Source organism: Triturus cristatus, chromosome 7 (assembly GCF_964204655.1).
Source record: "Triturus cristatus chromosome 7, aTriCri1.1, whole genome shotgun sequence".
NCBI classification, from domain to species: Eukaryota; Metazoa; Chordata; class Amphibia; order Caudata; family Salamandridae; genus Triturus; species Triturus cristatus.
The window spans coordinates 157,020,779-157,309,136 of record NC_140590.1 but is presented as its reverse complement, the minus strand read 5'-3'; the positions used below and the strand labels follow the sequence as shown (position 1 = coordinate 157,309,136).

General features: G+C 46.1%; 1 protein-coding gene across 1 annotated transcript; it reads left to right on the top strand.

The window, feature by feature from the left end:
- The first annotated feature begins 160,585 nt into the window (after positions 1–160,585).
- On the top strand, positions 160,586–271,736 carry PMIS2 (PMIS2 transmembrane protein). Its single transcript, XM_085614295.1, has 2 exons — positions 160,586–161,148; positions 270,831–271,736. The coding sequence occupies exons 1-2, from the start codon at positions 160,831–160,833 to the stop codon at positions 271,029–271,031; spliced, it is 519 nt and encodes a 172-aa protein (XP_085470421.1). The 5' UTR covers positions 160,586–160,830; the 3' UTR covers positions 271,032–271,736.
- Positions 271,737–288,358: the final 16,622 nt, after the last annotated feature.

Here is a 288,358-nt window from a genome sequence, read left to right as displayed (position 1 = left end):
GTGGGGCCCATAACACCAACACGCACTCATCCCATTCAAATCCGGACACAGGAGAAAAAGCGCTGGACATGTGGGTACCTTATTACCTATCAGGATTAACTTCTTTACATTATATACACGTGCACCTATAGAATCCTGACCTTAACATCAAGGCACACCACCACTTGGTCGATGGACCAATTCGTTGGACTGATTGATGGAGAATTAGAACCAGCTAAAACACAATTAAAGCCTAGGAAACATTTGATTATTTCTGTACTCACTTAAAGAATCACAAACTCATTTCCTATTAAGTCAAATTTTGTTTATCTAATAATAATGTTCTCTGCATTAGCATTTAAGCATTATAGGTCATAATATAATTTCAGTTTATTTCAAGTAGAAATCGAGCATTTGGTAAATGAGCATAGATTTAGAAAGTGCATTTAATAGTTACCAAATATCAAACGTTGGCAACCCTCTGAGCTAACAGAGAATAATTTGCATTCTCTGGTACAATCTCCGGGATAAACTGTCCGACCCACAGCAATGATCAAACCATCAGACGAAATAACTTCCCGAAAATCAAAGAAACCCAAGGTAAACCATGGAAATCTTCATCAGCTCAATACAGACCCAACGCCACGAAAGATCAGCCCGATGAACCACCCCTCTTAGGCGGATGAGGGCATTTTATACCCTTTTCCCCTCTAAATTCATCTTAACAGGCAACATTTTAGGGGTAGAGAAATGTTCTGATTGGACAGTCTGGGGTCAATTTAAAATTCTTTCAAAAGGTTCCCAGGGTAAACTGGTTCTTCATGAGACTTGGCATAGCAAAGCGCAAATTTATACCTATTCATTCGGTTCACAGGCGAAAGTTCCGAAAGTAACGTTTGGAGGAAGAGAAAGCATCTTAGTACAGGTTCTGCATTGTCCCCTTTGTGGTTCACACCGTCCATCAGTTGGCAACCCTCCACGCTCATATCCTTGACAAGGAACACGGTGTCGCAGAGCTGAGGTCACTTGGAGATCTCCAGAGCCATCTGATTCTGTGCTGAAGTCATCCCGCTCACATGACGGCGGCTACATAGGACCTCCATTTTAAGTACTACGGCCTAGTAGGCCCTAATGCCAACTGAAGCAAAAACAGACATAACAGTAATTAAAATATAGAAATGGAGATTCTAATATTTAAACCTACACTAATCCCAATGTATATTAGTATTTACCTAGCTTGTAGCAACATTTAAAGCAATAATACTCACCATTTTGTAGTACTGGAAGCACAAACCATCACAAAAGCAACATAAATCATGCAATCTAAAGCCAGGTTGCGTACCATAGTTAATAGTTCTGCCATGCAATTAGCATTTTAGTCCCACGTGTATCTTGTGTTTATCAAGATGTAAATGTGGATTAATATTATTTCATTACAACCCAATTAGTATAAGTTAGATTTAGAATGATTACGTAATTAATTTCATGCAAATTAGAGAAGGTATGCAAAATTTTGTTTTACCCGCTCCATCACGGTGTAGAAACCTTGTGAGGTGTTCTCATTGTGGTGCCACTTTCAAAGGCACAGCAGCCTTTGAAAGAGGCACCGCCACGCTACTCGCCCGCCAGACTAAAATTACTTGTAATCTGGCAGGCGGGTGGTGGCGAGTCTTGGTGGTGCGGGGCGCAGCAGTGGAATACCGGCCATCCAAGCATCGCCGAAACTCGTCATCGGGCCAAAGTCAAAAGGTAAAATCTTTGAATGGGATGAACCCGCTTGGTGCATCCATCCACAGTCATGGCAGTCAGCCTGAAATTACTCCTAGGTCCAGGTCAACTGGGAACAGTGACTACTGATTGGTGGTTTTCTTTTTCTTGGCACCTCTTGAATTTTTTAAAAGTCACATTTCTGGTTCCCTTTACCGTATTTTTGTTATTTCGGTGTCAATTTGAATGAGACCATACACGATTCGAGTTCTGCACTTGTCTATTTGATGTAAAACCCCTCTGTGAAAAGCATTCTGTCAATTCACTGTTACCCATCTAAAATGCTGCACATTTATAACCCCCAATCTTTCACCGGAATCCTTACATACCTAGTCCCACCTGGACCTCCTTAGTGGCACCACTAGAAGATTTCTTTTAGTTCCAATCAATTCCCCCCTTTGGAGGTGTATACTGAAAACATTCTGTAAAATGAGGCTCTTCGGCCATAATCTCCCACTACAGATGTGAATAATAAAAGCAGACGGGAGGGTGGGCAGAGGCTGCCTGCCTTACATGAACATCACATGATACCTTTCCCTGTTTTCGCTTGGATAGAAAAGACTACAGAAGACATTTAAACATGATTGTCAAAAGTCTGTACTCCAATATTTGATGGCTGGTTAGTACTAGTACACAGAACATGCCCCTCTCCCACTTCCTGTGCTTGCTAATGACTCCCATTGTGCAACAAATATTCACATGTGCACATAGAATGTATAGATGGTTAGCTCTCAATAATGGCATCACTTTCAACTGAATGGCTTCAAGTGACTTCAAATAAAAAATAGAGTAAAACGTGAGCTGTCAAAGATGTCAACTGGGACCTGTAGGTGAAAAACTCCATGTTTTTGAGAGGGAAGAGTTATGGGAGAGACACAAACAATATTCCTTTCATAACTACACTTCTGTGCCCATCAGGCTTTATCCCTCTCACCTGCTTGTACCAAACATAAAAAAGTCCAGTGAATATAAAAAAAATAGTACATGCCAGAGTATGAAACAACAATACCTTGTGTCCTCCTAATTTCAACTACTACTCTGTGAATCTTTCCTTTCTCCACTCACCTAAAAGGTGTTCTCCAGGCACAGTGCAAAACCAACCACAGGCTTTAGCTAAGCATCGATCTCCCTGTATTGAAACCCGCTATCAGCCACACGTTTTCACAAGGCTGCATGAACAACATCGATAGCTATATACCAAAATATCACCGCAGAAATATCAAGAACCTATATATTGCATCTCTATACTGCACCAGTAAAGGCACAAATATTGTAATCAAAATTAGCACTGAAAAAAACATAAAATACACCAATACTAAAAACCAAAATAAAGACATACCAAGGATTGTCACTATATGCAATCTAATTAAATGAAACAACAATCATCAAAACCAAAATATTAAACACAGAAAAATTTACATATTTCAAATTAAAACAAACAATATTGCAATAAACATGTAAATAGATATACACATATTTATAAATAACATTAATGTACATTACATATATGAAGAAACCATTAATTTGTGTTTACCATAAATGATTAAAAAAACAAATCAAACTACTCTCCAAACAATATGTTAAACTAAAACAGTATAAAATCCATAAAACATGCAAGACAATGCATCCTGAACAGCAATTGCAGCAGGACAGCATCACTCTGCCAGACTGAACTTGACATATGGTGAATTCTAGACTGCAAAGGATCATTAAATACAAGAAAGTATGTTTAAAACAAATGTAAGCAAACAAAAAATGAAAACAAATTACGTTAAATTAATATGACAAATAAAACTATGCAATATAGGTGCCGATTCCGATCGTGTAAAACGCGGATACGAATGGTCGTACGGAGCGTATTCTCCATACGACTCGTACCCGGGAAATCCTCCTTACAAAGCAGCAAGTACGATTTGTACAGAAATACCATTTCCGTACGAATCGTAAAAAACTACGTGCGGCGAAAAAATACCCACAATTCCGATCCGGGTCATCGCGTACGTGATGTCCGGACGGAGTCAGGCAGCGTTTTACGGACCAGCAAGTACGATTTGTGCCTACGTCACTCCGCACGGCTAATATTTTACGGCAGCCAAAAACTCCCGGGAAATTGAGGACGACACGAAGAAGGAGCACGGTACGCGACGGACAACCATGGACCCCATCCTACGTGTCATCCCAGCCCTCCTGGCCTACGACCTGGTGCACCGAAACCGCCGCGCACGCCGCAGAAGGTCAGAACAACACCCAGGGGCAAAGGGGGGGGGGGCGAGGGGCAGGAAACATAACCCCTACCCAAATTACAAAAAATATATCCTGTACATACATTACCTCCAGGGCTGGTCACTTTGGGGGGCGTGTCCACCAATCCCTGCGTACTGCCACAATGGAAGTGGACGTCTACACGTACCAGTCACCACGACGATGGTGGGACGGACCGTACCCACGCTCTGAGGGCGTGGGTACGGTCCGTTCCACCATCGTCGTGGTGATGTAGGGGTACGCGTGGTACGGACTGTACCCACGCCCTCAGAGCGTGGGTACGGTCCGTTCCACCATCGTCGTGGTGATGTAGGGGTACGCGTGGTACGGACTGTACCCACGCCCTCAGAGCGTGGGTACGGTCCGTACCACCATTGTAGTGGTGATGTAGGGGTACGCATGGTACGGACCGTACCCACGCCCTCAGAGCATGGGTACGGTCCGTACCACGCATACCCTTACATCACCACTACAATGGTGGTACGGACCGTACCCACGCCCTCAGAGCGTGGGTACGGTCCGTACCACGCGTACCCCTACACCACCACTACAATGGTGGTACGGACCGTACCCACGCCCTCTGACCCAACCTATGAATGCGGAGGTACGGACCGCATCACCCGTACCCCTAAGGCACCAGTACATTTGTGAGACAAGGCGTACACATGCCACGAATGTTGGCTAAGGGCCTGGTGCAGCATATAACCAGTACATTGGGGGGGGGGGGGTGTATGCTCAGGACAGCAGTGTACTGCACCAAGGGTGTTGGCTGCCTAGGATTCCCAGCAGTGGACAAAGACATGTGAGGTGTGGGTGCAGAGTACTCCCAGCAGTGGACAGTGACATGGGGGTGGATGCAGAGGACTCCCAGCAGTGGACAGAGACATGTGAGTGCAGAGGACTCCCAGCAGTGGACAGAGACATGTGAGGGGTGTGTGCAGAGGACTCCCAGCAGTGGACAGAGACATGTGAGGGGTGGGTGCAGAGGAATACCAGCAGTGGACAGACATGTGAGGGGTGTGTGCAGAGGACTCCCAGCAGTGGACAGAGACATGTGAGGGGTGGGTGCAGAGGAATACCAGCAGTGGACCGAGACATGGGGGTGGATGCAGTGGACTCCCAGCAGTGGACCGAGACATGTGAGGGGTGGGTGCAGAGGACTTCCAACAGTGGACAGAGACATGTGTGGGGTGGGTACCTATCACTCCCAGCAGTGGACAGAGACATGTGAGGGGTGGGTGCCTATCACTCCCAGCAGTGGACAGAGACATGTGAGGGGTGGGTGCCTATCACTCCCATCAGTGGACAGAGACATGTGTGGGGTGGGTGCAGAGGACTCCCAGCAGTGGACCGAGACATGGGGGTGGATGCAGTGGACTCCCAGCAGTGGACCGAGACATGTGAGGGGTGGGTGCAGAGGACTTCCAACAGTGGACAGAGACATGTGTGGGGTGGGTACCTATCACTCCCAGCAGTGGACAGAGACATGTGAGGGGTGGGTGCCTATCACTCCCAGCAGTGGACAGAGACATGTGAGGGGTGGGTGCCTATCACTCCCATCAGTGGACAGAGACATGTGTGGGGTGGGTGCAGAGGACTCCCAGCAGTGGACAGAGACATGGGGGTGGGTGCGTATCACTTCCAGCAGTGGACAGAGACATGTGAGGGGTGGGTGCCTATCACTCCCAGCAGTGGACAGAGACATGGGGGTGTGTACATCATCAGATGACCACAACTCCATGGGTGAATGTACGCATCCCTAATTTTCTACTATGTTGATAGTGCCATAACAACACATCACTGACAGCAGTGTCCCCCTCCCATGAGGATGGATGTCTTTCCCCCACTGCATGACACACCACATGTGGGTGTGAGGACAAATGACACATGCATACCCACTCCTGGCGGATGCAGCACAATACACAAACAGAGATCATGCCACAAGACTGTATAGTCATGTCAATGCCTACTAAACTAAGAGAGCCAAAGGGAACACACACTGTCACGCACATCCCAGGACTGATAGGAATGTACAGGTGCTGGGACAGCCACCAAGATGTTGTCTCTCATGGAAGGAATAGGGTGGAGTTCCCACAAATACAATGCCCACAATTGTCAGTCAGGTGCACAAATACCCTGCAAAACAAGTACCATATGTGTGCTAGGCTGGGATTACACACATGCATAGTGCGGAAAATGGAGAATTACTCCCTGAAGGCATGGCAACATACTCAATACACAAGTACAGTGACTAGCAAGGATGGCACAGACGATGCAGCCGGAGACATTGCTGAGCAGGCATGGCCATAGTTGAAGGGATCCGTCACCAACAAAGGGAATGTATACACAGGTCAGCACAACAATTGTGCAACTCTTTGCAGGGAAGATGTCAGGTGCCATGGAGGAAGGGACACACCTTGGTGCAATGTCTCAAAAAACAAATAACACACACAACCAAAGATCCTTTGCAGAGACCTTGTGATGGCATGCAGATCCCATGGGCCACCTTCTGACCATCAGACTCGAACCTTTGCCCGAAACATAACACATTACCACAACCCCAACTCCTGGAGCATCAGCACCAACATCAATTCCTGAAATGCAATAGTGTGCAAAGTCAAAAGAAAATGCTTTAATCAGCATAACATAAAATTTTAACAACACTATATACAAAGGGCAATGGCCAGTCCAGAATAGAAGTCCTTGAGGGGACACATGGGCACGTGTCTCCCCTAGCTTGCCTGCACATTAGAACCCTCAGGTTCATCGACTGGGTGGCATCATGTGGGGAAGGACCAGGCACCGCAGGGACAGGAGGTGTAAGGGTAGGTGTGGTGGGTGCAGGGCTGGACGCCTCCACCACAGGGGGTGGGCAAGTGCCAAAGGTGGAGGTGAGCTCGGCGCTGCACACTTCTGCCAGGGCGTCCAGAGTATCCCCTGCACCAGAAGAAACCACAGGCACAAAGGAGGGGTGGGGTCGGAGGGATGGGGTGCAGCGCTACTGGGGGAGGGGGTGGACAGGGGGGGATCAACTCCCCTACCCGGGGAGTGCTTTGTCCGTTTGCGGGCTGGTGACCCAGTGGGGCTGAGGCCCAGCACAGCCAAGTAGCTCTCCTTGTCTGACTGTGTGGCAGGGGAGCCAAGGGGAGTGCCTTTGGAGGGACTGGATAGTGAGGCATGCGGACTCAGACTGTGACTGCGTGTATGCCTGTGTGCCCCAGACCCAGTGGGTGTGCCTTTATCCCCCTGAGTGTGCGTGCCAGGAGGTGTGTGCTTGCCATTACGTGTTTGTGTGCTGCCTGTGTCTGGTGGGGTGCGTGCTTGGGAATGTCTGGGTGTGCATGGGACAGGCATGGGAGTGGGAAGTGTGGATGGTGCAGGGGTGGGGGGGACGAAGCGCTGCAGGAGACTCACTGCTGCCGTCAGTGAAGAGTCCATGGACCTCAGCAACATCCGTTGGTCAGACATCGCTGCTGACATGCCCTCCATGAACGACACCATCTGTGTCAGCAGTGTGGTGTGGCCATGGAGGACATTCAGCATCGATGTCTGGCCAACCTGCAACTGCCGCTGAATGTCCACAGACTCTGCAGTTAGGGCAGCAGGGGTGACAGGGTCAGGGGATGCGGTGCCTGGCACGAAGGAGATATGGTGGTGCCCTGCACGGACAGAAGGGACCGGAACAACTGGAAGGGCTGTGATGGGAATGGAGGAGGCGGTGACAGATGTTGTGCTGCTGTCAGGTGTTGTAGCAGCCTCCGCCCCCTCGAGGAGTTCAGCCTCGGACCCGTCAGCGTCATAGTCGGTGTCGCCACCAGACAGGTCCTCCGCCTGACTCCCCTCACCCTCCGTGCCACTTGCTCCCGCAGACTCGCCAGCAGTGGTGGCACTGGTGCTGGATCCCTCCTCAAGGTCCGTACAGGTGTCTCCCTCGGTGTCCTCCGATGATGCTGTGGGCAAGTTGAAGATACAGAAAATAATCAGTCACCTGTATACATCTGACACATGAGTCAAAACAAAATAGGTCACAGTGCATATCAGGAAATGCATCATGAGTAACATCTACATTACTCTGCACATATGTAAGCCCTGCACTCCACAGTTGGTTGACCCACCATGCCACTTGGAAACAAGGAAAACTAGGACACAACAGCAAATAACTTGATATCCAATTATACTGAGAAGCTAGTGTCTGGGAACAGTTGAGCACAGCAATACTATGAAGGCATGCCACCTCTTGTTTACTGTGAACGAAACCGTATTGGTGCACCCAAGGCTAAATAACAGACTGCAATGCTGAAGGTGTCCACACAATCAGAGACCTGTGAGTACTTTGGAAACCCAAACGAAATACATTGTGATCCCTTGGGAATCACAACACTTTACACAATCTACATGTTTAGAATGTGTGAATGTGCCACTTTGTGAACAGAACACACATGTGCCTGTATAAAAGAAGTCACACAAGGAGGTGAACACAAAACTACATTTACACAGTCATTGTATGAGCTGCCAGCCTTATTCAAATAAGCCACTATTAGAAAGAAATGGGGGTTCAGTAAATACATATACATGGCCCCACTGTGGTCTGGATGACTTGACACTCGTAAGTTGGTATCGGTAACAACCAAGGACTTACCCAAATGCCACCACATTGTGGGAACATGGATATGTATAACCTTAAAAAAAAGTGTTATTCGAACTGTGCCTTTCTTTAATATGTGCCAGCGTGTCCCCTGAAAGTGTAAAGGTGGTTTCCTGTGCACTTCCGTGGGAGACATCTGTCATGCAGGCACATTATTGTCCTTCACAACAAAACATCAAAGTCAAGCATTGAAAACATGAAGACATGTTGACAAGTGTAGTGAGTGCCAAGGTACAAGACTTCTTGACTAACAACTTGAATCATGCCACCTGTCACATGGCCATCTGTACCATGATTACACAGTTGGCAACACATCTGACCCACTGCCTGTCATGTGGAGTGGCACACATGTCCAAACACAGGACAATACATAAGATAATGGGCCTGCAATTGTGTCGGAATAAGGAGCACCTGCACTGAGGAGACCCACTCATGGCAACCAAGAATGTCCACACAGATGTAAGCACACAAAGACCAAACTACGTAGCATCTGGACCACACACTGGTGCCAAAAATGGATGAGCAGGAATCATGTATTTAAACTTTTGACACATGCTGCAAAGCACAAACATTAAACCCTGCACAACATGACTGGGTCACTGTATGTTGAGTGTCTGTCCAGACAATTATCACACACACAGGTCAGACCTGGCAACGAGACATAAGGTTTGGACATGTAGGCCTTGCCCGCACAAACCCCCCATACCTGACACAATGTGATTGAGACAGATCAAGAAGTTACACCTCTTAATATGGGTTTACTAAAATGTGCATCAAGAAATCCTAAATGTACTCCACATCACCTCGTGAGGCTGCCAACACATATTTGTGACAAACAACCATCAACAGATAGTTGTAAATAGACACACAGGCACTGCCCAGTGTAAGGATGCACAAGCCAAATGGGGTCACCCTGTCCAGTGGACACATGTAGCACACTTTACATAAATACAAATGAGGCCAGAGAACAATGCCACAGAGGCCAACCTATGCTGAACACACAGAGAATGGGCACAGTGTTGGATGACACACATGATTCAGAGGCAAGGGTGTCTCAGGGGACTGTAGTGGGCACACTGCTCCATGGTCCTGGAATGATCTGACTGTAACATGAGCAACCGTCCCGGCACTATGCATATCTCCCACTCATGCACATCATGTCTGAGGCCACAACATCAGTCATGCATGCTGCAAGTCTGTTAATTTGAATCCTCACACTCCTATGTTGAGACTCAGCATCAGTGCCAACAAATATGGACCCCCAAACGACTGAACAGGACAGGGCACAGGCAAGGTACCAACACATGTCACAGACCACCCCCACACATGATGCTGAAAGCAATGTGCACTTGGATTAACTGGCAGCCTAGATGACCATGTGCAATAGTGTTTACACACAGACCGGGGAACACATGTCAAGGAGGGGAAGAGAGGAAGAACAGCACCGGTTGACTTGGGGGAAAAGGATATGCACTGCACATATAAACCCTGGCAGTGTATACAGGTGACTGAGCACTTCCAAAAGCTGGTGACACACAATAAACACACATGTATCTACCCCCTTGCTGCTGCTGCATCTCCTGTAACTGCCTATCCATGTCAGGGAAGACCACCGCCAGTACACGCTTCATCTGGTGGGTCAGGCGTCGGCGCCCTCCGTGGCGGTGTGGAGGTGAGTCCTCCAGCAGGACCCGGGCGATCCTCCGGGTCCAGCACCGGATGTCCTGCCACCGTTTTCTTACTTGGGCTAGGCGCCGACTGCGACCCTCCACCGATCTCACGGCCCTGACGGCTTGCTTCCAGATCTCCCCCTTGGTGTAGGCAGTTACCTGTGAGGATGACAAAGTGAGACAACATCACTACACCTGCTCCATGTCAGAGAGACACACATTTGAACATCTTTGAAATGTTGAACAGGGCATAGGATGCTGCCAAGGAATTGCATCTTAGTCATATGGACATTGGCCTCTGTGGAAGCCCCAATGCATTACATGGCATATAAAGTACACAGGTGGCATGAGGGGTGCGACACACTCCATGAACATGGCACACACTGTGCATCACAAGAGACACCAGGCTGATGGACAGCACCTCCAAGCAGTTACATGCCCCAGGCCACTGACGCAACCTCAGCAGAGTACACAGAAACACACAGGCACAGATCAATCACATGCCATTGGCAACAGCAGATACAAACCTCACTCTGCACATGTGCCACTTGCCTGTGGGGTGTCACAGGTGTGGGGCTAGCTCAGCAAGTCAGACACACAGCACGGCTTACTTCTCACATCAGATGGATAGAGCTGTTGCCTCCTCCATTCAGCTGTGGTGCAACACTTCACATAGACACTCACCCACATGACAAGGAACATTCACACACATCAATGTCCAGGGGGCGTACACATCACTTGGACACTCCCACCACAGCTCCACTCAACTCAGACACATCTGTGGGTACAGTCACCTGTCACACCGGGGGGGACCACTGAATCACATCAGGACAATAGACAAAAAAGCCACCAAGGATTAGCCAGGCTGAATGTGTTATGCACTATGCAGTGAATGTCACAGTAAGCACAATGCAAGTGAGGAGTGCACACATGAACTACATCATGCTCTGCATGGGAGACATAAGCCATCCCCCCCCCCCCCTGGGACCCACTCTAAACATTGCATGTCTGTCACACCTGGACACAATGCCAGAAGTGACAGTCACGAAAAAGGTGCACAGTCAAAGCTAGTGGAGTCAGCACTCACCTGCTCTCCTGGTCTCCCATACAGGCTGGGGTACTGTGGGAGGATGACATCCAGCAATGCCTCATTCTCCTCTTGGGTGAATGGCTTGGCCCTCTCCACAGACCTTGACATGGTGCCAGAGGAAGCACAGACAGCAGCAGTGTTGTCGACAGGAAACTTGTGCAGGCAAGTGCCATCTCATGGGTTCTGGCTGACTTATATCTGTCTTGCTGAGGGGCATTCATTTGGAGGAGTACATAGTGATTGATCAGATTCATTCACATCTTACGTTTACTCCAATCCCTTTCCACATACACCAGTGATAGCATTTGCATCGTTCAAAATTTCAGCATCATGTCAAGTCAACAACCACTTTGAAACATTGTATTTTGTGGCCAACTGACTTTTCCAGGCCACCTGATGGAAAATTTGAACTGAAAACTCTGTATCCATGACAACCAGCATGCATTTAGTGCCTAATACTTGTCCCTTATGTGTCCCCTATGTAATTTTCAAATCCACACACAGGTACAGTGCATTTAACACATACCCCTACGGCACCAGTTGCACAGTGCCTTTGGCACTGGTAGTACATGTACGTGTCTGCAATGGTACTACACGTACGGGTACGTGTACTACCAGTGCCTACACGTATGTGTAGGCACTGGTAGTACACGTGCCTGAAGGCACTGGTAGTACACGTACGGGTATGTGTACTACCAGTGCCTACACGTACGTGTCCGCAATGGTAGTACACGTACGGGTATGTGTACTACAAGTGCCTACACGTACGTGTACTACCAGTGCCTACACATACGTGTCCGCAATGGTAGTACGGGTACGTGTACTACCAGTGCCTACACGTACGTGTACTACCAGTGCCTACACGTTCGTGTACTACCAGTGCCTACACGTATGTGTACTACCAGTGCCTACACGTATGTGTAGGCACTGGTAGCACACATACGTGTAGGCACTGGTAGTACAAGTACGTGTGTACCGTCCGTACCACGAGTGCTCCTACGGGCACACAACTCTAGTGATACGGACCATACACACGCCCTCAGAGCATGTGTACGGTGCATTTCACACACGTACACTGTTGATAGGATGCGCACACGAAAGGAATGGAGGTCTCAGACCCGCAGAAGGATGTACATCAAGTCATTGTCATTGCTGTCCTACATGTGCAGGGCCTAGGTGTGTCAGGCAGTGATATTGCACATGTCTCCTCATGTATTTGCACAATTGATGTGTGATGACCTGTGTACACACGTACGTGTAGGCACTGGTAGTACACGTACCCGTACGTGTACTACCATTGCGGACACGTACGTGTAGGCACTGATAGTACAAGTACGGGTGCGTGTACTACCATTGTGGACACGTACGTGTAGGCACTGGTAGTACACGTACGGGTATGTGTACTACCAGTGCCAACATGTACTTGTAGGCACTGGTAGTACACATACGTGTAGGCACTGGTAGGTGTACTACTAGTGCCAACCCATACGTGTACTACCAGTGCCTACACGTACGTGTAGGCACTGGTAGTACACGTACCCGTACGTGTACTACCAGTGCCTACATGTACGTGTCCGCAATGGTAGTACACGTACCCGTACCCGTACGTGTACTACCAGTGCCTACACGTAAGTGTCCACAATGGTAGTACACGTACGGGTATGTGTAGTACCAGTGCCTACACGTACATGTACTACCAGTGCCTACACGTACGTGTACTACCAGTGCCTACATGTACGTGTACTACCAGTGCCTACACGTACGTGTAGGCACTGGTAGCACACATACGTGTAGGCACTGGTAGTACACGTACGTGTGTACGGTCCGTACCATGAGTGCTCCTACGGGCACACAACTCTAGTGATACGGACCATACACACGCCCTCAGAGCGTGTGTACAGTGCGTTTCACACGCTAACACTGTTGATAGGATGCACACACAAAAGGAATGGAGGTCTCAGACCCGCAGAAGGATGTACATCAAGTCATTGTCATTGCTGTCCTACATGTGCAGGTCCTAGGTGTGTCAGGCAGTGATATTGCACATGTCTCCTCATGTATTTGCACAATTGATGTGTGATGACCTGTGTAAACATGTCATGTGTGATGGGGCACTATGTAGCACACTTCCCCTTCACACTTTGCACATGTGTGCATGTAGTACAAACGTGTCAAGCACAGCATCACTGGTATGGCACAGTCACCACCCGCAACTGTCTCCTGATGCCAGGGACAGGGACACTAACAACTGACATTTAACGACCAGCGTGCAACAATGTGACTATGTCATGTGTGTGTCATGTGTTCCCATGAGCTTGCTGTTGGTGTCCCGTCAACTGCATCTGCTGTTGCTGCATCCAACATGTGTCTGTGTCTAGGTGGACATGGCACACATCTACGCACACCATGCCACATGTGGATTTCCACGTAACGTGTGTCTGTATGCATCAAACTTGATATTTTGACATGAGGACATATCTGCGTCGTCTCAATGTCTGTGTTTTCTGTTTTCACGTGTACCCCTTCATCGCAATGTGTGTGATCTGTACATTTGACATTCCATGTGATCTGTGCGTCTAGCTTGCCGTCAGCTGTCTGTATGAGATTACATCCTTAAAATGCTGAAATGTGGATGTATGTCACTCTTGTGATTTCTCTGGCTATTCACTGACACTGGCCCACAGCTCGTTTCAGGGCATGTCATGTACACTTGCCAATCAACGTGTGTAGCTGGCTTTTCGTAGGAGTATCACCTGGCTGGCATACGTGTCCTGGATGTATTGCACAGACCAGACTCTGTATTTAGCAGATTTGTATTAGCAGTTGAGCATGTGCTCAGTTCATTGACATTGATGTTGTTATGTTCTCACTCTTCGTTATTTATTTCCAATTTCTGCAGGGCACCGCCTGTCCCCAGACCAATGCCAGACTTGGGTGCCATGAGGGAACGTGACTGCATACGCCGTTACAGATTCACCCAACAGTTGATTGAGGACCTGACAAACAGGCTGGCACCACACCTCCAACTGCGACAGTTATCCTACTGCGCTGACCCCCAAGATGAAGGTGATGGCAGCCCTACATTTTTTTGCCACTGGTACGTTTCAGTTCACCATAGCTGATGTTGGTGGCATGTCCCAGACAATGTTCAGCCGTGTCCTGCATGATGTTTTGACAGCCATGTTGGAGCACCTGGATGAATTCATCCATTTTCCCACTCCTAAGGAGTTGACAGGTGTCAAGGGTGATTTCTATGCTCTGGGAGGGATGCCCCATGTCATTGGGTCCATTGATGGGACACATGTAGCTTTTGTACCACCACAGGCACAGGAGGTCGCCTATCGCAACCGTAGACATTACCACTCTATAAATGTCCTTGTGGTGTGTCTTGCTAACATGCTGATTTCCCATGTCCGTTTTCCAGGGTCAGCACACGATGCCTACATCATGAGGCGTAGCAGGGTGCCAGAAATGATGCTGCGGCTGCACAACAAACGAGCATGTCTTGGTGGGTATACTCTGTTTGTCCTGTGTTTTGCGGTATCTTTGTATCTTACGGCATCACCTGACCCACTTTTTTACATGATGTTTCCATGTAGGGGACTCTGGCTATCCCAACATGCCATGGCTGATGACGCCTCTCTGCAACCCAAGATCAGCTGCAGATCACCGTTACAACGATGCACACGGGCAGACCAGGCGAGTGATTGAGAGGACGTTTGGCCTCCTGAAGAGCCGATTCCGGTGCCTTCACAAGACAGGTGGGTCCCTCCCATATGCACCTGGGAAGGTCTGCAAAATCTTCCTCGTATGCTGCACAACATGGCAGTAGAGAAGGCAGTGCCACTCATCCTGGAGCAGCATGAGCAGGAACATCCACCCGTGGAGGATGAAGGGCTTCGTCACGAGGCAAGTGAGGAGGAAGAAGATATCCGGAGTCAGCTCATGCGCAACTTCTTCTCATAATGGTGAGTCACTGGGTCTGAGTGTGCACGCTTGGAGCCTTGTGTGGCATGTGTTGCAATGTGTGTGTCCAGCTGACTGTATGCTAAGTGACTTAGATGTGTGTTCTGATGTGTCACTCGAGTGTCATTCCAATCATTTTAGCTGTGACCCTAATTTTTCTAATCGCATGGTGACAACATTATTCCTGTAGAGTAAAAGACCATGTATGCGGATAACAATCTTTTAGCTGACTGCTTGTGTGTCTGTCATCCACAGGTTCTTGAGCATGTTGTCTGGTCGTGTCATCGTTGGCCTCCTGCTATTCCTCATGAGTATTGCAACGTGTGCTGAATCAGCGTTCCATGCACGGACATGTGGAAAAGTCATTTTGGGTGAGGATTGCAGCAAGGCATTTTGGGGTTGTTAGGTGTTTGGAATGTGTGGGGACTGCTCCTGTGCATGTTGGGTTACCATGCATACATGTCGACCCTGGGGCACATGACATGTAGCATGACTCCCATGAATTGATAGTCTACCTTCGTGACAGTCATCTCTAATGGTTTGTGGATTCTGATGAAGGCATCAATGTGTGTATAACTTCCCTCAGATACATACGGGATGCTACGGGTGGACATGGTGTGTGACATCCCCATAGCAGGCTCAATGGGGAATTGCAGCCTCTCCGTGTGCAGAAGGGGGTGTTTGGCTCATCTCCTTAACTTGTGTGCCAGGCCATTTGGATTTACTACATCTGTGTTTTGAAGGGGGTGTACAGTGTAGGTCCGACATGTTCAGCCAAATGACCTGTGTGTCTGTTCATATTGATGCTTTTCCCTTAGTGTGAGCCTGAGTAATAAAGGGGTTCCTCACCCTCCAAGGTGCCTCATCTCTGTCAATGCAGGTCTCTTGCCACTTTGCATGCGTCATCTCTGGCATAGTTGTCAAAGATTGTGCATATGAGTCTATGTGTAGTTTGGCTACATGCATGCAGGTCTTCATGGGTTAGAATCTCGATTGTGCATGAAGTCCATGATTGTGTATGTATTTGGGCATGTTGGTCCCCACGACGGTCCGTCAATGCCTGCTGAGGGTGTGTCTCCTGTGCGCGGCTCGGCCTTCTGTTTCCTGATCCTGTGTCAGTCATCTTTGGTGATTGTGCATCCATTTTCTCTGGGTGTTCCATGGGTAACCGGACACTCCTTCCTTTACTTACGCCTGTTGCAGTTGTCCTTTCTGACATCCTTGTCTTTGTGTGCTACTTTTGGCATAGTTTCAAGGACATGCCGCCTGCTGCTGCGGCCCCTGCAGCAAGGGCCCACAAAGTGGCGGATTCGGCAACACACACGCCTCAAAGATGCTCCTCCCTGCCTACCTCCACCCATTCATTTGGCTGTCATCATCTTGTCTGTGCCACTGTTGGGTACACGCGGTGCTAAAGGCAGGACCGTCAGCACATGCAATGTGCACATTGCACGACCCTCATGTCCTTGCATGCGCCACATCACACTACAGTCTGATGTTGTAGCCACCCTCCAAGCAATGTCTATCCGAAACTCAACCGCCTGCTCTCAGCCATATCTTAAGCGCACACATGACACCTTTGCATGCTGAGTGTGCAACTCCAACTGCCTACACAGCGCTGCCTCGCCTTCCAGGCCCTGTCACACCAACCAGATCATGTCCCTCCTGCTCCACACCGGCTCCGTACACCAGCAAGGCCATGGGAGTGGGACTCAGGCCTTCAGCATGTGGTATAGTGGTGTCATCTGGCACATGGCCCAGGGATCATCTCTCAGCGTGTCAATCTTCAATGTGTCCAGGACCCCCCTCTCCACCATCCCATGCGCACACAACCTCATCATCATGTTGAATGCCATTGACAGCCAGGTACTCCTCCCCCTCACCAAAGACGCAGCCATTGGCAGTTCCAACATTCAAGAAGGCATGAGGTCCGTGGATGAATGGCTGAACATTAGCCACCTGAGGCTGGACTTGTACAGGACTGAGGTAAGCATCGGAGGATTGTCCCTTTACAGCAGGCTCAACTCCTTGTGTCCCACCCGCAGGGGCCCTACACAAGCACCCAGTGGCCACGCACACAAGATGTTGTGCATCATGGATTTGTCACTCACATTTGCCATGCAAATCACCATCATCTGTACCTCATGCTGCAGCACCCTCTGCATGATGCACATGATCCTCTGATAGATCCACTCCAAGGAAAGACAGACCATCCCCCAGGTCCATGACACCAGCCGTGCCAACTACTGCCCCGCCCTCTACGGAGCAAGTACATCCTAACTCACGGGAAACTTGTCCACATCCAGGGTGCATCTGCACAACTCAGCTTCAACATCCCACACCCCATCAACATCACCGTCCACCTGAGATAGCTGCAAGGGAATCACTGTGTGCAGTAGGATGACCTTCACACACCTCACACACACTCAGGAGGCAGTCAACAACCCCAGACCCCAAAACCAACCTTGTACGTCTGTCATCCAAGACCCCGTTGGCCCAACTCAATGCATCCGAACTTGGCCTGGCCACCATTCTTCACATCCACAACACTCCAACATGAAGGAGATGGTTCTCCCACCTGGCCAAACATACCTGGGACTCACTCCCCGGGAACCTCCACATGAGCCAAGACCTCTAGGCCTTCATCATCCTCTTCCTGATTGGTGTGTGCGCACAGTATTTCAAGCCCCCCCTCAGCAGCTTGAGGCCATCACGGGTGAGTATTGGGCTCCCAGGCTGTATCGGATGATACATTGTGACCCATGTGTGTCCTGTACCGGACTCAGATCCCAGGGTATGGATGGCTGGAGTTAGTTCAACACCCAGGCATAGTTTGACATTAACACACACGTATATTGTGGACTAATGCAAAATGACGGCAACATCTCATGACAAAAAAATAGTTTTATTCTTGGTGGGGTGCGTGTTTTGGTAGATAAAATAAGGTGCTCTACCGGGTGCATAGAATCCAAAGTTCACAGGGGGAGATGCTATCCTTGGCATTTGAAGTCATCAGAGTCCAGACCACAGTGTTGGTCATCATTGGTTAGACTGTGACAAGCAAGTCCATGTGGCAGAGAATGTCAGTGAATGATGTGCTGCTGTTGCGCATGAAGGCCAGGTGCCAGGCCAGGTGACCTGGGAGATGTGGATGGTCCGCTGCCTCTCACGGTCTTTTCCGTGGATGACCCACCTTCCTCCGGGGACCCTCAGATGCAGGCCTTGACGATGTTTGGGACGCTCCGTTGGATGAATCCTCCTCCTCCTCCGCCTCCTCCCTCCCTGTGGCTGGTGCTGGTCTGCACCTGGTGTCACAGGGAGGGTTGCCCATGTTGTCGGCGATCCGACGGAGTGAATGGCTTATGTCCCTTGGTGTTGTTGTTGACTGGCGTGTTGCTCGGCCTGCTGATTCTTAATGTCTGTGAGGGTCGCCACTACCTGACTGATGGCCCTGGTGTCACGCCGGTATGCCTACATGATGTTGCGGACATGTGACATACCGGTCCCTTCAGCTGACTGGTCAGGTTCTCGCCTCCGCCTGCCTCCACTCCCACCACCCCTGCCCACACGAGCCTGACCTGCCGTTGTGGGCACATCGGTTCTACGGGACCCCTGAGGGATGGCAGTGTCGGTGTTGGCTGCCTCCTTCTGGGTGCCCGGCGAACCTTGTCCCTCCAGGTCAGACTGGCTCAGTTGTTCTGTGTGGGCAGGGCTCCTGGGTGTCTCCTGGGATGTGGCAGGAATGGGGGTGGTGGTTGGCACAGATGTACCTGAAGCAGGTGCTGCAGGGGCTTGGACACCAGAGGGGCCAGGTGGGTTGGGGTCATCCGCGGAGTGTTGTGAGGTGTCGCTGCCGGTGGGATCAGGTTCATCCCGAGCCTGTGACTGTGGTTCTTCTCCCCATTGTTGGGGGGAGATCCATGACGTTGCCCTGTGTGTGAGAGAGAGACAATGTTAATGCTGTTTAGTGCGGCATCCATGTTTCACACATATTCTATTTGCCACAGTTCCTCCAGGTAGTTGTATGTGCCTAGCATTCACATCAATGTTCACTTGTGGATGGGTATGTTGCAGGGGACTGATTGAAATGTTCTCCAGGGTGTTTGACATGTCGAATTTGGGCTTGGATGCTTCTTTGGCTGTGGCTTGATCTTGTTGTGTCACATGTCCATTGTGAGAGTGGGTAACTTCATTGGCTGCCCCAGGGGTGTGTGCTTGTGTAAGGGGTGAGTGATCATCCCTCAGCCCGACGCTGTTCAACATCCACATGGCCCCCCTCACACAAGTGGCCCGCCCCCACCTCCTCAAAACCATCTCCTACGCCGACACCCAGCTCATCCTCTCCCTCACCAAGGACCCTCACACCGCCAAAACAAACATCCACAAGTGTTGAGGTCCATCGCCGACTGGATGCGGAGCGGCCATCTGAAACAGAACTCGGACAAGACGGAGGTCCTCATCCTGGGACACACACCCTCAGCCTGCGACGACTCCTGGTGGCCGATCGCTCTGGGGACAGCACCGACACCCACCCACCACGCACGCAACCTAGGATTGATCCTCGCATCCTCCCTCTCCATGTCCAAGCAGGTCAACGCCGTCTCCTCCTCCTGCTACGACACCCTACGCACGCTCCACCGGATCTACTGGTGGATCCCGAACAAAACATGTAGAACAGTGACACAGGCCCTCGTCAGCAGCTGACTGGACTACGGCAATGCACTCTACGCAGGACTCCCATCCAAACACCAACTGCGGATACAACGCTTCCGAAAAGCCTCCGCACGACTGATCGCCAACGCCCCCCGCCACAGCCACATCACCCCCCTCCTGAGTGACCTGCACTGGCTCCACATCAACAAGAGGATCACCTTCAAGCTCCTCACCCACTCACACAAGGCACTCCACAACGCCGGACAAGCCTTCCTGAACATCAGACTCAGCTTCTACACCCCCACCCGCCAGCTCCGCTCTGGCAGCCTCACCCTCGCAGCTATCCCCCGCATCCAGCGTACGACCGCCTGCGGGAGATCCTTCTCCTACCTCGCCGCCAAGACCTGGAACACCCTCCCAACCCACCTACGACTGACCCAAGACCTACTTGCCTTCAGATGACTCCTCAAGACCTGGCTCTTCGAGCAGTAGTGGAACCCCCCACCCCCTCAGCACCTTGAGACCCTCACAGGTAAGTAGCGCGCCTTACAAGTACCCTGATCGATTGTTGATTGATTGACGGTGCCTGCTGGTGGGTGTAGTGTGATTTGGCAGTTGGCCTCCCAGGTGATGTATCTGTCCCCCCATGGAGCATGCTGCCATGTCAGTGAGTGTGAGTTCCTGTCCTAGATATCTGAGCTGGTTGTGTTTGTGTTAGATTTTGCAGTTGTCATAGGAGGGCCTTGTGCTGCCTACAGCAGGGCCAAGTGTCAGCTACCTTATCAGTACTTTGCCAGTCCCTGTGCATTGCGCATGGTGCATGGGAATGTACCTGGGCCATATGGGCTGAGGGCAATGGTGTCTGTTTCTGAGTTGTACAATATGTTTAGTGATCCCCACCCTCCCACCCTCCCAGCATCCCGGACATCCAGTCTTGGGTTTGTGGTTTGTGTAGGCTGGGACATGGCATGGCCTTGCTTTGTGAATGGGGCATACACATGTTAGTGGCATGAGCGTTGTTTTTGAGTGTGGTTGTGTCCGGTGAGGGCTTGGGGGTAGGTGAGTGCATTTGTTGTAGTTGAGGTGTGGATGCCATTACCCCCATGTTACGTAAGTTGTTTGTGTACTCACCAGGCTCGGCAACTCCTTCGACTCCGTGTACTCCCACCTGCGGAAGCAGGGCCATCACCTTCTCCTCCCAGGGATGGTAATGTACCGGTCTGCGGGGCAGCCCACCTCCTGTGATGTTACTCTGGGCGTAGTCCTCGTTCATTTTGCGCTTGACTGCCCTCCACAGATCGTACCACCTGGCTTGGCATTAATTCCTGGTCCTTCTGATGGGCGCAACAGCATTCACCCGATCGACGATCCTTTGCCACAGGTGTGATTTTTCTGCTATGCTGGTCTGTCGGACCAATGTTCCAAAGAGCTGTGGCTCAACTCTGATGACTTCGTTGACAAGGATGTCCAGCTATGCTGGTCTGTCGGACCAATGTTCCAAAGAGCTGTGGCTCAACTCTGATGACTTCGTTGACAAGGATGTCCAGCTCTTCCCTTGTGAACTTTGGATTCTTGTCTGTGGGCATGGTGTTGGGTGTGGGTGTGGAGGGTTGTGGGTGTGTGGGTGTGAACGTGTAGGTGTGTGTGTGTGAATGTGTAGAGGGGGTATGTGTGAAGGAGGTTGTGTGATTGTGTGTAAGTTAAGGTGTATGGGTGCTGTTGTTTGTGTGTGGTGTCTGTCAGCAGTCGGTCTGTTGCAAAGGCTCATGGTTTGTGAGTGTGGGCCCTTTTTATTGGTCCATTTGTGGGTGTGTCTGGGTTTGAAATTTTGGTGGGTGTGTTATAAGAGGTGGTTGTGAGTTTGGGCCTCTGTTTGCCTGTTTGGATTTGCCAGGTCAGTCTTTTAGATGTTTTTAGTACTGTAGACGTGTTTTGTGGTGTTGTGTGATTCGAATTGACCCTCCTTGTGCTGTTTTGCAGTGTCCTGGTCCTGTATGAGTCGTTTTAGCGTATGTAACATGCGTACATACGCAATGTTGTTGTACAGTGCTCACATATGCAATGTTGTTGTACGGTTCGTACATACGGGATGCTGGGGTACGGTGGTGGGGTATGGTGCGTACAAGTAAGGAGCTGGGGGACGGTGTTGGGGTACGGTGCGTACAAGTAAGGGGCTGGGGTAGGGTGGTGGGGTATGGTGCGTACATGTACAGGGCTGGGGTAAGGTGGTGGGGTACGGTGGTGGGGTACGGTACGTCCAAGTACGCGGCTGGGGTACGTTGGTGGGGTACGGTGCGTACAAGTAAGGGGCTGGGGGACGGTGGTGGGGTACGGTGCGTACAAGTTAGGGGCTGGGGTAGGGTGGTGGGGTACGGTGCGTACATGTACAGGGCTGGGGTACGGTGGTGGGGTACGATGCGTACACGTACGGGGCTGGGGTACAGTGCGGACATGGGGGGGTACGATGCAGACATGTGGGGGAGGAGGGGGGTGGCTGTATGACTCGTATCCCGGGCACAAGTTTACCCGGATACGAGTGGTACGGCGATCGATCCGTACGTTCCATGCGCTTGTGTTTTCGGCCGGCCGGTACGGATCGTACTTGCGCGCTCGGACTTCAGTTTTACAATTTGTATGTAAAAATGTCCGGGGACGTCTCGTAGACTTTTCCCGAAGTCATTCGTATGGATTTTTCACGTACGAATCGTACTTCGCCGTTTGTACGGGACTTGTACGATTCGTACGTAAAAAAATACGGATGCGAGTCGGACAGTAATTTTTTTTAACGGATCGGAATCGGCACCATATTGTCACAAAATACAAGCACATTCACAAAAAAAAAGAAAAAAGCCCAAAAAAGAATAGAAAATTAAGTCACAGAAATTTGAACAGCTCAAAAGTTATTCTATTAGCTAAAGCATGAACCTAGTATCTAAAGCAGAAATAATACATAGACATAACTTAAAAATAAACTAACCCTAACAAACTGCAAAACAAAAATTAAACCAATAAATAAACCAACACTACTAACATTACCCTTTCCTTTCAACAGGCTGCAACAAATAAAAATATTTGTAGGAACAAAAGAAAGCACTCTGTAAAACAAAAAACTATTGAAAAAACGAGCAGCTAAAATGTAATAATGCTGAAATAATTATTATAACAGAGTTTGTATTTTTAAAATAATTGTATAATTTTTTAACTCTAGAAGCAGCAGATGAAATGTAAAAAACAGCAAACTATATCAAATCCCCAAAAAGGAAAGCTGCTATTCAATTACAGGGGATAAAATTACAGTACGGAGTGTACAAACAGTGAGAAAACACACTTAATATACCAGATATAGTTCCTGTGCATGCTATAGAATGGCTTAAACTAAAATGAAATAGTAGGAAGTGTTAGGGGACATAAGCATCCCCATAATATTACTGGAATAGATTTAAGAAATATTCTACCAGACCTTAAAGAGGCTCCCATGCACCAAAATAAAATATGCAGAAACAGACATATCCCAACCCTTACTGACCACACATAAAAAATAAACCTTTTTAATATATGACAACAGCAGTAATGATAAAAGGTTTATCATTTATGCTACTAACAATAATTTAATAACGTTAACACAATGTTACAGATGGATAATTGATAGCATGTTTAAATCATGCCCTTCACCATTCAGTTCACTAATCACAATACTTGGTCAATAAAAAATTCAAGACATACTGTTTGTGTGTGTACTTTTACTTAGGAAACAAAATGCAATTTACGATGAAATGCCATTATATATGTGAGGAAATAGGGTGTATTATATAGCGTGTGTTCTAAATTGCATTGTTGGTTTACCGGGGCGTGAGCCCTGGTAAAGCAGCAACCATAATCCTAGTTAGGGTAAGGCACAAGTAAACCTCAAAATAACCTGTGCTCACCCACTGGTAGCTTGGCACAAAGCAGTCGGGCTTAACTGCGAGGCAATGTGTAAAGTCTGTATGCAACACTTCAAACAGTAAGACAGTGAAAACAGCACACCAGGTTAAGGAAAAATATATATATTTCAATAAATAAAACAAGACCAAAACAACGATAATCCAATGAGTAAAATTTGAGAAATTGAATTTCAAAATATTTAGGGTCAACAAATTAACATTATCCACCCAATAGCATATTTAAATTAAATGAAATAACACTTACATTTTCATAGCTTTTGGCAAGAAACCTTCAATCTGGACCCAATGCTGGTGGCCTCCTGAAGCCCGTACTTGTCCATCACCAGTGGCCAAAGCCAGAAATCTCGGTTTTCTCATCGATAAGGATCTCACCTGTGCCCCCCAAATTAACCAAGTGGTCTCTGCCTGCTTCTTTACACTTAAGATATTGTGTAAAATTCTCCCATTCATCCCGCTCTCCCGCAGGAAAACGGTGTTTAGCGCCCTTATTCTGTCAAGGATAGATCATTGCAACGCCCTTTATTTGGGCGCTGGAGCGAAACAGCTCAACAAGCTTCAGTCACTTCAAAATGCTGCAGCCCGAGTTTTGTACGGTCTACCTAAGCATCACTCCACCTCAGCCAGCATTAAACTACTACACTGGCTTCCGGTGAGACGACGGGTGGAGTTCAAAGCTCTATGCCTTGTGCACAAAGCCCTCTATGGAGGTGGGGCGGAAGATGTACAATCATTATTCCCCCGCTACATCCCGTCGCGCTGTTTAAGGTTCATGGACACTGGGCTGGTCCTTCCTCCCAAGATGAAGAGGGTTAGTTGGGGAGGCAAACGCTTTTCATTATTGGCAGCTAAACTATGGAACTCCCTCCCAGTCTCGCTCTGACTTCAGCCATCACAGTCCATTTTCAGGAAAGCTATAAAAACCAGGCTCTTTACACAATGCTAACCTCAGTGCAACTCTTAGATCATTCTACCTAGCGCCAAGACGCCTCGGCATAAGTGCGCTCTACAAATACCCTCAGTCAGTCAGTCAGTCAGTCCAATAATCCAGGGAACCCATTAAAACATCCTAAAATAAGAAAAAAAAAGAACACTCGAGGAAAACCCAAACATCAAGGAAAAAGTGAAACATAAATTTGGTTAAAAAATGGCAAGTGTTTTCCTTGAAAACAAGAAAAAAAGAAAACACATCCAGGTTATAAAAAACAACTGACATTCAGAAAAAAACCTGTAAACCAAACCCACCCAAAAAATGTACAACCTTCACACATCTGAGTACAAAGTCATTAGAAACAATGGTAAATACTTAACAAACAAATACAAAATGTAACCAAATGTTACATTAAAAAGACCTACGACTCTACCCTAAACTAACACAGACTTCACTAACAAACAGCACACTAAATTAACACTGAAATAACACTGACTAACAAAAAGTTGTCTTACAAACTCTTAATAACTCCTCCTAACACTAAACCCTTAAAAATTCACTCTAAAACTGTCTTACATGAACCGGACATCAACAATGGGAAACATCAACTGTAAACTCCCTGGACTGCTCTCTATAAGGAAGACAGATAAAAGAAATTCAAGAAAGTGAACAAAAAAGTGAAAAAACTAAACTGAATAAAATTACATCTCATAGGAAAATATAGAACACCAAATGTATATGATTTATTAATGGGTGTAAAATGTATAACATGAAACAAATATAATAAATTATTTTTATATGAAAATATGACATATGTATACAAATCTGAAAAATGCTAACCATTTTTCAGAACTTTCTTTAATATTATAATGCATATAAATCAAAATGATTGTGAAAAAATACTTGGCTGCTAAGCCTTTTCCCACTAGAATGCTAAGCCCTTTTTTGGCTATTTGGGGTAGTTTGTGTTTAGGCATCCATATCTTTTTTTCACAAACGGTATCCACACCAAATTTGCTTTCTTTTTTCCAACCTCCTGGAGATTCTAAAGGTCCCTAGGGTTTGTGGATTTCCCTGGCAGGGACTGAGAAAATAGCCAAATATAGCTACAGTTTGAGGTTTTTGGGAAAAATAGGAAAAGAATGGTGTGGAAAAAAGCGTGTTTTTTTCCCTAAAAATTACATCAACAAAAGGTTTGCTGTGCTAAAGTCACAATTTTCCCATCTTCCAGGAACATGCAGAGCTGATTCAAAAGACCGAGTTTTGTACCACCGTTTTGACCTTTTTCAACAAGGTAGCCCATCTTTCCTAATTATTGTGCTTTCAACCTACTTCCAGCTTGTGGTGGAAGCCATTGTGAAACCCATGAGTGATCCTGGAGAGCAATAGATTTTTGAAAAGTAGACAAAATTCCAAAGTGAGTTAGGGGTCATTTCTGTATTCCTATTTCATGTTGAAATAAAAATATATTGAAAATTAGTAGTAAGAAAGATCCCTTTGTGACAGCATTTTCATTTGTAACTTTTCATCATGATGGCAGATTTACAAAAGCAATGTACCATTACATCTGCTAGACCCTTCTGGTTGCAGGTGTACATGTGGAGTTTGTGGGTTTTCCAAGAACCTGAGGTACCCAGAGCCAATAACCGAACTTCACTTTGCAATGGTTTTTCATTGGGTACCGGGTATAGAGCAATTCATATGGTAAAATAAAAAGAGTGAAAAATTGGTATCATGGAAACGGGCACAAGATTTGGAATTTATAAGTAGTTATTTGCACATCTCTGAATTTGTGGGTACCCATACTAGCATGTGAATTAGAGACCATTTCTCAAATTTTTAAATGAGACTTTGTACGTTTTTCCTAAAAGGGCAGTTTCACAAATTAAATGGACTCACCAAAGAAGAGAAATTTTGCAAAAAAACATGCAAATGTTTTGTGCAGATGAAGAACTTTTGAGGTGGCTATTTCTAAAATATGTTTTTTTAAAAGGTCACAAAAAGGCTCAATGGAGAAAGTACGCTGTATTCCTCTTTCCTATAAATGTTCTCACTTTGAAGTCAGCCGAAAACAAAATAAACTGCAGGCTCTCACAAAACACAGCTTGACATTTGACCTCGGTCTTGAATGTCCAGAAACTATGCCCATACAAGAACAAGATTTAAAGGTCTGTTTGTTACAGAAAACGAGTTTGTGGAAGAATATTGTAAACACAGCTTCAGCATGGGGCGGTAAAAACTCAAGCTGCACATTTAAAGCAGATAAAGACAGCAAATCGAAAGCCAGAAAACGTGAGTTACAAGCCACAAAGCCAATAGCAAGTCACTGGCTGAATGCATTCCTAGGTCAATCTTTTGAAAGTCACCAATATGTCTTTCGTGTAGGCGGGGACCTAAATATGGTACTTTACTCATGTGCATAGGGATAGTGGCTGCGACAGGAAAGGCGCCAAAACACAACATGGAAACTTTTCCTCTGAAAACTGACCCTTCTTTTTGCAATGTGGCTAGCTGTAGATTTTGGGCACTAGCTCAGTCGGCACCTAGGAAAACCTAGCAAACCTGCACATTTTTTTAAAACTAGACATCTGGAGGAATTAAGGTTGTGGCGATTTGCGTGGATCTCACCAGGTTTTGTTGTGTAGTTCCTATAAACCTATAAAGGATCTGCGCGTTTAGACAACATAGACTGTGGGATTGCTGTCCAGATAGATTCCAGACACCCCCCACCGGGTATGTTTGCCTGTATACCAGCTATCTCACTGTGCCACTAGAAACCCCTCTTACCAAGCAGAGAATAGTTCTTGGCAACTGTCAAACATGACAACTCTGTCCCATCAGGGTTCGTGGAAACAGTACAGTACTTTTTGCTCAGTCACCCGTGCTCACTTTGTCTTAGAGAGATGCACAGAATAAACGGTGAGGACGTTTTTCAATAAGCATTTATTGAACCAGCTTCATTCTAGTGTAAAATATGTGTGCTGAAACAACCATAAGACAGAAACAGATATAAATGATTATAAGCACCAACAGAGTAAAAGGATGGTAGATTTCTTTCATAGTGCCAAAACAATGAATACAGGCAGGTATTAAAATACATGACCGTAAAAATGCGTACTCCTACGATGCGACTCTAACTAGATGTACCTAAGTGTACCTAGCATGTATGTAGGTGTAGGGCCAAGAATCCCTCTAGGATAAAGTGAACCCCATTACCTGAAGTGAGAGACTATGGGACCCCGTCTTAGTCTCGACATAGACAACCCACGAGGGATGTCAGACCACTGCAAGCTGGAGTTTGTGCGTGCAGGAACCTCAGTGTCTTGCGTCAGTGTGTCAGCATGTGTCAGCAGGGAAGTCTGTAGTATTCTATGCTGTGTTATTTTACTTGCATCTTGTTTCCTTTAGTTTGCTATTGAATGCATTGTCTTTGTTCTTATTAGAATGTTCCTGGTTGCTTAGGAACGTGAGAATGTACATAGGTTTACTCTTGAAGCTGTATCTGTTGGAGCTGGTTGTCCCCTGGCTGGCTCCTCTTCCAAATAACCTACAATAAATCTCTTCAAGACTCATCTGGTTTCCAGCCTCATTACTACATTTTATTGGCGACGATGTTGGCTACATGGATCTACTCAGGGTGCTGTTTATTTCAAGCCTTATTTCAAGCCTGAAGCCTGTCTACACCCCTCATCTCCAAATCTTCAAGCATTAACAAGATAAGCTGCCTTGCTTTTCTAGCTCTTATCTGCCTGCACTATGCCCTACCAAGGTACTGTGATTTTGTTTTTTACATATATTTCTCAATGTTACTTTCACAACATATGGTTGCCTTCAAACTGCCTCTCCCTCTCGCTTTTGTTATGCGCTGTACCTCTCTACCTTCTTGCGCATCTCCATTGTTCTCCACGGCACGCTCAGAGATATCAAGTGCACTCGACTCCACGCGCTGATCTTCATCTCAGTTCTACACCAAAGAAAAGACTCCTAAGTGAATCCTACCTTGCATGCATGCAAAGTAGCGACGGATGTCTGGCAGGAGTTCAGATTTCGACTACTTTGTTCGAAAGACAGGCGTGACACCGGGTTAGCGGCAGTGAAGATTGCGTCTGCTCCTTTTCTTCTCTTCCGCACAGCAACGGCGGTCTCGCTGGAGTTGAAATTTGCACTGCTCTGTTTTCATAGAGGCGCAAAATCATGTTAACGGCAGTGAAGATCACGTCCACCCCTATTTCCTATTCACTTGATACCGGAACGTCACGTCATCACGTCAGCGGCCTGTAATGAAGACTCTCGTGTAGCTTGTTGGAAACATGTAGTTTAATTAGGATTAACATCCATCATAGAAGGGGCCTCAGGAGCAACTGACTCCTTTAGAATCCAGCAGCTACCATCAGCACTCTAATTCCATGAGCTCATCACATTCCATTACACAGCATAGAGAAACACCTTACCACACATCCCCCTTTTTTTAGCATAAACAAAACAAGCAGATTGGAAGTGGTAAAACAACTAACCCCACAAATACATTTCTAAACAATTTCAAATCTAAATTAACAATACATATAAATTAATACAGGCACTTCTTAAATACCACCATTCCCTCCCCTTTAACATTTTAACGAGGAACAAAATCATTGAACCTCAGAGGCCTCCTGTGAATACGGTCACTCCTTCGAGGGACCGACTCTACTCTTGGTGAATGTGCAACCGCTTTTGGGAGAGAGACATCGCTTGGTATTAAAGCAACACGAGACACACCCCACCAATTACCATCAGAAAGCTTCACAGCATTCTTCCTAATCTCACACACCTGAACAGGATCTCTGAACTTAGAAAACCCCTTTCCAACCAAAACAGGATTCCTGACGCGTACCCAATCCCCTACTTTTAGCTTGCAAGGTTTCAACTCCACATCCTTTTTATTTTCCAATCTCCTTGAGCTGAACAAATTTGAATTATATTCAGCAGTCTCACACCAAGTACCAAGATTACCTTGTTTTGGCAGTTTCTTAAGAATCCAAAACGGACACAATTCTGTAGCAGCTTCTCTACCTCTCATGAGTTCAAAAGGAGACCTACCGGTGACAGAATGCGGAGTAGTACGGTGGGACCATACCAGTTCATGGATCGACTGAGACACATCCACATTACTCTTAATGGAAGCCTGAATGCACTCCACCAAGACCCTATTGAAACGTTCTACTTTCCCATTACTCTGGGGATGATAGAGAGGTGTTCTTAAATGTTTAATCTTACACTTCTCTAGAAAAGAAGACATTTCAGAGGAAACAAATTGAACCCCATTATCAGTCAACAATTCAGCTGGAACACCTTCTCTAGAAAACACTTTCAAAAAACAGTCCAGGACTTTCCTTGTCGATGGTTCTGAAACCGGTTCGACCTCGACCCACCTGGAAAGATGGTCTACCATTACAACAAAATATCTCAAATTGTGAGGTAAAACCTGATACGGACCAAGGAAGTCAACACTAATACGCTGCCACACTCTTTTTGGACACAGATTTACAGATTCAACTTCACGTTCTGTTACCAACACCTTATCACTAGACCTGCACTTAGTACAACTCAAAACAAAATCCTCAATCTGTGAGTCCATACGAGGCCACCAAAACCTCTCCCTAACCTTCCTCTTAGTGAGAGTAGAACCCAAATGCCCACTATGAGCCAATGTTATCACTTGTTGATAAAGAGAAGAAGGCACTACTAACTTCTCCCCCCGGACCAGCAAGTTACCTTCCAAAGATAATTCATCAGCAACCTTCCAGAAAGGTTGTAACTCTTTAGGTAACAAAGATTCTTTTGGCCAACCAGACTGCACAAATGTGACAACTTCGCTTAACATGCAATCTGAAAGCAATGCAGAAGTCCACGCCCACGATGAGTACAGAAAAAAAAAAATCGGTGAGACGCTTTGAAAACGCAAATCGGATCCAAAATCCTCACCTAGCCAGCGAAAATAGTTCACAAGAAGCTTAATTCTTTCAGAAACGAAATGCTTCGACGATTGGCCCCTTCTAGTTCCTCTTCGGTTCTTCGGATTCAAATCCCAGTCGTCGCCACTTTTGTAATGAAGACTCTCGTGTAGCTTGTTGGAAACATGTAGTTTAATTAGGATTAACATCCATCATAGAAGGGGCCTCAGGAGCAACTGACTCCTTTAGAATCCAGCAGCTACCATCAGCACTCTAATTCCATGAGCTCATCACATTCCATTACACAGCATAGAGAAACACCTTACCACACGGCCATTACTGTTTCGGCTCATTTTTGTATCCATCAAGCAGCAATATTCAGGCAGCAAAGTTCATTCCCACACTATTTACAACTTCTGCAAACAATTTCAATTCTGTTTCTCTTGTGCTCCTTACACGGTGACGCGCACACCCTATTTTTTTTTGTTGGTTTTGTCATCATAACAGTCACTCCACTATTATGGATCAACTCTGCGGATTTTATTGGTGCTCATCACACGGTGATTCACACACCTTGACTTCCAGTGTGTTTCATGTGTACTTTATAGCACATTATTACCATTATCGTGTTACTCCATTTTTTTTTCTTTTCTTTTTTTTTTTCTTCTTCTCTCTTTCATTTGTTCTACTGGACTTTACCATGTGCACATTACAATCGGTTAAACCTCCTCCTGCATTTCTTGACACTCCTGGAGAACCTTCTATCAGATGGTAAGTTTGGCATGATGCCTTTGAAACTAATCTAGGTGCCTTTGGCGCATCCAGATTCAGTGCTGATAGAAAGAAATGTTTACTTTTGCATTCCCTTGGGTTTGAGGGCAGGTCCATGTTTAAACACTTACCTGATTTACCACAAGAAGAAGGTGTACCTAATGGTGAGTATAGAGAAACAGTACTTAAACTTAAGCTACGTTTTGACAAACAAATGTAAATGTATTTGTACTTATATAGCGCACTTCTACCCAGAGGTCTCGTAGCGCTGTATTCATACCGCTGTGGAACCCTTCCTGGTTTTCCTGTGAGATGTCCACTCATGGGCACCCCCCCCAAGATGAAGCCAGGCATCCTAGAGCTGTGGGGGCCATTGTGGAGATTAAGCAAGCTATTGCCCAGAGTTGCACAGTGGGACCCATGATTAGAATAGGCACCGAGGCGAGAATTATCAGGTCCGGGGAAATTTAATCCAAGAGCCGCCGAGGCGGTGATTGAACCCTGGTCCCGGGCCAGACCTCTGCATCAGGGTCTGCCGCTCTAACCATTGAGCCACACTTCTCCAACAAGTCTGATGGTCCTCAGGCATACGTTTTTTAAGAGGAAACAATCCGAAGCAGAATATGTTGATTCCTACATTTTGTGTATTGCGCAGGTTGGTAGCTGATTGCAAATTCGAAAATTTTATTGACCAACTTATTAGAGATCAATTTGTATGCCATTGTAAGGATAAGAATATTACACAGAAGCTACTTACTATGAGTGATCCATCTTTAGATGATAATATTAAATTAGCTAAGAGCATAGACATTTCTTTGGTTTCTTTAACAGAACTGGATGACAAAGTGTTAGAATCTGTCAATGCTATCAATATTAATTCTTCTGCCAAACCACACAATAAATCAATGCAAGGGAATGCTAATGCTCTCAGCAAGTCATTCAGACCTGAAACACCGTTTAATGTAGGTTCTAACATATGCCTGAGGTGTGGTAATCCTCCTCATTCTAAGGGATCCAGATGCCCTGCAGTTAACGTTACCTGCAATTATTGTAAGAAAGTAGGGCATTTTACCAAAAGAGGAGAGGGCAAAAGAAACCAGTTGTTAGTGTGGTTCAATCGGATTCCTCTTCTGACACAGAAGTAGTCTCAGTTGTCACTAATTGTAATGCTAATGACTCCACTTTTTCACAAGATGTTGTTCAAGGTGATCCTGCATCTTGTGTTGATCCCATTGTTGATATCACTGTGGGAGACAAGAGTATTACATTGTTAGTTGACTCTGGTTCCAAGATAACAATGATCACCCAAAAATTGTTTGAAGAAACATGGAAAAGTTGTCAGCCATTGTGTGCTCCTGATCGCTCTCCTATATCATATGAAGGTCGGAAAATTGAATTATTGGGATTCTTTTAGGAGGAAATGTGTTTCAAGGGGAGGAAAATCAAAGGGAAAATATATGTTGCACTGAAAGGTCTTAACTTATTAGGTTGGTTCCATCAAGGGCTCTTTGGAATGATTCTCAAACCAGGAGCCAAGGAACAAGTGCTTGGTGGGGTGAACTGATGAAATTCAAGTATTGAAAAATACATTTTCTTCTGTTTTTGGAAATGATTTAGGAACAATTTGTGGTTTTAAACACAGAATAATTGTAAAGGAGGGTGCTGTCCCACTAAAACACAAACTTAGAGGTGTTCCCTATAGTGTAAGGGACGACCCGGAGAAAGAATTATTTCAATTGTGTGAGAAAGGTGTCATTGAGCCTGCAGAATCTTCTTTGTGGCTTTCTCCTTTGGTGGTTGCCAGGAAGAGGTGTGGTCAACTCAGGGTCTGTGTTGATTTAAGATCTGTTAACAAGGAGATTTCCTAAGATCAATGATTTATTTGCTTCCACAAAAGGGGCTACTTTTTTTCCAAGCTCGACCTTGCCAGTGCAGACACCAGGTCGAGCTGCATCCAGATTCCCGTCACCTAACCACTTTTGTTTCCCCTCTGGGTACCTTTCAATATCAACGGATGCCATTTGGTTTAGCATAGGCAGCATCGGTATTCCAGAAGGTGATGAGTAACATTCTTAAAGTAGTCGATGGTTTTCCAAGACGATGTCCTAATTTTCGCAAAAGATGTTATTTCACATGATCGCATCCTACACAAAGTTCTGAGTTTGTTTCAAGAGCATGGTGTTGTCTTAAAACCTGAGAAATGTAGAAAAATGTTTTACTGAAGTGGAGTACTTGGGTCACATTCTCACTCAAGAAGGGGTTTGTTCCAGACCTGGTCTTCTTGAAGCCATTGCCAATGCGCCTACTCCTACTGATAAGACTGGGGTTAAATCTCTACTTGGTTTGTGTGAATATTATTTGAGATTTATTCCTCACTATGCTACTATTGTTCATCCTATCAGTAATTTCCTTAAGAAAGGGGTCAAATTTGAATGGTGCGATGAGCGTGTGTCAGCTTTTAGTCAAGTTAAGTTGCTCTTGGGGAAAAGTGCTGTTCTCAAACCTTTTGACCCCAGCTGATCGTGCTCTCTAACTGTTGATCAGTTGACTGGGGGTGAGTGCTTGCAATGTTCAACACTCCGTCCATCATCCCCTTTGGTTTAACTGTTGATGCCAGCCAGGTGGGTTTGGGTGCAACTTTAACGCAGGTGGAGGATTGAGTGGAAAAAACATTGGATTTGCATCCAGACTTCTAAGGGGTGTGGAGTTACAGTATTCTGTAATTGAGAAAGAACTCTTAGCTTGTTCCTGGGCGACTGAAAAGTTTTTTCCATACATTTGGGGAAAACATTTTCTTCTTCAAACGGATCACAAGCCTTTAATTAATATCTTGGGTGGCAGCATGAGTAAATGTTGTAGTCCTAGGATTATGAGAATGGTTAACAAGGTCTTGCAGTACCAGTTTGATGTCAATCATATTCTGGTGGAACGGGAAGGCAGACTTTCTCTCTCGGTTTCCTGGCAAAGGGGATGAAGATGATGAATTTTATTTTGCGGATCTTATTGATGAAGATTGCGAAGACTGTCTGGTTGCAGCTATGGAGATACCAGAGTTAAAGTTTTGTTCGGAGGATGAGTGGAGGTCTGCTTTTCGTAATGATTCTGTTCTCCAAGAGGTTTGTACCCTTGTTAGGAATGGGTGACCTAGAGAGAAAGTGCTATCTCCTATGTTATAGCCATTTTCTAAAATTGAGAGTGAAATCTCCTTAAAAGATGGTCTTCTGTTGCGGAGTGATAAGCTCATTCCTCCGCATGTTTTCAGGAAAGGGATAATTGAAAGAGCCCATGAAGGACATTTAGGTTCTTCTTTCACCAAATGTCATGTCCGTGATGCTGTTTGGTGGCCCATTATGGATTCTGAAATTGACAATCTTGTTGCCAACTGTTGTGTCAGACAAAACTCTTAAAAATTTCTGATCCTCCCCTGATACCCATTGAGTGTCCTGATGGTCCTTGGGTGAAACTTGGTGTGGATATTATGGGACTATATGAGATGCTCTCAGGTGGTTCCAAATACATTTTAGTCCTTATGGACTATGCTTCCAAATGGCTTGTCAGGGAGGCTAACACCAAAAGTGTTGTTGATTTTTTGAGTGAGGTTTTGACGTGAGAGGGCTTTCCTGAAGTCCTTGTTTCGGACAATGGGAAGCAGTTTGTCAGCAATGAATTTCAATCTTTCTTGTCTGTTTCAAGTGTGAGACATTGTCAAAAGTTCTTTGTATCATGCTCAAGGCAACAGACTTGTGGAAAGGATGAATCGCGTTGTTGGTGATTGTGTGGTGTAAGCTAAAGCTGGCAACCATGATGTTTATGGTGCCTTGAGTAGCATGTTTTGGTTTTATAGAACCACTCCTCATTCTTCTACAAAGGTCTCACCTTTTGAACTAATGAGGGGTAGGAAGGCAAATACATCTTTCAGACATAGATGGATGTCCAAGTGGATCAAATCTGAGTCAGACTTTCAAAATTGATGTCCATTGTCAAAGTGAACATGTCTTCCACACAGTCCAAGCAAAATCTATGTTATGACTCAAAGAAAAGTTCCAAAACTTCAACTTTGGAAGTTGGTGATATGATCAAAATAAGGAAGTCGTATCATGGTAACAAAGGTGAAAGTAAATTTGGTAGACCTGTTAAAGTTATTAGGTTGGTTGGGAATGCAGTGCAGGTAGACGGCAGGTTTTGGTAGAACCTTAGCAAGGTTACCAAGATTCAACAAGATGATTCACATTCTTCTTCCATCAAAAGGAGTTTTGTTCCCACTAATGCAGATTCACTCCAGGGTAATTTAAGAAGAAGTACCCAGGCAATTGTTGACCCTGCAAGATACAGAGGGTAAGTTTTTTGTTTTTAAATGAAGGGAAGGTAATGTAGTATTCTGTGTTGTGTTATTTTACTTGTATCTGTTTTCATTTAGTTTGCTATTGAATGCATTGTCCCTGTTCTTATTAGAATGTTCCTCGTTGCTTAGGAACGTGAGAATGTACATAGGTTTACTCTTGAAGCTGTATCTGTTGGAGCTGGTTGTCCCCTGGCTGGCTCCTTTTCCATGTAGCCTACAAAAAATCTCTTCAAGACTCATCTGGTTCCCAGCCTCATTACTACAAAGTCCTTTTTCTCCTCACCCTGCCTCAACAAGACATGGTGTTTATATACCCAAAGGGGTACTCTCAGGGGTTCTACCTTGCTGTGTCATGTTGGACTTAGGATGATGGAAGGAATTGCCCTTATACATAGTTATTATGCAGGAGATGGTAGTCCTGCTGAGTTTCCAAGAATCCTCATGCATAATGGATGAGGCTAGTTTTCATTAAAAATCCACGTCCTGTAAGCAGTACAGTAACTAGGTAATAGGTCAGTCCAAGGAACCGTTATGTAGTGTAAGGGTAGGGTAGAATATTGGTGAAAGGTCAGGTTGCTGCCTGAGCCTATATTGGGGTACCTATATGAAACATAACAGTTTTCTTACCCAGAAGCCCTTGCAAACCTCACGTTTTTGTGATGGAAAGTTCAAAAATCTGTTGGGAGCAAAAAAAAACCTCCAACTACTATTTCACCAAGTCTCCGGATAAAGACGGTACCATACTTGTATGGATAGGGCTAGTGGCTGTGACAGGAAAGGCACCAAAACACAACATGGACACATCACATGTTTCCACTGAGTTTTGAACCGTTTTAGGTCGAACATTCAAGACCTGTTGTGACTTCTCTTGTGGGCTTAAATACATCCCCCTGCTTCTGATTTGTTTGTTTCAGTGACCTTGAAAATTCCTTGCTTGCTAGTGGTCAGTCATGCCTCTTTGTCCCTCCTTTTTCCTCTTCTGTTTGTTCCATGCAGCTGGGGCTAAGTACTATCACATTCCGCTAAGGTTCTTTATGTGTTCTTTGAGGGACTATTTCTTTCTTGTTTTCCTGGTCTGTTTGTGTTTGACTGTGTTCCGGTTCAGTACCATAACTGCTTAAATATAAATGTAGTATTTCTCACTCCCATCTCCTAATGCCACAGTTGTGTTAGTGCTACCTCCTGTGCCATTCCTCCCGGTCCTTTAATTGTATTTGTTTAGCCTTTTTGTACTTTGGGTTCTTTTTGGTAGGATATTCGTTTTGTTTTGTGCTTTCTTTTAAAGGGGATTTGCCTATTGAAGTCTTGTCTCCCACTCCTCCTTGTGCCTGGTGCTACTGTCCCACCTCCCACCCCTCCCGCCATTTTACAACAGCTGCAGGCTAGTAGCAGTCACCGTTTCAGAATGATTCTTAGAGCAAAGAGGTATAATTGCCATATTACCAAAGAACCCTGTCAATTTCACAAGTCTTTATCAAGTCCAGCTCTTGGCTGTTCCAAAACGGCAAAACGTAAACAAATGACTGGTATTTTTTTGTTTCTAAGAAAGCCACAATCTTAGCTGTTACCTTCACTAGTCTCAACCGAGCCAGTCTGGGGGTACTGTTTGTTTGATGTCCTGTTTCTTCTTGGACTAAGCACATAGCTCACCTGTTTCAATATGACCGCCAACGGTTTTGGTCCCCTTTATCTGTCGGTTAAGGTCCCTGCCACTGCCTCATTGCCTCCTCTACCCACTAGCTTAGATAAAGGCGGCAGACATCTTGGAAAGGAAACATATTCCTTTCACCGCGATGGGAGTTTATTGAAAGAATCCCAGGATGAAAGCTGGGACCAATGTTTTTTCCCTTCCTGCCACTGATGCGTCTCAAACCCACTGTACAGGGAACATGTGGTCCCGCGGCCAATAAGCGGTGTAGGTGGTGTGTTTATCTCCTTGCTCTCACAGACCGGGGAGCATACTCTGAGCAAATCTATCCCCAAAGGGAAGGCGGAGTTGCTCTAAGATGGCCACAAGGCTGAAAGTAGCAGCTGACCTTGGTTATTTCCTTTACCGTGATTCCTGGAACGTGCCTGGGAGTGACAAAGAGAGAGAGTTTGGGTGGGAGGAACAGTAGGAAGAAGAGGGGGAAGGTCTGCAAACAGGAAGTGCTTTGTCCATTTCTGACAGAAGCGCAGATCACCTGACAGCTACGCACTGAACCCCCCTTTTTGCAGGGATACACATGCATCTGCGTGGGACTTTTATCAGCCTGCCCTTTACAAAATGATCATCCTAATAAGATTACCTTATAGATATCCTATACACACACACATCTATTAAATGAGCGGCTCACAAGGCAATTCAAAATCACCAAGCTGTAAAAACAGTAATCTGTCAAATACACATTGACCTCCAAATCAAATAATTTACACACACGTATTCACCACACATAGAATAATAGCTTTTTAGTTAAAGAGTCATAGATACACATGAAAACCCCCGTTACCACTTTTTGGACCAATAATTAAGCATTAAGTAATAACTCACGCAGAATTTACCAATCTTTATGCAATCGGCAGAGCCAACACCCATGCGTAAACAAAAGTACCCTTTTATATAAATGCAGCCTCATACATACTGACTGAGATTTGTTTCAGACGGGAGTCTCCTGTTTTTTTAAGAAAAAAAAATTACTTTATCCGGCAATGAATTACATCACAGACCGATTGGGGGCGAAAGGTCGCTTTAATAGCAACAATCAATTCAATTACAATAATGCAAGCAAGATTAACATAACTCAAATGTAACCTCCAGCCACCCCTACTTGAGCCTCCATGAATTTCCCCCATATTGATCTCCCATGAATTTTTCCCCATATTGAACCTCATCCTCAACCCCTTAGTTTGTCCCCCTTCCTACCTCCTGCCTCATTCCTCTGTCATCTGTTTTCCCTCTGTCGTAAGCTATTCTGCCTGCCCCAACCCTGCCTGCCTGCCTCAATCCCGTCCAATGCCACCAGGAAAAAAACCCGAACAGGCGTTTTTCCTGCCCCCCCCAAATATTTGAATTGTGCAGTTCCCCATTTGAGTCAAAATGAAGACAGCATTTCAAACCAATTCCATAATTAAACAGATTTAATAAAAATACCAGAAACATAAAAATGCATTGACCACGATGTCGCTTCAACAGAGGAAAAACGACCTGACAAATAAGAGACTGCCGCCAATACAGCCTTAACCCCAAGGGTTTAACCGCGACATATCAGATAACTTTTCTTTGATATTCACCAAATACAATTTGTTTGCTATAAATGAAAGGTGAACCCCGTCGGGACTGAAAAATTGAGTATCACCCTTGCTGAAGTTCTCATGAGCTAGCCAACTTATCCCATTGTGGAAACGTGTAATATTTTACTTAGCATAAGCAACAGCCATTTTGGCTGTGGTGTCTGAACTGGGGTGGCGTGGTGAGCAAAATAACGATGGATTAAACCCAGATCTGTGACTGGGGGTGAATGTTTTGCCAATGTGCAATATTCCGTACATCATCTTGTGTGTTTTGCTGTTCACCCTATGTGGAAAGGGTATGCCCAGACGTGGGTCCCGTGCTCACTATGCCACTGGAGTCAAGCTATCCTGGCTGAAGAGGGGTGAAACCCCGAAACCGGTCCTAGGATGCTTGATTCCGGTCCAGGGAAGACATGGCTTGGCAGTTTGGGCTGGACTGTTCCCATGAGGCACAGGGTCAAGACTGATTTGCATATGGCCATGTCTGAACTGGGGTGGCGTGGTGAGCAAAATAACGATGGATTAAACCCAGATCTGTGACTGGGGGTGAATGTTTTGCCAATGTGCAACATTCCGTCCATCATCTTGTGTGTTTTGCAGTTCGCCCTATGTGGGAAGGGTATGCCCAGACGTGGGTCCCGTGCTCACTACGCCACTGGAGTCAAGCTATCCTGGCTGAAGAGGGGTGAAACCCCAAAACCGGTCCTAAGATGCTTGATTCCGGTCCAGGGAAGACATGGCTTGGCAGTTCGGCTGGACTGTTCCCTCGAGGCACAGGGTCAAGACTGAGTTGCATATGGCCATGTCTGAACTGGCAGAGTGAGCTAAAGAATGGTGATGGATCAAACCCAGATCTGTTGACTGGGTGTGAGTGTTTGATTGGTTCTGATGCTCTGTCCATCACCACCCCCTTTTGTACCGCTTTGTTCGCCATAAGTTGGCAGGGTATGCTCAGACGTGAGTCCCTTGCTCACTTTGCCACTGGATTCAAGCAAGCCTGGCTGAAGACGGCTGAAATGCCAGAAACCGGTCCTAGGAAGCTTGTTTCCGGTCCAGGGAAGGCATGGCTTGGCAGTTCGGGCTGGACTGTTCCCATGAGGCACAGGGTCAGACTGATTTGCAATATGGCCATGTCTGAACTGGGTTGGCAGAGTGGGCTAAAGAACGGTGATGGATCAAACCCAGATCTGTTGACTGGGTGTGAGTGTTTGATTGGTTCTCATGCTCCGTCCATCACCGCCCCCTTTTGTACCGACATGTCTGAACTGGGGTGGCGTGGTGAGCAAAATAACGATGGATTAAATACAGATCCGTCCATCATCTTGTGTGTTTTGACCATTTACTGCTGCCATAAGCCATCCTGCTCCCCCTCCCACTTTGCTGACCAGGTGGTTATTCATCTGCCCTTGTTTGCTGATAGCTATTTCTAAACTTGTTCTTTCCATTTCTTTTCAAATGCTTACTTTGCAACAAAATGGTATAAAAAGGATGATGGTTTGCGAATTCAATTTACTACTTCCTGCAACGCTTGAGAGTGTTGTGTGGATGTGGTCCCACTCATGAGTGATTAATAAACTTGTTATTTACTTGGAAAAACATGCCGGTTCTCAGCACACTCCGTAAGTGGTGTTGCTGTTCTGGTGGTACCAATAATAGTTTAGAGCAAAGTCAGCCGGCTCCTCCGGAAGGGACCCCTAATTGAGAGATGTATATCAAATATGGTATTTCTCCCATAATGTACGGTTCATTATGGAACAAATACACAAAGAAAGAGTTTGATTTACAATGGCCAGTGAATGGGTCATTTGATTCTAAAAAGGTTCAATATGTAGAGCAGTGTTTATTTAAAAGAAAAAGTAGGCAGGATATGTTTGATTGTATACGTATGTGAGATAAAGAAGTACGAGAGAGAGTGAAGAGAGCAGAAGCTATAGCAGAAAAAGAGCAGCGGAAAACGATATATCAAAAAAGTGTTAGAATAATAAATTTAAAAAAATGAAGGAAAAACTAGAAAAAGAAGATAGAGAACGTCAATTAGAGGTAAATGGCCAGTACCCTATTAGACGCCCTATTTATCCGATACTTAATAAACCTCATGATGATTCTATTTTATTAGATCGACTCCCACCCCCGTATAAATTTCACACTCCAAGTACCCCTGATGATGAGGTTTCTGATGAAGAGCAATTGTCTTTAGAGGATAAAGATAAGAACAGGCAATTTGGGCGACATACTCGCTCTACTTTGACTCGAGCAGAAAAAGATACATTAAAAACTACTGCTAAAGAGGAAGCTCGTCCGAGTACCACAGTGACAAACCTCATAAATATGGTTCAACCATGGAAAGATATAGACCAGTCATATTTTGTAGAAAAATTCTGTTGGGAGGTAATATATGGTTGGCGGCATATTTCTGACGAAACAGAACCCGCTGATCTGAATGTTGATTATAAGCGGTTAGTAGATGAGACTTACTTTTTTTCAGATATTCCTGATATGATTAGACGAATAGTTAAATTACGAGAGGAAACATTGCGTTTACAAAAGGAGCAAGAATTAGCTAGAAAGGGTAAAGTTGTAGAAACCGAAAAGTCTCAGACAGAAAAAGCAGATGTTTTGGTGGATGCGAACAAACCCAGTAGTAGTGAAATTACTATGAAACCAATGCGTGAAGCTGCACCCCTGTATGTTCCTCTGAAGGGTGCGGGAATGAATGATGATAAAACTTCGGATGATGCAAAGGGATATTTTATATATAATTGGGTTTACACTCCTTGGAGTAGAGCTGATGTGATGGCTCCTAAGGCTGCTTTGCCTGACCCCTGGAAAAATCCTGCCGCCTTCTATGAGGAGGTGGAAGGAGCTATCAGCTCCTGTACTATGGCCTTACCAGATATTGATATGTTCTTTGGGCTTATTTTGTCCCCTGATAGTGGAGAACAATATGTAAATAGATGACAATGTAGCATATGGTGATACCTGGGAACATTTAGAACAAATAGATGCGGAAAGGGAGCGTGCGCAGAAACCTCAGAAGAAGATATTAGATCTTCCTAAAGCTATTATGACTAAGTTAAAGACTCTCATACCCCGTAAGAAAATAGATTGGACTACGCTAGCATCCTGTAAACAGAAAACGGATGAGTCCGTTTCTGATTTCTTTTCAAGGTTTGAGGAAACATTCCATGATTTTAGTGGCCAGTCATTTGCCGATGATACAGGTAAGTATTTGTTTGTTGATAAATTTGTGGCTAATATGTTACCGGAAATAGCTAGTCGCTTAAAGGCCAGCAAGAGTTCTTGGACTACGTATTCCCCAGTTTCCCTTTTGACTATGGCCCAATATTATGAGCAACAGGAACAGGAAGCGAAAGGCAGGTAGGATAAGAAGGATAAAGCCTTAAAGAAAAAAGTTATGTTGGCTCAAATATATGGTCCACCATTTAGGGGAGGTGGAAGAGGCAGACGTGCAATGTATACACCTGGAGTGCCCCCTCTCCCTCGAACAAATTTGTCCCCTGATCAGTATGCTTATTGTAAAGAGACTGGGCATTGGTGTTCTGAGTGCCCTCTTTTGCGAGGTCAGCAGTATCAGAGGGGAAGGGGTAGTATAAGAGGACGCCCAGGGAATACAGGAAACAGGGGAGGTGCAGGAGCTCGTCCCAGGTTTGAGGCAGTTGAACAATGACCAAATTACTCTAATACTTTTGATATACGAAATCAATACCAAATCTCTGATTATTCTGCTGATGCACTTGAAGATTCCGATTACGCATAGGGATGCCTAGGATGGGGTAAGGGACCGGTTGAGGTCTCGTATCTCTGGATAGAAACAAGCGGATACAGTACGAAGAAAGACTCACGGGACAGATTGCGCGAGCACCTTTTTGAAAATAAACGTAGAACCTACGCTCCGGAATACACGGAAGCAGTAAGACAGCTAAGACCTAGGTGTTAGAAGCAAATATCACACTTTAAAGACATCTGTGTCTTTCACATTGCATTGGCCATAGCCCGCCAGTTGCTTCCGATTTCACGTGACCATAGCCACACCCACTATTGAGACGGAGACCTAGAACGTCCCTATGAAATATTAAGAATACAGGAACCCGTCACGACTGCAAACGGGATCTTTAAGCTGCTTAGCTTTACAGAATAAAAGATACATTACGTGATTCTATAGTCCTTCCATATGAAGCCATTAAACTACGTTTAACAGCCATAATCTAATGAGAAAAGTCCATACCGGCGCTATATGATCCCTTATAAACAGGAGTTAAGAAACCATGGCTACCTGAAGAAGGCTGAACGCCGAAACGCGCGTAGATTTAATAGCCATGTTTAACAATAATTTTTTCTTTTTTGTGTATATATGTATTAATATGTAATTAGTTGACCAGATATGCAATGATTTAGTACCTACAACAATAATTGTTTATATCAAAAAACAATATTGAAAAAATGAAATGATTGATGGTACACATGCTTATAAATAAATGTATAGAGGTACAGATAAATAATAAATGAATAGAAACAACTTCTTTGAGGTCATAATTGGTCAATAAGATAACATCAGATATATTTGTGTTTATTTATTATATTGTGTTTGTATATGAGTCTACTGATTTTGTATAAGTTTCCTATTTATCGGTTCACGAAAAAGGGACCGGTTGAGGTGCCAGTAGATCAAATGGGTCCTTATGTTGATGCAAATGTCTTGGATCTACTGATCAGTTTCTGGTTGACACAGGGGCTACCCGTAGTACTCTGTCTGAAAAGGTTTCTAGGGCTCCCCTCTCCAGCATAATGATGACATCAATAGGATTCGATGGAACACCTACACCAAGTCCGCTTTCTCAGCCACTTGAATTCGGACTTGACAAATTCACTGCAGCATGTCCATTTTTGCTTTCCCCTAAAACACCGGACAACATTGTGGGTATCGATATACTTAAATATTTCCGTACTACAAAACGTTGTTCTCCGGAAGGTGTGCGTGTTATTTTAAATAACAATTATCCAATGTTTGAGAGATCCTATCTTATCAATGAGGATGCCTCTCTGGCGTCCTTACCTAGTGTGAAGAAGGAACACTGTTCTTGTTATCATTTCTTGCCTCCCATCATCACAAAGTCTCGCGAAATAAATTACAATATTGTAGACAGCAGGTTACCTATTTAGGTCACCTCCTGTCTAAGGAGGGATGTGCGCTCACATCAGAACGCATTCATACCATTTTAGATACTCCAGTACCCTGTACTCAGAAGAATGTTCATGCACTGATTGGCCTCACTTCTTTTTGTAGGCAGTGGATCCCCAGTTTTTTGCACATTATTAAACCTTTGTTGGCTCTTTTCACTAAAGACACTCCAATGCCCCTCCCATGGACTACTTAGTGCCAGAGCTCCTTCCAATAGTTACACCAATCCTTTGTTCTGCACCAGTATTAGGTACCCCAGACATGTTGATGAGTGACTATTTGTCCCAGTTAACTGACAGCTTGTCGTCTATTTATCAGCAGGTGCGGGAAGCTCTTCCTTCGTGAGCCCTGCTGTGCTGACAGATCATCGCGACATTTTGGTCACAGAGAGAGGATGAGCTGCATCACCTGAAGGGCCTGAGGAAGTCTTCCCAGACCACACGATCCCTGGCTCATCTAGATACCTACTTCGATCCAGGAAGAAAGACACTTCATCACAGAAAGAGACTGTTTGAGCAACTGTCCTGGGTGGTTAAAGACTGACTACAAAGGGGGGTAGCCTTTTAGTGACTACTCATCTCAACATTAGTGACGAAACTAACGCCTGCCCAGGACCTTAGGGCATCATCTATTTTGTTGTTTGCCGACGAAAATGAGCTCGCCTAGGAAGAAGGAGATTGCTGCGACAACATGCAATGGCTGTACAATCTGCATCCTTGGTCTGACTTTGACTGCTGCCATCATCGCTACTGTAATGTGGGTAGTGGAGGAAGTAATGCCTGGAGCCTCCTTACCTAACATTATTGTTACATCACTTGCTGCAAAAGAGCACCATCATTTTGATTTGCCGCAACATGAACAGGGATACCGGCAAAATCTGTGAAACAATTCATTTCTTCAAATGTTGCATCGGACACACCAGCTAAGCAATGCTACTAACTGTTGGGTTTGTGGCAAGATTCCTCTTCATCAGAACATAAAAGGAATCCCGTTGTCATCGCTGCCATTCTCTCACAATGGCTCATGCCCAGCTTTGTTCAAACTTCTATATGCCTCTAAAGTATTTAATCTCTCAGAAACATGGGATGTGGGTGACCTCAACACCAAACTGAGCAAAGTCTGTTACCCCAACGAAGATGGGGACCCACAAGCAAAAGGGACTGCTTTAGAAATGAAAGAATGCAGTAAAGGAAGTGTAGCAACAAACTATGTGTATCCAAATTTTAGGTCGGCTAAAGGAAATGGACCCCCTGTTATCTCTGTTGCCATGACCACTGGCCCCCTTTGTGTACAGAGTCCAGGCGATGTGCCAGTGGGCCACTGTAACTGTACTACAGTGTTGCAGATGTCTACGAGAGGCCGAAGCAGCTTCCTTGCATCACGTCACACTTATTTTGTTTGTGGAACTAAGGCATACTACTTCCTACCTCCAGGCTGGTCTGGTACCTGTTACTTAGCCTTCCTTCTACCACCAGTGTTTTTAGCTCCCCCAACCTACCATCAAGATTTGCAATTGTTCGATCACCATGCTGGTTGTAGGGGAAAACGTGCAATCCATGTCTCTGTAGTCGACCAGACAGAGACCACATAGGAACAATATACAGACTTTAACAGAGGACTCTTCTTTGTTGGCCCAGTACAGAACAGTAACCTGGTCCGTCGCCTCATCCGTGCAATGGAAGCAGTGATCAATCAGACAACTGTGGCCTTAGGGAACTTGTCAGAAGAACAAGCACTGATCCGCATGGTTGCTTTGCAGAATAGACTTGTTCTAGATGTTGTTCTGGCTTATCGAGGTGCAGCATGCCATATCATCCAGCTGTTGTGTCTTCACACCGGACAATTCACCTCTTGTATATGTGGTCATCTCCAAACTACACAAAATAGCCACTGAAATACATCAAGATTCAGGAACATGGATTTGGGCTGGATGATTCTGGAACGTATTTTCTGTATGGGGTTTGAAAATATTATCGGCTTTGTTCATAATTATTGCAATTGTCTTCTCTTGTTGTTTATGTATCCAATGCAGGCCAATGCTTTGTTCCCTCTGTATTTCCACGTGTACTACCCGTCTACCATCTAAAACGAATGTCCAAAATGTAAATGCCCGTTCAGCAATGGAACGAGAAATCTGTGATATGATGCTAATTGACATCCATGATATTTATCGTACCCCTTTTAAAGCATAAGAAAATGTCTTAGCTTATGCTAAAAGGGTCGTCTGTGGAAACGTGCAATATTTTACTTAGCGTAAGCAACAGCCATTTTGGCTGTGGTGTCTATTTCGTTTCCTTCGTAATTCTTCCGTCCTCTGCTGCTCGTCTTTTCACTCTGTGTTATTTATGTTAGTTGAATTCCTGACTCAGCTAAAGCAATGTACGTGCTGGCGGTTTGTAGCTGCTAGTGCACCTGGTCTTAGATGTTAACTGTCGACCATTTACTGCTGCCATAAGCATTCTTACTCCCCCTCCCACTTTGCTGACCGAGTGGTTATTCAGCTGCCCTTGTTTGCTGATAGCTATTTCTAAACTTGTTCTTTCCATTTCTGTTCACATGTTTACATTGCAACAAAATGGTATAAAAGGGACAATGCTTTGTGAATTCAGTGTACTACCTCCTGCAACACTTGAGAGTGTTCTGTGGACGTGGTCCCACACATGAGTGATTAATAAACTTGTTATTTATTCCAACTCCAGTGCGGATCTCTTTTTGTTAGTCTTTGGAACGCGTGGACGAGAGGGTGACCCTGCGCCTGTGTACCCATAAAAAGGTACATTTCCACACCATTAATAATGGAGAAATGATGAAGCTCTCTATTGACCTTTCTCCTGGCTATGTCAACTGCGGAGAACTTTTCAGCACCCCTCCACGTCCTCCTTGGTACCAGAGCAGTTGAGATCAGTTTTGTGGTAGGCCAAGACGTGATGATACCTTCTAAGTCAGCTTTTAGCTCAATAAGTAGACCCGGGCCTGAAAGTTGCACCAAGTCGTTTCCCCCAAATGAATAAGTAGTACGTTAGGGCTTTGCGTAGAAGAAAATAACTAATTTAACAATGGCAACAATTGACCTCAACGCATGCCACTTTTTCCCCACCAATCAATCGTAATGTCCTCAAAGCTAAAACCTAGGTTAGGTCCATAATGGTTTCATTCGGCCTGCTTGGCTGCCGACTTAATAAAGAGTGTCTGACGATCTAGACGCTTGCCATGGATGCCGGTTAGATCAACAGGGTACCTAAAAAGAAAAAGATGTTAGGAAGGCCAAAACAGATCTATAACTCGTCTAAATCTCTAACATACTTTAAACAGCAATTAGATGACCAGCGTCCTAAACATTTCAGCTGTTGCAGCGAGAAACCCCTTCTAACAGCTTCTGAAGCAGCGCATATTCTAAATGAATGTGTACCAAATTCAATAAGGGTTGAGACCTAAGATACGTAAAGCTTTCCGTAAGACTGCTAAAATTTGTGGAGCTGTTAAAACAGAACCATCCTGGTGTTGAAAAACAAATTCTTGTGAATAGGCGTTCACTGCTCGAAATTGGAACCAAGTTGAAAATGGGCAAAGTGGGCCACTGAGCTTCCACAATACCACAATAGCCCCTTTACCTTTTTGATCTGTTTTTGGGGATTCCAATAAAATACATAGAGACTATTTTGTGGTTGAAACATTAGAGGCTTTTAGCCCCTGAGAGGTTGACTTACCCAATACCTCCGAGATCCTAAAGGCCCCAAAAAATAACCATAACATGCAAAGCTTGAATTACAAGAATTCAAAATGGGAATAGCAATTTTTTGTAAAATTGTTATGATGTTGCCCAGTAATGCAAGAGATATAGGCTTTGCCAATACAGTACAGTGCTTCTTTATTTTAGACCAACCTTGTAAAATTCTACTACCCAGTTCTCCTAAAGATGGGTGATACCCCCAAAAACACTTACTATAGAAAAATACACCTGACAGTTTTCCAGTAATTGTAGTGGCAGATATATTCCTATCAATATTGTCCAAAACGAACCGTGAAATTTCATTGCTATGATTTATACAACCTATTTTGTCATTGCTGCGACAAGCAGCACCTAGATGTTGGAATTCAGCCCAAGCTCTTCTGTAAGCTAAATATGTACTGTAAGCAAGAGAGTGTTCAACTAAGTGCTGTATCTTTAATCTGCTGGCTCCCATACCGCTTGAGGAATCTGAGTTTTCACTGGGTCTGTTCCGGGTGTCAAACCACGGAATCTCTGCCACTGTGAACGAGATAAAGCATCTGCTATATTATTATCCAAACCTGGGACATGCTTAACTCTAAATGTTACATTGAACATCAGGAAACCAAGTATGAATCTCTGTAATAATTTTAGAAGACGTCTATCTTTGGCCTTCTGACCATTGACCAAGTCAACCACAGTTTTGTTGTCAACATGCAAAAGAATGGTTTTGTTTGCTAACCATGTGCCCCAAATGGCCAACGTTACAATCAGAGGAAATAATTAAAAAAATTCTATACTATGCTTTTCTGTAATCATCTCCTCTGGCCAGGTTTCAGCACACCACTTGCCATCCCAGAAAAGCCCAAAGCCATTGGCCCCTGATGCATCAGAGAAAAATCTGAATTGACCATAGAAAACCTTTGTCTAAAGACCAAATGGTGACTCCAATGAAGTCCTTAAGAAACATAATCCATACTTCAATGTCAGCTCTCATAGAAAGAGTCACTCGAACTCTGTGATGAGGTAAGGTAATACCTGACATAGCAAAACCTAACCGTCGACAAAAGGACCTGCCAGCTTTCGCCACTTTGCAAGCAAAATTCAAATGACCCAATAATCATTGCATCTCGAACAAGGTGAGTTTTTGACATAACCTAGCATGTTCCAAGAAATACAAAAACTCTTTTACTTTTGCTAATGGCAATCTGGCCTCCATTTTTATTGTGGCCATGACAAATTCGCCATGTGTCTTTTTTGGAACAACTCCCAAGGGAGAAATGATGAGGTCGGGAAAAGGCCAAGTAGAAAAAGGACCAGCCATTCTGCCCTCCGCAATTTCTGATTGCAATTTCTTAGCAATAATGTGTGGGAGTCGATTAGCAGATTTCAAATTTTGAGCACACCTGCGACATCTAGGACCTAGGTAACCCAGACAGAAGCCTTCTTTGAAGCCCCACTCCAATTGTAAAGCTTTATCCTGCAGAGGATAGAACTGAAGCCAATAACATAGCTTGGGAATATCAATTGGGGTAACTGCCCTTGTAGTTAGGCTGGAATGAGCACCCCGCCCTCTACCCTGACCGACAGTATACCCTTGGGCTTGTTCGCTGAAACTCTGCAAAATGGCATGCTTGCCACAGCATTTTGAACACTCATGTCTGTATTTACAGGGATTCTTTTGGCAGTACCCTCAGTTAAAATTCCAGCACGCTCCCGGAATGAGTGATTGAGTTTTGGCCCAAGTACCCGCCCCTCCCGAGGTGGGTCTGTTAAGATAAGTCCGGTGAGTAATAGCAAGTCCGCTAGCAGTATGCATGGTAGGAGGAGGCCTCTGTGGATACATCCACTAGACCCATAATTCATTGTCAACCTCCCCCCAGGGTTTGTCGGGAACAAGGACTAGCTGGGCTCTAAATTCCTCATCATAATGAAGCCAAGCAAAACCTCCAAATTCTGACTGAGCCTTTCTGATTGTATCCAAGTATTTAAAAATAGATACTGATTGATCTGGAAATTTCTCTCAATAAACACTTGCAAAAATCAGAAATGCTGAGGTCCATGAATCTATATTGGTAGGAACTCTATGTCTCTTAGCTAATTCCCAAGCTTCTTCCCTGGAACCCTCTTTAGATTGGATTTCTCTGTGAAGCAACTTAAAGACAACAACAAACTCACCTTCCCAAATCATCTCCTTGGTATTCATGTTTAAACGAGAACCGAGGGGCATAGATAGACCCATGTAAGGAAGCATTTTTAAACCTGCTACTTTTTCGTTATCGTCTTGTTCTTTAGACGCTTCATCATTCTGAGCAGGTTTGTCTGACTCCGGTAGTTCGCCCTTGTCCTTACCAGTACTAGGAGGTAGAATCAGAATCAGAATAAGCTTTATTCGGAAAGTTAATTTCTATCTACTAGGAGGTAACGGTTGTTATAAGTCCGAAGGTGTCTCACAATGACAGCAAACCTTAGCATCTGTATTTTTATCTTTAACTAAAATCTCATCTGCTTTGCGTTTTCTAATATTGGCATTACCGCAAGGATCACTAAATTGCATCTCACCTGACTGAAAGAGCTTGTCCAGCGCTGAATACGCCTTCGTGCAGGCATTTTCACTGCTGCCGGTATGTCGTTTGAAGTCCTTCCAGCTCTGTTCTGACTCCTTCATCTGTAAAATATGAGCTTTGGACATCTTATTACGATTACTTCTAATGCTCATTGTAACGAGATTGCCACCTTCTTTATAAATAAAGTACAGGGTATTTATAAGTCCTTCCCCTTGAATGTCGCAAGCCCTGACTCCACCCTAGTCGAGACACCTCATGATCTCCCTCATTCTCTCGGCTCCCTCCCATCTATTTCTGCGGACCAGATGGATAGGCTGATTGTTAAAATTAAATCCGGTTCCCCGGAGGATCCTGTCAAACCCGAAATGGCGCGACTTCATAAGGATCCCATTTTGTTAGAAGGTCTGAAACTGATTAATAAAACCCTGGAATCAACCATAATACCTAGATCCTGGAAGCATGCTAAGGTCGTCCCTCTATTAAAAAAACCCACTTTGGATCCCTCCAAGCCGGAAAATTTCCGACCAATATCCTTGCTACCCTATTTATCCAAGATAGCGGAATCTCATGTAAATTCCATTCTGATCAACTATTTAGAGGCCAATGGAATTTTAGATGACTTCCAAAATGGTTTTCGGACGAATCATAGTACTGAATCGGCCCTACTAGCCGTCACAGAACAATTGAGGGAGGTACAGGACCGAGGTGGTACAGCGGCACTGGTCCTGTTGGACCTGAGTGCAGCATTCGACACGGTCTCCCATGAGATCCTCTTAAGAAGACTGTGGGAGATCGGGGTCCGAGATGGAGCCCTAGAGTGGTTCGTTTCATTTTTGACGGACCGCTCTTTCCAGGTCCATGCTCCACCGCATAAATCAGGAAGGTTTCCGCTGTGCTGTGGCGTCCCCCAGGGGTCTGCACTTAGCCCCACACTATTTAATGTGTACGTCTGCCCCCTAGCCGTACTGGCTAGAGCTCGTAACATCAAATTAACATCTTATGCGGACGACACACAGTTTATCTTCTCCTTCTCCAGTGATTCCAACGCCGACAAAATTAAATTCCAAGAAGATCTATCGGCCATTGCAAACTGGATGACTGAAAATCGTCTCCAGCTTAATTCATCTAAGACTGAGGTACTACTGGTTGGGAAGGAGATTCAAAAATGGGACGATCAGTGGTGGCCATCTGCATTGGGACCTGCACCCACTCCTAAGAAGGAGGTCAAAAACTTGGGTATTATGGTCGATAACCGACTAGACCTTGACTCCCACGCCAAAAAGGTGGCAGGCATGTGCTATGGCCGTCTTCGGTCTTTGAGACCCATTCTGGGTTTTTTCGAACCCCAAGTCCGTCAGATGATCATTCAGGCCATGGTGCTGTCAAACATTGACTATTGCAATGTCTTCATGCTGGGCTCCAATCAATCTACGATTTACAGACTTCAAAGAGCTCAGAATGCGGCCGCACGCAGTCTGTTTGGTTTGCCAAAACATTGTCATATCTCCCCCATCCTTCATAATCTGCACTGGTTGCCTGTAAAGCAGTGTATCCAATTTAAGGCACTCTGCCTTATCCATAAAATTCTCTACTCCTCGGGCCCTAAAATTCTGCAAAATCTGAGCTTTCTATACGTCCCCACTCGGGCTCTCTGTTCTACAGATCTGTTTCTGGCCCACATTCCTATGATTCAGAGGAGCAGAGCAGGAGGCCGATCCTTTAGATACTTGGCTCCGAAATTGTGGAATACAATTCCGCTTGAAGCTCGTGCTATTACGAATCATTTGGCTTTCAGAAAAAAAATTAAGATTTGGCTATTTACCACTCCTTAGGCCCGGCTTTCTGTAGTTCTTCCCAAACTTGGCTCGGTTGCTGTGTATCTGGCTTGTCTGCAAGCGCTGGGACGCCCTGTTGCTGGGGTAGCCATGCGCTATATAAGCTACCCTAACATAACATATTAGTGATCCCTCCTTGCTGGACTGGAAAAACCTGGTAACAACGTCCTCATCCCCAGCCCGAATTTCACCCTCTTCCAGCTCAGAACATTCATCAGCCCCATTATCATAAACCCCTTGAAAAGCCCCACTGCAGGATGGCTGCACCCCATCCCCTACCCCACCATCAAAATGTCTCCAGTTCACCTATTTTTTGAACTGCCAAATTTTGTGGTTAGCCAAAGGTGTTGGGAAAATCGCCTCAAGATTTTCCATTTGTTGCTGAGGAAAAGAACAGGACGCTTTAGACCTGTTCAACGGTGCAACACTACACCTGATGCCCTTTTGCAGCCTTGTCCCCTTGTTGGCCTGCAGGCCGTTAGAACTCGCAGACATAGGAGGCCGCAAAAGCAGCTGTGATGAAGTAGTGTTTCTTTTACCTTCATCACTAACCCACACCCATTGACCTTGCCCTTTTGGTGCACTTTTATCCCTAACTGAAAAATCACTGACACTGCCAATCTCATGGCCTGAAAGGAGAACATCTGTACTCTGTTAAGAAGGCAAAACCTGACTGCTCATGGCTGATTTGAAACCAGAATAGATTTTTACACCAACCCTGGAAACGTCCCCAGTAGACAAAACCGCACTGCTTAAAACCGACTCACCACTCTCACAAGAAATCACCGGTGAGAGAGACCTCTCACCAGACGCAGAACTCACACTTTTTGACAAATGAAATTTGTTACCAAATATAAGAATATCACGTTTAGCAGTTGTACTTAGGCAAGCAGTATTCTGATTAACATCAAAATTAGTCATATGTATATCCCCACTAGGTGGCGCCATCACCTCACTTTCATCTAAAAGCACATCATCTGTGCTGCCACAGTCCCATTGAAGAGAGGGTGCTTTCTTGAGAAATCTGCCTCTGACTGAGCGTGTGCGAGACCTGCCTCTCCCTCTCCCCAAACTTGTGGAAGCAGGCTGCTGACAAGAGGTGAGAAAAGAATCCCCTTTCAAAACCTAACCATTACCATTGCGCAATTTAACAAAAACAGTCTCAAGGGAGCTGTCAGATAAAGAACAGGCTAAAATAGCAGCAGAAACCCCATCAGAAGAAGCCCTTCTTTTATTAGATAAACCAGTCCAGGCTTTACCCAGCACCCCTGGGGCCAATACATCCTCCCTACCCTGCCTGGCAAAGCATTCTCAGGGCTTCCCTAACCTAAGCGGCAGACTCGGCCATCATTTAAATAATAATAAATAAAGCCAAGCGCTGAGTCCAGCAACGCCATAAACAGCACGAAATGCGAAGCGCTGCTGCCTACCTGCCTCAGGGAACCTCCAACTGACTAACTATTAGAACGCGGCGTTTGAAAACGCGGCGTTCCAAAGCTGGCGCCTGGCCTGCATGCGCTCGTTCTGGGCCATTCCATTGGCCCGAAGCAGCTCGGGGCCCCCCCATTTTGGCAGTCTCCCGCCTGAAACTGTCTATGCTTCAGTAGAAGTCAATAGGAGAAATTCTTTCTCCCATTTATGTTTTTTTTTTAAACCTCTCACTTTCCTGTTCTAAAATGTTGGCATCTATGCTTTTAAAATCATTAACTTTATTGATTATCATAAACATAACTATCAACCCGATACATAATCCTACTGCCCACAGATAACTCCGCTCATTCAGCGTCACACCCCTAAATAGCTTTATGAAGTTCGGCAACCCAGAATGCATTCAATTTCATTAGGACCACAATTGTGGATAAAATTATGCATTGGCAATGAATAAATTATGAGGCAAAAAAGGAAAATTTTGCTCCAAGCAAGTACAAATTAAGTAGGTTTTAATGTATTTAAAGCCAAAGTTTCCCATCGTACCTCCGGAGTTAAATAGTTTGTGTAAAACATGTAAAATTTACGTAGCAAAAAGAAAACCTACACAAAAGCATTTTTCTAAGGAACGCTCCGCCTCTTTTAATATGCCCATGGAAACTATGTTTTAAAACCACTTCAGCATTGTGTTTACTCTGATTTCGCCCCACGGTACTGTCGGAAGCACCTCTTTTAACAAGAAATGGCAATCAATGAAGAGTGTTTTCAATTCACACAATTGTTCTAAAAGTGCATCACTAGAGGGCTCTCTAGGATTTGAAACATCCGACCTTAAAACCATTTGTGCATTTTTTGGGATTCTTCAAAACTTGAATGCCCCCTTAAAATAACTTTGTATTCGAGATTTACTGATGTGAACAGGAATTTGCACTGAGTGTGCACAGAAACAGAACATTCTATGACAGAGGTTATTCGGTGGTCTCTGTTTGAAATAAATGTTTGTTCAATCCCTCACACAAGCCACAAGTTGAGGATAGTAAAACCATCTGGGCAAAATTCTCATTTTATTTATGCATTAATACGAGAATCAACAGTTAAAAAAGGTGAACAGCTTTTTCTGTGTTAGAGGCTGTTTTGAACTCAATAGTATTTGGGGTAAAGGAAACTATTTGAGCTCGAAATACTTTTATCTTTAAAATCAACACATTATGCAGGAGGTAGGGGATTGAAGGACAAATGTGGCAAATCCATAATTATGTGGAAAATACAGAAGCCATACTATCGTGCAAGTTTAACGACTCTTATCTTTAATACAGCGTAAAATGAACTGCCATACAATATAAAACATTCTCCATACACAAACAGAATCCAAAGTGCTTCGGACACATTAGCTGTCTCTGTAATGGTCCCTCCAAACAATCAAAGTGACATTTGACAAGGGATAAACCATAATTACCCCTTCCTTCCTTTCGCCATGATGACTCACATTGTAAGGCCCCTGTCCCTCCAATCACAACCCTTACCCACATTTAAAAATCCTTCCTTACATCCTGCTCCTTTTTAGGTCGAGCCTGGGCAGCGCTTGCTCTCCTCTGCATGGCATGCTGTATTTAGGTATGGAGTTGAAGCCCCACCCATTTTTCATCAATTTTTTCAATTGGTTCCTGTTACTGTACTTTCTATTTTTTTTTTTTTTTTTTTATTGACAACACAAACAATACAAAAACCACATATTAGCTGATAATGATAACATATACATTTGAAAACAAGTAGGCCATATGCGTAGACAGATAAAGGCGTAGAGAAGAAAAACAAAAAAAAGGAGTTAAAGAAAAGTTCCCCAAATTTTATCAAATTTTTTTCCCCTATAAAATCGCGGATGATAAAGCCAATACAATAATTAAATCTATCAAGGGACCCAATAATATGATTTATGATCAAACTACAGATATAATTGAACAATTTGTTAAATATTATAGTCATTTATATACTCCGGAAAATAACCCCACCTCATGCAATATTCAAACATATCTTGGTAACAACGTTACCAATAATATAGGAACTGAACAGAACAGACAATTAGGGGAGATGGTCACCCCTACTGAAATCAGAAAGGCTATTATCTCTTTCTCGTCCGGTAAAGCTGCGGGAGAAGACACACTTCCTATAGAAATTTATAAAATGTGTATGGATGAAATACTTCCCCTTTTCTGTTTAGTAATTAACTTGATTGGTCAAACAGGAAAGGCTCCAAGCTCTTGGAATTCTGCTAAAATAGTCTTTTTCCTTAAAAACAAACCCGCCGAGGAATGTGGCTCCTACAGGCCTATTTCATTAATTAACGTAGACGCCAAAATATTTTCCAAAATTCTTGCACTTCGATTGGCTCCCTATATGCCGGAGCTGGTCAATCCACAACAACATGGGTTTATCACTGGCCGGGACACTACAGCCCATGTCAATATGGCAATTACCGCTTTTGACGTTGCAGCGGTCAATTCCACTCGACTCGGTATGATACTCTTAGATGCTGAAAAGGCATTCGACCGAGTCGGGTGGGATTACCTCTGGGCCGTAATGAAGGCGTATGGCTTCAATGGTCAATATCTAAGATGGATACAGGCCCTATATGACTCCCCAACGGCTAAAATCAGTTATGCAGGCATGATCTCCCCAGGCTTTAAAATACTTAGGGGTACGCGGCAGGGGTGCCCGCTCTCACCCCTGCTTTTCGCACTTTCTATGGAACCGTTCATAAATGCATTACTAACTCAACCCCATATTATCCCACTGGAATCCGGCTCTAATTCTTTGAAAATCACTGCCTACGCCGACGACATTGCCATATATTCTACTGATGTAGAAAAAGCTCTTATAATGATAATTAAGGAATCTAATGCTTTTGGTTTAATTTCAGGATACAAACTAAACTTAAGCAAAACACAGGTCATATTAAATTATAAACCACTGACTTTTGTCCAAGGTACTTGTCGAGTGGCGACATATCTAGGTGTTAAAATATCAGCAAAAATAAGCGACATAAATACCCTCAACTATGATGCACTACTGAAAGAAGTAGCTGGTCTGCTTACAAAATGGCATAAAATACCTTTAAGCCTCATAGGCCGGATTAACTTAATAAAAATGAAGATTTTGCCAAACTTTTTGTATTTATTTAGGTCTATACCTCTACGTGTTAATAATTCTTTCTTTAAGAAATTAGACGGGATTCTAAGCAGTTATATCTGGGGGTACAAGAAAGCTAGAAGATCGCTCGCTCTGCTTAAATTACCAACCAACAAAGGCGGCTTGAACTTCCCTGATTTCAAATTATATTTTTTGGCAACCTGTTTTGGCCGTCTTCGTAGCCTATTTTTTCTCAATAGTCAATACTATTACCACCAATTTATGTTAGGCAATGACTCTAACCTATTTCTTGCGAGAGTAAATGACCCTAATTATTTCAAGAGGGTTAAGTTTAAGACTGCGAGAGAGGCAGTTTCCATTTGGAAATCTTTATTAGTTACATGTAAGACTTCTTTTTTTCACTCAAAACTTTCTTTGTGGGGCAATCCTGGGCTACCAGGAATATTTAATGATGGATTTGGGACCGTCTGGGCTAATTTGGGAATTAATTCTCTGGGGGATCTCTATGGAAATCAAGGATTTTTAAATTTTACAACACTTAAATTTCTTTTCAATGTAACTGAATCTATGCGATTTAAATATATGCAAATTAGAGACTACCTGATTTGTAAGATGAAAATCATTCAAATTTCGGACTCAGATTTATGGACGTGTTTTTACTCAGAGAATCAGAAATCTTTAATTAGCATAGGGTACAAATGCTTAAATAATTTCAAAGAGGACAACTGTCCAAAAATCGCCCTGAAATGGACATCTAGACTAGGGTTAATATCACCGCTACTAAAATCTCGGCGGCACTTTGCAATGTCAACAAAGTGGTACAATCATCGAGTTTGAGGATTCAGTTATATAAAACTATTTGTTTTTTATATTATACCCCGTATAGAATTTCTAATTGGTCTCAAAACCCTTCATCTAGTCCACGTTCTAAGTGCCCCAAATGTGATTTAGTGGCGGCTGATATTACTCATATATTTTTCTCATGTCCAGCCTTGCACGAGTTCTGGACCGGATTTGAAAATATCTTATCGCAAAAACAAATCATATATGGTTCTCTCTCGCCGTCATCTGTACTACTAGACGTACAATTTATAAATTGCCCACATAGAGATTTATTAACAATACTATTTTCTTGTGCCCGATTGACCATTGCTAGGGCATGGATCTCTCAGAAACCCCCACATATTTTGGAATGTTGGTTTTTGATAAATGAAATTTACACTATGGAGCGTGCTATTGCTAAAACGAGGGGATTGAAATCTATGAAAAAATGTGTTACTGTACTTTCTAAATGGTTGATTTTGATTCATGAATAGACTTAATAGTCTCTCCTTAGTGCCGCCTTGTTTACATCTGTAACTTCCCATGAGGACTGGCCTTTTTACTTGTGTTGTTACTCAGTATGTTTTATTTAGTCTGTGAGCACTATTTTCTTTAATGATTTTTCCTGTTTCACCCACAACATGCTTTCCTGTAAGGCAGCAAGGCGCCTGCTTTTAGATTTGTTTTGTAATGGCGAACGTGTCCTATTTACAAAACCAGCTTGTTTAGTAATGGCAGGCGTGTCATATGTACAAAGCCAGCTTGCACCTTTTAATCAATATCAATTTTTTTGGCAGCAATGTCCGCTTTAACTATAGAAGCCGCGCTCCTTTCTTTATTTACTTTTCCAGCGCAGTCTACTTTAACTTTAGCCGCCACACTCCTTTCTTTATTTACTTTGCCAGTGAAGCCAGCTTTAATTTTAGTGATTATAGCGGCGGCTCTCCTTTCTTTATTTACTTTGCTATAGCGGTCCGCTTTAACTATAGTGGTTGACATTCTGGAGTGGGGAGGCGCGCATTTTGCACATACAGGAATGCTGCCACCATTGGCTAGTACACTGTGCTCCAGGATCTTCCGTGCCATGCCTGACACAATCTCACCTCTCCCACTTGCCTGCCCCACCATCCCTCTGAGGTCAAGAGTTTGAGCTTTTGTCATCGTGAATATCAATACTTTTATTTATGTATTAGTTTCCGAAACAGAAGAATAAAAGTCATTGTCATTTACAATGCCAATAGCTTAAATTCTTGAAACTGCAAGACCTACTGCATTGCAAATGCTTGTTTTAATAAGGCTGCTAGCTATGGATTTTTGGCCCTAGTTCAGCTGGCACATAGGGAAACCTAGCTACCCTGCACATGTTTTAAAACTAGACACCCAGGGAAATCCATGGTGAGGTGACTGTAACAAGATTTTGTAACCCAGAAGCCTTTGCAAACCTCAAACTTTGACTAAAAAACAAATTTTTCTCACATTTTTGTGATGGACATTTCTGCAATCTGCAGGAAACAACACATTTCATTCCACCTACCATTTACCCAAGTCTCCCGACTAAAATAGTACCTCACTTGTGTGGTTTGGTCTAGTTCCTGCGACAGAAACAGATCAAACCAAGGTGAATGAGTGTACCTTTGGGAGGACTCCTGTTGTCTTTAGTTTGATACATTCCTGTCACGGGCACTAGGTCCAGCCTCACAAGTGGGACAGCATTTTTATTAGGACAAGTGGGGGAACGCTGGTTAGGGGGAATTTTATGGATTCCTTCGGCTTCTGGAAGAATACGTCACAGAAATGCACAGAAAAAAGTGCGATTTAAGGCAAAGTTTCAGGATTGCAGGGCATTGTGGGTAAGAAAACTTTGTAGGTCCATGAGACACATACCACCCTGTACTGTCCGGGTGTCCAGTTTTAAAAAATGCCTAGGTTTGGTAGGTTGCAATGGGTGTCAGCCAACACCGGGTCAAAAAACTGCAGCTATCACTTTTGTTCATGTTGCCACATTGTGCACTTTTGCGTGCACTAGGCCTACCCACTCAGGTGAAGTACCATTGTTATCAGGAGACATCTGGGAACTCTTGGTGGCAGGACATTTGTGATTCCCCATAGATTCCAGTACTTTGAGTCACAGAAATATGAAGAAAAGGTGTGTTTTTAGCCTATGTTTGAGAACTGCATGGGCTTCTGGATAAGAAAACCTTGTAGGATCCACGCAAGACGCACCATCCTGAAGACCCCCGGGTGTCTAGTTTATGAAATTATCTGGGGTTGGTAGATTTTCCTAGAAGCAATGTACACCCTGGCAGAGAAAGATAGAAAAGACAAATACCACTGCACCACCATCTACTAATCAAGTTCACACACATCCTGGTTGGATTTGGCATGAGGGTGAGTGAAATGTTCAAAATGTAAATTTTAATAACAAAAGATTTCACAAATAATAAAACATAGGATTGACACAGCAATAACATCGCCTGGCAGCTGGCGGATTGCGTGGACTGGTGTTTGGCTGCCAGTGTGTGTAAAGCGACCAGCAGCAAATCACTAAACACACCTCCAGCCAAACTCCACTTCACATACAATGCTACCCAGATGCCAGCCACACACACCACCAGCTGCACGCCAGTTCAGACACAACAATCACACCACCTGGCTGCTGGAAGAATGTGTGGACTGGTGTTCCGGTGATGGTATGTGTGTGCAGTGACTTGCTGCTGGTCACTACACACACGCTGGTATCCAAATGCCAGTAGCCAAACAGCACCAGCCAGACGCCAGCCACACACCCTGCAAGCCAAACGTTACTCAAACATCACCATGAAGTTCCACACCACTTTCATTTCTTAAACAATGCCACGATCATCAGATTACATACACAGCACAGGCAGGAAAAAAATAAAACATCCAACTCAAAAGAGGAAATTTTGTTTCAAAAAGAACCAAACTATTGGTGGAATAGGAAACACTAACTATGACTTCATACACAACAGGTGTAACTAAGCACATCAAACAACTGCCAACCAGCCATCTAAACAGAAAATATATAGCAATACCGAACACAACCTGTTTCCTTTTTTTTTTGTCTAACTTCTTTTTATTAAGAGTGTGCAACCACAGAGAGACAATACATTACATCGTCAACTCCCTCATTCCCCCCATTGCTACAAAATACACAGTGTCTTAATGCTTGGGAGTATCAACATTATATGAACTGTCACTGTCCGACCCCCCTGTCTACACAACATTTCTATAACTCATATAACACATGAAACGGCAGGTGAGCTTGGCCATTTTGCCATACATAGAGCGTGATGAGGGAGCATAGCCCCGGAAGGAAGTCTCTCTCCAAGTCTATTGGGAGAGCCTGGAACTAATAGAGGAGTTTAGGCAGAACCGTCATTTTGATTGTGGGTATGCGCCCCAACCATGACACCAACAGAGGTTTCCACCACTTGAGATCCTGCTAGATCTGGAGTAGCAGGGTAGGATAGTGAGCCTTCAATAATCCCTCTAAATGTGGTGTAATCTGGATCCCCAGGTACGAGTTTTTGTTTAGCCCACATAAACGGGGCATCCCTCTCTCTGACAAAGTCAGGTTTAGTATGGAAGACTTAGCCAGGTTAACTCAAAAGCCCGCCACCTTTTCAAATTCCCTCAGCTGGTCCTGAAGGGCCCGCAGGGAGGAACAAGGGGAGGAGAGTGTCATCACGATATCATCTGAGAAAGGCGACAACTTGCAATCGTCACCCCCAAATCTGATTCCCTTGATTTCTAGAGCTGCCCTAACCTGAACCGTCAGGAGCTCGATACTCAGGGCAAACAACAGGGGGGCACAGTGGACACCCCTGCCACATTCCCCAGCCCAAGGCAAATGGACTGGAGCATACCCCATTAACCTGTATTCTCGAGCGGGGGTGTGCATAGTTGGCTTTAATCATGTTGATGAAAGGATCCTCAAATCCAAAGGAAGAGAAAGGACCAGTCCATTCTGTCAAAGGCTTTTTCCATATCTAGCCCTACCAAAAGAGCTGGTGTTTTGAATTTGGAAACTTTTTCTGTAAGATGTAGTGTCCTGCGAATATTGTCATGTGTTTGCCTCCCCTTTATAAAACCCGATTGGTTGGTGTGAATTATATCTGGCATCAGATTCTCCAGTCTAGCCACCAAGATTGCTGAATATAATTTGATGTCCACGTTCAAAAGAGCAATTGGCCTGTAGAAGGCGCAATGCTGTGAGTCCAACCCAGCTTTTGGAATCACCATAATCACGTTCTCCGCCATGGCTGTTGAAACCTGCTGGCCCTCCGCAATCACATTAAAGAGTGAGGTTAGGTGGGGTGCAATCACTGGAGTGAACGTTTTATAAAAGTGTGCCGTCAACCCGTCCAGCCCTTGGGAATTTTGTAGTTTTAATGCTGTGATTGCCTGTCTCACCTCATCCTCAGAGATTGGGAGGTTCAGCCGTTCATTCCAGGTTGGAGGGACTTGAGTCAGCATAAGAGAATCCAGATATCTGAGCTGGGCATTAGTTTCTATGGGATTCGCCCGCTAGAGGCCCTTATAGAAGTTCCCAAAGATGTTCGCCTTGTCGGGGTCCAACTATTCTATCTCCCCTCCCTCCCTACAAATTCCTCCTATTTATTCCCTTTCTCTTTTTTCCCCAAAGTTGCAGAGCCAAATGCGTGCCCACCTTGTTCCCCCGAAAATACGCAAACGCAGGAGAGTAAATTCCGCTCTATTCGTGTAAATTGCGTTTAGTTTCTCCATTAATGCGCTGAGTTGGAACTTTAAGATTCGAGTGGGTGTTTTTTTATGTTCAGTTTCTATCTTAACATGCTCTGCCTCCAACATTGCTCGTTCCGCAGCTCTCCGTTTATTCAGCGCAGCCATGAGTTCAATGCATTTGCCCTGTAATACCGCCTTGAAGGCGTCCCAATTATTCAGTGGGGAGGTTGCAAGCAGATCATTCAGCTGGAAAAATTCCTTGATAGCTGAGCATAGTTAGTCTCGGAGCAACCTGTCTCTTGTTACAGAGACGGGGGAAAACCATCTCGGCGGCCCGTGGACAATGCCTCCCCAGTTCAGGTATACCGAGACCGGGATGTGATCTGAAAGTGTAATGGGATGAATCTTTGCATACTGGAAGAACCCCAGAAGTCCCTGGTTAACAAATATATAATGTAGTTTTCAGTACGTTTGATGGAAGTGTGAAAAGTAAGTGTAATCCCTTACGTCTGGATTGAGGGATCTCCACGCATCATTGAGGCCCAGAGAGTGAAACCTGTGTTTTAGGGGTCTGGAGAAATGTCTTCCAGTGGATCTGTGGGAGTGTGTGCTGTCCTCTTCTGGGTTCCTTGTAAGGTTAAAGTACCCCATGAGTATTATCTGGCCCTCTGCTAAGCCCACCAACATATCAAGGAGAGGGGTCACAAACGCCGCTTTGCCTGTTTTAGAGGTATAGGCAGACACAAGGGTGACCAATCTCCCTCTCAACTTCCCCTTCACCATCACCACCCGTCCCTCTATGTTCGTCTTTATACCCTCTGGCTGAAATGTGGTGTTGTTGTGAAACAATAACGCTACCCCATTATGTTTGGTGCAGGCAGAGGACCTATATTTAATGGAGTCGTTTTTGTGTCGGAGCAGGAGCTCCTCAGATCTCTTTGAGTATGTTTCCTCAAGCACCACCACATTGGCTTGATGATCAACCAGAAATCTCCAAATTTTGTGGCACTTGAGCGGGTAGTTCAGGCCCTTTGTGTTCCATGAAGTTACAGTAATCATCCCTCCATGTTAAGCATAACCCTCTCAAGGTGTGGCCCCTCTAGTTTGCCCATCTTCTCCTCCCTTCTTCGACCCTCTGTGTTCTCCTCCCCCCAGAGACTGCCCTCCCACAGTAGCAGAGTTGTGTTGAAACTGGCTTCTTCCCTTGCTTCTCCCCCAGATTGTTCCCTTTTACTGTCATGGGTGCTCCCAATACTTGAGTTGTGTGCGGTACAATTTAAAACATATAGGCATGAATAGGCCAAGTTTAGTAGGACACCCGGGGCAGTACATACAACTCTCCTTTTGTACTCCTCTTCAGACACATACTGTACATCTACAACAAGGAAAGTCTTTTTTGGTTGTTAGAGGAATGTATTCAGGAAAGTGGTGATCTTTCAGTCTAATAAGAAAATCGAGGGGATGGAGATGCACTCAAAATTCTATATTTTCCTATTTATTAAATTGAAGATAAACCGAGGGTGCTTCACAGCTGCAATGTGTTAACATCACATGCGAGCTAAAACTGATAGCCTAACAGGATGTGAACTTGGATGCAGTGAGCACTGGTCCTAAGGAACAATTGTTCTATATCTTTGACCTTTTAGCAACAGCTTTTCAATTCATACAATTAAAACCAAATGTACATATTCTTTTGATCAAGAAATTATTATTTAACAATAAATCATGTAACTTAATGTAATACATATACTTTTTGATGTATTTGTTCACGACATTGTGTGAATCAGAATGACTAAACAGAAAAAATCTTTATCATGTACAATACACATATCCATGTACAGAAAAAATCCTTGGTTAACAAATCATTAACTAATCGTCGCATTGCTGTCGGGGTCCCTTCCTCAGGGGAAATTTTCTGTGAACAGAAAAGATTTACTAAATTTTACATACAGGTCAGTTTGTCAAGGTTATTTAGTTGTAGAGCAAAGTCCCAAATGTCCAACAGGAAAGAAGAAAACCTACTCTCTACAGTAATGGTAATGGTGTGGGTGTAAAAAATCTAAAGTCTAAATCCACTCAGCATGCAGTATTTAATGGTAGTAGAACCACCTTGTGCAGTGAAGAACAAGTGTGTTGTGTTTAAGAAGTAGTGGGGTGGTATTTAAAAAGATATGACTGAACATTGTGCGGAGGATTGGAGACACTAGGGCCCGATTGTGCTAATCACAAGTATGTGTGAAGAAGGATCAGAAATCCATGATCCATTGTAATCCTACCTTCCCAATGTCAGTTTATCCCACAGCGTGTCGTGTTTCTAAAACAGCCACAAGGTATATTGTAGTCAAAATTTAAAATAGGCGTTTATGAAAAGTTGCTGCATTCTGCAAGAAAACAAATGATTAACCGTATTACAGATGACACACCGTGATATTCATCCTGAATAGTTGCTCCTTAGAACTTGCATTATTCACAGAAAATAACTGCGAGCTTGCTCAAGAAACAAATGGTGAACAAGAGGCATATAGTGTACCTCGCTGTGCTGTGTAAAATAGTTCCAGTAAACTTGGCTGCAGGGAAAGTAATGCGTTGGTTCCTTACATGCAGGAAAGGTGATGCATCGGTTCCTTGCTTCGGGGGAGGTGATGCGTCTGTTCCTTACTGCAGCGCAGGGGAGGTGATGCTTCAGTTCCTTACCGGAGAGGAGGTGATGGGTTGTTTTCTTACTGCGTGGAGAGTTAATGCGTCTGTTTCTTACTGCGTCCCCCAATGATGCGTCAGTCTCGGTGCCTCGATGCGATGCGCCAATCCGGTACGATGCGTGGCTTCGTGCGGCCGCACAGCAGGCTTGCGTCGGGGTCGGTGTGGTGATCTCGGACTTCAGAGATCGTTGCACCAAATGCGTCGTGCGGCAATTTCTTGAGCTGCGGCAGGCAGTGAGACGGTTTCTTCTGCGATCCTTCGGAAACAGAGGCGGATGCGTCACGCTTCTTCGATGTTGTGTCGATTTTCCTGCTTCCAGCGACAAACAGTCTCTAGAGCTCCTAAACAGCAGTAGGCACCTCTTTGCAGGTTGGAATTACCAGCAAGGGAATTCAGGGGAGCTGGTGGTGAAGTCTTTGTGTCCCAGAGACTTCAGAACAGGAGGCAAGCTCAGTGTCAAGCCCTTGGAGATCTTTTCTTCAAGCAGGCGACAAAGCAAAGAGCAAAGTCCTTTTTCTCCTTTCCTTCTTTCCTTGGCAGCAAGCAGCCACTGCAGGCCAACCCTAGACAGCAAACAGCACAGGGGCAGTATTCCTCCTCAGCTTATCTGGCTCTTCTCCTTGGCAAAGGTTCCTCTTGATTTCCCAGAGGTGATCTTTGAAGTCTTTTCTATCCCTGAGACTTCCAATAGGAGGCAAGCTCTACTTCAAGCCCTTGGAGAAAACTAACAGCAGGATGATGAAATAACAGTCCAGTCCTTTCCATACCCAAGACAGAAGCAACCACTGCAGGCCAACCCCAACAGCACAGGGGCAGTACTCCTCCTCTAGCTTTCCCAGACCTTCTTCCTGGCAGGTGCCTTAGTTCATCAGTGATCTAAAAGTCTGGGTTCTGGGCGCCTCTTTTTATACACCAAAATCCTTTGTTCTCTGAAGGCAGAGAGTGTCTGTACCAAGCCAAAACCAGTTCTGTGGGACACTTTGCAAGTGCACAACAACGTCCTTTGTCAGTGTGAGCCCTGGCTCCAGACACACCACAGGGGGGACGGAGCCGTCATTGTGGAAGGCAGGCACGGCCCTATTCAGGTGAAGATGCTGATTAGCAATGGTAAAGTGCCCAGAATTATAAAACCATCAAAAAAAAAATCAGAAACAATACAGGAGGAAGGCAAAACGTTATGGGATAACCCTGAAAAAAGGGCTAAGTCCAACACACAGGTTAATGGTCCCCATATTAATAACTCTTCAATAATAAATGTGCATTTTGGTCTCACCATCCAAACAGCTTTTATCTGTCTGCAGGTGAAAGCCGCTTACTAAAAACATATAGTGGGCTTAGAGCCTCTTATTGTTTACCAATGGTTGGCCTATTGTGAATCTCATGTTAAGATGGGAATAATCCACAACGGTGAAATAGTTGGGAGGTTTATTCAAGTACAACTCCAGCATGAACAGCACCAACGTTTAACAGGGCATCAGCACTTCCAAATCAATCCCGTCACCCTCACATTCTCAATGACAACCCCGCATTCTAAATCTGACATCAGCACGTCTTAAATGCTCCAGATTATAACATCTCATGTGCTTGTTCAATGGCTTGTCTTCCTCTGCTTGTGTATGTCCCTCCCTTGGGTCGTGCATCTTCACTATTCTTTTGATTGGTTGATTGTGTACTTTCACTGCTCACTTTCAGGATACAACTTTTTTCTTTTTTGTTAAGCTCTCCATCAGAGTGCATGTGCCTTCTTACTCATTCTTGTGTGCTTCTTACCCCTTTTTCAGTACCCACTCCTCCATTGCTTCCCCTTTGCCCACCTCTCCATTGAAGGTCCTTCAAATACAATAATTGAATGTAATTTTTTTGAGGGCCTGGCAGCTGCGGGTAGTAGGAAGATATTTTGTATGTCTCTGTTGCTCCCTTGTCCCCACCTGCTCAATTACCCCGCTCACTGCGCTTTGCTTTTGAAATTGTTTTTTATAGAACAAAAATCTTTGCTGAGCTGTCACATGAAACATGGTGGCCGCTCAATAAACTTTGAATGGCTTTAGAGGAGCCGCCATGACATCGGCTGCTCTGAAGGCATAAAGATCTCCGCCACACAGGCAGACAGGCATAGCACTCTACGTATGGGGGTTGCAGCCTGCCTGGGCAGTGGAGGGCATTACTTCTACTCCCTGGTGGATGGTGATGTGACCTTTTCAACTTCTGTGAGACAAAAACTTGAAAGTGTCATTTAGCAACAATGCATGAGTACGACCCATATATATTATATAAAATGATGCTGCAGAGATATGCTTTCCAGAAAACGTTTAGGGCCCAATACCAACAGCTCCAGTGTTTTTGCACCCAGATTTACTGGATGTGGGAACCCTTGGTCCAATCTAGACTTCTGGAAAAGCTGGCTGGTAAAATTGAGTGCAAATCAGACAGGAATCGGGGTTCCTCGTGCTGATTTCGACTCAGTAAAACTACATCTGCATGTTAATCTTTATTCATGGCTAGCATCAGTGATTGGTCATTCTAGTCCCCCTGACACAATCAACTCATTATCAGGCGTTAAGTGTTCTTTTGCTCTACAAAATCCCTATGAAATATAATCTTGCAGAGAAAAATTCAGCATACTGTAGAGTGAATTGTGCTCTGCGGTTGCATTTGGCTTGGCTGGGATCTATTAATTTATGTATGTGGTACGTATGCAGTGCTTAATTTGAATGAATGTTTTCCGGTGCTCGGCAACAACACTTAATTGTCAAATCAAATCAAAAGTTCTTTATTCGGTAACTATTACAGAAAACCATAAAAGCTCAGTGCATATATCAGAACTATTAAAATTAATTGTCAACACCGACACCATGACAGTGTGCCACGTGGAGGTGCTGTTTGTCTTATTTAGAGATCAGCACCATACCAGTTGTTTATTAATTCAATACACAATAATAATGACTAATATCTGTCGACCAAACCATTTTTATAGCTTTGAGGGCCCAGAACGGTCTGAATTGCCACACTTGAAGGAGTGTGATGGTAAGTAGTTGTGTGGCAATGGTTGGTGCTAGCTGAACTGGCCACCAAATGTAGGCCCTGGTGTAAGAAGTTGGCCTGGTATATGCTGTCCACTAGTTATAGTGGGCACCCTGTACCAGTCCAAACAACCCCTTATTGATGATAGATTAAAGACAACCTTTATTGAAAGCTATCCTAGTGGTAGCTATGGAGAGCAGCCTTCAGGCTAAGACTTGAAGGAATGTAAAGCAGATTGTTTTACCAGTCTATAATCTCCTGAATGGCTAAATGAAAGACAGCCACAAATATATGTATTTATTTCTAAACACACCCTCCTAGTCTCTTTATGAGGCTAGAGGTCAAAACACATAAGTTACACTTCAAATAGTACAGTAAAATATCACAAGTACACATCAGGCCCTAGGGGCGAGCCAAACCATATACTAAAATAGTGGTATAAGAACCACAACTTAACTAGACAGAAGGCCTAAAGTCTGTAGAATCGCTGGGACCCCAAGGAATCACCCAAGGTAGTGACACAGGGTACCCACGGGGGTCGTGTGCAGTGTGAGAACACAGCCGCGAGCTCCCGTTAGCTTCTATGGGGAAAGTCGCGGTTAGATTTTTAAAGATTAGGGACACTTAGAAATGAGTCAGGACCAAACCCTTTGGGACTTAGGAAGTTCTAGGGTCAACACCCATGGGAGTACCAGAGTACTCGTGTTACCTCACCCAGGGAAGCCGGGTGCATAGGTGTCAAATTGTGTCGGGTTGCGTCGTCGTTTTCAATGGGAGCTGGCAAAGAAGTGCTGCTGCAGGGACGATGAGAAGTGTCCAAAGGGATCCAAGTCTGGATTGAAGTCGAGAAGAACCTGAAAGCAGAGGGGACAGAGTCTGGGTCACTTGCCAGTAACCAGGAGGACGATAGGCGAATGCCCACCGAAGTCGGGTGATTTCAGCTGAAGAAGGTGAAGCTTGACTCTTCAGCCATGAGGACCAGGAGATGTCGAGGACGACCAGGAGCTGGATTCGAGCTGTCCCACGAAGGATGTCGAATGCCTCAGCGTCGGTGCCCGGATTGGACACAACAAGCCTTGGCAACAGCAACCCACACAGAAAGGAGAAAGATGCTTCGGTGCAGACCAGCAAGGTCTGAGGGACTCACCACCCAGTGGGGAGTCAGGGCACATCTGGGGCAACAAGGGAAGCCCAAGGAAAACCAAAGTTGCCTTCACAGGGACCCACCAGTCGACGGACTAGGGATCACGAAGGAGCCTCAAGAGGAAACACAAAATGGCGGCCCACAGGTCACTCGGGGTGACTAGACCGACAATCTTTGGTGGATTGTCTGCTCTAGGTAGGGGCTATAAGTAACCCCAAGCATGACTTCAAGAGACGTTGAGAAGTCAATGCACTTGCAAAAGTGACCAGGAGTTCCAGTTCCACGCTACTCACGAGGGCTGCGGGTCTCAGCTTGGCTGGGGACTCGGGTCGGCCTCTGAGATGTCTTGAAATCCTCTTCCTGGGCTGCAAATACTTCGGAGTCTGGCGGGAGCTTCGGCGATGCGGACCAGCAAAATGCTTCGTTGGTGCCTGCCAAGCAGGGGAGTCACTCCTTGACCCCAAGGGAGATTTCTTCAGTCCTCTAGTCTTTAGTAGAGCGTTGAAGTTCCAGGATTCAGCTTCAGAGTTTTGTCCAGGGATATCTAAAGTTCTGGTTACAGAGGTTCCTTAATTATACCTAAGGAAGGGGTTGGACTAGCTCTGGGGACCCACCTCTGGGAGGGTTTGGAAAGAGGGGTGGCTACACCCATTTCCTTTGTCCAGTTTTGCGCCAGAGCAGGGGCTATAAGCCCCTGAACCAGTTTGAGCTGGACTATGCACAGGGACACCAAATGTGCCCCCAGTGCAGGACTTCTAAGCACTCTGAGAGTGCTCCCACCCAGCCCCAATACACATCAGCCTGTCTGGGAGGTGGTTACACCTCCCTGTGACTGGAAACCTATTGTCCAGGCCTCCCCTGCTGGAGTTTCGGTCAGCAGCAGAAGGCCAGACCCGTGTCTGTGGCTGCAGCATCCATTTTGTGATGCCAGGGCTCTGTTAAGTTTCTACCGGGTATACCAGTATTGCCATGTCTCTCCCTCTAGAAGGGTGGGATCATATTCTCACATCAGGAATTGATGTGGGGGTATGATTCCAAGGTGTTTGACACCAAACACGACATGTTTCCGTGCAGCCAGTCCAAAGTTAGCATTAACCGTTTTTGATATAATGCACTTAAGAGTATATGGTCAGGCCGCACCGCTGACAATCCCGGAGAAGAGATTCCAAAGGCTGCAGAGGGGCTCAGCTCATGCCTGGGCACTCTCTCACATATAACCAAGCACCCTGCCTTCAGATTGATAAGGCCTGCCATAGGGGTGACTGATAGGTTACTATGTGTAGTGATAGGTTAGGTATAGTGAACCTATACCTCAGTAAGGGGTGCATGCACCACCTTACCCAGGCTGTAGTAGCAGACCTGTGGTGTCATTTTGAAGGGCTGTCCAGGGGTGGCACAACACATGCTTTAGTCCCTGGTAGGCCTCTGGTGTACCTATGCCCTGGGTACATAGTATACCATATACTAGGGACTCACAAGGGTACCCTAGAATCCAATCTGGAGTGTACCTAAAGTACATGCAATCAATTTAGAGAGGAAGCAGCTGGGCTGGGGCCCTGAACAGCAGGGTCCCAGCCAGACTAGAGTCGAAAAACAGTGAAACACCAGCAAAAAGTGGGGGTAACCATGTGAAGCAGATCCTACTCCTACACCTGGCACTTGTTTTGATACAAATTAAGCACTGGTGGTATGTATGTGGTCTTACTATACCGAAGACCTAGCCAAAAGACAGCAGATTTGACTTTGCAGAGAAAAAACGTTTTACCTCAAGAAACTCAAGAACTTCACAAATGTTTGAAGGCAAAAAAAGAGTCTGTCCGACTGGCCTCTTCACCTCTGAGCTTGTGCGAGTCCCTGCGCCATCAGGGCTCCAAGTAACGCCCCCGAGTCCCCACCAACCACCTCGCTCTATCATTCAGAGCATGAAGTAGGACCACTGACAGTCTTGTCATGGGCGATGTATAGGGGCCGAATTACATAGCCTCAGCCCTATGACGCAGCACAAAGATTATGCATGGCCAGGCTTGCTACCTGGACGGCTTTCTACCAGCACCACAGGTATTTTGATGTCTCGACCGGTACAAAAATTAGCAAAAAGACCTAAAGTCGGTATTTTTTTTACCCATACCTGTATGTACTTCCAACAGAAAATATAAATAGAAGGCACTTTTAAATGTATTTTAGAGATGCACTACCGATGTCTGACTAATAAGGAAGTAAACAAAGGCAGAAAAGTCATGATGGGACTGAATTCATAGCTTTACTTAAAGTCCAATTTGGTATCACGTCCAGACCTTTGCAGACTCTTAAAACAACAACACATGCTCGGTCTTTTATGTTCTCACAATGGCTCTTCCTCCACCTGCAAGGTACAGTTTGTCCCCTGGGCCAGCTCGTCCAGCGACATTTTCACATATCTCTTGTCACGTGTGAGCCAGGGCCCGGGAACTCCCCGAGCAAGAAGTCACTGTCGAAGAAACACGTACACAAAGGTATCCAGTGACCAGGGCTGACTGGAAGCAGCTTCGACTCCCAGAATGCAACGCGCAGGGCCTTGTCTGCAGAAATGCCTGGGGATGCAAGAGAAATAGCTAAATTAGTCATGTTCACTTCTGTAACCCGAGAGCGCGTGCAATCTTCGAGGGCTGGTCTTGGGTCGAGTCTCCTTCAGCGCAGTAATTCTAGGAGTGCAAACAAGAGGTAAGCTAGGTGGTTACCTACCTGGGAGAGACCGCTGCAGGTTCCGGCGTCAGATGGTTCTGACAATATCAAATCATTATACATTAAACTGTTTGAAGCAGACTGTGGATTAAACCTTGCTATGGAGTGTCCAAATCACTTTAATTCTCCCTTCACACCTCTCTCTTCAGCACAGGCTTCAGGGAGGGTTCTTTAATGAGGCTTCTGTAGTAAATAGTTGGGTACAAGTGCTTTTAGTCGGGGATGATGAAGTGTCTGTCGTATTTCATCTGGGTTTTTTTACATGCCCACACCGAAAAAAAAAAAAACTCATGCACACAAACACACTCTTGTCTCTGTTCTGAAAGCCTTAAAAAATGTTGATTACTTTGAGAAATGCTACGCTTTAGGTTCCCTCCTCTCTCTTTCCACTGCCACTTAAGGCCCCCTCATGTCATGCTTCTCATATCATGAATTCAGAGTGATTGTTGAGAAATCTGAAGCTCACCCCCCCAATCTTATTGACCAAGGTATGCCCTTGCTTCTGCAGTCTCTTTTTAGACATTTACTTTCTTCTGCAGTCGCTTTCGAAGACATTAACTCTCTTTTTCTCCTAATGTTTTTCTGAAACACACAATCCCTTTCCTCAGCCGCATCCTCTTTTCACTCCCTCCTACAGGCACTTTCTTAAATCTCCTTCTCTTCCCTAATCCCCCACACACACCCCACCCACTCGCCTGTTCGCGTTGCAGTTTCTTTACATTTTACCCTGTCAATATCTTGACAGCTGTGTACCTCCTTCACACTTTCTCATATAATCACAATTGCATTTGTCACACCTTACCATTGCTCTTTGCGCTATGCAGAGAGGTCAAGAATTGGATGAGCACCAGTGCTGGAATTGGAAAAAGATTACTCCGGGAACCCAAAAATCAGTGGTCAAGGTGTGGTCGAGGAAATGGGAAGGAGTCGTAGGGCGGAGCTTGAAAAGCAGAGTCTGACAAACAACTTATACATTTATTTTTTTGAAACTCTGATCAATATAAATTGGCAACAAGGACATATGTCACAATAAATCTATTCTAGATTACTTAATTGGGCACAAAGATGCTGCATTTTAAAATATCTTACAGGGCTAAGGCAGCTGCTGCAGAGATCATGGCGTGACCAGCAATTTTGAGGGGACTTTAATAGTGGCGAGGTAACTCTAGTGGTTAACACAGTTCTGGGAGAGTTGTGTGTTTTGTCCAGTTACAGTTTTGACTCATAAAGCTGCATAGAGGGTTAACCCCTTGAGTGCCCATGACGAGATGGTCTCGTCATGGGCCGCGGTTGCGCTGTGCCCATGACGAGACTATCTATCATGAGCCCCGCCCGCTAATGAAACGCCCGGCACAGGGCGTGGAAAGGGCGGGGCACACAAGGGGTTAATATGCCTGCTGCAAAGCACATTGTGTACCATGCAGATCGCAAATTTGTATTTTATTTAGATAGGGATAGGTAAGCTGAATACTCCTTTTGGCACTGAGATCAAGCCTTCTGTCTTAGCGCAGCAGGGCTTCTCCTTACCAACATCCCACACATACATAGAACCAGATCAGGAGGATGAATATTCTCTACCATCACTACGTAAGCGTGGAACGACCACATCAGAGCTTTCTCCTCTCTTCTTGAATTCTGCAAGAAACTGAAGACCTGGCTGTTCATTTAACCAATTTACAGAGGGTATGGCTTGACGGGCACACCTACTCAGCGCAAGAATACCATCGCAGCTGATAGTGCACTTTACTAATACAAATAACATAACAGTGATCTATTTACCAGCATCAAGGAGCCGCATGCAAACTATATGTTATGCGTTTTGATTCTTATTGTTTTTTCTCAACCTGATCTTATTCAAAGATTGTAAAGAAGGGTTGCCTAAGGCATAATAAAGTTTTATTAGGTCAGACAACTACAATCACATTTTATATCCTGACTTTGTGTTTCTCCCAACCATTCACTCCTAACATATAATATGTACAAGTATGGATGATATGGGATTCCTACTCCTTATAACACTAATTGTGTTATGTAACATTTCCTCTACATTGATTTACACACTTGCATGATTTATTATGTTAATCCTAATGTTAGTTGTATTTGTAGAGCGCAAACTGTTACCCGAAGGTGTCCTGGCGCTATGTGAAGACCTGCTGGGGGATCAAGCAATATGGGTATTGATCAACCTAGTTTATGAAAAGCTACGTTTGTAATACCTTCCTAAAGGCCATTAGGTTGGTCATGCATCTCAGATGTGTTGGGAGGGCATTCCAAGCCTTAGCTGCATTTGCTATGAAACTTCTGCCACCCCAGTTGGCTTTTTTCACACAGGGCACCACTACCAATTTAGCATCTGATGACCACAGTGCTCTTTTTGGTGAGTACCAGCTTAAAAAGTCTGGCCCAGTTCCCTGAAGAGCTTTAAAGACCAAACATAGAGCCTTGAACTGAGTACGCTTCATGACCGGCAGCCAATGAAGTTTTTTAATCTCGGCTGTGACCGATACATACTTGGGAGAGCCCGCAAGGAGTCTGGTGGCTGCATTCTGCAGGATCTGTAGTTTGTTCATCGATCCTTCATGAAGCTTGAGGTAAAGACTGTTACAATAGTCCAGTATGGGCATTATTAACGCAGTGACAACCGTTTGTTGTGCATCTTTGGGTAGTAGTAGTAGTATTTTTTTTCAGGATCTGAGGCTATACGATCTGGATGACGCCACGGAGTTCACCTGGTCCTTGAAGCTAAGGATATCATCTATCCACACTCCCAAGTTCTTCACCTTCCTAGTAGGGGTGAGCAGCGGACCTAAAGCATTCGGCCAACAGTCAGGGGTCCAGAAAATGGGGTTGTTGCCGAAAAGCACAACCTCCATTTTGCCGGAGTTTAGTTTTAGGCAATTTTGTGCCATCCATACCCCCACCGCATTCATACAGTCCTGCAACCTGGATGCAGTATTCTGTAACACCTCTGGCCGTATTGCCACCATGATTTGGGTGTCATCCCTTAGAATGTCAAACTGAAGCCAAAAGATTCTATTAGGGGCACCAGTGAGGACACATAAATGTTAAAGAGCGTCAGACTCAATGAAGACCCCTATGGGACTCCACAAGGTAGAGAGAATGCTTCTCCCTCGAATTTGTCCAGGATAACTATTTGAGTTCTGTCAGATAGAAAGGATTTAAGTAGTTTTCGGGCCGGGGCGTGATGAGCAGGGCGTGATGGACCATATCAAATGCTGCTGAAAGATCCAGCATGATCAGTGCGGCCCTACCTCCCCGGTCAAGAATGGTCCTAATCTCTTCAGTAGACTTGAGGAGCGCAGTTTCTGTGCTGTGACCCTCTCTGGATCCATATTGAGTTGGGTTCAGCGCCTGAGATTGTTGCAGAAATTGGTTGAGTTGGGCATTCATGTTTCTTTCTATAATTTTCGCCGGGAGAGGTAGTCTGGATATAGGCCTAAAATTATTCGGATCTTTGGCATCTAAACTGGGTTTCTTCAGTAGGGGCAGAATGGAAGCCTGTTTCCAGTCTCTAGGGAAATATCCTTCCAAATACATTAAGTTTATAATGGAAGTCAGTTTACGTGCCACTAGCTCAGCAGCTAATTTTACTGTGGTTATCGGGCATGGGTCATACGGAGAGCCCGACTTTACTTTTGCAAGGAGATTGTAGGTATCCAATTCCATTAAAGGGATAAAACTGTCCAATCTAAGGGCCCCATTACGGTGGCGGTACGGTAAACGGGACAGACCGCCAGAGGTGCAGCGGTCCCAACAGGCAAATTAGGATGCGACCGCCACCCTGGCGGTCGCATCCCGCACCTTTTACATTGCGGCGGGAGGTGCTGTAAGCAGCACCTGCCGCAATGTAAAATATGCATGTTGTGCATTGGCATGCACAACGTGACAGTGCCTGCCACCTTGTGCATGCCAATGAAGGGGGTCCCATGGGTACCCCCCAGGTTCAGCCATCCACCCCCCACCCCCCTGGGGGCCCGCAACGGGCCCCCAAAGCCATTCACTGTATGCCTTTCCATGGCAGAGTCTCTGCCATGGAAAGGCATACACACCGCAGGCATGATAATATGGATGGCGGTGCCTGCAAGGCACTGCCACCATATTTTCTGCCTTTTCCGCCTGGCCGGAAGTCCGACTGGCAGAAAAGTGGCGGACGGACCTTCCGTCCGCCGCGGTTATCCCCCGCCATAGTAATATGGCGGGGATAAATTGTGCTGTGATGTCATGTGGCTCGCCACCGCCCACAACCGCAGGCCGGGCGGTGGCGATCCGCATGACATCATAGTAGACCCCCCTAAGTGTGTCTTTTTTATCTTCCTTTGGGCCAGTAGTTGGATCGCTAGTCGTTTTATTTGAGGAGTCAGAGAAAGTTAAGAAGATAGCATTAACCTTATCAAAAAATAATTTGGCTATTTTGTTGCATAGCTCTTGACTCGCTGGGATGGTAGGGGAGCTGGGGCGGGCTAAGGTATTAACTGTTTTAAAGAGCTCTTTGGGTGAGTTTTTAGCCGCATGGATTTTATTAGTAAAATACTTTTGTTTGGTAGTTTGTAGCAGCTGTTTGTAGTGAGCAAGGCTCAATTTATATTCCATTGTATCCTCGTCTTTGTATTCCTTCCTCCGGTTTCTTTCCAGGTGCTTACAGACCAAGTTTTGGTCCTTAAGCTCCAGGGAGTACCACGGTGAGGAAGGCCGCCGCCTGTGGAGGTGTGTTGAAGGGAAAAGATCTCAGGAGCAGGTTGACAGGATCTTTTTATCTGCTAAATAGTGTAGAGGGGAGAAAACCAAATTCTTAGTTATAATTACCAGAATCAAATCTGATTCAAGGAGGACCACTTACTACGAATCTAAAATTTGTAGGATTTTATTATAACCAAAAATAATTGAACATACAGACACCTTAGCACAAGCTGAAGAAGATAAATGGGCACTAAAACAAATGCAAGTCTACGTAAGAGTCTCATACGACTCAGAACGAAAAAAATAACGAGTTCAAGAAGCATAAGAAATGCAATGGTTAAAGCAATGTCTACATTAGGAATCATTAGCCTAAAAAGAAAATAATAGTTAGTCTGTCCCTACTCTATCTCTAAGGTGACGTCCCTACTTAGCATTTCCCTCCCAGGCAAGAGAGTAAAGGTGTCAAAAGTGAAGATCTCCTAAGAAGTACATTCACTTAGTCAGAGCTCGTTCTAAGATGCTCCTTCTAGCTTCCCATCTAAACCTCTACTGCTCCACCCTCGGGGGCACTGTCCCGAATACAAAATCCCCAAACCGTAGAACACGCCCTTCGGCACACCTCTTCAGCCAGGTCTTCTCCCAGTACTTTTCCAGTGAGACTTGTACTTCATCCAACGACGGTTAGCTTGACCTTGGGTCCCAGCCACCTTCCTCGCTGAAAGTATCATCCGCAAATTCCAAAGTACTCCCCTGTTGGCTTCTCGTACCATCCTTACTCCTAAAACAAAGACCTTGTCTCTCTAACGAGCTAAATGTCCTTGCACCTGCAACAGAAACATGGGAACGAAAAACTTTCCATTTCTCTAAGATTTACCATCATCCTGAAACCCAAAGCCCTTACCAAGGGAAATAATAATTTGGCCTAAAACGTTAGCTAACATAAGAAATGAACCGGGCTTTCTCTTTAAACGTATATGCGATCAGGCCTTTACACTGTTAAACACATTACTAAATCACACATTAAGCATTAGTTTATTATTCCTTTAAACGTAAATAAGCAACTGCACGTATAACTTTAACATGCCACACATTTAACTAACACATTGCATTACATAAAATCAACATTATACATTTGCAAAAGTACATCGCAATGATCTACGACATTATTCTTCATGAAAAGCATGGTTACATTTCTAATCACCCTTCTGTTAAACGATACTAATAATACAATTTCCATGTCACCTCTAAAACTACTTCAAATAATATGTGGGCGCGGACTAACAATGAATATGATGCACCCCTACAAATTTCAAAATAACGTGCCGCTCTATCAAAATCAAAAGCAGTGAAGGGTGGCACTGCTGCAGTTAAAATATGTTTTTTTCAGCCTGAAGGAGGGGGCAAAAATGGAGAGCCCGATAGGGACTCGTCTCAGCACCTGCTTTTTAGAACTGCTGGTGCTGAGCACCGGCAGGACCCGGGCCACTTAAAGCCGTGACCACTGAGAATGACAGAATGCTAAATAAAAAGTTTTGTGGTTTCAGCAGCCGAAAACGACAGTAAAATAGGCTTCCATTTACCATACAATCTAATAAACTCTTATGCTAAACAGAGAAAACCCAACCCGACTGCAGCATTCTGTGAGCAAACAGACAGAATAGTCCCGTATTCAGCTCACAACAGTAGTAAACCGCCAAATCCTTTGCTCCAAACACCTCTCGCACACTGAAACACTTAATCCAGGTTATGAGTATACTTCATTTCATTCGCATTGCCCTGTATTTTTCTCAGGAAGCATTGCTTACTGTTCGGGACCCCGGAAGTGCGTGGGTGGGGAGGGGATGGAGGTGTAGATACTCCAGTCTTCTGCTTGCACTGAGTTCATCCCAAGGAAGGAAGTGCAGGTGGCCCTTGAAAAGTGTTGGCAGTCTCTGAAGAGAGGCTTTAAGTGCGTGGAGAGCACACTAGGCAACAGCACCCCATCGATGAGCTGCATTTCCCAGCAGCCCTGAACTTCCACATCATTCTGGAAACACGGCAGCCACCTTGGATTCCTGGGTTTAACTTCCCTGGTGGTCCATGGCATCTCTGCTAGTCAGTCTTCATGCTATGTTCCTGCAGACAGAATCTTGCTCGGCAGAACCAGGATTTCCCAGTGCTTAATTTGTAAAATATTAGGTCCAGGTGCTCAATTATTTTTAGGAGACCACACCCACTTCATCTTGCTCCACCCACTCCCGCGGCTCCACACACTTCCTCCACTGGCACCACCCACTTACTCTATTGACTCCACCCAAATCCTCAAATGGCGCATCTGAAAGCCAGATGTAATACCCGACCTGAATTTCTGCAAGGGAGCCTTCCTTAAGTAAGATTTTGATAGGAGATTCCCCCAGTCCAAGAGAACATTTTGAAAAAAAAAATGAATGCAAAAGTGCATTTAAAGCACTATTTTGGAATAAATTGGCGAAAACGACTAATGCAACTTCTGCAGCGCCACACAGTGGTTAGGGTTGACTTTACTAATTACAATGTATTTCTACTCAAATAAACCCTTTTTAGTAAAATTAGGATAGTCAAGGACTGGGGAAAAACATAACTTTCCAACCTGTACCATGCTGGTTGCATGTAGTACTTTGATGGCAGTTCATAGCTCACTGTGCTAGTTTATCATTTATGAACTGCACAGTAATAAAAGGATCTATGCGACAAAAGCAGCATCCCACAGAGCAGTGTTAGTGTCTGATGATAAACTCTACCATGAAACGTATGCTTACTAGGAGTGTCTTCCAGACTCTGGTGTGAATGACTGTTTGGATTTTCTGAAGTCACTCGTCACATGAACAATTTCCCTACAGGTAAGGTTCATTCTCAGATGTGTTATATATTTTTTGCCAGATGCAAAGCATGTGTACCATGGAGATTACAGAACAGTATTTCATGTGCAATGCCCTGGAGAGTTAGATCAGAATTCAGCACTATTGCGGATCGACTGGTGTTGAGAGAACAGACAATTGAGATGCCTGCCTCACTGCAAGGAGCGTAATTGTGCTGACACACCAAGTATATCAAGGTGTCGTTAAAATAAAGAATACTTTAATAGAGAATGTGTGGTTAGCTTGCAAGGAGCGGATGGGGGAGAAGGCCATATGGAGCTGCTGGCTGTGCTAGTTAACTAATGTTGCGGAGCAACCGGCCCCAGCTCACCGAAGAACCATGTAACATAATAGCGGCCAAGGTTTCAGATTGCAATGTGTGACATTTTCATAATTTCAGTGCAATTATGAGTGACATTTCAACGACTATGAGTGACACTTTCTCGCGAGCAAAATCAAGCAAAGACGACAAGGGAAACATATATCCAAAAAGTACACCCATTTGAGCAATGAGATGGTGTTTAGAACCTTGTGTTTAAACACACGTAGTTAAGCTAAACTAACCACAACCCTTGTAGGGGGAAAAGGGATGAGGCGGACAAGATATTACAAGGACCATGGCACTGTGAACATCTCAATGTAGAAATTCATGTGAGTGGGCAGAATTTGTTTACATAGGAAGAAGGACTCCTATGACAGAAGATGTAAACAAGTAATGTTGAATCGGTAGTAAGTGACATCATAAATATGACCATAGTTATTTTATGCTCTAGGTACATGACTTTAACAACCATTTTAAATGAGTAGTACATGGCTTCATGAGTCATTGTTGAGCATAGTGCTCTCCAGTAACGTTATGCACATTTCATGACATCTATTTAAACAGTCAACAAAAAGTAACATTATCACCAGAAACCAGTATTTTTTACACTCATTTGTACACACTTTAACTGTCATTATAAGAAGAAAGTTTTTAAAAATGTTTGAGCTGCAATAATTATCCTTTACTGAAAACAAAGAGAAAAGCCACGCTAAAAATAAATTCAGATGTTTCATACATTTTAATAGATCCGAATTAGATGGGAGAATCCCAATTTTAAAGCCAAAAATAGCTTTATTTTGGCTGGCTCCGGCCTGAAATGTGGAAACGGTAATCTCAAATTACAATGCACCAGATATTGATGCAGCCTACTGCTACTATAATAGCATACTGCCATGGAGCCCAAATCATCCGTACATCAAAACAACTCTCCTTACAAGTTTATTTTGCACGAGGCCAAATGCAAAAAGAAACGAACAGCAATTGAGGAACTGCTGCTATACGTACTTACAAGTGTGGGCTCCAGGCTGTGCCCCCATGCTGGTGTTTACCGGTGTTTGCATGCTGTAAACAGCCCAGAAGACACTCTCTTTCAGCTCTGCAGCACTGCTGTACATCCGTCGACCTGGATCCGGACCTTCCTATCATTTTCAAAGGGCCTGAGGCCCGAGAAGGGAGGCGGTCAATCTGCTTGAAGCCCCGAGGGTCTGAGAGGCGCTGTGCTACTCTCCAGGAGCTTGTGAAACTGCCTTCCTCAGTGCAATTGTGTGTCCCCTTTGCCCCCACATGGAAGGCAGGTGGATATTACCTCGCTATCTGGCCAGGGTGCCTGAGCCTGGGAGGCAAAGGCTGCTGAGGCAGGTGGACGGTGCAGGACCTGCAGGAATTTCCAAAACTCAGAGCCAGTGAGTGTGACCTCTAGGGTCACATACTATGGACCAAAATACGGGCCGACTTGTGTCTGTTTCCAGATGGACGGTAGGCTGTAGATTGACGCACACACCAAGTTTCCTGCTAGCACTGCTCAAAGGGGCTCCTTGTAACTGTCAACTCGTACACAGTCGAAATGCCTTTCCAGGACATGCACATTGGTAGTCATGCAGCAGATCTTATCATCGCTATTGAAGCCAAAATGAGCGCTGCAGCGCACTTCATACCTTGGTTCAGTCGGGAGTCTGTGCGGTACTCAGGACCTGGATATTGCGCTAATCACAAGCACAAGCACGTGACTCGAGCGTGATCTGTAATTAAACGGCGGCCGTAGGCAAGACGGCGCCCTTACTCCTGAAGTCCCACGAGATGTTGTGGCACATGAAACAAGCATTGGCATAGCCAATAGGTCTCGCTTTTGGGACCTTATAAGTATTTAGTTATGCAACTGTTGCATGGCTAAACAATTATAAGGCGAGACCTATTGGCTATGAAGAGGACTTAAAGAGAGGGCGAGCCACAATGGATGCAGAGTAGAGGAATAATACAAAGGAAAGGGGACAAACAGTACAGTAGAATGAAAAGATAGAGGAAGCGATAGGTAAATGCAGGAGAGCAAGAGAGCCAGGATGAAAACAGAGATTAGAAGATGTGCAGGGAAATTGAAGACAGCAAGAGCGCAAGAAAACAGAGTACAATATGAAGAAAAGGGAGGATGCGAGTCAGAATGTAAGGATGTAAGGAGAGAGGAACTGGAAGGCAAGAGGAGGGTGCGCAGGAATACGAAGGAAAGTACACCGGGAGGCGAAGAGGACCGAACCGTTCAAACATCAAAGCGGCCGCGAAAGTGGAAGTGATCGCGATCAAGCGCGGCGCACACCCACGCACATGCACTGTAGCTCTAGGCCGGCCATGGTAGCATTTTTTTAATCCCTCACAAAAAGTCTCGCCAGACCAGTGCATGCGCTGGGTCAGGTGAGACCTAAAAACGGGAGTATAGTATTCTTTCTTTCGTGCATGAATGTGCAAGTCCTCTAAAACACAATGCACAAAATAAGTTTTCCTGGAAGTGTTTGTGATAATGTGTAATATGGATTATTCGTGACGACTGTTACGTTCTATCTGGGGATGGCCTGACAGCATGAAAAAAGCTGTAGTACCGGCCCCCGGAAAGCTCTGGCACAAATTAAGCACTGGGATTTCCTTGCAAAGAACTGTTTCATCCCTTTGCTCTAATTGGAGGACATTTGAAACACAGAGAAGTATGTATAAAGTCAGGTTGTGTTGGGGAAATTAATTTGGACTGTTCTTGAAAATTGAATTTGAAATGTTCTAAATACTGTATGATTGTTTTTTACCCTTAAGGTTGTAATGTGACTAAACAGGAAGGATACTTCATTTGGAAATATGATGCACGTTATGTATTTATAATTATGTGTAAGGCATTTAAAGTAGTAAGAATGTTCATATGTCACCAAGTTAGGAAAAAAACGGATATTAATCTTTTCTGGTTACTTTGTAGTGGCACAGGAGTCAGGAAGAAACTACTGCTCATCTTCCACAGGGAGTGCATAATGATGAAGCTTGAGGTTTAACCACAGATTTATGCTTCAAGTCTTTCTAGTGTCACACTTACACAGTGACATAGGGTCCATTAAGGCTTTGCTTTGTTAATCACAATATACGTGCAAATGATGACACAGCCACTTAATCTCCCCGTGCCTAACAAAAATGAAAGTGTCCTCATGTAATGCAACTAGTGCTATGCAAAGCACTCTCATACCCGATTCACGTCAAGTTTGCGCTATATAAAACTCTGTAAAAAGAAAAAATATAGAACTCTGAGGCAGAGGAGCAGCCTTTGTTGGACCAGTGGAACCAGGCAGCCAATAAGGACTAACATTGCGTGGGATGCTCCTGGTGAGTGCATTTTATGGGTTAGCGCATGAATACAGGTGCTCACCCCGGTCATTGTGGTGATTATTGTTGGAATATTGTGGTCTCTGATGACATGATGGTTCATTGTCCACCCATGCTAAAAGTCTGGCCATATATAATGATGGATATTCTTGTCATGTTGTGGACATCTATGGGAAGATGGTACTCAGTGCCCAGACTTGACATTATGGTGGACATTTTTGTCACAATGTGGGCATCTGTGTCGCGATCTTGCCACCCCCTCATAAAATGGAAGCCATGGGATGATCACGGTAATTCAGTGGGTATCTATGGCAGGATTCTATCCACTGCCCACCCTTCTGGACCTGCTGGTCCTGACATAGTGGTGGCAATTCTTGGCATAATATTGACATGCATGATGATGATGGCCACCCCCTGATATAAGTCTGGCAGAGTACTGATTATTGATGGCTTGATCCTTTGGGACATCTTACTGTGGTATAACGCTCGTATTAAAGGCATAGTAAGGCATCCATGGCTGGCATAATGATTTTTACCGCTGCTATAATGCTAGCCCCGACATACTTGCTGAAATTCTTGACATGTTGTGGGCGAAGGAGCCAGAAAAGAATGTTCTAGATCTACTCTAGAATCTCGAGTCAATGGTACTTTTTCTCAGCATGAGAGCGTAGAGGGGAGAGAAATCGTTAACAATGTCAATCAATTCAGTTACAGTTCTCTTGGCCCATTAGGAATCTCAGACTACTAAATAAGGTTAGTTAATTTATTGCAAAGCCATAAACAACTGGACAAACAGACACCTCAAGGTGAGGGTGTAGACATATATTGGAACCAATATAAACCAAATCTACCAATAAGGGTAAGGCGGTGCAGCATACACAAGACAATCAATTCAAGAATCAGGATGCAAGAGATTTAAGAACAAGTGCCCAGGTTAACCTGCATCGAAGGTTGATGGAAAAAAAGCATTAACCGTCCCTACACTAGCACTAACGTGACATCAGTAACTAAGCATTCTTCGGGGCAGGATCAGTTAAGGTGTCAGCGTGTGGAGTCTTCCTCAGAAGTCTTTTCACTTCATTTGGGTTAAGTAGTATAAAGTTACTAAGACAGAGCTTGTTCTAAGAAGCTCTCTCTCCAAAGGCAAAGAAGAAGTGGGCTCTTTATCTACGTACAATATTCCAAATATCACAGGTGTCTTTCCCTGATTCCTTTCAGGTCACTGTAGCATCGGAAGGAATGCGAAGCAAGCGGAGTATGAAATCGATGCAGTTTTCTTTATTCCAAGCTGGATACAATTAAGTTACAGAGTAACGGAACCCACAGCAAAGGCAGCTGCTCAAGGCGAAGTACAGGGATGTGAATGAAACAGAGCGTAGAATGATTCTAGAAGATAGATTGATAGGGAAAGAATAGAAATAGACAAAGGGCAAAGAACATAAGAAAAAAGGAGGGAGAAAAGGGAAAAGGAGAGGTGGAAAGATATCACAGTCACGCTATCCGATCATACCACATTCTCATAGGTATTTTTCAATGGGATGGCAATTACAAACAGTAGCGAGATGACCTCGATTCTCAGGCCCTCTCCAGTGAGAAAATACAACAGTTCTTCTTATCAGCGCTAGCTCCCAATGTATCCTCTCCTCTCCTTGTCTAACTCCTAAACAAAGATATTATTCTAACAAGGGCGCTTCTTCCACCTGCAACATAAAAGTTAGAAAGGACAGAATCTAATAAGCATATAAAATTCGACTATTAACTCAAATGTGAGAGCTTCCAGGAAGAATGCATTTCAGGACTACAAATTCAGCTAATATAAGAGAATAGAACTTGGGCTATACAAAGTATATAGAAATTGAGACATATACAATTACTATTTTCATCTGCATATAAAATGACACGATTAATAAGTACATTCAGTAATTAAATGATTGTCAGTTGCACAACATGAGTATTTCCTGTTAGTGTTTTTTTCTTCTGGTTACATTTGATTTTCTACAGAATTCTTCATGTATCCTACATTTGGGCTACACACATCACATTCATGTTATTACATTACAAGAGCCTAACACTTAGGTTAACACGACAAAGGATTATATGCAGCTGCAGTCTATACGTGTGATTATAATTAAGGCTCCCGGTTTTCCGTTTAAACTGATTTTTACATATAAATACAGACAGAAAACTTTTTTCTTTGTCTGCATTTTTAAATAAAGACGGAAAAATACTGACAAACCAGCTATATGGTGTCTATTCATGTCTGAGGCGCTCAGGGGCTGTGGAAAGAAATCTGAAACCGCCGCCATGATTTCCTGCAGACTCTTCCCTCTACATCACCCTGTCCTCCCGGTGTTTAGGCTGGAATTAACTGGGTCTTTCTCTAGGCTCAGCACCTGCGTAGATAGCTGTGGACGCAAGGTGGCAGAGGTGGAAAGGGAGGGAACACCATGGGTAAGTGGGGAGGGGACCCGGGACATTCTAAAATCACATTGTGGGCATTGGCCATCACAGAGTCTGGCATAATGATGTCACGGCCAAGTAATAGAGACTAAGGAAACTTGCAACATAGACTGTTCTCAAAGTCGAGTACAATGGGCACAAAGTGATTCCAGGAGCGTCATCTTAACATCAGAGGGGGTTTATAGTGACCACTCAGTAACTTTACCATTCCTATTTAGGGGGAAGTTCTCAAGGAGTGCAAAGACCATCATTATATCACCGCAATTGAATTATGACATCACAGATGGTGAGCTGTGACATCACAGTAACTCTACCATTAATGTTCAGCTTAAGTGTGAGGCATGTCATCACTACTCTGGCCCAGTCCCCATACCTTTTTGTCCTTTAGTTTTTGGGGCTCACGCCACTGTTTCCTCTTTTTTACCAGAACACTACTGGCCCACCCTGATTGAGGAAAGACGCCTCCCTGTCTCCTGACACCACTTGTGCTCTTGTTCCTTGGACTTGTTGCCTGTTTGCCTCCCTTCGAGGGATCTCTGCCCCAGCCACTCAGCCAGTTAAAAGCCAAATGTGTGTGTCCTTCTGCTATGTACCTGCTACAGGGTGAATTGTTGGCATTCCTCTTTGCCACCTGGCCAATATCTGGGCACAATTACTGCTAAGAGAGGCTCCAAAATGCTGGAGGTGGGGGAGCTACTGAAATCTCAGGCCTGAAGCCTGGCTCAGCTCGAGGTCCTGTTGGAACCTCAAGTGCATAAGGGGCTTCTGCTTGGCACCCTCCCTTTTCCCATGGAGGATGACAGACTAACAAATGCCCTGTGCCAACACTGATAACTCAGGGTCCTGTCCCGGGCCACTCAAAAGCCATTTAAGCAACAGGGGTTATTTTTGACACCTCTCTGGAATCATCACATAAAAATCCCTTCTTACTTCGAGTCCTATGCAGTGTCATCCCTCTACTGGCATTCTTAATAACTTCACACTGTCACCAATAAGGGGTGGCTTAAGGGCATAGGCAAGGAGGGCTCTCTCATTTGGTCAAGCCTATTAGACAGGGCCTTCCTGGGTAGCACTCTTATTTATCCTGAAGTGAGTAACCAGGCTCGAGTCTCGGCGTCGGCTCACCATCCTGTGATTCTGGGCAAATCCGTTAATTTGCTGGTGCCTATAATCAAACTGGTGCTCTTTTAAAGCTCTCCAATACCTTTGGTGCGAGCTCGCGCTATACAAAACCAGAAACAAATGCACAAGGTAAAACAAATATCACTGTTATTTTCTTTACAAAAAAAAAAACCCTCCCGAAGAAAAAGGGAACCAACCATTCAAGATGAGCGTGTAGTAATGGGAGGAATGAAAGTAAAATTTGAGTCTGTGTGTGGACGTCACCGTCCTGTGATTCTGGGAAAATCAATTAAAGTGAAGTGCGTGTTCATGTAACGGGTACAAGCGGCAAGAGGCCACTTGCACCCTTTTTCATTGATTACTTTTGCTTTGAAGTGAAAGTGTTAACAGTTCCTAAAGATGTAGATCAGAAGTCCTAAGCGGGGTCAGGCTGTGCTGCCCATATGGATTGCTGGGACATAGGGACTCCCTTAGTCAGCAGTGCTCAGAATAGTTTGCACTACTGTCTGGAGACCAGTCCGCAGAAAGATAAAAACAAACCAGAAAGAGCCTTAATGTCCTCAAAGTCTCTTGAAATGCACATGAGCTTGTACTACAATGGCAACGTTTTCAGATAAATGTATTGTGTTTACTTAATTTGACATATATATGAATATATCTACACCTATAACAACCAAGTCCGAGTGTGCGTTATCTATTTAAATAAATGTGAAAAAATACTAGCTGCAGCGTCTTCTTTTGCTTGCGACAAAAATACATGTGGATAAATACAGATAAAAAGACCAAAAAATAAATATGAATAAATACAGCCGGAAATGTAAAAAAAATAAAAATACCATGAAACCAGGAGCCCTAATTATAATGCACCTCTACAGTAAAACGGATTTTTGCACTACATCATGGGCACTTACACAAGATGGACCCCTGGTAGAATGGTAGTGCTGCCATAACGGTGGTAATTAGTTCCATGCAGCCAGCCTCTATATCATGATGGTGCCCACTGACCAATCTTGGTATAACACTGGCTCTCATATAATTGTGGCACATCTTGGTGTATTGTTGTCATCCTTGACATGACAATGCTCATTCCTGTCATACTGCCGTCGCTAGGGTGACCACCTGGCATGGAGGCAAATTCTGGACAGGACCGTAAAAAAAATCAGGACAAAGGGTCAAAATTCATGACAGAAATTCAGGACAAAGGGTCAAAATTCAGGACAAAAATTCAGGATAAAAGGTGAACAAAGGAGAGGCCATACCCTCTACTTTATCAGTGCATTTATTTACTATTTTCTACATAGCACTATTTATTCACTATGGTCATGTTTCGTTTGCCGCTTGGTTCACTTCATTCAGGTGGCACATTACCTTCTGTTTCAATAGTAAATTAATTCCCTTGAGCACGGTGTCAAGGCCATCACCCCCTACCCAAATGCATCCAATCTTTCTTTGAGAGAAAGCAACAGCAACATTTTGATTATGTGCTTAAACGTTTTAAAACCCATGGCAAATAGAGTGGAAAACATTAAGGTAAGTGACCTTCTGCTCGTTTAAAAAAGTTGAACAAAAACATCTGGCTCACCTCAACCTCCAGTGGACTTTAAACCTAAAATGCAAAAGAATGTGGCAAAGCAGATGGTGTGGGCGACAGTCTGACTCCTATTGTCTGGATGCGAGGTACCCACAACTTGTCTGTAGTTACGCAGCACTAGAGTGTGCAGCCAGGACTCTACATATATCTCAGAACTGGGAGACTGGACTACTAATCAAAGAGAATTAAAGAGGAGGCTCAAATCGAGATCAGATGGGAGACCCACAGCAAATGGTCCATGGTGTTGTTGCTAAGAACTGGCTAAAAAAGGAAGAGAAGAACAAGGTGGGACAGTTCCTAAAATCAGACAAGATGGGCCTGCCATGAGTATCGGAAAGTATTGCATACCTGTGGAGTTGTCTCAGCTGAGAGGAGAGAAACAGAAGAGGCACTGACCCATGGTTGAACAAGCAGCACTCACCCTTCCTGGCAGACTCTTCTGGTGCAATGGTCCACTGGCCGTGCTTGTGAAGGGTGAACAGGGGCCAGGCCCATCGAAAAGGTTGTGCTTGGCAATTTCCCACTCTGCCCTTGTCTTAAAATGGTTTTGCAGCTGAGCCAAGGTCAAACAGTGATCTGGGTCATCCCTAGGTGTCAAAGTAAACATAGAATCTTCGAAATATTTTGTAGATTAATGTAAATTACACAAACAAAATGTAAGAATATGATAAAGATTCTAAAATGCAAGAAGTGTTTCTTTAACATATGGTAGTGTTTATCCCTTTCCATACAATTAGACCCCAGATTGAACTGGGAATTAGTTACCGTTTGATACCTAAGAATTAATATCTACCATTCCGCAACTAATTTGCAGGATATAAAATCTGGGCAGAGCGACATGGTCCCTCTGAGCCCAGTGTGCTTTTTGGTCTTCTATTTCTGCTTATAGTAATGGGCTGTGAGGCACTAGTGAAGATGGTGATGCTACTCTGGTTATTGATTTATTTAGCCAACGTTCCCTGCTCATCCCTCGTTCCTTCAGACACACCACACATCTGATTTTTGGGCTGTGGCGTTGCTGGGTAGATCTTTCCATTCTAAACCTACTGGGGCTGTCGGTGGACTGGCCTTTTTGGACTTATTTAGCTGTACAGCTCCAATGGGTGCCTCGCTGGCTGTCAGGCCACCCCATGTATGAGATGGGGTTTACCCGTATAAACTTTGAGGAGAGCTACTCATTGTTTCCTACTGACCATTCTGCTGAACACCACCTAGGGATATTCTGCACAGCTTTCTATTGACTTACTAGTACCCGTAAACTCCCTAACATGAAGAAACCCAATGCTTGTGCACTACCAGTGCTGGGCCGTCCCACTCGCACAAGACGGCTACGCTCTGGGCAACTCCGTCAGTGTCACGCTCCAGCCCACTCAAAATTGCGGGACGTGTTTGCTAACTGGGAGCTACTAGATTTCCAAACCATTATGGCAGACTACAATCTTCATCCGGGCCAACTCCTTACTTATGAACACCTTAAACAATCATTAAATGCCCTATTTAATATCCGCCACCTAGCTCCAACCCCACATGCCAGATGCTCTACAATATAGGGACTAGTGGCGACCTGATGTGATGGATGTACAGAGCTTTCCTGCAACATGGAGACCACCCCAGTGCTCCAGGGCTGCTCTCAGTAATACCTGTGAGACTGACATGTCAAAACCTCTGCATGATACGGACTGAGCAAAATTCTTAAAATATCACCAGAAAGTATCCTGCAGCTGCCATTTTAAGTATATTCAATTTAATATCCTACCTTACACCTGCCTGAATTAACAAATATGCCTGGGAGAAGTAGCTGTATGTCCTCGCTGTATGCAATTAGATGCTGATTTGCTTCGTATGCTGTAGTCTTGCCCTACACTCCTTTCATACTGGCAGAGAGTTCTCGAGGTACTGTCGACCACAATGGGCTGTGTACTAACAAATTCCCCAGAAGTGGTCCCATTGGATGTATTCCCCTGCCCTAAGTTCGAGAAACTCTCCACCGAGTTCCTCGATCTGTCTCTTCTAGCAAAACGCAATATCACACGGCACCGGAAGGATTCACTTACTCCGACTATCGTAAGTTAGACCAAGGTCTTGTTCTCTTGCTTTTGTGATGAGAGCATGTTATACAGAGAGGAATGAGTAGGTTTGAGAGATTTTTTTATTGCACAGATGTGGGATATTTTGGTGGATGACACTCTCCCCTTAAACTACCCCGAAACATACACTCTCGGTTTCTGTGGGTGCCTATCTCTGACACACTGTCATGACTTCCACACTAGAACACTTTCTTCTAAACACCACAGGGTTCATTGCTCTACTTCCCTATACTGATAGGTAAGGAGTGGCAACTAGGCAGGGGAGTGTGGAGAGGCAGTTTATTATGGGTCAGTTTGTAACAAAGAAAAATAAAAAAAATGTGTGCTAACTCTTCATAAATGTATGTAGCCAAGCACTGTTCTTCTGTAAATGTACGAGGGAATCCGTTGCTACCCCCATGGGTACTATCCTGTTATGTAACCTTATTTGGCATACGACAATAACATCTTTTAAAAAATATGTAGTAGTATTTCAATTTAGTACTGGCTTAAACCACTCAATCCCGAGCTGCCTTAGACAGCCAGGTGGAGAGAAGGCACAGGCACTCGGTGCCTGAAAGAGCCCACTCCAACCAATCCTTGGGCATCTCTCATGCTGATTAACAGCATGAGAGCAGTGTCTGGATTGGGTAGAGGAGTTGGCTCCAGGACCCCAGACGACTTGAGAAGAACACCAGGAGCGAAGGACGTGCATGCAATGGGTAAGTAATTATTGAATTTTTTTTACATATTTAAACAATATAAACTGTGACTAAATTACTGACATGCATTACATTAACGTTTTAAAGTTAAACATTTAAACTTTAAAACGTTAATGTAATGCATGTTAGAGATTTAGGGGCATATGTATCAACATCTCCATTTGCGATTCTCAAATAGCGATTTTTAAAGAATCGCTATTTGAGAATTGCAAAACGGGATGTATTAAAAAAATCGCAAAACTTTAGCGATTTCTTAAAATTCCTTAATTGCGATTAGCAAATTGCGAAATCGCAATTAAGGAATACCTTCCCATTCATTTCTATGGGCCAGGAGACCCATAGGAATGAATGGGAAGTAATTCTCAAATTGCGATTCGCAATTTGCTAATCGCAATTTGAGAATAATTTCAAAGGTGCAAGGGTGTCATGATGACACCCTGATGCACCCCTGAAATGAGCATGTGTGTGCATATGGCGCACATACATGCCCTAAGGGCATGTATGTGCGCCACGTGGCACTTTGTAAAATTACAAAAAGTGCATTTTTAACAGAAATCGCAAATTACCACCAACTAGAAGTTGGTGGTAATTTGCGATTTCTTAAGGATAATTCGCAATCCTTTGGTGCGTGGTACATATCATTTAAGAAATCACAATTTGCGATTTCTTAAATGCTTACGCAAACTTAAGAAATCGCTAAATTAGCGATTCCTTAAATTTGCGATGAGAATTCGCCTCATACATCCCGTTTTGCGAATTTTTAATCGCAAACGCTGTTTTTTGTGAATCGCAGCGTTTGCGATTAAAAATTCGGTTGATACATATGGCCCTTTGTCACTGTTTATCGCATGCTTTTTATTTCATTTTGTTCGGGTTGCACCTGTTTGACCCACCAATGCCACTGTGAAAAACTCACACTGCCTTCAGCCTCAACTGCAGAGCTCTCAGATGTGGCTGGTTATAAACACTGTTTATAACGAGCCACGATTGAGCTTTGGCACTGACCCTAAAGGCGTTGCTGGTGTCTCTCAGTGCCTGTTTGCTCATCCCACCACTTTAAATTGTCACTAGCCACCAGTGCATGAGTGGGGGTTTCTAAACATGAGCTTTTAAACATTCCTTACCCTCCCTCTTGACAGCACCACGAGTGAACAAAGTGAACCAATTGTCTGGTGTCCTTGCATCATGGCCAACAAGGGCACAACGGCCATTGGGCTGAACGGGCTTCAGCCCCTGCCTCCCGTAGATACTATAGAATGGGCTGCCTGGGCTGGGGTTGCTTGCTACCAGCCTCCCCTTCGAGTCAGTCATTGACAGCATATTCCTCACCTTAAGACACACATGTATGTTTAAAGCGAGGCGTACCACCATTTTGTTTTTTGTTCTTTCGCCTTTCAGGTACCTGTTTTTCACTCTCCCTGCTCAGACTAAGTGACACTTAATGGGTCCATGGAAGAGGTGTGGAAGCAGCAGCAGGGATGAGAACTGCTATCATCAGATCTTGCCCCCATCCCCAGATACACAACAGGTTTGCCCTGCAACGCTCCCATTGCAAGAAAAGCTGCACAGTAAGCACCCATCACAGGGCAATATATACAGAGGCAGTGATATGCCTAAAGGATTTCCTTTGGGAAGAAAGCCTGAAGGAAATTAGACATTGTGCCATTACAACATTAATATTTACAGTAGTTTGATTTATTTTCTTATTGGCATGTGACCAATTATAAAGTGAAGTGCGACCTAATATATATATAGTCTGCTGACAAAAGGGGTTTGGAGTGAATGCAATGTAAAAACATGTCAAAAAATGTCTCTTGATATAGGTGCCTTTTACACAGAGGTGAGGAAGTCAGCAAATGAACCGGGAGACTGAGCCGAGCCAAGGGTATGTTTTGGCACTAAGCGCCTGTGCACGAGCCAAGCAATTAAAATGTTTGTTATAAATTTTAGCCGCAAAACATCATACAAAAATGTGATAAAGTTGTCCAAAATTAAAAAATAGTGCAATTCTTAAAAATGCAGACGTGTTTCACCTAAGTACATCAGATCATATCACTGCATTGAGGAGTATGTATTACAAGTTATAGTTTTTATCAATACCTTAGAAAACATTCATAGCCCCGCCACACTAACAGCAATGTCATTAGGGAAATAAGAGGCAAGAAAGTTCTCATGTGTGCTTTAAATGTGGCCTGTATTCTCATACAAGTAGAAATGTTATAATCTATTCAATCAAATACAAGATATTTTTATGCAGTGCTGATATATTTCAAGGTGCTACCGTGCAATAATGAAATAAAAGGAGGTATGGTGAAATGAAATATTGCCTAGGATCACACCATTTGGTCAAACATGAAATCTGAGATTGATCTGGCTATTACTTTCTCCTTTCTTACATCACAGGTTAATGCTTTGTTTTTCATTCTCGCCGCATGAGCTTGAAGTGTGGGTGCCTGTGCTTGTTTGGTGCATAACGGTCTAAGAGGACCTCAGGCTGAGCCAGAGAAAGGAATCTGTCTCTAGCCTGGCTTAAACCTTCAGTCCCTCAACCAACTCTACTTTCACATAGACCGAAAGACCTCTGGGCATGGATTTTAAATCGAATTCTACCAAGGGCATCTCACCCTTTCACCCTTCTGGGATTGATAAAATAGCTAACACCTCAGGACATATACAATCCTGCAAACCTATAAAATACCCTGTAGACTGTGTAATGTAGAACCCAAAGTTATATAATTAAATTAAACAGTTTTGAAGAAATGCTAAGGTTACAATGTGTTGCATACTAAAACCCAATTACATAAAAGTCTCAAAATACAGAAGGGCATCAGTTATAGTGTTTATTAAAATCAAAGCACTTGACAGATATTTTAATTATATAATGTGCCACTGAGTGATGGTAGACATTTAGAATTATTACGACTTCAGAAGTACCATCATTGATGCATTTCAAAATCTTTTAAGATATATTTCTAAGTGCTGCAGTTTGCAGTGCACACCTTTGTACCTTTGTACCAAGCATAAAACGTTGTGTTATGTGAGCCTGAGAGGTTAAAGCCAACGATTAGGATTGGTCCAGTTAATTTTAAAATGCATGGTCACTCCTGATACCGCACATACCCAAAACACAAGCCCCATAACCACAACATTTTTCCCAGGTAAATTTCAACAGGTCTGCCTTGCCAAAATGTACCTGAGAAAGATTTTGCTGGGGGATAAGTGCTTTGCAAATATCTAAAATCTTTCGGGTACATGCATCAAAATCAGAAAGAGTGATTCCTAAACAGCGATTAATAAGGAATCGCTATTTAAAAATCGCTATCTGCAATGCATGAACCCGTTTGCGCAAAATTACCCATTCGGTAACAGTCCCAAATGTGAATAGCGATTTCCATTCCATTCGATTCCAACAAACTTTATTTCGGACAATATAGACCTTAAAAAGTGAACAATACAGAGAAATGCCACACATAAATAAAAAAGCAATAAATGATATGATAAAACCTATCTCAGTTGACGCAGAAAAGGCTTTTGACAGAGTGGATTGGTCTTTTTTGTTTGCATCGCTACGCTGGCATGGCTTTGGTCCTAAATTTCTATCACTTGTTTCTTTGCTGTATTCTGCTCCGAAAGCCTCGGTTATAGTTAATGGTCGTGTCTCTTCTTATTTTTCTCTTCAACGTGGGGTTCGCCAAGGCTGTCCTTTATCCCCTCTTCTTTTCGTTCTTGCCCTTGAACCCTTTTTGACTGCTATACGTAACAATGATTCCATTTCTGGTTTTCCTTATGATACTCATCAATTGAAACTCTTTGCGTATGCAGATGATATTCTCTTATTTATTTCTTCCCCCGAAACTTCTATTCCTCCCTTGTTATCTGAATTTGCATCTTTTTCGCAGGTCTCCGGTTACAAAATTAATTACGACAAAACTGAAATTCTTCCTCTTACAAAATATTGTCTTCCCCACTCCTTCTCTTCTACTGGATTTGCTTGGAATAGTTCAAAACTTAAATACCTAGGCATTTGGTTCTCCAATTCCATCACCTCTTCAGTTAAATTGAATATGTCTGCAGTCTTATCTCGTATTGAAAAATTTGCCTCATCTTGGAATCCGCTTTTTCTCTCCTGGTGGGGTCGTTTGGATTCGATCAAGATGATGATTGCCCCCATTTTAATTTATATACTCTCCATGCTCCCTGTTCACATTCCCGCCCTCCTTTTTAAACGTATTGATTCATGCCTTTCTAGATTTCTCTGGAATAATAAAAGGCCCAGAATTGCCTTATCCTCTCTCCATAAATCAAAGTCTAACGGTGGCGTGAATTTTCCAGACTTTCGTCTTTATCATAAGTCCTTCTCCCTACGCCAAGCCTCTAAATGGCTTATATCGGACACTTCTTCCCTTAATCCTCTCTGGCTCTCCATTGAGCGAATATCATTATTATCCCATTCCTTCTCAGATGTTCTTCACTTTTCCGCCACATCCTCCCTTACTTCTCTTCCCTTATTTAGACATACTTGTTCACTATTGAAACCGTTGGTTCGTCCTATTACTATTTCTCGTGAAACTTTCTTAGACTCCCCTATTTGGTATAATTCACTTATCCTCTTAAATAATAGACCTATTTTCTGGAAAACGTGGAGAGTAAAAGGCATTATATGGGTTAAACATCTTTTTGATGGTGTCTCCCCTTGCTCATTCCCCCATTTCCAATCCATTTTCCATTGTCCTCGCTCCTTTCTCCAAAAGTTTACTACACTTATGGCGATTATTCTTGACATTTACTATTCCCTTCCATCTTCACCATCATTTGATACTCAAAACCCTCTTCTTAAAATACTACATGTCTTGCCCAAAGCCTCTCTTATATACAAATTCTTTTTAGCCCCTAATCCAGATCGTGCTAAATCTAAATTAGAACTGTCTTGGGAATTGGACTTGGGTTGCGAATGGTCTATCAAGTTTTGGGATAAATTATGGGCTAGATCTTTAAAAATCTTTTGCTCTGCCTCCCTTACCCAATCTATGTTTTTCCTTTACCACAGACTTTATCTTTCCCCTGTTTCTTTATCACGTTTTTCTTCTTCCACTGCTTCTAACTCTAACTGTTGGACTTGTGGCTCTTCTAATGCCGATCTTCTCCATCTATTCTTTCTCTGCCCTGGGGTTACTGACTTTTGGAGTAAAGTATGGTTAGGGCTCCCGGTTTTCCGTTTAAACGGATTTTTACATATAAATACAGACGGGAAACAAGTTTTTCTTTGTCTGTATTTATATTTAGAAACGGCAAAATACGGGTAAATGTTGTTCTGATACTGGGAATTCCTTTCAGTGATGTGCTGTGGTGTGGACCTATTGGCTCACGGTCTTCTAGTGACGGCCGAGATCCTGAGCCAATCCTGGTCGTGCTAACACCTCCAGCCCCGCCCTTGGAACTTTTACACTTTATTTTGGGGGCTCACCTGCCGGTTTTTCCTTTTGCCTGCACTACGGAACAGTGACGTTTGAAGACGTTTTCCTGTTCGGCATCTCCAGGGATCCAGGACTCCACCGCTCGGATTAGCTTTGCGCCAGCCCGCCGGCATTTGAAACTTCCAAGGTCCGTGCATTTTATGTATGTGGCCTCCGATCAAAATGCCTTGAAAGCCGATCCTACCTTTCTCTGTCCCTCTGGAGCCTTCGGCTCCTGCCCTCCCTCCCCACCCCACCCCACCCCGTGGCAGCACCAGGTGTTCGCTCCCCCACCCAATTTGTGGTCTCGTTTTCATTTTGGTTTTATTGTGATCGGTGTGCCTAACTGTAGAGTGGCTGAAATGCCCCCTAATGCCTTTATTCATTTTTTGGGGGATTAGCTGTTTTAATAGGCAGCATTGAAAATTTTGTTGCACATTTTTGTGCCATGCTGGTCACTGTGCACCATGCTCTCCTAAAGGTGACACTTGCTGCCAGAGGCGCAACTAGAGCCAAATTTCGGGGGGGGGCTAAGAAAAAATTTCGGGGGGGCTGAGTCTTCAAAGCCATAGGCAGAGTGGAGCTGCAGGAGCTCTTAGAAGGGGTTAAACAGCGAGGCCTCATTAACATACAAATGGTCTTTTAAAGACCTGTGAAGTGCTCGGGTGCGGCTGTGTGTGCGCCGCGAGGCTGTCTCATCCCGGGCTACCACACGCGACGGGGGGGGGGGGGGGCTGAAGCCCTGTGAGTCCAATGGGTGTTGCGCGCCTGCTTACTGCAAGCCCCAGGTTTCTCTATACCTAAACTATGCGCCTCCCACCCTCCGGGATAAAGGCGATCGCCATCTATTCTGTGACGGCCTCCGAGTACCAGTAAAAAGCGGAGTGTTAATAAATCCTTTCATGACAATGCTCCTAATGTCCTTCATGTATTCACAATTTGCTCACCAGCCCTCAGACTTGTGACAAACTACCCCCCCACTCCCGCGCTAGTAATTAAACGTGAATTAAACAATTGATTGTGTGCACTGCAGCATGCATTCAAAACATTCTGTTATTGCCTGCATAAGCCTCACTACACAGCAAAGCTCCGAGGAGCGCAGCAACTCGGTGTTTCAAGTGGAACATTTGTAATCTTTAGCAAAGTCGGAAATAGAAGCTTGGCCCCAAACACATCTGCGTCCGATGACCCTCATTGGCTGCTCAACCGCAGATGCAGAAAATGATGCCTCTTTGTCCCTCTGCAGCCTCGGGCTCCTGCCCTCCCTCCCCCACCCCATGGGGTTCTGGCTTCATGTGGTAGTGTCCATGGTATGTTGCATATACAGGTTTTCAATATATTTAGTGGATGACCTTAGGCACTAAAAGCAGCGCTAGTGGCAATTTTGAAAGAAATCGAGCAGAAATGATGGGTTGTGGCTCTGTCCTTTTGGTGATAGAGCATTGTGGATTACTGTGAGGTTCTAGAAAGGTCAAATGAGATACAAGGTATTTTCAATATGGGATAGCAGACTAGAAGAGTGGCTGGAGGAGATGGTATTTGGAGCAAGATGTTGGGCTTGAAAGGTATGGTGTACTACAATGGCAAAGTTTTCAGATTAATTTATTGTGTTGACCAATAACAACCGAGCGCATGTGTGCATTATTGATTTAAATAAATGCGGAAAAATACTAGCTGTAGCGTCGTCTTTTGCTTGTGGCAAAAATAAATGTGGATAAATACAGATAAACTGGCTCAAAAATAAATATGGATAAATACAGACGGAAATGGCTGAAAAATAAATACCATAAAACCGGGAGCCCTAAGTATGGTCCTATATTTCTCGTTTGTTCTCAATTTCTATTCCTTACTCCATTCCGCTCCTCTTTACTGGTAGTCTTTCTGACTCTTTAGATCTTCCCCCACATACTCATGGTCTTTTTGACCTTATGCTTGCTTTAGCCTTTCAACATATTTCCTTCAATTGGAAACATCTCACAACATTATCCATACAGCATTGGTGGAATACCCTTTGTCATTTTCACAGGCTAGATGTTGCTTTCGCCTCCTCTTGCACACCAACACTTAATAAACATTTGTTCTGGTTGCCTCTCACCACCCACTTAGACCGAATTGTTCTGAAGAACATCTCACACTTAACTTCTGAAAATTTTAAGCCTCCTGGAATGATTTTATCTCTGGTACTTCTGGTTACTCGTTTTTTACCTTGTTGCATTGTGATACGTTTTGATTTAACTCACAATCATCTTTACTTTTTTATAGTATGTACTCTAGTATGCATTTTCTTGTTTTATTTTTCTACGCCATACTGCTGATATCTTTTCTCTCCCTTGTCCCCCTTCCCCTCCTTTCCCCCTTTTCTTTTATATATAAAACCCTGAAAAGTGCTTTTACTCTTCCTTTTCAGGTATCAGCTTCTTTGCTTGTTTTACTATTATCTTGTTTTCCTTATCTGTTGCTGATCGGTTTGTTGATTATTAAATGCTAATAAAGCCTTTTAAACACAAAAAACAATATGATAAAAACAAAACTGAATTTAAAATTGTCAATTCGATCCCATCATAATATAAATAGATGGTACTCTTTGAAATGCAATTAATCAATGTTCCAAAAATACCACCAATCAATTGACATTGCCATTATTGTGTTCTTCTAGAGTATTGGACACTAAAGTGTGGGAATGTTACAAGCAATTAAAAATGAGTTTAGAAAATACAATTATTAAAAATGAGTAAAAATGTGACATTAGTGAGGCAAAAGAAAGCTTATATTTAAGCCACTACATTTGTCCATGTCCTTCTTTTGTGCCACATGGAGTTCAGAAAATGGGAAACAGCAAAAACAATGAGTGGACGAACATCTGTTCGTAATATTCTATATGCCTCCACGTATTGCCTACTCCCCATGTTTTTACAGAGTGGAGCTATCCAACGTCGTCTGGCATTTTTGTACCCGGGGCAAAAAAAGAAAACATGTACATCAGTCTCCTCTGCGCAGTCACAAGCGGGGCACCCCAGAGTGGTAGAGTTAGACCATTTGTTGGTAAATGCACAGAGTGGCAGTGTCCCCGTTCTAAACTGAAAATAGAGTTTCCTTAAGAAAATCGTTTGGATAGCATCCATAAAGTGCTCAAAAAGATAGTCAGCTTTTATATTTAAGAAAGCAGCCGTTAGATGGCCCAGTTGAGCATTCCCCTGCAGTGCATCAAGCTTGTGCGATGTAAAGGCTCTGACTAGTGCTAAGCGTGGAGTGGCTGGACATGCAGACTCTGGGTGGGTCGATAAGTTTGGGAAGCCTAGCTTATAACACAAGTCCCTTATATAGGAAAGCCGCGGCAGGTTGGCCACCTTCGGGACGCCCAAAATCTCCTTAAGTTCTGACTGGTAATTAATGAGCTCTGGGGTCGCCCACAGTCTTGCCAGTAGGTTAGAGGACGAAAACCGATCTCCTCTACTATAGGTCTAATACCAAGATCCATTCGTAGTGGGGTGAGAGGGGTACTGGATGGGAAACCCAGCAACTGTCTCATAAAGTTATTCTCGGTTTTGGAAATGCCACCAGCGGAGCAGTGACCCCATAACTCAGCCCCGTAGAGGACAGCACTCCTGGCTTGGACTTTGTAAATTTCTGCCACCGAGGCAGCCGGTTTGCAGTAGGAGTTTCTTTAGGTTTTTAATATACCCCCCACCGTCTCAGCTAGTTTAAGGCTTGCTTTGGCAATTTGAGGGCCCCACTCAAACTTTTCACACAGAGTGACACCAAGGTAGTCAAAGACAGAGACCCTCTCTAACATGGTGCAATTTAAAGAGGGGCTGGGGTGGGAGGTTTTTGCTGGGTTAAACACCATAAATGTGGTTGTAAGTGTGTTTATCTCCAAACCTCTTCCTGTACAGAATGTTACAAAGCTATCAAGGACTCTCTGAATGCCCATAGGAGCAAGGTATTGTCCACAAACCCCAAGGCGGCCACCTTGCTGTGTGCCAACTTGGGGGCATTGTTGTCAACTGCCTTATAAAGATGGGCTATCAGAGCTATGATGAAGAGACAGAAGAGGGTTTGAGCAAGCACACATCCCTGCCTTACACCGCTGGTTACTGGAAAACAAGGGGTTAATTCCCCCCATTTCCCAAACCTTACTTGGGCTTAATTATCCGAGTGCAGTCTCATGATCAATGTCAAAAGATAGGGAGGGATTACCTGCTGTTGTAAAACCTCCCACAGTTTATATCTAGGAACCAAGTCAAAGGCCGTTTTCAGGTCAACGAATATCACATAGAGGCTACCACCCCTATTGATACCGTCTTCCAGTGTAGTAATTGTAACCTTAGAACTTGGTCAATGGTGGAGGTATTTTTCTTGAAACCTGCTTGGTAAGGACTAAGTATTTCTCTCTCCTCTGTCCAATCATGCAGGCGATTGAGGAGGATCCCTGCAAACAGTTTCTGTGAGACATCGATCAAACTGATCGGCCTGTAATTGATCGGTAGGAGGGGAGAGCCCTTTTTGTAGATGGGGTAGATTTCAGCCCCCATCCAGGTATCCGGGATCGTCATTCCTCTCAGAATGGCGTTAAAAATTGCCCAAAGATAGGGTCCCTAAATCTATGGTTCTGCCCTAAATAAGTCACCTGGGATATTATCTAAGCCCGGTGCTTTACCAGGAGGAAGTTTCCTAATTGCAGTATGGACCTCCCCATGAGAAATCCCTTGGTCATCCTGGGAAACTGGGCCTGTGCTAACCAAAGGGCCATCAGCAAAGAGATCGGAACCTATCTCCGTGAAATATAATGCTTGGAAGTGAGATTTCCAAGCTGCAGCGGCAATATTGAGATGAAGGGTTGACTGGCCTAAGTTATTGTCAGAACTTACTAAGGACCAGAAAAGCCTCATATCTCTGTTGGAGAGGGCTACTCTAATAACCTCCCATCTATCTAGCTCCCATGACTTCTTTGCTTAGTTTATGGTGACAAGGTAGCAAGCCCTCTTTTGTTTAATTAAAAGCCTGTTATTGCCCCTGATTGCATTGAGAATGGCTCTCTTAGCTTTGTGGCAGGAATCATTATACCAAGTTTGTTTAGTGCCCTTCGTGGTTTTAGAGTGTGTCAGTGGATTAAATGTATTAGTCAGGCTAGATGTTAATTCTAGATGCAATGTCTCAATTCTTTCTAGGGTATGGGGGAGTCCATAGCCCCAGACATCCCCCCCAATTCCTGTAAGGGCTTTATAGTTAGGCAAAAAGTGCAGCCACCTTGTCAGGTGACTGGTTAAAGTACCCCCATCTAATTCTCCTTCCATTGTTCGCAACAGTTAGATTGCTAGCTATTATGGCATGGTTACCCACGGGGTTATTAAAATCAGGGAGCGGAAGTTCCAAGAGGAGAGCATTATGGTCACTGTCCTGTCTTGACAAAACAGAGAAATCAGCAACCCACTGCCATGTTCTAGTTTCAACCATGATATAGTCCAACAGGGAGGATTGACCAGGTCTATTAAAGGTTGTCTTTCCTGGTCTGTCTGACTTTGTACGACCATTGCAAGCCGTCAGAGAATGGGTTAGGTCACTGTGTTGATCTGAAGTGCTAATGCTGTCCAAGCCTTTATAGTTTGGATTTGAGGAGCGAAGATAAGCCAGAGCCGGTCCTCATCAGTAGAAAAAACTTCAGTAGGGGCAACAAGGGGCTCATATTGACAATTAAAGTCCCCCCCCCCAATATTCAACCTTATATTCGGGAGGACAGTACCAATGAAGGTGTTCAAGTGTTCAAGAGTCTGTGATTCCTGACAGACACTTACAGGGCGAGTATAGAGATTTATAAGAGCAATTTTAAGACTGGGAGAGAAGGTAAGGATATTACACTGGATGTCGTTAGACGAGGTGTTAAGCTGGGCCACTGTGCAGTCAAGATGTAAGGCAACCCATGTGCTTAGACCCCCTGCGGGCCTGCCTCTTCCCCCCCTTTATGGCAGGGACATTGAAAGTTGCATACCCCGTCCTCAAGAGGTTGTCCCTGGCCCAGGTTTCTTGAAACATACAGACATCATGGCTGGCTACAAAGGACTTCCAGTCTGGACAGAACAGTTTAGAGTTAATTCCAGCAATGTTCCAGGATAAAATCCACAGCTTATGGTCAGAATTAAGATTTTCATCAGGAAAAAGTTGACTAGTAAAGAGTGGACTAGTGGTGGTCTCCTGTTGGGCCGAGGGGACTAATTCCACGGCCATCCTAGAAGGGCCACTACTGTTTAAACCAGAAAATGTGGAATCATGCACTGCCAGCGGTGGGTTTCCCTGCTGGTGATTTGTTTGTAGATCTCCCGGGACTTGCCCCTGGTTGTCCCGCTTAACCTGAGTCGAGCATCCTGTCTTGAGCCCCCATGGATCACTGCCTAAATACTGGGACCCACTACACAGTGCAAGTCCACCTTCCCACAGAAGTCAATCCACCTCCTCAAGGGCCCCAAATCTATTTACCACTGGGATGTTATACAGAAGGGGTTTAGGATGAGGATCCACTATAGATTGATCCAGAGACCAATTAGCGGGAGCACAGAGGTTAGTGGTCCTGTCGTGGCTACGACTGTGGAAATAGAAATAGTACAAAGTATAGGCCCTAAGCGCTATGAATGGGACATGGGATCTGAGGTTGTTACCTGCCAAAAAATGTACAGTCTCGGGATTGCTAAAATTAACGTGTGCCCACCCGGCCAACTCTACAGCCCATATGGATCTCACCTGCTCGATCATAGGAAAACTGCCTGAATTTAGCCAACCAAAAAAGACACTTATTCCTTAGATCCCACTGGGTCTCCTTCTGTTCCACTTTAATCCCAGGTACACTGGTCAATATGACTACATATGCGAGTGAGGCTGGGGGTAAGGCAATGGTCGGGAGGTTCGCCTCCCCAGGGCCATTCTCAATAGCCACCAAGTGGTCTGCTCCAGACCTATCTATCCTAGAGTCTAGTTGTAAATAATCTTTTTGCTGTTGAATCCTCTATTTGAGGGACACAGTTGTGTGTCCCTTCCAGGGTAGTAAGACTTAGGAGCAATAGAGAGCCTCCCGACTTGATTCTGATTAACTTCAGTCCTGGGTATCTGGGACGCAGTGGTTCCTAGAGGCACGTTACTATAAGCAGCTGTTTTACTGGGGCCCACAGCTGAATGTAAGAATGCCTCCCTGGGGGTTACATGCTTGTCTACAGGGGTTTGGGCTACCCTGTTTGTCTGTGTCCTGCCATCTTTCATCTCCCCTGGAGCATGGTTGGTAGGTACTAGGGTGTTGGTTTGCCTAGTGTGGACAGACAAGGACCCTGTGCTTAAATGGTTGAGTAAATGGGCAAGCTCTTTGTTGTACTCTGTGGTAGAAGTAGACACTGGTAGACAAGTAGATTTAACATGTATCTTTAATCTGTAGTCGGTTCAAGTACAATCAGATGGTTGGTAGGTACATCAGACAGGTAGTCCAGGTAACAGGTGAAGGTAAAGTAGGTTAGCCCAGTAGTTAGCCCTTGGTCCTATGCCACAGCAAACCCCTTGTAGTATCAAACCCCACCAGGAGCAGCCTGCCTACTGCTCAGCCCCTCTCTCTCTAACTGTCATTCCTCACTCACACAGACACCCAACATTCCATGCATCACTGCTTTCCCAACATTCTACAGTAAACATGCACATTCGCTGGGCAGCAGGAAGAAAGGGTGAAATGTGGAAAATAGAATAACTATGCAGGGCATAACACTCTTCCTTTATAATAACTCTCATTTGTGACTGCAGTCCCACAATCAGGCTTCTGGCCCACGGTGGCCAGTCAGAACCCGCCGTTAGGCTAGTAGGGTCCTTAGACACAACCCCAGTACTAGATAGGATGCTATCCCCGGGAGCGGGCTCAGGATTCTTCTTCCTTTTAGCCCCCACCTCAGGCTCAGGATTCTTCTTCCTTTTAGCCCCCACCTCAGAACCAACTTTACACTTGCCCTTCTTAAATGTGCCAGAATTAGGTCCTCTTTTACGTGTGGCTCGCTTGGCTGGTAAGTCTTGGGGTGGAAAGAGAGGACTCATTCGGCCCTGACAAGGATTCTAAGAGGCTGGGGAGGGTACAGGTATTAAAGGTAGTGCGGTGGATGACTCCGGCTCTGGGCAAAAGATGTCAGGAGTTAGAGAGAGGCGACGCTCTGTTAACTCAATTTCAGAGGTAACCACCCCAATAGCTCTCTGGAGCATCCTATCAATTGAGGTTGGAGGCATGGGGGAAGGCACTTTGGGGTATTTTGTTGCGCAGTTGCGCTTGCTCATTATTCCCACCAGTAAAACGATGCTTGACCCTTACCCCTGGAATAGACCAAGCATGGGAGAGTGATACATGGGATAGAAGTAGAGTAGAGTTATTCCTAGAAAACCAGTGACAGACCACAAGTAACAAGAAGGGGCACAAATAGTTACACTAAAAAGGAACTCATACGGCCATCACTAGCAAAAAATGTTCACAGGAAACCTTGTCGGTGGTTAAACAGGGGTAACTAGTAAAGAAGTTCAGCTTGGTCTCTGCATTACATAAACATAAACCGATTAACAGTTTAGCAGTCCGGGCAGTGCAGCAGGGAAGGGTTACAAATGGCTAGTCATTTGGTTTGCTCCGGGGGATTTTACCCAGATTGTAGAGCTCGAAGTGCAACAAAATGGGGGTGGCCTTGCCCTGACTCTTCCGGGCAATGACTGGCTAGGACGGGCCCGCCCTTGGCTTGGGCTTCGCCCGGCGCGTTCCACGCCACGAAGAACTTTGGCGCTTTTTAAAGCGCAGCCAGGCTCCTCCTCTTCCCTCCTGGGAGTGGATGCAGGGCTGGATTATGGGGCTTGCAGTCCCCCGGTACACCAACAGCAAGGCGCGTCCCGCGCCACGAAGAGCTTTGGTGCTTTTTAAAGTGCTGCCAGGCTCCTCCTCCCTCCTGGGAGTGGATGCAGGGCTGGATTATGGGGCTTGCAGTCCCCCGGTACACAAACAGCAAGGCGCGTCCCACAAATAGCAATTTCACAAAACAGACGCGCAAATTCCGAAAAACACCTTTTGCGATTTCATTTTTTGCGAGATCGCAATTAGCAAACTCGCAAATTGCGATTTCGCAAAAAGCGTGTCGCATTGGAAGCATGCTGATGACATCACAACCAGGAAGTCATCCAGCCCACGCTTCATTCAGTGCCCAGAGGAAGTGAGAGGAGGAAGCAGAGTGCTGGAGCTGAGCTGATTCATCACCCAAGTCTGTTTGCTGTAATTTTCTGTGCACCAGAATGGATCAGGGGAGAGTGCCATGCCCAGAAAGAAAAAACTGAAATTCAGTGAAAGATCTGGAAAACCTCATTGAGGAGGTGTCCAAGAGCCATGGAAAGCTATTTGGGAAACTTTCACTCAAAGTGCCAGAGGCAGAAAAAAACAGGATATGCCTGCGTATAAAGAGCAAGGTCAGTTCTGTGGGTGTCACACACTGCAGTATAGATGATCTCAAGAAGAGGTGGTACGACCTGCGTAGCCTTGCCAGGGAGCGAATCGCAAAAAGGCTGAAGGAGGCCAGGAGCACAGGAGGGGGCCCATCTACAGTTCCAGACAAAACAGTCCTGGAGGACCTGGTGGAGGCCACAATCCAGCCAGAAGCGTGTGTCCAGTGACCCAGCTGGACACATCCGACGCGGCTAGTACCACACATGGTAAGATGCATGCAACCATACACTTCAAAGTACTGTCCAATTGTGCACATACCCCCAGTCCAACCCCAGTTTACAGGTTAATCTCCAGTCCACGTTTTCACTTATACATCCAATGCATTATGGGAGTTGTAGGCATGTCAGTCAAGTGGGCAGTCAAACACAACAATAGCAAGTAAACACTGCATGGCAGTCAGTGATTGCCTTCAGTGATTTAATGTGAGCCAAGTATGCTTAATGTAACACAATAGTAACCTTAACACAAATTAACATTGCACTGTTTCACATCACAGATGCAGCTGAAGTAGACTCGGAAAACAGTGATTGTCTACACATCTCGGAGACTCCTGCTGAGCCTGATGTGGAGACTCCAGTTGCGCCAGCAAGCACACCCCGCACCCACAAAACGCAGGGAGAATGTTCCATCACTGCAGCCCATGGAATCAGAGCTGGCTCCTGCACCCACTCCTGTGACCATCCAGCTTGTGTGAACACAACACCTACACACCAGGCACCGGTCCAACGTGGACGGAGGCGCAGTTCAAGGGCCCGCATTGCTGCTCATGAAGACCAGGCTCCAAATGTGTGGCGTGGTGTTGAGTCCCAGATTTTGCGGGTGCAGCGACTGCAAGCAGGACACATGGGGTCAATCCAGCTGCAAATATCAAAATTGGCCAAGAACATCAGCCTCATGACAGACAGTGTGCGGGAACTAACCACAGCGGTTGTGGAGGGAAATAGGCAGACCAACTCAAGCATGCAGCCAGGGCGATGCTTGAGGGCCACAGCACACAGAGGAGAGGGCATCGCCAGGAGCTGACTCAATTTGTTGACTCCCAAAGTATACTACACCCGTCCCAATCTGGTTTTAGAGCAGGCTTCTCCACCGAATTCACGTTTCTGGGAGTCACCGAAACTATTCGCCAACGGCTTGATATGGGAGACACTGTGGCACTCATATTACTTGATTTGAGTGCCGCCTTCGACACCGTGTCCCACATGACCCTTCTTCAAGTCTTACATTCTAGAGGCATTGTCAGACCAGCTCTGAAATGGCTGTCGAGCTTTCTATCGAGCCGAACATTTCAGGTTTCCTCCCCGACTGCAAGCTCTAAGTCCCATGCTTCCCTTCATGGAGTACCACAGGGCTCAATTCTTAGCCCTTTACTCTTCAACATTTATGTCAGTCCTCTGGCAACTTTAGCGGAAGAGGCTGGGCTAACCATATATTCATACGCTGACGACACCCAGCTTATCTTTTCCCTATCGACCAAGGACACTTATAAGGTGTCCTCTCTCCAAACTGGTCTACAAGAGATAGCTGGATGGATGCACACTAATAAGCTGAAATTTAATGGAGGAAAAACGGAACTCCTAATCCTCGGTGGAAACAAAGCTCTCTGGGGGCCTCCAACATTGGCCTCTTCAAATGGGTGACCTCCCCCAACCATCACAATCTGTCCGTAACCTCGGCATAATGATCAACTATCTATGCGATAGCAAGCGGTCAAGGTCGCCTCAATCTGCTTTTTAATTCTGAAATGGCTTAAAAAAATTCTTTGAATGCTGCCACCTTCAACACAAAAAACTGTGATCCAGGCCCTGATTGTGCCCAGACTGGACTACGGCAACGTCCTGTATTTAGGCGCTAATAAGGAGGTGCTCCGGAAGCTGCAAGTGGTCCAAAACTCTGCGGCCAGACTTCTTTGCCAACTAACTTGAACGGCCTCCATTTCAGGTCCTTAACGCGACCTCCACTGGCTCAGGATAGAAAATCGGCCCAAATTCAAAGCCCTTTGCTACATGCACAAGATTAATGCCGGTACAGCACCTCTTTACCTTAGGACCTTAGTTCACCCTTATATCCCAACACGCCTTCTTAGATCATCCAATCAGGCTAAGTTTCAAGTTCCCAGGATCAAACCCACACGCATGGGCGGACGGTCCTATGCTTACTTGGCCCCGTCTCTATGGAACTCTCTCCCACTCCCACTTCGCTACGAACATAATTACCTCAAATTCCGTAAAGGTCTCAAAACGTGGTTATTTAACCTCTAGAGTTCTGACTTCTCTTTTCTTTTCCAGCACGGGTCCGTAGGCTCCGAGAAACCTCCAGGTAGCTGTTGCGCCATATAAATTTAACAATAATAATAATAATAATGGCAGCCTATACCAGGTCCAACAATAGGCTCTGCAACACCACTGCGCTGATGGCACGTCACTCCGTGGCCATGCAAATTGTTATAGGCTGTAGGAAGGTGGAATCTGACTGCATGGCTGCCCCCTCTTTTTTCCTGGTGTTTTGATGGTTTTTGACTTAGTTTGGCTAGGAACCTGCTATTCAGGTCCCCAGCCTAGCTGCTTCCTCTCTAAATTGATTGCATGTGCTTTAGGTACACCATAGATTTGATACTGAGGTACCCTTGTGAGTCCCTAGAATATGGTACACTATATACCCAGGGCATAGGTACCCCAGAGGCCTACCAGGGGCTGAAGCATGTATTATGCCACCGCTGGAAAGCCACCCAAAATGACACCACAGGTGTGGTACTGCAGCCTGGGTAAGGTGGTGCATGCACCCCTTACTGTGATATAGGTTACCTATATCACTATATATATATATACACACAAATAAACCTATAAGTCACTTCTATGGCAGGCCTTCTCAATCCTGAAGGCTTGCTTGGTTCTTATGTGAGGGGAGCCCCTGCATGAGCAGAGCCCCTCTGCAGCGTTCGGAGACCCTTCTCTGATGCAGCGTGACCATATACTCTGAAGTGCATTATAACCTTGCGGTAAATGCTAACTTTGGGATGGCTGCACAGGAACATGTTGTGTTTGGTGTCAAACACTTGCAGCCACAGACACGGGTCTGGCCTCCTGCTGCTGACCGAAACTCCAGCAGGGAAGGCCTGGACAATAGGTTTCCTGTCACAGGGAGGTGTAACCACCTCCCAGACAGGCTTATGTGTATTGGGGCTGGGTGGGAGCACTCTCAGAGTGCTTTGAAGTCCTGCACTGGGGGCACATTTGGTGTCCCTGTGCATAGTCCAGATCAAACCGGTCCAGGGACTTCCAGCCCCTGCTCTGGCGCGAAACTGGACAAAGGAAATGGGTGTAGACACCCCTCTTTCCAAACCCTTCTATAGGTGGGTCCCCAGAGCTAGTCCAACCCCTTCCTTAGGTGAGTAAGGAACCTCTGTAACCAGAACTTTAGATATCCCTGGACGAAACTCTGAAGCTGAATCCTGGAACTTCGACGCTCTACTCAAGACTAGAGGACTGAAGAAACCTCCCTTGGGGTCAAGGAATGACTCCCCTGCTTGGCAGGCACCAACGAAGCAATTTGCCGGTCTGCATTTCCGAAGCTCCCGCCGGACTCCGAAGTATTTGCAGCCCAGTAAGAGGATTTCCAGACATCTCACAGGCTGACCCGAGTCCCCAGCAAAGCTGAGACCCGCAGCCCTCGTGAGTAGCGTGGAACCGGAACTCCTGGTCACCGTGCATTTCTGCAAGTGCATTGACTTCGAAGTCTCTTGAAGTCGTGCTTGGGCTAACTTGTAGCCCCCACCTCAAGGACTGAATCCACCGAAGATTGTTGGCCTGGTCATTCCGAATGACACGTGGGCCGCCATTTTGTGTTTCATCTCGAGGTCCCTTTGCGATCCCTGGTCCGTTGACTGGTGGGTTCCTGAGGGGGTAACTTTGTATTTCCTTGGGCTTCCCTGGTTGCTCCAGATGTTCCCTGACTTCCAACCAAGTGGTGAGTCCCACAGACCTTGCTGGTCTGCACCGAAGCATCTTTCTTGTTTCTGCGTGGGTTGCTGTTGCCAAGGCTTGTTGTGTCCAATCTGGGCACCAACGCGGCAGCACTCGACATTCTTCGTGGGACAGGTCAAATCCAGCTCCTGGTCATCCTCAACGCCTCCTGGTCATCATGGCTGAAGAGTCAAGCTTCCCCTTCTTCACCTGCAGGATTGTACAATTTGAGTATGAGGGAGCAGATCCTTAATAATCAAATTGTACAATCCTTGAAAGTCATGCACTTTGCTGCCATGTATCCAACCTTCCAGAGCCTTAGTAGCACAATCTACAAAGTCTACCCAGTCTTGATTCTGTGCCTTTTGGGTATCCCTGAACTTTTATCCTTGTATTGCTCAGTGGTTAGGCCAAACCCATCAATTAAGACACTCTTCAGACTGTTGTAATCATCTGCCTCCTCCTCTCTAACAGTGATGAGCTTATCTCTACCTTTGCCTGCAAAGGAGAGCCATTAGATTTCTGCCCACTGCTCCTGGGGGACCTGTTGTACTTTACAGGCCCTTTCCAGTGCAGTTATCCATTTGTGGATGTCATCCCCACTCTGGTAGGGATGGACAATCTTATTCAGGTTTCTATGGTCATGAGACCTCTCCCAGATCTCTAGGGATGTTGCTGCCACCATGGGACTCTAGTCCCATCTTTTTTCTAGCTTTGTAGAGCTCTAGGGCCTCCTTATCTAGGGCTACCTGCCTTCTTCTGATTTCAAGCTGAGCTTCCTCATACTTGAGCAGTCCCTCTCTTCTCTCCTGAGAGGTTTCCCTCCTATGAGAGGAGATTGAGGTCCCTATAGATGAGTAAGACACCTATGCACCCGGCTTCCCTGGGTAAGGTAACACGAGTACTCCGGTGCTCCCGTGGGTGCTAGCCCTAGAACTTCCTAAGTCCATAAGGGGTTGGTCCTGACTCAATTCTAAGTGTCCCTAATCTTTAAAAATCTAACCGCGACTTTCCCCATAGAATCTAACGGGAGCTCGCGGCTGTGTTCACACACTGCACACAACCCCCGTGGGTCCCTTGTGTCACTACCTTGGGTGGTTCCTTGGGGTCCCAGTGATTCTACAGGCTCTAGGCCTTGTGTCTAGTTAAGTCATAGTTCTTATACCACTATTTTATTATGTGGTTTGGCTCGCCCCTAGGGCCTGACGTGTATTTGTGCTATTTTACTGTGATTATTGAAGTATAACTTATGTATTTTGACCTCTAGTCCCATAAAGAGATTAGGAGGGTGTGTTTAGTAATAAATACATATATTTTATATATATACCTGGTTTGGATATCTTTCATTTAGGAACTCAAGAGATTATAGACTGGTAAAACAAGCTGCTTTACATTCCTTCAAGACTTAGCCTGAAGGCTGCTCTCCATAGCTACCACTAGGATAGCTTTCAATAAAGGTTGTCTTTAACCTATAACCAATAAGGGGTTGTTTGGACTGGTACAGGGTGCCCACTATAACTATTGGACAGCATATACCAGGTCAACTTCTCACATGGGCCATTGTTGTGGGGATGTGGCCAGGGCCCTTGGACAAGTGACCACTGACGTGGAACAGATCCAGGTCGGTACTGTTGATGGCAGCAACTTAACGAGGGAGGAAGAGAGTGAGGAGGCATCCAGCCTTAGCAGCCTGTCGGTGCCAGTGACCACTGCCAGGAGGAGCAGGTCCCGCAACACAACACCTTTTGTTGCACATCAGGGTGATGTAGTTGATGCAGGCGAAAGGCGCTTGGGGGTGCGTGGTAGGAAGTGCTAGACAGACATGTCCTCCTTCATTTGCCCATGGTGACGTAACCATGGTCAAAACCATTATAGTGATTGATATCCAGGGCCTGGAATTGTTTATTTTCTGGTATTCTTCTATGCAATCACGGTTCTATTTTGCCCAAATCTATGTGTGGCTTCACAATACTACATGGGCTCATGTTAGTAAATACTTTTCTGTTCGACATTTAAGTGTCTTGTCTCATCATTACATACCTCAGAAATAATGCTGTGTGATGTCTGCACGTCTCCTTTGCCCTTCTGCTGAGCTTTCCCTATGTGCTTGTCAGAGTTGTGCGGGTGGTTGGTTGTCCCCCTCAGACTCACTGTCGGACACCTCGATGGGTATACCTCTCCTGGTGGCAATATTGTGCAACATGGCACATGCAGCCACGATCCGGCAGCAGGTCTCTGGACGGTACTGCAACGCTCCATCAGTTTTGTGTAGAATGCGAAAGCGACTTTTCAGTAGTCCAAATGTGCGTTCAATCACGTTCTGTGTGCTCATGTGTGCTGCATTGTATCTCTGCTCATCTGGTGTGGCTGGGTTGAGGTATGTCGTCAATATGTAGTTCCGCACGGCGTATGCGCTGTCACCTACAGGGTGGACAGCAAAGGGTTAGCCACAGTTATGCATTGACATTCGTTTGATTTATGTAGGGAATAATTAAATGTGTGTAGCAAGTAGATGTCCTTCGCCAAATTCACCCCTGACCAGACGACTGTGGATGCCACTGTGCCTAAATATATAGGAGTCATGGGTGCTTCCAGGGAATTGTGCCACAATGTCTGTTATGATATGTTTTGCATTGCACACTACTTGCACATTGATTGAGTGATGGGATTTCCTGTTCCTGAAAATGTATTTATTAGCTGCTGGGGGACAAATGGGGACATGCGTACAATCTATGCAGCCGATCACATGAGGGAACTGTGCTACCTGGTAGAAGTCCAGTTTTGTCTTATTCAAATCCTGTTGGGTTGTGGGGAAGGTGATGTGGGTGTGGATCCTTGTCATCATGGCGTCAAGGAAGGTTTTGAAGAAACATGAAAGTGAGCTTTGTGATACCCCTCCAGCTACAGCTACTACCCCCTGGAAACTGCCTGAGGCAAGTAGGTGCAGGCAACATAGGACCTGTACTTGTGTAGGGATAGCATGGGATCTACAGGTCTGGCGCTGCATTCGGGGTTCCAATTCTGCTAGTAGGTGCAGGATCATTGCACCGTTCAGCCTATACTTATTGTAGATTTCATCTTCTGTTTTCCCAGCAATGTGATGCGCACTCTGAAAGTCCGCTCCTGTATTCTCTTTCTGCGCTGGGCTGCTGCATGGATCCTCATCCTCCTCGCCATCACATAGAGCGCTGCCATTGTGAAAGGCTTCAGGGGCCTTCTGAGTCAGTTTAAATATGTTTCTAAGTGGTTGCACCTGTGCAAATGTTTTATTTTTACTTTACCACCTGATTGTGATTCCCCTTATTCTGCACTTGCAAAATAGCGATTTTCCAGCGATTCGCTAATTGCGAGTTTACATGCATTGGATTGCGACTCTTTATTAGCTAATCGCTATTTGCGGTCACTGTTGAGGGGCTCGCTAATAAGGATTCGCATTATTGGTTCTCGCAAAATTTGCGAGTCCTTATTTTAGCGAAACAGTTTGTTTTTCGGTAAATGGGTTCCTGCATTGGAAAGGGTTGAATTGCGTTCGCAAATGTCCTTTTTTTACGAATCGCAATTTTTGTGAGGCATTTTTTTCCTTGATGCATGTGCCTGTTGATCTTGTGTCCCATTTTCAGACAAAATTCATAATTAATTATATTTATCACACCTGATAAACTCAGATCCACTTAGTATCTAATTTAACATGTGCAATAGATTTCACTCACTCCTTTATGGCGTTTGTAATTGAGGCCTAATTAGAAATAGGTAGTAAGCAGTATGAAATTATACAGTCCCAGTAAGCATAATTTTCAATGTTTATTTGGGAAAAGATATATGCATGCAATTTTGTTTTTCTTGAACGACCATTTTTTTTTTGTCCTGCTCACTTTTTACTTGTTTAGTTGCCTTTTACATTTTTGATGCTGTGACAAGATTTTCTGAAAGCATATTTTACTCTGAATTGACATTCCCTGATTTAAATGTTTGTGCAATTGTATAGTCACATGTAGAAATCTACTTTGTTTGTTCACATGCTCATTAATTTGAATGAATCTGCATCTACCTTTTCAAACGTACATTAGTTTTGAGGAAACACACATTGAATTATGTTCAGTTTGACAAGTAATAGACAAAGTGCACTGTATTGTGTCCTGAAGTGCTTCTTTGTGGACGGGTAGCAAGCTATTTAGTTGGCTGTGCTTTATTGGAAAACTGTTGGTTTATTGTGTGACCTGAATGGAAAGAGTATTGGTGTCAGCCCTGAGGACTCCTCAGGCGCTCCTGCTGTTGCACAAACTATGGGCCCGATTCAAAGAACTAACTTAAGACAAAATCCTAAACTTACTACCATTTTCGTATTCACAGAATGCACTTACTCATTTTGGTTTTCACAGAAGACACTTACTCACTTCGGTATTCACAGAAGTTAGGAGTCCTAACTTTAGGACTCCTAAATGCCTTCTGTGAATTCCGAAAGTCTTAAAATTAGGATTTTTCTCAGTTTAGGAGTCCTAACTTTACTACTACTAAACTGAGAAAAATCCTAATTTTAAGACTTTCGGTATTCACAGAAGGCATTTAGGAGTCCTAAAGTTAGGACTCCTAACTTCTGTGAATACCGAAGTGAGTAAGTGTCTTCTGTGAATACCAAAATGAGTAAGTGCTTTCTGTGAATACCAAAATGGTAGTAAGTTTAGGATTTTGTCTTAAATTAGTTCTGTGAATCGGGCCCACAGACTTTGGCACAGGTCAACAAGGTTTGCCTTCGCACCCAGGATGGAGACCAGTGAACTCAGTTCAATGCACCAGCACTGAATGAGAAAGGCAGGTTGTTGTACCCCCACAGAATGGTATCCAATAAATGGTTGACATAGAGGGATTGTTTTTGGGTTACTAACAGTCTTTATGAAGGTATCAGGGGCACCATGGTAAAAGAAATAAACCTAGTTCATTATTCACAATGTCACACACACTGCACTAAGAAGAATTGGCACTTTAAGTAAAAGCATTTATTGTGACAGAAATAACCTGGTTTTCAGTACATCTAAAACAACTACACTGGTTTTCATAAAAACAGCAAGAAGGCACGTTGCAAGCAACAAGAATAAAATGAAAATTTCTATCTTGGTTAAGATGTCATCTAAGATCTTTAGCCCTAAAACCTCCTTCTATGCACTACGCTGAGAGCATGTAAAGCAGAGCAACGTGCAGTCAAGAGTTTCTGGAGGAGAAGCAACACACTGCATACCTTGTTGACAGCAAAAGGTGTTGTAATCAGCAGAGGCATGAAGACGGAGCAAAGGGCACATGCACTGCATTGGCGGCCTTTCTCTGAGACTTGGCTTTATTAACACATCTTCGAAGTGCACCCATCTTCTGTCAGAATCTTAGGCCATAATCTGGATGAAAAAACTCTCAATTAAGTGGTTCTTATATACAAAATCTTATCAGAGATTTGAATTTCTAACATACGAGGACGTCAATTCAGACTTCACTATTTTGACTTTATGTCTGGACTTGTTCTTATTTGACTTAGACATGGTGATAAGTAGAAACTTGACCCAGACTTATGCTCTATCAGTTGCTAAATCTATGTTATCAGTTGGATGACCTGACACTTTCAGTTCTTAGAAAGATATGGTCAGATGACAACTGCATCAAGTGGAAGACATAACAATGATTCTGCATAAAGGGAGAAAGATGACAACCTCTGGGATCTAAGATGGCGAACAGTCTACCCGAAGTAAAGACTGATGAGTCGGACTTTAGGAGCTTTAACTCACTTCCATGATGCAGTGTATGTGGAGTGAAGCAAAGATCAGTAAGACATGTAATTGGCAACACTCATAGATAAAATTGCTGTGTTTGTCCCTTACAAGGAAGCATTTTGGTGTGGGTCCTGATATGCCTTGTAAGATGCTACTGTTAGCCCGTCAGACCCTGAGGCCTTGTTGTTGGACATAGTTTTCAGGACAGCAGTGATCTCACTGGGGCGCAGAGGGGCCATCAGGTATACTCTGTGTGAATTTGAGAGCCATTTCCTGGCTATGTAAGATAAATATTCTTTATCCAATTCGTCTGACTTGGATGGGCGTGACGTGTAAAGTTCCGTATAGTAGGAGCGGAATCTGTCCGCTATCTGTGCAGCACTGCGTAATATAACGCCATTGCATCGCGCAGCTCCAGCACCTCCCCAGGACCCCCCTCCGGGCGAGTTAGAGCAGCCAATGTGGCCCCCGGTCTCTCCCTTTCCCCATGCTCTCTCGCTGTCGCATACTTTCCCAGGTGCACTACCTCCACTTTAGCTTCTTCGTTGTATTCCTCTATCTTGGACCTGATCTGTGCCATGACATCAGGAGGAGGGTCTAAAATAGCTCATCTCTCTAGGTCCGCCAAGTCGTTCTCAAGCGTCTGTAATCTCCCCCTAATAGAGCGCAGGACCCCTGCGTGCTTCGATATGATGGCCCCACAAATGAAGACTTTAAATGTTTCCCATATGGTGGCCATCTTTGGTATGCTACCTAGATTATTAGAGAAGAACAGGTCAATCTCCTTTGAGATTTCCACCTTGAATACCTTGTCTAGCAGGGAGTACTATGGGAAGCGCAATGTGCGAACTCTAGGCTGCATACCACTTATATTTAGCTGCAACTTGACCGGGGAGTGATCCGAGTATGTACGGGGCAGGTGTCCGCAGTGTGAAGTAAAGGGAAGCTGGCCCCTAGACGCCAACCAATAATCTATACATGTGTGTATATCATGTACAGATGATTTGTGTGTATGTGCCCTACCAGCTGGTATGCGGTGATGCCATACAACAACCAAGTTGTTCACCTCAGCGATTGCTGCAACAGCCTTTGCTGCTGCTGCTGAAGGGGGGGCGCGGTGGGCCTTTCGAGAGCTATATCACAGGGGATTGCACGCAATTGAAATCACCACCCCAAAATGTATGAAACCTTGAATATGTGGTGAGCTTGTTATGTAGCGAGCAATACTATTGAGGATTATCATAATTTGGATCATATACCCCCACTATACGTATGTTTAAGTGGTCCTTGCAGCAGTGCACTATCACATACCTCCCCTCAGTGTCCTTGTCTACTTCGTGCATCTTAATATTAGACCCCTGCCAAACCCATATCAAGACCCCACGTGCATGTGAGGTGAAACCTGCCCCCATGCAAGTACCTTTCATTCGCCTCTGCGTCAGTAGCCCCGTATTAGGTGCCAAATGGGTTTCCTGCAAAATTGCAACATCAATGTGGAGTCTAAGCAAGTATAAGACTACCTTTTGGATTTTGCGCTGGTCATTCAGGCCCCTGATATTCCAAGTCAAGAAATGTATGGTGCGGTCTCCCTGTGTGGTCAGGTCTCTCAGCCATGTCGTAACCTTGCGATGTTTGGTATAGTATTTACATGTATGTATGACCAGAAACGGTCGATAACCTCTGTGCCGCTGCTACAACACCATGCAAAGTCGATTAACCCTCCCACCCCCTTCCACGTCACGTGCCTCAACAATTGACACGGTGACACTCCCCTACCCCTTCTAACCCCTTACCCCTCTCCCACCCAAAATAACGATATGTAATACACTCAAGGGGGATGAGTGCCCAACCAACTATGAAATACTCGAACATCACCGCAAACCTATTGTTAGAGATCACATGTTAACCCATGAATACAACTGGTTTGGCAACTGGTCCAGCATCCCTTTTGGAAAAGTGTACTATTATACTTCAACTACATTCTATATAACGGGCAACTTCCACTCCCTCCCCCAACCCCAGCAGAGTAGGGAATATTGGGTCTGACATAGGTGGGCGTTGCCTACCTCTTAAGGCGTATGGCCTAAGTATTAGTCTATCAATGGAGGTAAAGGGGGCATGACTGATGCACCCACATAGCTTTATCTTGCTGCTCCCAGATATCGTCCTTTGTAGAAAACCTGTCAGTCAGTCTGATCTAGAGGGCTTATGTCGTTGTTGCCATTTATATCGCCAAGTGGTGCTTGCTTGTCAGTCTGTGCTTTGGTGTATCCCTGCTGCCCCTGTTGGACATTTCTAGGGTCAGCAAAAACCCACACCTTGCCATTTAGCGTCACTTTCAGATGGGCCGGATAGAGCATGGCATATTCGATGTTAAGTTCTCTGAGGTTGCGTTTAACAGGGACAAATCGCTTTCTTACCTCCTGTACCTGCAGTGTGAAATCAGGGTATAGGGACAGCACAGAGCACTGATAGTTTAGTGTCTTAAGCTCTCGGGCACGCCATAAAGCGGCATCCCTATCACGATAGTTCAAAATACGAGCTATGATGGGGAGCAGAGGGGCCTCAGGCGGAGGTCTAGGTGCCAGTGATCGATGGGCCCTATCAACCACGAATATTGAGGAGAAAGTGTCATGACCAAGGATGGTAACCAGCACATTCCATGAAAAGCTCCATGTTGCCGGATGAGGTGGATTCCAGCAATCCAACAATACGTAGGTTATTATTCCGTGAGCGCACCTCCAAATCTTTGGCCTTAGCCTGCAGCGTTTCCACAATTTCTCCCATCTTTTTATGTGAATCAGAAGTTTCTACATTCTGGTCTTCGATTTCCAAGAGCCTCCTCTCCACCATATCAATCCTCTCAGCGTGTTTGTCCAACTGCGCCGATATGCGGTCCATGCGGTATGAGGGGAGTCTATCTTTCCGTCTATTGTGGTGAGGCTCTGCTGCATGGCTACCAGGATTTGCCTCATGTCACCACCTGGCTCCAACCCCACAGCGCCCTGCTCACCAGGGTCGAAGTCTGCACCATCTTCTCTTAACCTGGACGACTTTCCCTGCTCAAATTGTAATTTAGTCTGCGTTTTGTCGGGCTTTCACATTGTCTTATTATGTTACGGAGCCTACAGGAGAGGCGACCCCTGCTACGCCCGAGCGGATTTTCTGCAGCTCAGTTGGTCTTAGTGACCTTATTCAGACCAATATCTACAGTAATGGCGCAACCACTGCCCTCGACGCCGTCAATATAACAGTGATGGCGGCTGTGCAACACTCGGACAGGCAGCGGGACAGGGCAACAGTCTCTTTTCAGCCACCCAGCAGGCCTCGTTCCTGAGGCAGCAGGGATCCCCGCGCACTACGTGGTTCGTGTACCGCACACCTGCTGAGCCAGTGTTAGTGGGATCAATGCTCCATCAAGATTCGCAGGCTCCAACCGTCAGTAGCTCTCGGCGGAGGGGTTCAGATCACCCTCAAAAGTGGAGATCTAGTGCAACCGGTCTGAGCCAGTAATCCGCCGCTGGGCTATGTTACAGTTAGCGCTCTAGCTTTTCGGCTAGAGCACTGGAGGAGACGCGTAGGTTGCGCTCACGTCGGGGACGTGAGCGCGTAGTTAAATAATAAACGGGCGGGCGAGCGAGGCAGTTCGCGCCCAACTGAGCAAGAGGCTGCAGAGTGATTATTGCACTGCGCGCTCGGCCCCTACCTGCTCTCAGACCGCAGGGGTGTGTATCCAGGGCCCCCACTCATCACAGGCAGAGGTCAGGGAATGAAACATAACACTGGCGACGAGGGTTGACTGCTGAACCCCAGGAACTCATCCACCGGCTGAACAGCCAAGGAAGCCTCGCCTAGCTGCGCAGCGCACCGCGCCTGCCCACGTGCAGCTGCCAACTAGTCAAGTGAGTGCACGACGGTCACTGCTCACGAGTCAGTGGTTTCGACACCACCATGAGCGACACTGAGACGCCCGACCCTGCGGGGGCGCTGCCCCATCACCCCACATCAGGAGTGCTGCCTCCTTTTAGCGAAGCCGCAGACCCCACGACCGCCGCTCCGCGGTGGCAAACATGGCTGGGTAGGCTGGAAAACTATTTCGTTGGGTCCAGAGAGACGGACGGAGCAGTGAAACGCTCCCTACTCCTCCACTATGCGGGAGAGGAGATTTATCTCTTATTTAAACACCTGCCCGACACGGGACCCCCGACTGACTACGCAGCAGCGGTGGCGGCTCTGAATGCACATTTTGACCCCCAAGTCAACCCGGATTATGAACACTTCAAACTTTGACAAGCAAAACGGCGTGAAGGGGAGTCGATTGACGCGTTCCACGCGAGGCTGAGAGCCCTCGCCGACACGCACCTGGTCGGGGACCGGGCCAAGGAAGAAATCAGGGCGCAGCTGATACTGGGAATCAGGAGCAAGACGCTATGAGGCCTGATACTTCGCAAGCCCAACATCGCGATGAACGAAATCCTCGTCCTGGCCAGAACACACGATTTGGCAGCAGCGCGCGCAGAGGAGATGGATTTGGCCCTGGTGAAAGGAGCTGACAGAAGCGTGGAGGTGAAGGTGGAGAAGACGGACGCAGTCCGGAGGAAAGAACGGCCACAGAGGCCCCGCGACCGGCGGGCCCCAGATCAAGCCAAGCAATGCGGATACTGGGGATACGACGAACACCCCCTCAAGACATGCCCGGCTCGAGGAAAAACGTGCACCAACTGTGGCATTGACAACCACTTCGCGTTGGTCTGTCGCAGGAGGACACAAAGAAGCAGCTACAAGCGAGACAAGCCAGTAAGGAAACTGGTGCGACAACTGTCACACACGTCGCTGTCGTCGCAGCCGAGGCCCAGAAGAGAACAAACCAGAGAATACCCAGACTCAAGCACTGAGTCCAACGATGGGGAAGAAACGTACCTTGTGTCGTTCACCAGAGCCCTCAAAAGCACCCGGCGACCACAGCCACGATGTGACATACTAGTAGCTGGATCGGAGGTGAACGCCGTGATAGACACCGGCGCGTCAGTGACGGTGATGGGCGTGCAACAGTACAACCGCCTCAGAGCGAGGCCGGAGCTCCGGCCGTCGAAGGCCAAGATATTCGCTTATGGAAGTGACACGCCGCTTCCGCTGAAGGGAAAGATGACGGTGGCAGTACAGTCCGAAAAGGCGGAAATCGTCATCGACATTCATGTAATCAACCAGGAAGTAGACACGTTACTCAGCGGCCACGCTGCAGAAGATCTAGGACTGATCACATTTCTCAGAGTGGTCCAAGACAGGCAAGTCGAAGACCTGCTGGAAGCATTTCAAGGCCTATTTTCAGGACTAGGGAAGATCAAAAGGCCACCGGTACGGCTCCACATAGACCCCGCGGTACAACCAACAGCCCTTAGGCACAGGCGCATTCTGTTCCACTTACGCCTGTTAGTGGAGGAGAAGCTCCGAAGGTTGGAGGAACAGGGTGTAATAGAAAAGGTCACAGGACCCACACCATGGGTGTCACCGATGGTGATAGCCGAGAAGCCACGACAACCTGGGAAGATTCGGCTATGCATCGACATGCGCTTCCCAAACAAAGCTATCAAAAGGGAAAGGCATATCACGCCGACCATGGATGACATTGTATCTGATCTAAACGGCGCCCGATGGTTCTCAAAACTGGATTTAAATGCAGGGTACCACCAACTCACCCTGCCAAAGGAGAGCCGTTACATTACCACCTTTAGCACACACTTAGGGCTGAGGCGGTACAGACGCCTGAATTTTGGGATATCATCGGCTGCCGAAATTTTCCAGAACACTATTAGAGATATCCTGGTCGGACTCCCTGGCGTCCTGAACGTGAGCGATGATATCCTCATCTACTCCAAAACAGTGGAGGCGCATTACCGACATGTCCGGCCACCCTAGTGCGTCTGCAAGAGCACGGAGTCACCCTACACCGAGAGAAGTGCCAACTGTTCCAACAAAAGATCGAATTCTTTGGCTACATCTGCACCAAGGAAGGCATCCAAGTAGACCCCCGAAAGTCGCACGCCATCAAAATGGCCGCGGCCCCCGCGTCAGTGGCGGAAGTACGCAGTTTCTTGGGAATGGCCACGTACTGCGTAAGGTTCGTCCCGAACTTGGCCACCCTGGCCAAGCCCCTCAGGCGCCTCACCAAAACCGACGTGGTATGGCAGTGGACTGACACCGAAGAAAAGGCATTTGAGGCGATCAAAGAGGCACTACTAGACCAAACGACACTAGTCTATTTTGATCCGACCAAGAAGACCGAAATCCTGGTGGATGCCAGCCCCGTAGGGCTCGGGGCAGTCTTAACACAAGAACAAGAACCGGGTCAATGGGCAACTCTGGCGTATGCTAGCAAGGCTCTCACAGACACAGAAAAGCGATACTCCCAAATCGAGCGGGAAGCACTGGCGATCCGATGGGGCTGCCGTCACTTCCATCTGTATGTATGTGGACATCCGTTCACAGTGGTGACCGACCATCCGCCGCTGGTGCCGCTATTCCGGGGAACGGTGCCACACCCGCCCCCACGCATAGAGCGGTGGGCCATCGGCCTGCAACAGTACCACCTGAGTGTAATGTACCGGCCAGGGGCCAAAAACCCAGCGGATTTCTTGTCCCGACACCCAGAACACCGCAGTGAGCCTGAGCACAAAGACGCTGAGGACGAGGCCGAAGAGCACCTTGACATGGTGGCGGCACTGACGTGTCCCCGGGCCATAACGCTGGAGGAGCTCCGACAGACAGCCGACCAAGACCCCGTGATGGTCAAGGTCAAGAGCACCATCCTCGAGGGAACCTGGCAGCATTTTCTGCAAGCAGCGAACTTGTGGGCCAGTGAAGACCGCGAGGACCTTCAACACATGTGGCGGGTACGCCACGAGCTGAGCGTGACCAGAGGGGGGCTCCTTCTAAGAGGTTCCCGAATCGTCGTCCCAGCGGCACTGAGGACAAGAGCGACACAGCTAGCCCACAAGGGGCACCAGGGGACGGAGAGGATGAAAGCCCGGATGAGAGAGAAGGTTTGGTTCCCGGGTATGGACGACTATGTCAACGACACCGTCCGCAGCTGCCAGTCATGCCAACTAACAGGAGAGGCCCAACCACTGGCGCCCATCATAACCGAAGAGCACGGGCGAAGCCCATGGGAGAAGATCAGCGTGGACTTTGGGAGCCTGCCCGACGGGCAAGTCACACTAGTCATCATCGACAGTTACTCGAAATACCCGATAGCAGAGGCCTTACCATCCACCGCCTTTGTGCATGTAGGGCCCGCCCTGGAAAAGGTGTTTGGGATGTTCGGATACCCCGAGGAGCTGCGGAGTGACAACGGACCCCCATTTCAAGGACACGAGTTCGAAGAACTCCTAAAGTCACACGGCATCAGACACAGGCGCATCACCCCGCAATGGCCCCAAGCCAACGGGGAGGTGGAGCAGTTCATGCGCACCATCAACAAAATACTACGCATCGCCGTGTCTGAACAACTAGACCCGGAACACGAGCTACAGCGATTCTTGGGGGAAGACTGCAGCACTCCCCATTGTTCCACCCGACAAGCGCCCTGGGCACTAATGTTCCACGGAGCTCGCAGGGATGGGTTACCAGTAGCCCCAGGCTGGGTAGCGCCGCCATTCAGCGAGGAAGAAGCATTCCGGAGGCGCCAAAGGCGAAACAACAGAGTCAGTGAGGCACGGAGGGCTGTGACGCGAGAGGTTCAGGCTGGAGACACGGTGGTCCTAAAAGAGCGCCGGCCGGGAGGAAAGTTTAAGACACGATATGAAAGAGGGTACTGGAGAGTGGTCGACCGTCGAGGGACCATGGTGACAGCGCGCCGAGGGAGAGACCTGGTCACCCGGAACATATCATGGTTCAAGGTGGTGAGTAACCCGCAGACGACCAAGGGGTGACCGACCTCAACGAAGACCACGACTCCGGGGACATCCCGGCGAGTGCACCCAGCTCCGACCCACGGAGCAACACAGAGTCTGAGCCAGGTGGCGCCGACTGCACAGGTGGTGGACCAAGGCAAGAGGTGGCACCCGAGACCCAGGCCCCGGGCGCACGAAGGGCCGCCAGGTATGAACTGAGGGAGAACCCCAGGCCCAGCAGTCGGCTGAGAGACTTTGCGTGCCAAGTGATGTGGCGTACTAAGAATCGAACTGTCGTCAAGGACTGAGTTGAGAAGGGATGTGGAGTGCTGGAGGAGACGCGTAGGTTGCGCTCACGTCGGGGACGTGAGCGCGTAGTTAAATAATAAACGGGCGGGCGAGCGAGGCAGTTCACGCCCAACTGAGCAAGAGGCTGCAGAGTGATTATTGCGCTGCGCGCGCTAGGCCCCTACCTGCTCCCAGACCGCAGGGGTGTGTACCCAGGGCCCCCACTCATCACAGGCAGAGGTCAGGGAATGAAACATAACAGGCTACACCCTTAGGGCGCAACCCCATGCCAAAGAGGGCTTCTCTGGGTGGCACAGCGTGTCGGGTGCCAAGGGCAGTTAAATACTGGCAACGTCGCTCCCCAGCAAAGCAAGGGCCCAGGCTCGGTCTGTCTAGGGCTCCCCCCACTCACCATAGTCCAGCGTCCGGGCGCGGGGCCGAGCCACCCAGCGTCCGGCGGCTGTACTCCTTTCACAGCACGCAGCAGTGCAGCAGCGCATCAGCACCTTCAGGATCGGTGATGCCGGGGAAAGACTCCCCACCAGGGTACCATCACTTGTTCCACACTGTCTTTGCCTTATCGTCGGTTGCAGGCACCTCAGGAAACACAGGACATGGCTGACTCCGCGTAGGCCCCACCTCCACAGCAGATCAAAAGTCCGTCACCGGCATAATTCTGGTGCCGATCTGCAAACAACAGGTATCGCTACAATGCCCCTGCCGAGTGCTCTTAATTACACCCCTCTGCGTTCATTTTTGTCCATGGGTGCCGAGAATACTTAGAGGATTTCGGTGATGTCGTCGGGAGCGATATTACATGGCAGCCTTCAGGCAAGCTCTGCCCCTCCCACAACAGCTACTTATTTGCTGTCCAGGGGCTAGGTAGGCGAAATGGAGTGCAGTTTAAAGAACATAAATTCTTAAAAGCTCTGTTTATTTTCTGACCCTTCCACTTAGACAAGGAGTACCAAGTGCAGTGCTATGAGTACCAAATGGAAAACTAGGTCAACATCTCTTACCCTTGGTAACCCCAAATTGACACCCATGTGTGATGGTTGCCATGTTCAGCATTCTGTCCATCATTTGTTCATTTTACATCCGTCTCCATAAGTGGAAAGGGTATGCCCAGATGTGGGTCCCGCGCTCACTGCACTACTGGATTCTAGCTTGCCTGTCTGTTGAGGGGCGATGACTCAAAACCTGTCCCAGGATGCTTGTTTCCGTTCCATGGAGGACCTGGCTTGGCAGTTCGGGATGGACTGTTCCCATAAGGAGCAGGATCAAGACTGATTTGCATATGGCTGGGTCCAAACTGGGGTGGTGTGGTGTGCAAAAGAATGATGAATTCAACTCAGATCTTTGTGACTGGGTGCGAATGTTTGCATTGTTCAGCATTCTGTCCATCATTTGTTCCTTTTGCTAATAGCTCCCAAACAGCCTTTACATTTGCAGATTTACCTCCTGTGCACATTTGCATTTCTTTTGGGAAGCAGCACCCGAGTGAGCAGGCTTGTTTGTTATCTGTTTCTCCTTCCTCTGGATCACAGCACAGGAGTCTCCACCACTCTCACTCCAGCTGGGGAATTATAGCTAAATTACAGACACTCCTGAAAACTACAGGCGCGTGGTCACCATAGCTGTGGCTGGGCTATAAATCCTGGAATATTGTCAACAACCATAGCATGATTGTCTCTATGCCTGGGGTACTGCATAGTAGATTTGACCAAAATGAAAGATTTGAATTTGATATCAGAATCTGTCTACTTTCATAAATTGACATGCTGATGTTTGGGAAGTAAATGGATGCATTCCCTAATCTAAATTTAAAATATATATTTTAGTTAGAATCACTACTGCAGTCTGTAAAACTAATGACCTGTGTGCTGCCTGAGATTGAGACTGTGTTCTTCGAAGGATACTGTAATTCAGAGCTTGATTGAAAATCTAGTTAGAAGGGGCAGGATGGGAACATGAAAGATATGAAATGTAAACATGTAGATATGTGGTATGGAAAATATCAGGCCATGTGAAAATAAATTTATTGAACTGTCTATAACCTATGACAATTTAGGATTTTTTAGAGCCATTGTGCTGACAGATGTATTTCCACCTTCATTTTTTAAATGTCTTTTGGGTGGGGCAGAATCTCCAAGAGTACTGGGACAGTCATGCTGCCGAGATGCATCGTAAAGTAGAACTCTTTAGCAAATGTCTAACCCTGGGCGGAGCAGGCGTAGTGCCTCTATGCGAAGTTCCAAGGGGTTTGAAAACAACTCCGTGGAACTTTGCTCCGCTCCGCTATATGCCCTCCCCACTCCCAAAGTAATTATAAAGTAATTAAAAAGGCACTTACCTGCCATGGCTGCCACCTCCTCGCCATGGCCGCTCTCCTTCCTCCTCGCCGCCGTCCTTCTTCACTGATAACCCCTACGTTGTACATCTTGCATGTGCGCACAAGCACAAGACGTACAACGTATGTTATGTTATGTTATGTTAATTGTAGCCTGTATAGCGTGTAATCACCTGCAGGTCTCTTAGTGCTTGTAAAGAAAGCTCAGGTAGCTTCTACCATCCCAGAAAAGCACCAAATCAATGTATTAGACTATAGCCAGGGCTTCCCTAAACAAATAAGTCTGAAGACACTTCCTGAAGGGGAGGAGGGCGGGTTCCTTACGAAGGTTCTCCGGTAATTCAGTCCAGATTTGGGGAATTAAGACAGAGAAAGCTCTGCAACCTTTCGATGCCATTTTGGATCGTGAGGGGGCCAAAAGGCCCGACGTGGACGATCGCAGTGTGCGTCCCAGAGCATATTTCATCAGGCGCTCCTTGATATAGCCAGGCGCCTGGCCAAAGATGGTTTTGTGGGCAATGTAAATGCCCTTAAACTCTGTTTGACTGGGAGCCAATGCAGCTTAAGCAGTAAAGGGGTGGCATGACCCCTTCTAGGGCGCCTAAAAATCAGCCTAGCAGCATCGTTCATGATCACCTGCAGCTTACTGATTAGTTTCTCAGGGAGGCCGATATAAAGGGCATTGCCATAGTCCAACCTAGACACGATCGTGGCCAATATGATCATCTGTAGAGTAGTAGGCGAGAGCAAGGGGGCCAGTTTACGCAGCTGTCGCGTTCTGCCCAGGCAGGTGCCAATCACCGAGGACACTTGATTGGCCAGGGAGAGGTTGGCGTTGATCTTAATGCCCAGGTTATTAACGACAGGCACTGGCCATGGGGCAGTGTGGAGCTCTTGTGGTCAGTAAAGGTCATTCCAGGGGTTACCTTTAGAAGAAATTACAAGCATCTCAGTCTTGTCCGGATTGATTTTTAATGAATTGGCTGTCATCCAATTCACGTTGTATCTAAGGATGTTCTGTACGCAAGACCGAGCTTGCGGGAAATTATTAATCTGCAGAATAAGTTGGGTGTCGTCTGCATAATTAAATACTTGACAATCCATAGCGGCTAGTGCTGCCACTAATGGCTGGAGATACACGTTGAAAAGAAGGGGAGATACAGCTGAGCCCTGGGGGACCCCACAGGTGAGATCACCCCTGTTTGAGCTTTGATCGCCCAATTGGATCCTTTGGGACCGTGCTAGCAAAAAGGACTCAATCGACTGATGGGCCAACCCGCAAATACCCAAATTGGCAATTCGCAGCAGAAGTTTTGCATGGTTGACCTATCGAACGCCGCTGACATATCTAACAAAATCAGGACGCTCGCATCTTTGTTATTGGCTCTGACTCTGAGCTCGTCGAGCATAGCCAACATCACTAGTTCAGTACTGTGATGAGCCCTGAAGCCAGCCTGCCTCACTTGAAGTAAATTGTGATCCTCTATGAAAGATGAAAGTATTGTGAGGACTTGTTGCTCCATGACCTCTGCTAAAAAACAGGAGCTGGGAGATGGGCCTATAGTTTTTAAGATTGGCTGCATCAGCCCCTGGCTTCTTCAGCAGTGGGGTGACCCTGGCTTCCTTCATGCTAATGGGCAGGTAACCTGTCTCCAGGGAGTGATTAAGTAGAGAGAGAATCTCTCTTTCTAGCCCGGGAAGGGCCATACAAAAGATCCTTGGAGGGCAGGGATCTGCAGGGGAGCCCAATTTGATACGGTTCATCAGGCATGATATGCAAGCTAAGTCTAAGTTGGGAAAGACAGTGAGCTTCGCACCTGGATTGCGGGGGGGCTAGAGTCTGGTCCAGGGCCCCCAGATTAGTTGGGCTGTTATCTATCTCTGTGAGAATGTCCCTGACTTTCTGGAGAAAGAAGTCCTGAAATGTAGTGCAGTCCGTCGCCTCGGCTACCAATTTCTGTTCTGACTTCTGGCTGAGCTCTTTGAGAACTCTAAAAGTTTCCCTCTGTTTATTGGTGGCCTCCATGATTCTGGCCTCATAATAGTCACCCTTTCCGGCTATTATGGCCTTTTGGTATAGGGTTAGCAGAGCTTTGTAGCTTGCCAGCGCAACTGGATGGTATAGATTGCGCCACGATCTCTCAGCTTGACGAAGAGTTTGCTTCCTCTTCCACTTCACTGATAATGTAGGGGTTATCAGTGAAGAAGGACGGCGAGGAGGAGGAAGGAGAGCGGCCATGGCGAGGAGGAGGCAGCCACAGCAGGTAAGTGCCTTTTTAATTACTTTATAATTACTTTGGGAGGGTGGGGGACGCAGCTAAGTACGATCCACCACGGAGTCGTAGCTTTGCCTAGTAGGCAAAACTACGCTGGTGGAGTGTAGTTACCTGCCCGGGCTGTAGAAAAGTGTGCTATTTGTTCAGATTTTACAGGAGGGACTTGTTTGCTTGTGCCTGTATGGACAGTGTGGAGTAGGTATCAACACCCATCTTCCACCATGTCGCTCCCATGGAGTCTGCAAAGCACTTCAGAGCCTTGCCAGGAGTAGTAGGAGCTATATAAATGCTACGACAATACAGTACAATACAGTTCCCTCCGAGTCTGTTTCCGTTGCCACTGACCAGAAGAAAGCCACTGTTTTAGCCATGTGTGGTTCTATATCACACAACAGTAGCCTAATCTGTCAGATGTGGAATCAGCGATTTTCTCCGTAGAACAGCGTAACTTGCGCAGATAGGAAGATAGTGCTGCTGGAAAGTCACACAATTCCTGTTGCAATGACCTGAATGGTGTGGGTAGGTTTCTGGTCTAACTCGATGTTTAGAAAGCAATTTGACGTAACACCTTGACATGGTTAAAAAGCTTGTCGAACACCACATGTTCCTTCACACGTGCTACTACATGTCAATTTGGCTGTTTCTCGCCCTTTTCCATGGTCGAAAGCAATGCCCAGTATCCTCGAGTTCCTCAGGACCTGTAGAACTTGCATGGCATTACTTCTCAAAAAATACTATTAGCTGAAAATTCATCTTCATTAAGTGTAATAACTTATGTACATTCTGTCAGAGCTCAAAACCCTAACCACCATCACAGAGTATGCCTCGCCTTGTCGGTGCGCACACCTGTGTCTCATTTACTCGTCCAGTGCGTGACAATAGCTTGGAACCAGAGTGGTCTAGTTCCTAACGGACTTTGGCGCTCCCTGATGGACTCAATCACATCTCATACATTAGAAAGACGCTGTAAACATTCTTAATAAGAGTGACAGACAAAGGCTAAAGTTTAAAAGTTTATTCAAAGACTATAAGTACAGAAACACATCAGCTGGACAATCAAACAATTAGGAATAGAAGCATCTAAATCAGAAAATACAAGAAGAACTCAGTAAAGTTCTACTGGAAATCCGGCATAGATTTGCCTTCTAAGAAAGAGAAAAATGTGAGCTGTAAGCATGGAGAAATACACAAATATATGGCCACAGGGTATGCACCAATGGGGAACAAGCAAGAACTATTTCACTACAGAATAAATTTGAGGGTTCTCTCACATTTCTACTACATTAGTCTTGGACACTCCCAGGGCCTATCCAAATGACATGACTTGTTAATAGTATGTTATTTGGTCTAAGACAGTTGGGTTGTCGTTGGCTAGGTACATCACGTTCAATGCGGCTGGGAAAAGCTTACTCTTCCATTGCAAAGCCTACAATTTGTTTTACATTGTAAATAATATCAGCGACGGTGATCACGTGATACGCTGAGATGTCACATCCAATGAAGAAGAACAACATAAATTTGTCTTAAGTTAGTATAAGCTCAATCTTTCATATGTTAAATACTACAATTATAAAAAAAACTGTTCCAATGCCCATAGCTACCACTGAAAAAAAAGCAGTTTCTAGGGCTCTAGGGCAGTGAGACGAAGTAAAAATGCCAGTGAGTCTGCGTTTGAACATGGTGATATTGGCTGGCAGTCCAGGTAAAAAATGATTTCGCCTTTTGAACGCTTGATGTCACCTAAGAAGTAGGCAATGTTTCTTTTTTTTTTTTAAAGCAGGTAGCCTTACCTTGACTTATGGAAGCGCCAGGTGACACTGATATCCATCAAGTACCATTGGCCTATAAGTGAATCATCGCAGTGACATGTAAGGTCTCAGATACACAATAGACACATCCCTCTGTCTTTAAAGGGGTTTTCCACCCTTAGCCAATGTGACTGAACTCAGTCCGTTACAAGGTCTTCGATGAGGTGAAGAAACCGGACACCTGGGTCACGAGACTCTCGCACAGGTAAAATGCAGAGTTTTATTACATCGTGGACTGTGACCAAGAAAGGCGCATCATCCCGTGGAAATATTGTAGTCACTGCTCGGGTGTATCCTATGCGTATGAAGGCGGTGTCTCTGATGTGCCTCACCTGCTTCAGCGCGGAGCGTGGCCCAAGTGCTTAGAGTGCAAGGAAACAGGACGCAGAACCCAACAGCGCCCAGCACCAGCGACCGTGTGAGTAACTTTTCCCTGTCCCCCCATATCTGTGAAATGCGTCCACTTTAAATTCTGGGGATGCTTTGAATTCTAGTATACTTCCAGTTCTCATCATTTCCGTGGGCAAGTGTCTAATAAAATATTTAAACAAATTTAATAGAATAAAGCTTCAGTTATCTTTTTGCAAGAGAAAGTCATCAAATGCAATGCCTGGAATTTCTGATGTATTTGAATTTTTGGGGACTATAAATAATCTTCTACATTAAATGTTTGTAGTAACTGGCCTATGTCACAAACAAAATGGAGGTTAGTTGTGGTACCAGGTAAGGTAATCTTAGCACGGTTTGTTTTTATTTCTGAAGGCAGAAAGGAGGAGAGAAATGTCAACGTACTTTTTAAGACTCCCTAGCTAGGATGAGAGAACGATCTAGCGACTCAGGCGTAAAAAACACTAAAACTGGACATCCGTCGTTTCAGAACACTTTGCCTTCGAAGCTGCAAAAAGTCATATGTGGCACACAGCGCGCGCCATGGAAATCTTCGACTTCCTGACGTATATTATTGTAGCTTTCGGGAAGTTTTCTAGAATTCAAAATATACACAAAGATAATAACTAAAGCATTGTGTGCAGCCTGAATGCAGAATTGAGGCGCGGCCATTAACTGCCTGACACCGAACACCAGGCGTCGATGCGGGCTGACGTCATGCATTGTTACACTGAAACAAAGTCACTGCCTACAAAGAGCTTCTTTTGAATATCTGAAGGGGCTGGGGGTGTAGGGTGAGAAGGCTATCTCTTTCAGAGGCAAGCTCTTGAAAAGCGCTGCAATACCTTCAGGCCGAATTCGCGCTATATAATGCTGCAAAAAAAAAAAGCTGGGAAAAAGCAACAAGGGATACACACGAATGACCTAGTATCAGGGTTTGAAGAATTCTTAGAAAGAGGTGTAGACGTCAGGAGTTTGGGGGTTATGAGTGGCAATTCTGAGGGACTGATTTAGAGTTTACGGGACGGGGATTCCATCACAAACGCCTTATTACAGGTGCTTTATGAAATAGAGCCTTGAAATAGCACCACACAACAGTGGTTAGACCAACGCATTTTAGTGCTGACGTCTGCATCACCACACTAAAATGCATATGGTCTGGGACTACCGAACCCTCCCCCCTGCGCATAAACACAATTTCTTAATGAGGGACATGAGAGGTAATTACTTTTTGGAAGGCGGGGGTCGAACAACCCCCGGCCGTTTTTATTAAAATATGAAAACAAAATTAAAATTTTGATAAACATTATTTACATACATTATACGCAGAAACATAACACGACATTTGATTACAATCCATATGCACAGATTTCAGATGGCTAACCTTAACATATCTCTAATACATAGTTCTCCTATCCGAATCTAACATAACGATCATAATCATACATTAATTACTTTTCTGCGTATCCTATTTGGGCCTACGGCAAGGTCATTACCTGGTGTCTGATCCTTATCAATTTACCGCGCCCCCCGTAGAGTTGCGCATGCGCAGAGGGCCCGCTTACCGAGAGGGTACTTCCCCCCCCCCCGGTTACCCCCATACGTTCCCTGAACTCCATGCCAATTTGGGGGGTCTTGCACTCTGCGCCATTTAGTGACGTCCATGCCAGTGCGGGGTGGCCAACCAGCCTAAAAGAAAGCGTGACTCCCCCCTTTCCCCGCACCCATCCAGCCAACAGGATGTACCGCCCCTGGAGTTATAGGAGAGAGCCGTTGTCCATCCCCCTGGGCGACCCCATCCGAGAATGAGGCCGCCCCCTAAGGACCTTAAATTTGCAGCTCACTAGTCATGACCTTACCGCCTGACCAAGGAATAGCAATAAATACGACAATTGAGGACCTGTAAACGGGAAAAACGCCTAAGGAAAAAACCACACCGTCAAATTCAAACAACAATCAATACATTGCAACAGGGGATGGAGGGTGGGAAAACAAAAGGTGAGCAGCCTCCTAAGGCTGCGTACTGATGCCGGGAGAGCGCGGGACAAAGAGACCGCGTCCCGCGCTCCCCGGCCTTTTATCATTCTACTGGGGGCTGACCAGTTCCAACTGGCCTGCCCCTAGGCCCCTCCCATGACCCGGAAGCGCATTAAGCGCTTCCAGGCCATGGGGTCGCCATCACGCGCCAATCCCTGCACGCGGCGCGCCCACCGCGTAATGGTGACGCGGTGGCACGCGCCGCGGTACACAGGCGAGTGGGGGGGAGGGGGTCGGTGCCCCGCCGTATTTGCGGCGGGGCCGATCCCGGCCCCGCCTTTCTCTATGGTCTGGGACTACCGAACTTCCCCCTCCCCCCTGCGCATAAACACAATTTCTTAATCAGGGACATGAGAGGTAATTACTTTTTGGAAGGCGGGGGTCGAACAACCCCCGGCCGTATTTATTAAAATATGAAAACAAAATTAAAATTTTGATAAACATTATTTACATACATTATACGCAGAAACATAACACGACATTTGATTACACTCCATATGCACAGATTTCAGATGGCTAACCTTAACATATCTCTAATACATAGTTCTCCTATCCGAATCTAACATAACGATCATAATCATACATTAATTACTTTTCTGCGTATCCTATTTGGGCCTACGGCAAGGTCATTACCTGGTGTCTGATCCTTATCAATTTACCGCGCCCCCCGTAGAGTTGCGCATGCGCAGAGGGCCCGCTTACCGAGAGGGTACTTCCCCCTCCCGGTTACCCCCATACGTTCCCTGAACTCCATGCCAATTTGGGGGGTCTTGCACTCTGCGCCATTTAGTGACGTCCATGCCAGTGCGGGGTGGCCAACCAGCCTAAAAGAAAGCGTGACTCCCCCCTTTCCCCGCACCCATCCAGCCAACAGGATGTACCGCCCCTGGAGTTATAGGAGAGACCCGTTGTCCATCCCCCTGAGCGACCCCATCCGAGAATGAGGCCGCCCCCTAAGGACCTTAAATTTGCAGCTCACTAGTCATGACCTTACCGCCTGACCAAGGAATAGCAATAAATACGACAATTGAGGACCTGTAAACGGGAAAAACGCCTAAGGAAAAAACCACACCGTCAAATTCAAACAACAATCAAAACATTGCAACAGGGGATGGAGGGTGGGAAAACAAAAGGTGAGCAGCCTCCTAAGGCTGCGTACTGATGCCGGGAGAGCGCGGGACAAAGAGACCGCGTCCCGCGCTCCCCGGCCTTTTATCATGCTACTGGGGGCTGACCAGTTCCAACTGGCCTGCCCCTAGGCCCCTCCCATGACCCGGAAGCGCATTAAGCGCTTCCAGGCCATGGGGTCGCCGTCACGCGCCAATCCCTGCACGCGGCGCACCCACCGCGTAATGGTGACGCGGTGGCACGTGCCGCGGTACACAGGCGAGTGGGGGGGGAGGGGGTCGGTGCCCCGCCGTATTTGCGGCGGGGCCGATCCCGGCCCCGCCTTTCTCTATGGTCTGGGACTACCGAACTTCCCCCTGCGCATAAACACAATTTCTTAATCAGGGACATGAGAGGTAATTACTTTTTGGAAGGCGGGGGTTGAACAACCCCCGGCCGTATTTATTAAAATATGAAAAAAAATTTAAAATTTTGATAACCATTATTTAGATACATTATACGCAGAAACATAACACGACATTTGATTACAATCCATATGCACAGATTTCAGATGGCTAACTTTAACATATCTCTAATACATAGTTCTCCTATCCGAATCTAACATAATGATCATAATCATACATTAATTACTTTCTGCGTATCCTATTTGGGCCTACGGCAAGGTCACTAACTGGTGTCAGATCCTTATCAATTAACCACGGTCCCGTAGGGTTGCGCATGCGCAGAGGGCCCGCTTACCGAGAGGGTACTTCCCCCCCCCGGTTACCCCCATACGTTCCCTGAACTCCATGCCAATTTGGGGGGTCTTGCATTCTGCGCCATTTAGTGACGTCCATGCCAGTGCGGGGTGGCCAACCAGCCTAAAAGAAAGCGTGACTCCCCCCTTTCCCCGCACCCATCCAGCCAACAGGATGTACCGCCCCTGGAGTTATAGGAGAGACCCGTTGTCCATCCCCCTGGGTGACCCCATCCGAGAATGAGGCCGCCCTCTAAGGACCTTAAATTTGCAGCTCACTAGTCATGACCTTACCGCCACTGGCCAGCATAGTTGCCCGACTATCTGGCCCCCCCCAACCTATCCCTCAGAAAGGTCATGCACCCTCCCTCAGACCCTCTAGCCAAGCCATGAAATTCTCTATCATTATGTCATTACCTAACTTAGTCAAGTGGACCCCGTCTTTTAAGAAGCACGGTTCCCCCCTGACACACCCATGTGCAATGCACTGTAATTTAGAAGATCTGAACAGCTTCCCTACTTTATTGTTGACCCTCTTTACCGAGCAGTTCAATGCCCTAACAGAGTCCCCCCATCTCCATTTAAATCTGGGTATCATGTGCGGCACGCCTTGGCTAACCAACTAATCTCAGAGATTGTGTTCTCAAACAGGACCCTCCTGCCCAATGTCACCAAGTCATTGCCCCCCAGATGTAATATTATGATAGTGGGAGGAGGACTGTGCTTTTCCAGAAGATCCACCATAAAGCCCCTAAACTGACTAAGGCAAAGGCCCCCTTTTCCATGGAAAGATATCCTGAAACCCCTCCGCTCTGCCCTTTTCACGTAATCACCTGCAAGAAAAACAGATTTCATACGCCGTACTTATGAATGCCCCACAATCCACACATTACGTGACCCTGTGACCTGTAGTTTTGATGATTGTCGAGGAGAGTGTTGCTGTTGAGACGATGGCAGTTCTCCCCCTGCGTGACAGGTTTGAGAAACTGTGAAGAAAATGACAGACAAGGCAAGCATCAATACACAATTGTTTTGTGCATTCACAACATGTGCAGCCGCACATAACACTTATAACTATTGGAAGCCCATCGTCCAATCCTCTGTACATTACTGGAGTGCAACCCCCTAGCCGTTGCCTCAGTGGCAGCCCCTATCCTGAAAGAATGCGTTCCAAAAACCTTAGGATCCATGCCCGCCTTGCTGATTGCCATGTCCAATACCTTTTTAAACTGGTACATGGTAAGTGGGGTACCGTCCGCATGTAACAACAATGAATCACCCAACGCGTTTCTCCTGTGTCGGAGGTAGTTTTCAAGATGCATTACCGGGCAGCACGGGTTCCCTCTCGCCCTATGCAGTACCACCCCCTCTCCCCTAGCTTCCTGATCTGTTTTTGATTTTTTGACAGTTAAAAGCAAAATGTCACCTTGTATCTTAACGTACTCCATGAGGAGCCCACCCTGGCCATCATGCTTGTTGCGTGCCACCAATTCACTTACTCTGAATGCCCCATAAAAGGTCAATGCAAAGGCAGCTCTGAACAATAGTGTCTCCCCCACTGAACTACATATGGCGCCCAGCGCTGTCAGCAATGCACCCAGCCGCTCCAACCCTATCGGCTGCCTGGTGTCAGGAGCCGCACCCTGGATGCGTCGCCACCCCTTCAATGCCTTTCTCACAATGAAACTGTTTGTGGAATCCTTTGTGTCTCTGATCTGCGCAAAGAAGGAAACTGCCGCTACATGTCGCCTGGCTGCCGCCACAGTGCGCCCCTCCCTATGTAAGTTGTCTAAAAACAAGAGGAATGCGCCGGACGTATCCCATCTCTCCTCCCAGACTCTTCCCAAAAAAGTACAGTAAGACCAAAACGCCCCTTCATAAGCTTTCCTGGTCCTGGGAGCTAGGCTAGCAGCCACGAGGTTCTGTAGCTGGGGGCACCAATCTGCCAGAGAACTTCGGGAAAGTGTACTGATGTTGTCTCCGCGGATGGTAGATGTTCCCTGAAGACCTGCATCTTGAAGCGAGAGAGTGCGTCAGCAGCATTATTCCGCACCCCCGGGACATGTTGAACCTTAAACTGCACATTCAGCTTGATACATAGCAGCACTATCTCTTTCAACAGGCGAAGGATAATTTTACACCTTGCCGCCTGTTGATTGATGGAGTCCATTACTGTCATGTTATCAGACCAAAAGATTACAGACTGATCTTGCAGATCATGAGGCCACACCGTCAATGCAACCCAAATGGGAAACAGCTCCAAAAAACCTATATTGGCTGTTAAACCATCCTCGAGCCACCACCCCGGCCACCGCTGGGCCACCCACTTGTTCCCGAGTATGGCTCCAAATCCCACACTACCCGCTGCGTCAGTCCATAAACCCAACTCAGCAGAGGTAGTGGGGGGACCAGGCCACACTACTCTGCCATTGAAACCCTCCAGAAATGCAATCCAAATCCGCATGTCCTGGCGAACCTCAGATGACAATCGTGTGTGATGATGTTTTTCGCGTAGGCCCGTCATGGCCTGTAAGATGGACCGGGAGAATGGTCGAGCCATAGGTATCACTCTTAGCGCAAAATTCAACTGACCTACCACCTGCTGCAACTGATGTAGCGTTACTTTATCCTTAGACAAACACTTTTGCAAAGCTGCCCGGAATTTCATTATCTTCTGCTCAGGTAACCTAAAAACACCCTTGTACTGAATCCACCTCAATGCCTAAAAACTCAATCGAGGTTGTTGGCCCCACCGTCTTCCCCTGCACCAGGGGGACCCCAAATTCACGCATGAGTACACAGAATTCTTCCAACGCCACGGAACATTCCAGGGAGCCAGCCGGTCCCAGAAAGAGAAAGTCATCCAGATAATGCATTACAAAATAATGTCCTGTCACTTGTCTGAAAACCCATTTCAGAAATAAACTACATTTTTCAAAGTAAGCACAGGAAACCGAACAACCCATTGGCATGCACCTATCCATGTAAAACTGTCCTTGAAATGAAAAACCCAACAGGTGATGATCTGAAGGATGCACCGGCAACAGTCGGAATGCAGACTCAATGTCTGATTTTGCCAGTAAGGCCCCTGGTCCCAAAACCCTCAACATCTCAACCGCCTGATCAAATGAAGCATATTGCACACTGAAAAGTTCCTCATTGATGGCGTCATTCTATGACTTGTCTCTTGGAGCTGATAGATTATGAATCAACCTGAACTCCCCTTCTTCTTTTTTCGGTACCACCCCTAGGGGGGAACAGACAAAGTGTGGCACAGGTGCAACATCAAACGGACCCGCTATTCTCCCCAGGCCCAATTCCTTCTTCATTTTTTGCACCACAACCCCTGAGTTGGATCTGACAGACAACTGATTTTTGCACTCTGATGTCCCTTTGTAATCCCCAACTGGAATCCTGAAACCATACAAAAAACCTTCCTGCATCATTCTAGCTGTAGCATGATCTGGATACCTATTTAACCAGGGATTCATTGCAAAGACATCAATGGGTGAATGCGTTACCTTTTCCCCTTTCTCCTCAGTCCTGTTTCTTCCCCCCTCTAGTCCCTGACACGGCATTCTCTTTCCTAAGGCATTTTGATTCTGGGTGAGAGGGGTGATTACATATGGCACATGCGTGCCTGAATTTGCAAGTGCCCTGAGCCCTGGTACATGACTTCCTATTAAAATCCCAGCATACTCCCTTTCGCCTGCCCACTTTACCAGTACCCGGTGCCGCGCCCCCGGTGTATTCTGGCCGAAAGGGCTGCTGTGGTGGCGGAATGTGTGACTTGCCCCAATTCTGTCCAGTACTGCCCGGCTGTCCAGGGCCAAACTGGTCAAACCAAGAAATAGAATCAATCCGGTCCCATGTGAGTGAAGGGTCGAACTCTTTTGCCTTCCTGAAGTTCATATCATATTCCTTCCATCCCACACCACCATATTTATCATGTGTCATTGCCACCCTGCTATGATAACATGCCATTTCTGCTTACATATTAGGTGTACGTTCCGCCACTATGGCCATAAACATTGAAAATGCCCTTATCCAGTTTGTCAGTGTCTCCTCTACCCTGAATCTTGACATTTCCGCCCGCCACTCATTGGGAAGCATCCAATCCTTCTGCCTCTTAGCATATTCCATTTCCCTGTTGTCCACCAGCAAAGAAAACATGTTTACATACGCCCCACACCAAATCTATTCCTTCACATCTCGCGCAACATGTCGCGCCAAATATTTCTTCCTGGAAGGTAACACCCCCGCGCCCAACAATGGCAAAGCCAGCTCCTTACCCACTGACTCCACCGTCTTGCCTTTTCCGCTGTCGCTTTCTTGGAGCCCTGGCTGTGATTGCGGGACCTTAACCGCGCCCAGGCTCTGTTCCCCATCCGGGGCCGCCATGATCTTTGCCACCATCTTCTGCGCTTCTGCCAAAGGATCGTCGCCCACCGACAAAGGCAGCATGCCCCCCTTTCCCAACCATGGAAGAACTGCCGCTATTTGAGTAGCTAATTCCAGGGGCACTTGCCCACCCCCTGCTGGTGATAATACAGGGGTCGGGGCCACAGGGTTCACTGCCGGAACATTGGGGCATGATCGGGGCAAAACCGGTATGTTGCTTGGCACTACCAGTTCAGCTGCTGGAGGCACCGGGACTGGTGCAGATACCGGCACGGCTGACCCTGGGACGTTGGGCACTACATCAGGAGTCCCTTTTGGGACCTCGGACACTACTGGGAGCCCAGAAGGACCACCCCCCCCAGGTGTCTCTAAAGGGTGCGAAATTTTGGGGTCTGGATTCTTCCCCTTCTTATGTCTAACCCGCTTGGGGAGAGCCTCCAATTCCCCCCTCGGTTTTGGTGGTACTATTGTCCGCTTGGGCCTGCCAGACGGCCCGCACTGGTCCTCCACTTTCTGCCTGAGCTCTGCTAGGCTATGTCCCATCTGCTCCACCTTGCCCCATCTCCTATCCATAGTCGCCATCCTACGCATCATTGCCTCAAGAATATGCTCCATGCAAGAACGCTTCGCTCCCTGCTTACCTGCTATGCTACGGTATGACCCTCACACCTAACCCTCAATATCCCTGCCCACACACTCGTACTTACTCTTTACCTGGAGGAAAAAACAAGTAAGACAGGCTTTAGCGACATTAAAATTACAGTCTACTATACACAGTATATGAACTAATCATCATACATGCGGGCCTTCAACCTTGAAAAAATTGGGATAATAAACAGCAAAGTCGTAGACTTGTTCGTCCACAAACTCCCCTGTGTGCCCCTCCGAGCACCAGGCTCACGTTTTACTTTCAATTGCACCCCCGAGCAATACGCTAGTACAACCTGACTATTAAAAACTACTCGAGCAAACTTTGCACAAAAAGATTATCCTGAACAGAATCAATGGATAGAGAACCTGTAGCCCTGAGATCGAAGATCTCAAACTTTAACCTTAAATTAAACCACTGATTGAAAATTTGCCCTCTCTGGTCACTTGAACAGCATTGGCAGGACTTGAACCCTTGTCTTGGAAGAATCTGTGACACCAGAGCCACAAGACCTACTATTAAGCTACGGCTCCTTGCTTCAACAGCATTGATATTAATTACAGAAATCTAACTGAACAGCAGCAATGGGACTTGAACCTGTAACCTTGAGAATAAGAGTCTCAGACCTTAACCATTGCCCCACAGACAAACGCCATGCGGGATTCTCTCCCTCCTGCTGCACCGGAGCCCCTGCCCCTCCCGCAATTACCTTCGAGGCGCCTGCGCGCGCCTACAAACCACAGCCCACACCGAACAACTTGGGATCCCACGTGGTCCGGTCCGCTCTAGTGCTCCGTACCGCCCCTGCTCGATCCGTATCAGCCGCCTCGTGTAAAAGCGAAGACGCCCTCGTCCTCCGCCTGACGCCGACGCCTGCAAAACTAGCCCCGACACCGCCGATGACACCTCCTCACACCGCGCTCCTCGTCGCCGTCTGCTCCGACGTCCTTCGGGGTCTTTTTCCTGCATAAAACAAAACAAAAGGTAAGCAGCCTCCTAGGGCTGCGTACTGATGCCGGGAGAGCGCGGGACAAAGAGACCGCGTCCTGCACTCCCCGGCCTTTTATCATGCTACTGGGGGCTGACCAGTTCCAACTGGCCTGCCCCTAGGCCCCTCCCATGACCCGGAAGCGCATTAAGCGCTTCCAGGCCATGGGGTCGCCATCACGCGCCAATCCCTGCACGCGGCGCACCCACCGCGTCATGGTGACGCGGTGGCACGCGCTGCCGGTACACAGGCGAGTGGGGGAGAAGGGGGTCAGTTCCCTGCCATATTTGCGGCAGGGCCGATCCCGGCCCCGCCTTTCTCTTACACTTCCTGGGTCCTCTTTGTCCCAGTCCTAACACAGTGAGGCAATCCTCCCTCCTGACAGCCAATCAGAACGCTTATAATACTTTCAAAGGATATATAAGCCTCTCCCACCTACCGCCATGCCTGTTTTTTGTTGCTGTCCAACGTCGGTCGGAACGCTGGTGTGGTCCGTGTTTCCTCCTTGCTGGTTCCTGTGTTTGAAGGGCTGGGTTTGGGGTGGCGTGAGTTTTTTTCACTTCTTTACTGTTGAAGTGTTTGTTTTACTTCTTTTGTTGGCGCACGGCTGCACCGGTGTTCTGGTTGGCCGTATTTCTGCTGCTTGGCCAGAATGCATTCCCTGCGCATGTGCTGAGCTGGGGCGGGAAGCTTTCTCTTGCGTTCTGGCTTCGGGTCGTTCCAGTGCTGGGGTCTTCTAGCGGCATCTGGCTCCCATGGCCATAACGTTTGTTCTGTGGCTGTGTGGGAGACTGCAGGACTGTCCCTTTTTTTCGTGTTGCTATGACTTGGTTGTTTGGGGACAGTTTATATGGGGAGTTGCTGGGCGCTTCCTGGTGTGTGCTGTGGCTTCCTGATACTGATGCATGTGACTGGGGTGTTGAAATTTTCACTCCAGTGCCTGCAGGATCTTTGTTTATGCATCATCATGTTTCGGGACCTGTTGCAGATTTCTGGGTCTAGCCTGTGGGATTTGGTTCATTCTGCTGTGATGCCTTCACGTGTGGGCTGCGCTGCTTGAGCCTTCTGCTTCCTTCTCTCCGCAGGGTGGGAGTACGTGGTCATTTTCCCTGCTGGGGGGTATGTCCAGTGAAAACTACGGTCATGTTGGTCCATTTCGTGAGGTTCTAGGCTTTACGCCTGCTTCATTGTCTGCAGAGGGGTGACTCCCTGTATTGTTCCTCGGTGGTGCAGGACCTGCCTTTCCATTATGTCGTGTAAGAGATTCTGGCTGTCGCATGGCTTGAGGTCGACATGCGGGGGATTCCTCATTTTCTGGGGAAGCGGTATGACATGACGGTGTTTGATACTCCTTTTCCTCTGGTTCCAGGGATCTATCTATTTTGAAATCCATGTATTTTTCCTCATCTTTGTCTTCGGAGGAGTCTGCTCTCATGCGTTCTTCTGCTGCTTCTCGTTTTGAGGTTCGTGCTTTTACTTCCTCAGCCTCTTCTTCGCAGTTCCATTCTAGGGGTTTGGGTACCTGTTTGTCTTCCAGATAGGGGGGATCTCACTCCTATCTTGGCACAGATGGAGGTCTTGGGTCAGATTCTGTCTGCTGTGTTTTGTTGCCTTGATGGCCCTCTCCTCGGCTGCTGGGTTGGCTGGTAGGAAGTCTTTCTGGACCACGCTTTGGTGCCTTGATGCTGCGTAGATGCCTTGGTCCGTTACCTGCCTTTTGTGGTTCTCCAGCTTTTTGGCATACTCCAAAGGCAGTCTGTGCTGAGGGGCTTGTTTTTTTCCTTCTTCTGGAGTTTCTGAATTCTCGGTCTTCTTCTCGGCCCTTTCGTGGTCGGGCCCATGGTCAGGGGGCTGCGTTCCATTTGGTTCCTGGCCTCTGCAGCACCTGCTGCTGCCCCAGGGTGTTGGTCAGATATTGTTATGCCCAGGAGGAGTCACCGTGGCCTTGTGGTTCCAGTTGCGGTCTCTTCCTCAAAAGGTTATGTGTTCAACTCCTGGTGTTTCACTGATTGTGATTTTCCTGTCTACATTGTTGGCAATGTTGCAATTTTGGGGACTCGGCTCGGTTGTTCCTCGATCGTCGGTCCGGTCTGATTTCCGCCTGGTGGGTCTTGTCGGTCATCGATCTTGGTTACCGTATTCCATTCCGTGGCCGTCCCCCTTTTGGACTGTTTTTGAGGTTACCCCATTGTCCATTGGCCCCGTGATGCGCTCTGCCATCTTCCCTGGTGTCGGCCTGTTTTTGTCCTGGGGCACCGTTGTGCTAGTTCTGGTGATGGAGCGGGCCTGGGGTTCTATTTCTCTCTGTTCCTGGTCCCGGCGCCCGATGGTTCCTTCCGCTCGGTTTCTGAATCCCTGGGCTTTGTACAGTTTGGTGTGGCTGGGTCATTTTGGGATGATCCCCTTGCTGTCCGTTGTTCCCTTCATCCTGGTGGGCGATTTGTTTGACTTCCCAGGGTTTTCACATTCCTGTCTATCCAGCAGGTCAGCAGTTCCTGCAGTTTGTGGTGCTCCATTACCAGTTTCAGGTGTTGCCTTTCGGCCTCTCTCCTGCTCCCCAGGTTTTTCCGCGATGTTGGCTCCTGCTGTGGGGGTTTTGCTGAGTCTGGGTTTCCCTGTGTTTTCCAATGTCGCTTTTGTCTGGTTTCTGCTTCCACCCTCCTTGTGGCTCTTCTGGCGGTGGTGGCGTTGATGGCCTTGTTCCCGGATCTGGGGTTCATGTTGGATCTGGCCTTTTCTTATCTGGTTCCTGTTATGGGACTTCAGTTTCTCGGAGGCCTGTTCAACGCTTTGCAGGGGGCTGTTTATTCCCTACGGCTCGGTTCGCTGCCCTTTGACTCTTCTGCGGGTCCTGCTGGGTCGCCCTTCTGGCCCAGCTCAGGGTTGGTTGCAGGTACGGGGGTTGGTGGCTGCCTCCATGGCTGTGGTTCCTTGAACTCGCCTGCGCCTCAGGTCCTTGGTGAGTCTTCTGTTGGCTCGTTGGGACCCTTCCTATACAGGTCGCATGGCTTTGGTTCCTCTCTCCCCTATTCTGGTTCCTAATTTGGTTTGGTGGTTTTGCTCTCCCACCCTGGTGTGAGGTCGCGTTTTCTGCTTCTTTCTCTCCTTTTGGTTTCACCTGCCAAACTCTAGCCTAGGTTGAGTTATTTAAAACATCTTATAATTATAGGATGTGTTAAATACATTCATACTCATAATTCCGACCCATGGATAAACAGGGGTTTGTGCACAGGTGGGAATTAACCGACACGCTCGTAATCAGGTTCTGAGTATTTACAAGGTGCAATCAAATCCACAAGATTATGTGTATCTGTATTATAAGAGCTATTCATAATGAGGATTAAAGTAAAAAAAAATTACTCATATAACAATGTGTATCAATTAACATAAATATAATGGGGAACAATCAATGTATTAAGTCTCTCTCCTAATTTGTTATTTAAAAACAACGTTAAAATAGCTGTCAGTTTTATGTATCTGTGAGAAAGTAGTAAATCAGCCTACAATATTTTACAAACACACCACTTTGCAGATATGACTTGCACCACCCTCCCTTTAATGGCTCTATTACGAATTTGACAAAGGTAAGCATGTCTCCCTTCCTTGTAGTAGTGAGTAAACACTGCAAGGTCGCGTGATGTTGGTTTTCTTTACCGCTGGCTCATGATCGGAAAACTTACCCCAGTGCCCATGGTCTCAGGAGCACCGGCTTGCTCAGGGCCGTCCCATGCCATGGTTCCCATGTGTACCAGAATTTCCTGCCTGGTTCCTCCATTTGCACCTTGGACAAAAAAAGTAAAAAAATTAGACGAGCAGCAATCAGTCTTATGAGAACGCATTCCAACTTGTTCCAGGTACTCTGTGTTTACGTAATAATGCATTGTGGGAATTGTAGTCTGTGTTTCTCTTAGTTCGACCTAATCGTGCTAACGCCTCACTTCGTAACAGTTTTGCAAAAACAAAGGACAGGGCAGGCTTCATGGTGGAGTGCGGCTGGTAAAACATTGGTAATAAAAATGAGAAAAAGAGCGCATAATTCTAAACTGTGGGTTCTCGCGAGCCTGGCTTCACAGTGCAAGAGATGTGTTAAAGAGGTCCAAACGCTAGTCTGGGAGGTGCAGATGAGTTTCACGTAAGACAAGAGAGTCTGAGATTAACCCCTTTGCTGCTAGACCTTCCCCCCCCCCCCCCTGTGCTAAGCCTTTTTTTTGGCAATTTGGGGTAGTTTGCACTTAGGCCCCTGTAACTTTTTGACCACATAAGGAATCCACGCCAAATTTGCGTCCTTTTTTCCCAACCTCATGGCGATTCTAAAGGTACCCAAGGTTTGTGGATTCCCCTGGAGGGGACCCAGAAGTTAGCATAATACAGCAAATTTGTTTTTTGGGAAAAAATGGGGAAAAAAGGGCTACAGATGAAAGCGTCTGGTTTTTCCCCTGCAAATGGTATCAAAAAAGGGGTTGTGGTGCTGAAATCACCATCTTCTCATCTTTCAGGGACAAGCAGACTTTTGTCAGAAAACCAAACTTTTTTACACAGTTTTGGCATTTTTCTGGGACATAGCCTATTTTTGCTATTTTTTGTGCTTTCACAGAAATGTGAGAAATTAGTTTTTTGGACAATTTGTTAGGTTTGCAAGGGATTCTGGGTAACAGAACCTGGTGAGAGCCAGTCAAGTCACCCCATCCTGGATTTACCTGGGTGTCTAGATTTCAGAAATGTATAGGTTTGCTTGGTTTCCCTAGGTTCCGACAGAGCTAGGGTTAAAAATCTACATCTAGGCACTTTGCAAAAAAAGTGTCATTTTTCACTGTGAAAATGTGGTGTGTCCACGTTGCGTTTTGTGCCGTTTCCTGTCACGGTCACTAGGTCTAACCACACAAGTGAGGTACCATTTTACTTGGAAGACTTTGGGGAACACGGGGTGGGTGGAATTTTGTGGATCCACGCAGATTCCAGAACTTTTCACCACAGAAATGTGGAGAAAATGTTTTTTTTTTACAAAGTTTGAGGTTTGCAAGGGATTCTGCGTAACAGAACCTGGTGAGAGCCAGACAAGTCACCCCATCCTCGATTCCACTTGCTGTCTAGCTTTAAAAAATGTACAGGTTTGATAGGTTTCCCTATGTGCCAGCTGCGCTAGGGCCCAAAATCCACAGGTAGGCACATTACTAAAAAACATCTGTGCCTAGCGGGCTTTCTGCCGCACTGGGGGGAATCGGGTGGGGGGGTTTGCCCCGATATGTCCCTAAGGGGGGCAGAAAGACTTTGGCTATTTTTTGGAGGGTGGGCGCATTGGTATGCCCAATCTGGGCAGCCCCCACCCCCAAGCATAAAAAAAGCCAGCGTAATCGCGGTCGCCTAGTGGGCTTTCTGCCGCCCTAGGGGTAGATTAGGGGCCACTGTCCCCATCTGCACCCCCGGGGGGGGGCAGAAAGACTGGAATGTCTTGGGGGGAGGGGGGGTGTTGGGGATATTGTCATGCCCATTTAGGGAAGCTCCCGCCCCTACATGAATAGGAAAAAAAAATCCCTGGTTTCTAGTGGGCTTTCTGCCCCCCGGGTGGCAGATTGGGGGCTGCTGCCCCCATTTGCATCCCAGGGGGGCATAAAGACTGTAATTGTTGTGGGGGGGCATTGGCTTGCCCATTTTGGGCAGCCCTCACCCTAATCTAAATTGTCCCCCAAAAAATCCCTGACTTCTAGAGAACTTGCTGCCCCCCCCCGGGGGGGGGGCAGAAAGGCTGTAATTCTGGCAGGGGGGTGGGGCATTGGCATGCCTATTATGGGAAGCCCCCACCCTAATTAGAATTGCCCCCCCAAAAATCCCTGGTGTCTAGGGGCCTTTCTGCCCCCCTGGGGGGGCAGAAAGGCTGTAATTGTGGTGGGGGCATTGTCTTGCCCGTTTTGGGCAGACCCCTCCCGATTAAAATTACCCCAAATAATCCCTGGTGTCTAGTGGGCTTTCTACCCCCCGGGGGGGCGATTGGGGGATACTGCCCCATCTGCCCCGCAGGGGGGCAGAAAGACTGTAATGTTTGCAGGGGGGGGTGGGGGCATTGGCTTGCCCATTTTGGGCAGCCCCCACCCTAATTCAAATTGCCCCCCAAAAAATCCCTGGCTTCCAGTGGACTTTTTGTCACTCCAGGAGGGCAGATTGGGGGCTACTGCCCCCATCTGCCTCCACGGGGGGACAGAAAGGCTGTAATTGTGGCGGGGTGAGGGCATTGGCTTTCCTGTTTTGGGCAGCCCCCACCCAATTAAAATTACCCCAAATAATCCCTGGTGTCTAGTGGGCTTTCTACCCCCCGGGGGGCAGATTGGGGGTTACTGCCCCATCTGCCCCCCAGGGGGGGCAGAAAGGCTGTAGTTGTGGCGGGGGTGGGGGCATTGGCATGCCCGTTTTGGGCAGCCCCCACCCTAATTGAAATTGCCCCCCCAAAAAATCCCTGGTGTCCAGTGGGCTTTTTGCCCCCCCGAGGGGAAAGACTGAATTTGGAATTTGGACATTTTTTGTGGGTGGGAGTAAAGGCCCTTGCCCAAGGGACCGCTCCCCCCTCCCTCGTGTCTAGTGGTGGATCCCTGCTTGGGGATTACCCTCCTGAGGTGATCCCCAAGCAGGCATCCACTGGGGAGGGGAACCATTGGAAAGGGGAGATCCTCCCCTTTCCAATGATACCTCTCCCGTCCTTCTGCGTGCTCAGGGGGCTGAGATAGCCCCCTGAGCATATCGAAAGTGAAACTGAAATGAGCCTAAACTCATTTTAGTTTCGGTTTCTATGAAATGACATCAGCGCGACCAGAGACGTTTTAATGCATGGGCAAAGTGGGCTCTGGCCCAGGGCCCCAGCCTTTGAGGGGGCCCCCTGACAGAGTCAGCTCCATTCACCAGAGTTTTGCCCTAATGACCTTGAACATTTCTTAAACAGATTGTTTTAAATACTGTTTTCCTTTAATTTATTTTTTAAGTACCTGATGTGTGAGAGTCTAGTACAACCATTTTGCTGAGATATGTTGTGTTTATGTTTCATGCAATATACATAAAAAAAGTTTCTTTTTGATCAAAACGAGGCCTAACACATAAGAAATGGGAGGGCGTCACAGAGATTATTTACAGTAATATTGGTGAGCTGCTGCTGTGTTACAATATTGAAAACACAATAACTATCCCTGAATATTAGATGTAAACACATTAGGGCCTTATTTATGAGAAGTGATGCATCGCTGTGTGAAAACAGGGATGCATCACTTCTTAGTGCGCCCTCCTTGCGACATGATGGATGCGTCATATTGACTGTATGACGCATCATCTCGCAAGGAGTTACAGATACATCAGTTTTTCTGATGTATCTGTAGGTGCAAAAGTGATGCATTGCTGGAGTGTGTCTGAAAATCGATGCAATTCCAGCAGTGTGTCCTTTCACATGCCCCATGTGAAAGGGCCAGCATCAGTCTTATGCCTGCTGTGAGGCAGGTGTAAGATATTGAAGCAATGGCTTCCTAGAAGTGGCGCACTGAGTTCTCATAGATTTCAATGCGCCACTTCTACGAGGCTTTTTGCGGGGCAACACCCACCCTGCATACATTATACCTGGCGCAGGTATAATGGGTTTGGGTAGGTATGGGTTTACAAAGTGACGCATCTGCCTAAATGCGTCACTTTGATAATAGGGCGCAATATGGCACATTTTTTACGCTTCCAGTGCGTCACAAAAAGTGACGCACCAGCGGCATAAAAGTGAAGCAAGGCCTCATAAATAAGGCCCTTAGAATTTGGACAAGTGTTCCTTTGCACTGTCAGGGGCCTAATAAAATTAAATAGTGTATTTAATAAAGCACGCAGCTACTCAGACTAGAGTTTCCTGGCACGTGACAGCGCGAGGAAAACGTGCGTAAAAGACCCATCAGTTATTAAAAAGACAGGTTTTTAAGTTCTTCCTGAAAGTGAATATGTCTGTGGTTAGTCTCAGAGACTCAGGGAGGCTATTCCACAAATTTGTGCCTAGAAAGCCAAGGGATCTGCCTCCAGTGCAGGCACAGCATATTTTAGGCACGATGGCCAGGCTGAATTGGAAGATCTTAGGGGTCTAGATGTTGTGTAGCGATTAACGCGCTTATTTAGGTAGCCGGCTCCTAAGCCCTGAAAAGCTTTAAAGAAGATGGTCATCGCTTTAAAATCGATCCAATATTTTATCCTGAGCCAGTATAGAGACTTAAGAATAGGGGTCATACTAGATCTGGGTTTAGGTCTCAGGATGGCTCTGCCCACCACGTTTTGTACCACTTGTAGGTGCTGGATAAGGGATTTGGGAACACCGAGGTACAGTCAAGCTTTGATGTCACCAGAGCCTGTACCATGATCTTTCTGCTCTCAAGCGGTAACAGTGGCAGGACTTTTTTTAGCAGCCAGAGTATGCCAAAGCAAACGCCAGTTAGATTTTGGATTTGAAAGCTCATGAAGAGTGTCTTGTCTATGACAATTCCTAAGTTTTTGACTTTCATCTTTTCCGCGGGCAGGGGCGGCAGATCTTTTGGCCACCAAAAGCTCCAGTCAGGCGTTTCTGGATTATCAAAGAAAACAACTTCAGTTTTGTCAGGATTGTACCTCAGCTGATTGATCTTAGCCAGTTAAAAACCTTTCTTAGGCAAGACCTAATCATTGCCCTGTCAAAGCTGGTTCCTTTCTCACACATAAAAATCAGCTGAGTGTCATCTGCATAGGAAACAATTTTGGCGCCCTCTTCCTCTACCAGAAATGCAAGGGGGGATAGATATATTTTAAAAAGGGTAGGACTGAGAATGGAGCCCTGAGGGACACCTACATTCATGGCCGGAACCGGGGATGAGAAAGGGGGGAGCCAGATGTCCTGAGATCTATTTGCCAAGAAGGATGACATCCATGTTAAGGCGGTGTCCCCCAGGCCGATGTTGGCAAGTCTCTCCAGGAGCCTCTCATGTGGGGCCGTATCGAAGGCCGCCGACAGATCGAGCAGCATCAGAACAGCCTTGCCTCCATGGTCCAGCTTACTCTTGAGAAATTCAGTCTCTTCCATACGAGCGGACTCCGTACTGTAATTAGCCCTAAACCGGATTGGGACTCATGAAGGAGCTTCCCATCTTCAATGTGTTTTTGGATGGCCTTGTTTACATGCTTCTCTAATACTTTGGAGAGAGCCGGAAGAAGAGAGATTGGCTTGTAGTTGGCAGGGTCCACCGGTTTGGCGTTAGCATTTTTATCAGTGTAAGAATCTTAGCATTCTTCCATAATTTCGGCATGTTACCTGAGGAGAGGGAAGCATTAAAGAGCTGGTTTTCTCTGGGGTTTAAGGTGGGAGCCAAATGGTTCTGGATATTCGCTGGACATGGGTCGGTATGAGAGCCAGACTTAATGCTTTGGAGAAGGGTCAGTGACTCTTCAAGCTGAAACTCAGGGAAAGCTCGTGAGATGGAGGATCCAAGAGGTGAAATTTGCTATTAGAACTAAGGTAGAAGGTCAGTTCTTCCTCTGAGATGTTAGTGAAGGCATGTTGGATCACAGAGATCTTATTGTGGAAAAATTGCGCTATCTGCTTAGACCATTATTACGTGCATGGCCCTTCCTTTGTGCCGGCTTTCGGGCGGTAAAGGATTTAACTATGCTAAAGATTTCCTTACTCTTATTTTGGGCATTTTCTATCTTGGTTTGAAAGAAGCTTTTTTTGGCTGCCTTCATGAGAATGTAATGAGGTTTTGAGGGGTCTTTATACACCTTCCTGTCCTCAGGTAGATAGGATTTACGCCATTTCCATCCCATTTTTCTACAATTTCTTTTGCTAGATCTGAGGGAATCGTGAAACCATGGAGCTTGTGGGGCCGACCTCTTTGAGGAGCGGGAAACAACCAGTACCGCTGCATCAATGTTGGTTCAGAGCGATGAATCTATTGAGGGGGCGTCCGAGTCGGGCAGCCAGACAGCTCCGGTGAGGAATGACCAAGGGCGTCTCCTAACATCGGGATGGATATTTTATGGAACCTCCTGTAATTAGGGACCCTCTGCCCTGCGTTAGCCCAAGGGGCTGTGGCAGAGTTGGGAATGACAAATTTTAATAGGAGGTGGCCAGATCAGTTAATGGGAAGAGGTAGGCTTACTGATATGTCAAAGTTGTGAAAGATTTGATCTAGGGTATGGCCCTTCTCAGGGGTGGCCAAATATATAGATGGAAACATGTTGCAGGCCTGCAGCGTCTCCAACAGGAAATTGTTTGAGGGTCTTTTCCATTGTCCATATGTATATTGAAATCTCCCAGAATTTTAAGGCCAGGGGGGTGGTGGCTGTATTAAGCGTAGTAATAACATTTCCAAATGCACTGGGAGGTCTGTAAATCAGAAAAACAGCTATGCTCGGTTGGTCCCTCCTAAGGATTTTACAACTTGTAGGGATGGCCGAGGTGATAGTAGAGTGGAGGCTTCAGACAGCCAGGTCTCAGTGAGAAATAAAAGATCAGGCTGTTCGTCAGAAAGTAGGCCATAAATGTGTGGTTAATGCGTTTGCATAGTGCGACAATTTAAAAGGGTGGCCTTTAAGTCCTCTATTTTCTTATTGTTTTTACACTTATTGTTGCGTGGGAGGATCTTAGGTGTGAGTTTCCTGGGCTGGAGGAGAGACCAGTTGCACTTATTGCATTGAAAGTCTACCGTCAAGCTCGGATCAGCCACTGAGCACTGACATAATGGTAGCCGCCTAAGGCTAAGCAGTTTTACCCTATTGTAATATAGTGGAAGAAACTCACCGGTGGGGAACTGGGCAGCATGGCCGGCGCCGGACGACTCAAGGCACAGACGGGTTTGCCTTTGGCACGCCAGCGGCACGCCCTTTGCGCACGTCTGCTGCGCACGTCCGTTTGCATCTGGAATATATAGGCTAATGCCCATAATGCAAATTGGATCGCTAACGCAGCTGAGGAAGTGGAAACTGAGTGGGCGGAAGCGAGGAGCCAGATAGTAGCCCCAGCCCTTTGCACAATCGGCGTATCAGACGCGGCGGACCAGGACTGGAGGAAAAGCGAGATGCGAATCGGAGCAGCTAAGGAGATCTAGGCATGCATAATCAAGTAAAGTGCAAGTGCGTGTAGGTAGGAGAAATTGTTAAAAGGCGCAGAGTAATTCAGCCACACATATACAATTTTAAAAGTATTAAAAACCTGGTAGCAGGGCAGGAAACACTGAATCCTACCACTGTCAGCTGGATGCGTCCATTTGCATCAGGAATATATAGGCTAATGCCTATGATGCAAACTGGATCGCTAACGCAGCTGAGGAAGCGGAAACTGCGTGGGAAACAGGGGCTCAAATTGGATCATAAATTCAAAGCTGTTCTGAACAGGGGCCCCCAAAATATGTTTAGCCCAGGGCCCCCAAATTCCTTAAAATGTCCCTGAGCGCGACATGTGCGCTGATTGTCATTTCATAGAAACGACGGGGTCCTCAGGAGCTGGGGAAGCTCTTCCCCAGCTCCCGAGGCTTTGGGGATGAAAAAGAAATCCCTCTGGTGTCTGCATCAGAGGGCTTTCCGGTGCCAGGACGGCCGGGAGCCGCCCTGCGCACACAAGCACCATTGCGCATGACGGCTTCCGGATGTTGTTGGCATGGAAAGGGTTAAAGGATACACTGGTGGGTGTCATTTAAGGACGGTAAATTACATTGAGATGTGCTAGCTCCTACAAATTACACGTTGCATTTTATATTTAATCCAGAGACCAGCTGCCCTTGCGGTATGCTTTACTTTTCTGATGTCTGGAACAGTGCTTGAAGTGGAAAGACAGCCGGGCTGCACTAAGCGCTGGGTGCATATGGTTATGTATCGCGATGTATATGGCGCTGTAACTGCTCACCACAAGCCGCGCTGAGGCTGCCTTCGCCGGAGAGTTGGCTACCACATGGAGTCCCCGGTCTGGATGATGAACAGCCGCCCCAGACTCACAACACATGTGCAATCCAAGCTTCACATGGGTCACACATTTGAGAGTCCTCTGGGGGATGGATAGCCATGTTGCCGTCATCGTTCTCAGTTAATCCCTATGCTGCTTTCATGTTTATATTAGTGAACAGCATGACAGCAGCACCTGGATTGGTTGGAGCAGGCAGACATTGCGCTCAAACACAGACCAGGAGGCTGTGTCTGTATTCCCCCGGCTCACTTGCACAGCGCAGGTTGGGAAGAGCTGAAGTACGCATGTCAGATTGGCTGTAGCAAACATAATGGCCAGACTGACATGCTCACTTCATTTGACTGCTAGGGGCAGAGTTGCTGCCATTCTTCAAGCTTTGACCAGTCCACATCGACACCAACGGGCAACGTCCGAAAGTAAAGGACGGAGTATGATAAAGAATATGTATGTGATGGCTTGCATCTCACTGTTGGAAAGTTGGTTATTAGTAGGGGCAAATGTATGTTTGTCCCTGGCAATAAGGCCGTTACCACAGTATAGGACTCATTACAGGTTTTAGAAAATTATTCTAATGCTCAACCCTTGGTAGCTTGGCTGCGAGCATGCAGGCTTAACTTCAAAGACAGATATGTAAATTATTTAAAAACCCCAATTCAGTAACTAATTAAGACACAACACACACAATAAAAATAATAGGAGATATTTTTATCTTTAAAATGAACCAAAACGAAAAAAAATCCAATGTAGGGAACAGGAGATATGATTTAAAAAAACCTTTTAGCACTATATAGCCCATAGAAACCCATAGTGCCTTCTGGGACATCTGCTTGCGCTTGACAGGGTCATAGTCAAAGTTTGAGGCAAAACAGAATGGAGCCCTGCGCAGCTACCCCTTGTGAAAGGTCGTGGTCAAAGTTTTTACCTTCTGATTTAGAAACTTTTCTCTAGCTTTTCTTCCCAGGTTTTCTCGAAGCTCTCAGCCAGTGCAGATTTGATGAGGGTTTGCAGGCTTGCCTGGCAATGAGCTCCTGGTCAAAGTTATGAAAGTTCGACTTCTGGAGCTTTCCAGCAGGATGAACCAGGTCTTTTGGCCAGCTCGCGGTTGAAGGTCGGCGGCTTGGCTCTCGCGGTTGGTTCCGGTAACCTTTTCTACGTTCCGTCTTAGAAACTTTTACGGAGCTTTTTCTTCAAGGGTCCCTCGCTGCCAGATTCTGTGAGGTCTTGCCAGCTTTGGTTTCCACCTACTCTTGGTCAAACTCTGGAAGTCGGACTTCCAGAGCTTTTCAGACGGTCGAACTTGGACGGCAGGCCTGTTCGCAGTTGAGGGTCGCTGGCTTGGCTGGCCAGGTCTAGTCGGTCCACTTATAAAGCTTTTTTCCAAAGTTGCTCGAAACTTCTCCAACCTTCGGAAAATTCTTCCTATAATTCCCCAAAGGGTCTCAAAGTGTCTAACACTTACTCCAAGAGACTGGAATCTCCAAGATGGTCCTTGAAAGTTTGGGCCTTCAGTTCCCACAATCCACTTGGACAAAACCCTTACAAATGGTAATTCGCCAGCCTGGGGATTCTTGATGGTGATGGTCCAGGTGAGCTCTGTTAGCCTGTAGGTTGCTGCAGGGAGTCTACTCTTTAGTCCTTTTGAAGCAAGGTAGTCCACAGGGCTGTAGTTCCAGATTGTGAAACAGGAGCAATCTAAAGAGTGCAGGGCCTGGTTGGTGCAAATCAAACTCCTCAGCAGGAACCCTTCTTCTCTCAAGTTTCAAGCAGCAGATCCGAGAGGCTCTGTCCCTCTCAGATACTCATTCTAAGTTCTCTGAGTCAAGCAGGAGGTCACACCTGTCCAATGAGGTGCAGGGCAACACCCCAGGGTATGACCACATTCTCCAAAGTGTGGCAGTATTTTCCCTCAAGGAGCACAATTTCTCCAAAATTCATCATGGCTTATTTTCCAGCAGAGGGAGCAGAACTAACTAAATCAGCCTACAGGATGGCTTCATATGCATAGGTCCACTCTCCTTACATCTGGGAATTCCTCCTTAATCTCCCCATCTGGCTGTGGAGCAGAGGGGAGAGGTGTAAATAGAAACTGGTTTCTCAAAGTTGTCTCTTCCTTCCCTTGAAAAGCATTATTTACTACCCCTCCCTCTGGCATTCCTACGCCCAGCAACCTCTCATTCCAGAAAGGCTTCCTAACCCTAGGGGTCATTTATCACCCCTTCAAAGCAGCCATGCTAATCCACTTATCTCTGACCAATCAAGGCAGATCACTAGAGTGCTGAAATTTGGCTTACAGACAAGAAAGTCTTATAACTTATTGTCTGTACATTTTATAATAAATTCAACAATACCATATTGTTGGATTTATCAGTACCATTCTGCTGAGTAATTTAATGCAATTTCATGGCTTTCTATTCTCCAGTTATTAATTAATAACCTCTTGCAATCATAACCTATGGGCTGGGGCTCTGCAATGGAAAAATGAACTTGGGACTTCCAGTTCCAGGGCCTTTAAAACATGTTTTATAAGGACCCTGCTCATACCTACAGGACTCCCATCCCTGGAACACCTAGGAAAGGCTTTAGGGGTTCTGAATATATCAAAATATTGCAGATCCTCACTTCACAGTGATCCTAGCACAAATGTCAATTTTGGGAAGCACTTTACTACAATGTGGAGAGTGAAATCTTCAATTTCACTAACCCTAGGGCACATAAAAACCTTTTTATAAGGACTCTCCTTATAAGTACCTGACCCCCATCCCTGGGACACCTAGGGGAGAACCTAAGGGGTACCTAATATGCCCAAACGTTGTAGTTTATCAATTTTAATTGCCACAAATAGAAAACTCGAGTTTAGGCAAATGTGCATTTTAAAAGCAGTCCTGCAACACAGGACTTCTTTTAAACTGGCCTCAGGCTTCAGCAGTGCACACATGTAAGTGCTGAAAGGCTGCTGGCCTTTAAACTGCCATGCCCTATTATATACCAGGCACTTAACAGTAGTTCCAATCCCCCTGCCCTATTATGTACTAGGGCTGTATAGGGGAGGTCATGCCAATCATAGGGGTACCCTAACCCATAGTGTACCCTAGTGTATGTAGGTGTTTTAACTGTATTCTAAGTGTGTTTCAGCATTTCACTGGCCCTGTACCTGGTTAGGTAGAGCCCAGGGTCAGTTAGAGTCAGCTACCACCAGTACCAGTCAGCACAGGATGACTTTACAACTCACAAGTAGTGGGTCAACGCCCTCAGCGCTCAAATAGATGAGCCGCCCCTGCAAAAATGCCCCACACGCTCATGGTCATAACTTCTTTTATATTTTCTGGTCCTTCAAATATTTGAAAGTTGCATGTTGTCAAAATATCATCCTGCACCAAAACTGAATGCAGTGTGTTGACTCCCACTATGTCATGGAGGTAGTGTAAAGAGGTAAGTATAAATATAGACATATATATCATGACAGTGTATAGATGTGACATTGAGAATAGTAAATGCATACTTACCTATTTATAGTACCAAGTACCATTGAAATGAGGTGGTAGTCGATATTCTGCACTTGATATTTTTGTGTGTTAGTATTAAAACTCAATACTGTGGTCGAACACAGCTGAGGTAGGAACGACACCTCCCCTGCCTTGTATTTACCAAGCACCCATACATTATTTACTTCCTTAATCTTTCCTTGAAAATAGTAGGTTTCAACTATAGCCTTAGGGCCCGCCGCAGCAGGCTCTACTGGGCATTAAAGGCCCGCTCAGCGTTAAAGGCCCCTTTGGCTCGGGACTTTGACAAGGGAGATGGTCTTTAATGGTCGGTAGAGCCTGCTATGGAGGGCTCAAAGGCTATTAGAACATTATGCTCCTAGAGAGCAGAATGTTCTAATTTGTAAAACAAAGTCCTCACGGATCCCAAGGGGGGGTTAAAATCCCCTCTGGATCAGTAAGTCCTTTGTTCACACCAAAAGCTGTGAACAAACATTGGGATGTTGATGCTCCGGGCTTCTACCATCCAATAGAAGCCCGGAGCACTCCATTGTCTTCAATGGAGCGCTCAATAGTCCAATGTTCTAATATTTCTTCCTTCCCTAAAAAAAAAGCAATAAATGCATAAATCTCTTTGCCGCCTAACCTAAAGTTGGATTAGGGTGACAGCCCTTTCAGAGCTGGATCTGGTGGCTCAGTGCATGAATGGAGCCAATCCAGGGAACTGTGAATGACCTCAGTGTCCTAGGTCCTAATCACAGCAGGTCCGCTCAGCTTATTATCCTTTTGATGTTGATAACAAGTACCCTTGAGTTGTGTACCAATAAACATCTGGTATTTCTGAACGACCCAAGAGCACTCCTTGGGTGTGGCTATCCTCTACAAATGTACTTCTTACTTTGTATGTCCCAAGAACGTGTTTGGTCACTACGTGCAAGGACATGTGGTACGTGGTGCGCCCTATTTGGCCTTAGCCGCGAGCAGTAGATGCACCTCTATTTATGGAATTGACTTTTGTTCAGCATCTGTGTCTAGGATGGAAAACAAGCCCACATTCTCTAAGTCGTTTGTTATGAAGACCTGTTTTTACTCTCTTGTGGTGAGACTGAAAATTACTGCGCAAACACATCTTGAACAAATTGTGGAAATGACAATAACTACTGCCCACTACAGAAAGGAAGGCAGTATCTGGCAATGTGCCTGCCCCCTCCGCCGATAGAGGGGTGATACCTTTTACTATTACAATGCCAGTCCCGGGGGAAGCACTGCTGGCCCTAGTCTCAGTGATGCTACTCGCTGGGATACCTTCAAGATGTTGGGGGCCACTGGTGCCAAGGAGTGTGTTTAGGAGACCTCCTCCCAGGGAGGAAACACCGCATTGCCCCCTCCTCTTGCCGGGGACCATTGCGCATGATGGTCCAGCAGACCCCATGCCAATACAACCTGGCAGGTGGTAAAATGGCCCACTAAGCCCTTTTTAACCACTCCCCAGAGATTTTAATATGCAACTCTTTGCTTTCCAGGAATTGCCAGCAGGCAGGGACATTTGCACTTTATAGGCAGCAATTTTAACTTTTTTTCTGCCTAATAGACTTCTCCTGTGGATTAGTGTAAGTGGTATTTTATTTTGTTAAATCTGTAGAAAACTCAGTGGTCGTTTCACCTAAACAATCTAGGGAGCAGTAGTGATTTCAGATACCGCTGAGAACGTCAATGACATCACAGGAAGTGATAGGACACATTTTACCATAATGTCTTGATATGTTTACATTTCCGTTTTAACAGCTATCAGACATAATATGCCACAGTATTGTCAAATCTATGACACTTGTAGAGACTAGGGGCTTCATTTAGAGGGCAGTATGGAATGAAACCATCAAATAACTCCATGACTCACTGTCCACACCATGTTCGTGCTTCCCTTCCCCTATGCCCACTTTACACCTCATCACCCCAAAGATCCACTCCCACCCTGCTGACATCAATGCGGCCCTTCAGCACACCACAGACCATACATTTTGGCCCCTGGGAAAACGTTAGCGTGTACCCATGTTCTAGATGCTAGGCTTTTAGTCATAGCCCGCTTGATGGTCCCATGTCATGGTGTAGCCGCACAAGGTAGCCCCACCAGACTGTAGATCACAGCGCCACGGGATGATCCACATCACAGTACTTTAGGTTACAGTGGCATGGGATGATCTGAAGTTGCACTTCTTAGGGTCCACAGCTACACAGGTTCAGCCAGATTTGCAGTTCTTGGCATAGTGGCACAGCAGCCATGATTCCATTTCCACATTGAACCTCAGAAACGAGATTTCAACGCCTGCGAACACCTGAGGAACACATATTTCTCTCTTCTGTCCTCCTTCCACTCGCAGACCCCACGATCAGTGAGATCTTGCTTCTTCTGGCTTTTCCTAGACAGTCGCACCTCCTCGAAGGTTGCGTGGCTCCTTTCTTCTCTAACCAGGCAGGTTGGCTTCTAGGTCAAATGAACAGTTTCTTCTAGAAGGGCAAGGCTTCACGCGATGTCTCTTCACCACTGGGAAGCTGGCAGGCGAAAACCAGTCCTGGTTATATAGCGGTCCTATGAGTACTCTCCTAGGCACTCCCTGCCTTGACTGCAGTGAACGTGGAAGTGGCACAACAAGTGAGTTAGTGGTCCCACATTTATACAGTAAAAGCATGCAGGAGATGTGGAACCACTGCCTGCACTTTCAGAACCGGTTTGGGGTGATTATCCTTTCAAGTGTCCTTCCAGGCTGCTCTCCAGGCACAGCTTTTGTCTAGAGTGATGCTCTTCGCAGCAAGGTAGTCTGCATCTTTGAGTACTGACAATGGAGACCCATAGAGGAGTGAGCTTTATGCATCTGGCTTTCATCAGCCACACTGTAAAGTGATCAGGTTAACGACAAAAGGCTGGTTTCAGCTAAACGGTCCATTTCAGCTTGAGCAACTGAGACTACTGTCCCTCCCTTCACCCCCATCATCTACCAAGTGGCACTGCTAAAGGAAGACTAATCAGCAGTTCCCCCTCTAATTGTAATTCTAAAGGAGCATTGTCTCCTTCCTCCACACTTCACTGAATATGTCTCCACCCTCATCCATCAGAAATGCTTGTAAAATTTCCGACCCTTGTGTAGTATGTGAATGGAGGAAGTAATGCATGAGAGGTTTGAAGGCACAGGTTTACGACAGCTGTCTATATGAATACAGAAGTTTTCCTTTGGAAATGTATGGTTGGCATAAGTTAAGGCTGATTAGATTAGGTCTCCTTGAAGTCACAAAAAGAGTAAGATATGACCTTTTGTGAAAGTGACTTAGGCCTCAGAACCTCTTGAACAATGTTGCTTACATTTGACTTATTGTACTAAGGGACATCCACTGATTGCAAGAGAATACAGCACAGATGTTTAGGTCTGGCCTACAGGAAGCTTTAGTCTCATAATAAATCAAATATGCATAATTATAGAGAGGGGCTTTTGGCTGCCTCTTCGCCTGTTGGTCTTTTTGACTATTATTCAGATTTTGCTTCTGCCCACCACAGCAATATGTCAACTCCCTTCAGCCGTGGCTCCCTTGCACACCGAGTGAAGGCGTTTTATGTGATTTCATGTACACATCCGCCCAAAAAAGTTTACTTGCCAATGCATTTTTTCTTTCCCCTTCTTTTCCTTTTTAAATTCTTATCTAGCCATCCATTTAAAATTATGTCTTTACATGGATACATACACTAAAAAGGGTTTCTATACCTTTTCTAAGGATACCCACTTGCTAGGAAGAATCCATATTATTCTATTAAAATTAAATACAATAATATTTTACCTTGTTAGTGCACACATACAATGACCATGTTTTCTTCTTTTTTTTTTTTGAGGCATATGCTTGCAATAAGAAATTGAAAATCAAAATGTAACCAATGCATTTACTTGCCAAGGCCAGACCTGTTGGCTTTGCCACTTCTTATTTGAGATTTAGATGACTTGTGACCAGGATCCTTTCATATGCCCCCTGCGATTAATAATTCCCCACTGTGATCCAACCCGACCATCTCCCGCTCCTTCAACTGTATATTATGCTGCTGAAGAATTCAACTTGCCTGTTTTGGGTTTTGTTTTTCAGTGTACAAGGTCTGCTTCCATAGTGCAGAGCGGATCCATTCAGCCCTCTGGGCGCGCCACACAGCACGCGCCACACCTTCCATTGACAACCAGACAAAAGCGTTTCGAAGAAAGTCTTCTTCACCAGGAACTGGATAGTCCCCAAAGCAGGCCAGAGTCATCGTGTATCTCATTACTTCTTCCAGCTCTCAGATACCCTGAACTCTGAGTCGGCTCACGCAGGCAAGTAGGGCAACAGACGGGGAAGGATCTACCAGCTCTTACCATGTATGGCTATGACATGTCCAAGGACCCTCAAGAACCTTCTGCACCAAGCTTTCCCCCTCCAACATGCGGACCAGGACCCATGCCTGGCTATGGTGCCCCGCCACCCAACCTCTACCCCACTCCCCAGAACCCTGGGATCTACCCACAGTACAACATGGGCTACGTCCATGGACAGAACGCGGTGGTGGTGACCCAGCCAACAGTGATCGTGGCCCCATTAGCGGTCTACGAGAAGGACTACCTGGGCTACTCAATTTTCAACCTGCTCTGCTGCTGCCTGTGCCTCGGCATCGCGGCTCTGGTTTTCTCTATTAAGGTAGGTCCCTCTAAGAATGAGCTTTACAGCGAGAATGAGCTCTAGACCGGCTTTGTGGGGAAACTAGGGGCCACAGGCCAGGCTTCTAGAGTGGGCCTGAGCACTGAGGAGCAGGGGTGATGCTGGCCAGGAGTGAGATACACAATGCAGATATAAGCAATGGACCACCGGGGTGTGGCTGGCCAAGACTGAGGAACATTGTGTAGGTATGATCACATAGACATAGACAAAATACTGATGGACACAGTGTAGAATAAACTAAAGGGTGCTCCACAGAGTGAGGTACATAGTGAGGGTGTGAGGAATGAAGAAAAGGGTGCTCCACAGACTGAGGTACGTACTGGGTGTGTGAGGGATTGAGTAAAGTGTGCTTCATAGACTGAGGTACACAGTGAGGGTGTGAGGAATGAAGAAAAGGGTGCTCCATAGACTGAGGTACATAGTGAGGGTGTGAGGAATGAAGAAAAGGGTGCTTCACAGACTGAGGTACGTACTGGGGGTGTGAGGGATTGAGTAAAGTGTGCTCCATAGACTGAGGTACACAGTGAGGGTGTGAGGAATGAAGAAAAGGGTGCTCCATAGACTGAGGTACATAGTGAGGGTGTGTGGAATGAAGAAAAGGGTGCTCCACAGATTGAGGTATGTACTGGGCGTGTGAGGGATTGAGTAAAGTGTGCTCCATAGACTGAGGTACATAGTGAGGTTGTGAGGAATGGAGAAAAGGGTGCTCCACAGACTGAAGCACACAGTGTGGGTAGGAAGAATGGAGTAAAGAGTAAGCCCACAGACTGAGGTACATAGAGAGGGTGTGAGGAATAAAGAAAAGGGTGCTCCCCAGACTGAGGTACACAGTGAGGGTGTGGGGGATTGAGTAAAGTGTGCTCCATAGACTGAGGTACTTAGTGAGGGTGTGAGGAATGAAGAAAAGGGTGCTCCATAGACTGAGGTACATAGTGAGGGTGTGAGGAATGGAGAAAAGGGTGCTCCACAGACTGAAGCACACAGTGTGGGTAGGAAGAATGGAGTAAAGGGTGCTCCACAGACTGAAGCAAACAGTGTGGGTAGGAAGAATGGAGTAAAGGGTGCTCCACAGACTGAAGCAAACAGTGTGGATAGGAAGAATGGAGTAAAGGGTAATCCCACAGACTGAAGCAAACAGTGTGGGTAGGAAGAATGGAGTAAAGGGTAATCCCACAGACTAAGGTACATAGTGAGGGTGTGAATGATTGAGTAAAGGGTGTTCCACAGAGTGAGGTACATAGTGAGGGTGTGAGGAATGAAGAAAAGGGTGCTCCACAGATTGAGGTACGTACTGGGGGTGTGAGGGATTGAGTAAAGTGTGCTCCATAGACTGAGGTACATAGTGAGGGTGTGAGGAATGAAGAAAAGGGTGCTCCATAGACTGAGGTACATAGTGAGGGTGTGAGGAATGGAGAAAAGGGTGCTCCACAGACTGAAGCACATCGTGTGGGTAGGAAGAATGGAGTAAAGGGTAAGCCCACAGACTGAGGTACATAGAGAGGGTGTGAGGAATAAAGAAAAGGGTGCTCCACAGACTGAGGTACACAGTGAGGGTGTGAGGGATTGAGTAAAGTGTGCTCCATAGACTGAGGTACACAGTGAGGGTGTGAGGAATGAAGAAAAGGGTGCTCCATAGACTGAGGTACATAGTGAGGGTGTGAAGAATGGAGAAAAGGGTGCTCCACAGATTGAAGCACACAGTGTGGGTAGGAAGAATGGAGTAAAGGGTGCTCCACAGACTGAAGCAAACAGTGTGGGTAGGAAGAATGGAGTAAAGGGTAAGCCCACAGACTGAGGTACATAGAGAGGGTGTGAGGAATAAAGAAAAGGGTGCTCCACAGACTGAGGTACACAGTGAGGGTGTGAGGGATTGAGTAAAGTGTGCTCCATAGACTGAGGTACACAGTGAGGGTGTGAGGAATGAAGAAAAGGGTGCTCCATAGACTGAGGTACATAGTGAGGGTGTGAGGAATGAAGAAAAGGGTGCTCCACAGACTGAGGTACGTACTGGGGGTGTGAGGGATTGAGTAAAGTGTGCTCCATAGACTGATGTACATAGTGAGGGTGTGAGGAATGAAGAAAAGGGTGCTCCACAGATTGAGGTACATACTGGGGGTGTGAGGGATTGAGTAAAGTGTGCTCCATAGACTGAGGTACATAGTGAGGGTGTGAGGAATGAAGAAAAGGGTGCTCCATAGACTGAGGTACATAGTGAGGGTGTGAGGAATGAAGAAAAGGGTGCTCCACAGACTGAAGCACACAGTGTGGGTAGGAAGAATGGAGTAAAGGGTAAGCCCACAGACTGAGGTACATAGAGAGGGTGTGAGGAATAAAGAAAAGGGTGATCCACAGACTGAGGTACACAGGGAGGGTGTGGGGGATTGAGTAAAGTGTACTCCATAGACTGAGGTACTTAGTGAGGGTGTGAGGAATGAAGAAAAGGGTGCTCCATAGACTGAGGTACATAGTGAGGGTGTGAGGAATGGAGAAAAGGGTGCTCCACAGACTGAAGCACACAGTGTGGGTAGGAAGAATGGAGTAAAGGGTGCTCCACAGACTGAAGCAAACAGTGTGGGTAGGAAGAATGGAGTAAAGGGTAATCCCACAGACTGAAGCAAACAGTGTGGGTAGGAAGAATGGAGTAAAGGGTAATCCCACAGACTAAGGTACATAGTGAGGGTGTGAATGATTGAGTAAAGGGTGCTCCACAGACAGAAGTACATAGTGATGGTGTGAGGGATGGAGTAAAGGGTGCTCCATAGACTGGGGAACATAGTGTGGGTGTAAAACATGAAGTACAGGGTGTGCAACAGACTGAGGTACATAATGAGGGTGTGAGGAATGAAGAAAAGGGTGCTCCACAGACTGAGGTACATAGTGAGGGTGTGAGGAATGACGAAAAGGGTGCTCCATAGACTGAGGTAATGTAATGTAATGTAATGTAAGTATGCATTTATAAAGCGCAAACTGTCACTCCGCAAGGAGCCTCCTGGCTCTAAGGGAACGAGGTGAGGGAAGCTGGGAAGGAATTTCAAGATGGAAGAGAATTTAGATTAGCGCAAAGCAGTGGTCATCTGGGATATTGTATATCCAAGTTTTTAATGCCTTCCTAAAGAGGGACTCGGATTCCTGAAATCGTAGGCTGATAGGGAGTGCGTTCCAGGCTTTAGAACCAAGGTATGCGACCGTTTTGCCTCCCTTAGTGATGAGTTTAGAATGGGGTGGTTTTAGGAGATTAGCTGAGGAAGATCTAAGAGTCCTGGTGGTGGTGTAGGGGGAGAAACGTGCTGAAAGGTACCTGGGCCCTGACCTGCAAGTGGCTTTACGGGTGATCAAGAGATTCTTAAAGAGGATTCTTTTATGGATGGGAAGCCAATGCAGGGTTTTGAGCGCCGAGGATGCCGAAGATCTGCATGGGAGCTGTAAAACCAGACGGGCTGCAGCGTTTTGAACCACTTGCAATCTTTTTATTGTGGATTTATTAGTACCCGCTAGCAGGCTGTTGCAGTAGTCCAAGCGCGAGAGGACTAGGGCAACTGTCACTGATTTCTTGGCTGCCAGTGGAATTAGATCGAAGAATTTCTTCAGGGACCTCATTAAGCTAAAGCAGGTACCTGCCGTGGTTAGAGCATGAGGGAGAAAAGATAGGGCGGAGTCAAACTTGACCCCTAAGTTTCTGGCTACTTTAACCATCTCTGCTGGAGGGGAGGTGCCGTCTGGCCACCAACTATGAGGGATGAAGGTAACATTAGTGCCAATGGGTAGGATTTCAGTTTTGTCGGTGTTGCATTGTAGATGGTTGTTCTTCATCCATTGTATGACTTGAGAAAGACACGTTTTGAAGTTCGTTTCGGCATCGGTATTATTTTTGTCCAGAGAGACGATCATTTGGGTGTCGTCAGCATAGGAGGTGACTTCGATACCAAAGGATTTTATAAGGAAGATGAGGGGGGCCATATAAATGTTAAATAACAGAGGGCTCAAGGAGGAGCCCTGGGGGACACCTGTTGTTATGTTCTTCTCCGTAGAGAGAAAGGGGCCTAGAGAAACAGTTTGTCTACGATTGGTAAGAAAAGATCTGATCCATGCCAGAGCGGTACCCGTGATGCCGCCGCGTTCGAATCTAGCGAGAAGGATGTCATGGGAGATAGTATCGAACGTGGCGGAAAGATCCAAGAGGATCAGGACGGCTTTCTTACCCGAGTCTGCGAGGGTTTTTAGCGCCTCTGTGATCTATAGGAGGGCGGATTCCGTTGAGTGTCTAGGACGGAAGCCAGATTGTTGAGGGCGTAGAGTGTTATTAGATTCAATGAAGTTTGAGAGTTCTTTGAGCACGAACCTCTCCGTAATTTTGCCCAGCGCCGGGAGCAGCGAGATGGGCCGAAGGTTCGAGAGGACCGATGCATCCACATTTTGTTTCTTTTTGAGGGGTTTGACCAGGGCAAGTTTCCAGTCGTCTGGGACAATGCCTGTACTTAATGAGGAATTGACCATTTGATTTATGACCGGGTAAATTATGTCAATAAGTTTGTGTAGGATCATGGGGGGACAGGCATCCAATGGGGATCCTGATTTACAGGTCATTATGGCCTTGGAGGTAGATTCCAGTGAAACCGGTTTAAAGGTTGAAATACCCAAGGTGGCCTGGCCTCTATTGGGGGCTTCCGTCTCTATGTTAGGAGGGGTAAGGGGGAAGTTTTTTTGTATTTTGGAAATCTTGTCTTCAAAGTAAATAGAGATGTTGTTGCACAGAGTTTGTGAGGGGGGTAGGTCTTTCTGTAGTCCTTTAGGATTCGTGAAGGAGTTGATAATTTTAAAAATTGATTTTTGATCGAGTTTAGACTCCAGTATAGCTTTTGAATAATATACTTTTTTGATGGATTTAATATGGACATGGTAAAGTCTTCTACATGCTTTGTAGGCTAGCCTATCATCAGTAGTGTAGGACTGTCTCCATTTACGTTATTGTTGCTTGCAATGATATTGTTCTTTGGCTAACTCCGGGGTGAACCAGGGTGGTCTCTGAGTTTTTGGTTTCCTCTTTCCATTCCTGTCGTGAAACTCTAGGGGCGCTAAATCATTGCATATGGTGGAGAGCCAGGTATCGAAGTGGCATGAGTCTTGGTTCGGGTTGCCTGTGAAAATTGGTCTGCGTGCCTGGGCAAAGGGCATAAGCTTAGGGTTATTCAAGAGTTTGGACCATTGACGACTGGGTTTAGAATTGAGGGAGGTGTGGTCAGGGCTCCCTATTGTTGAATACGCTAAGGTAAGTGGGATCATGTGATGGTCTGTCCAGATTAATGGGATGGGGGGGTTCACGGTAAGTGCAGTGAAGTTGGAACAGTTCCCATCTAGGATGTTGCCAGCCTGGTGGGTGGGGTGCTCAACCAGTTGTTTTAGAGTGAGGAGCTCAATTATTTGAAGGAAATTGTCCGTGCCAGGAGGTCCTTTGGATTCCAAATGGAGATTGAAATCGCCGAGCATTGTAAAATTAGCGTATTTGAGAAGTGGCTGGCTTAAGGCGTCTCCTAGCGAGTCTATGAAGGTGGCGCTTTGACCAGGCGGTCGGTAGATAAGGACCTCTGAAAATGACAGTGAGGCATCCAGAGAAATACAGAAGCCTAGTCTTTCTGCGCCTTTGAATGAGACTAGTTCTAGAATGGAGCAGGAAAGAGAGTCACGAATGATGATGGCCAGTCCACCTCCTCTGCCCTGTCCTTCCTGTAAATATTATAGTTAGGAGGAAGTGCAATGGCTATGTCTGGGTTGGACCATTCTTTCAACCAAGATTCCGTAATGCACAAGAAATCAAGCTGCATGTCCAATATTAGGTCCCTGATATCTTGACAGTGTTTACTGAGTGATCTCGCATTGAGTCCTCCATGCAACTTGGATTTGCGAGTTGAAATGGGAGGGCTCGTCTTATTGATCACTGTGGTGGGGCTATAAAGAAACGCCTGTCTACACTTGTAACATGTGTAAGCACCCCATTATTTATCCGGGGCAACTTGATAGTTGCATTCACTCTGATCATTGAGTGACCTTAAAGCCTCAGAACTGTATATTAGTTTAGGCACAGTTTGGGCAGAAAATCCTGCCTTAGGCACGTGCTTAGCGCGGACGGGCGCAGACGGGCTTGCCTTTGGCGCACCTTCGGCGCGCCGGTGGCGCGCCCGCTGCATGCGTCCGCTGCGCGTCCGGCCCAGCATGCATTAAAATAGATGGCCGGGCGCGGGAGGGGCTTGGATCCGGTCCCGAAACCGGAAGTGCAGGGTCTTATGGATGATTGGCTGACAGAAAAAGGTGTGTCCGCTTCCCTCCAATCAAACGGCACAAGGCCGGCGTTGGACCGGGGAAGCGGAGACTGCACACAAGAACAAGCAGGGGAGTCTGGGCACAAACAATCTCTTATCGTGGCAATGCAATCACCCTTACTCTGCACTAGCGTACCACCCCAGCAATAAATTAGATAAAACTGAGTCCGCTTTCCAAGATTTAAAAGCACAGTAATAATGGTAAAATCAGTAAAATAAGGGCAAGCCCACAGTTAAAAGCGATAATCTCTAGGGAAACCCTTCAGCGCTACGATGTAGATCTCGCAGCCGCTTCCCTTCGTATTCCGCTGGTACATAGTGAGGGTGTGAGGAATGGAGTAATGGGTAATCCCACAGACTGAGGTACATAGATATGGGTGCGAGGAAATGAGAAAAGAGTGCTCCACAGACTGAGGCACACAGTGTGGGTAGGAGAAATTCCGTAAAGGGTAATCCCACAGACTAAGGTACATAGTGAGGGTGTGAGGGATTGAGTAAAGGGTGCTCCACAGACAGAGGTACATAGTGATGGTGTGAGGGATGGAGTAAAGGGTGTTCCACAGACTGAGGAACATAGTTTGGGAGTAAAAAATGAAGTACAGGGTGTGCAACAGACTGAGGTACATAGTGAGGGTGTGAGGGATTGAGTAAAGTGTGCTCCACAGACAGAGGTACATAGTGAGGGTCTGAGGGATAGAGTAAAGGGTGCTCCACAGACTGAGGTACATAGTGAGGGTGTGGGGGATGGAGTAAAGGGTAATCCCACACACTGAGGTACATAGTGAGGGTGTGAGGGATGGAGTAAAGGGTGCTCCACAGACTGGGGTGCATAGTGAGGGTACACAGGGATTGTGTGAGGAATGGAGTAAAGGGTGATCACAGCCCGAGGTACATAGTGAGGATGTGGGAGATGGAGTAAAGGATAATCCCACAGACTGAGGTACATAGTGTGGGTGTAAGGAATGGAGTACAGGGTGTGCAACAGACTGAGGCACACAGTTTGGGCAGGAGGAATGGAGTACAGGGTGTTTCACAGACTGAGAAATACAGTGTGGGCAGAGGGAATGGAGTAAAGGGGGGACTCACAGACTGAGGTACATAGTGTTGAATGAACTAAATGGTGTTCCACAGACATAGGTACATAGTGTGGGGGTAAGGAATGGAGTACAGGGTATGCGACAGACTGAGGCACACAGTGTAGGCAGGAGGAATGGACTTCAGAGTGCACCGCACACCGTGGCCCATTAGAGGTGTAGGATGAATGGATGAATTTGAAGTGCCACGAGCACAGACTGGCATATATAGTGTATGTATGAGGAATGGTGTAAAGCGTGTGTCACACACGAAGATCAAGGTGCTAATCTGGCATGTGACCAGTGTGTACCTACACAGGAGACCCAGCAGGTTAGTGTGCAGTATATAAGTGTTGTTTGTTATGTATCCCACGGGTCAGTACTGAGGTACAGTATAGTGAGTGTTGGTTTCACCACTGACGTTTCAGGGGTTATGAAAGTTCGGAGTCAGGAAGGCAGTAGGCTAAAGTCAAATCACTTGCTTACAGGAGAGTGCGCAGGTCAGGTCTGAGTTTAATCAGTGGAGTACAAGCAGGTCCGGTAGGTAAGGACTGAGGTACAAATTGTGTGGGTCTCAGCACTGGAAGTGAACGGGACTCAAGACCAGGAATGAGGAATATATGGTGTGAGATTCAGCACAGGGGAAGTAGGGGGTGCTGTAGTTCGGAACTGAGGTACCTAGTATGAGTGTTTGATCTCCGCAGAGAAATAACAGGCGGTGCCACGTGTTAACTTAGAAGTGAGGTACATATACAGTGTGGGCCTTGGCACAGATGTAGCAGGCAGTGCCACACGTTAGTAGTGAGGTACATATACGTTGAGGGCCTCAGCACAGAATTAGCTGTCAGTGCCGCGTATTAGAAATGAGGTACATATACTGTGTGGGTCTTGGCACAGAAGAAACAGGCGGTGCCACACATTAGTAGTGAGGTACATATACTGTGTGGGCCTCTGCACAGAAGTAGCAGGCGGTGCCACGCGATAGTAGTGAGGTACATATATAGTATGGGTCCCGGCACAGAAGTAGTTGGTGGTGCCACGCGTTAGTAGTGAGGTACATATACTGTGTGGGTCCCGGCACAGAAGTAGCAGGCGGTTCCACCCGTTAGTAGTGAGGTACATATACTGTGTGGGCCTCGGCACAGAAGTAGCAGGCGGTGCCACCCGCTAGAAGTGAGGTACATCTACTGTGTGGGCCTTGGCACAGAAGTAGCAGGTGGTGCCAAGAGTTAGTAGTGAGGTACATATACTGTGTGGGCCTCAGCAGAGAAGTAACAGGCGGGGCCACGCATTAGTAGTGAGGTACATATACTGTGTGGATTATGTCGCAAATGCGTAAAAACCATAACTATGAGTGCAGGGTGAGTTTGAAAGTGAAGGGTGAGAATGAGGAGTGAGTTGTCTGAATGCAGGGTGATTTCCCAGACACTTGAAGTTAATCAGCATGTTATTGACGGGGCGTAGGGTTTCAGATATAAATTAAACTATTGCTATTACGGAATTAATCAGGGAATCGAGGGTGAAGGAAATAAATAATGTGCTGATCCTGCAACAAACTTCCAGTCTTATGATAAAGGTTGCCAGCTCAATATTTTGATGTCCAAGACGGTACAAAAATAAAGAGTACCTAAAGCCCTATTTTCAGCACTTATCTGTGCATACTTCGAAAAGCAAATATAAAGCACTTTTAAATGTGTTCTAGGGCTGCATGAGTGATTCATGACTGAAAATAAAAGGAACAGACAGAAAGTCGCATTACAAATGAATACATACTTTTTTATTTAAGACCCTATTTAGTGTGAAAGCAAGGTCTTTGCAGGCTCTTTAAACATACATGGCTGGCATGTTTTCTAATGGCAACCCTTTTTTATATTCCTTTTCATTAAAAGCATTCTCACACTACATTAGTAAATGTAAAATACAATGAAAAAATAGGCAGAGTGGGGACCCAGGGGGTACTGGAAACAGAAAAAAAACGAAACCTCGGTAACCAGTTTCCAAAGGTATGTAAATGTGCCATTGGTCTTTGAAGACCTGTGAAAACTCAGGCGTGCTGGAGTCTTAAGACTCCAGACACTGCCCAGCGAGCCCCCAGCAGCACACCCACTGACCTCTGGCCCCACGGCACTCTGAGGGCTTCAGAGTAAATGAAGACAGCCTGGAAATGCAGCAAGTAGACATTGCTGCACTTCCAGGCCTCTTCATTTACATGTGCTTGCAGAGGCCTTTGCGCCCCCCTGGGAACCCATCCACGCCCCCCCAGGGGGGCGCGCCCCACAGTTTGAAGACCTGTGATCTACTGTGATCTACTGTGTGGGCCTTGGCAGAGAAGTAGCAGATGGTGTCACACGTTAGTAGTGAAGTACATATACTGTACGGGACTCGGCCCAGAAATAGCAGGCGGTGCCATGCATTAGAACTGAGGTACATATACTGTGTGGGCCTTGCACAGAAGCAGCAGGCAGGTAACATGCGTTAGTAGTGATGTACATATACTGTGGGGCCTCAGCACCAAAGTAGCAGGCGGTGCCAGGCATTAGTAGCGAGGTACATATACTGTGTGGGCCTCGACACAGAAGTAGCAGACAGTGCCGCGTGTTACTAGTGAGGTACATATACTGTGTGGGCCTCAGCACAGAAGTAACAGGTGGTGCAACGCACTTGAATGAGCAGAGTGACTGTCTAGAAATAGGTCCTGATGAATGCCCTGAACTGGATTGTCGTTATGGCAGAAACATGTTGATCACTAGATAGGGTATACATCCATAACCCTACTTTCACTTGCTTTTTATCCACTATCACGTAGGATGGAAGAATAAAGTTGTTGCCCCTACGTAGGTAGTTTTAATACACACTTCACGTATTATTTACACTCTGCCCCTCCTTGCCTTATTGAGTTGGTAGATCCAACACGTGCTTTGCACTCCTGCTCCTTCCCACTTGGGTAAGTTGTAGCACACATGGGGTACCTTGCGGTCTTCATTTGTTGGTGGAACCCTCGGGTGAGTGAGGGTTTTTGTCCACAACTCTGTTGTGCCCTTGTTCCACTTCTCCCCTTTTTTCTCAGTTTCTTTGTTTCTCACAGTTCTCCTTAAACGATTGCTACCCTATATATTGTGTGTGTATTATTGTTATTATAATTGCACTTATATAGCGCTTACTACCCCAGACGAATCATTAAAGTGCTTTTCAGCAAGTAGCATGCTACTCCAAAACCCTAAAAAGATTATTGGTGAATTAGTATAGGGAAATATGAAATTATTTTGAGTGGTGGACATGTGAGTCTGTTAGTTGGATTGAAAAGGATAGTGGAGTGATAGAAGAGGGGAGGGTCTAGGAAGTGTTTCTTTGGAGATCATAGCAGTGGAGGAGGTTTGGGATGAGTAACGGATAGATGGAGGAGGGAAGAGTCTCTAGAAGTGGGTTAGGGAACAAGATGAGGTATCGGATGAGTCTAGGAGGGATACATGAGGGAAGGGTTTAGAAAGGCTTCTTTGGGAGATCTGAATAGTAAAAGAGGTTTGAGATGATTCAAGGAGCTGTAGAGGAGGGAAGAGTCTAGAAAGGGTTATTTTGGGGATCATAGTAATAGAATGGGGTTTGGGATGAGTCAGAGAGTGGAGGTAGAAGATATATTGAGAGAGGTATGGGGTGAGAAATAGGGTAGTGCATTGGAGCTAGTAGTAGAATGAGGTTTGGGATGAGTCAAAGAGTGGCGGTAGAGAATATATTCAGAGGGGTATAGGGTGAGATATAGGGAGGTGCATTGGAGATGCTGAATTATGAGTAGAGTAATACATATAACAATACATAGATACATGTGAAGTATCATTTATAATGAAGGTAATAAAACTAGTTTTAAGTTGTATTTAATAAACTCAGATTTTCAAGTATTGCTGAACTTTCATCAAATTTATTTGGTTTTATAATATATAAAACTTTAAATAATTCAATGGTGAAGCAATTGTAGATAAATAGTTATAAAAAATGTGCTTATTTTATGCAGTGGCCTATATACAAGTTAAACATAGAATAATATAGCCATAGGTAATATGTACATTTGTTATTGTTAAGCAGACCTAATATCTATATTTAGATATGTGTATTCATACAAAGGAATACACATCTAGATACATACATATAACCCAAATAAATGCTTATATACACAAAGAAATGCTGTACATTTATGTTTGAGCATGGTGGTTATGTGGGGAAGGGACAACTCTTGAGTAGTCTTCTGAAGATAAGGTAGATATCCATGGATATTATGTTTGGAGTAAAGCGTTCCATAGTTAGGCTGCTTGAGCAGAGAAGGATGTGCCACCTATTGTTTTTTTTCTTGTATGCTGGGATTTTGGGGTGAAGTGCCAATCTAGAGCGAAAGTACCTTTGTTGAATGTATTTGGTTATTTTTTTTTCTGATGAAGATTGGCCCTGTTCCATGTATTGCTTTTTGGGTGATACATCAGTGTGGATCTTCTGACAACTGGTAACTAATGAAGGACCTTCAAGGCAGGTGAGATGTGGCCTTGTGGCTTTACATATAGGAGTAGTCTGGTAGCAGAGTTCTGAATCTTTTATAGTATTTTCATAGTTGTTAAAGATGATCCATGGTAGAGGCTATTGGCATAATAAAGTTTAGACAGTACCAGAGAGATAGTAGCCTGGACCTTGTGTGGAATTCTCAGGTGGGGGAAGATGCATTGCAGACTTTTTATAGTAATTAAGCTTGATCTTGCTAGCTTGTCTACTTGGGCATTCATTGATAGCTGAAGTTTAATACTTCTCTAGATACTTTAGGCGGTGTTCCCAAATCATCAGGCCAGGCGGCTATTGGGTCATAATTTTTCCAATTGCCACATGTGAGTATTTCCGTTTTTGAAAGCATCCGATTTGAGATGGCTCGATTTCATCCACTGATCATCGGCTCTGAGGAAACAGAACATTTGTGAGTTTCCAATGTCTTTGGGGCTTCCCCGTTGAAGGAGTATTTGTGTGTCATCCGCATAGTTATAGCATGTGAGGTGAAATTCATTGATCAGCGCCGGTAAGGACTTCATGTAGATGTTAAAAAGGATGGGTGAGATGATAGAGCCTTGTGGGACTCCTGCTTTAGTGCAGTACAGTTTGGATGAGAAAGGGGGGTATGGATGACATTTGTTCTGTTTTGAAGGTAGTATGTGATCCAGTCAAGAGCAGTCTCCTCTATGCTGGCTTCGTAGAGTCTTTTGCACAATGTCCGCTTTATCCCATCACTACTCATCCTTTTCTGCTATAATATTCATTGAACTCCTGCTGAAAGCCCGGCCTGGCAGAAGGAAGAGCTGTACCTCTCACTGAGTGCAAATCCAAACTGGCAGAGCTGTGAGTGGGTCCCACAGTGGAGAAGGAGAGACTGTAAATCATTACAGGACTTAGGTAAACTGGCGGTCCCAGCAGTGTAGTAACATGGATGGACCATGACTCCACTCAGGACTGAGGTACACTGGTGAAGTTATGAGGGGGTCCCAGCAGTGTAGTAATATGGCGGGACCATGACTCTGTTTATGATGATGGACACTGGTGTAGTTATGAGGGGGTCCTAATAGTGTAGTTACATGAAGGGACCATGAGTCCGCTTAGGAGGAGGTACACTGGTGGAGTTATGAAGGGGTCTCAGCAGTGTAGTAACTGACTCTGCTGAGGACTGAGGTACACTGGTGGAGTTGTGAGGGGGGTCCTAGCAGTGAAGTAACATGGCTGGACCATGACTCAGCTCAGGCCATGATTCAGCTCAGGACTGAGGTACACTGGTGGAGTTATGAGGGGGTTTCAGCAGTGAAGTAGCATGGAGGGACCATGACTCTGCTCACAATGAGGTACACTGATGGAGTTATGAGGGGGTCCCAACAGTGAAGTAACATGGAGGGACCATGACTTTGCTCAGGATGAGGTACACTGGTGGAGTTATGAGGGGGTCCCAGCACTGAAGTAACATGGAGGGACCATGACTCGGCTCAGGACTGAGGTACACTTGTGGAGTTATGAGGGGGTCCCAACAGTGTAGTAACATGGAGGGACAATGACTTGGCTCAGGATGAGGTACACTGGTGGAGTTATGAGGGATGCCAGCAGTGTAGTAACATGGAGGGACCATGGCTCGGCTCATGAGTGAGGTACACTTGTGGAGTTATGAGGGGGTCCCAACAGTGTAGTAACATGGAGGGACCATGACTTGACTCAGGATGAGGTACACTGGTGGAGTTATGAGGGATGCCAGCAGTGTAGTAACATGGAGGGACCATGGCTCGGCTCATGACTGAGGTACACTGGTGAGTTGTGAGGGGGTCCCAGCAGTGAAGTAACATAGAGGGACCATGGCTCTGCTCAGAATGAAGGGGTCCCAGCACTGAAGTATCATAGAGGGTCCCTGGCTCATCACAGGATTGAGTTACACTGGTGGAGTTATAAGAGCATCCTAGCAGTGAAGTAACGTGGAGGAACCATGACTCTGCTCAGGACTGAGGTACACTGGTGGAGTTATAAGAGCATCCTAGATGTACACTGGTGAAATTGTGTTGGGGTTCCAGCAGTGAAGTAACACGGAGGGACCATGACTCGGCTCACTCCATGACTCAGCTCAGTACTGAGGCATGCTGTTGGAGTTGTGTGGGGGTTCCGGCAGTGAAGTAACATGGAGGGACCATGACTCGGCTCAGGACTGAGGTACACTGGTGAAGTTATAAGAGCATCCTGGTAGTGAAGTAACATGGGGGGATCATGACTTGGTTCAGGATGATGTACACTGGTAGAGTTATGAGAGGGTGCCAGCAGTGAAGTAACGTGGAGGGACCATGACTCGGCTCCAGATGAGAAACGCTGGTGGAGTTATAAGAATATTGTAGCAGTGAAGTAACATGGAGGGTCCATGGCTCGGCTCCGGGTGATGTACACTGGTGGAGATATGAGGGGTCTCAGCAGTGAAGTAACATGGAGAGACCATGAATCGACTCAAGACTGAGGTACACTGGTGGAGTTGTGAGGGGGTACCAGCAGAGAAGTAACATGGAGGGACCATGACTCGGCTGAGGACTGAGGTAAACTGGTGGAGTTATGAGGGGGTCCCAGCAGTAAAGTAGCATGGAGGGACCATGACTCCGCTCAGGCCATGACTCTGCTCAGAACCGAAGTACACTGGTGGAGTTATGAGGGGGTACTGGCAGTGAAGTAATGTGGAGTGACCATGAATCGCTTCAAGACTGAAGTACGCTGGTGAAGTTCTGTGAGGTTTCCAGCAGTAAAGTAACACGGAGGGACCATGACTCGGCTCAGGATTAGGGTATACTGGTGAAGTTATAAGAATGTCGTATCAGTGAAGTAACATGGAGGGACCATGACAAGGTGTCTATCAATGTGGCCTCTGATGGAGTTATGAGGGAATCCCAGCAGTGAAGTAACATAGAGGGACCATGACTCTGCTCAGGATGAGGTACAATGGTGGAGCTGTAAGGGGGTCCCAGCAGTCATGTAACAAGGAGGGACCATGACTCGGCTCAGGATGAGGTACACTGGTGAAGTTGTGAGGGGGTCCAAGCAGAGAAGTAACATGGAGGGACCGTGACTTGGTTCAGGATGATTTACACTGGTAGAGTTATGAGGGGGGTCCCAGCAGTGTAGTAATATGGCGGGACCATGACTCTGTTTATGATGATGGACACTGGTGTAGTTATGAGGGGGTCCTAATAGTGTAGTTACATGAAGGGACCATGAGTCCGCTTAGGAGGAGGTACACTGGTGGAGTTATGAAGGGGTCTCAGCAGTGTAGTAACTGACTCTGCTGAGGACTGAGGTACACTGGTGGAGTTGTGAGGGGGGTCCTAGCAGTGAAGTAACATGGCTGGACCATGACTCAGCTCAGGCCATGATTCAGCTCAGGACTGAGGTACACTGGTGGAGTTATGAGGGGGTTTCAGCAGTGAAGTAGCATGGAGGGACCATGACTCTGCTCACAATGAGGTACACTGATGGAGTTATGAGGGGGTCCCAACAGTGAAGTAACATGGAGGGACCATGACTTTGCTCAGGATGAGGTACACTGGTGGAGTTATGAGGGGGTCCCAGCACTGAAGTAACATGGAGGGACCATGACTCGGCTCAGGACTGAGGTACACTTGTGGAGTTATGAGGGGGTCCCAACAGTGTAGTAACATGGAGGGACAATGACTTGGCTCAGGATGAGGTACACTGGTGGAGTTATGAGGGATGCCAGCAGTGTAGTAACATGGAGGGACCATGGCTCGGCTCATGAGTGAGGTACACTTGTGGAGTTATGAGGGGGTCCCAACAGTGTAGTAACATGGAGGGACCATGACTTGACTCAGGATGAGGTACACTGGTGGAGTTATGAGGGATGCCAGCAGTGTAGTAACATGGAGGGACCATGGCTCGGCTCATGACTGAGGTACACTGGTGAGTTGTGAGGGGGTCCCAGCAGTGAAGTAACATAGAGGGACCATGGCTCTGCTCAGAATGAAGGGGTCCCAGCACTGAAGTATCATAGAGGGTCCCTGGCTCATCACAGGATTGAGTTACACTGGTGGAGTTATAAGAGCATCCTAGCAGTGAAGTAACGTGGAGGAACCATGACTCTGCTCAGGACTGAGGTACACTGGTGGAGTTATAAGAGCATCCTAGATGTACACTGGTGAAATTGTGTTGGGGTTCCAGCAGTGAAGTAACACGGAGGGACCATGACTCGGCTCACTCCATGACTCAGCTCAGTACTGAGGCATGCTGTTGGAGTTGTGTGGGGGTTCCGGCAGTGAAGTAACATGGAGGGACCATGACTCGGCTCAGGACTGAGGTACACTGGTGAAGTTATAAGAGCATCCTGGTAGTGAAGTAACATGGGGGGATCATGACTTGGTTCAGGATGATGTACACTGGTAGAGTTATGAGAGGGTGCCAGCAGTGAAGTAACGTGGAGGGACCATGACTCGGCTCCAGATGAGAAACGCTGGTGGAGTTATAAGAATATTGTAGCAGTGAAGTAACATGGAGGGTCCATGGCTCGGCTCCGGGTGATGTACACTGGTGGAGATATGAGGGGTCTCAGCAGTGAAGTAACATGGAGAGACCATGAATCGACTCAAGACTGAGGTACACTGGTGGAGTTGTGAGGGGGTACCAGCAGAGAAGTAACATGGAGGGACCATGACTCGGCTGAGGACTGAGGTAAACTGGTGGAGTTATGAGGGGGTCCCAGCAGTAAAGTAGCATGGAGGGACCATGACTCCGCTCAGGCCATGACTCTGCTCAGAACCGAAGTACACTGGTGGAGTTATGAGGGGGTACTGGCAGTGAAGTAATGTGGAGTGACCATGAATCGCTTCAAGACTGAAGTACGCTGGTGAAGTTCTGTGAGGTTTCCAGCAGTAAAGTAACACGGAGGGACCATGACTCGGCTCAGGATTAGGGTATACTGGTGAAGTTATAAGAATGTCGTATCAGTGAAGTAACATGGAGGGACCATGACAAGGTGTCTATCAATGTGGCCTCTGATGGAGTTATGAGGGAATCCCAGCAGTGAAGTAACATAGAGGGACCATGACTCTGCTCAGGATGAGGTACAATGGTGGAGCTGTAAGGGGGTCCCAGCAGTCATGTAACAAGGAGGGACCATGACTCGGCTCAGGATGAGGTACACTGGTGAAGTTGTGAGGGGGTCCAAGCAGAGAAGTAACATGGAGGGACCGTGACTTGGTTCAGGATGATTTACACTGGTAGAGTTATGAGGGGGGTCCCAGCAGTGAAGTAACGTGGAGGTACCATGACTCGGCTCAGGATGAGGTACACTGGTGGAGTTATAAGAATGTCGTACCAGTGAAGTAACATGGAGGGACCATGATACGGTAGCTCTCAATGTGGACACTGATGGAGTTATGAGGGGGTAACAAGGAGGGACCATGACTCAGCTCAGGATGAGGAACACTGGTGATCCCAGCAGTGAAGTAACAGGGGTCCTGATGCAGCCGAGACCCTTCAGCTGAGTTGTATGTGGCTCCCAGGTCTGGACCTGCAGCTTATGCTTGAACGTCAGGGGATATGACACAGCTCAGGTCTGAGGTGCACTGGCCGAGCTGCATGAGGATCCCAGCAATGGAGTAACAAGGAACGTGCTGCAGCCAAGATACACTGGCAGAGCTGTGTGTGGATTCCAGCAATGGAATAGCAAGGAACCAGCTGTAGCCGAGATACACTGGCAGAGCTGTGTGTGGATTCCAGCAATGGAATAGCAAGGAACCAGCTGTAGCCGAGATACACTGGCAAAGCTGTGTGAGCATGTGAATACTTACACAGCATCGCACTGAGGTACACTGACAGAGCTGTGGGGGCAGCTCAGCGCTGGAGCATCACGGGATATGAGGCACACCGAATGTTAATGTTAATGTTAATGTTATTTGGCATTTGTTAAGCGCTCGTACGCCCGGAGGCTTCATGGCGCTGTAGTAAGGAACAGGCGTGGCCATCGGTGGGTGAGGATAAAGCAGCTCAGTGATGCGCCTGGGTAAAGAGCCAGGTCTTCAGAGCGTGTCTGAAGCTGAGGATGTTATCACTAAGTTTCAGGTGAAGAGGGAAAGAGTTCCAGAGGACAGCGGCAAGATGGTCAAAGCAGCTGCCTCCGAGACGCTTTTTCTTGTAAGGAGGGATAGTCAAAAGGGCTTTATGAGCAGACCGGAGATTACGGGGAGGACTATATTTTTTAAATAGGTCTCTAATGAAAAAGGGCCCGATGTCGTGTAGAGATTTGAAAAGGATACAACCAGCTTTGAAGGCCACACGTTGCTCGACCGGGAGCCAATGCAGTTGTTTCAAGCCAGGTCTGACTGATTGCCTTCTAGGAATGTTCAAGAGGAGTCTGGCTGCCTGGTTTTGAACCAGCTGGAGGCGTTTAAGCTCTCCAGTTTGGAGCCCAAGGTATAGACTGTTGGAAAAGTCCAATCTGGACAAAACCAGGGAGATAATGATCTGAGTGAGGGCAGCTTGGGAAAAGAAGCGGGCGATTTTTTTTATTTTCTTCAGCTGAAAAAAACTGGAGGAAACAACAGCTCCAACTTGTTTTTTCAGAGAGAGGTCCTCACTGATGAAAATGCCGAGGCTCTTGACCGAGGATGATTTGGATGGGGGGGCGCCCATGCATGTGGGCCAGAAGCTAGGGTTCCAGCTGAGGGCGCTCTGTCCCGGCAAGACCAGTTCGGTCTTGCCTGGATTAAGTTTGAGATGATTGCAGCTCATCCAACTCAAAATGTGGGACATGGTGTTTTGGAATTCTACCACAGAGTCCTTGGTGTTCAAAGGAAAGATGAGCTGCAAATCATCGGCGTAATTGAAAATGGTGACCTTAGCGTGCCTGAGGGAGTACAAAAGAGGGCGTAAATACAAATTAAAAAGCAGGGGAGACAGCGAAGAGCCCTGAGGTACTCCGCAGATGGTGGAAATGGTGGGAGCCGTAAAGGAGCCTAGTCTGACCGATTGAGTTCGGTGAGTAATAAATGAACGGATCCAGCTCAGTGCAGGGCCCCTGAGGCCTGCCTGTTCGACACGGTCGACCAAGATGGTATAGTCGACCGTGTCGAAAGCAGCAGAGAGGTCTAAAAGCACCAGAGCCTGGTGGATCCCTTCATCCGCATTCCGCCTCAGGGTATTCTGCACCGAGAGGATGACCGCCTCCGTGGAATGGCAAGGGCGGAAACCGGCTTGATTAGGTGCAAGATATTCCGATTTTTCAAGGAATGTGGAGATGCTGTCGCATACATAAGACTCCAGGAGTTTGGCGCAGTATGGCAGCAAAGATATGGGCCTGTAGTTGAGTGGGTCTAATGGATTGGCTCCTGCCTTTTTTATGAGGGGGATAAGGAGGGCTTTTTTAAAGTTGTTTGGAACTTTGCCCTGAGCAAGTGAACCATTCAGCATGGGAAGTAGACCCCCAGGAATGCTGGTGCCCACCTCTTTCAGGATGTAAGGGGGACAGATGTCATCAGGGGAGCCGGATTTGATTTTAAAGAGAAGTTTAGATAAATTAGCGTTTTGAATGGGGGGGAAAGAGTCCAGGGTAACAGGATTGTAAAAGATGTCTGCAAATAGAAGTGGAGGCTGAGTGGTGGGGATGTTTTGTTTAATGGTGCAGATTTTGTCAAAGAAGAAGGAGTTTAAAGAATTACAAAGTTCCTGAGTGGGGACTGTCGGAAGGGAAGTTCTGTCACTGGTGCTGAGGTCTTCCACAATATTGAATAGTTCTTTAGATTGATTCTGGGCTTTAAGAATTTTCTCCGAGAAATAGTCGGTTTTGTGTTTTAAAATAAGCTTTTGGTAGTTTTTTCGAGCTTTGCAGAAGTTGGCCCTATCTTGTTCTGAATAGGCTGTGCGCCACTTTCGCTCCAGTTGACGGACCTCAAGTTTATGAGTTTTCAAAAGAAGTGAAAACCACCTGTGGGCGTCATTGGGGCGGGAGCGGGGAAAGCAGGTGCAGGGGGCGTGAGCGTCCGCAGCCTGGAGTAGCCACCCTGACTGAGGACTGTTGAGCTGTGAATGAAGGCATGGAATTAGCCTGTGAGTGCCACCGGAAGCCTGGAGCCCTTTGGCTGACAGAGCTGTGTGTGCATGTCAACAGTACATAGCTTAGGACTGAGGTGCAACTACAGAGCTGTGTGTGCATGTCAACAGTGCACAGATCAGGACTGAGACACACTGACAGAGCTGTGTATGCATGTCAACAATGTACTGCTCAGGACTGAGGTACACTGACAGAGCTGTGTATGCATGTCAATAGGGCACCGATCAAGACTAAGATACACTGACAGAACTGTGTGTGCATGTCAACAGTGCACAGCTCTGCACTGTGGTGCACTGGCAGAGCTGTGTGTGCATGTCAACAGTGCACAGTTCAGGAGTGAGGTAGACTGACAGAACTGTTTGTACATGTCAACAGTGCACAGCTCCGCACTGAGGTGCACTGACAGAGCTGTGTGTGCATGTCAACAGTACACAGCTTAGGACTGAGGTACAACTACAGAGCTGTATGTGCATGTCAACAGTGCACAGATCAGGACTGAGATACACTGACAGAGCTGTGTATGCATGTCAACAATGTACTGCTCAGGACTGAGGTACACTGACAGAGCTGTGTATGCATGTCAACAGTGCACAGCGGTGCACTGGCAGAGCTGTGTGTGCATGTCAACAGTGCACAGTTCAGGAGTGAGGTAGACTGACAGAGCTGTTTGTGCATGTCAGCAGTGCACAGCTCCGCACTGAGGTGCACTGACAGAGCTGTGTGTGCATGTCAACAGTACAAAGCTTAGGACTGAGGTACAACTACAGAGCTGTGTGTGCATGTCAACAGTGTACAGATCAGGACTGAGATACACTGACAGAGCTGTGTATGCATGTCAACAATGTACTGCTCAGGACTGAGGTACACTGACAGAGCTGTGTATGCATGTCAACAGTGCACCGATCAGGACTGAGATACACTGACAGAGCTGTGTATGCATGTCAACAATGCACTGCTCAGGACTGAGGAACACTGACAGAGCTGTGTGTGCATGTCAACAGTACACAGCTTAGGACTGAGGTACAACTACAGAGCTGTATGTGCATGTCAACAGTGCACAGATCAGGACTGAGATACACTGACAGAGCTGTGTATGCATGTCAACAATGTACTGCTCAGGACTGAGGTACACTGACAGAGCTGTGTATGCATGTCAACAGTGCACAGCGGTGCACTGGCAGAGCTGTGTGTGCATGTCAACAGTGCACAGTTCAGGAGTGAGGTAGACTGACAGAGCTGTTTGTGCATGTCAGCAGTGCACAGCTCCGCACTGAGGTGCACTGACAGAGCTGTGTGTGCATGTCAACAGTACAAAGCTTAGGACTGAGGTACAACTACAGAGCTGTGTGTGCATGTCAACAGTGTACAGATCAGGACTGAGATACACTGACAGAGCTGTGTATGCATGTCAACAATGTACTGCTCAGGACTGAGGTACACTGACAGAGCTGTGTATGCATGTCAACAGTGCACCGATCAGGACTGAGATACACTGACAGAGCAGTGTGTGCATGTCAACAGAACACAGCTAAGAACTGGGGTACACTGACAGAGCTGTGTGTGCATGTCAACAGTGCACAGCTCTGCACTGTGGTGCACTGGCAGAGCTGTGTGTGCATATCAACAGTGCACAGTTCAGGAGTGAGGTTCACTGACAGAGCTGTGTGTGCATGTCAACAGTGCACAGATAAGGACTGAGGTACCCTGTCAGAGCTGTGTGTGCATGTCAACAGTACACAGCTATATAGGAGCAGCTATCAACAGTGCACAGCTCCGCACTGAGGTGCACTGACAGAGCTGTGTGTTCATGTCAACAGTGCACTGCTCTGGAGTGATGTACACTGACCGAGCTGTGTGTGCATGTCAATAGTGCACTTCTCAGGACTGATGTACACTGATTGAGCTGTGTGTGCATGCCAATAGTGCACTGCTCAGGACTGAGGTACACTGACAGAGCTGTGCGTGCATGTCTAATGGTTGGACATTGAAGAATTTTGCACTGTACACAAAGTATGTCTCTACCTTTTACTTTTTAATCTACTAGTGTATTTTAGAAAAGGGGAAACATTTATTGTATTGCATTTAAAATATGTCTTTTTATTGCATTGGTGTATTTTTGTGGACCTCAGTAGGAGTTCCTTAATAAATAAAATCTGTCTAAGACAGGGCTGTGTGTGCATGTCAACAGTGCACAGCTAAGGACTCAGGTACACAGACAGAACTGTGTGTGCATGTCAACAGTGCACAGCTCTGCACTGTGGTGCACTGGCAGAGCCGTGTGTGCATGTCAACAGTGCACAGTTCAGGAGTGAGGTAGACTGACAGAGCTGTTTGTGCATGTCAACAGTGCACAGCTCCGCACTGAGGTGCACTGACAGAGCTGTGTGTGCATGTCAACAGTACATAGCTTAGGACTGAGGTGCAACTACAGAGCTGTGTGTGCATGTCAACAGTGCACAGATCAGGACTGAGACACACTGACAGAGCTGTGTATGCATGTCAACAATGTACTGCTCAGGACTGAGGTACACTGACAGAGCTGTGTATGCATGTCAATAGGGCACCGATCAAGACTAAGATACACTGACAGAACTGTGTGTGCATGTCAACAGTGCACAGCTCTGCACTGTGGTGCACTGGCAGAGCTGTGTGTGCATGTCAACAGTGCACAGTTCAGGAGTGAGGTAGACTGACAGAACTGTTTGTACATGTCAACAGTGCACAGCTCCGCACTGAGGTGCACTGACAGAGCTGTGTGTGCATGTCAACAGTACACAGCTTAGGACTGAGGTACAACTACAGAGCTGTATGTGCATGTCAACAGTGCACAGATCAGGACTGAGATACACTGACAGAGCTGTGTATGCATGTCAACAATGTACTGCTCAGGACTGAGGTACACTGACAGAGCTGTGTATGCATGTCAACAGTGCACAGCGGTGCACTGGCAGAGCTGTGTGTGCATGTCAACAGTGCACAGTTCAGGAGTGAGGTAGACTGACAGAGCTGTTTGTGCATGTCAGCAGTGCACAGCTCCGCACTGAGGTGCACTGACAGAGCTGTGTGTGCATGTCAACAGTACAAAGCTTAGGACTGAGGTACAACTACAGAGCTGTGTGTGCATGTCAACAGTGTACAGATCAGGACTGAGATACACTGACAGAGCTGTGTATGCATGTCAACAATGTACTGCTCAGGACTGAGGTACACTGACAGAGCTGTGTATGCATGTCAACAGTGCACCGATCAGGACTGAGATACACTGACAGAGCTGTGTATGCATGTCAACAATGCACTGCTCAGGACTGAGGAACACTGACAGAGCTGTGTGTGCATGTCAACAGTACACAGCTTAGGACTGAGGTACAACTACAGAGCTGTATGTGCATGTCAACAGTGCACAGATCAGGACTGAGATACACTGACAGAGCTGTGTATGCATGTCAACAATGTACTGCTCAGGACTGAGGTACACTGACAGAGCTGTGTATGCATGTCAACAGTGCACAGCGGTGCACTGGCAGAGCTGTGTGTGCATGTCAACAGTGCACAGTTCAGGAGTGAGGTAGACTGACAGAGCTGTTTGTGCATGTCAGCAGTGCACAGCTCCGCACTGAGGTGCACTGACAGAGCTGTGTGTGCATGTCAACAGTACAAAGCTTAGGACTGAGGTACAACTACAGAGCTGTGTGTGCATGTCAACAGTGTACAGATCAGGACTGAGATACACTGACAGAGCTGTGTATGCATGTCAACAATGTACTGCTCAGGACTGAGGTACACTGACAGAGCTGTGTATGCATGTCAACAGTGCACCGATCAGGACTGAGATACACTGACAGAGCAGTGTGTGCATGTCAACAGAACACAGCTAAGAACTGGGGTACACTGACAGAGCTGTGTGTGCATGTCAACAGTGCACAGCTCTGCACTGTGGTGCACTGGCAGAGCTGTGTGTGCATATCAACAGTGCACAGTTCAGGAGTGAGGTTCACTGACAGAGCTGTGTGTGCATGTCAACAGTGCACAGATAAGGACTGAGGTACCCTGTCAGAGCTGTGTGTGCATGTCAACAGTACACAGCTCAGGACTGAGGTACACTGACAGAGCTGTGTGTGCATTTCAACAGTGCACAGCTCTGCACTCAGGTGCACTGACAGTTGTGTGCATGTCAACAGTGCACAGCTTCGCACTGAGGTGCACTGATAGATGTGTGCACCTAACAGTGCACAGCTTCGCTCTGAGGTGCACTGATAGATGTGTGCATGTAACAGTGCACAGCTTCGCTCTGAGGTGCACTGATAGATGTGTGCATGTAACAGTGCACAGCTTCGCACTGAGGTGCACTGATAGATGTGTGTATGTAACAGTGCACAGCTTCGCACTGAGGTGCACTGATAGATGTGTGTATGTAACAGTACACAGGTTCGCACTGATGTGCATTGACAAAGCTGTGTGCATGGCAACAGTACACAGCTCCACACTGAGGTGCACTGATAGATGTGTGCATCTAACAGTGCACAGCTTCGCACTGAGGTGCACTGATAGATGTGTGTATGTAACAGTGCACAGCTTCACACTGAGGTGCACTGATAGATGTGTGCATGTAACAGTGCACAGCTTCGCACTGAGGTGCACTGATAGATGTGTGTATGTAACAGTACACAGGTTCACACTGATGTGCACTGACAAAGCTGTGTGCATGGCAACAGTACACAGCTCCACACTGAGGTACACTGGCAGCGATGTGTGTGCACGTCAGCAGTGCACAGCTCCGGACTGAGGTGCACTGACAGAGCTGTGTGTGCATGTCAGTAGTGCACAGCTCGGCACTGAGGTGCACTCACAGAGCTGTGAGCGTGCCCCAGCACTGCAGTAGCAGAGGACTTCCAAAGGTAAAGGTTCAAGGTGCACCGGCGGCTCGCTCCCTCGCGCTGCCATGGTTTTCCTCCAGGTTCCTGGGTTTGCTGGGAGCACAGGGCAGTATGAGATGGGGACCACCTGTTCTCCTATTGGACAACAAGAGAGGACAGGGGGGCAGATACCGCATGGCACCGAGCGAGAAGAACAGCAAGTCCAGCGGCCATTCGGCTGCTTCCCGGGGGAATTCTGAAAACAGTGCGGGCAAATTATGCCTTTTACACCCGGGTCTGAATGAATTTGGTTATTCTTCCTTCCTTTATCCACCCTTCCTTCTCTTCTTCTACCCACCCTTCCATGCTTTCCCAATCCATCCTTCCTTTCTCCATTCATGCATCTCTCCATCCATCCTTCCTTTCGTCATCTGTCCTCCCATCCATCGGCATCCTCCTCTCTCTCCAGTGTTCTCGCTAGTCACCCTTTTCTCCTTTATTCTATACACCCATCCTTCTTTTAATTGATTCATCCACCCTCTTCTCTATCCATTTCTTTATCTTCTTTTGCTCTGTGAGCATTTACCCTTCACTTGATCAATCCCTTCCTCAGTCCCTTATCTATCTCTACGTCCGCGCATTCATCTCTTCGTTCATCTTTCTGTTCGTTCCTGTGGCTTCCTCCACTCCCCACTTTCGTGTTATGCTCTCTTGTATTTGTACCACCCCTCTTCCCCCCCCACACTTCACGGCCCCATCATGTTACTCCCTTGAGCTGGCCTGTATAAGCTTGGGTCTAGAGACGAGAGTCATTAAAGTCAAAGGATCCATAAACAACTTTTTAAAGGTTTTATGCTGCCCACACTACCCTCTGGCGCCCACCCCCAGCTCAAGCTGCTAAAAGGGGTGGGGGTTGCTGATGCCCCAGGTTAAACACTTAAAACAAATGACCCCCAGCGCCTTGAGACCCTACGGGTATGTAGCGCGCTCTATAAGTGTCATTGATTGATTGATTGATTGACGTGTGTGGGCATTAACACGGGATGCTCATTCTGCCCTTGGCCCTGACTGTCCTCCTGACTCCTGGTTCCATGGGTTATGCAGGCACTGTAAGAAAGAGAAGCAAAAGTACACCAAGACCCCCATTTGATTTTTGCCAGTCCCTATAGACAGGGCCACTGCAATTATACGATTGTACTGCCGCAGCGATTTTTGCATACTTATAGATTTCCCACACTTTCCACATAATCAATCATCTGCCCCATAATCTGCAGATTTTTACAAAAAAAGGTGTTTCTAGCTCAAACAGTACAAGGCCTTTTGTAAAGTAGGACTTATCACCTTTCTATTGCTTATTTGGGTGTTAAACTGGTACTAATTATGGGCAACCAATGGCCAGACAGTTTTCCCAAGTTTAACAAGCATTTGCAATGCAATAGGTCTCTCACTTGTGAGAGTTACAGCTATTGGCATTGTAAATAACAATGTCTTTTATCAATGTGCTTTGATTTGGAGTGTAGTGGATGCATGCACAGAGACACAGCTGCAGCAGTGCCTAGAGAGCTTAGAATGGGGAATTACCACTGGGACCAGAGAAGCGACTGTAGCACTGTCTAGAGGACCAAGAATGAGGTATTACCACTGGGACAGAGACGCAGCTGCAACACTGCCTAGAGGACTTAGACTAGGGGAGTTAATTATGGTAACAGAGAAGCAGCTAGCAGCACTGCCTAGAGGATTTAGAATGAGGAATTACCACTAGGACCAGAGAAGCAGCTGAAGCACTGTCTAGGGGATCTAGAATGTTGAATTACCGATAGGACCAGAGAAGCAGCTAGAAGCACTGTTTAGAGGACTTAAAATGTGGAAATTACCAACGGGACCAGCGAAGCAGCACTGTCTAGAGGACTTAGAATGAGGAATTACCAACTGGACCAGAGAGGCAGCTGCAGTACTGCCTAGAGGACTCAGAATAACTAATTTCACACCAAAGGCCTTGGATAACCTTATTACAAATCCATTGTACCTTTACTTTCAAAATTAATTTCAACACAAAGCTGCTTTAAGAACGAGCAGTGATTCTGAAGGTAAAGTGTTTACGCAAAAATTGGAGCCTTCTCTCTCGGCGCCCCTACTCACTAACCCCTGCACACAAAAAATAAATAAATATAAACCCTAAAATACTTACAGGACTCCATTTCAATAAAAATCTAGAGTTAGAGCTAGTGGCATTGTAAATGAGAATGCCTTTTACCAATAATGTCAACCGGCTTCAGAGTGGGACAGATAGGCATGGGGGATGGAGGGTCAATAAACTGCATTTGGAAGCTATTCTAAGGGGAAGTGAACCGGTAGCCAATCACAGCTTACACACGGTTGCCCCACATGCCACTGCACCATTTAATGCAGGCCAGGTCTTAAAAGATTTCCTGAAAGGACGCTAGTTCAATGCATGTTTGTTCTGGCCAAAAATAGAGACCATAAGGTTAGGGTGCAGAACCCACACTCCCTGGAGCAGCAGCACTGAATCATTCAGATCAAGGGACCCGCTGTTGTGTGAATAAACCGATGCCTCAGTAGCATGGAAGTTGTAAGCAAACATTTGTGCACGCATTTGCAATGCAATATGTCTTGCATTTGCGAGTGTGTAAGCTATTGGCATTGTAAATGACAATGCCTTTTATTTATGTGTTTTGCAAACCTGCAAGCTTACGAGAAGCAAGGCTGGCAGTAAAAGAGGAGCAGTTACTGTTAGCTTTGTTTCTCATAAGCAACGACTAAGTACAAAGAATGTTGGATTCGGGATGCCTTACATAGAAGATGATGGTTGCGTTGTGCAAGTTTTAAAGACATTCTTCAAGCGTGATGTGGGTTATGTTACTATGAACTTAAGCATAAAGTGTTGCAAAAAGTGTGAGACGAGATACTTTCAAGCACACCTACTTCTGGCTTCTTAAGCTTGCAATTTTCATATTGTGATTATGTGTCTGGAAGAGCCTGTTTGAGATGAAATTAGGTAATACTTCATTGTCTTATAATTAAAACAAACACCCTTTTATGTTCATCTGCTGTAGTGGAGAAAGGTTTCATGTGCACACATTGCTATGTTAGCATAAGCACTTTAGAAGTTAAACGCCATCTTGCCACTTGGCTGATTTTGCACATGACACTACAGGTAGCTGTTATTACAAGTAAAACTGCCTGCTTGCTTTTTCTTCACATGAGAACGGTCTGTTATTCATATCCCTAGACGTGCACCGCGACCTTAGTCTGAACACTGTGTGCAGAAGCCGTCAAGGTCAAATAACAATGTATGCTGTTGAATTCAGGTTGATCGGCCCATGCTCTAGACACAACACGCACACAGCTGCAAATATCTGAAACTCGGGTGCCTTTAATATTGCATTTTGCATGCATGATCGACACACTTGGAGAAAACCTTTCCAGACACAGAGAGCAGAGCTGATCCTGTGATGTGATTCACCTAAGCTGATCTTTGAGGTATGAGGTTCCCCATTCAAACCTAGAGACCTTCTATTAGTTTATAAAACTAGTTTACTAGCCAAGGGAGGGTGGTTCACAAGGTAGTATAGGACCTGTTTTCCACTATCATTTTTAATATGATTTCTCCCTTCATTTTCTATGGTATTGTAACAATGCTGATGGTTTTATTTTTAATCATTTGTCTGCTTATATTAGCCAAAGTACTGCACCTTAGAGCACGTAGTTAAAAATAAACATTTTAAACTTTTCTGTGTCTCTGATTACTCTTGTTGTGGACTGATATGAGAATAATAATGAAAAGGTGTTTCTGATTCCCACCATTCCTGAGAGTACTCTAAGTCGCTTGGTCTGGGTTGTCTAATCATTGGTAGCTTCGAGATGACACGGAGAACGAATGAGACACTGATGCTAGTCGGATAGGGGTTCTGGGTACTGAGGTGAGTTTTTTGGTACACCACAATTCACTGAGGTCCTGGTTTCCTGTGCATAGTTCTGTGCATGAGCAGAATCCCCTCAACATGGCGCACCTAACGTTTTGGTCTTATCATTGAAACGCCTTAGTTGTGCTTATATTTGTCCACAACACCCTCACTCTTGTTTCCTGTTAACGGGAGTGACGGTTTAAACCTACCTAAAGTTAACATATAGGTTCTCTCAAGCTTGACGATTAAAAAGGTTTCATTTTATCATATACCCTTTTTGTGCTACGGTTTACAATAGACTGTTTTTCTTCTCTGTGTCCTTATGGCTGAAGTCTCTATTGCAGCGCATAGTCGTGCACCTCTCCGGCATCATTTGATGCAGTTCGGAGTGCCTGACGATGGGATGTCTATTATCTTTGTAGTGAGTGCCGATGCATCGTTTTCCTTTGAGCTGTTTTACTCTTGGGTTACTTTGCCGGAGGTGAATGCGGATGATAAGACGTTTCACACATACTCTCCTATGGCAGTCCCAGCTAATTACATGCCGTATAGGACGCAGGAAATTCCCATTTCTGCTTGGCAGCATCGTATTTGGTTCAATGACGCCCTCCCCCACACCGTTACACCAGTTTGTCTGGGTACCTTATCTATTCCAGGGGCCACTTGGCCAGTCTTGGCCGGGCTTACACCACATCCACGTTATTTGCAGGCCCCGGTGAATGACTTACGTCCGCTCCATACCGCCTTGATTACGGTACATAGGGCCTTAGTGCAATACGTCTCTCGCAATGACCAGGTGGGAGCACCAGGGGTTGCGGCGCAACCAGCTGGTCCGGCCGGGATTACTATTAGTCCTGTCATGGTTAATTCGGTAATGGGCAAGCGCCCCCCAGAATAAGGACAATATGCCTTATTGTCTTGCTGAGAAATTTGACCAGCTGGACACAGTATTTCCAAATTCTACACCTGTGGAAAAACACAGGATCCTTACCATTAGTTTTCAGAAAGACTTAGTCCCAGAGGTAACTGATTGTGAGTACTGGGGTAAAGTGTTTGCAGCAGTCTACTCGAAGTGCTTCGGCACACCGTCTATGACTGTACTGCCCTCCGTGATCAAGCATGTTCAGGATCAACACGGTCCGGAGGCGGCGGTTGAGTTAGGAATGAGGCTTCTCGGTGTGTTCGACGTGGTTGCTGATCTCATCCTTGCTAACGTCAAGGGAGATGCGGTTAACTTTCAGGTGTCGAATGAGCTGCGCCTCGTCGCTGATGTCGATAAACCCCGGCAGTTACCGAAAATTATTGCGGAGGCTTATAAGACCATTGGCCGCAATAGTTTGGGCATTAAGCCTTTTGCTAAAACAACAGCACAACCGCAAATTCAGACGTTTAAGTCTACTACTTTTTCCTAAACAGAATTGGAAAACTAAGAAAAAGGGAAAGCAGCAACAGAAACAGGGGTCTCGTCCTGCATCACCGGTTCAAGTGACTACTGAGCGCACTTATGAATTGGGTGATCGCACTAGAATTAGGTTTCCTGATAGATTTCAGGTTGCTGAACAACGTTCTCCTCGTTCTTCACAGGAAACATCGGTCTCACAGTCCGGTGGAGGAGAACACGGCAAAGGTCGGGGTGCCCAACAAGGACATGAGCAGGCCCGCCCGGCTGACTGTAAAGGCAAGCAGGAAGAGTTTGCACGTCAAAGACCCCCGTTTCAGAAAAAGAAGGTTGCTGCACTGACCGCGAGATATGCCACAGATAGTGAGAACGCAGCTTCAGAACATGACATGGGCACTAACGCTGCTACACAGCGCAGCAGAAGTTACAATAGTGCGGCATTCATTACTGTAGAAACTGCTGACACTAGAGTGGCTCCCCTTGACTGACTATATGACATAGACCTTTTAATTGAAGGTGACATATAACGTACCATAAAAGGGATTTTTTGGGAAAATCTGACCTCTACATATGACATTTTGTTAGCAGTGGCGGACTGGCACCCAGCTTTCGTTTTGGCTGCTCCTAGAGGGGAGGAGGTAATCCTCCCATCTTTCGCACTCACTGTGCCGAAGGAGCAAGCTCAGAACTTTGCAGAAGAGTGGGCACAAGTGATTGCTCCAGCGTTGTACCGTACTCAGGTTGGGTGGGATAAATTCTCGCCAAGCCATGAGATTCCATTACGGTCTATGCCCCAGCCACAACCCCAACATCCCATGCGCCGCGAAGCCTGATCTCACGTCGCAGAAATCCTTGAACAATTGGAATGTCAAGGTGTAATTGAAACATGTGTGTCACCCATGAATAATCCTCTTTTCACTGTAACCAAACCTGATGGGTCGTACCGCCTAGTTTTGGATTATCGGCATTTGAACTTTCATTGTCGAACGTGCGCGGTACAGAATACCCACAGTTCTGCCCTCGTTGATAGTCTCGTGAGAAAAAGGTTTAAGACCACACTTGACATCTCCAATATAGCCATAACCTGTCCTCTATTAATAGTCAATGGACAGCCTTTACTTCAGGTGGCAAACAGTTTAAAAGACTAGCCATGGGCTACAAAAACAGTCCAGGGGTCTTTGCCGCACGTGTAGTCTCTCTGTTAGAGAGCATTGACCCTGATGCGTACTCATATGTTGATGATCTCTGTTAGACCTGGCACCTTGGCGTGAGTTTCCCTTCCACTTTTTGCTGATGTGCCTTATGTGTTTTGTTGGTGTTGGCTGCTCAGAGCACTGTGCCACTGCCAATCAGTGCCACAGTGCAAGTGCTCCCTTTTGAAAAATGTATACATTGATTGGTGTCCATGTTTGGCTTATTTGGTTTACTATCAGCCCCTAGTAAAGCGCACCAGGAGTGCCAGGGCTTGTAAATACAAATGCTGCTGGTGGGCTTGCAGCACTGGTTGTGCCACCCACAGAAGCGGCCTAGTAAAATGTGTCTAAGGTCTGCCACTGCAGAACCTGCGTGCAGTCTGGTACTGTCGCGCTGACTGCGCAAGTGTACCCACTTGCCAGTCCCTAAACCTTCCCTAAACTACATATTAGTTACCCCTCTGGTAGGCCCAAGGGCAGGGTGCATTGTAGGCATAAGGTAGGACATGCCCTGATGTGTGTGGCATGTCTTAATAGTGAATTACAGCCATTTTCGTTTTTCACTATTGAAGGCTACCTGCTCTCCATAGGCCAGAATGGGCTGCTGGAATTACTACACGCTGTAATCCCAGTGGACTCAGAGAGCATGGTAGAAAGTCAAGTTTAGAATGCCTGAACTCAGAATAATAAGATACTTCTTTTAGTAAAATTAATTTTAATATCCTGTGTTTGTAAATACTACTTTTAGAAAGTTAGTATTTACTGACCTAGCCATTTCAGTCCGCCTCTGCTGTGTGTGTGTGTGTGCTGCCTAGTTTCAGTGGGGAGCAGGGCTGGGGAATTCCAGGAGACAGGTTGGCTGCCAGGTGGTGGGTAGAGAGATTACACCAGGATGGGTGGGAGGAGTACACCTTGACTCTGAATAGACCTGTGCTCTGCCACCACAATGCCGGCTCCGCCACCTGTGGAGCGGCTGATGTACCTGCCGTGCTGCTGAAAGGAAAGAGCAGAGTCACCACAACAAAGTGCTCCAAAACCGGACTGAGCCAGGCCCAGGCCCCCTTGCGACAAAGAACAAAAGAATTGCTGTATAAAAGAAGGAGCCCTGCTCCTAAGAAATCAGATCCTGTGTGCGCCAAGAAGAAACTCTGCCTGAAGAGAAGGATCTGGGAAAGCTGCATTGAGGAGTACTGTCTCTAAGCCTGAGAGACTGGCCTGTGGTGGGTGCCTTACTGCTGGAAGGAGAGGAAAAGACTGAAGAAAAGACTTTTATTCAACTTGTGCTTTACAAACAATCTCCAAGGGCTTGCGTGTGAACTTGCCCCCTGAACTGCGCCCCAGGAACATTGGGCGCTACCTTTCCCTGGAAGAAGATGAAGCTGCTGTGGGTGACCCTGCAACGCTGACCTCAGAGAACCTGTGTGCCCCCATCTCGCTAAGCACCGCGACCTCTGGCTGCCCGGGCTGCTGTGAGCACCGTGAAGACCAGCCCGCCTGGCCCGACCAAAACAAACACCTGCCCCCTCGAGCCGTAGCTCGCAACGTGAAGGGAGACGACCTGCGTCCAAGCGCCGAGCCTCTGCGACCCTGAGCCGCCGAGATCACTGTAAGGACCCACGGTACACTGTTCGCCGATCCTGGTGTCTGCCGACAGCGCGATGCGCTGGGAATCACCCCCGAGCTGCCCCTCCTCCTCCTGACCTCCGTGGTGTGCGGTGGGCGGAATTTGCGAAATCCACTTTCGCAAATTATCGCGAAAATGTTTAAAATTATCGCAAACAAGCGGAAATATCGCGAAGATGCGGAATTTTTTTTCCCGCATGTTCGCGAGATTTTCTGCATGGTTGCGGGTCGCCAACTTACCCATGTGGTTGCTCGTGGGCGCGGCCATCTTGTTTTGAGTTGTCTCGCGATGCATGATCGCGAGAAGAAAGACGTGATCGCGCGACGCATGACGTCACTGCAGGCGCGATCTGTCGCAAGACAGCGCAAATGGCTAAAAACAATCCAACATCTCATGGAGAACGCGACCGGATCAAGAAAACTTGTCGGCGAACGCAGGGATTCAGGTAAGGAGATCGCGCGCGAGAATGTATTATATTACAGCATGAGCAAGAAACAAATTATCGGCAAGCTGCGGAAAGCGGAAATTTTGACATTTTCGCGCTCTCCGCGGAACGCGAAAATGTCAAATTATCGCAATTTCCGCGAACGGAACAACATTTTTGCCCAGGCCTAGCTGAGACATCCCGAGCACCCCCGAAGCATCGCCGTCCACGGAAGAGCCGGGACTGCAACGCGACGCGGGACGCCTTTTGCGGGACTGCTGAGGCCGCCACGAACTCCCTACAAAGATCCCAGGTACTGTGAGCTGAAAGCGCCCTCGTACGAACCGTACTTGCCTTTGTACGGTCCGTACCCGCACTGGCATCGCGCTACGCTATTCACGCGTGAAGCGTGAGCTTGGGTACAGGTCGCACCAGCTGTTCGGAGCGTCCCAGCGAAGGTACGGTCCGTACCGTTGAAAATATATAGACGTTGCTCACGTGGGAAGCGTGAGGAATGGCACGACGCGTCCGAAAACTCGTACGAAGCGTACCGGACGGCCCTACAAAGCGCACAGACCTCAAATAAGTGTATTTTGAACCAAGACTTGCCATTTTAAGAACTGTGGACTCCTGAGAAGTCAGTACAAGTAACTGGAACCTACTTCGGAGTGAAGAACTGTATTTTTAAAGCCTACTTGAAGAAAACTTTTATATAAAGAGTTTATTTTTACAAAATACAGCCTTGTGTCTCTGTGTGGTGGGTTGGTGGTTGTTGTGTGGGACATCTTGAATGCTTGACCTAATGCCCTCTGGAATCTAGCCTGACTGCTCGCGCCACATTACCTAGAGGGTGAGCAGGGGTTATTTTCCCAGAGTAATCCTTCGCCCTGACTTAGAGGAAAGGGTCGCTGCTTGTCGCAAGTGCATACCTTTCGCCAACCAGAGACCCCAGATTGTAACAATCTCTATCTCACAGACGACGAATTATGGGCGCATCTGTGTCGCGTTGACCGCATCATTGTTATGTTTGCGGACTTGGGTTACAAATTCAACTTTGCAAAATCGCACATTGCAGAGTATACAGTGTTGTTTTTGGGCTATGAACTCAACAACGAAGGTCGAGGTTTAGCGCCTCACTTCCTGGAGAAGTGCGCATGTTTGCGCGCTCCAACAACTCTGAAAAAACTACAATCTTTGCTGGGTTTTTTAAATTTCGGACGTACTTACATTCCCGATTATGCCCAGCGTTTCAAGCCGCTATATGCCTTGGTACAACCAACTTTCTCCAAATCGAGCTGGCTGCCAGCACATTCAGCTATCTTGCAATCTTTGCAGGCTGATCTTCTTGCTTCTAAATACTTATTGATGCGTGATAATCACACAAACATGGTAATAAGAATTGTGCCTGGCGCGGTGGGTTTCACGTACTTAACGTTCAATGAGGGCGACACAGTGCCCATTGCTTACAAGTCACACTTGTACACTTTTGCTGAAATGCGCTTTTCCACGGTCGAAAAAGTCTTGACTACAGTGCAGATGGTGATTCTGAAAGAGAGAGCGCTGTCGCAAGGGAAACTCATGTTGGTTGTCACACCGTATCCTGCCCTTGAGGCAGTGACAAAAGCCAGTGTACCAAATTCTAAAGCTTTGCATCCGCGTTGAATACGATGGGCCACTTCGTTGACGTCTCCAAATGTCACTTACATCTTTGATGCCTCATTGCAGACTCAGGAGTATTTGCAGTATGAATTTGTTCATCCAGTTCCTCTGACATTGCACTCGCTTGAGGATTACCATTGTATCATTTACACTGATGGTTCAGCGCAACCGGCAACAGTTTCTAAGCATGCTTATTCGGCGGCCTCTGCAATATTAGCTGGTACTTTCGTGAATGGTGAATTCAAGTCTGATGTCGTGAACACGCAGACATTAGGAGATTGTACCGCCCAGTTGGCAGAGCTTCGTGCTCTGGTGCTTGCACCGGAGTTTGCTGATCCTCGAGTGACTACTCTTATAGTGAGTGACTCTTTACTGTGTTCAGTCTTACAACGACAATTTATTCTTTTGGTCTCAAAATGAGCATTGTGATTCCAAAGGTAGCACAATCAAGCATATAATGCTTTGGGTTCGAGTCGCAGAGCATAAACAACGACTGCTGCTCGTGAATGTAATTCCTATTCTTGTGCACCAATGCGTAGGTGTCCATGCTGTTGGCAACAATTTAGCTGACGAGGCAGCGAAAACAGCAGTTGCAACATATCTAGTAGCAGCAGTTACAAGATCCAAAAGTAAGATTGATGGTGACATCTTGGCAGCAATTGCTGCGACAGAGAAGGGTGATAATTACCCTCGGGTTTCCCTTCTAAATACTCTTATCATTTAAGTCCTGATAAAGTTCCCTATGTGAGAATTAACGACGTTGGTGACAGATTGATTCCCAACGTGGACTGCACACTTTCCTTGATAACAGCCACTCACGAAGGTATGGCTTCTGCCCATGCCGGCGTTTCAGCGACTGTTACTATCTTACAACAACGTTACTGGTGGCGCGGATTGTATAAACAGACTCGTGCTTATATCCTTAATTGTAAAATTTGCCAGCAGATTAAACCTTCAACTGCTGCGCGTCCACCTCAAACACAGTTGTACATATCTAATAAACCACTTGGGTGTGTTTATTTGGATCACTGCGGTCCTTTCTCCTCTGATACTGTGTATAAGTACATCTTAGTTGCAGAGGATTTGTGCATACGTTTTCAATTGAGTCTGGCCACAACGGAGTGCTGATGCTCAAACTGTCTTCCGGGATTTGCGTGTCTTTGTGGGAATTTTTTGCGTGTGGTACCTTCCATTCAGACCAGGGTCCAGCGTTCTCCTCTAAGGCGTACAAGGATGCCATGAGATCTTTGGGGGTCCAAGTCAAATTTTCATCTCCATACCGGCCTGAGGGCAACAGTGTTGTGGAGCGAATGAACCGTGACTTAAAGCAATCCCTGACAGCTAGAGTTTTAGGTACTGGTAGGAACTGGTTGACCCATTTGTATAGCGTTCAACATGGACTTAATATTCTCCCTAGAAGGTCTCTGGGTGGGCGGACCCCATACGAAATGCTCTTTGGCATAAAGATGTTTGTCCCGGACCTTGATGGTCTAGACATGGCGGCGTCGGCCACACCCTTTGGCGTAGATGATCATTCTGCTGTATTACAGAATCTACAAGAGACCCGAGACAGTCTTGCAAAGGAACATTTGCCCTCCACAACTGATGCTGCACTTCAGATTCCGGTAGTTGGCTGGCTACCTCGAGTTGGTGACCTGGTCCGTGAGAAGGTGGAGAACAAGAAGGAGTTCGGCCCCTCTTATCGTGCTCCAGTTCCAGTGCTTGGCGTGCAGGGTAAAAGAATAGTCATTTTACCTCCACATCCTGGGTTCAAGGATAACAGGTACATCTCCATTGACAATGTCAAACTACAACGAGTGGCCGATTCTTCTTAGTATGACTCCAGCGGTCTCTTGTCCAGCAATGCTGAAAAATTCTGTTTTGGCTCCGGCAAATACCAACAGGCCTTACATTGCCATCGAGATGCATACAGTTACTAATCCTTTATTGCCTCCACCGGCTGGTTGTCGTCCAGTTGAAGATACTGAGTATACTTATCCCACAGATGTTCCATTGCCTGGTTTACAATCAAGTGCAGTTGACCAGTCATGTTTTTCATTTGACACTAACTCTACAACATCGAAGGCCCCATCGAAAATTTCTATTTTTGCTGTTTGGTTTAAAAGAAATTTTTTAATTCCCCCTTGGACTTATATTTGGCTGGTGCTCATATCTATTTTTTTGTATACGTCGATTGGATTTGTGGTTGTATTTTTTCGTCTAGTAAATGGACACTATCTCACGAAAGATCTGCAATTAGATTAATTGATGGAACTTTGGCATCCCACTCCTCGTCACACATCACGAAGAGAGACCAGACTTTTGTTAACATTACTGCCTGGCCTGTGTTAGATGGGATTGTATGGGATGCTATAAAATTTCAAATTCATGGTCCCATAGTGGTGATTAATGTCCCCAATGTACTTCGTGTTTCTATGGGGGATGTTGTGAAACAAAACATACTCTCTGATGATTGGGATGTCCAAGCCGTAGAGGCTATTTTTTCTGATTTGAAATATTATGCTGCTTTTGATGCTGAAGATTTGGATGTTGACACAGCAAACTATGGAGTTGTTTTGCTACCAACACTATGGCAATTATTTCCTGCATAAAGCAAATACATTTAGAAATATAGTCAATTATACACAATGGGAACATTGTCCAGCTCCAATTGAGGGAAGCTCCAAAACTCTACTGAAAAAGTTTTCAAATGTTTCTGATTTCAGTGTATCTAAACCTGAAGCCTTTTATTTTAAAATGGCTACTGATTCAGCACCCAAAGCATCCCCGCTGCAGCTCCGCCTGCACCCCCGCTGCCACTGTCGCTGCTGGCGCTGGAGTGTTCGAGGCCCTCCACCACCCGCAGGCTTCCACCTGCGCCTCATCCCTGGTGGCCAGTGGTGGCCTTAGGTCCGTTCGTTCTCGCTTGCTGCCTGTTGCTTTGTGACTGTAACTGTTCTGTGCCCCCCGCTCGCCGCTCTGCTCTGTGCCCTTTTTTATTTTCTGTACCCCTCGCCGTCCTCTTTACACTTGTGCTGACTTTGCGCCTCTGTGACCCTTGATTTTTGTGACTGTAACTGTTCTGTGCCCCCTGCCCCCCGCTCGCCGCTTTGCTCTGTGCCCATTTTATTTTCTGTACCCCTCGCCGTCCTTCGTACCCTCGCGCTGCCTTTTGCGCCTCTGTGACCCTGATTTGTAGCCTTTTTTCCTCTTCTGTGTCCCGTGCCGGTCTCCGGTCCCCCGTCCCCGCCGCTGCCTCCCCTGTGGCCCCGCCCCCTCCGCGCCCATTCGTCACACCCGTTCCTCGCCTCCCGCCTCCCAGCTGTTCCTCCTTCCCCACCTTCCCACATTTGGCGGCCGCTGCGCGGTGAGGAGAGCGACCCTTGACCTTCTGGTAGGTTGCTCCCCCCGCTGCAGCTCCGCCTGCACCCCCGCTGTTGCTGTCGCTGCTGCTGCCGGAGTGTTCGAGGCCCTCCACCACCCGCAGGCTTCCACCTGCGCCTCATCCCTGGTGGCCAGTGGTGGCCTTAGGTTCATTCGTTCTCGCTTGCTGCCTGTTGCATTGTGACTGTAACTGTTCTGTGCCCCCTGCCCCCGCTCGCCGCTCTGCTCTGTGCCCCTTTTATTTTCTGTACCCCTCGCCATCCTCTTTACACTTGTGCTGACTTTGCGCCTCTGTGACCCTTGATTTTTGTGACTGTAACTGTTCTGTGCCCCCTGCCCCCTGCCCCCCGTTCGCCGCTTTGCTCGGTGCCCCTTTTATTTTCTGTACCCCTCGCCGTCCTTCGTACCCTCGCGCTGCCTTTTGTGCCTCTGTGACCCTGATTTGTAGCCTTTTTTCCTCTTCTGTGCCCCGCGCCGGTCTCCGGTCCCCCGTCCCTGCCGCTGCCTCCCCTGCGGCCCCGCCCCCTCCACGCCCATTCGTCACACCCGTCCCTCGCCTCCCAGCTGCACCTCCCTCCCCACCTTCCCATATATGGCGGTCGCTGCGCGGCCGTGCTGCTGGCGCGCCTAAGGCGCGCCTAAGGCAAGCCCGTCTGCGCCCGTCCGTGCCTGGCCCGCGCCCAGCGCCAGAACCCCTGCCCCCTGCACCAGCCAGGAAGACCGCCTCCGCTACGACGCCAAGACCCTCATCGCTCTCAACCCAGGAAGAACTCACACCTGCTGCAAGGCCTCCCCGAGGTGCACCCACGGTCCCTTCACCTGCCGAAACTGCAGCTTCTCCTGCCGCGAAAGCGCCAAGAGGCCCACCACAATGGAAGCCAACCAGCTTAGATGCATCCTGATCAACACCCGCTCCGCACACAAACACGCCGTCGAACTCTGGGACCTACTCGACACCACATAACCAGACGTCGCCTTCCTGACCGAGACCTGGATGAACGAAGCCTCCTCGCCAGACATCACCATAGCCATCCCAGACTGGTACAAGATCACCCGCAGAGACCGCTCAAACAGGGCCGGAGGAGGAATCGCCATCGTCCACAAAAACACCATCAGGGTCTCAAACACCAACGACACCCTAAGCACCGCCGAACACATGCACTTCCAGATCCACACGGACCCAAAGACCACCCTAAGATGCACCCTCGTCTTCAGACCGCCAGGACCCCGGCCTCAATTCTGTAACTCCATCGCCGACATCATCAGCACACACGCACTGACCTCCACCGACTACATCCTCCTCGGAGACCTGAACTATCACCTGGAGAACAACAACGATAGCAACTCTTCCACCCTTATCGACAATCTCGCCAACCTCGGACTGAAACAGCTCGTCATGACGCCAACCCACATCGCAGGCCACACGCTTGATGCCATCTTCTCCTTAAGCCCCCACGTCACCTTCAGCCACGCCTCCGTACTCACCTGGACAGACCACCCCTGCATCCACTTCTCCTTCTGAAAACCACCCACACACCACCGCACCCTACAGACCCCCCGCCACCGCTGGGGCAAAATCACTGAAGAACAACTACAAGCACGTCTCGCACTCAACCCTCCGATAAACCCCACCAACCCGGATGAAGGTGCACTCGCCCTCGAACACTCGATGAACGACTGCGCCAACACCGACGCTCCGCTGAAAAACCCCACCAACAGAGACACCAGCAGAAGAGTCAGCTGGTTCACCCCAGAACTCCTCGACTCTAAACGCACCTCCCGGAAACTGGAAAACATATGGCACAGCGACAAGAAGTCAGACAGCTGCATTGCCCACAAAGACGCCATCCGCAACCACCACCACCTCATCAGGACCGCCAAAAGAACTTCCTTCACAGACCGCCTTGACAAAAACGCACACAACAGCAAGGAGCTCTTCATCATCGTGAAGGAACTATACAACCCCAGCTCCAACGCCAACGACATCCCACCATCGCAAGCCCTGTGCGCCTCCCTCGCCACCTTCTTTCACTGGAAAATCACCGACATCCATGACAGCTTCAGACCTCGGACAACCCCTGCTGACCACACCGCACCGAACCCACCACACCCCACCGCCCACGACACCCTGACAACCTGGGCCGACGTGAGCATCGAGGACACAATCAAGACCATGGGAACAATCCACTCCGGTGTCCTATCTGACCCTCTCCCGCACCACATCTTCAACAAAGCCAGCAAGTCCATTGCACCCCACCTGCACAAAATCATCAACCTCTCCTTCGAGACCACCACCATCCCTGAGAACTGGAAGCACGCCGAGATCAACGCCCTACTGAAGAAACCCAAGGCGGACCCGACCGACCTCAAGAACTTCCGGCCCATCTCCTTGCTTCCGTTCCCAGCAAAGGTCATCGAGAAGATAGTAAACACCCAGCTCACCCGGCACCTCGAAGACAACAACATCCTAGACCCATCCCAATCAGGATTTCGCAGCAACCACAGCACCGAGACCGCCCTCATCACCGCCACAGACGACATCAGGATCCTGCTAGACAACGGCGAGACGGTGGCCCTCATCCTCCTGGAACTCTCCGTCGCCTCCGACACCGTCTGCCACCGCACACTACGCACGCGCCTCCATGATGCAGGGATCCGTGACAAGCCTCTAGACTGGACCACCTCCTTCCTCTCCGGCAGAACTCAGAGAGTCTGCCTCCTCCCGTTCCGTTCCGAGGCCTCTGAGATCATCTGCGGCGTCCCTCAAGGATCCTCCCTCAGACCAACGCTGTTCAACGTCTACATGGCACCACTAGCACGCATCGCCCGACAGCATGACCTCAACATAATCTCCTACGCCGATGACACCCAGCTGATCCTCTCCCTCACCAAGGACCCCCTCACCGCCGAATCCAACCTCCACCAGGGAATGAAGGCCGTCGCCGACTGGATGGAGGACAGCCGCCTCAAACTGAACACAGACAAGATGGAAATCCTCATCCTCGGGTCCAACCCCTCCGCATGAGATGACTCTTGGTGGCCCACATGTCTGGGGTCCCCCCGGCCCCCACGACCACGCACGCAACCTGGGAGTCATCCTTGACTCGAAACTCTCCATGACCAAACAAGTTAACGCAGTCTCCTCCACCTGTTTCAACACCCTCCGCATGCTCTGCAAGATCTACAGATGTATCCCGACAAACACGAGGAAAACAGTCACCCAGGCCCTAGTAAGCAGTAGACTCGACTACGGAAACACTCTCTACGCCGGAGCCTCGTCCAAGCTCATCAACAGACTACAGAGAATCCAGAATGCCTCTGCACGCCTGATCCTCGCCATCCCGCGCCGTGACCACATCACCCCCCACCTGAGGAACCTGCATTGACTCACCATCGACAAAAGAATCTCCTTCAAGCTCCTGATCCACGCACACAAGGCACTCCACAAAACCAGCCCAGCCTATCTCAACAGTCGACTCCTTCTACGTACCCAACAGGAAACTCCGCTCCGCTGACCACGCCCTGGCCACGGTCCCACGCATCCGGAGAACTACTTCCGGAGGCAGATCCTTCTCCCATCGCGCCGCCAAGACCTGGAACACCCTCCCCCTCTACCTGCGACAAACCGAAGACCTGCTGACCTTCAGGAGACAACTCAAGACCTGGCTCTTCGACCAGTAACAGCTCCTCCCCCCCCCAGCGCCTTGAAACCCTCCCGGGTATGTAGTGCGCTTTACAAATTATGTGATTGATTGATTGAAAGTTAGACTGACCCACACAAAATTATTGTATTCAAAGTCCTTTATGGATGAATTAGTGGTAGGGGGCTATGAGCTGTGGAAAGGTACCATTGATCTTAAATCTGTTTGGGGTACTAAACCCTGGCAGGTACAAGGCTCTGAGGCTCTGCATCGTGCATGCCTTATCCCGAACCACATGTTGTTTTTTAATTCTACCATTTTTCAGACCACCTGCTTTGGATTGGCTACTTCTAAAAAGATGTATTCCCCTACTATTCCTGATCTGGGTGCTTATCCAAAATGGGATAATGACACCGATCTGTCCCGTGATGAATTGCAGTCCTTCATTAATAATACATCCTTCAACATTTCCAACTTAGATCCTGAAGGATGGCTATTATGGCAGAAAAGTTTGGATTCCTGTCAACATCGTTTTCTGGGTCTGCTCCCCGGTTATACACAGTTTAGGGTGGACCCCCGATTTGAGTCCTCGCAATCAGTTACTACATATTCTGTAGGCAAGTTATGTCAAAACTGGCTGCAACATTTCACCTTGGCATCTGTTAAACTTCATTTGTCCAAATTGAATGACAACGTACATTTAAATGATTGTGTTAAGGGCCCTGTGGGTGGCAGGTCCAAAAGATGGGTGTATGCTGTTTACAACGAAGTTTGGAAATTATCTCAAATTGAAGCTGCTTCTAGGTTAAGAGCTATTGATCAAGCAAATTTGAAAAAAGTGCTTGCTGTCATTGATAATAGCATTAGCACCCTTTCTTCCAGAATTTACACATTAGATAATATTGTTTCATCTGTTGTGGATATTGTACAGGATGATATGTCTGTTTTATACCATGGTCAAAATCAATTACGTTCTATAATGCAGTTTGCATGGACTTTACAAACATTGAAGGTTGGGAAAGTTCCCTGGGACTACATGAACACATCATCTTTATTCCTGCCATTTAATCTGACTGACAAACAACAGTTCATGTCCATGAAGGATGCAACATATTCATTATTGCACATTGAAAATTTGGAACCTTTACCATTCTCAGTGGCCGAATCGAACTCAGCTGTGTGGCTTATCCATGGATTGATCACTTTACCATTTCCATTGTCTAAGTTCAGTTCATGTATGATTCATTATGCCTTGGGCAGGTATGAACCATTGGGTACCGCTTTCCAGCATGAAGTTTGGTCACTTCCATTTACATACAGGTGCCTGAGAGAGGGTAAAGAGGTTTATTTGAAAGGAGAGGAATGCGCTTCAACACCTGAGCACTCAGTAGACTGTAGGAACATCCAATTGCATGGCGCATGCAACGTTCAAGCACTGAATTTAGCTTGCATTTTGAAGAGTAATTCTGTGCTAGCGATTACACCCACTTCCACGTTATTAGCTAACGGTAGTTATTTGCTTTTGAATAATGAGGCTTGCTGCGGGATGCTAGTAGGGATTCTGTACATTGTAACTGTCTCACAACGAATAGTCTGTTGTAAGAATGTCCTTTTCCCACCCCCGCATGGGAGACTGGATGCATCCATCTGGCCTTCCATACCGACCTTGAAAGCAGAGTTCAACAAGATGAGCAGAATAAGGGATCTTTTGTCTCAAAAAGAAGTCGTCCTGACTTCCTCCCGTGAAACATTTGTCCTTCACGTAGTAAACACCTGCACCGAGGTGCATGCGCTTTTAAATACTGATCTCCCCCTTCATTTCGGTGCTCTGATTCATACTATATTCAATGCCTCGTCAACAACTGGCTTGGTGCATTTTTTCAAAGTTGTGGGCTCAGGCCTTGTGACCTCCTTCCAAACAATATTTGGTGTGATACCGACATTTTTTCATTTTTTTTTTCCAGCATCTTCGGCGGGCTTCCGTTAATTCTTGCCTTGACTGCTGGTGTGCTGCTGTTGGTTTGCTTGCTCCGCAATGGCTGCACGATCTGTATCACACGACAGCCTGCCTCAGCTGCTTCAATTGCGCAACCGGAGGATGTATGATATTACAACGCGGGTTTTTACCACACGTGCAGTTACATCGCATGCGTTACAACGCATGCGATGTTACAACGCTATGCCATTAGAACGCAAGTCTTTACATCGACTTGCGCTAGATGGCATGCTGACATTAAAAAAGTGTAATTTACTATTCCAACTCCAGTCCACTTAACAGTAGGGAAGGTGTTGGGATAGTAAACTACACTATTTGTAATGTTAGCACGCCATCTAGCGCAAGTCGATGTACAGACTTGCGTTCTAATGGCATAGCGTTGTAACATCGCATGCGTTGTAACGCAAGCGATGTAACGGATGTATGTCGTTACAACGCACACTTTTACAACGCATGCACTTACAACGCATTTTTTACAACGCACAATCCATTACAACGCATGACATTACAACGCAGGACACTACAACGCATTTTTAAAAACTACCTTTACAACGCATTTCCATTACAACGCATACTACCTTTACAACGCATACCATTACAACGCATAATATTAAATTGCATTTAAGGTAAGTATTAGATAGTATAGGGGTAAAAATTACTATTCTAACTCCAGGGGGTGCAACAGTAGGGTAAGTGTTGGATAGTATAGGGTTAAAAATTACTATTCTAACTCCAGGGGGTGCAACAGTAGGGTAAATGTTGGATAGTATAGGGGTAAAAATTACTATTCTAACTCCAGGGGGTGCAACAGTAGGGAAAGTGTTGGATAGTATAGGGGTAAAAATTACTATTCTAACTCCAGGGGGTGCAACAGTAGGGTAAGTGTTGGATAGTATAGGGGTAAAATTTACTATTCTAACTCCAGGGGGTGCAACAGTAGGGTAAGTGTTGGATAGTATAGGGGTAAAAATTACTATTCTAACTCCAGGGGGTGCAACAGTAGGGTAAGTGTTGGATAGTATAGGGGTAAAAATTACTATTCTAACTCCAAGGGGTGCAACAGTAGGGTAAGTGTTGGATGGTATAGGGGTAAAAATTACTATTCTAACTCCAGGGGGTGCAACAGTAAGGTAAATGTTGGATAGTATAGGGGTAAAAATTACTATTCTAACTCCAGGGGGTGCAACAGTAGGGTAAGTGTTGGATAGTATAGGGGTAAAAATTACTATTCTAACTCCAGGGGGTGCAACAGTAAGGTAAGTGTTGGATAGTATAGGGGTAAAAATTACTATTCTAACTCCAGGGGGTGCAACAGTAGGGTAAGTGTTGGATAGTATAGGGGTAAAAATTACTATTCTAACTCCAGGGGGTGCAACAGTAGGGAAAGTGTTGGATAGTATAGGGGTAAAAATTACTATTCTAACTCCAGGGGGTGCAACAGTAGGGTAAGTGTTGGATAGTATAGGGGAAAAAATTACTATATTATGCGTTGTAATGGTATGCGTTGTAATGGTAGTATGCGTTGTAATGGAATGCGTTGTAAAGGTAGTTTTTAAAAATGCGTTGTAGTGTCATGCGTTGTAATGTCATGCGTTGTAATGGATTGTGCGTTGTAAAAAATGCGTTGTAAGTGTAGTGCGTTGTAAAAGTTGCGTTGTAAAGGTTGTTCCCCGATGTAACTGCACAGCATGGTAATAACCGCGTTGTAATGGCTGTTCCCCGCAACGGGATACTTGAATACTATGGGACATTACCACTTGCCACGTTGAGCGTAAACCTATGGATTCTCCTTCAGGTTCTCATACTTCACTTGCGTGCAACCTGTTTTCCATTGCCTAGATTGTCAATTCGAATGGGCTCTGGATTTGTGCCTGTCGAACACGGCGTCTCCTGCCCTGGATTATGATCAACTAATGAGTCCCTTAGTGGCTCATGAGTTGGACTGTTCTGGTATCGGGATTATGGCCTGTGGAGCGGCGCACGGAGTCCTAGGGAATTGGGATATATATGCGGCAGCATATGACTTCCTGGCGAGAAGTTATCTTGAAGAACACGCAGGTTGTCCTCTGATGGTGCTAGAGGCTCCGGTTATCGAAGAACATGTATGTTCATTTCCCTTACTTGACTGGATGGCTGACTCTTTTACTGAACATTATATTGACTTCCTCGTGGAGGCAGTTGCAACTTATTGTGCCTACACATTGATGGATTAAATTGACAGCTGTCCATCTTCCGCACATCCTAATCCAGATTTTTTTATTTTTATTTTTTACTCCACATTGGGCTGTATACCGCCCCTGAGCGATGTTTTAATTTTTTACTTTTTCCCAACAAATTTTTTGAACTTTCACTACCGATTATAAGGCTTGCCAATATATGAACTTGGTTCAGTCTCATTCGAACTTGAACTCTGCGTTCCTACATTGCTTTCCTATTCTGTTCGTGGTCCGATCAAGGGAGGGTGTAGTGGAGACAGGGTTTTATGTGCACACATTGCTATGTTAGCATGAGCGCTTTAGAAGTTAAACGCCATCATGCCATTTTGCTTCTTTTGCACACGACACTACAGGGAGCTGTTATTACTAGTAAAACTGCTTGCTTGCTTTTTCTTCACATGAGAACGGTCTGTTATTCACATCCCTCGACGTGCACCGCGACCTTAGTCTGAACACTGTGTGCAGAAGCCGTCAAGGTCAAATAACAATGTATGCTGTTGCATTCTGGTTGATCGGCCCATGCTCTAGACACAACACACACACAGCTGCAAATATCTGAAACTCGGGTGCCTTTAATATTGCATTTTGCATGCATGATCGGCACACTTGGAGAAAACCTTTCCATACATAGAGAGCAGAGCTGATCCTGTGATGTGATTCACCTAAGATGATCTTTGAGGTATGGATTTCCCCAGTCAAACCTAGAGACCATCTATTAGTTTATAAAACTAGTTTACTAGCCAAGGGAGGGTGGTTCACAAGGTAGTATAGGACCTGTTTTCCACTATCATTTTTAATATGATTTCTCCCATCATTTTCTATGCTATTGTAACAATGCTGATGGTTTTATTTTTAATCATTTGTCTGCTTATGTTAGCCAAAGTACTGCACCTTAGAGCACGTAGTTAAAAATAAACATTTTAAACTTTTCCGTGTCTCTGATTACTCTTGTTGTGGACTGATATGAGAATAATAACGAAAAGGTGTTTCTGATTCCCACCATTCCTGAGACTCCTCTAAGTCGCTTGTTCTGGGTTGTCTAATCATTGGTAGCTTCGAGATGACACGGAGAACGAATGAGACACTGATGCTAGTCAGATAGGGGTTCTGGGTACTGAGGTGAGTTTTTTGGTACACCACAATTCACTGAGGTCCTGGTTTCCTGTGCATAGTTCTGTGCATGAGCAGAATTCCCGCAACACTGCTTGATGTCAAATGTTGCGGAGTGCTCTTTTTATACGCTTCTAACAACATTTACATATATATTTTAAATTCTTTGCTGGTTATTCACGTTAATTATCCTCCTTGATATATTTATGTCAAATCAAGAGTACACCATTCTTTTATGTTTTACATGTAGGCAATGAAGCACATTACCACTTTAAAGGATAGATTCTCTTCCTCTGTAATTGAAAGCAGATATGAACAGACATGCACAACCAACCTTCTCTGCTCCGCAAATACCCTGAAGCTACATACTGGGTGTTATATATGGTTATGCTTGATGCATTACGCCAACATCTAAAAATGTTCACCAGCGCCTCAAACAGGCCCAAGTTCTCAAGAGCGTCAGCACCTCCACCCCTCTGTTGGCATTCGGCAAGAGCCAGAAATCCCATTAGAGGAAGTGTAGTCTTGGTGTGCACACAAGTTGAGAGCAACTGCCAAGCACTCATAAAGTACCACAGAACTCAATTTTCAACACTTTACTCAGTATCAAAATAAGCTATATCCAATAAGCCGGTGTATTTGGTTGTGTAGACTGGTTATCGCCACCAGTTTAGCTTACATTACCACCGGTATACTCAATATGATGAAATACAGAGAATGTGATTCGTCAAAGTAGCAGAACAAGCCATGTGAGCTGCACGTAGAACCAGTGTTGTGACATGACAGCACAGTGACCTTCCAATGTATGGGCGAGCAGAAAATACAGTGGAAAGCACTGAGAAAGAAGCAAATTACGCAAGACACCTTGTCACCAAAGAAGTAAAGGCCTTACAGTCTTTGCAAGTTTTTTCCAGGCCAGGCCGGTAGCTAGGTACGAATCTAGGGGTTCCCCACCCCCAGACAAGCAGCATATTTAGAATATTTTATTGAATATAGTGATTTAAAGTAATAGATCGATGTAAAGTCTTTCAGATGTCACCTTTAGAAGTTGAAGATGCTTTCAAACCAACCACAGCAGAGTTGTTTCGAGCACTTTCTCAATTTTAAATCCCCAAATCTGAGCTTCAACTTGTGCTGTAAAGTTACAAGATGACTCATGTCACGAAGCACACCATATTACAGTCCTAAGGGTCCCATAACAGGGCAGTTCAGGGAGACACAGTCTTGATTCAAAGTGCTTCAGCATAATTCCAGTGGCCCTGCATATAGGTAATCCTCAGTAGTTTGTAAAAATACCGTACACATATTCCTGAAATGAGAAAAAAGGTGTCCACCGTTTTGACAAGCTTACCATGATACTGGGATTTGAACCATATGTAATCCACTCATGCATTTTACATTCTATAACAATGTATCTCTTGGAATTTGCAATGAACCTTAGCAAATAAATATCTCCACTTTTTATAAAATTTTTCCATAGCTCTACATGACCACTCTTTCACCTCAGCGTGTACGTAGACTTCCACAGAGGAATAATGTATTGTAAGACGAAGCTTTAGTTTCACTCACATTGTTTTAGTAGCAGGCCTTTGAATTATGGCACACCCTATTCAAACCTATTTAAAACATACAACTGCAACTTCTACTAGTTATGCTAGTTACACTCAGTCTCTAACTTGATTTAATGAAGTACTGCTTGCTCTTAAAACTTCACTGGTAGCTAAAGTTTGCACCGCATAACTTTTACAGTACTGAATAAGACTATATGACTTGTCTCCAGTACACATGGGTTTTATTGGTGGAGCAGTAGCTTCGATGTTGTAGCATCACACACACACATACACGAGTTATAGTTAGCTCAGCTAACTATAACGGCTGCATTTCTCTGGTTTAGTACGAGTGAAATTTCAGACTGACTATAACGTCCCTCTAACCTTTTTTTCCCCCAGTGAATATATATATATATATATATATATATATATATATATATATATATATATATATATATATTCACTGAAAAAACCATAGGTTTCACACATGTTATAGTTAGCGGAAATTTTACTGATAAAAAACCAATGAAATTCCCCCGTTATAGTTAGTGCAGGCAACTATAACTCACGCGACCGCAATCCTCTGCTGATGCTAATACTGTATTTAGACACTTATTTGCCCATGTCTTCTTCCATACATTTTTAGCTATACATATATTACAAATATTTTTTTTTCATAAAGACACATATGTCATCAGCAGAAGATTGCGGTCGCGTGAGTTATAGTTGCCTGCACTAACTATAACGGGGGAATTTCATTGGTTTTTTATCAGTAAAATTTCCGCTAACTATAACATGTGTGAAACCTATGGTTTTTTCAGTGAATTTGCAAGGTTTTTTAAATGCTAATTCCTAACTATAACGTGTGTGAAACCTATGGTTTTTTCAGTGAATTTGTACGGTTTTTTAAATGCTAAGTTACTTTACGCCATTCGTGGCGTGCGCGCCCACTTAACGCAGTTCGTTCCGTGCGCGCACGGTGCGCTTCGCGCACCGTGCGCGCACAGTGAGCACGCGGAGCGCTTCGCGCACCGCGCGCCCACTTTACGCAGTTAGTGCCGTGCACGCACGGTGGGCACGCGGTGCGATGACAAAGCAAGAAAGCACGTCAACAAATCTGTTTCTGCTTTCCTCCGTGACTATGGTATGGGTGCCATTTACCACAACAACTTGCGTTATGACATGCAAGACATTTATAGAGGAGATGGTGTGCACTTCAATGATGAAGGGAACAGAGTCTTCCTCTTGAACCTTAGACTCTGCATCGGTACTTACTTGTAGGTACCACTAAAAAATCATTTCATAAACACAACGGCTCTTTTTAGAGCCCCCTAATATCTAAACACTTAAATCTGATTTTCATTTTTTTTTTCTTTTTTTTTTCTACCGTACGCTTACCGTAAGCTTACCGTACGCGTACCCCGTGATTTTTTTAAAAATCAATAAATGTTTTCTTTGTACTTTACAGTCCTTCTTTGACCCCCTCACAAATGTAAGGGGGTCTGTAACTCTCCTCATTGCCCCCTTTTCTTGTTTTCACTCTTTTTTTTCTGAGTGAAATACACAAAATGGCGGCCGCCGCTTCCTGGTTTCGGCCGATTCGAATGTTTACTAAGATCTAAGAGCCAATCAGAATCGCGCTCGCGCACGCCACCGTACGCTTACGGTAAGCGTACGGTAAGCGTACCGTAAGCGGGCTCAGATATATATATTGATTTAAAGGCTATTTTCTCAGAATCTACTGAACAGATTTACACCAAACCTACAAAAGGCACTTCCTTGACCTAGGGACTACCTCTCTGCCAAATTTCGAGTAATTCTGTTCAGCCGTTCGGGCTGTAGCTCGTTCTAAAGGTCCTATGGAAAAATGCATGGGGAAAACGCGTTTTGGGACCCCCTTTTATCTCAGCCCCCGCTTGACGGATCCCCCCGAGACTTTCAGGGTAGGAGCGGAGCGTAGCGCCCCACCTATTTTGAGAAATTCGCGAGGATTCATCGACCGGCGCCAAAGTTATTCAAAATAGAATGTTGAGGTTTTCCTATGGAAAAGGGGTCCTAACTATAACTACCTACTGGCGACCGCCAGTAGGTAATATATATATATATATATATATATATATACATACATATATATATATATATAAAATTAAATTAAATTAAATCTAAATTTGTAATGCATGCTAATGCCCGAGGGTGTGTAGGCGCAGCGGCTCTACAGAATCGGCTTACCAGACCCTGCGTCCACGACCACTAGGGAAACAAGGAACAGACACAATGTAAAAAGACGAGAAAGGCTTCAATGCAGGAAATCCAAACAGGAACAGCAAGAAAGGCAACAACTGATGGAAGAAACAGATATAAGTGTGTTGGAAATATGTCATTTATTCTTAACATGATTACCAACCTTCTATCAATCATTAGCCCTTCCTTTGTGTCCGTTCCCCATTGTTCCTGTGGAATACTTGTTGTAGCCTCTTCCTAAGCCAGGCTGCATTCCAGACTTGTCAGTTGGTGTCTGGTTAGCTGGTGTGGTGTACGCTTTGTCTACGCTCTACCAATAAATCTTCTACACATCCTGGAAAGATTCCTGCATTATTTCTACAAACCACTTACTTCATTTTGGCGACGATCCTCTGCGCTGACCAGGCGAGATGAAGAATTTTCAGTAGAGTGGAACTTCAAGGTATTTCGGGAAGACAAGCGGCACCCCCTAGAAGAACCCACTGCGTATATCTTGATTTCTCATTTAGCGAAGCGTTTCTGCCATCAACTTCGCCAAGAAATTTTGGAAAGAGCAACGCGATCCCTTGCAAAAGTGACGCCATCGAGAAAACCGTGAGTCACCACCCGCATGCGCGAGACTTGTGTGCGATCAAGTTTGCTAGGCAGCACCTTTGTTGTCTTCATTTGTGTGCAAGCTTCAAGTTGCGACGAACACTGCTAGGCAACGGCGCATTCTGACCTTAGCGAGTTCAAGCTCAATAACTCAACGTAATGACATCACGCGCAACGTAGAGCGGCCATCTTGGATTAAGAAACTTTACCGATAGAAACGCGAAGTGTTTCCCTGCCGATAGGAATACTATTGGCTGTGTTTTCTTTTCCAACATTTTAGATCACGCATAAAAGGGAAAAGACAAAGAAGTGATGACAAAGAACATCTAAGCATTTGGTTTGCTATACTATGACATCCTCATCTACAATGAAAAGTTGAATAAGTCCTCACAGCTATTGTTTGCTACATTCATGAGTGTTATCCATACACGGTGATACACTCACCATTCTTTACCTACAGTAAAAAAAATAAAAAGAAAGAAGAGACTTTAAGTGATCACAATTTTCATTTTCTTTTTAGGAGTGTCTATAAAATACCAACACACTCAAACAACAGTTGATAGCCAAGACTTATTCGTCCAACTTATTTTAATATTTTGTTTGGTCTGCCACGCACCACCATGTCTCAGCAATCAAATCAACAAGTAACTGTGTCTTTGCCCCCTCAATTCCTCAGTGAACCAGGTACACCGCCAATCTCGTGAGAAGACTGGATACTCATGTTCGACAACTACTTGGACGCCTTGGATAGGCAAAACTTTTCCGCTAAACGCAAAAAAGCATTATTACTAAGTGCTTAAGGTAAAGAAGGTCAACGAGAATTTCAGTACCTTCCTCAAGCGTTGCAAGCCAGTGGACAGCCTATCCTAAATGAGTATAAGGAGGCTATAACCAGACTTGAAGTAAGGTTTGGCAAGGAAGAGAATCTTGTCATGAACAGATATAAGTTCTACACTCATAAACAGCGTTGTGAGGAATCTATTTATGACTTTGTAGCACGTCTTAGAGAATTATCTGTAAATGTAATTTTGGGGCAATGAGTGATGAGTTGATCCGCGATCAATTAATCATACAATGCAACAACAGGAAAATTCAGGAGAGGTTGTGGGCAGCCAAGAATCCTTCTTTAAAATGAGCTATAGACTTAGCGAAAGTGGTGGAAGAATCAGAAAAATGTATGAAAGAATTAGAAAAATGCAGTTCGCAACAACAAATGTCTGTTGTGTCTGAGAAGTCGAAAAATGAGTGTGAGACTGGGGATGAAGAAGCCATTGGGCTGGTAAAGTCTAAAGGGAAAAACCCTATAAGGAAAAATAATTTTGTGAAATCTCCCACTAGATTTTGTTCAAGATGTGGTAGCAATACACACAGCTCAGATGCAAAATTTTGTTTTGCTAACAACAAAGAGTGCCTCAAGTGTGGGAGGTTAGGTCAGTTCTCAAGAATGTGCCGGAGCAAAGGTCATGCCAAGGTGGCTGTCATAGAGGATCAACCCATAGAAGTTAGAAGGGAAAGAGACAAAATTTTGATAGTTGACGATCAAGATATCGATACCTGCAATGAGAAGAGAGAAAAAAGACCCAAAGCAGAGTTTGGGGTTAATGGTCATACAGTAACTCTGATGGTCGACACAGGCTCAAGATATACTATTATTGCTGAGTCTCTATTCAAGGATGAGTGGTGTGACACGGTATTGAAGGAGAGTGACATTTCTCCAACTGGGTACCAAGGTGAGAACATAGAGTTGTTAGGGTACTTTGATGCAGACATCCATTTTAAAGATAGGTCAATCAAAGGGAAGATATATCTTGCCATAGATGGACCACCAATTCTTGGTTGGATCCATCAATATGATTTGCACATAATTGTAAACCCAAGAGCACCTAACCAAGTCATGGTAGTAGATGATTACACACTCAGTGACATCCTACTTGTTGCAAGCAATGTTTTTAGAGATGAATTAGAAGAATTAAAGGGGTATGTTCACAAGATTGTCATAAAGCACTGCACTATCCCGGTACAACACAAAGTGAGAAGAATTCCCCTTGCAGTCAAAGATGAGGTCAAAAATGCAATTAATGAAATGTTACAGGGTGGTGTCATTGAACCAGTTGAGGCCTCTTCATGGGTGTCTCCGGTCGTCATCACGCAAAAGGCGGATAGCAGGATTAGATTTTGTGTGGACTTAAGATCTCTAAATAAAAATGTGGTGGCAGACACCTTTCCACTTCCCAACATAAGAGAGTTGGGGTCCACCCTACAGGGAGCGAAGTTCTTCACGAAATTAGATTTGAAGAGCGCGTATCATCAGATCCGCCTCCATGATGACTCCAAACACTTAACAGCGTTCATAACCACCGAGGGTACATTTCAGTTCACGAGACTCCCTTTTGGCTTAATCTCCGCTGCCAGCGTTTTTCAACGTATGGTGACGGAGATTTTTAAAGGAATAAAAAAAGCTGTGTTTTTCCAAGATGATATACTTGTGTTCGGCGATACCATTTCAGAACACAATCTGGTGCTCAAAGGTGTGTTGCGTAGATTAGATGAAGCGGGGTTGACTTTACGCAAAGAAAAAATGTGTTTCCTTGTTCAACACATAGAGTACTTAGGCTATGAGATTTCAGCTCAGGGGGTCAAACCAAAGAAAAATCTCTGAGAGGCCATAAATCTGGCTCTGTATCCCACAGACAAGGATCAACTCCGATCATTCATGGGCCTTATAGAGTTTTATTCTAAATTTGTGAAGAACTTCTCAGACAAAACATTAACGTTGAGACTGCTGCTCAAGAAAGGAGCAACATTTTATTGGAATGATAATCACGCAGAATGTTTCAATTCTATCAAAAAAGAATTGTGCAAGGCTAAAGTATTGATTCCCTTTGACATTAGGCGTACTTCCGTATTGATGGTGGATGCGAGTGCCACAGGGTTAGGAGCAGTTATTTTACAGAAATGTCATGAAGGAGCGAAGACAATTGCATTTGCTACCCGTACCCTTTCTCCTTCTGAACAAAACTATTCTGTAATTGAAAAAGAAGCGTTAGCTGCTGCCTGGGTAGTACAATATTTTAGGACATACTTGTGGGGTACTAAATTTCAACTCAAAACCAATCACAAACCTTTGGTTAGAGTTTTGTCGCCAGGTGGCGCTGGGAAAGGCTCACCAAGGTTAGCAAGGTTCGCCTCCAGACTTCAGGAATATCAGTACGACATTTCATACATTCAAGGTTGGCGTAATGTACAGGCTGATTGCCTCTCTAGACTCCCAGTCAGGGTTGAAGGTACATCGAATGAATTTTCTGATGCACATACAGATGGTGCTGTAGCCTTTATTCATGATGTTGTGGCTCTAAGTGATGGTACTTTTACCAAGGATGAATGGTATGCCGCTATGGAAAAAGATGTCGTTCTTACTAAGGTCATAGAGCTTGTAAAATTATGTGCCAGGTGGGAGAGCTCTGTTCAACCCCCAGTGCGACCGTTCCTTAAAGTTTTGGATGAACTGTCGGTTTTTGGTGACAGTATTCTTATGAGAAGTGACAGATACATACTACCATGTAATTTAAAGCAGAAACTTTTGAAACTGGCCCATGAAGGTCATTTAGGGCAAACACTCACACAACGTAGACTCAAGGCAGACGTTTGGTGGCCAGCCATGGATGCACAAGTAACATCCTGGGTAGAAAATTGCCCTGTTTGTAGAGATAGCAAAAAGAGACTCAAAATTGGCTCTGGCTCAATGTTGGGTCACATTGTCACTCCAGATCAACCGTGGCATAGTGTGTGTCTTGACTTCATTGGTCCGATGGATGAACTGCCAGTCAGTCAACGATTTGCCATAGTTGTTGCTGATGTTTTTTCTAAATAGCTTGCAGTGGAATTTGTTAAAGATATCACCACTGACCACACTATACAATTTCTGAAAAATACTTTTCTTGATGAAGGTTATCCCTCAGTACTAATCACAGATAATGGCACTCAGCTTATCTCACAGGAAATGCATTTGTTTTTATCTGGTTGTGGAGTGACTCACCATTGTACTTCTCTCTATAACCCACAGGCTAATGGCGTGTGTGAGAGGGCCAACAGAGTAGTTAAAGGAATTATTCAAATGACATGTGCTTCGGGTGGTTTTGTCAATGAAATGGTCAAAGAAATGGTGTGGGCATATCGGACCACCGTTCACACACAATATGGTAAGTCTCCCTTTGAGCTCATGTGTGGCAGACGTCCTGGCACTAAGCTTGCTCCTTCCTGGATTAAAAACTGTCTCGTTGAAGGTACTCATCCAGAGTCCCATGTCTATGTCTCTAACCCAATTTCTGTGGGTGATCTGGTTAAAGTTAAACCAGGGAGAGTGACCAAAGGTCTTTCCAAATTTAGAGGTCCCTATTTAGTTAAGAAAATTTTCCACATTATGTTGTGCGTGATAATGATGTGAAGTGGAATCTTCGCAGGGTAGCACTTTACTGCAAGTCTATATCCTCCAATAGCACCACTCAGTCTGTAAAGACTTCTCAGCCCAATAGTGGTTACATGCTTTCTACCCCAGAGTTTCCTACCTCTTCTTCAGACGTAATGTGTCGTAGGGAGGAAGGTGGTGGTGACGCCTCTTACCCCAATGATGTGCAGATTCAAGTTTCTCAAAATAATGCTTCTCAGTATTATTATTATTATTATATTTAAGTTTGTAAAGCGCTCAGCTACCCGTAGGTTTCCCGGCACTAAAACCAAATAAAAAGGGGAGAGTCAGAGGGAAGGCTGATTCCATTTTAAATAACCAATTTTTTACCTGTCTGCGAAACTTAAGGTAGCAAGGTTCAGTTCGCAACCGGAGATAGGGAATTCCAGAGTGAGGGGGCCAGCCAGGTGAAGGAGCGGCCACCCATTCTGGATCTTTTGATTCTAGGAACCGAGAACAAAAGCTGATTAGATGATCGCAGAGTGCGGGGGGGGACAGTAGTGCTGTACCAAGGAGTTAAGATAGAGTGGGGCCAAGCCAGCGTTTATTCTGTACATGAAGCAGAGGGCCTTAAATTTTGTACGGCTTTCAATGCGGAGCCAATGCAGAGTGCGTAGAGAGTAGGAGGTAGGGGAAGTATTGGGGAGTTTACAGAGCAGTCGCGCTGCCATATTCTGGACTGTCTGTAATTTACAAATCACCTCTTTGCAAGCTCCCAGGAAAAGAATGTTCCTGTAGTCCAGTCTAGAGGTGATTAAGGCCTGGACCACGGTTTTCTGAGTATCCTGGGGGAGCATCCAAATGATCTTACGCAACCACTTAATGATAGTAATACAAGTGGAAGAAGTCTTAACCACGTGGTTTTTCATACATAACTGGTCGTCAAAAGTGACGCCGAGGTTGCGTGCTGTTTTAGATGGAATAGGTAGAGTGCCCATTTGAGAGGGCCAGTGTTGGGGTCCCCATAAGGTGGTATTATGACCAAACAGAAGAAGCTCTGTTTTCCCCCCGTTCAGTTTTAGTTTGTTATTATGCATCCAAGCTGCGATGTTACTGAGTCCTGTACAGAGAGGAGAGGGGGAGGAGTGAGAGCACGTAGAAAGAGAGTAGATGATCTGGGTATCATCGGCGTACGAGTAAATAGTGAGCCCAGCTTGCTCCGCAATAGTAGCCAAAGGTCTGACATACAAATTAAAGAGCAAGGGGCTCAGGATGGAACTTTGCGGAACACCGTACGCCGATTTATAAGTTTGGGAAGCAGATGAGGAAGAGAAGACTTGGAAAGTACGGTCTGATAAAAAACTAACAAACCAGTTGAGGGCTGAGCCGGTGATGCCAGATGATCTAAGGGCATTGATAAGAATGGGGTGGGAAACCGTGTCAAATGCGGCACTCAGATCTAGCAAAATGAGTGCCACGGTTTCCCCCCTACCCACTCGGCATCGTATGTTTTCAGAGACCCCCAGTAGAGTCGATTCCATCAAGAAACCTGACCTGATACCGGATTGGGATGGATGTAAAATTCCCCTAGATTCAACATGGGAAGAGAGTTGAGAGTTGATATGTTTTTCCATAATTTTTCAGAAAACTGGGAGAAGTGAAATAGGACGGAAATTAGATGGGATGTTAGGGTTGGCGTTGGCCTTTTTTAACAAAGGCACTATTATCGCATGTTTCCATGCAGAGGGTACTGTAGCTTCTCTAAGAGAGGAGTTAAGAAGATCCATAATAAGTTCAAGGGATGAGACCGGCTTCACTGTTAGGAAGTTCAAGGTCTTCCCATTTGCAGGAATACTGTCTATTATAGATTATGGCTATTCCTCCACCATCCTTCATTAATCTATTTTTACCAACATAAGTGTAATTGTCAGGGAGAGCAGCAGCAATATCCGGGATCCATCAATCTAATGGAGCTAGAGCTGTGAGATCTCGCAGACCTCCTGTCTATTTGAATGATTATTTATGTTAATGTATGAGATGTGTGTTTTCTCCATTGTTGTTTCATTCGTTTTAATTATAAGGGAAGAAGATATGTTGTAAATATGTTATTTACTTTTAACATGATTACCAACCTTCTATCAATCATTAGCCCTTCCTTTGTGTCCGTTCCCCATTGTTCCTGTAGAATACTTGTTGTATTCTAAATGCCTCTTCCTAAGCCAAGCTGCATTCCAGACTTGTCAGTTGGTGTCTGGTCAGCTGGTGTGGTGTACGCTTTGTCTACGCTCTACCAATAAATCTTCTACACATCCTAGAAAGGTTCCTGCATTATTTCTACAAACCACTTACTTCAAAGTGCAAACACTGTAATCAACCTCCTTGACATCAATCTCAGTGAAGCGGAATCTCAACTGCTATCGCTTGGACTCACCTACTGTCCTGAAAGCAGCTTTAACTACAGTAGAACCAGAGTTGATATCTTTCAATTTATCCGCAAACTAAAATTGATCAAGTATTTTAAACTCAAACACAGCAACATTCCCATCACCGCACCGAACATTGCACCAATGCCTGGGAACACCAATCTTTTGGTGTCTGACATTCCAATCATTCGCACCATGCATGACCTCCAAACGACCTCACAGGCACTTTCTACGCAGCAAATTTTGACTGAGGAAGGCATTACGGGATCCATGTCTATCAAAAGCCCGTTCAAACCCCAATCCACCTTCACTCCAACAATGCCAAGGGATTCCATTGACACTTTCAACGGTGTTATCACTGATGAAATCAAAGAGCTGCATCACAGAACGAGAAGAAAGCAACGTAAGTCCAAACATCGCAGCTAGCAATACTTTTCCCTCATAAAAAAACTACAGAACAACAATCAAGTGATCATCAACAAATTAGACAAAGGCGGCAACATTGTTTTATGGCCCATAAACCTGTACCTTGAGGAAGCACATAGGCACCTTAAGGATGCCACATGCTACAGAAAGTAGAAAACACGCAAGAAATTGCAAACATAAGAAAGGATTTGAGGTCTCAGTTAAATCACTTCAAACATGAGGGACTTTTGACCATAGAAGAATTTCTCTTCCTCAACAGTAACAATCCAGTGATGCCAGTGTTCTACTTTCTCCCAAAGGTCCACAAGGGAGTGTCTCCTATACCTGAGCGCCCAATCATATGGCACGGAAGAGTCTGTGTGAAAATATATCCAAATATGTTGATTTCTTTCTCCAAGACTTTGTGATGCAGTTACCATTCTTATCTAAGGGACACTGGGGACTTCCTACTCAAGATCAGAGACATTGAATGGTCTAATGAACTCATCATGATGTCCATGAATATCACGTCTTTATATACTAGCATCAACCATGTAGAGGGCCTCAGAGCCTGTGAACACTTCCTCATGGGCCACCCAATTCAATGTTACAAACACAAAGAGTTCATTCTGTTTTTGATAAAATGGTGTCTGAATAACAACATTTTTTGTTTGCCAATGATATTTACCAACAATTGAGGTGTGTCGCAATGGGTGCTTGCTTCTCCCCCAGCTATGCCTGTTTACATGTAGGCTGGTGGGAGGAGCGGATCCTCAGGGCGACGCACCATGAAGCTTTTGATACCAATGTACTTACCTGGCTTCGATACATTGACCATGTATTTGTAATATGAAAGGACACCGAAGAAAGTGTCTTGAGGTTTGTGTCTGAGATCAATGACAACGGTCTCAACCTAGAATTCATGCCACCATCAGTGCCACTACCATAGAATTCCTTTGTGTACATTGCCAACAACCTCAAAACCACAGCAGGCAACTCAACACTTCACGCATCGAGCTTCCACCCTAAACATCTAGTGGCTAGCATTCCGTATGGTGAAATGCTTCGCCTGCGTAGAATCTGCAGTAATGATTAGGATTTAGCTAGATGTCAACATGAGGTCCTTAGGAGATTTAAAGCACGGAGTTACTCTAATCAGACTATCACTAGAGCAATTGAGAGAGCTCATGCCACATTGAAGATGTCTAGACTCAAGTAGTCGTAACTGCAACACCTGAGACCCAATCTGGTGGGACTGTTGACACCCGCCTCATGATCATATACAGTAGAGAGGAGAGAGCTATCAGATTCCTTAACAGTGGCATTTCATCCAAATGGACCCCGTTCTTGGTCCGTTAGTTCCCAAACCACCCAACATCACCTACCGGCGTGCATACTCCATGAGGGATGCTCTAGTCAGAAGTAGCCCTGAAATCATAGCCACATCCAACTGGCTAACTAATGTGAAGGGCTTCTTCAAATGTAATGTTTGTAGAGCCTGTCATTTTGGGATCAACACCACCCAGGTCACTCCAACCTTGAGATCTGAGCCCATTGTCATCAATCATAAATACACCTGCAAAACTGAATATGCGTGTATGTTCTCCAATGCACCTGTAACTTGAGATATGTTGGCAGCACCAAGCTCCAAGTCCACATGAGAATTCTGCAACACCTCAGGGCCACAGTCAACAATGACCACACATACCCAGTGGTTGGACACTTCACAGAGGTCCACAATAAAAACCTACAGCACCAAAAATATTTTGTCATTGACAGTGTACCAACCACTAGGAGAAGAGGCACCCGGGAAAAACTCCTTAGGCAACTGGAGTCACGTTCCATACTTGACCTCAAGACCAAGACACCGTGTGGCCTTAACGTCAGTGAGGATTTATTAAATTTTCTATTGTGTCTCACCATGGGATTTCCCTCAGCTCATTTGTTTCTCGCATGTTTCTGACATTTAATTTTGTTTTCATCTGGCTTGATGTTACACTACACTACACCAACCTTAGTTCAAAGCTCTGTCAGAACATTCACAAGTGGTCCTTTGCTATCAGTGTTCTTGCTTTTGCTTTTGTTTTTGTTTTTGTCTCTATATTTCTCATTTCTATTGTCTACTCTCTCTGTGTCTACTTTCTCTTTCTCTCTACCGAACTTAGTTCCAATTTAGCTATACCATTGGCCACCCTCATATACTCACACTTATGGTTATAACGCTTGATCCATGCATTATGCACAGCCATTGTTTACCAAGGTATGAAGTGTACATTTTGTACTAACACCAGCAACAATCACCCAATTCTGTTGTTACGCATTGCGTGTATTTACACAATGACATATGTACTCTGTGGCTAATCCCGTTACCCACACTTTGTCATTTTGACTTACGATACACTAATGGAGCATTGTTCCACACTCACGCCTCGCACTGTATATATTCATGTACTTAGCACTGTGTAACCTGTCTTCACTCATTAGCCCCCTTTTGTTGTCACACTAATGTCCCTTTGTGCACAAATACTTTGTTGTATATATAGCACTAGCTCAGCAACTCTGCTCAGCGCACATTTTGCACGTCGAGCACCCGTATATTTACCTAGGCTGCTATCTACATCGCATTGCAATATATCACCAACCTGAACTTAGTATGACACTGTGCAATCATCACTAGTGGTAACAGAACCACATGCGCGATCTCGGCTGCACAGCTGTTACACTGCCCTAATAGGACCAGGACGCATTATACCTGCATTTAGGTGGTAATCACAATGCTCCCCCACTCGGAGTAATATTTCCCGCTTGTTCACTACAACAAGCTTTGTGTGATATTTATATTTACACATTCCATTGCTGTGCACCCCGCGGAAATAATACCTCTACATTTATTGTTTTGATACACAGAAACTCACCTTGCGCATGCACTTGACACGTCAAGAATGATGAGGCTGTTACAGATAACTTCTATGTCCTTCATTTATATGTGGTATTTTGCAGTCTGTCTATACTGTCCATGACCTATGTGGTCACCAACATGTATATGCTTCTTTTCACCTAGGGGGCGGGAAAAGGTTTCCTTCTCAACTGTGCTTGTTTTATATGTCAATCACGGTCATGTTACAGTATTGTATCCTATATAAGGCTTCCATTTGAAAGTAACGCGCTATTTGATCAGGTCTGCGGGCGGAACGTGTCATGTGGACCATGTCTGTTGAATAAACATCAATATTTTCACTCAACCTGGTGTCTGTGATTCTTCAATCGCCTAACTGCGGAAAGGATTTTGATATACATAATTACATTAAATGAAATATAAATTTGTAACACGTGCTAATAACCGAAGGTGTCTAGGCACGGCGGCTCTACAGAATCGGCTAACCAGAATGGGGTGTTAGATTGGTGTGATCGGGCTAGTTGTTAAAAAGCTAGGGGGCATATTATCAAGAAACGGTGTTAAAATTATCGCCGCTTTAACGGCAGAAAGCTGCCGCTAAAGCGGCGATAATGGGCTTGATAATATGTCCTTGAGAATTCCAATAGAAGCCCATGTTCTGGTGTCAACAAGTTAACATCATTGCTTGGTTTAAAACTAATCATACTGCGTAGGCCCTATCTTTTGCTCAACCAGACAATCGGCCCAAGGCAGCCCCCCAGGGTCAACCTGAATAGATGACCCGCCCCAGTAGCCTGAATCTTAAATCTGTGTGAGCCCTGTATAGGGTTCCCTAGACTACAGTACAGGAAAGTAAAATATATAAATAGATGCTAAAAATGGTTAGACCCATAATATACAAAATTTCAAATATAAATACATTAAAAAATGGTACAAAAAGCCTTAAAATTCAAAAGCTTTAAGATTATTTAAGACCGTGTAAAAACTGGCTTGGCTATGGGAAGTGCTACTAGAGTCATCTATTTCGACCTTCCAGATTTGATGGTGATGGCTAACATATAGTGACTTAGCCTAAGCAGGCATGTAGATCCTCCATGATGTTTAGGCCACCTGGAGTCTTGGAATCCAATTTGAGGATATATTGTGTCTCAAGCTTCCGAAGTTTGGATTCCCTATTCCCTCCCCTTCTGCTGGGTGCAATTGCATCAATCGAAAAATATTTTAGTCCACTGTTGTTGCTGTTGTGGACCTCTCTAAAGTGTCTTGCCACAGGATATGTATTGTCCTGATTAGATATGGCCCGGAGGTGTTGCAGAATGCGCTCGTGTGCGGCCATCTTCGTGCTGCCGACATATTTACGTCCGCAAGGACAAACAAGCACATATACGCGAACTCGGTTTTGCAGGTTAAGAGTTTGCTGATCTTGCGCACCCTATTGCTAAAGGGGTCAGTGTACATTTTCATATTGATCCCATGGGTGCAAGCCTTGCATGTTTTACATTTGTAAAAACCACTGTTGGTCTGTAACCAGGTGGTTTTATCAATCGTTTCTGGGCTGGTATTGACTAGGATGTCCCTCATAGAGGGGGCCCTACTGTGTGTGATCGATACTCTACTTGGTAAAGTTGGACCTATAATCGGGTCACTTAGTACAGTAGGCCAGTTCCTATTAATGATACCATGAAGACTGTTGCCTGCTATAGCCCATGATGATCCTAAAGGGGTTGGATTCCCAAATCGCCAGTTGTTCTGTCTTGGAGTTCTATGTGTTCTGCCACCTTTTGTCACTAAGGAGTTCAATTCTGCTGTGCCTCATGGACTTAGTGATAGCGCAGTCGATGATGTGCTCAGTATAACCCCCCTCTTTTGGAATCTGCATTTGCTTACTTGCTGTGCCTGTCTCAAGTCTGACTCATTACTGCATATTCTTCTGAGACGTAGCATTTCCCTGTAGGGGATACTATTAATGAGATGTGGCGGGTGGGCACTACCAGCATGTAAAATCAAATTTCCAGAGGTTATTTTCCTAATGAGCCTGGTCTCAATACTGTTGTTATTTATATATACTTCTGTGTCTAGAAATGTAATGGAAGGCTGGCTCGTGGTGACAGTAAAACGGAGATTCAGGTCATTGTCATTGATCTCTGTTATAAAAGTCTCAGCCTGTTCTCTAGTACCATTCCATAAGACAAACAAGTCATCAATATAACGCAGCCAAACAATCACGTTTTCTTCAAGAATTTTGTTCAACTGGCCTTTAAGGCCCAGTTCCTCCCAGATTCCCATATGAAAGCAGGCATAGCTTGGGGAGAAACTGGCCCCCATTGCCACGCTCCTCTGCTGTTGATATAGTAGATTGTTAAACATAAATTTGTTATTTTTGAGACAATGTTCCAACATCTCCAAAAGCATGTCATTGTGGTCTTTATATTGCTGGGGTCTTTGTGATAAATAGTGTCGCACAGCGCATATGCCATCCTCATGCCTGATGCTTGTATAGAGAGATGTTACATACAAGTCCAACATCCAATACCCCTCCTTCCATATAATATCCTTGATTTTCCATAAAAAATCCCCCATGTCCTGAACATAGGATTGCAATGATCTCACAAAATCTTGTAAAAAATAATCTATGTACACAGATGTATTTTCTAAGATCCCATTTCTGGCTGAAATGATTGGTCTGCCAGGTGGTTTGTTGACATTTTTGTGAATTTTGGGGATAAAGTACATTGAAAGGGTAACAGGATGATCATTTTTGAGTAATTTATATTCGGCTTCTGTGATTAATTGTTTGTTTTTCCATATCAATAGTTTTTTGTAATAGTCACTGTGAGATATCTTCATCGCCGCTGTAGTATTCCGCGCATAGCATTCTCGGTCATTCAGTTGGGAATATGCCTCCTTGTCTTGTTTCCCTCTTTGTCACTGCCCCTGATAACGATGTTTTTTTCACTTTTCAATTTAGCCATTAAAGCCTCATATTGCTGAGATTGCTTGCTGTATTTACGTCTTCTATTTTGTGTTTCATTGTGTAGTTTATTTTGTTGGACTGTGACATTTTCATGAAACACATCAAGAGAGTCACGGGGCATTATCGGATTGAAGGTGGACGGGGGTTTGTATGGCGTCACCGGAGCACTTTGGTTTGAGTCCATGTTACATGCATCTAAACCCGCAGTAGGTCCACAAGAGATGGCATATCCCGCTCCTTCGGTTTCCGACATCTCCCGCATTTCCAGCATAATCACATGTCGGATTGTGTCAGTGTACCAGACTCATTCTCGTTACTCACATTCAAAGATTTTTTGTTTAAAATGTGGAACTTGCGTAATTTCAATTTCCTTACTGCTTTGTAGATCTCAAGTCTCGTGGTGGCATAGTCAAAGTTCGTTTGTGGTGCATAGGTTAAACCTAACTTCAGGATATTTTCCTCTTCTGCCGTCAATTCGATTTGTGTAAGGTTTATGATGGTTTTATTCATCTCATTTATTGTTTCTTTGACCATTGACCCCTTCCCTTTTTCCTGCTTTGATTCGGAACACCTCTTCCTTGCTCTGCTCCTCTGCCGCCATTTGTAATTGGCATGCTTTCATTGCAATTTCTTTGCGGCCTTGGGCGGAGGGTTTGCCTCCTCTCGTAGCATAAAAAATTGATTTCCTCGCTGGGCGATGGTTTGGGTATTTACCCAGTTATCTCAGTGCTACACAATTCAGAATCGGAGTCACTGCCCCCTGTGATGGCCTCTAGGCCAGCTGCCTCGTGGCTAGCGCGCTGCAGCGCTGCAGCGCTCATGAAAGTACACGGACACACGTGTAGTTTCCAGTGTGGTCCCGACTGCCGTTAGCGGGCCACGCCCCTTTATTTATATTGAGCGCCTGACGTCATGCGTCAGCGCTCGCACCTCACCTCTGACGCGGGTAAACTATACCACTACCCCGCGTCGGAGGATACTACATTCCTTCTAACCTTTATCAAAACAAACAATAAACATTTGACCCCGTAGGTCTGTTACCAGTCACTGGAATTCCAGTCCCAGGTCCGTCACACTAGGAAGTCAGCCAGCTGGGAGGATGGCGCCGGATTTCTTCTCAGGCTGTATCCGGACTGCTGTCCCCGCACTGATGGTGTTGTCGGGACCACTCCTTGCGAGGCTGCGCTCCCTGGGGACCTCACCTGAGGGCTGGGCAACCTCCCGCCTGGTGTTCCTGGCGGCGACGTTGCACTCTGGTCTGGTTGATTCTCGTAGTCGGTGGGGGTGGACCCCTGATCCTTTTCTGGGCCTTCCTCCGCTGGCGGCTGACTCGGCCAGTCGCCCTGGCGTTCCGACAGACGCGGGTCTGAGGTCCCGGGGTGCACTCTTTTGAAGAACGATATGTTCCGGGTGACCTCCTCGGTCCCTCTCCTCGCGGTGACCAGAGTTCCAGTTCGGCGGACTACTGTCCAAGGTTTGTGTTCGAAGGGGAGCCGGAATTTGCTCCCGGGATACCTGTCCTTGAGATAGACTCTGTCTCTTACTTGAATGGTTGACGTCCGGGCTCCCTGGTCGGCACTGGCCTGTTCATTGGAGTGGGTCCTGTTGGCTAGGACCTTCCCAGCGTCAATCTGAGGTGGAATACAGCTTGGGTGATGCGGGATGGTGTCTCGCACTACTCGGCCCATGCTCGCCGGTCCAGGGGCTGCCTCTGTCGTGAGATGAGACGTCAGCCGATATTCTCTGAGGAAGCTGTAGATGGCCCTCTCGAGCGGCGACCCATCGGCGTGCGCAATGCGTACCACTTTGTTGAGGGTCCGCATGAACCTCTCCGCTTCCCCATTGGCTTGAGGCCAGCGCGGGGTCACTTTCTGGTGGTGGATTCCCCACTCCATAAGATAGCCCGCAAATTCTTGCCCTTGGAGGGGTGGGCCGTTGTCTGTCTTGACCACTTCGAATATTCCGTGCGTGGCGATAGTCTTCTCGAACTTTGTGATGACCTCCGCGGCGGTCTGGCTTCCCACCACCTCGACCTCCGGGTACTTTGTGTAGTCGTCGATGATCACCAGGGCATAGCGTCCATCTGGGAGGTGCCCAAAATCTGCGCTCACTCTCTCCCATGGTCGTTGCGGGTTTTCCTCGGTGATGACGGGGTGGGGGTGATCCGGCTGACCCGACGCCTGGCACCAGGAGCATGTTCGGACCGCTCGCTTCACCATAGGGTCCATCCCCGGGAACCATACCTTGGCTCTCAGCCGACTCTTCGTTTTCACCATGCCTTAATGGCCCCGGTGTGCCAGGTCCACCGCTTGCTGGGTCAGACGGGATGGGATCACCAGTCGCAGGCCCCGAAGAAGACACACGCTGGTGTCAACCGAGAGTTCATCCTTGACCCACATGAGCGACTCCAGGATGGCCTTGGCTTGCAGCGTTCGTTTGGCCATGGAGGACTGGATGGGGCGCCAGTCATTTGACTGGACGGCCGTCAGGGCCAGTTGCAGACATTCGTCCCTCTGGGTGGCTGCTACGATCGTTTCGAGGCTCATGGGCAATGGCCGGGACCTTTCTGATACCATCCGGACATATTCTTCCGTGTCTTCAGCGTCCTCTTCTTCCGCTTTAGTGGCTACTCTGGGATGTCTCGAGAGATAGTCCGCAGGATTCGAGGAGCCTGGCTTGTACTCCACTCGGTAGTCGTACTCCTGTAGCTGAAGGATCCACTTTTCGATCCGCGGCGGAGGTTTTGATGCCGATCCCTGAAACAGCGGAATGAGAGGTTTGTGGTCCGTGGACACGGTGAATGGATTACCGTACACATAGACGTGAAAATGTCGACAGGCCCAATGGATGGCAATTGCTTCTCGCTCGATCTGCGAGTACCTCTGTTCTGTGTCCGTCAAAGAGCGGCTCGCATAGGCTATCGGGGCCCATTCACCATTCTCCTGCAGCTGCGCGAGCACTGCCCCTAACCCATATGGGCTGGCGTCCACTGCAACATTGGTGGACCGGGCCGGATTAAAGTATGACAGGGTGGTGTCAGCCGATAACGCCACCTTGGTGTCCTTAAAGGCTTGTTCCTGTTCTGGTCCCCATTGCCACGGGGTGGTGGATTTTGTCAGTTCCCTGAGGGGCTTCGTGAGGTTCGACAAGTCCGGGACGAACCGCCCGCAGAAGTTCACCATCCCCAGGAAACTCCTTATTTCCGAGATGTTGGAAGGTGCTGGAGCATCCTGCACATCTTTGACCTTGTCCAGGTCCGAGGTGACTCCTTGGTCGGAGAATGTGTATCCAAAGAAACTGATCTTCTTCTTTAGGAATTGGCACTTCTCCCTGTGTAGGGTCAGTCCGGATTCTTTGATCCTCTGGAGGACCCCTCGCAGTCTCCGATGGTGATCTTCTATCAACGAGGCGTACGCCAGAAGATCATCGCTTACGTTCAGGACCCCTGGTAGCCCGCTGAGGACCTCTCGGATAGCGTTTTGGAACACCTCCGCGGCGCTTGATATTCCAAAATTGAGGCGTCGGTACCGCCTGAGGCCGACGTGTGTTGAGAAGGTGGTGACGTAGCGAGAGTCCGGGTGCAGCGGCAGTTGGTGATATCCGGACCGGAGATGCATCGTCGAAAACCATCTGGCACCGTTCAGTTCTCCCAGGATGTCGTCAATGGTGGGGTTTAGGTGACGCTCCCTCTTCACCACGGCGTTGGGGAGTCGCATGTCCACACAGATGCGGTCCTGCCCCGGCTGCTTCGGTTTTCTCGCCACTACGATCGGGGACACACACTGGGTGGGTCCACTGACCTTCTCGATAATCCCTTGCCTCTCCAGTGCCTCTAGCTCGTCCTTCACCTTCTTGCGCAAATGGAATGCAATGCGCCTGTGCCTCAGCGCCACCGGTTGGACCGACTGGTCGATGTGGAGGGATACTTCTTTACCTTTGAGGCATCCGATGCCCTTGAAGACGTCTTCGAACTCCTCCAGGATGGCCTCTAACTCTTCCTCTTGCACCGCCAGAGCGAACGATATCAGCCTCAGCTCTTCCGCTGACTGCCCACTGATCAGCATCCCGTTTCCCTCAGGGGTCACGTACACTGTGGTGGGGATCTTGATGTCATTGTGGCTCATCTCCGTCTTGAAACACCCCAACAGCGGTATCGGCGTCTTCTGCCCATACGCGAATACTCTGATTCTTGCTTCGCTCAGTGGAGGGCTGGGATTCAGTTGCTCATACACATTGGCCGCCATGAGCTCGATCGACGCCCCCGTGTCTATGGTGGCTCTCACGTCCTGGTTGTGGATCTTGACTTTGCACCTTGGGAGTCGTCATCTCTTCCGTCGTGGCTGGTCTACTGCGAACACGTAGTGGACCGGGTATTCCCCTGCATCATCATCCATGTCCTCTCCATCTCGCTCTTCCGCCACCGTCTGGGCTGCCTACTTCCGTGACTTTGTGGACCGGCAGACTGCCGCAAAATGGTTCATCCACCCGCATGCACTGCATCTCTTCCCTCTTGCCGGGCAGTCTTGCAGGCGATGGGGCGTGCCTCCGCAGTATCCGCATCCCTTTCTCCTGTCTTGCGGCTATCTCCCTGTGTTTTGGCGCGACTTGGGCCTTACCACGTTGGTCGTGTCCACCGCGTTGACCTGCTCCGTCTTGACAGGGCGGTGGAGCGCCGCCTCTATGTGCGACGCCCTGGCTTGCGACAGTTCTTTTGACCGGCCCAAAGTGAGGATGTCCGCCAGGTATTTGCCGTCCTCCTCCAGAATGTTGACTCTGAGTTTGGACGAGTAGCATCCTTGTATAATCTGACCTCGGATCTCCTCCTGTTCATCTCGAAAACCGCACGTGCTGGCCAGTTCCTTCAGGCGCCCATGGAATGCGTCCAGCGATTCTTCTGCTTCCTGCTTGTCCTGCCGAAATATGAACCGTTCGTAGTCCCTGTTCGCCATCGGCTCGAAGTGCGCATTCAGGGCATTGAGAAGCGTGACGTAGGTCTTAGGTGTAGCCTCCACCAACGTCTTGTAAATGCGATGGATGTCTTTGCATCCCAGGTGGAGGAGTAGGGCCCTGCGCCGCTCTCGGGCTATGCCCGCCCCTTCGGAGTAGATCTGGAGGCGATCGGTCCAGTCTCTCCATCGTGGGGCAAGAGAGGAGGAAGCTCCGTCGACCACAAACGGCTCAATGGCGGGAATCAACGCCATCTTGGCGCAGTCGCAAAGACACTCCGCAGCACGTGCGCTGCTTACCTTCCTGAGACAGTGGCAGCCGCCTGGCTGAGGTGAGTTGGGACACACTCAGGGTTTTTCCAGTGGCCCGGCCGTGTTAGGCCTCACAGTGCGGACCTCCGCTCACCAGGGTGCCGGGCGCATACCTCGGCAGGCTCCGCCGGCCACGTGTGGCACACCCCCGAGGAACGAGGCTGAGCATGGGGTCTCGCAACCTGCCTAGGGCACATAGCAGGTGAGCTGCACCAAGGCGAGACAGCAAGGAGCCAGGGTTGAGGGCACAGTAACAGTGCATGAAGAGATGGCTGTCAGCACCATAGCATGGGGTCGTTTCTGCCCCTCGTCGCCAGTGTGATGGCCTCTAGGCCAGCTGCCTCGTGGCTAGCGCGCTGCAGCGCTCATGAAAGTACATGGATACACGGTGTAGTTTCCAGCATGGTCCCGACTGCCGTTAGCGGGCCACGCCCCTTTATTTATATTGAGCGCCTGACGTCATGCGTCAGTGCTCGCACCTCACCTCCGACGCGGGTAGACTATACTGCTACCCCGCGCGGAGGATACTACACCCCCCACGGAGCTTAAATCCGATTGTGATGTTTCCGCCGGATTCCTGTTTTTAATGAAAGTTTTAGGATTGACAAAGGCTCTAGACGTAGGGACTCCTAGGGCGTCATAATTTTTGGAAAATGTAAACATTTGCCCCAACTCATAGTCATTGCGATCTTGCTGGAATTTAAAAGCTTTCCTCTCCATAATTTTGGTTTCCTCTTTTTTTAATCTTAGTGTCATGTCATTAGCAAGCTTTGTTTTTTCCTCAGTCTGGTCGATTTTGTCCAGTTCATCGTTAATCTCTGCAATTTCTTTAAATAACTGTGCCCTATCAATGTCCGCATATTTAATGAGTATTAAAACCAATCGTCGTGACGACTCCAGATTACTCTCGGCCCATTCCCACATCAGGTCGGGATTAGGGTTCTCTTTAACTCGGGCCGTTAAAATTCTCAGACCTCTCGGGATATGGTTCACATCGATGTACCTTTGGAGGAATTTAGATTCCCACCACTTGCTGTGTTCGCTGCGTAGCTTTTTTTCAAGGATTTTATATTTTTCTTTAAGAGAACTGATTGCTATCCATGTTGTTCATGGCACAAATGCTTGGTGGAATTGGGAGGCTGTCAGAAAACATGGTCATGGCTGCAGCCTCCCTGTCTCTTACATTGGCGGCCGACATACTGACAATAGGATAGTAATATTGTTTTGGCAGGCTAGGCGATTTCAAAAGATTTTTCTAACCGCTGTGCGCCCAGCAGATAATAATACCTCTACATTCATTGCTCTGATACACAGAAACTCACCTTGCGCATGCACTTGACACGTCAAGAATGATGAGGCTGTTACACATAACTTCTATGTCCTTCATTTATATGTGGTATTTTGCAGTCTGTCTATTCTGTCCATGACCTATGTGGTCACCAACATGTATATGCTTCTTTTCACCTAGGGGGCGGGAAAAGGTTTCCTTCTCAACTGTGCTTGTTTTATATGTCAATCACGGTCATGTTACAGTATTGTATCCTATATAAGGCTCTCATTTGAAAGTAGCGTGCCATGTGATCAAGGCCACAGGTCTGCGGCCGGAACGTGTCATGTGGACCATGTCTGTTGAATAAACATCAATATTTTCACTCAACCTGGTGTCTGTGATTCTTCAATCGCCTAACTGCGGAAAGCATTTTGATATATATATATAATTAAATTAAATGAAATATAAATTAGTAACGCGTGCTAATAACCAAGGGAGCCTAGGCGCAGCAGCTCTACAGAATCGGCTAACCAGAATGGGGTGTTAGATTGTTGTAATCGGGCTAGTTGTTAAAAAGCTAGGTTTTTAAAAGTATGCGAAGCACCCAAAAATTGTTTTCTGTCTTAAGTGCCAGTGGGAGTGAGTTCCACAATCTGGCTGTGCTTGCAACAAAGCTTCTCCCCCCATGAGGCAGTTTTGGCCCTGGGAATTACCAGATTTTAGGAGGCCGCTGAGCGGAGCTGCCTCTTTGGGATGTACCATTTGATATGTAGATATATATACATATTCACTGAAAATATATATGTTTATATATATATAAACGCAACAAGGGTCTTCAACCTGTAAGGAGCACTCTTGACACAGTTCTAGGTTAAATCCTTAAATGTATGAAAGGCAGACCCCATCTCGATGTCTTTCACAGTTTCACATCATCGCAATGCCTGACTCCTTCCTCAGAGGCTGATGAGGGAAATGCGTGCTTTGCGGTAATGCAGACTGTTTACCCCTCATAAATCCTGTGTCCCTTGATGGGCTGTCCTTATGGAACACAGGGGATTATGGGTCAGGCAGTCCCGAAATTCATTCTTGTATAGATGCGCACGCCAAATATACCGCTGAATTCATTACAACCCTCAAATGGGCCCCGGGAAGTGGTCCCCTTCTTTGTCTTCATGCTGTAGTTCCACAAGGTGGCTTAGTAAATACATGCCACGTGGTTCCCTAAATTAGCAAGGTTGGTGCTCCTTGGCGGCTTGCAGTGCCGCCAAAAATAAAAGCTACAAAGGTCTTCAACCTGTAAGGAGCACTCTTGACACAGTACTAGGTTAAATCCTTAAATGTATGGAAGGCAGACCCCATCTCGATGTCTTTCACAGTTTCACATCATCGCAATGCCTGACGCGTTTTGAAGCCGATAGCTTCATCCTCAGAGGCTGATGAGGGAAACGCGCGCTTTATATATATATATACATATACTTCCACAATGTTTGCGAACAGCCACCGCACTCCTGATCAGCGGGTGCGTCGTCGAGCAGACCTCGCAAACTGGGTCCATAATATAAATAAACACTCCTCACTCAGAAAAGGAATGACGACGCCACGTCTTGACAATCTATATCAGATTTTAATCTTCGGCAGTGTCGGACGCGTTTCGCCTGAACCAGCAGGCTTGTTCACCAACAAAGTTTTGTCAAAAAAACACCATTTTAAAGCTGTGCACATGACAAGTCACATGGTAAACTACAAATAAAGTGCAATGAAAAACAGACTCGTAGTTCATTTAAAATTCACCATCAAAGCAAGAACAAGCATAGCGGAATTGGTGTGAGTAAAAATCAAAATAATGCATATACTTTTATCCTGCGTGAATACGCAATGAATGCTAAACTCCTTATTATGTAATTCGACACACCAAACCGCAAATATTGCCCAAATGGGCATGCACAATGGTTCTTGTTACCGTCTGTCAGATTTAGCCCTAGTGGGCATGCACTACACATGATTCTGCAACCTCTTATAGCAAATATGGACTTGTCTTGTTCTATATAATACAGTGCTACCCAGTGTAAAACTAACAAAACATTACATTTACACAAACATATTTAAAAGAGAGATTGCGGAAAGATAGCAGTAATAGCATCATACTAGTGGCCTAATTGGTAACTTATCTCAGTCCCTTATAGATGTGTATACAGGTCCTCTTCCTTGTTAAGGCCTGACGGGCTCTGCTGTTTAGTTCTAAAATATAGCGGGATTCCAGTTTTCTTAGGTCTTTTTCCCTATCACCCCCTCTAATATTATGAGCAATCGCATCAATGACAAAATATGTGAGGCCTAGAACATTATTCTCATGGTATTTAGCAAAATGCCGAGCAACAGGGTACGTCTTATCCCCGTTTTTAATAGCTCGAAGATGCTGCAGGATTCTTTTATGGACTGGTAAAATAGTGCTGCCCACGTATGATAAATTGCATGGACAGTTAAGTACATATACAAAAAACTCAGTTTTGCAATCATATTGCCCTTTGACATTCTTTTCAATTTTAGAGCAACCCATTACATATTTTGAAGTATTTTTACCATGATGACACGCTTTGCACTTAGTGCATTTGATAAAACCATTCTTACGTTGCAACCAAGAAGCTTTGGGACGTGCAACTATGGGTTTGGGTGCCATGTTACTCACAAGCATTTGTTTGAAGGATCTAGCTCTTCGGAAAGTTATTAAAGGTCTGGCTGAAACTAACTTGTTTAACACAGGGTCATTTCGGATCAGGTGCCAATGTCTTGCCAGAATATTTCTTACTTGACCATGTTGTTTATTATAGGTTGTTATCATTCTGCACTCATTTGATCCATCTTCCCTGCTCTTGGCTTTCTTGCTAGACCCCGTTTTTTTAAATAGAATATCTTCCCTTGTTTTATCCTTAACTTTATGGACAGCTGCTTGAATACATTCATCCCCATAGCCTCGGGATTTGAAGCGGGAATAAAGATTTGTCAATTCAGTCTCCCTGACTTCGTGCTCACTACAATTACGGATAGTTCTCAAGCATTCCCCAAAGGGGATGCTTCTGATCAAATTGTGCAGATGAAAACTAGTTGCATGAAGCAACGTGTTTCCTGCCGTCGGTTTCCGATAGATTTTAGTATGTAGCTTGCCATCTTTTACATATACTGTTAGATCAAGGAAATTGGCTTCTGTATCACTGATAGTGCTTGTGAATTTCAGATTTAGATTATTAATTTGCAGCTGTTTCACAAATTGCCTGGCTGATGATTCAGAACCTTTCCAGACGACAAATAAGTTGTCTATATACCGAGTCCAATGTAGTATGTTATTATGCCATACCTCCTGGTACTCTTGCCGGATCACCTGCTCCTCCCACCAGCCCATATGCAAATTCGCATAGCTGGGGGCGAAGCAGGTACCCATTGCAGTCCCACACAACTGGTGAAATAGTTCCCGATTAAAAAGAAAAAAATTGTTCTTTAAACAGGTACCTATCATGGAAATCAGCATTTGTGTGTGTGCCCATAAAGAAATTTGCCGTGTGCCTAAAAAATGTTTAATGGCATTCAGGCCATCTTCATGCCTGATACTTGTATACAGTGTTGTGACATCGATAGTTAATAAAAGCATATCTTTTTCCCACGGTAAATCATAAATGCTTTTCAAAAAGTCGCCCGTGTCTTGTATAAAAGAGGGTAACAATTTTACCATTGGGCATAGAAAGGAGTCAATGAATTTGGAGGTATTTTCCAAGGCACTGCCAATGACCGAAATAATTGGCCTCCCTGGCGGATTATTAAGATCTTTATGCACATTGGGTATTAGATAAAAAACTGGTACTATTGGATTGTTGATCTTTAAGTACAAAAACTCTTCACGTGTTAACAACCTTTGATCGAACCATTGTTGCAATTGTGTATTGTACAACTGATGCCTCGCTAACATGATATTGGAGGGGACTCTAACATAATTAACTTTGTTGTTCAGTTGTTTGTATGCTTCGTCCAGGTATTTCTGTCTACCCCACAGGACTATATTCCCACCTTTATCAGCATTTTGTACAATACAATTATCATTCGTGGACAGTTTTTTAATCAAATCTATACACTCTTTCTGCTGTTGTGACCATTTTTTATATCTTGCGCCAGTACATTTCTCCAAGTTTTTCAAATCATTCACTACCAATTCATTAAAGACGTCTATCGAGTCTCTTGCAGACATGGGAATGAATTTTGAGCGTGGCCGAAAGTGCGTGGTCTCACTTGCACCAATATTGATCCCTTGTTCATTGGCAATTTCTTCTGTAGTTAAATGACCATCATCTGATGGCATGATTTCATCGTTGGTACTACTGGATCCCATTTGTTCCAAATCATACATCAAATCCATATCATGTACTTGTAGATTGCATAGTTCTCCTTGCACAGCCACACTTCTGTGTACACCTGTTGTTTTATATCTCCCAGGGTCTGACGCAAAATGTTTTTTAACTTTAACATTCGTGTATATTTAAATGTGTCAATTCTTGTTGATACATAATCAAATTCTTGTGGTGGGCAAAAAGACAATCCCAATTGTAAAATCTTTTTTTCTTTCTCAGATAGGGGGATAGGCGTTAAGTTGATCACTGCTGATTGATTCATACTTTGTGATTCATCAATTATTTTCTCTTGTTCTTCCCATCTATATTGGCGTTGTTTGGCCCCTTTCCGCCTCTGTTTCCTCTGCCTCTTCCCCTTCTTGGTCCTCCGTAATTCGTCATGGTTCTTGGTCGGAGGTTGAACCTCCGTTCGTCTTGTAAAAAACCAAACTCTTCTATAACGGAAGGTATTTTGTTGCCCATACTACTACTTTCCCCTTCATCTGCTGATGTTTCCACCTCTGAACTTAGAAGACTACTAAGGCCTGATTGCATCTCGCCTGTCAATCCAGATTCAGGATTCAGTTTTTGCCTGCGGACATTTTCAAATTTCTTGGCGAACGTGTAGATTTGTCCTCTCTCATAGTCGCCTTTGTCTCGCATGAATTTTTCAGCTTTTCATTCCTTAATCGATATTTCTAATTTACTCAGCCTTTCCATCATGTCTTTCTTATATTTCGTTATTAGCTCTTGATCTAGTTCCTTATCCAACATTTCCGTTATTTGACCAATTTCCTCCATTATCTTAATACGGTCTATATCAGCGTATTTTATCAATATTGCAATCATTCTACGCGAAGATTCCTGATTATTTTCCGCCCACTCGGCTAGCATGTTGGGGTTTGGGTCTTCGTAAGTTGGGGCCACCAAGATTCTTAACCCTCTCGGGATTCTTTTAACTTCCAAATATCGTTGCAGGGATTTAGCTTCCCACCATTTCGATAGTTCTCCACGTTTGAGTTTTTCTAAGCGTTTAAGTCTTGCCATCACATCAGAAATGTTGTCATTATTCACCAGGCCACCCGTATTCTTGCCTTTTTTCAAGACTTGTTTGGTATCGTCAAAGATTGATAAAGCTGCTTCTTCTCTTTCTTGCATCTCTGCAGCCGACATAATTAAATCCAAAGTTTTTACCGTCAAGAACCGCCAGCGTCCGCTTGACTCTGTGAGCGCGGATATACTATATCTACGCTGGCTTTCCCGCTTCCCTTCACGTCTCTTTGAATATCATAAGGATCGCTCACCTGGGGTTACGGTGCTTCCGCGGGCCCTCCGACTCGACCGGACCGCCGTTCCACACAGGCTGATTTCCTTGTACACTCGTGCTCCAAGTTGCTCACGTGAAGGGGGGGCGGCGGCAAACCAATACTTCCACAATGTTTGCGAACAGCCACCACACTCCTGATCAGCGGGTGCGTCGTCGAGCAGACCTCGCAAACTGGGGGCCCGATTCACAGAACTAACTTAAGACAAAATCCTAAACTTACTACCATTTTGGTATTCACAGAAGGCACTTACTCATTTTGGTATTCACAGAAGGCACTTACTCATTTCGGTATTCACAGAAGTTAGGAGTCCTAACTTTAGGACTCCCAAATGCCTTCTGTGAATACCGAAAGTCTTAAAATTAGGATTTTTCTCAGTTTAGTAGTAGTATAGTTAGGACTCCTAACTTTAGGACTCCTAAATGCCTTCTGTGAATGCCGAAAGTCTTAAAATTAGGATTTTTCTCAATTTAGTAGTCCTAAGTCTAAACTTAGGACTACTAAATTGAGAAAAATCCTAATTTTAAGACTTTCGGTATTCAGAGAAGGCATTTAGGAGTCCTAAAGTTAGGAGTCCTAACTATACTACTACTAAACTGAGAAAAATCCTAATTTGAAGGCTTTCGGTATTCACAGAAGGCATTTAGGAGTCCTAAAGTTAGGAGTCCTAAATTTAGGACTACTAAATTGAGAAAAATCCTAATTTTAAGACTTTCGGTATTCACAGAAGGCATTTAGGAGTCCTAAAGTTAGGAGTCCTAACTATACTACTACTAAACTGAGAAAAATCCTAATTTTAAGACTTTCGGTATTCACAGAAGGCATTTGGGAGTCCTAAAGTTAGGACTCCTAACTTCTGTGAATACCGAAATGAGTAAGTGCCTTCTGTGAATACCAAAATGAGTAAGTGCCTTCTGTGAATACCAAAATGGTAGTAAGTTTAGGATTTTGTCTTAAGTTAGTTCTGTGAATCGGGCCCTGGGTCCGTAATATAAATAAACACTCCTCACTCAGAAAAGGAATGACGACGCTACGTCTTGAAAATCTATATCAGATTTTAATCTTCGGCAGTGTCGGACGCGTTTTGCCTGAACCAGCAGGCTTGTTCACCAACAAAGTTTTGTCAAAAAAACACCATTTTAAAGCTGTGCACATGACAAGTCACATGGTAAACTACAAACAAAGTGCAATGAAAAACAGACTCGTAGTTCATTTAAAATTCACCATCAAAGCAAGAACAAGCATAGCGGAATTGGTGTGAGTAAAAATCAAAATAATGCATATACTTTTATCCTGCGTGAATACGCAATGAATGCCCTAGTGGGCATGTGTAGTGCATGCCCACTAGGGCTTAATCTGACAGACGGTAACAAGAACCATTGTGCATGCCCACTTGGGCAATATTTGCAGTTTGGTGTGTCGAATTAAATAATAAGGAGTTTAGCATTCCTTGCGTATTCACGCAGGATAAAAGTATATGCATTATTTTGATTTTTACTCACACCAATTCCGCTATGCTTGTTCTTGCTTTGATGGTGAATTTTAAATGAACTACGAGTCTGTTTTTCATTGCACTTTATTTGTAGTTTACCATGTGACTTGTCATGTGCACAGCTTTAAAATGGTGTTTTTTTGACAAAACTTTGTTGGTGAACAAGCCTGCTGGTTCAGGCGAAACGCGTCCGACACTGCCGAAGATTCAAATCTGATATAGATTGTCAAGAAGTGGCGTCGTCATTCCTTTTCTGAGTGAGGAGTGTTTATGTATATATATATATATATATATATATATATATATATATATATATATATATATATATATATATATATAGTCACGGAAAAAAACAAAGGTTAGATGGACATTATAGTTAGTCTGACATTTCACTCGTAAAAAAATAGGAAAATTCAGCCGTTATAGTTAGCTGAGCTATAACTCACCCCCCGCAATGCACTGCTTATGACCTCACATATTACATCACTCATGACATGTTCAGTAACATCACTGATGACATCTCAAATGGCATCACTGATATCACTGATGAAATTAGTGATGACATCATCCACAGCATCTCTGACGTACCCACTCACACCACTGTAGAATCTTTTATACACCCACTGCCACTCCCACACAACCATTCACAAACCCATTCACAGAGCCATACCAGTACTTACACACCCACTCACTGATTCATTGATCTATACACACATCCACTCGCTCACCCATACTGCCACTCATAGACCCACTCACTCACTAATTCAGCCATTGATATATCCACTCATACAGGCATACAGGCGCTGACACACTGAGTGTGTCACCCATAAAACTACTCACACACCTAGACTCTCACCTATACTGTCAATCAAACAGCCACTTACTCACCCAGCCAGTTACACACCCACCCACTTTCTTACTCATACAAATAGGAACACATACTCACTCAGTTATACAGTCACTGACAGAAGCATGCACTCATCTATATAGCCACTCTAACATTCACTCACTCACACATACAGTCACTCATATACCCCATCACTCATGTATACTGCCTTTCACATACTCAGTTACTCACCTATACTGACACATGCACTCATTCACTGAAACAGCCATACAGGCACTCACTCACTCATATAATGTTTCACACAAGCAACAGTACTCCATACAGCCACTGACTTACCCACTCACTGATCCATACATGCAGTCACACACCTCCTCACCCACAAACACAGACACCCAGACAACCATAAATGTAGTCAGACAACCAATCAATCACCCATATAGCCATTCACGTACCCACTAACACACTCATACATCCACGTAGACATTAAATGACAGACAGATACACACATTCATATAACCAGTCACTCACCCATACATTCACTGAGACACCTAATCACTCACTTATACAGTCAGTCACACACTCACTGAGTCTTCCATACAGTCACTCATAAACCCAGTGATTCACCAATACACCTTGGTATAAATATTTAATACTAATAAACTTTTAAAAGCACTCACAATCACTGTATGATGTCATCACTGATGTCATCAGTGATGTAATTTGAGATGTCATCAGTGATGTCATCAGTGATGTCACTGGCCATGTCATGAGTGATGTAATATGTGAGGTCATACGCAGTGCATTGTGGAGGTGTGAGTTATAGTTAGCTCAGCTAACTATAATGGCTGAATTTCTCTGGTTTTGTATGAGTGAAATGTCAGACTAACTATAACGTCCCTCTAACCTTTGCTTTTTCTGTGAATTTCTAAGGTTTTCAAAATTCTCACTATAACATCCCTTAAACCGGTGTTTTTTTCTGTTAATTTCTAAGGTTTTTAAAATGTTAATTTATAACTATAACGTCCCTTAAAACCTGTGTTTTTTTTCAGTGAATATCTATGGTTTTTATAACTAGCAGTCACATTTGCAGAGTGGTGGAGAAAAGTGGCTGGGCCTCCAACCAGCGCTCAGGAATTCCGCTGCATAGGACTTACAGGACGTACCAGGAGGGCTTCTAGGCCCCCCAGGGCCCTCAGGAGTAAAGTGGACTTCATCCCCCAACCAGTAGTGCGCCAGGAGGCACGTTTGCAGAGTAGTGGAGAAGGGGGCATGGCCTCTGAAAACCTCTTAGCAATCCCACAGTGTGGGTGGGACTTACTGTAGGTAACAGGAGGGGTAGTTGGCTCCCAAGGACGTCCTTGGGGGCCAACTACCCCTCCTATTACCTACAGCTGGATTGCTGAGAGGTGGTCAGAGGCCACGCCCCCTTTTTACACCACTTTGCAAACACTCCTCCTGGTGCACTGCTACTTGGAGGATGAAGTCCACTTTAGTCCTGAGGTCCTTAGAACACAAGGGAACCTCACTGTCCCACCAGCCGTGCGCCAAGAGGCGCGTTTGCAGAGTGGTGTAAGAAGGGGCATGGCCTAAGACCACCTCTCAGCAATCCCACTGTGTGGGGATTACTGGAGGTAACAGGTGGGCTAGTTGCCCCTAAGGACCCTCAGCATCGAAGGGGACTTCATCCACCAACCAAGAGCGCGCCAGGAGGTGCATTTGCAGAGTAGTGGAGAAAGGGGGGGTGCCTCTGGCGAGTTGCCAGCTTCCTTTTTATTTTTATTTTAAGATAGGGGCTGTGTGGCCCCACTTCTTTTGACCATTTTGGGTCGAAGACCCCATCCCCTGGGCCTGAGCTATTTTTAAAAATGTGGCCCCACTCCTGAGGCTGATTTCGTACCGGGAACCCCATCTCCCGGGGCCAGGCCATTATTCTTTAAAAAAAAAGGGAGTGGGGCCGAACAGCATGTGGCCCCCCTCCAGAGGCTGATTTCGGCCCTGGGGGCCCCATCTCCCAGGGCTTGGCCTCTCGGTGACCGCAGAAGAAGCCTCTAGGCCCCCGGGGGTTCCTGCTGGCTCTCTGCCTCCTGCGGGAGCCAGCATTGCTTTTGGGCAGAGGAAGCTGCAAACATGCAGCTCCCTCTGCCCAAAAGATATTCTGCTTTGCTTCATGGAAGCCAGAGCATTTTCCATGCTCTTGCTTCCATTATGCTACGGCTTGGCGGGAGCACTGACATAGCAAACTGGGCTAAAAAAAGCCCCGGGAGGTGGCGGTCCTCGGGGCTGCGGGGGGCAAAGCATGGGAGCCAGCACTTTTTTAATTCTTTTTTTCGGCAGGATTAGCAGACCCAATGCGAATCCCACAAAAAAAATGCTTTTACTGACCCTGGGGTTCTGGGTGTTTCTACCCTGACCCCTTTTCTTATTTTTCATTGTTTTTAGGTCGAGCCCAGTTTTGCAGCGTGAATGCTGTGCTCGCTCTGCAAGGCATGCAGTAGTCGAGTATGCTGTGGAAGCCTCGCCTTCTCTCCCCCCATATTTTTGATTGGCTGGTGTCATTGTCCATGGTAAATGCTGGCTTCTGATTGATTATGAGGCTTGATAGTCCCTCCTTGTTACCACCCTGATGCTGTTTGTTACCTCCCATAAGGACTGGATCTTTTACTTGTGGTGTTACACGGTCTCCTTCATAAGTTGGTAAGCATTTTTTTCTTTAATGAACTTTCCTATTCCACCCTAATCGCTGTGTGATTCAGCTTTGTTCTCTCATGGCCAGCCGAACACAAACGCAGCAAGAAACAGTCCTTTGGTTGTCTGACCATGCTCCTCACACGCCTCTGGGAACTTTGCTCCCCATCGCGTTATAAGCCTGGAACTTTGCTCCAGGCACTGCCTCACCCGGTCTGCAGCTACTTGGTTGCAGCGGACATCCTGGTGCGTGACATTCAGTGCAATATTTGGGCCTTTGTAATGTTTATTTTACCAGTGAAACAACAGGCAAACGGCAAAGTTTTATTGTGTGTCAAGTTTTCATTTCATGTGCGGCAGGTATTTGGGTTTTCTCACTTTGTCCACGGTTGGGTTAATTAAATTCCTTCTCATATCTCCTTATCCATAATTGAAATTCCTCTGGCTTTGTGGCACATGGGATGCCAGTGGCAGCACTTAAACATCATATAGTTTGCCACCCGCATCCCCCAAACCATTTCTAAATTAGAGCACAAACCCCCTAGACCACCTAGAACTGAAATGGGACAGCAGAATCGAAAGCTGCAGAGCAGTCAGTGGATGGCGTGGAGATCAAACAAATGCTCCTAAACACCAATGCCATTAGTGCCAGCCAAAACCATAAGGACGTAGGGATTCTTCGCCTTTAATAAACGGAATGTAAGTGGATTTTTTTATTACCTTTCCTTCGGGGGGTGATATTGCCGGACCTTGCCAGCGTCACCTATATTAATTCAGTTTTTTGTTGGTGCCATGAGGTGTTTTGGAGAAGGGCGGAAAATGGATGGGGCATTTTAATAGTGACAAAAGCATTTATATATTTTTTTTGTGGCACATTGCTTTGTCTGCAAGGTGAAATAAAAAAGTCTTTTCCAAACACAGCTACAGGTACAGCGGGATGTCATGCACACTTTTAGAATTCTTGATTCAGTATTTTTGCAAGAGCGAATATTATCGGTATCTTACCCAAAGCTCGCTATATCTGCTGCCCAATTTCGCATCCAATCCCATTCATGCATTTGTGATGTCATTTCAATGACTAAAAGGTGTACACTTGGAAGTTTATGCTCATAATCTCTGCCATAACCTTTGATTGTGTTTTTTTTTAATTTCTTTTTTAAAATTTCATCTTACAGTTGCCAATGCTTCCCGCCCGGGTGCCTATACCTACCAAACAGCTGGTGTTGTACCACTTTGGGGGCAGCGCAAGGTGCATACTCCCAGCTGTCCCAAGCGACTCCCTACCCGTCCAGTATTACTGTCTGCCAGCGTACCTTTCCTTTTAGCTGTTTTAGTGTACCTTTTCTGTATTACACATCACCAGCTGCGCATTACTCGCCTAGTGGATGGTACCTAAAGCTGTGCCGTACAGCTGGGTCTGAAGAGCTCTACTATACTATAGTGGCTCTATTGAGACACCTCAATGTGCATCAAACACCTCCCCTCCTTACACACCCTTTTCACAATGCAGGTCACAGCGTGAGCACCACGTATTATTGTCCAAATCAACACCACATAAATCTCCTCCACAGAATTATTCACCACACCTTACCACATAATTCCACACAACCTCACACAATTCAGCCCCACACAATTCATCACAAAACATAATAACACTGCACATAACAGCACTTAACACCACATAATTCAACCTCACATAATTACGCTCTACTCCATACCTCATAAATACATTCCACATAAATCCAGTCTATGGCCCATAGCAACACTTCACATAAGTACACTCCACGCCACATAATATCACTCAACATAATTTTCACTCAGCGCCACACAATTCTCCTATACACATTTCCATTCCACACCACATAATTCAACAAACCACATATTTCAACTCAACAATGCACACCACAAAAGTAAACTCCACTACATACCACTCCACAACACAAAATAGCATTCCACATAATCACACTCCATTAGACACAGTCCCACTCCACATATTTCCAGTACACCCAATACAATATAATTACTATCCACATAATTCCACTGCACACCCTGACACATTATTCCACTACACAAATCCACTCCACACCACACAATTCCACACACACAATTCTACAACTCACAACACCAATCCAACCCACATAATACCACTCCACACTACAAACATCAACTCCTCTCCAAACACAAAACGCATAGGTAAAACACATTGTCATATACGACGTCAATAGCTCCAACTCTAAAAAATGCTAGACCTATTGCATTGCAAATGCTTGTTTCACCTTTTTTCTTCTGACTTGGTTCAACCTATCCACCGCGGCCACACTTGTATATCTGAGAAATCTTTAAATTTCTCAGGAACTACTGAACGGATTTACACCATTGAGCAAAAAGAGTGCTTTATGAACCAAAAGCTACCTTTTTGCCAAATTTGGTGTAATTCCGTTCAGCAGTTCGAGCTTTGTCTAAAGTTTCCTATGGAAATTAACATGGAGAAACCATATATCAAAACAATATTATTGGGTATTGTTTTGACTTATACTGGGTGCTCCCTTGTGTCTAGACAAAGCTATGCCTCTCTGAAGAGCTCTAATGAGAGCGAATCACTGTGTCAGCGGTTGCTTTTACTCATTTCATGTTGGCTTGGTTGGTATTTTACCAATTCAAAGCTGTAATACTGTGCCTGCAGTGGTAAATGGTTTTTGTCATTTTACAGCTCGGCATGGATAGCATTGTGCTAGTCCTATGCTTAAAGACTTTGCTGTAGAAATGGGAAAATACTTTGTCCCTTTCTATCTAGGCGTGGATGGCACTGTGCTAATCCTATGCTTAAAGAATATTATAGAAAAGCAGACATTTGAGGTAGGCAGATCTAGAGTGTCGCTGGTGTTGAGGGTGCTCTACACAGGAGCTGCTTTCCACCTAAACTTGAGAACGACTGAGAGTTTCCTGCTTCTTTTTTACATAATTTATGCGTCACTCTATGCCTGAACGGATATTGTTTTGACTTATAATGGGTGCTCCCTTGTGTCTGGACAAAGCTATACCTCTCTGAAGAGCTCTAATGAGAACAAAACACTGCGTCAGGGGTTGCTTTTACTCATTTCAGGTTGGCTTGGTTGGTATTTTACCAATTCAAAGCTGTAATACTATGACTGGAGTAGTAAATGGCTTTTGTCATTTTACAGTTCAGCATGGACAGCACTGTGGTAGTCCTATGCTTAAAGACTTTGCTGCAGAAATGGCAAAAGACTTTGTCCCTTTCTATCTCTGCGTAGATGGCACTGTGCTAATCCTATGCTTAAAGACTTTGATAGAAAAGCCACATTATAGTTAGGTGTGATAAGATTTGATTGAAAAAACCAAAAAACCTTAGAAATTCAGTGAAAAAACAAAGGTTAAAGTGACTGTCAGAAATTGATTTGTCTGGTTGGCAGAGGTATGCACCATGTCCAAGCAGGAACCACAATTCCAGCCAGGTTAAGTCAGATACACACTATAAATTAACCTGTGCTCGCCCTCTGGTACCTTGGCACAGAGCAGGCAGGCTTAGTTAAGAGGCAATGTGTAAAGCATTTCGAGCTGGACTGTTCCCATAAGGAACAGGGTCAAGACTAATTTGCATATGAATGGATCTGAACTGGGGTGGCGAAGGGAGTTTAAGATTGATGATGATTCAACCCAGATCTGTGACTGGGGGTGAGTGTCTGAAAAGTTTCAGTGCTCCGTCCATCATCTCCTTGTGTTTGCTTTAAAGTATTTATGCAAAACTTCAAGCAATAACACATTGAAAACATCACAAAAAGACTCCACACCACTTTAGAAAAATAGTCTATGAGTTTATAAATAAAACAAGACCAAGATGACACAATTCCAATAAGTAGTAGTCAAGATATTAATTTTGTAAAACATTAACATTGAAAAATAGCACTTAGAAGCAATAAGCACCTATGAGGTTATCTGGTCACATTGGACCGGGGCAAAATCAAGAGTTCAGGCCGACCACGATGGTGAGTGGGCCAGATACAGTAGCCATGCAAGGCATGTTGAACAAAAGTACTTTGATCCTGGTCGCAACAGTTACGGGGTGCAACTGAGTGATGCGTCGGTTTCGATCCTGCAGTTGAGGTGATGTGTCAGTTTTCTCCACGCAACAATGGCAATGCGCTGGTTTCAAAGACGAAGCGCCGGTTCAAAGATGCGATGGTTCTGAAGTCGTTGTGCCAGTTTTCTCCACGCAGTTGAGGGGATGCATCGATCGTCGTTCACTGCAGTGGTGGCGATGCAGTGGTTTCAAGTGCGAATGGCAGTTCTGTTCTCGCAACAGCAGCTATGCATCCATTCTGCTTCATGCACCAGGGGATGCGTCGGTTCCAATGGACCGGGCACAGAAGCCGGGTTTGAGACTTTGATATACCTAACTCTTAAAACAGGAGGCAAGCCAGAAATCGCTTGAAGATCACTCTGGGTTCAAGTCAAAGAGTCCAGTTCTTCCTCCGCAGGGCAGAGGGTAGCATGTAGCAGGGCATCACAGCAGAAAGGCACTTCTTCTAGAGCAGCAGTCCAGCAGAGTGGCAGTCCTTGTAGCAGCACAGCAGTCCCTCCTCCTGGTAGAGTTCTTCATAGGTCCAGTAGTGTCCTGATTTGGTACGGTCAGAGAACCAGTACTTACACCCAGTTGTACCTTTGAAGTGGGTGTGACTTCAAAGAGGGGCTTTGAAGTGCACAGAGGTCCATCCTCCCAGTTCTGGCTCCAGGCTCACTCAAGGGGGTATGCTGCCCTTTGTGTGGGGACAGGACACAGCATATTTAGGTGTATATGTCAACTACTCCCTCCCATCCTGCCAAGGATGACCCATCTGGATGTGGATGGCCACCCAGTCGAACCTTATCTCCCTTTGCGTGTGGCTGTCTCAAAGGAATGCATAAAGTCCAGATCTCACCCACCCGAAACAAGTATTGGAGGCAGGCTCCAGGCACACAGTGCTAAGAGCAGAAAAATGCCATCTTTCTAAAAGTGGCATTTTTAAAAGGGTAATGATAAATTTAACTTTACCAATAAAGAGGATTTATCATCACCATGATATATCCACTCCTTCTAAATCAGGAATTACAGCTTATAAGTGTAATAAGAAATTCCCAATGTTAACCTATGAGAGAGGGAGACTTTGCAGCAGTGAAAAACAAATTTGTGTGATTTTCACTTCCAGGACATGAAAAACCTAAACTTACATGTCCTACCTTTAGATTACTCGGCACCCTGCCCTATTGGAATACATATTGCCTACCTTAGGGGTGCCATATATTTAATAAAAGGGGAGATTAAGGTTTGGCAAGGGGTTTTAAATGCCATGGTGACATGGCAGTGTAAACGGCACACACAGGCTCTGCAGTGGCAGGCCTGAGACATATTTAACAGGCTACTTCAGCGGGTGGGACAATCAGTGCTGCAGGCCCACTAGTCGCATTTAATTTATAGGCCCTGGGCACACGTAGTGCACTTTACTAGGGACATATAAGTAAAGTAAATGTGCCAATTGTGGAAAAGCAAATATTACAATGTTTCAGGGAGAGAGCACGTGCACTTTAGTACTGGTTAGCTGTGGTAAAGTGCCCAGAGCCCTACAACCAACAAAAACGAGATCAGAGAAAGAGGAGAAGGAAGGCCAAAAGTTTGGGTGACCCTTGAGAGAGGTTCATTTTCCAACAGTGACGTTATAGTTAGGTTAATATTTCAGTGCCAATGTAATGTTTTGAACTCAAAACCCACAGAAATTCACCGCTTATAGCAATGCCCCCACCGTGCACTGCTATACGACCTCATATATTACATCACTCATTACATGTTCTCTAACATCATTTATAACATCACTGATGACATATGACATATGTTAAAATTACATAATTGAGCAAAATGCCCCTCTTCCCAAGCCCAAATAGGCCTCAAGGAACCCATTCCCTTGGCCAAAGTCTCATTTTAGGGGAGTCTTAGGAGGCACCGGGGATCCCATCAACCAGGGCTAAACATATTTATATTAGGGGAGAGGGTTGCATGGCTCCTGTGCCTGTGCCAAAATGGACCCCAGGGACCCCCATGGTCATACATTAATTATAAGTGAGGGGGGCACCTGGCCCCCCTCCCTGACCCTTAAGAGGCCCTATCCCCTGGGGCCAAAACCAATTATTTTAGTGGAGTGGGCGTATGGCTCCCTCTCATCGATCCCAAATGGCCCAGGGTCCCCTTCCCCCAGGGCCAAAGAATAAAAATTATAGAGGACGGGCATATGTGGCTCCCCTCCCTAAGATTTAAGAGGCTGTGGGGACCCCACCCCAGGGCCAAATTCGGCTACTTTTGGGGAGGGGCACATGGCCCCCCATTCTGAGTCCAAATGGGCCCCAGGGACTCTATCCCCTGGGGCTAACAATTAAAAATAGTGGTTGGCGACATGTGGTCCCTCCCCTCTAGGCTTAAGAGGCTGTGAGGACCCCATCCCCCGGCCTTTGGCACCCGAACACCCACAAAACATATTGCTGAGGGAAGCGGGGGGAGCCCTAGGGCCCCTGTGCCACCTCCCCACATGGTGCAAGGAAACAGACGTCTGCCCCCACCTGGTGGGAGAATTTGTAAGTCTCCCACTGGATGAGAGCAGATTTGCCTTCCCTAATAGCGTTTATGAAGGCAGGGTAGGCATGTTTGCTTCCACCCGGTGGAAGATTTAAAAATGCCCTTGCTGGGTGGGGACAAACATATCTTTCCCTGCCCTCCAGTCTGGAACCTACTCCTGAGGCGGAAGCCGGGAGCGCTTGTCATTGTTTTAAATTTGTATTTTGGTATCTTGACATACCTGTGCTGTGTTCTCCATATTTTGCTCTGTACTCACTTACTCCCTGTCTCTCAGACCGCGCAGCCGATTAAGGCGCTGCTGCGGGGCTAGAGATTGGTTTGCCGCCATTGTTGGGGAATCCCTGGGCTGAGGACACGCCCACTATCGCTAGGCCACGCCCCCTCAGGTTACTTGAATCGCGCCTCTCTGCTCAGCGCGCACTAGTCTGGAACCTACTCCTGAGGCGGAAGCCGGGAGCGCTTGTCATTGTTTTAAATTTGTATTTTGGTATCTTGACATACCTGTGCTGTGTTCTCCATATTTTGCTCTGGACTCACTTACTCCCTGTCTCTCGGACCGCGCAGCCGAATAAGGCGCTGCCGCGGGGTTAGAGATTGGTTTGCCGCCATTGTTGGGGAATCCCTGGGCTGAGGACACGCCCACTATCGCTAGGCCACGCCCCCTCAGGTTACTTGAATCGCGCCTCTCTGCTCAGCGCGCACTAGTCTGGAACCTACTCCTGAGGCGGAAGCCGGGAGCGCTTGTCATTGTTTTAAATTTGTATTTTGGTATCTTGACATACCTGTGCTGTGTTCTCCATATTTTGCTCTGTACTCACTTACTCCCTGTCTCTCGGACCGCGCAGCCGATTAAGGCGCTGCCGCAGGGCTAGAGATTGGTTTGCCGCCATTGTTGGGGAATCCCTGGGCTGAGGACACGCCCACTACCGCTAGGCCAGGCCCCCTCAGGCTCTATTTTAATGATGTGCCTGTCCCGGCCGCGCAGCGGCCGTGCGCAGCGGGCGCGCCACCAGCGCGCCGATGGCGCGCTAAAGGCAAGCCCGTCTGTGCCCGTCCGCGCCTGGCCGGGCCCTGGGGCCCTGAACCCTGCCTGTTCCTTTACATATTCTCCCAACCAACTGTTGGCCCTCCACGACGCCTGGCCCATCAGCCCTCTTACCCTGGCTAAGATCAACTCTCTAGATATTGCACGACCCGCCCACATTGATCCCTCTAATCCCATACTTACGCCCCACGCCATGCTTTCATGCCCTACCTCTCCCTCTCTCTCTTCTAAATCATCGGTTTGCCCCCCTCATTTGGTCTCGATCTCCCTCCTTAATACCCGTTCTGCCGTCAAGCACCAATTGGAGCTTTTTGACTTTCTTAACACTTTTAGCCCTGAGATTCTGTGTCTAACTGAAACCTGGTACACTGCCGACTCCCTACCTGATGTTCTCACCTCTCTCCCAGACTCCTATTATATCCTCCGTGCTGATCGCCCTGAGGGTAAGATGGGCGGTGGAGTGGCTATGATTGTTCATTCTAACCTTCTATTTCAACCTCTTCCTCACCTCCCTGTTCCATCTGTCGACCTTTTGGTGGTACGTTCTACCAATCTCGCGATCCCTCTTACTGTTGTATTGCTCTATCGTCCCCCTCAATCCATGTCTCACTTTGTCTCAGCCATACAGGACCTTTTAGCCACTCTGGTCGTTAATAACTCCTCTCTTCTGTTATTAGGTGATTTTAACTTTTGGCCAGGGGACCCGTGTGAAGCCTTTATGTCTAAAGATTTTTCTGACACCCTCCATAGCATTAACTTCATCCCTCGTATTTTTGTTCCCACTCACATCCACGGTCACACTCTCGACCAAGTCTGGACTGTTAATCTACCCATCTCCACACCTAACATATCCCCTTGCGTCTGGTCTGATCATTTTTTGATCACTTTCTCTGCTTCTCTGGCAGAGGTCAACCTTCCTTCCTGCCCAAAAAACACCTGTGCTCGTAAGTGGAACAGAGTAGATATGGTCACCCTAGGTCTTTCTTTAGCCTCTTCGGCTCCTACCCTGACCGATTTTCCCCTAAATAATCAGGTAGCCCTTATTAATTTCTGGCTCTCTGAAGCCTCAATCAGATCGCTCCACTCAGACGTGTCAGAATTTGTCGCCCTCACGATGCCAATAGATGGTTTTCTAATACCCTTAAATCTCAGAAACTTGCACTCCGTCAGGCGGAGCGCCACTGGAGCCGCAAATATTCTCCAGATTCCAAGCTTCATTATCTGACCCTTCTGCAGGCGTACAAAAAGTCCATTCTCTCCGCCAAGCAGGAATATTTCTCTCAGAAAATTCATCTGGCAGTTAATAAACCTAAGGAGATTTTTACAATTGTGCACAAACTTTCTGCCTCTGATAGAGCCGCTTCTAGGCCCATTCCCTCCCAAACCCTGTGCAATGCTCTCAATAATTTCTTCATTGAGAAGATTGCCATCATAAAACAGAACATCCCCTTGGCACCCGCCTTCTTTACCTGTCCCCCTCGACCTCTGCCATCCTCCTTCATTGACCAATTTCCCTTGATCTCTGAAGAGACCTTCCGCACTCTCCTGGGTAAAGTCACTTCGGGTTCCCCTGCCGATCTTTGCCCGGCATACATCTTAAGAGATATTTTCTCCCGTTGTCCTGCCCCTCCTATTACCCTTCTTAATACCTCCATCACTCTCGGTATTGTACCTGATTCGTTCAAATCTGCCACTGTTATTCCCATCCTCAAAAAGCCCGGTGCCAATCCTGCTGTACCTTCAAACTTCAGACCCATCTCACTGTTGCCACTCTTAAGCAAAATTTTGGAGAGTCACATCACCACTTCACTCTCCAACCACATTGAAGTTCATCACCTCCTAGCAACTAATCAGGCTGGCTTTCGGCCGGCTCATTCTACGGAATCTGTTGTCCTCTCTGTAGTAGATGAGCTCAGGCGCAGCGCCGATACCAACTCACCCCAGGCCCTAGTCCTCCTCGATCTCTCTGCCGCCTTCGACACGGTCGATCATACCATCCTTCTCGACCGTGTCTGGGGCGCCGGCCTGCGGGGTTCGGCCCTGGCCTGGCTCGCCTCTTTCTTAACCGGCCGCACTCAGGCTGTTCGCCTGGAGGGCTTTCTTGCTCCCATCAACTCCGTCATCTGCGGAGTACCCCAGGGCTCTTCACTATCTCCCCTTTTGTTTAATCTCTACATTCACCCCCTCATTGTTGCTTTACAGGATATGAAGGTCACGGCGTTTAATTACGCCGATGACCTCCAGCTCATTTTCAATCTTTCTCCCTCCCCTGATTCCATCTTTAAGGTGCACTCCACTCTTACGTTCATATTCAACTGGATGAATTTCAACCAATTGAAATTGAACCCCGATAAGACCGAGTTGGTCCTCTTCGGTGGTCCCTCCAACCCCTGGTCTTCTGCTTTCTGGCCCCCCATCCTTGGTTCTCCTCCATTACCCTCAGCCTCTGTGAAAACTCTGGGCATTAAGGTTAGTCAAGACCTCTCCATGCGCCCTCAGATTAGCTCCGTAGTCTCCCCGTGTTTCTTGGCCCTTAGAACCATTCGCAAAATCTCACGTTACTTCTCCGTTGAAGCTCTTAAACTCATCATTTTAGCACTCATCTCGTCCGGCCTGGATTACGGCAATGCCCTTTACGCCAGCATTCCCGCATATGAATGTCGTCGTCTGCAGCTCATCCAGAACCAAGCGGCCCGCCTTATCTACAGGCTTCCTAAATCTAGTCACATTACTCCTGTATTACGGACTCTACACTGGCTTCCCATCAGGGAACGCTCACTCTTCAAGATAGGCTGCTTGACTTTCATGTCCCTTACTGGCTCTGCCCCTTCTTTTGTTAGATCTAAAATAATTGCATATGTCCCCTGCAGAGACCTTCGTTCTTCCACTCAGTCTCTTCTTAAGGTCCCCCGTTTTCGCAAGAAGAAATCTGGCGGCACCAGATTTTCTACTCTTGCCCCTCTCTTTTGGAACTCGCTCCCTCTCGTGATCCGATCCACCCCCTCTTACTTGGACTTTCGAGCCAAACTCAAAACTCACTTGTTCTCCCTAGCCTACCCCTCCTAAACTTTTCTCTTCCCTTCCTCTCTCAGGTTCAGTCTCCTGCCTACAGCGCCAAGAAACCGTTTGGTGATAGAGCGCTAAATAAATTATTTTCAACTTCAACTTCTGGTGCTGGCACCAGGGGACTAGGTGCCGGGGACCTTTAGAGGCTCAGGGAGGTGGGCTGTGTGAGCCCTTCCCTTTGAAATTTACTTCGACCCAAATGTGTAGAGTGCCACTGGGGCCTTTCAAGGCTCAGGGAGCGGGGTCTGCACCCCCTCCCCTACCATAAGGTGTTTGTTCCCAGGGAATGGGGTCCCTAGGGCCCACTTGGGTTCAGGTGGGGGGCAGGGGGTCTTCCTCCCTTACATCTAACTTTTTGGCTCTGGCGGATGGGGTCCTCACGGCCCATTTATGCTCGGGTAGAGCGGCTGTGCTCCTCTCTCCCCTTCAATAATGTGTTTAGCCCCTGAGATTGGGGTCCCCGGGACCGGTTCAGGCTCAGGGAGGGGGAGCCATGTCCCCCTCTCCCCAAGTAAATATAATTTGAAATCACTGATGAGCTTTATCATTTAAAAAAAAAAAAAAGAATTGCAATCCCATGGGAGTCCTTCGGGATTGCAAATCTTTAAAAAAAACAGATTAATCTGGTCTCCTGTGGTTCGTCTGGGCCCAGGAAGGCAGGATATCGTTACCCTGCCCCCTATATTTTAAAACAAAATAAAACAAAATAAAATGCAGGACAGGGGACTACGTCCCCGAGTCCTGTTATGCTAACAAAAGCTTTCTTCATGTTGCTGGCAGTCACTCCTGCGGGAGCATGTCTTTCATGGAAGAGAATTAGCCCAAGGGGAAAAAAGCTTGTGGAGCCAAGCAGAACACTCTATATTTTTTAATTGGATTTGAGGGGCTCTGGCGAGGGTCCCTCGAGCCCAACAGTCCTGTCAGGAATCCCCTCCCGCACATGGATTCCCTCCCACGATGCCACTTCCGTAAACCTGGTGCGCTTGGAGGAGAGCGGACTACAACTCCCAGAATGCCCTCCGGCAACAATTGCCTTATGCAACTCAAGAGTTCTGGTTACATAACACCAAGGGTAATGCCTAGTTTTCATGTTATGCAACTCAAGAGTTCTGGTTGCATAACACCAAGGGTAACGCCTAGTTTTCATGTTATGCAACTCAAGAGTTCTGGTTACATAACACCAAGGGTAACGCCTAGTTTTCATGTTATGCAACTCAAGAGTCATGGTTATACAATGCCGAGAGTACTACTTAAGGAGAAGATCACTGGGACTCGGCGTCGGATATTCTGATCTTTGCAGGAGTACCTGGTTGAGGTACACGGACCCGTTGGTGAGTTGAGCGGCGGAAGGAACATTCTAAGGAGCGGAGGAGAGGTGCTGGCGTGTGCTTCCTGCCCGTGTCCTGTCCCGTTCTGAGAGCCGTATTCAACGTCATTGGGCACAAGTCCCGTTGGTAGAGCCGAAGCTCCCAACGGCCTTAGAGCTAAGACGCTATCCAGGAGGTGTTTCCGCGTCTTAGCCATCGACACTCGTAGGAGAACTGGGATAGGTAGAGCGGCTGCTCCCATCCATTCTCTGCGCCACCTTGGGTATCATCACTTAAACCCGGATACAAGAGACGCACACTAGGAGGTGTTCCCAGCGTCTTTGTGTTGTGGCAGTACTCTGGGGGATACTGGTAGAACGGCTGTTCCCAGGTGGTAGAGAGCCCGGCCGGGTGACTCCCACGTGCCCCCCCGTAGATTCCACAACCTTGGAACTACCCTTCACAGCGGTCGAGTGGCATTGTCGGCCACTGCTTAGCACTGTGCCCTCCGTTGGAGCATACCGGGCCCGGTGTGCATGCGGAGGACGGTTAGAAGAGCTGTGAATGGGTATCGTACTTTAACTGGTGATTCCAGTACCGGTATTGTTTGTTGTCTGTAGTTGTTTATCTGTTTATTAAATCATCCTTAAACTTCCATTTCTCTGGTCTGTCGTCTGTTTGTCCCAACCCCGAGAAAGCCAGGACGTTACAAGTCCAGATATACAAATATATTTACACCTTAATTTCTTAAAAACTACTAAACATATTTGCCTAAAATATCAAAAAGCAAGCTTTCTGGATCGAGATCTAGTTCCCATCTAAATTTGGTGTCATTCCGTTTTACAGTAGTGCTTCTTAAAAAAAGTCTATGGAAAATGTATGGGGATTTAGTTTTTTATACATATATATATATCTATATCTATATATATATATATCTATATATATATCTATATATCTATCTATATATTATCTACTGGCGGTCGCCAGTAGATTGTTATAGTTAGGACCTATTGTCCATAGGAAATCCACAACATTTTATTTGGAATAACTTTAGCACCGGTTGACGAATCTTCGTGAAATTTTCAAAACTAGCGGGGCGCTCCGGTCCACTCCTATCCTGAAAGTCTCGGCGTGATTTGTCAAGCAGGGGCTGAGAAAAAAGGGGGGTCCCAAAACTTGTTTTACCCATGCAGTTTTCCATAGGAACCGTTAATCGCAGCTGCAGCTCGAACTGCTGAACAGAATTACACGAAATTTGTCAAAGAGGTAGCCCTTGGTTCACACTCGTGCCTTTTGGTTAAATAGTGTAAATCTGTTCAGTAGTTGCTGAGAAAATCAAAAGTAAAATCATAGATATATCTGGGCGGAGCCTAACCACACATCTCATTGTGAGATCTGATTGGCTGTCAGCACTTCATCCAAGAAGTGTTGGCAGCCATCTTGGGACCAATATACATGATAGCACCTCATTAAAAAGCATTGCAGTTGATAGAAGGTTTTAAGACTTTAGTTACGTTTTAAAACATTTGTTGATGGTACCATACTCATTTTAGGAATTGTGGTGTGTTCTAAGGTGATTTTACCATGTGAAAAAGCCTTCTTCTGGGATATCATGAATCATGTTTGAGAGAAAACTATTTTCTCATGCTTTTCCCACAGAGGTTTGGAAGGTGATCTATAAGCTAAACTGAGAGCATATTTTCTGTAACTTCACATTATCTTTCTCAGTCATGTGAGAATGAAGTCTGACATTCTCAGTAAAACATGTACATCCAACAAGGGCAGAGACTGTCCCTTGATTCCTTTGTGTTCTACTGCAGCTTCCCAGAGTGTTCTAAAGAACAACCAGAGAGCTAACAGTCCTACTTATGACAAACGTATGGCACACCTGAAGCCATCTTGATTGGAATAAAGTGGTAACTCTTAAAGCATTTAATATAAAAAGGAACACAATGAGGGGTTCATTTTGCCATAGAAAGTATGATTAGTGCTGCAGAAAGAAAAAATAGGGCACATTTTGAGTGACTTCTCAAATCCTCTTCTATTTTATTAAACAATTCTGACATGCAGACTGAAACATGCAGTTTCAATACCAGCAGCAGACTTCCCTGGTGAGCAGCAGCTTTACTACAGTGATCTAATAGGCAACTAGAGTGATAACATTCTTAATTTATTGCAAATGTGTGACACATCTGAATGCCTTCTTGATGGAATCAAAGTAAAAAACTGAAAGAGTGAGTAGCAGAGAGTAGTTGAGAGTAGTAGAGAGTAGTAGAGAGTGAGTAGTAGAGAGTGAGTGGTAGAGTGAGTAGTAGAGTGAGTAGTAGAGAGTAGTAGAGAGAGAGTAGTAGAGAAAGAGTAGTAGAGAGTGAGTTGTAGAGAGTGAGTAGTAGAGAGTAGTAGAGAGTGAGTAGTAGAGAGTAGTAGAGAGTGAGTAGTAGAGAGTGAGTAGTAAAGAGAGAGTAGTAGAGAGTAGTAGAGAGTGAGTAGTAGAGAGTAGTGGAGTAGTAGAGAGTGAGTAGTAGGGAGTAATAGAGAGTGAGTAGTAGAGTGAGTAGTAGAGAGTAGTAGAGAGTAAGTAGTAGAGTGAGTAGTAGAGAGTAGGAGATAGCGAGTAGTAGAGAGCAAGTAGTAGAGCGTGTGGAGTAGAGAGTGAGTAGTAGAGAGTAGTAGAGAGTGAGTAGTAGAGAAAGTAGTAGAGAGTAAGAAGTAGAGAGAGTAGTAGAGAGTGAGAAGTAGAAGTAGAGAGAGTAGTAGAGAGTAGTAGAGTAGTAGAGAGTGAGTAGTAGAGTGAGTAGTAGAAAGTAGTTGATAGTGAGTAGTAGAGAGTGAGTAGTGGAGAGTGAATAGTAGAGAGTGAGTAGTAGAGAGTGAGTAGCAGAGAGTGAGTAGTAGAGAGTAATAGAGAGTGAGTAGTAGAGAGAGAGTAGTAGAGAGTGAGTAGTAGAGAGTAGTAGAGTGAGTAGTAGAGAGTGAGTAGTAGAGAGAGAGTAGTAGAGAGTGAGTAGTAGAGAGTGAGTAGTAGAGTAGTAGAGAGTGAGTAGTAGAGAGAGTAGTGTAGAGTAGTAGAGAGTGAGTAGTAGAGAGTGAGTAGTAGAGAGTAGTAGAGAGCAAGTAGTAGAGAGTGAGTAGTGGAGAGTGAGTAGTAGAGAATAGTAGAGAGCGAGTAGTAGAGAGTGAGCAGTAGAGAGTAAGTAGTAGAGAGAGTAGTAGAGAGTGAGTAGTAGAGAGTAGTAGAGTGAGTAGTAGAGAGTGAGTTGTAGAGATAGAGTAGTAGAGAGTAGTAGAGAGTGAGTAGTAGAGTAGTAGAGAGTGAGTGGTAGAGAGTAGTAGAGAGTAGTAGAGTGAGTAGTAGCGAGTAGTAGAGAGTGAGTAGTAGAGAGTAGTAGTAGAGAGTAGTAGAGGGTAGTAGAGAGTGACTAGTAGAGAGAGAGTAGTAGTGAGTAGTAGAGTGTGAGTAGTAGAGAGTGAGTAGTAGAGAGTAGTAGAGTAGTAGAGAGTGAGTAGTAGAGAGTAGTCGAGAGTGAGTAGTAGAGAGTGAGTAGTAGAGAGAGAGTAGTAGAGAGTAGTAGAGAGTGAGCAGTAGAGTAGTAGAGAGTAATCAGTCAGTCAGTGTCAGTCAATCAGTGTCAGTCAGTGTCAGTCAATCAGTGTCAGTCATTGTCAGTCAGTCAGTGTCAGTCAATCAGTGTCAGTCAGTCAGTCAGTGTCACTCAATTAGTGCCAGTCAGTGTCTGTCAGTCAGTGTCAGTCAGTCAGTGTCAGTCAGTGTCAATCAGTCAGTGTCAGTCAGTCAGTGTCAGTCAGTCAGTGTCAGCTAGAGCAGCTCTGCTGACCTGGTTCTCTGGCTCTAAAGCAACTCTGCTGCCTGGTTCTCTGGCTCTAAAGCAGCTCTGCTGACCTGGTTTTCTCCCTCTAAAGCTGCTCTGCTGACCTGGTTTCTCTGGCTCTACAGCAGGTCTGCTGACCTGGTTCTCTGGCTTTAGAGCAGCTCTGCTGACCTGGTTCTCTGGCTCTAAAGCAGCTCTGCTGACCTGGTTCTCTGGCTCTAAAGCAGCTCTGCTGACCTGGTTCTCTCCCTCTAAAGCAACTCTGCTGACCTGGTTTCTCTGGCTCTACAGCAGCTCTGCTGACCTGGTTCTCTGGGTCTAGAGCAGCTCTGCTGACCTAGTTCTTAGGCTCTAGAGCAGCTCTGCTGGCCTGGTTCTCTGGCTCTACAACAACTCTGCTGACCTGGTTCTCTGGCTCTAAAGCAGCTCTGCTGACCCGGTTCTATGGCTCTAAAGCAGTTCTGCTGACCTGGTTCTCTGGCTCTAGAGCAGCTCTGCTGACCTGGTCTCTTGGCTCTAAAGCAGCTCTGCTGACCTGGTTCTCTCCCTCTAAAGCAGCTCTGCTGCCCTGGTTCTCTTGCTCTAAAGCAGCTCTACTGACCTGGTTTCTCTGGCTCTACAGCAGCTCTGTGGACCTGGTTCTCTGGCTCTAGAGCAACTCTGCTGACCTGGTTCTTAGGCTCTAGAGCAGCTCTGCTGACCTGGTTCTCTGGCTCTAAAGCAGCTCTGCTGAACTGGTTCTATGGCTCTAAAGCAGCTCTGCTGACCTGGTTCTCTGGCTCTAGAACAGCTCTGCTGACCTGGTTCTCTGGCTCTAAATCAGCTCTGCTGACCTGTTTCTATGGCTCTAAAGCAGCTCTGCTGACCTGGTTCTATGGCTCTAAAGCAGCTCTGCTGACCTGGTTCTCTGGCTCTAAAGCAGCTCTGCTGACCTGGTTCTCTCCCTCTAAAGGGTTCTGCTGACCTGGTTCTCTCTCTCTAAAGCAGCTCTGCTGACCTAGTTCTCGGCCTCTAGAGCAGCTCTACTGACCTGGGTCTCTGGCTCTAGAGCAGCTCTGCTGACCTGCTTCTTAGGCTCTAGAGCAGCTCTGCTGACCCGGTTTCTCTGGCTCTACAGCAGCTCTGCTGACCTGGTTCTCTGGCTCTAAAGCAGCTCTGCTGACCTGGTTCTCTCCCTCTAAAGCAACTCTGCTGACCTGGTTTCTCTGGCTCTACAGCAGCTCTGCTGACCTGGTTCTCTGGGTCTAGAGCAGCTCTGCTGACCTAGTTCGTAGGCTCTAGAGCAGCTCTGCTGGCCTGGTTCTCTGGCTCTACAACAGCTCTGCTGACCTGGTTCTCTGGCTCTAAAGCAGCTCTGCTGACCCGGTTCTATGGCTCTAAAGCAGTTCTGCTGACCTGGTTCTCTGGCTCTAGAGCAGCTCTGCTGACCTGGTTCTCTGGCTCTAAAGCAGCTCTGCTGACCTGGTTCTCTCCATCTAAAGCAACTCTGCTGACCTGGTTTCTCTGGCTCTACAGCAGCTCTGCTGACCTGGTTCTCTGGCTTTAGAGCAGCTCTGCTGACCTGGTTCTTTGGCTCTAAAGCAGCTCTGCTGACCTGGTTCTCTGGCTCTAAAGCAGCTCTGCTGACCTGGTTCTCTCCCTCTAAAGCAACTCTGCTGACCTGGTTTCTCTGGCTCTACAGCAGCTCTGCTGACCTGGTTCTCTGGCTTTAGAGCAGCTCTGCTGACCTGGTTCTCTGGCTCTAAAGCAGCTCTGCTGACCTGGTTCTCTGGCTCTACAACAGCTCTGCTGACCTGGTTCTCTGGCTCTAAAGCAGCTCTGCTGACCCGGTTCTATGGCTCTAAAGCAGTTCTGCTGACCTGGTTCTCTGGCTCTAGAGCAGCTCTGCTGACCTGGTCTCTTGGCTCTAAAGCAGCTCTGCTGACCTGGTTCTCTCCCTCTAAAGCAGCTCTGCTGCCCTGGTTCTCTTGCTCTAAAGCAGCTCTACTGACCTGGTTTCTCTGGCTCTACAGCAGCTCTGCTGACCTGGTTCTCTCCCTCTAAAGCAACTCTGCTGACCTGGTTTCTCTGGCTCTACAGCAGCTCTGCTGACCTGGTTCTCTGGCTTTAGAGCAGCTCTGCTGACCTGGTTCTCTGGCTCTAAAGCAGCTCTGCTGACCTGGTTCTCTGGCTCTAAAGCAGCTCTGCTGACCTGGTTCTCTCCCTCTAAAGTAACTCTGCTGACCTGGTTTCTCTGGCTCTACAGCAGCTCTGCTGACCTGGTTCTCTGGGTCTAGAGCAGCTCTGTTGACCTCGTTCTTAGGCTCTAGAGCAGCTCTGCTGGCCTGGTTCTCTGGCTCTACAACAGCTCTGTGGACCTGGTTCTTAGGCTCTAGAGCAGCTGTGCTGACCTGGTTCTCTGGCTCTAAAGCAGCTCTGCTGAACTGGTTCTATGGCTCTAAAGCAGCTCTGCTGACCTGGTTCTCTGGCTCTAGAACAGCTCTGGTGACCTGGTTCTGTGGCTCTAAAGCAGCTCTGCTGACCTGGTTCTCTCCCTCTAAATTAGCTCTGCTGACCTGTTTCTATGGCTCTAAAGCAGCTCTGCTGACCTGGTTCTATGGCTCTAAAGCAGCTCTGCTGACCTGGTTCTCTGTCTCTAAAGCAGCTCTGCTGACCTGGTTCTCTCCCTCTAAAGAGTTCTGCTGACCTGGTTCTCTCCCTCTAAAGCAGCTCTGCTGACCTGGTTCTCTGGCTCTAGAGCAGCTCTGCTGACCCGGTTCTCGGCCTCTAGAGCAGCTCTACTGACCTGGGTCTCTGGCTCTAGAGCAGCTCTGCTGACCTGCTTCTTAGGCTCTAGAGCAGCTCTGCTGACCTGGTTTCTCTAGCTCTACAACGGCTCTGCTGACCTGGTTTCTCTGGCTCTACAGCAGCTCTGCTGACCTGGTTCTCTGCACTCACGATGCACGCACCCGACTTATTATAAGTACAAATATAATATTTTTATGAATATCTTAGATAATCTCTTGCCCTCTTATGTATATTAAAGCCACATACATATCATTTTGGAACATACAATTTTTTTGCGGGAGTTGCGCACCCAGCGTGCCCTAGTATGTATATGACGTCACGCGGGACACGCCACCGCGCAAGCATCTCGTACCGTAATGCGCATGTGTCACGAATGCGCGGAAGCAGGAGTCGCGGACTGGTCGCATACCAATTGCGCACATCACGTAATATTAAATGTATATGATGTAACTGAAAAACATGCAGCCGTCGCATACCGTACACGGATACTTCGCGACTTTTCTAAAATGGTGGCTAGTATCCGCGCACCCACCGTGATGTGTACGCTTTGAGTGTGCGACTCTGAAAAAAATTAGATTTTTTTAAAAGAAAATAATATAAATATATTAAAATAAAAAATGAAAACAAAAAAATTCATCAATATTTCAGTTTGAATTTTTTATAAAAAAAATGTGTGCAATTTTCAGAAAAATATATAATGTTATTTAATGAATACAATATTTATAAATAGAGAGTTAAAAAACTGTAGAAAATCAGTACAAAACAATAGGTCTAACTACTATTCCACTTAAAATTTAGCATTTAAAAAAACCTTTGAAATTCACTGAAAAAAACCATAGGTTTTAGAGACGTTATAGTTAGAAATTAGCATTTAAAAAAGCTTTGAAATTCACTGAAAAAACCATAGGTTTCAGAGATGTTATAGTTAGAAATTAGCATTTAAAAAACCTTGGAAATTCACAGAAAAAAACATAGGTTTCAGGGGTGTTATAGTTAGCTGGCCATTTCACTCGTACAAACCATAGAAATTCCTCCGTTATAGTTAGTTCTGCTAACTATAACTTGCGTGCCTGCAATGCACTGTGTGTGTGGCTTTATGGGTGGATAAGTGGATGTTAAGTGACTGTATGGGTAAGTGAATGGGTGTCTGAATGGCTGTTTGAGTTAGTGACTGGGTGTGTAAGTGGCTGTATGGGTGTGTGAGTGGCTGTTTGAGTGGGTGTTTGGTTAAGTGAGTTGGTGTGTGAGTGGCTGTGTTGGAGAATGTCTGTGTGAATGGCTGTATGGGTGAGTGAGCGGATGTGAGAGTGCTTGTATGGATGTGTGAATGGGTATATAAGTGGTTGCTTGGGTGTGTGAGTGAGTGTGTGAGTCCATATATGTGTGAGTGAGTGGCTATGTTTAGAAGCTTTATGGGTGATTGAGTGGGTATGTGAGTGACTGTGTAGGTAAATAAGTGGGTGTGAGAGTAGCTGTATGGGTGAGTGTGTGGCTATGTGACTGGCTGTCTGGGTGAGTGACTGGTTATATGAGTGGCTGCATGGGTGAGTGAATGGTTGCGTGAGTGGCTGTACCAGTGTGTGAGTGGCTCTATGGAGGCTTGAGTGGGTGTGTGAGTACTGGTATGGGTCTGTGAATGGGTATGTTAGTGGATGTGTGGGTGTGTGAGTGGGTATATAAGAGGTTGTATGGGGTGTGAGTGGGTGAATGGTTCTGTGGATGATGTAATTTGAGATGTCATCAGTGATGTCACCGACCATGACATGAGTGTTGTAATATGTGAAGTCACAAGCAGTGCATTGCAAGGGCATAAGCGATAGTTAGCTCAGATAACTATAGCTGCTAAAGTTCTATGGGTTTGTACAAGTGAAATCTGAGCCTAACTATAATGTCCCTGTAACCTTTGGTTTTTCAGTGAATTTCTAATCTTTAAAAGAAATCCTATTTCCTAACTATAACGTCCCTGTAACTCTTTGGTTTTTTAAGTGAAATTCTAAGGTTTTTGAAAAACTATTTGCTAACTTTAACATCCCTGTGACCTTTGATTTTTTAAGTGAACGGCTATGGTTTTTTAGCTAGTAGTCACATTTGCAGAGTGGTGGAGAAAAGGAGCAGGGCCTCCGACCAGCTCTCAGGAAACCCACTGTGTCAGATTATTTGGAGGTAACAGGAGTGCTTCTTGGCCCCCAAGGACTATTAGTATCCAAGTGGACTTCATCCCACAACCAGTAATGCTGCAGGAGGTGCATTTGCAGAGTGGTGGAGAAAGGGGGTGGGCTTCCATCCAGCTCACAGTAATCCCAGTGTGTGAGACTTACTGGATATAACAGTTCTTTGCCCCCAAGAACCCTCAGCATCCAAGGGGACTTCATTCCCCAACCAGTAGTGAGCCAAGAGGTGGTGGAGTGGGGGAGAAAGAGGGCTTAGCCTCCAAAGACCTCTCAGCAATCCTGCTTTGTGGGACTTACAAGAGCCATGGGGAATTCATCCACAACTAGTACTGCGCCAGGAGGCACTTTGCAGAGTGGTTGTGAAAGGGGGCGGGTCTCAAGCGACTTGCTGGGCCTCTTTTTTTTTCTCTTTTATTAGGGGAGGGGCTGTGGCCCCTCCCAGGCCGATTTCGGCCCTGGGGATCCAATCCCCGGGGCCCAGCCTACCTGTAATAGGTGAGGGGGGCCACACGGCCCCCTCCATGGGCCGATTTCAGCCCCTTGGACCCCATTACCCGAGGCCAGGCTTTTAAAAATGTTTATCTAGGGGAGGGGACCATGCAGCCCCCCTCCACTGGCCTATATCAGCCAGGGAGACCCCATCTCCCGGGCCCCTGCCAAGTCTGCTTTGTGCCCCCAGTGCTTAGTCTCCACTGGGAGCATGGGGGAGCCTGAATGTCCCATGTTCCCTTCCGGCTCTCCACCTCCTGAGGGAACAGGCATTGCTTTTAGACATGGGGAGCTTCTACAGAGGAGCATACAGCTTCCTCTGTCTAAACGCAATTCTGCTCCACTTCCAGCAAGCGAGAGCATTTTTAATGCTCTCGCTTGCTGGATGCAGTGTTTTCTGTGGCCGCTCTCACCAAGCCACAGCAAACAACTATGTTCCGGGGGTGGGCCCCTCGGTACATGCCAGGAGCTGACCATGGGGGCGGTGGTCCACACGGCCATCAATTGCTCCAGGTGGGGGGCAGTGTGGCTGCCCTCCTTTCCTGTGTATATGGCCTGCCCCAGGGCTGAGACAGTCTGGGAGGGGGGCCACATGCCCCCCTTCAATTTTGTTAAAATGAAGATGGCCCCAGGGAGGTGGTGGTCCCCAGGGCCCGGGGAGGTCTGAGAGGTCCCGGTTTCAAAATAAATAAGCCTCGGAGAGATGGTGGTCCCCTTGGCATTAATAATCCCCAGGAAGGGGTGCCTGTGCCCCGCCTCCTTTATTATCAAAATGCCCCCAGGACCTGGGCCACCCACTTCGTTTTTTTAAACTATTTCGGAGGGAGCCGCCGATTCAGCACGACTCCCGCCTAATTGTTTTTTTGTTGATGCTTTTATGCCCCTGCTTTATGCCCCCGCGGCGTCCCTGTGGGACTCCCCCCAAAAGGCCTAGGGGGTCAGGGTATTTCTGCCCTGCCCCCTTTTCTTTTGTTTGAAACCTTTTTTCTGGGACTCGGTTCAAGCTGAGTGCCAACATGGCTGCCAACACTTCCTGGTTTGAAGTGTTGCCAGCCAATCAGATTTGAGCACAGGGACTGTCAGATCCTCGGAGGATCTGCATCCCTATATATACAAATTGGGATTTCTTCTTAATATTTCCAAAACTACTGAACAAGTTTACTCCAATTTACAGAAAGGCGGTTTTCGGTACCAACAGCTACCTTTCTGCCAAATTTGGTGTAATTACGTTCAGTAGTTTGGACTATAGCTGTGTTCCTGTGGAGCACCCTGAAACTCTTCATGCACAACAAGATTCAACGGAGCACTTTTTTGGGAAAATGTTGCGAATATTCGTCAAAGGGCGCCAAAGATATAGGCAAGTCAAAAAAGCTTTTCCCATGGAAACTACATCCTAACTATAACTACCTACTGGCGACTGTAATATGTGTGTGTGTGTGTGTGTGTGTGCACACCTATTGCACCCCTTACACTAGTGCAGGACTGAAAGTTTGCCGGCGTTTGGTCAATGGGGTACAAAAGAAAAAGGGGGTGGGGTCCAAAAACACACTTGCACTCCAACGCATTTTACATAGGCTTTTGTGTTTCATGTAGCAGCAAAACGTCTGAACAGATAATAATAAAATTTTACAGCAATGTACATTAGACTATGTATATGATTCTTTTTGCTATTGCAAGTGATGTTATGAAGTAGGTATGAAGTTATAAGGGCCAACAACTTAGTGATATCTGTGTAGCACAATACTAAAAGTAACAACGAAACTCAGAAAATATGGTAGACATATTTTCAGATTTGCCACATGAACAACTGAAAGACCCATTTATTATCACATGCTAATGGAAATGTATAAACAAATACATATCAATCAGAATACAGCCTAATCTACATAATGTTTATTTACATGCTCTTTGGATCACCAAATAAAACTGTCAAAACCAAGCTAAACATAAAACATCTTCCTTATGTACTCCTGTGCAACAAAATGAAAAAGTGACCTAGCAGTGAGCTACACAAACTACTATTTGGAGGACAGGATCATTAGAGACACTAGGAAAAAAAATATTATCTCAATTATTATAACAACAATGATTGTCTTTCATTCACTTTGGACTTCAAACATAGCACAATCCTACTAAAAGTAGCAAGGAAGCCCAAAAAGTGAACTAAGAATTACTTTAAGAATTACTACAGGAACAACTAAAAGACACATTTATGGTCACATGATCATGTAAACTGATTAAACAAATATAACAAACACAATAGATAAAAAGAAAGAAATCATATATAATCTGATTGCCACTCTGTTGTCATAGTTAGTATTCCCAAAGATAGAAATTCCTCAGATTTCTGCTCTCTAATAACTTTGCATCCATTTGATGGATTACCACAAACCTTTCCAGGACTATGTCATTTTCTCCATTTTGAATTTGTTGTGGTGAATCATTAATGGGGTGCAAAGTTAAAAGTGAGGTCCCAAAACACATTTTTCCATCAAGGCATTTTCCATAGACTATTGTACTTGACATAGCATGAAATCAGCTGACTGGATTTACATGATATTTGGCAGGATTATACATTATTGTGCAGAGACGATACTTTTTGGGTACTGCAGTTAAGTAGACTAAGTATTTTTAAAGTTATAAGACATTTAAATTTAGTAATATCTATCACTGCAGTACTTTTGTGGAATCTCACAAAATGTCATCAAACTACCACAGTACATGGCCATAAACATATTTAAAAATATATAACATTTCCTTACCTATTACTACTTTAGCAAAGAGGTAATAGGTAGGGACCTACTACTTACCTATTTCGAAGGACCTAACACTGAAGACAGCCTAAGTGCAGTAAAAACAATATGGCTCCCTTTTCATTATCAAAAAACAGACATTACCCAATTATATACTGGCTTGTCATCGCCATGTACCAAGGTAAACTGACAATTTACTGCGGTATACCATGACCCAGAACACAACTAAGGCCTAGCTGTATTATTGGATCGTGGAATCCTTAAGACACACATGGTGTCGCATGGGCAATGCAATACTTAAGTCAGACTTACAATGCAATGCAAGGCCACCATGAGTAGCCCTGTGTTGATTGGTAAATCTGGAAAAATGCAAGGCAGCGCAATTTGCTGTTTTGTCTTAATCTGCAGCTAAATTTCACATACATCCCTATGCCATGCCACTGTACTCCATTCCACTATACGCAATTCCACGCTACGCAATTCCACTCTACGCCACTCCACTCTAGGCTATTGCACTGTACGCAGTTCCACTGTATGCCACTACACTATGTTGCAACTGAATGCTCCTCCACCCAACACGCCACTTCATTCTATGCTATTCCATTGGATGCCACTCCACTGTACGTCACTTCACTTTCTGCTATTACACCCTACACCACTCCAATCTACATCACTTCACTGTAAGCTCCTGCACTGTACGCTACTCCACTATACGCTATTCCACTTTATGCCACTCAACTATGCACCACTCCACTTTATGCTATTCCAGTGTGTGCCACTTCACTATATGCTACTCTACTCTACGCCACTCGAGTGTACACCACTCCACTCTACGCCACTACATTCTATGCAAGTTCATTGCACGCCACTACTGTCTGGACCACTCCTCTATATTCTATTTCACTCTACCCCACTCTACTGTACACCACTCCACTATAAGCTCTGTATGTATGTATGCTGTTACACTGTACCACACCCCAGAATACACCACTCAAGTCTACACTACTCCACTGTACCCTACTGCATCATACGATATTCCATTCCATGCCACTCCACTGTATGCTATTCCACTTTATGCCACTCCACTGTACGGTACTCCACTCTAAGCCACTCCAGTGTACTCTACGCCATTCTATATAACTCTACTCTACAAAACTCTACTACACTCTATGCCACTCTATCCGAGTACACACTCCACTGTCCAAATATGTACTCAACTCTATGCCCGCATACTCTATTGTACTACACTGAACTCCACTGTATGCCACTACATTCTACAACACTCTCCTACACTCTATGCCACTCTACGATACTCTACTCAATGACACTCCGCTCCACCACACTCCATTTGACGACACTATACCGTACAACACTCAACTCTACTTTTCGATACACCATTAAACTGTACAACACGCCCCTCCACTCAACGACACATGACGCCACTACACTGTACAATACTTTACTCCACTGTACGGTACGTCACTCTACTCTACTTGACTCCACTCTATTCCACTACACAGTACTCCACTCTCTACACTCTTCCTTACTGTACTGTACTTCACTCCACTGTATGACACTCCTATGAATGACAGTCCACACTGAGATTTGAACCACATTTTTATTAAAAAATAAAAACAATTACCATACAATGAAAAAAACAAAGGTTAAAGATAATATATTGTTAGAAATACCTTATGTATTCTTTTGATACAAACCCAACTTAAAATACACAAATATTACATTAAATGATAACGTTCTAATTATAACTATAAGTTATAATTTATACACCACCTTCAAATTGCTATAAGTCATACACCTGCAAAAATAGTCTTGTCACCTCACTCTCCACACTACATTATCTATAACTCATGCCTTTTCCATGCACTGGTTATACCCTTGCATACAACATCACTTATAGCATATAAAATCATAGCATTCATAACACATAACTTCTCAAATGGCATCATTTGCCACAACTCAGTGCATGGCAGAGTGGTGAGCTTTAGTTAGTGTTGTTTGGTTAGCGACCTGAAAAGAGTGTGTAATGAGGTGCGCTACTTATAATAACTTGAAGGTTGCAGGTACATTGTAAATGAAAGTTATAACTATAATTTTAGAATTTTTATAGTTTGTGTAGTTTATTCTTGGTTTGTATAGGGAAAAAAAGTATTCCTTAACTATAACTAAGATTTAACCTTTGTTTTTTTCAATGAATATATTTTAAAGTGAGCGGTGTTACACCAAGGGGTGAGGTACAGAGAAAGAAGCAGTGTAAAGAGAGGTATGTTAGTGAGAAGAAGAGGCAGAGAAAGAGTTAGAGGCAGACAGGTAACATGTTGAGGTAGTGAGAGGACAATGGTAAGGTAGAGAAAGTGGTTAGGTAGAAAGAGGGGAAAAATGAGAAGTGATGTAGAGAGAGATATATGAAAGAAAGGGGGAGGTAATGGTTAACAAATGTTGAGAAAGATGCAGCAAGGAATGAGTAAGGTAGTGAGGCAGGTAGTAGAGACAACAGATATAGAAATACGGAGAGGTGAGGAAGGGCATCAATGGTGATGTAAATTGAGAGATAAAGTAGTGAGAGAGAGAGATGGGGTGGACAGGAATGATGTAGTGAGGGAGATATGAGGTAGAGAGGGACATGGTGTTGAGAGATAGATGAGGTAACAAGTGGTGAGACAGACAGAGGGGTGGTGGAGAGGTAGAGGGGGGGTGGAGAGGTAGAGGGGGATTTAGAAAGATGGCAAGAGAGAGAGGTAGATAAAGAAGTGAGGTAAATATTAGGACTGGGTTTTGGTGATTGGTGAGCTAAAGTGAGATGAGATACAACAAGACAGAGAGGTAGAGCTAGAGAAATGAAGTAGAGAAAAGGGAGATATAAAAATAGGTATGACGAAGAGGAGAGTTTGAGAGAGAGACACCTATAGAGAGAAAGGTAAGAATAAGTTAGAGGGGGGAAGATACAGAATTACAGAGCAAGATAAAGAGGGATGAACAACGTAGGGACAGAGATGAAATAGCAAGAAATATGTGCGGTAGAAAGAGTAAATACAAAGATAGAGTGGTGATGAAGGTTCAGTAAAGAGAGAGTGAGTCAGAGGTATGGATGGACAGAGGGGGAGATAGGTTGAGAGAGAGAGAGAGAGAGAGAGAGAGAGCAGTCTGACAGTCCTAATCACTTTACCTTGGAGGGGGCATACAAAGTGGGGTCCAACGCCTATGGCTTAACACAGCTCTGTTGGTAGCTGCTGATGGCCTCTGTGGGCAATCACTTGCCTTTCAGAGCCTTCTGGACTCCTGCCATTATACCAAATGCTGCAGGGTCACACTAGTCTAATGATCTTCCAAACAAAACAGCAAACTAATCATCCAACACACCATGTATAGAAGAGACAATAATTTGTGAAATGACACAAGCACTCAATACTCTCTTCTTTATTTCATTTTTGCAGACACGAGACGCCAATCAGCGTGGAGACATCAATGAGGCCCGGGCCAATTCTGCTACTGCCCGGAACCTGAACCATGTGAGCCTGGGTATTGGCATTGCCATTACCATTGCTTGGGTTGCTTACGTCATTTACTTCAGTGTAACACTGCAGAAAAACTACCAGAATGCCTGGGATTCCTACAATTCCTACTACTCGGGTTGAGGATGGAACTACTGGGAACTACTGGCTGACCACTTCCTGAACCCTATGGCAACAGAAAACGCTTTCTGCAACAAGTCTGACGCATTCATAGACGCTAATTGGATTTACTGTTTGAACAAAGAGACAGTGTATGCATAAGAGCAACTATGCTCATTGGGCCGGATTCACAAAGGCAATCTGAGACAAAAGTCTAACTTTACGACTTTTGGCATTCACAGAGGTCATTAACGAGTCGTATCTTTACGTCTGCAGTCGGGCCGGAATCTCCGCAGCTGGGCCGTACTCTCCGCACCCGGGCCGTACAATGCGGCTTGGGCCAGATAAACTGTAATCAATGGGCCGGAATGCAATTATTTACAAAAAGGAACATTAGGAATGTGTGACAAATGGCAGAGGCGGTCATGAAAATCAGATTGGGCAGGGTAAAGGGAGTGCAGAAAAGTTTGCTCCTTTGCATCATGGTACATGCAGTGCACAATTTGCACTCCCCTCGGTGTTGACTGACAGTAGTCAACACTGAGGCGAGCGCAAATTGTGGATGTTCCATTTGGTAAAAATTGCATGCCGGCCCATTGATTACACTTCATCTGGCCCGAGCTGCAGAGTACGGCGGGAGCTGGAGAGTACGGCTTGAGCCAGAGAGTTCGGCCAGGGTACGGAGAGAACAGCCTGGGTGCAGAGATTCCGGCCCGACGTAAAGATGCGACTCTTAAATAACCTCTGTGAATACAAAAAATCGTAAAGTAAGACTTTTGTCTCGGATTGCCTTTGTGAATCGGGCCAAGTGTGTTTACACTTGATATTGAGAATGGACGATCATTTTATTCAGGACACAGAACACATCGAATATTCTGTAAATTGAAAAGATTGGCCTCCATTTTGAGAGCTATAACCTCAAACCATGAAACCGGAAGTGACATTCAAGAAGGACTGGGAGGGCTTGCAGCAGGAGCATTTATAGCAGCAGACATGGTTGCACACATATCAACATTTCAAAAGAGAAAAGAGGGAGATGGCGAAACAAAGATCTGGGGAATTTATTTTCATCATTGACTAACATTGAAGCAAAAGCAATTTCTGGGTTTAAAAACGGTACTCTCCCACCTGATTCAGGTCTGCTGGCATGTATGCGACTGCAGTTTCCTTTTGTCAAAGGTGGAAGAGAGCAAGAAACATTTGACATTGCATGTTTACTGTTGCAAAGTATCTAAACCCTGAGTGCCATATTTATCAAAATTGCACGCAGCGCAATGCAGCAAGATACCTTGTGTAAAACAGGGAGGGCAGGAATGTGCAATATCTATCAATATGTCACATTCCTGTCCTTCATCTACAATGGTGCACAATTAGCAGCCTAGTGCCAACGCAGGCACTCTTGCGTCATGGTGCAAGGGTGCATGTGTTGTAGACAGGATTGTTTCTGTGCAGGAAATCAGAGGCATTGTCCTATTTCTACGTGTGCTGCATTCTGCAGTACACATAGAAAGAGGAAAAGATGAGGAGAAATAAAGATAGTTCTCCTCATTGGGTCTACCACTCATGGTAAATCAGAGAATGCTCCATAATCCATGGGTGGATGTATGGGAACACCCACGCTCGTCCCATGGAATGCCTTCCCAGGGCAGAGTAACGCAAGGCAGCGATTTGTGCTGCCTTGCGTTACTCCAATTTTATCAAGCCATGCAGGGCCACGCAAGGTGGCTTTGCGTGGCTTGATAAATCTTACTTAGGTTTTGCTTTGCTCTTGTGCCCCCTTGCGTGGTGCAAAGGCGATGCAAAACCTTGATAAATCTGGCCCTGCGCTTCCTTTCCTACTCTCCTCTGATGTCACTTCCTGTTTTAGAGATTGAAGGCAACGGATACCTTGCAGGAAAGGCTATGTTAGAATATTCGTTACTAGAAGGTAAACATAAGATCAATAGAAGAGCAAGAAATATGTATATACATATATATATATCAGTATCTGTTGAATATATATATACATATATACACACTCACACACTGATACATATACATACATACATATGTATACACATTGTAAAGTGTGAACTTTATCAATACATTGGTGGTTTTTCTGTTTTCTGTATCATATCTCAATTTTGCTCGCATGCTCGTCCTCCGAACCCTACAAATTCTAACCGCTTTCTTCTTCTTCTCATCTTGTACCACAGTCACTTGTATTTCTTTTCCATTTATATTCATTTTATACTTCCCATGATTTTTATTTTCAAAAAGTAGTGATCCACTTTATAAAGCGATGAACTTTTAAAATGCACACTTGCTTTTTTCACTGTCTGACGCAACTGACTGAAAATGATGGTGTTATATTGTGAGGGAGATTGAAATCTCTGATTAAAGGAAGGCGCATTCTGACGTCAGAATGCACCTGAAATGTGTAACAGTGGTCCTGATGCACAAAGATTTGTTCACAAACCCAAAGGGGCAAATTGCACATCAGCTGGTTTGCGAACATGGCTGCCTTTGGCAAAGCCTCTTTGCAGGATGTTGAAAAATCCTCTGGACACTAAGGGGCAGATTTATGAGCCCCTTGCGCCACTTTTGCGTCACTTTTAACATGGGAAAAGTGACGCAAAAGTGGCGCAAGGGGCTCATAAATCTGCCCCTAAATATTAAGGGGCGGCAGCTTGTACAGGATGGAGGATTGAGGCCTACAAACACAATACAGGCAAACCTCATCCCTGTATTTGCATTTCCTAATAATTGTTTCCAGGTCAGCGCCTGGATACCCTCACGGGTGATTAGCTGCGCTATAGAAGTCCTGTTTGATGTGGATGAAGCAGGGCAGACATCAGGGGAGCATGCATGGTTCCCTGGAGCACTGTCTGCTTCTCTGCTCGCTCGATGCCACCCACAACATGTCTCAAAAGGAGAGTTGTTTTACAAAGATAGATTCCCCTTTTCAGATCAGTCAGCCTGGGGTTAGTAGCTTACCAAAGGCTCACCTTCGCAGTTGCAAAGTATTGATTTACGTCTTTGTGACTCACAAAATAGTAAGGGGATATCTGTTTACAGCTCTGTCCACTTGTGATTCTTGAAGGATTGCAAAAGCCATTTCATATCGTGAGTTGGAAAGACTTTTCTGCTGGCACAACGTTATTTTTCGGTTGTAAAGCCTCTGATTTTGATAATGACAGGTTGTAAAGCCTCTGATTTTGATAATGACAGGCTTTGCGACCTCAAAATACCTTTGTATTTCTGATCCCCTAGTCACTGCTCACTTGCAATAACAAAATACACGGGAGCAGTAAGGTCCCAGTGCCAGCATACAGGTCCGCTTGTTTAGCACGCACCAGGAAGCAGACTCAAGGGTGTAGCCAGAAAACTAAAATACTCCCCACTTTGAACCATAGCTCTTTTGGTACCAAGAAAACGAAGCGAGTCATCACGACCCTCCTCCGAAGAGCGCTCTTGTCTTTTAAATCCAAGCATCTATCCATTCATCCTTACATCCATCCATCCTCCTGCTGATATCCACATTCTGTCATCCTTTCATTCATTCTTTCATCCAATATTCAGTCTTTCACCATTCCCTCCACCCACCCATATTAAAATCTATCTATCTAATTATCTATCTATCTATCTATCTATCTATCTATCTATCTATCTATCTATCTATCTATCTATCTATCTATCTATCTATCTATCTATCTATCTATCTATCTATCTATCTATCTATCTATCTATCTATCTATCTATCTATCTATCTATCTATCTATCTATCTATCTATCTATCTATCCATCCACCCTTTCACCCATCCACCCACCCTTTCACTCATGCATCAGTCATCCTTTCTGCCATCCATCCATCCATCCATCCATCCATCCATCCATCCATCCATCCATCCATCCATCCATCCATCCACCCTTTCACTCCATCCATCTATCTTTCCAACCTTTCACTCATCCATGTATACTTTCTTTAATTCATCCATCCATCAACCCTTTCACTCATCCTTCCACTCTTCCACTCATCAATCTATCCATTTAATCTTTCACTGATCCGTCCACTCACTCATCCATCCAGGCTTTCACACTTTCACTCATCTGTCACATCCATCCATTCTTTCACTCATCCATCCACCCTCCCTTTCACTCATCCATTCTCTCACTCATTCATACATCTACTATTTCATGCATTTATTCATCCACCTCCACTTTCACTCATCCATCCAGTTTTTCACTCATTCAGCCTTTTGCTCATCCCTTCATCCTTTCACACATTCATCTATCCTTTTGCTCATCCATCCAGTCACTCTTTCCATCCATCCATTCTTTCACTCATCTATCTGTCTATCCACCCTTCCACCCATCGATCCATCCATCCATCCATCCCTTTCACTCAGCCATTCATCATTTCACTCACTCACTCACTCATCCATCCATTCCTCCATCCTCTCATCATCCATCCACCCTCCCTTTCACTCCCTCATCCATCTCTCCTTTCTCTCATCATTCATTCACCCTTTCCAATCATCCACTCATCCATCCATCTTTTCATCCATCTACCATTCCTTTCACTCATCCATCTAATCTTTCACTCATCCATCCCTACATCCACCTGTTCACTTATTCATCCATGGAGTGATCTGCGTCAGTGAATCATCGGGGAGAGGAGTGGACGTATCTAGGAGAACGACGAGGGACACACCTTGAGGCAAGTCTGACTAGAGGGGTCCCTCTGACCCTCTTCCCATGGAACAATTAGGACCCTGCCTTGGGGTTTAAAGAAAACCCCGTTTTAGGTAGAGGATGAAACAGGTCACCCCACATAGTGGTAATATCTAACCAGAAGTGGAAGGATAGAAGCCCGAGTCCCTTCGTCCTGATGAATGCCACGGACCCGTTGGGCCAACATAGCAGAAACATGTTGAAGACACTGGTGGTGATGGGGTACTAGTTCCCCCAAATCCCCACACCGACTTTTAATACCAAGTAATGCCTAGCAAATAAATGTATTTTGGTCTTTACATCGGTTTCTAAGCAATCACTTTCTCACAGGTCCCCACTTAGATTTTAGAAGTGCCTCCCTGTCTCCAGGTGTAGGCCGGCTCTCTGCCAAACGGAGTTTCTAGAGAGCGAGGACTGCCAATGATGAAGCATGACACCTAGTACCTGGTGGTGTATGAGGACAGTCCTTCACATTTTTTTAGATGCTCTGCACCCCACTAACTAGTGCCTAGTGCTTGTCAGTATTCAGTCACTTTTCTGAAATCAATTACTCATTCAGGGTAGCTTCTTTTTGTGTGTGACTTTTTAACCTGTGTCACTGGAGTGAGGCCTACAAGCTCACTCACTTTTTAAAAGTCCACTGATGTGTGCTTAACTGACCCTTGGCCTACATCAATTAGATGTGTAGTGCTCCACTGGTGACTCTGCACTGTTTGTATGTGGGCCTGTGAAGGGTACAGTACAGGAATAGTGCTGCAGAGAGTGTGCATGGTGAGTGCACATATTTGGTGTATATGTAGGTGCGAAGAGCGCAGTACACAGAACATGTAGTGCTGTGTAGAGCATGAATGGTGAAAGCATGTACTGGGTGTATGTGCACCTGCGAGGAGTACAGTGGATGACGGGTGTAGTGTTGTGCAGAGTGCGCATGGTGAATGTGTGCGCTGGTTGTGGGTGTGCCTGCAAGTGGCACAATGCACAAAGGCTACAGTACTAAGCAGTGCGCACAGAGTGAATGTGTCTTCTGAGTGTTATGTTTGCCTGTGGTGGTATAATATATGGAGGTAACAGTGACCCCATAAGGGCTGCAATGGTAAGGCCTGCTGAACAGTAAGGGCCGAAGTATAGTTTGCAAATTTTCTCCTGACAGGTCCTGCTGTACCTATGCGCCGGGAAACCCTTTTTGGGTAGCTGTTGCGCTTTACAAATCTAAAAAATACATAAATAAATAAATACGGCATCCTCATATGGGGAACAACCTTTACAACGCAACTTTTACAACGCACTGTTATGTTATGTTATGTTATTTGAATTTATTGAGCGCACAGATACTCAGGAGTGTCCCGGCGCTGACAGCAGAAAAGGCAACCATCCCAGGACATTCATCAAAACAGCAAGGTCTTCAGGGATTTCCTGAACAAGAGAGGATCACGAATGGCCCTCAAAGACAGGGGAAGAGCGTTCCAGGCCAGGCAAGCTCTACGGGCGAAGGAGTTGCCCCCCAAGCGGGCCCGCTCAAATTTAGGGGTCTGCATAAGCAGCAAAGAAGCAGACCTCAACTGTCTCCTAGGAATGTAAAAGGAGAATCTGGCCTGAAGATACTTGGGGCCGAAACCATAGAGGGCTTTTTGTACAATAGACAGCATTTTGAAGTTAAGGCGAGACTGAACGGGAAGCCAGTGGAGTGCCCGCAGTTGGTCCCGGGCACTTTGCCGTGAGGAGAGTCCGCCCAGAAGTCTGGCTGCAGAATTCTGGACCACCTGTAGTTTCGATACAAGGTAACCAGGGCTTCCTACCAGAAGGGCATTGGCATAATCTAAACGGGATAAGAGCAAAGCACGCACCACCGTTTCTCTAGCCCTGTCAGGAAGCAAGGGAAGAAACTTCCTAAGGCTCCGCAGAAGCCCAAAACATGTTCCGGTAAGTTTTTTTATATGTGAGGCGAAGTTCAGGTTGTCATCAAACCAAACGCCGAGGTTTTTAACGGCTCCAATGATCGCTGGGGGGCATGGAAAGCCCACGGGCCAAAGTCTAGTTCTAAAGTCAGGGGGGAAGGAGCCGAACAGCAGGACTTCTGACTTAGCCTCGTTGCATTTTAGCTGTGCATTAGCCAGCCACTGAAATACCGAGGACAGACACTGGTGAGGTTTAACCACCGAGTTATCTGCTTTGCTCCAGGTAAACAGCAGCTGGGTATCGTCAGCGTAGGCCATCACTTTAGCCCCCAGAGACTCCGCCAGAAAAACCAGTGGAGTCACATAGATATTAAAAAGCAGAGGGCTAAGTGACGACCCCTGAGGGACCCCCGTGTTGACATTCAGGGGAACCGAAGTGCACGGAGGGAGCCAGACCTGCTGAAGCCTGCCCTCCAGGAAAGACCTGATCCAGAGCAACGCATTCCCAGACACTCCAATGTCCAGGAGGCGGTCGAGGAGCTTGGCGTGGGGCACCGTGTCGAACGCCGCAGAGAGATCCAGCAGTATAAGTGCTGCTCTCCCGCCGGCGTCCAGACACTCACGAATCGACTCCGAGACCTCCAGCAGAGCGGATTCGGTGCTGTAGGAGGCCCGGAATCCAGACTGCGCCGAATGAAGCACGCCAGCCGCCTCAACATGGTTGGTCAGTTGAAATGTGACTGCCTTCTCACACACTTTGGCCAAACTAGGCAAGAGTGAAATAGGCCGATAGTTCTCTGGGAGCAGAGGGTCAAGGGAGGGTTTTTTAAGAAGTGGCAGAATTAGAGCATGTTTCCAAGCCAAGGGAACAGAAGCTTCCCTAAGTGATTGGTTGACCAAATGGTTGACCTCGGGGCTGATGGTATCTGCCAGGTCGGAAAGTAATCGGGCGGCACAAGGATCGTGCGGAGAGCCAGACTTGAGGGCTTTAAGGATTTTAAGAGAGTCAACTAACTCAATGGGACAAAAATCAGAAAGGTGGGAAAGTGGAGAGATCTTAGGCAAGGTGGAAACCAGCTCAGTGCTGGGCGACTTCATCAGAGGCCGAAATGTCTCCTGGATACTAATGATCTTATCCTTGAAGAAGGAAGCCAGGGTGTTACACCAGGTGTCCGTTGTTGGAGCTACAGCTACCTGTGCACTCGGGGCAAGGAAGGACTGCACTATGGCGAAAATCTCCTTGGCGTTGTTATTGGCTCGTTCAATGCGCGTAGCAAAGTACAAGCCCTTGGCCTCCCCAATTGCTCTGTAATAATGTTTTTGCTCAGATCTGAGAAGCAATTTGTCGTGGAGCAGATAGCCACGGGCACGCCAGGTCCTTTCTGCAACTTTGCAGTTGTGTTTAAGACTCCGTAACAAAGGGGTGAACCAAGGCTTAGAGGGGGACTCTCTTCTCAGCCTGGGTTGGCCAGCCGCCGAGACTGAGGTAACAGCACCTGTGATCCACTCATTGAATTGAATGAGATTGGCCTCTAGAGCTGAGCCGAAAGTGGGTCGAGACGCAGCAAGCGTGAGGCTAAGCTGGGTGGAAGCCATCTTCAATGAAAGAGGCGGCCGGTAACAGCTGGTTAGTCTCCCAGCTTCATGTAGTGCCCAGGTGAAAAAGATGGGAAAATGATCTGACCATGACACAGGATGCGGCTTAAGAACAGAAATAGGGAAGTTAGTACAGATCATATCAAGTGTGTGACCGCCCTGGTGAGTAGGGAATACGACCATTTGGGATAAGTTAGCGAGATGTAAAGAATCAAGAAAAGCAGCTGAATCCACCTCTTTACTGCAATCGAGGTGGATATTGACATCCCCAAGAAAAATGTATTTCGAAAATCTCAAAGCACGCTCAGCTAACGCCTCACTGCAAAGAGCTAAGAAGTTCGCAGCTGAGCCAGGGGGTCGGTAAATTAAAGAGCCGCCAAGGGTGAAGTGGGCTGAGAGTTGCAAGCTGAAATGCAATGCCTCGCAGTTACCCCAAAGAGTGGAAATTTCACTTCGGAAGGTCCAATTTTCCCTATACCAGATGGCCACACCGCCACCTCTGCCAAAACCACGATCCAATCGATGGACTTTAAATCCTGTAGGAGTAGCCATATTAACTAGAGGATTTGATGAGGCATCAAGCCAAGTCTCAGTGACAAACAGGATATCCAGATTATTATCAATGATCAGGTCAAACACATCCAAATGGTGCTTCTTCACGGATCTGGCATTGATGAGGCAGGCGCTAATGGAACCGGGGCTGAAAGGAGCAGCACCTGAGTCCATTACAACGCGTTCCGTGGTAAAGTGAAACGCGCATCCGCCGCAGACATAATCGAAGGAGGGGAGATTGGAGCAGATATTTTCCTCAGAGCAGCGGGGGGGCTGAAAGGATTTTAGCATATCGGCCGCGTAACTCAGGGGACAGGACGCCTCAGAGGATGAACGAGCAGAGTGACATGCCCTGTGCCCTGACAGTGCGCTGACGGGCGCAGACGGGCTTGCCTTTAGCGCTTACAACGCATTTTTTACAACGCAACATCCACTACAACGCATACCATTACAACGCAGGACACTACAACGCATTTTTAAAAACTACCTTTACAACGCATTCCATTACAACGCATACTACCTTTACAACGCATACTATTACAACGCATAAGTTATGTTATGTTATGTTATGTTGATTTATTATGCGCACAGCTACTCCAGCAAAGGAGCGTCCCGGCGCAGAAACAAGGAGAAACATAACACAGCCAGAGAAAAGAAACCTAAAATAGAGAGCTAAAACAAAAAGGTCTTGATGGCTCTCCGGAAAGACAACAGATCGTCTAACTGACGGACTTCAACTGGGAGGGTGTTCCAAATCAATGCAGCTTTCACGCTGAAGGAGCGACCCCCCATCCGACTAAGTCTAAATCTAGGAACCACAGCAAGGGCCTGGCCCTGAGAACGGAGGCTACGGGTGGGGACATAGAAAGAAATGAAGTTGGACAGAATTTCAGGGCCTATACCTCTTAATATTTTAAAAGCCAAGCAAAGGACCTTGAAAAGAATACGCTTCCTGACAGGGAGCCAATGCAAGGAGCGAAGGACATTCGCCACCGGGCAGAATCTAGGTAGGCCAACAATGGCGCGAGCCGCAGCATTTTGGACCCGCTGCAAGCGGGTTAATTCAGCCTGATTAGCCCCAGCCAGAAGAGAACTAGCGTAGTCCAGGCGAGAGATGATAGTAGCCTGGACTACGAGCTGTCTGGTTGGGGCATCAAAATATTTAAGAACAGGTCTAAGTCCTCTTAACAGACCGAAACAACAGGCTGCCGTTTTTTTGGTATGTCCTATAAAGGTAAGGCCAGCGTCCAACCAGACCCCCAGATTTTTCACCTCCGACACTGGGGTCGGAGTAGGGCCCAACTCAGCAGGCCACCACTGATCGCCCCAGAGCTCCACTCCCTTCCCGACAACCATTACCTCCGTTTTTGTGGCATTAAGCTGAAGACAGTTATCTGTCAACCAGCTAGCCACCGCCTTCAGTCCGGACTGAAACCTGGGGGCATCTTGTTGAACATCTCCGCTAAGAGTAACCGCCAGCTGAGTGTCATCGGCATACGAGACCAAAGTGAGGCCCCACTGCCTCGCAACATCAGCCAGCGGTCTCACGTAAAGATTGAACAACGTGGGACTTAGCGAAGACCCTTGCGGAACCCCCATGTCCAGAGGCTGGAAACTGGACGAAAAGGGAGGAATAGCCACACAGAAGGAACGGTTATCCAGGAAGGAGCGGAACCACTGCAGCGCCAGGCCACTGACACCGATCTCCTCAAGCCGATGCAGGAGGATGCCGTGAGATACAGTATCGAAGGCGGCGCTGAGATCTAACAATATCAGCGCCGCCGTCTGACCCGCATCCAACCTTGCACGCAGATATTCCACCATTGCGAGGAGAGCGGTCTCCGTGCTGTGCCCAGCACGGAACCCATTCTGTGTAGGATCAAGAGCATTGGTCCGGGCTAGATGTTCTGACAGGGCCAGATTGACATGGGCCTCTGTCAACTTTGCCGGCCAAGGTAGCAGCGAGATGGGGCGAAAGCTTTCAGGCTTAGAAGGATCTAAGGAAGGTTTTTTAATAATCGGAGACACTACCGCCTGCTTCCATTTAGTAGGAACCACCCCAGATTCCAGGGAGAGGTTGACAAGGGAACGCACAATGGGGCGTCCCATAAAGGTCTGGTCACGAAAGAGAGCAGGCCTTACTGGATCAGATGGAGATCCAGATTTAACTTGCGAAGCAAGTTTATCAAACCCGTCCGAGGTGAGAGGGGGAAATGAAGGCAGGGTGATCTGACATGGTGTCTCATTAACACTTCCCAGCGGGACCCCAATGCTAGGGAAAGCCCGATAGATTGCTTGGACCTTTCCCAAAAAGTACGAGGCAAGAGATTCACAATGGGAGACTGAACTCTCGGCTAAAGAAGTAGTCCGCTTGGCCATAAGATCTTTAACCGCCTTGAAGATGGCCTTCGACGGGTTGGTGCTGTTCCGGAATTCATCGGCATAGAAGGCCGCACGAGCACGACATATGGCCCGATGATAGAGCTTAACTGACGCAGAATATGCGGCGTTTAAATCGGCCCCATATGTCTTACGCCAGGCCCTCTCTGCCCGTCTACTGGCTCCCTTCAAGGCGCGCAATGCCCCGTCATACCAGGGACTCGACTCGCGAGGATTGATCTTAGTTGATACAATAGGTATCAGAGCGTCCAGAGCCCTGGTAAGCCAGGAGCAGAAGAGGTCGTATCCTTCATCAACATTGTTCAATGGGCCCAAGGGCTCCGCCAACAAAAGATGATGAAAGTCTTCCAGCCTAAGTTTGTTCCACGATCTCCTGAGTACCCGTCTAGCTGAAGGAGAGGGAGTAGTCACTGATACGGGACACTGGATAGACACCAGGAAATGGTCAGACCATTCTACTGGGGTAATCGCAGTGACTTTGGCCTCAATCAAGTTGGTAAAGAAAGGGTCCAAAGTATGTCCCCCAATGTGCGTAGGCTGGGAAACCAGCTGAATCAGTTGAAAAGCCTCTAAGTCCAGAGAGATGGCACAAGCTGTCAGACTGGACAGTGTGTCGAAATGCAGATTTAAATCGCCCAGTATGGAAAAGTTAGCGCAGTCGGTAATCAAAGTACCGACGGTATCTGAGAAGGCATTTCTAAACAATACGTCACTGCCCGGCGGGCGATATACCACCATCCCAGAGAGTGTAAACTCTGGGTTGACAGAGACTTTAAAAGAGGCGCTTTCACAGCCAGTGATCTTAAGGCTGTTCCACACACAGGGAAGAAAGGACCTGACTATCAGCGCTATTCCACCCCCTCTAGATGCTCTGTTCAAGGTGTACATCGAATAGTCAGAGGGGCATGCCAGATTGAAAATGGCAGTGTCAGCTTCCTGAAGCCAAGTTTCAGTGATAGCCAGGATATCCGGAGCTTCATCCTCAATGAGATCATACAGATTCTGCTGATGTTTCAGGATCGACCTCACATTTAGGTTCATAATCCGCAGAAAAGGAAAAGAAACCCTGCCATGATGGACAACAGGGGGAGATCTCCGAAGGAGAGGCATCGGGGGGTCAAGTATCAGACCATTGCAAGGACAATAATACGGACCACAGAGAGGATGGACAGGCGGTAGAGCGCAGCAGCGGCTCACCTGGTTGATGGACATCAAGCTCTCCCTAGAGTAAATCAGCATGGCAACGGCCCACTAGCGATGACTGTCACGAACCAGAGCCAGAGCCCGCCACAACCCGCGCGTCCCTAGCACGGACGAGCGCAGACGGGCAGGACTCTGGCACGACTCCGGCTAAGCGACGGCATCCCACTGCGCGGAACCGCTGCGCGGGAGGAAGCAGCTTTAAATAGGCTTCCTGCGATGCAAACCCGAGCGCTGACTCGCTCAAAATGGCGCCCGCCACAGAGATCGACTGCCCAATCCAAAATGGCGTCCACCCCGGGAATCCCCGTGACCCGGACCCACCAAAGCGGCGGTGAACAACAAGATTATATGCGGTGAGAGGGGGGGGGAAGTTGGCAGCCCACTAGCACCCAAGCACAATTTAAAAACAGGGAAAACGAAAAAAATAACAAAACGAGTACAAACAGGGTCGTTTTAAAAAGATAACGCTGGCAGCAATGCGAGCGTCAAGATGCTGAGTAGAGTGCCTTGTCTAATGATTCCAAGGAGAAATCCGCCTTAAATAGGCTTCCTGCGATGCAAACCCGAGCGTTGTCTCGCTCAAAATGGCGCCCGCCACAGAGATCGACTGCCCAATCCAAAATGGCGTCCACCCCGGGAATCCCCGTGACCCGGACCCACCAAAGTGGCGGTGAACAACAAGATTATATGCGGTGAGAGGGGGAAGGGAAGTTGGCAGCCCACTAGCACTCAAGCACAATTTAAAAACAGGGAAAACGAAAAAAATAACAAAACGAGTACAAACAGGGTCGTTTTAAAAAGATAACGCTGGCAGCAATGCGAGCGTCAAGATGCTGAGTAGAGTGCCTTGTCTAATGATTCCAAGGAGAAATCCGCCTTAAATAGGCTTCCTGCGATGCAAACCCGAGCGTTGTCTCGCTCAAAATGGCGCCCGCCACAGAGATCGACTGCCCAATCCAAAATGGCGTCCACCCCGGGAATCCCCGTGACCCGGACCCACCAAAGTGGCGGTGAACAACAAGATTATATGCGGTGAGAGGGGGAAGGGAAGTTGGCAGCCCACTAGCACTCAAGCACAATTTAAAAACAGGGAAAACGAAAAAAATAACAAAGCGAGTACAAACAGGGTCGTTTTAAAAAGATAACGCTGGCAGCAATGCGAGCGTCAAGATGCTGAGTAGAGTGCCTTGTCTAATGATTCCAAGGAGAAATCCGCCTTAAATAGGCTTCCTGCGATGCAAACCCGAGCGCTGTCTCGCTCAAAATGGCGCCCGCCACAGAGATCGACCGCCCAATCCAAAATGGCGTCCACCCCGGGAATCCCCGTGACCCGGACCCACCAAAGCGGCGGTGAACAACAAGATTATATGTGGTGAGAGGGGGGGGAAGGTTGGCAGCCCACTAGCACCCAAGCACAATTTAAAAACAGGGAAAACGAAAAAAATAACAAAACGAGTACAAACAGGATCGTTTTAAAAAGATAACGCTGGCAGCAATGCGAGCGTCAAGATGCTGAGTAGAGTGCCTTGTCTAATGATTCCAAGGAGAAATCCGCCTTAAATAGGCTTCCTGCGATGCAAACCCGAGCGCTGTCTCGCTCAAAATGGCGCCCGCCACAGAGATCGACTGCCCAATCCAAAATGGCGTCCACCCCGGGAATCCCCGTGACCCGGACCCACCAAAGCGGCGGTGAACAACAAGATTATATGCGGTGAGAGGGGGGGGGAAGTTGGCAGCCCACTAGCACCCAAGCACAATTTAAAAACAGGGAAAACGAAAAAAATAACAAAACAAGTACAAACAGGGTCGTTTTAAAAAGATAACGCTGGCAGCAATGCGAGCGTCAAGATGCTGAGTAGAGTGCCTTGTCTAATGATTCCAAGGAGAAATCCTGTTATGATGCTACATAGTATGTGTCACCATGCTTACGTTCCCCGCGCGCCCCTCCCTTCTGCGCGTGGCACTTCCCGGCTGGAATGTTGACAGCCGGAGATTCTAGTGACAGTTGAGAGTTTGATGTGTGACAGTTGGCACTAATGCTTTGGATGTACCAGTCGCACTCCGCCTCCGGTTGAGTGTGTCGTTGTATGAGAAATAAACTACTTTAGTTTAACCTCCAGATGTTCCGTCTTTACAATTTGGCGACGAGTGATGGTGATGTTAACGACACACAGATGAACCCACAAGTGAGAAAAAGGAATTGTGCAACGGTAGTGGAGGCGAGGAAATTGTGAGAAAACGGTACATGTAAGCGATGTAAGAAAAGTGTTCGAAGGAGTCAACTAATTAGTGCAACTTTGATGAAATGAAGAGACTAAAGTAATCATCTACGAATTTGAGAGAAAAGTGTTCCTGAAAAGGCTTTTGTGTGTACAGCTCCACCAAGAGTAACGGAAGTAAGGATTCCAATTTAAGGAGCGTTCGAACAAATAATTTTAAGTGGACTTAAGGTGGTAAAAACAATTTAAATAAAGGGTTGCCACGCACCACGGAACGAACATTTGTCGTGTGAGTAGTGACTGACTGCTAAAGAATATCTATACGGAAGACTTGTCGGAAGCATTCCCTGCGAACTAAAGAAGACATTGTCGAATTATAATTGAATCCAAATGGGGTTCTACAGTGATTAAGTGGATTACGAAGCAGACTTACTAGCTACGCAACTAAAGGAAAGAAAACGACGAAGATGTGTGAGTAGTGACGGATTACAAATAATTTCAACTTATCAAACTCACCGAAGCATTTTTTTAGTTGTTATCCAGCGTGGCAAAATATCGTGAGGTAACGTGGAAGAAATTCTCCTCAGACCCAGGGCGTTCAAGATAGAACGTCGTGACGTCAAGACAAGCGGAAGTGAGTATACAAACCGCGGTCTAGTTTTCACGCACTGGTAACCGGCGTGCCGCCATTTTAACCAGGAAGTGAAACGCTGGCAACGGGTTTGACGTTGAAATTGACTAGAACAACAGTACGATCAGCTGGATAGTTGGAATAACAACGGTTTTTTTGTGACGAAACTCCAGCGGAAGCGTACTAAGCACACTAGTTAGAGGTGTGTGTGAAAAGAAAGGGTTTTACTCAAATTTGGTTTAAGAAAAAGTTTAAGCAAGTAACAATATAAATAAAGATAAAGAGAGTTTACCATGGCATCTAGTAATGTATACAATCTACAACCACCAGAAGCATTTCAAAAAGGTACAGGTGCACCAAGTATAAAATGGGAGAATTGGAAGGAGTATTTTTGCAATTATATATCCACTTTTGACAAGGAGGATGAACCACTAAAACAGGAAGAAAAGAAAATAATCTTGTTACATTGTTTAGGTGCAGGTGGTTTGACAGTATATAACAATATCACAAAGAAAACAAGAACTGAGGGCGATAGGAAAGTGTACGATGAGGCAATGGAGGATTTGGATGGTTACTACAAGCCTACAGTGTGTGTTGCTGTACACAGGTACAAATTCTATAGAAGGAAACAAGGGAAAGAAGAAAGCATTGATGACTATGTGTCGGCACTTAAGAACTTAGCACTATCATGCAAATTTGAAAATATGCATGACGATTTAATAAGAGACCAGATTGTCATGTGTGCTGCAAATTCGAATATACAAGACGCATTGTGGGCTAAAGGAGAAAAACCCCTCCTCCAAGTAATTGAAATAGTAAAGAAAGCTGAGTTAACAGGGAGATGTGCAAAGGAAGTGATTAATGAGGGTAAGAATAAGATGGAAGAAACCAACGTTGTGGCTAAGATAAGTAGTAGAAAAACATATGCTAAGAATAAAATGAAGGACATACCCAGATACAGAGGAAATGCTGGCCAGTTTGAACAATTGAAGTGTTACCGTTGTGGTAGTGGAAAACATCTGGCAAACGATTGGAAATGCCCAGCAAGAAACAATAAATGTTCCCAATGTGGGATCATAGGCCATTTCCAAAAGTCTTGCAATAGGAAAGGGAAAGGAAAAGTAAAATTTGTGGAGGACGTAGAAGAGGAAGAATCCGAGCAAGAATCCTCTGATGAATCTGTGTACAATTTGTGCGTGTTGGAGATTAATGAAGAAACCAATACAGTAGAGGAGGAAATGTGCAAGAAAAAAAAACCAACCTGTCTGGTTGAAATAGGAGGTGTGAGTATTAATATTGTAGCGGATTCTGGGTCACCGTGTACAATAATAAACCGTGAAGTATGGAAAGAGAAGTTTAAGGATAAGGTAGGGAAACAATTAAAGGAACCAGATATCAGCCTTAAGACATTCACAGGAGAGCCTATAGAACTTATGGGGTTTAAGGAACTTAAATTTGCATTCAAAGAAAGAGAAACCAAAAGCAAGCTATATGTAGCGATTAACGGTCCTTCAGTTCTTGGATGGAGAGATCAAGGTAAACTGGGAATAACTCTCAATCCGAATTGCGCTGAACCTGTCCTAATAACAATACAAGAAGACTGTGATCTGGTTGAAAGGTTTCCTAAAGTATTTAATGGAAAAATAGGGAAACTAAAAGGATTCCAACACATAATAAGACTGAAAGAAGGCGCAGAACCTTGTCTACACAAAGTAAGACAAATACCCTTGTCCTTAAGAGAAGAAGTTGAAACAGAATTAAACAAACTGTTGGATGCAGAAATAATCGAGACTACGGAATCATCAGAGTGGGTCGCACCATTGGTAGTCGCTAGAAGGGCCAACAAAAAGTTAAGATTATGCATTGATTTACGTGACTTAAACAAAAACATTCTAATCGACCAGTACCCTTTACCAAAAATAAACGAGTTGTTATCCCTTACTAAGGGAATGACTGTATTTTCAACCGTTGATTTGGCTGCTGCATACCACCAGGTGCCATTACATCCAGAGAGCAGACACCTCACTACGTTTATAACGCCTTTCGGGTGTTATAGATTCAAAAGGGTACCGTTTGGGCTAGCGTCCGCAGCTGCGCTATTCCAAAGACTGATGCACGAATTATTCAAAGGCATAAAGAACA

Coding starts and splice junctions, on each gene's coding strand:
- PMIS2 (XM_085614295.1), top strand. CDS start 160,831: ATGTATGGCTATGACATGTCCAAGGACCCTCAAGAACCTTCTGCACCA. Junction 161,149..270,830: donor CTCTGGTTTTCTCTATTAAG/GTAGGTCCCTCT, acceptor TCATTTTTGCAG/ACACGAGACGCCAATCAGCG.